Source organism: Carettochelys insculpta, chromosome 1, assembly GCF_033958435.1.
Source record: "Carettochelys insculpta isolate YL-2023 chromosome 1, ASM3395843v1, whole genome shotgun sequence".
Taxonomy (NCBI): Eukaryota; Metazoa; Chordata; order Testudines; family Carettochelyidae; genus Carettochelys; species Carettochelys insculpta.
Genome location: NC_134137.1, coordinates 137,162,009 through 137,450,366, shown reverse-complemented (window position 1 = coordinate 137,450,366; position 288,358 = coordinate 137,162,009). Strand labels below are relative to the sequence as shown.

Here is a 288,358-nt window from a genome sequence, read left to right as displayed (position 1 = left end):
CCCCAGCCTCCAGAGGCTTCCTCAGCCCAGTACTGGCCCTCTCCATCCTGCAACCTGTTTGGTGGGATGCTTCAGGAGCTTGCCAAGCTCTCGGGGCTGCCCGCCCTCACCTCCAGCGGCCCCTGCAACCGAAAGTCTGTCAGATGGGGAGCAGGGTCTGGGGGACACTCCTTCTCCAGCTCACCCCCCGGCAGCCTGCAAGCTGTCTGAAGGGGGAGAGCTAGTCTCCAGCTGCCCCTCCTCCAGTAAACTGCAGGCTGTTGGGTTGCCCCTCCTCCACAAAGCCCCCCCTCCATGGCCTGCAGGCTGTCTGTGTGCAGGGTGGGTCTGGCTCCTCCCCCGCAGTCTGCAGGTTGTCTGGGGTGGCCAGGGTCTGAGGACTGCCTCCTCTCCAGCTTCTCCCTCCCCTCCAATAACTCCTCCATGGCCTGAAGAGTGTCTGGGGGGCAGGCTTTGGTGGGTTGCCCTGCCTACAACCGCCCCTCCCCAGCAGCCTGCAGGTTGTCTCGGGAGCCCAAGCTTCAGTGGGGTGACTTCCCTGCCTGTTGTCTCCCATGTAGACTGTGGGCTGTCTCAGGGGAGCCAGGCTCCAGGGGCTGTCTACCTCCAGCTGTCGCCTGCTCCAGCAGCTCCCCCACCCAGCCTCCAGGATGCCTGGGTGGGGTGAGGTTATGGGGAATGCCCCTGGTCTCCAGCATCCCCTTCTGTGACCTGCAGGCTGTCTGGGGGCTCCCCCTCCAGCAGCCCCCTCTGAGGCCTCTAAGCTTTCCATGAGGATTAGAGGAGAGGCAGGGCCAGATATTGAGTTTGGGGCAGAGGAGCTACTTACCTAGTCTTTGTGGCAGGCAAGATGGTGGAGCCACAACCCTGCTGGCCTCTTTCTTGGTGCTGTAGCTGCCCTCAGTGACCACTCTCAGGGTCACGTCCCTCCTGCCTGTGTCTCTCCCTTTCAACTCCTTCTGCCCCCTCCCTTTCTGTGTTCTGGACAACAACCCCTTCCCAGCAGTTCCCATTGTCCGGGCACATCCAAACCCTGAACCTGGTTTAAGTTAGGGTAAGAGGAAGCTGCATACCAAATTATGTGATTTTAGCTCTTACGGTTTAAGAGGAGTTCTTGAACAAAGGTAGCACTGACAGAAAGACAGACAGATGCACTCTAATGTATACGTAGAAAGATGAACAAAAACAAATAACACAAGTATGTAGAGGCAAAATTAGAAAGGTCAAGTCACAAACTGAGCTCAAACTAGTTAGAGACTTAAAGGGTAGCAAGTATCAGAGAGGTAGCCGTGTTAGTCTGTATCTTCAAAAACAACAAGTCCTGTGGCACCTTATAGACAAAACAGATATTTTCTTTGCCCACGAAAGCTAATGCTCCAAAATATCTGTTAGTGTATAAGGTGCCATGGGACTTCTCATTGTTTTTAAAGAGTAACAAGAAAACATTTTACAAATATGTTATAGCTCAGAGGAAGACTGAGGACAGGGTAAAGCAGTTATTTGATGAAGAGGGAAAAAATCCAACAGAAAAAGTGGAAATGGCAAAAGTGGTAAATGATCGCATCGATTCTGTTTTCACTGAGAAGGTTGGTGGTGAGTGGATGCCTAATATAGTGAATGCCAGTGAAAAGAGGGTAGGTTCAGCAACCAAAATAGAAAACGTTAAAAATTACTTTGACAAATTAGATGTCTTCATGTCACCAGGGCAGGTGAAATACATGCTAGAATATTCAAGGAGCAGACAGAAGAGATATGCAAGTAATTAGCTGTCATCTTTGGAAAGTTCTGGAGGGGTTACAAGTGTTTTGGAGGACAGGATTATAAACCAAAAAGATCTGGACAGATTGGAGAGATGGTCTCAAGTACATAGGATGAAATCCTATGAAATCCAATTAGGACAAATGCAAAGTATTCCGCATAAGCAGGAACAATCAGTTGCACGCATACAAAATGGGAAAAGACTACCTAGGAATGAGTGCTGCAGAAAGAGATCTAGGGATCACAGGGGATTACAGTCTAAACATGAGGCAACAGTGTGATGTTACTGCAAAAAAAGCAAACATCATTCCGGGATGTATTAACAAGAGTGCTGTTAGCAGCACATGAGAAGTAATTCTTCTGCTCCACTCTGTGCTGATTGGGCCTCGACTAGAGTACTGGGTCCAGTTCTGGATACCACATTTCAGAAAAGGTGTGGACGAACTGGAAAAAATCCAGAAAAGAGCAGCAAAAAAAAATTAAAATTCTAGAAAACTTGATCCATGAGGGAAGATTGAAAGAACTGGGTTTGTTTAGTCTAGAAAAGAGGAGACTGAGAGCTGATGTGATAACAGTTTTCATGTACCTAAAAGATTGTTACAAGAAAGAGGGAGAACAACTATTCTGCTTAACTTCTGGTGCCAGGGCAAAAAGCAATGGGCTTAAATTGCAACAAGGGAGGACTCTGTTGGACATTAGGAAAAACTTCCTGTCAGGGTGTTTCAGCACTGGAATAAATTGCCTCGGGAGGTTGTGGAATCTCCATCATAGAGAGTTTTAGGAACTAGTTAGAGGAACACCTGTCATGGATGGTCAGACAGTGCTTGGTCATGCCATGAGTACAGGAGACCGAATTTGATAACCTCTTGAGGTTCATTCCTGCTCTCTGATTGCCCTGTGGATCTGGATATCTAGCTCTTTACCATTGTTTAGTGTTACCAGTGGCTTGCGATGCGCCACTTTTTATAATTATCAAGACAGTATAAATATTTTGTGAAATTTTAACACACTCATATGTTTAACAGATACCCTCTTCCTTGAACTATATGAATATTATTTGGTTTCAGCATGTGAAAGCTGTCTAAAACAGTATGTTGTGGGCTTTCAATCATACCCACGTAGCTGGACTTACGCCCCACTGAGATCATAGATACTGGTATCTGCAGAAACAGCTGTAGTCTTGAACACACATACCAGGGAGAAGATCAATAGATTCTTCAGCACTTCAAACACATGCTAATGTACTTTATCTCAGACCCACAAAGAGGCTGGTATAAGTAGTTTCAAAGGACATGGATTCTGAGTACGTATTTTGCCTCCAGAAATGGTCACACCAAGAATCTGCTGTGACTCTGATATATTCGTATTTTTTTAAGCAGTGAAAATCCTGCTGTTGCTTAGAATGTTCTGCATCTGTCTTCATTCTTTCTTTATTGATTATATGCTTTGCAAAAACGAGCTGGGTTTGGCAGTTTGAATTTTTCTGTGTAACTTTAGTATCAGCCGCTTGCAGAACAGCTGCCAGTCTTACATTTTGCTTTTTTAAAAAAATTTCCATACTTAACTTTTGGGCAAGACACTTTAGAGAAGTGTCTGTGTGTGTGTGTCTGTGCGTGTGTGCATGCATGCACAAACGCAGTAAATTTCCACTCACTCTTTTGTAAAACCTGACTGAGACAGGCTCTTTTATCAGCTGTGTTGGTTCTGCAGTGCACATAGGATGAAAAATACAGTCACTAAAAGCTGCAGATGAGACAGAATATCACGGGACCTCCCAGAAGAGAACTCGTTAATATTTATGTTAAAGAAGAAATACGCTGTGCACAAAGTGTCCACAAACTGACTGAATCACCACATGATTGTATTTATGTAACCCTGTCCAGCCTCTATGGCTGCATCTACATTAGCAAGTTATTTCAAAAGAAGGAGGCACTTTTGAAAGATCCCACAGAGCATCTACACACAAAGGCTACGTCTACACTAGCATTCCTCTTTCAAAAGAGGCATGCAAGTAAGGGAAATCAAAAATGCAAATGAGGCACAGCCTTACATATCTGGCACCTCATTTCATATTCTTTCGAAAGAAGAAAAGCAACGTAGAAGCAGCTGTTTCGAAAGTAAACCCCATCTTCAAAAGAACCCTTCTTCCTAAAAAAAAAAAAAAAAAACCCCACACCCAACCCTTCCCTGCACAGCTTAGCTGCGTCTACACGTGCACGCTACTTCGAAGTAGCGGCACCAACTTCGAAATAGTGCCCGTTGCGTCTACACGCATCGGGCGCTATTTCGAAGTTAACTTCGATGTTAGGCGGCGAGACGTCGAAGTCGCTAACCTCATGAGGAGATAGGAATAGCGCCCTACTTCGACGTTCAACATCGAAGTAGGGACCGTGTAGATGATCCGCGTCCCGCAACGTCGAAATTGCCGGGTCCTCCATGGCGGCCATCAGCTGGGGGGTTGAGAGATGCTCTCTCTCCAGCCCCTGCGGAGCTCTATGGTCACTGTGGGCAGCAGCCCTTAGCCCAGGGCTTCTGGCTGCTTCTGCAGCAGCTGGGGATCTATGCTGCAGGCACAGTTTCTGCAACCAGTTGTCAGCTCTGTGTATCTTGTGTTGTTTAGTGCAAGTGTGTCTGGGAGGGGCCCTTTAAGGGAGCAGCTGGCTGTTGAGTCCGCCCTGTGACCCTGTCTGCAGCTGTGCCTGGCACCCTTATTTCGATGTGTGCTACTTTGGCGTGTAGACATACCCTTGCAGCGCCTATTTCGATGTGGTGCCGTGCAACGTCGAAGTTGAACATCGACGTTGCCAGCCCTGGAGGACGTGTAGACGTTATTCATCAAAATAGCCTATTTCGATGTTGCTACATCGAAATAAGCTATTTCGATGTTGGCTTCACGTGTAGACGTAGCCCTTGTGTCCTACCCCCAGCTAGCCCCTGAGAACTCCCTGACTGATCATGACACAGTGCTATCAAATGAGCTACAGACCAACAATTGCTCGTGGTCATTATTCAGCAAGGACTTGAGTAGAACCGGCACATTAGAGAGAACCAGGAACTTCACAGAGGCAATAATTGCAGGGAAGCAGCACAATCATCCAAATCCATGATTGCCTGGGGCTTGTCTGGTCTGAAAAGAGAACAAAAGGACCCGAGTCTTCCCTGACAATAGCCTCTTGCTCAGCCAATCAGCAGGGAGAATCTGAGGGGGTGGGTGTCTCAGCAAATATCCCAAAGGATGCCCCATGTTACCTTCTCTGCAATTCCAGCCCCACATCTTTGTGAGAGCCTCCCACAATAAAAGCAACCCCCTCACGCACATGCACACCCACACGCACATGCACATGCACATGCACATGCACATGCACACACACGTACGCCACCTTCATCATCATCCTTGGTGGAGGGAGGGAGGGGAAGGGAGGAAACCTGAAAGAATGAACCAACGACCCCAGTGGTTCAACAGGACAAAGTCTTGAACCTAGATTCTACACCTAAAATTCAGCAGGTACTGGGGGATCAGACAGAACAGGCACCAGCCCCCAGCAGGCTGCGTCTACACTACCGCTCCACTTTGAAAGAGCGGCTTTCAAAATAGAACATTGAAAGATGGCCTTTCAAAACAGAGCATCCACACATGTTAACAGGGACCAAAGGTTCGACCCATCCTTTCGAAAGGTCTCCACTGCACTCTCGAAAGAGAGTGGCCACACGTGACTGGTGACCCCCATCTGGTGCAGGACCTCCTCATCTTCCCAGAGAGCAAGGATGTCCTGTGGCACTTCAGTGCATAGCTCCCCTCCTGGGAGGCCTCCCCAGCATCCTTGGCTGGCCCCTGGTGTGGGCGGGGGTGCTGGCTGTAGGCCATGGCGCTGGTGAGGGTGCTGGTGTGCCTGGGGCATTGCAGCTGGCAGTGGGCTTTGTGACAGTGTGGGTTTCCTGCTGCCTGCACACTCTCGGGTTCCTGCCTGGGGCTTTGTGGCAGCCTGCATCTTTAAGCACGGCCGGACGCTGGAGCCATAGAGCTCCGCCTGTGCTGTGAGTGGCGCTGCCACCTGCCAGCTGATCGCCACCATGGAGGACGCTGTCTTTCGAAACAGCGAGCCGCGGAGGGTCTACACTTGCTGTTTTTTTAAATAATCCTTTGGAAGGGGTTGCTCTTCCCACTGCAGGAACGGAGGACCAACTTTGAAGGAATGGCCCCCGTTCTTTCGAAATTTCTTTCAAACGTTTGTACAGTGTGTGTAGACACTCCCCAGGTTATTTTGAAATAAGGCCATTTTCAACCTCACTTTCGAATGTACTTGCTAGTGTAGACACACCTGGAGGCTCTTATCTGCTAAACAGGTTACACAGAATTGGTGGTAGGGAAGGAGAAAACTCTGACGAGGCTCCTCCTCAGGCTCATGTAGATTAATCTGAATTTGCTCTCAGGCCCCAAAGAGAGATCTTGAGAAGGAGCCTTGCCTCTGTGAAGCCACAGGAGCCTCTGAGGTTGCTCCTGTCTTCAGCCTCTGTCCTGCCTGGCTGATGTCAGGCTCACTCTGTGAGGTCATCAACTTCCCACCCCAGTCCTCCAATAGGCCGAGATCTTGCAACAAGCCTTTGTGATGTCATTGCCACATCCACCCCTCCCCTCCAAGGCTGGTGTCCTGACCCTGGCCAGCCTCTTGGGATGTTTGACTGGCTTCACCTGAATCATCCCACTGTCTGAGAGCTGAGTCTGGGGAGTAAGCTGGCCAATCTGGAGTCTGCGGGACACAAGACAGTGGCGGGGTGGGAAGTGGGAGGACAAGAAGTTGTGAGAGGAAAAGAAAAAGGCTGTGTAATAATTGAGCCACTGGATACCAAGCCAGCCTGCCTTTCCCAAGTCATCAAACCCCAGCTCTGAGCCCCATGCTGGAAAGCTGAGCTGGGCCTCCTAGCTGGGAGCCTGGGCATTCCTGATCTCTACACTGGGCACTGGAAGGGAGTGGATAGGATGTCACCTCTGGAAAGCTGAAAAACCGAGCCCCCAAGCCAGCATGGAGCCAGCCACTGACCACCCTGAGGGCTGCTCTGACACACTAGGCAGCGGCAGGGGCTGCTGCAATGGAGACTGCAGGTGATGCTGGAAATGAAGGACACTCCTGGGGGTGCCAGGGAATGGGTGTTTGCTACAACTGGCTCTCGGTGCAGAGAGACATGGGCCAGAGCAGAAGTGCCTGCCCTAGTGCTGCAGGACCTGCTGTGGCAAGGGGAACTGAAGGAAACAAAGGACAGGAGCGAACGGGGGGTACACCCCCATAAATGCTGTTAGTCACTGTACCCACTGCCGTGTGCCCTCCACACCCACTGCGTCAGCAGGCCATGTGCTGGACAGCCATGCCCAGCCTCCAACACTTCCCCAACGCTGCCGCACGGAGTAGAGACCTCATGATCCCTGCCTGGGGTGGCAGCATTAGCTCTATTTTACAGATGGGAAAAATGAGGCACAGAGCTGGTAAGGGACTTTCCCACACCTCACAGAATGCTTGGAACATCTCAGGACCCTGGTCTTCCCTGCCTGTGCTTTGACCATGATGCCTCTTTGCTTGTTCTGTTTGTGTGTTACTCACCTTCCCGCCTCCAGGGGCTGCCCAGTCTGTTGAGACAATATGGTCTCGTTGTACTCACAGTCATAGGTCTCGTCTGCTGCTGCCATTGCCAGCTCGTTGTGTTCTGCGTTTGTCCAGCAACTGGCCCTGTGGGGTCCTGCTCCATGACTGTGGCTCCAAGGGGCTCCTCTTTGGGCTTGTCTACACTACCACCTTCCTTCGAAGGAAGGATGGTAACTAGGGTGTTGGGAGTTTACTAATGAAGTGCTGTTGTGCACAGGCAGCACTTCATTAAGCAAATGCCGCCCCCTCCCTGCGGCAACTCTGAAGATTTAAACTTCAAAGTAACAGCACTCGTCTAGCCGCAGTTCACCCGCCGGTACTTCGAAGTGCTGGGGCAACTTCGAAGTCCCCTTACTCCTCCAAAATTTTGAGCAGTAAAGGGACTTCGAAGCTGCCCCAGCATTTCAAAGTACCAGTGGGTGAGCCGCAGCTAGACGCGAGCCGGTACTTTGAAGTTTAAAACTTTAGAGTTGCCGCGGGGTGGGGGCGGGAATTTGCTCAGTGAAGTGCTGCCTGTGCACAACAGCACTTCATTAGTAATCTCCCAACACCCTAGTCACCATCCTTCCTTCGAAGGAAGGTGGTAGTGTAGACGCAGCCTTTGTCAGATGTTCCCTGCCCAGTGTAGGCTGCTCACACTCCACACTCCCTGGCACTCAGCTGAGTCATTGCTTTTCCATGAGCTTGCAAGTTATGCACCTTGGAGGTTGGTGAGGAGACATTGAGGGGAGGTGGTCATTGTTCTCTGTATGCTGAGCACTTGGGCAGCTGCCCAGGAGAGATTCAGATACAGCCCAGCTAATTAGCACAGCACCCACATCCACCCTCAGGGTGCAGCATGTGTTCCACATGTGCACACATGCTTGAGTGCATTAACAGAATTTATTCTGCCCGTGGATGGAAAAATTAGAGGGAACCCTGGAGCTGGCCTCCAAAACCATGAAGAGCTGCTGAAGGAGAGACAACACAAGGTGAGCAAACGGGTCTTGAGTGGAAGGCCAAGCAGAGGACTCCAGCCACTGCTTACTGCTCCAGAAAGGAATCCAAGCAGTTGGTGGATGCCAGCCTGGGAAACGCTAAAGAGAAATGAGCAAGAAAGTGTCAGGAAATATGAGGGAGGGGTCATGGCCAGCCCTGCTGGAGGGAGGCCCCAGTCTGGAGGGGGTGGATCCCTCTCTGCAGTGGGGTTGGGAGTGGGGGGTGGGTAGTGTGGGGCTTTAGCCCCCAAGGAGGGTGGGGGGGAAGGGCAGCTCACCAAGGCAAAGCAAGGCCAAGGATCACACTACACAGTAAAGTTCTGCATCTTATTTTTTTTTTATCAATGAAGCTGTTGTAAGATGGACTATTAGTGACTTTAAAAAGCATCACTGGCTCTTGGACGATACATAGAGGTCAAAAGGTCACATTTCCGCACTCTGCCTTGCAAAGGTTCATCATCATCAACAACAACCATGGGCTCAACACCCACTGGTGTCCGATGCCTTCTTCACTATTTCCTTCCATCTTTCCCCATCCAGTGCAGAGTGGCTTAGTTTGCTGATCTCTAATCTAAACCATCCAAGGTAAATGGCTGTCCAGCTGCCTATTGAAAACCTCTGGTGAAGAAACTTCTACAGTCTCCCTGAGCAGTCTGTTCCATTGTCCTCCTGTTTCAACAGGACATTTTTCATTAAGTTTAATCTAAATCTGCTGTGTTGTAGTTTGTCAGTAGTTTTTCAAGCAATGGGAGCCACAGACTCCTCAGGCCCCTGTGAAGGTTGAGGGGAGGAGGGTGGCTTTGTGCCTCTGGAAGAGGCAGGGCCTCAGGCAGAGTCTCAGATAGAAGGGGCAAGGTTGGGCTTATCCACCTCCAGGCAGCTGTGAGGACTGCCTAGAGCACATGGCGCAGGGTTCCAGAGGCAATTTAAAGCAGCAGTGGCAGCCGAGAGTCCTGGGCCCTTTTGAATCGCCACGCCCCAGGGGAGTTGCTACCTTCATCTCCGTTGTTGGAGGGCTTGCTTTCAACTATTTGAGGATTGCTGTTGTTTCCCTCTAAATATCCTCCTTTCCAAACTAAACACACCCGGTTCCCTCAGTCCTGGCTCACATGGCTTGTGTTCTGTCACTTTGATGGTCTTTGTCAGGTTCTCTGTGCCCTTTATATACAGCAGGGACTGAAACTGGATACAGTACTGCAGCTGAGGCGTCATCAGTGCCAAAAAAAGCATTATTATCACCTCCCATGATTTGCATGCTATATTTCTATTAATGCAACCTCAAATTGCGTTTGCTTTTTTGCAGCACCATTGCACTGAGTCCTGTTGAGGTTGTGATTCATCACAACTCCCAGATCCTTCTTCACAGTGCTATTGCCAAGCCAGTTGCCCTCCATTCTGGACTTTCTTAAGTGTAGCACATGCCTTTGTTACATCTCCATTTGTTTAAATTATGTAGTATAATGTACTGAAGTACAATTATGAAAAAACTAGATATTAAAGCAAGAGTCTTTAAAAAGAGAAAAACACCCTCAAAATGGTTTGGGCTTTCAGGTTTTTTTTTTACAAACAAACAAGTCCACTGGACTTTAGAGAGGTTTTTGGCTTTGTTTTATGCTGCCCAGTGTCTTGTGTAATCATTATCCCTTTGAAACATTAGTGAAACAAGATAGTATTTTACACCCACTTTCCATCACTTTGCACGTAAGCCATTGAAGAAGTCTGACAGATGAGTGGATCCCTCACCATTCTCTGAGATGTATATGTGTAATCTAATCCTTTCTTTTGAAGTACAGTATGCTTTCAAACATTGAATTGGCCACTAGAGGGACCCTGTTCATCACCATATTAGAATTATCAGCTAAAATAATATGCAGTGTAGTTGGTGCTTAAAATATTTTTCCCCGTACCTTACACGGGTGGGTTTATGCCACATCCCTCATTTTATTGATAGAAAAACTGCAGCTAAAGCAAAATGAAGGCATTAACTTTTTTTTTGAGATTCATAACCCATTGTTTTCTGGTTCCTCTTGAGCAATGTGTAACTGTAGATTTAGGGTGCTGCCATTGAAATTAATGCAAGTTTTATCATTACTGTGTGGGGGAGCTGAATGCTGAGAACGTTTTAAAATTGCATCACTGAGAAAGACAGATGTGCTCTAAAATTTACCTTTTGCTTTAGAAGGAAAAGGCCAAATTGAAAGTAACTTTCTCATTGTTTGGCTGCATATCTTTACAGCTAACACAATCATTAATGAACTTTTTGCACATGATTTTAAAGAAGAGTTGTGTGTAAAGTATATGCTTGCTAATCATTAGAATATATTCATAGTCCAGAAAAAAATTATGACAGACAACATCTCACAGTAGTTGCTTGGATTGTTAGCGCAGTTGTTTGGGAAGTTTTGACTACTTTTACATTGATTGGTGTTCTCTGAGGGTAGCACAGGCTGAATTGCATCTGAAGCTTGGAGTGTATAAGTGAAGGTTTTCACTTGTGTAAGTTTTTATTGTTCTGTGCTACAAATGTTTAAAAGCCTTCTGCTTTATAAACAATTTGACTGTGTATGGCTATGTCTACACGTGCCCCAAACTTCCAAATGGCCATGCAAATGGCCATTTCGAAGTTTACTAAGGAAGCGCTGAAATGCATATTCAGCGCTTCATTAGCATGCGGGCGGCAGCCGCGCTTCGAAATTGACGCTCCTTGCTGCCGCGCGGCGCGTCCAGACGGGGCTCCTTTTCGAAAGGATGCCGCCTACTTCGAAGTCCCCTTATTCCCATGGGCTCATTGGAATAAGGGGACTTCGAAGTAGGCGGCGTCCTTTCGAAAAGGAGCCCCGTTTGGACACGCCGCGTGGCGGCAAGGAGCATCAATTTCGAAGCGCGGCTGCCGCCCGCATCCTAATGAAGCGCTGAATATGCATTTCAGCGCTTCATTAGTAAACTTCGAAATGGCCATTTGCATGGCCATTTCGAAGTTTGGGGCACGTGTAGACACAGCCTATGTGTACAAAATAGTGCTTAATAAATTGTATCTAAATCTACTGGTCGATTCTGTGGTGGAAGTTTATAACCTGTGGAGTTTATTGTCTATTCAGAAGTCAATGATAACACTTTTAAGCTGTGTCTACACGTGCACGCTACTTCGAAGTAGCGGCACTAACTTCGAAATAGCGCCCGTCGCGGCTACACGCGTCGGGCGCTATTTCGAAGTGAACTTCGACGTTAGGCGGCGAGACATCGAAGTCACTAACCTCATGATGGGATCGGAATAGCGCCCTACTTCGACGTTCAACGTCGAAGTAGGGACCGTGTAGACGATCCGCGTCCCGCAACGTCGAAATTGCCGGGTCCTCCATGGCAGCCATCAGCTGGGGGGTTGAGAGACGCTCTCTCCAGCCCCTCAGCTCACTGGTGGCCGCATGGAGCAGCCCCTTAAAGGTCCCCTCCCCCTCCCTGCCTCTGCAGGAAGCTGAGGGAACGTGCAGGCTGCAGCCTGCACACGCGGCTAGCCTGCACCACCCTCAGCGACCCAGCCAGCTGCGATGGCTGCCCGGCAGCCCCCCCAGCGCCCCCAGGGGACCCCCCCCCCAAGGGGAGCCAGGGCAGCCAGCCCAGCCAGAGAGGCAGCCAGGCTGGCAAGCGGCAGCGGGGCCCCTCCTGGACGGAGGCCGAGCTGCGGGACCTGCTGGGGCTCTGGAGCGAAGAGGAGGTGCTCCAGGTAATGGGGAGCAAGAGGCGGAACGCGGATGCGTTCGCTCGGCTGGCCGACGGCCTGGCTGCCCGGGGTCACCCTGCCCGCACTCCTGACCACGTCAGGAGTAAGGTCAAGGAGCTGCGGCAGGGTTACTACCGGGCCCGGGATGCTGCCAGCCGATCTGGGGCCGCCCCCGTCACTTGCCCCTTTTACAGGGAGCTCAGGGACATCCTGGGCTCCCGGCACACCTCCTCCCCTCCGGCCACCCTTGACACCTCGGCTGACGAGCCCCAGCAGGCCCTGCAGATGGAGTCCGCCCCGGAGGCAAGCCCCACACCCTGGGGGCCGCCCCCGGAGGCCACCCCCGGGACATCGCGGCAGGAGGAAGAGGAGGAGGGGGGCTCCTCCTCCGCAGAATCCAGCCTGCAGATCCTCCTCCTGCCATCCCGGAGCAGCAGCAGGGCCTCCGCCCCCCGGGGATCTCCGGACCGTGGGAGCAGACCGACAGGTAGGTACCCCTCTCTGGTGGACACCCCTGGGCTTGAGGGGCGGGGGTAAGAGATATGTGTCCAGGGCCCCCCACATGCTCACATGGCCATGGCCCCAAGGACACCAGGGCCATGGCCCTCACAGCACTGCAGCCATCAGCCCCTGCCCGCCTCCAACCCGCATGACAGTGCCATGCCCCATCCCCGGGCCAGGGGGGAGCGGAACCTCGAGGGGCCCCCGGGAGGAGGGGGTGGGACACCCCGCAGCAGCAGCATGTGATGGAGTGGGGGGAGTGCCAAAGGGAGACTCAGGCTACATATGAGCAACAAGAGCCGAATAGCTCCCAGGGGCAAAGGAGGATCCTGGCGCTACAGTTGGCAGGTGACACCTCTGCCCTGAACAAACAGGAGGGAGGAGCCGAGCTGGCTTGGAATTGGGGGGCGAGGGCGGGGGCCACAGGTAGAGCCTAGGGGAAGGGAGAGCTGGCAGGCAGCCAGCCTGAGGAGGGGGAAAGCTGCATCCCAGAGGGGCCCCCCTTGGGGTCTTCTCCCCACGACGGGTTGGAAGGACTGTCTCTTCCGACAGCTGGTGCTGTCACTCCTGGCAGAAACTGGGCATCTGTGGCCTAAGAAACCTCTCCTGCTCTCAGACCCTGTGGGGTGAAGTGAGAGTCGCTCCCACCAGGGGACGGGGTGCAGGGCAGGGGGACCCCTGAACCCCATCCATCACAGCAGCATCTCCCGGGGACGGGGATGGGGAACCTGCAGCACAGGGCTGGGGGGACAAAGGCCACGGCTCGGGGCCCACACTAACGCCTGTCTCCATTCTTCTTCCCCACTCCTCTCCTGTGTCCTGCACCTGCACCATCAGAAGGACCGGAAGAGAGCACCGGCGAGGCGTCAGTCGTCCCGGAGAGCCCTCCGGGACCATCGCTCCAGGCCAGCCCCTCGGCCGAGGACCGACCGGCCCCACCGCGGGCTAGACGGCGGACCCCACGCCTACAACCGCCGACGGCGACGGACCCCCAGCTGCTGGCCATCCTCAGTTGGCAGCTGGAGGTTGCGAAGCAGCACCTCCAGCTGCAGGAGCGGGCGCTGGCCTGGCGCCAGGAGGCATGGGGGGCCTATATGCAGACATTTAACCGCCTGGTGGACTACCTGGCCCCCCATGCCGTGCCGGCTGAACCATCGCCCGCCCTGCCTGCTCCTGCAGCCCGACCACCAGCTGCTCCGCCCGTCGCCGTCCCGTCCGCCGTCGCCCCGCCACCCACCCGCGAGGGCCGGAGCGCCGAGGGACAGCTGGAGCCACCTGACACTCGCCGGCCCCCATACCTTCCGGTCCAGCCCGCTCCCACCCAGCCACGGACCAGGCTGCAAGCGCGGCGGGGCTCCCGGCCGGCCACGCCCAGTGCCGGGCTATAGAGGAGAGGGGCCCGGGACGTGGCCCCCCCCCTTGTGTATAGTTGGACCCTGTTTTTTTGGTCCCCCCGTTTGCCCCGTCCCCCCCATGTAAATAGTTCTCCCCTTTATCCTCCTTGGTTTTCTTTTTATTATTTATGGCAGACAGTTGTTTCTTTGGATTGTTTTATTTTTGTACATATTGCTTTTCTTGAACGTTTGTACCTCGTTGTTTTCCGTTTGTGGTTCACATATATTTATTTACATCCAAAAAAAAAATTTCGGAAAGGAAAAAAAAGTTTCAGAAAGGAAAAAAAAAAATTACGTTCAGCCACAAGTGCGTGCTGTCATTTGTCCAGGACAAGTGGGGGGGGCGGTGGGGTGCTCCATGGTGTGGGCGTTGGGGCAGGAGTGTGGGGGAGGAAGGGGCGGGCAGTAGGGGGCCTGGGCAGAGTTCACCCCGCGGCCTGTTGGTTGAAGTGGGCCCGCAGGGCCTCCCGGACCCGGGTCCCCTCGGGGTCCACCTGCCGACTGGGGGCAGCAGGTGGCTGGACGTGTGCCCTGGCGGCCTCCGCAGCCCAGCCCTGGAGAAAGGTCTCCCCCTTACTCTCGACCAAATTGTGCAGGGCGCAGCAGGCACCCACAATCTGGGGGATGTTGTTGGGGCCCGCATCCAGGTGGGTCAGGAGACATCTCCAGCGTCCTTTCAGGCGGCCAAATGAGCGCTCCACCACCTGGCGCGCACGGTTCAGGAGCTCGTTGAAGCGCTCCTGGCTAGCGGAGAGATGGCCCGTGTAGGGGTGCATGAGCCACGGCCGGAGGGGGTAGGCCGCATCTGCGATGATGCAGAAGGGCATGGTGGTGTCCCCCAGAGGGATCTCCCACTGGGGGATGTAGGTCCCCGCCTCCAGCTGGCAGCACAGGCCCGAGTTCCGGAAAACCCGGGCGTCGTGGGTGCTGCCAAGCCAGCCCACGTAAATGTCCTGGAAACGTCCCCGGCTGTCCACCAAGGCCTGGAGGATGACAGAATGGTAGCCCTTTCGATTGAGGTATTGTCCGCCACTGTGATGTGGGGCGCGGATGGGGATGTGAGTCCCATCCAGAGCCCCAAAGCAGTTGGGGAAGCCCAGGGTGGCAAAGGCGGCGATGGTGGCATCTGGGTCCCCCAGCCTCACGAGCCTGTGCAGGAGCATGGCGTTGATGGCACGCACAACCTGCAGAGAAAGCACATGGGACAGCACCAATGAGGGGTGAGCAGGGTGTGCGTGGCCCTGCCCTGCCCTGCCCTGCCCTGCCCTGCCCTGCCCTGCTCTGGCCCCCCTGCCCTGGCCCCCCTGCCCTGGCCTCCCCGTGTGGGTTCGCTTACCTCCATGAAGACAGCCCCGACGGTGGCCTTGCCGACACCAAACTGCTGGCCCACGGATCGGTAGCTGTCCGGAGTGGCCAGCTTCCAGACAGCGATGCCGACCCGTTTCTGCACTGTGAGGTCACGCCGCATGGCAGTGTCCTGGTGCCTGAGTGCGGGGGTGAGCCACTGGCACATCTCCAGGAATGTCTGCCGGGTCATCCTGAAGTTCCTGAGCCAGTGGTCGTCTTCCCACTCCCCAAGCACCAGCCGCTCCCAACAGTCGGCGCTGGTGGGGTAGCTCCACAGCTGCCGGCATGTGAGGCGGGGGGTGGAGCGGGGTGCTGCAGGGGTAGGGGTTGAGCCCTGCTGCCCTGGGGGCATCTCCTCCCCTGGGGCAAGGAGGTGCTCAGCTGCCTCCCACATGGCATGGGTCAGGGCAAGCCCTGCTCCTGCTGGGAGGGCTGGGTGGACCTCTAGCTGCTGCTGCTGCTGCTGCTGCTGCTGCTGCTGCTACTGCTGCTGCTGCTGGTGGGGGTCCATGACTGCGGCGCCCGGGGTCTGTGTGCCTATGGCTCCTCAGACCGCATGCTGTGCAGGCTGAGTGTGTCTGGGAGGGGCCCTATAAGGGAGCGGCTAGCTGTTGCCCCGGAAGCGCTAGTCCGCCCTGTGACCCTGTGTGCAGCTGTGCCTGGCATCCCTATTTCGATGTGTGCTACTTGGGCGTGTAGACGTTCCCTCGCTGCGCCTATTTCGATGTTGGGCTGCGCAACGTCGAAGTTGAACATCGATGTTGCCGGCCCTGGAGGACGTGTAGACGCTATTCATCGAAATAGCCTATTTCGATGTCGCCACATCGAAATAGGCTACTTCGATGTAGGCTTCACGTGTAGACGTAGCCTTAAGGTCCTCTCTCTGCCTCAAAGAAGAATACATGTTTTAGAAGCCGAAGAAATGTCTCTACAGTAAAATTACAGACATGCAGTAGGTTTTTCGTTAGATTCTAAATTTAGCAAAACATTTAGGAAATAAGATGGTAGTCATATTCTGTGGTTCTACATAGCCAACACCATTAATTTAAATCAAGCTTCAGGAGCAGCCCTGGGAACTACAAGTTGTGGACTACAAACTGTGGCATGTTGGGAGAATTTCCTGGTTCCTGCCAGGATGTTTCATCTCCCCCCAACAGGGTTTCAGCACTGACTGAGCTGAAAGGACATAGGCTGCAAGCAGAATGGAGGCTGCTGAACTGTAATTCTGTACTATGTTCTTTACAGGTAGGACCAAAAAGGGCTTATGGAGCACCCTGAGAGGAACGTAAGTGACAAAAAGGGAGAATAGGGGCTTGTTTGTTTGTGGGATTAGTTATTGTGAAATTTAGAGCAAGTGTGTAAGGCGGGTTGTGTTGTTCAAGGTAACCTCTGCTCATTCAGTACTGAGTGACCTGGGAGCTGGTAGCAAGTAGAGAAGAGGCTGCTGAACTGTAATTCTGTGCTATGTTCTTTACACAGTAAAACCTCCATAGGGGAAAGGTTTAAATAGGCCAGGAGGGCACCTCCATCTTTGTCTGCTGCCTAATTTGGAACCTGTCTGAAACACCCAAAGGAGAAACAGAGAATCTTGCAATGAATTGGAGACCCAGGTCAAGATAAGATCATTCTGGACTTTAAGCTTTCATCTGATATAAGATAGTTGTTTAGAGCAAGAACTCACATATAACTAGATTCTTAGTGGAATATAACTAGCTATGCATTTGCTTTTAGTTTAATTTTGTAACTCACTTTGATCTGCCTGTTTTTGCTTATGCTCACTTAAATCCCACTGCTTGGCTTAATAAACCTCTTTTGTTGATAATCAATCTTGTGTAAGTAGTTATTACCTGGGGAGGTTTACCTCAGTGCATACCTCCCTTTCATTGTTAAAGAGGGCTTACCTAATGAACCTTCCCTGGGCAAATCTTTTGCAGAGAGAGACAGATTTATATGGGGTTTTGATCTTATTAGAAGGTTTGTTTCCTAGAAGCTGTACCATAGAACTGCATCTTCCCACAGCTGTGGTAAATCAGTGTCTGCATTCCTGTGTGGAGGGAGGGTAATCCCAACTCTGTGCCTTGGCTGGAGGAGACCAAAGGACCTGGTTCAGCAGGGCAGGATGCTGGAGAGCACCAGAGACCAAGTGGCTTGTGATATGATCAGCACACTGGGGAGTATCCCAAGGATCTTCTGTGACTGCACCCTATTGGAGCCTTAAACTAGATTTGACAGGGGCATGTGACCAAAGCCCACAGGTAAGTGAAAAGCATGGAGACCTGGGAGGTGGGTCAGAATTTGGGGGTTGGTGGAAATCATGGGCAGCGGTAGCAGAGATAAAGAAGAAACAAAGCAAAACTGAGGTGAGGGGGGAAGTACAAAATCAAATCAGTATCTTAGTTGTCTCTATACAACTGCAAGAAGTATGGGCAATAAACAAGAAGTTGAAATGCTAATAAAAAATACAGCTGTGACATTGTCGGTATCACAGAGACTTGGTGGGATAATACACGATTGGAATATTGGTAAAGAAAGGACACCAGATACGCAGGATAGGCAAGGAAAAAAGGATAGAGGGGGTGCCTTGCATATGAAAATGTATATACTTGCAGTGAGGTTGAGATTGACATAGGAGATAGACTTACTCAGAGTCTCTGGGTAAGGTTAAAAGGGGTTAAAAAAACAAGCGAGATATCATGGTGGGGGCCTATAACAGACCAGGAAAAAGAGGTGGATGAGGATCTTTTTAAGCAACTAACAAAATATGCAACACAAAGGGTTTGGTGGTGATGGGGGATTTCAATGATCCAGACATCTGTTGGGAAAATAACAGCAGGGAACAGACTATCCAACAAGTTCTTGGAATGTATTGCAGACGTTTTTTATTTCAAAAGGTGGAGAAAGCTAGGCGGGGGTGGGAAAGTTCTAGATTTTATTTTAACAGCTATGGAAGAACTAGTTGACAATTTGAAAGTAGAAGGCAGTGTGGGTGAAATTGGTCATGAAACGATAGACTTCATGATTCTAAGGAATGTAGAAGGGAGAAGAGCAAAATAGAGACAATGGATTTCAAGAAGGCAGATTTTAGCAAACTTAAGGAGTTGATAGATACAGTCTTATGAGAAGTAATTCTTCCACTCTTGCTGTGTTGATTAGATTCAATTGGGGTATTGTGTCCAGTTCTCAGCACCACATCTAAAGAAAGATGTGGTGAAATCGGAGAGGGTGCAGAGAAGAGCAACAAAAATGATTAAAGGTCTAGAAAACATGTCCTATGAGGTATGAATGAAAGAACTGGGTTTGTTTAATTTGGAAAGGAGAAGACTGCAAGGTGACATAAGATCAGCTTTCAAGTATCTGAAAGATTGTTACAAGGAAGTGGGAGAAAAAATGTTCTCTGTAACCTCTCAGGATAGGAAAAGAAACAATGGGCTAAAAGTGCATTAAGGAACATTTAGATTGGACATGAGCAAAACCTTCCCAACTATCAGGGTGTTTAAGCACTGCAATAAATTGCTTAGGGATGTTGTGGAATCTCCATCATAGGAGGTATTTAAGAGGAGGCTTGAAAAACATCTATCAGGGATTAGCTAGATGGTGCTTGATTCTGTCAGGAGTACAAGGGACTCGACTTGATGACCTCTCCAGGTTCCTTCCAATTTTACGATTCTCCTAGGCCATGTCTACACCTGCGGGTTTTATTTGACAAAACCCACTGAGTGTCTACACACAAAATGCTTTTTTCATGTCGACAGAACTCTGCCTTTCTGCTGACAGCATTCTGCCTCTCCAGGATCAGTTTCTGTCAACAAAAAAAGCTGGGTAGATGCTTCAGGGACCCTTTTCAACAGAGTGGTTCTCCATGGCACTGGCCAGCTGGACCCAGGAGGCACCCTCTTCACTGCAATCACACCTCTATGCTCCCTGCCTCCTGCTGCTTTTAAAAGCTCACGCAGTCCCAGAGATTCTGTGGTAGGAAGCTGAACACATGGCAGCAGCAGGAACAGCACATTCCTAACTCCACACCCTTGCAGCTGCTCCCCCGACCCAGAAAATTGGAACAAATGGTTTGAGACCCCCCTGCTTCCTCCCAGGATGATGTAGAGGGATCCCAGGACCCACTCTGGGGGTCCAAGAAGTGGGCCTCCTCGTGGTCCAGCCTGGAGCTCCAGGACCTGCTGGCCCTGTGGGATGAGGAGACCATCCTCCTTGACCCCGTAGACAAGCACCGCAATGTCCTGGGGTACACCCACCTTGCCACAGCCCTGGTGTAGTGTGACCACCCCACCCACACCCTTAAGCAGGTGCGGGCCAAAGTGAAGGAGCTCTGCCAGGGCTGCCTGCAGGCCTGGGACACACAACGGAGGTCGGGGGGCAGGGATGGCCACCTGCCCCATTATAATGAAGTCCACCACCTCCTCGGGTGCGAGGATGTTGCTCCCTCAGCCACAAGGCCATGGATGTGGCAAAGGAGGTCTCCCTGATGCAATCAGAGCTGGAGGAGCCTGGAATCTCACTGGAGCCCCAGCCAGAGCCACCATCAAACCCCAAGTCCAGCCAGGGAACCCTGACCATCACCCGGGACTTGGGACCCTCCAGTGAGGCAACCTCCAGAGCATCTCCGGACTTCTTTAGGTGACCATCTGGTGAGTACCCCATGGGTTGCCCACTCTGGGATGTTGGGGAGGGTCACAGATTGGACATGCCATGAGTCTTACCAGGCTGCCTTGGGTGGGAACCCACAATGCAGACCCAGTACATGCACCCAGGTCCACAGCAGCATGTCGCACCAGGACCCAGGAGGCAGCACCTGGGCATGGGTACCAGCCCACTGCCAGCCCCATGGTAGGCCACATGAGCCCCAGGGCCCCGGTGGGGGGGGGGTGCCTGCCCCTTCCACTTCTGGGAGTGGGCCAGCTGCACATTCAATGACCCGACTCCAGACACGCCACCAAGTAGTGCAGCTCTCGGCTTGCAGGCATGCCTGCAGGTGACAAACAGCATCGCTCCCATGGTCAGTGCTGTGGGCTGCACGCATGTGTGGGGTCCTCCCAAAGGGCCAGGATGTGCCCTGCTCACCTGCCACACACACCAGAACCCCTCTGTGGCCAGCCCCCGCCTGGGATGTTAACCTGTTGGACAGGTCAGGGGGTGCACAGGGCTCAGCCCAGTCCCAGAGACACCACAAGGTCCCAGTGCAGCAGGACCTGCCATGTAGGGGGCAAAGGCATGTGCTCAAGCGCTAACCCTGTCTTACAGCCCAGAGTTGGGGGCTGCTGCTCCAGGGGATCACGGGGGAGGGCCTTGGGGGCCGTGCTGTGGGAAGGATTCACCATCTCTCCCGCTCTCTTCACAGCTTGCACCAGTCAATGGCTGGGCCAGCCTTTGCATGCCACCATGGTCAGCCAGCCCCATCCTGATCATGGAGCCGGCCAGCCCAGGAGGGGTCCCCTAGAAGGATGGCATGACACCTCCACCAAGGTGGGCCTGCAGCCAGAGAGGCCATTGCTTGCATGATGTTAATGCCCTGTGGGCAGACACAGCCCCCCTGCCGTGGCAAAATGACTTGTTGGAGCAGCGGCTGCGGGAGGACTGGGGGTGACAACAGGAGCGGGCATGGGCCTCAGCCTAGTGGCTGGCCAGGACCGACCACCTCCTGACCATCTGGGAGGCCAGGGCAGCCCAGGTTGCTGTGCCCATCACCCTGCCATCCTCCTTACCCCCGCTGCCATTGATTCCTCTCCCGCCTCTGCCCCTCCCAGCCTCGTGCCCCAAGTGGTGCTTCAGGACCTGCAATGGGCCATGGCCGGCGCCCCTAACTTCCAGGTTCCCCAACCCTGCCTGACTCTCAAGCCCTTTCTGCTCCTCCTACTGAGCCAGAGTGTGCCCTGGCCCCACTCTGACTGTACCTCCACGTGCTCCCAGCTCCATCCTAGCCTCAAAAGGGACCCCAAGGCTGTGGTGGGAAGGGATCTGCAGCTGGCACCACTTGGAGTCCTGCTCCCTGGTGGGCCTGTGGCCCTCCACCCCCTTCCTGGACTAACATGCCCCCCTGTCGCAAGCCCCCACATACAAGTTGAGATGCCTCCCACCTCCATCCCAAGCCCCTCCCCACTATGTATATAGGTAAATAGTTTGATTTCACCACCCTGTGTTCTCTTTATAGGGGAGGGGTCAGGAGCATTGAGAGGGAGAAGGGAGGGGTGGTGGTGGGGATGGAGCCGGGCTGCAGACCTGAGGCCTCCACAGGAAGTGCCCCAGGGAGAGTCACTGTGGGCCATGGGTGAAGCTCTCCTGTAAGGTTTCCTGGATGTGCACCCCATCCCTGTGTGCCTGATGGGCTGAAGCTGTGCCCAGCTGCTCATAGGCACCTCCGGCATCTGGCCCCCAGGAGAAAGTCTTTCCCCTTCCCCTCCCGATAGTGGAGGGCACAGCAGGCAGCCAGGGCATGGGGTCCTGGCGAACCACTGCAGCCAGTTCCTGAACATCTGTGTCATGTCAACAGGCTGGACCCATGTTGCCAGGGTGTTCTGCAACTTCAGCCTGTGCCGGAGGATGGATGTGGGCACCTACGTTCCCCACCAGGAGCTGGCCATTGGGGAAGTGGACATGCATTTGTGCATGGTGGGGGATGTGGCCTACTCACTCATGCCCTGGCACCTGGATCTCACCCAGGAACAGTTCAATATCAGTCTCATCCAAGCACGCTACCCGACTGAGTGCACCCTTGGGCAACTGAAGGCTAGATTCTGTTGCCTCCTGACACAGCCTAGGAGTGCCTTACCTGCATGAGTACAGCCCCAATGGTGGATCTCCCAATAACAAATTGGTTGTCCATTAAGTGGTAACTGTTGGGGTGCCCAGCTTGCAGAGGGCAATGGCAACCTGCCTCTTGAGGGGGAGGACAGGCCACATGGTGGTGTCCTGTCATTGAAGGATGGGATGAGCCGGATGCAGAGTCCATGAAGGTCTCCTTGTGCATCTGGAAATTCTGGAGCCCCTGCTGGTCATCTCATTGCCCCATGACCAGCTTGTCTCACCAGCTGGAGATGATAGGGTACCTCCAAACCCACCTGAGCACCCAACGAGTCAAGAGTGGGTGAGGCATGGGGTCACCGTGGGCATGCTCTGCAGGCCAGCTGACAGGCGCTTCCCCCCAGATGTACTGGAAAACAGCCAGAATGATCATTGGCAGGGCCTGCAGCAGCTGTTTGGAGGTCCAGGGTAAGCCAGGGGCTGCTCTGGCATGCTGGTAGTCAGGAAAGAACCGGGTGTCCCACAGACTGCTAGGGAGCCCTGCAGCAGCTTTACTTTCCCTCAAGGAGGTGGGCAAGCCTCAGCACGGGCAGAGAACATGGGTTGGGGGGTGCTCTTTAAGGGTGCACCAGCACAGTGGTCCTGGAAGGGCTCAGCATCCCTGTGACCATGTCTTTCAGGGTTTTGGGTCAGTTCTGTCCACAAGGTGTCCAGAGAGTCTGGCCACTTTCTGTCTGCAGAGTAGATCATTTTTTCAATCCTCTCTTGTGTGTAGACACAATCTGTCAACAGATGTTTGGTAGGGAAATCTCTTCCGACAGACACTTCTGCTGACAGATTTCTGTAGTGTATAAGTAACCCTGTCGTATGATCAAAGTGCATTCTGTGAGCAAAGCGCAAACTGCTAATCTGTGTCAGCTGGGTTAACACGCTTAGTTAGGGGATGTCAACATTGAAATTAAAAACCCATGACTTGCCCATGCCAGCTGACTCAGTTTGGTGGTACTGGGGCTGTGAACCTGTTGAACTGCAGTGTAGCTATCTGGGCATGCCCAATGGGAAGATCCCAGAAGACAGGCTGCAGCCAAAGCCAGAACATCAACATTAAACAGTCCTTCAGCCTGAGCCGCACAAGGCTGAGCCAGCTGGCATGGTCTTCCCAGGGGTATCTAGCTGCAGTGTAGACATGCCTGTAGTACACAACAGACAAGATTCCCATGCCACTTGTAACAAACTTAATGTGCATGTGGACGAGCCCTGAAAGCAGCAACAGTATGGACAGCAGCTGGAGTGTTATTCCACAGTTTTCACATGCTGCTTTCTCTCAAGCTAAACTCAAGAGATATAATTCAAATGTAGATAATTTAACTCTGTAGTAGAAACGTAGCACTTTAAAGACTAACAAAATGATTTATTCAGTGATGAGCTTTCGTGGGACAGACCCACTTCTTCAGAACTGAAGAAGTGGGTCTGTCCCACAAAAGCTCATAACCAAATAAATAATTTGCTAAGTCTTTAAAGTGCTACATTTCTGCTGCTTTGTTTTGTTGGAGTACAGACTAACACAGCTACCTCTCTGTGACTATTTAACCCTGCAGTGAATACATTTCCGTTGTGTGTATTGGTCAGTCCATTGCAGAGTTGGAACTTCCTTTCAACAGTAACATGATTTTAAAATGTAATACACATTAGCTGGGTCTACACTAGCCCTCAACTTCAAAGGATGCACAGTAATCAGGGCCATGGGAGGTTACTGGTGAAGTGCTGTGGTGAATAAGCAGCACTTCATTAGGCTAATGCTCCCACGAGGTAACTTTGACGTGTCAAACTTCGAAGTGCCAGTGTGTGTGTAGACGCAGGAACTTCACAGTGCCCTCGCTACTTCAAAGTCCCTTTACTTCTCAAAATTTTGCTACATGCACGCTGGAACTCCAAAGTTTGACACTTTCAAGTTGCCAAGGGGGAGAATTAGCCTAATGAAGTGTTGTGCATTCACTGCAGCACTTCACTAGTAATGTCCCGTGGCCTAATTACCATGCCCCCTTTTGAATTTGGGGGCGAGTGTAGACAAGCCCATTATGCCTCAGATACACAGGCCATACTTTATTGTGAGTATTGTACCCTGTTTTCTTAAGGCAATGTTGGGAGATTGTAGAGAAATACTGTAAATTCTCTCTGATACTAAAAGCCCATTTTCTTGAAAAAAAAATCTACTGCAATTCCTACTCATTGTTGCAGTTACTTCAAGCATTTTAAAAGATATAAGAGATTAGTTTGCTTCATTTCATGAAAACTTTATGGAATTGCTGCTTCACTAAAAGTGTAAGGCAAAGTGTTCCTTGCGTCCTTATTTTTAGGCCTCAAGATTGCATGGATTCATGATTACATCGGCATTATTTGTTAAAAGGATGTTTAGTTTTTCAGTCGAACTGAGCTGAGCTGGAAGGAGGGCCCCTTATCTTCTTCTGGAATCCAGTGAACAGCAGCTATTGTTTTTGCTAGGTTTCTAATGAAAGGCCTACTGTTCACTGATCAGTCCCATATGTGCGTATAAATGTTAGTACTGTGCTAACCTCAACAGGAGGAGGTACAGTTTAGGGAAGTTTAGTATAATGAGACTTGCTGTCAGCAGCAGAGATACGTCATGAGGGTTTCCGGGCTTGGCTTCTCTAGTTCTGCACTGGTTAGACTAAGCTTTCCTTCACTGGAAATGCAGCCCGCTTTCTATACTGCAGAGCAGTGTGCATAGGCAGATAGTGTAGCTATGGTGACAGCCCTCCAGGCAACAGCTAAAATCCATGATAAATATGCTGTGGCAGACGTGGTTTCACTGACAAACATGGAATGACTTCAAATCAAAATCGAGCTCATGGACAAATGCATCGACTGCCTTCTATTCTAAACTACCACGGTGCAGTGTGATACCAGGTACAGTATGAGTCATTTTCTGTGGTCTGCTGCAGCAAAACCTGTTTGGAAATATACAGGAGAATATTAGTGGTCAGTCCAAAAACTTTCCTGTTTCCCTCAGTAGAAGATATTTTGATAGGGCTTTTGAAAAATGTTTCTTGTTACAGCAATGACTACCATGTACAAATATTTCTTGCCCATGCTTATGCTGTATAAAGTGGGAACAATCAGTTGTATTTTGCATATAGCACATTTTGCACATTACTTGATTTGGAATTATAAAATGCTTTCCTTTCTATGCACTCAGACTAAAACTAGGAATGTTTTAACAAATTCAGAGGCACAGAATCAAACCAAATGATCAACTAAGAGAATTCCATGAGTGATGTTCAGCTGTATACTACAGACTAGCGTTATCCTTAAGAGAAGAATTAGTATGTCAAAAAATACCTTTTGCCTGGTACTGTGCTATTTCACTTGAAGTTAGATGCTTCTTAATATTTTGATACCGTAATATGGAAAAAATGTCAGCAGAAATCTATTTATTTATTTAAATATTATTTATAACAGCTTAAATTATTAAAACTGGGTTGAGATCCAATTTAGTTTTCAACAGGTTTGCTATTTTTGTCTGTTTGCATTTTACACAATGTGGATAATAAAAAGTTTGTTTAAGAGCAGTGGTGGGATAGTGATGGGAGTCAGAGGTCAGAGCTGGTAGAAGTTAGAGCAGTCCTGAGGCCTCCAAATGTGCACTTAGATCCAACTGCCTTAAAGCAATTACTTTAGGAATTACAGGCAGGAACTTCCAGAGCTCAAAGGCACTCTGACCATACTCTAGTAGCCCTTAAATAGAAGGGGGAAAAGGAGGCTTAGTGATGCTGAAGGTAATTTATTTCAGGTTTTTTTCCACAACATTGTCTTTTATTTCACAGGCATCACCACAGAAAACTTCACCAAATGCCCAGTCCTGTATTCTGAGTAAATGTGAGGTGAGTAAATCGAAAGGTCTGACTTTACAGGCCAGCCCAAACCTGAATAAGCACCTAAGTACATTATAACTGCAGGCTCTTCCAAAGCTATCCTGCAACTTCCTTTAACTTTGGTGGGTACTGGGATGCAGTTAGACTGAGGCTCAGGAGCCACAGGAGGCTCTTTAATGTGTCTCCAGTTGCTCTTTGTAGCACGTGATATTAAAACACGAGGTAATGTAATTATTAACCAATCAGGCTACTTTATTACATTAGTAACAACTGTAGAATATTTCTGCGGCAGTGTGCGCTCCCAGAAGACACCTTGGGAATGTTCCCATGTGTGCTGACCATGCCGCTGGCACCTGCCTTCTTGCTCTCATCTGCTCCTCACCCCCACCCCTCTCCGCAATCCTGCTGGGCAAGATCCTCTGGTTTCCCCCAGCCAAGGTACAGAGTTGAGGTTACTGCCCCCCTGCAGAGCAAAGCACATTGTGATTTATTTCAGCTCTGGGAGGATGCAGTTCTAGGGCACAACACCCCAGAAACCAACCTCCAAAAGGGATCAAATCCCCAAATAATTCCATCTCTCTCTGTGCAAAAGATTTGCAACCAGAGGCCTCATTAAGTAAGCTGCCTTTATCAGTAAAAGGGAGATATGTACAGCAGTGCCCCTCCACGCCCCCACCCAGCAACAATTACTTACACTGGGCTTGATCATACACAAAAGATTGTTTATGAAGTGTAAAGAGTAGGATTTAAGTGGTAATATGTAAAAACAGATCAAAGTAAGTTACCAAACTGAAATGAACATAAAAAGCATAGCTAGTTCTGACTTCCCCTAAGAACTTACCACGTGTAGATTTTTATGCTAAATAGCTGTTTTCATGTCAGGTAAAATTTGCAAACCAGAACTCTACTTTTGCTGTGATTTGGGTTCACAGCCTTCCATAGTTCTTTGGTTTAGACAGAGCACAGTTTAGATTTCAAACCTAATCGAGGCTAACAGCTTCCAACTGCCAGCCTGAGCACATGGCCTTTCAAACAAACAGACCGCTCAGCACTCCAAACACCAAACAAACAGACAAACCCAGGCCCAGAACCCCCAAACCCAGACACCCACACACTCCAGAGAACCACTTAGCTGAAGGTGCTGTAGTTTGCCCCCTCCTTCCCCAGGAGAGCCCCTCTCAAAACTCCCTCCTGTTAGCAACCACCCTGTTTGCAAGCGCCCTGGTCACAAGCTCCTTGGTCGCTTGCCATCAGGGTTTAAAACAGCTCTGGCCTTCCTAAGAGGCCCTCCCTCTGCCTACTGCTCAGCCAATCGGCATGCAGAGTTTAGATTTCAAACCTAATCAAGGCCCACAGCTTCCAACTGCCAGTCTGAGCACACAGCCTTTCAAACAAACAGACCGTCATTTTGTCTAAAGCACCCCCAGCTATGTATATTTCTATACACAAGCCAATTTTCATAAAGCATGGGGGGGACGGTCAAAACTTGATCAATCATTTTGCTGTAAGAATTATACATACTACTATCACTCTTTTAGGTAACGCTGATTGCAAATTTGGCTCCTCAGCCACAGATATCTGATTATCATTAGCTTAGTATCTCTGCCAACAAGGCCATAAATCTGTGATAGGAGGGAGGATTTAAAAGTATCAAGAGGTTTTCACTAATCTTCATGTGGTTCATTATACACCAATGCCCAGACTTAACTCTGGGTGTCCCCAAAGTAATTGTGGACAGTACCTGAAGCTAAGTCCTTGTTTACAAAATAATTGTTTTTAGGTTTTCTAGCCAACTTTTGGGAAGTTATTGCTAGGTTTATGTATGTGTAGGGCATGTACTCTTACAACGTCCATTCTTAAACATTAATTGTAAAAACTGCAATTTTTATTGTCAGGTATGTGATATTGATGTTTTAGATATAATTTGTGAAGGCAAGATTTAGAGAAGGTCTACACAGTCGTTATTTTGAAATAATTAACCTAGCACCCACACAAAGCAACTACTATTTCAAATAATTTCAAAATAGTGGTTGTCTTATTTCAAAATTGGTAAAGCTCAGTCTGGCTGTGGCTACACTATCCCTCCCTTTCGGAAGGGGCATGTAAATTACAGCAACTTAAAATGCAAATGAGGCACTGATGTGAATATTCAGTGTCTTATTCGCATGATGGCGGCCACCTGGGCCATCAAAAATGCTGATTTTGAAATAAAAATATCTGTTTAGCCAGGGTTCCTTCAAAAGAGTGCCCCAATTTCAAAAGCACCCTTCTCCCCCACCAAAATATGAATTTGGCAAAAGGGAATTTCAAAGTCTGAGGTTTATTTTGGGGCACTCACGTCTACACGGACACTTTGCATTTCAAAAGCACCACTTTCAAAGCGTGACTGGCTGCCATTATGCCGATGAGGCACTGCCTATTCATCTCAATGCCTCCTTAACCAGTTCTGATCCATGTCATTTAAATGCCTCTGCTGAAAGGGAAGGGTAATGTAGACATGGCCTATGCGTGTAGATGCTGTATTTTGAAATAGCTAAGTGTTATTTCAAAATGCATTTTGGCCATGTCTACATGTACTAAAAACTTCAAAATGACCATGCTAATGGCCATATCGAAGAATACTAATGAGGTGCTGAAATGAATATTCAATGCCTCATTAGCATGCCACAGGCTGCAGCACTTTGAAAATGCCACCGTTTGCTTGCCCACACCTCATCTACATGGGGCCCTGCCAACATCGAAATCCCCTTATTCCTAACAGGGGATTTCAATGTTGGCAGGGTCCTTTCAAAAAGGACCCTGCTGTAGACGAGCTATGGGCGAGTGAACTGCGGCACTTTCGAAGTGCCATGGCCAGTGGCATGCTAATGAGGTGCTGAATATTCATTTCAGCGCCTCATTAGTATTCTTCGATATGGCCATTAGCATGGTCATTTTGAAGTTTTTAGTAAGTGTAGACACAGCCTTTGTATGCAGAAGTGTTATTTTGAAATAAGCAATTCTGGAATAGCTCTTCCAGAATAGTTTATTTCAAAATAAGGCTGCTGTGTAGACCTACTCTAAGGCTGCAACTACAATAGCAAATTCTTTCAAAAGATTTTTTGAAAGAAGGGAGCTCTTTTGAAAGATCCCAGGGACAGTCTACACACAAAAAGCGTTCTTTTGAAAGTAAATTGAAAGAATGCGGTGTTCTGTTCCAAATCACACTTCTTTTCCCCATGTCAGGAAGAGGTCCCCCTTTGGAAAACTTCTTTCAAAAGAAAACGTCCATACATGCTTTGCAGTCCCTTTTTTTCTAAAGAGCAGTCCTCATGGGGCCTGATTTTTTTGATCCCTGGTCCATTCTTTCAAAGGAGCAGGACTGTGTGGACTCTCTGTTTTGAAAGATCAGATCAGTCTTTTGATCCACTTTTTTTTTGTGTTGACGCACTCTTTCAAAAAAAGTTCTTTTGGAAGAGACCTTCCAGAAGGACTTCTTTCGAAAGACTTCTGTAGCATAGCCATAGCTTATGGAACAGGATCTAAGAAACAGAATCAAGTATTACAGACATTATATCTGGTTGTCATGTGTACAGTAAACTCTTTCTTCTCTGGCAGCCCAGGACCAGGAGGCTGCCAGATATTCATATATTCTGGATACTAGACAGGTTTACCTAGCAATGTATAACACTAAAGAAAAACAAGATTAGGTATTAAAAAACAAACAAAAATGCATGCAGAGTACTTTATTTACCAACAACAGTGGCACTGAACACTGTAAACTATACTATATTTGCTATATTTATTTGTATTTACTTTCACTATTCTTTACTTATGGAAAACACAACTAACATTTACTTATGGTTTAAATACTGGTTATGTGAAAGTTATGGATAACAGAATGCCAAACATGAAAGAACTTACTGTATATTGATTATGCTATTCAATTCTGCAATATATGAAAAGGGTTAGAAAAATCAACATAGCAGGTTGCAGGCATTTAAGTTTGAATAGCAATCATAAGTAAGCTCTGAGAGGAAATGTGTGAAAGTGCCATGTAAAATAAGCAGACCAAACCTATGGAAAAACAACCTCCAGAGAATGCAGCCGGGGGAAAAGTGTGAACAGCTGACATGATGAAAAAAAAATACTATATCAGAGAAATGTGAGAAATGTACATCTCAGAATAGACAGTAAAGAGCAGGAGAGAAAGCAAATTCTCAGTATCTCTACCAGACAATGACAGTCACTTATATTGTGTAACAGTGGAGATGACTCGAAACCCCAAAAATTAAGCCTATCATTTTACCATATTTTTTATTTCATCCTTCCTAAAGGCAATTCAAAACACTATGGATACAGCTGAAAGTAGTTAATGATAATGTCAGTATTCTTACCTGTTCTTAAAGGTCTATTATTTTTTGCTGTCACTTTTTTTCCATGTTTTGGGCCTGATCCAAAGCCTATTGAAGTGAATGACCACTCCCACTAATTTCACTGGTGTTTGGATTATGCTTGTTATCATCTACATGACTGCATTTTGTTTGTCTGTGTGTTTGTCTGTTTGTTTGTTTTTACAGATTTGTGAAATACCAAACTGTGTATCATGGTAGAAATCATGTGGCACCTGACAGGTTACTGGTAAGAAAAAAAAATATTCACCAGAACAAATGACTGTATCTTCCTATTCATGGATAAAAGTTAATTAGAGTTAAATAATGACAATCATAATGTCTACATCAGCGTCATAAATATAACAGTATAAATACATAATATAATAAAATACAACAATACTGTGACCTGTTAGTTTGATGGTACTTTTATTCTTTTTTTCTTAGTCTTTTCAGTTTGCCAATGGTAGAAGCAGTTCCATAATGAAGTTTGATGCTAGATTCACATTATAAGCATGTATTTTAACCCCTCCCCCAAACTTACACCCAAAAAGAAATTATTTCCACTTAAATTCGGTGTGTCATTTGTTAACATCTCAAGTTCAATTATTCTGGAAAGTTTAGGATCAGTAAAAAAGAAAGAAAGCGTTTTAAAATTATGGGACTGGGTTTCCCCCTGTTCAACCTGTGTAAGGTTAATACTTTGGTTGCACTTGTGCTCTGCTTAATTTTGACAGTTCTTGGGAAAAATCATCAGTGGTTTGAGCATTGGCCTGCTAAACCCAGGGTTGTGAGCTCAATCCTTGAGGAGGGCATTTAGGGATTGGGGCAAATAGATGTCAGGGGTGGTGCTGGGTTCTGCCACTAGGGCAGGGGTCTGGACTAAATGACCTCCTGAGGTCCCTTCCAGTTCTAGGAAATGTGTGCATCTCCAATATCTTTGTTGTAAAGGTGCTCCAGCCTCTCTATGGTTGGAAAAAGGGATAGATTGGCAAAAAGGGGCCCTTAATACTATTACCTAGCTCTTACATATAGCCTTTTATCAGTAGCTCTCAAAGCACTTTGCAAAGAACATAAGTGCTATTACTTCCATTTTACAGTTAAGGAAATTGATGCCATAAGGGATCAGGGGCAAATAGATGTCAGGGATGGTGCTTGGTCCTGCCAAGAGGGCAGGGGACTGGACGAGATGACCTCCCAAGGTTGCTTCCAGTTCTAGGAGGCGTGTATCTCCATATTCTTTGAGAAGCTCCAACAGATGCACTGTGAAGAACATCTGTGAGTCTGCCCATTGCAGATCCCCTTGCATAGGAAGGAGGGAGTGGGGGGATGTCACATAGCATTGCTGATGTTCAGGGCAGTCTTGGGGCCCAGAGGGCAACCCTGGAGGCTGCTGTAACTTATAGAGGCCTCTAAAGACCCCACCTCTCACCAGACTGCGAGTTTCATGCTCTACCCCTAAATGTATGTCCACACTTCACGCTGGGGTTGAGATTCCCAGCTCAGGGACACAAGTCCAGGCAACGATGAAGGAACATTTTTAAGAGTGAGGGTGCTGACATTCCTCCCCTTACCCTGTCTTGTCCCAGCTGAGTCCAGGAGCAAAGTCCTTCCAAAAGGAGCCAGCAGCCAGGACCTGTGGCTGACAGCAGAGGCCCCCAGCTAATGGGGTCAGAGTAGAGCCCTCTGGCAGGCTGGGCGGGCATTGGGGCCCTGAGCATGCAGGGCAGCAGCCTGGACCCTGGGTGCAGGGATAGTAGCAGAGCCTGCAGTGAGCGAGGAAACTGTCGGGATCCCAGTGCTATGCCCTGGGGGTGCTGCAGTGTCCCCCACACACTTAATTCCTGCTCATATGAACCCCGATTAGCTCTGATGTAGCTGGTGCACTAACACAGAGTGTAGCCATAGCAGTGCAAGTAGGGGTACAAGAGGGGTTCTAGGTGCCCCAGAAACCTGCCTAGGGTCTCTGATGGGCACCTACTTTGGGCAGCTAACCGCTCCCACCACTGCAACAACTTTCTGTTTTTTAAGAGGCCATCTCCATCAGAGCTAGCATAGGTTGGTCTCTGCTAGCTTGGAAACACACCTGAAACTTGAAGTGCAGCTGTACCCTTAAAAGCTTAGCACAGAATCTCATCCCCTACATTATCATGCTGTGTCACAGACCTTCTCCTAAGTAAAAGTATCACCTTGCCAGAGGTGAAAGTAAGTGGGAAGAGTTGGCAGGGCCCCAGGCTGCAATTGAACAGTACAGGTTGAACCTCTTTAATCCACACCTCTCTCATCCAGCAACATCCATAATCCAGCATCACTTTAGTTAGTTTAGACAGATGACCACTTATCATGGGTGTGGCTAAGTTTCCCATGGTCCCATAGAGTTTGTTTATAATGAACAGCCCTGGCTCTCAGGCTGTGTCTACACTTGCATTCCTCTTTTGAAAGAGGCATGCAAATGAGGGAAATCGAAAATGCAAATGAGGTTCAGATTCTCATATCTGGCACTTCATTTGCCTGTTCTTCTTTCAAAGGAGCTTCTTTTGAAAAGAGAAAAGCACTGTAGATGTGGTTCTTTCAAAAGTAAACACCATCTTCGAAAGAACCCTTCTTCCCATAAAATATGCACCTCATTTGCATTTTTGATTTCCCCCATTTTCATGCCTCTTTCGAAAGAGGAATGCAAGTGTAAATGCAGCCTCAGTGTTTGGTGCTTTTATTTAGATGTAATTTAACCCTTCTAAGAGCCCAGTAAGCAGTGGAAGTGTTGGTAACGTTACTAGACGGTATTGACCTCCCATGATCAGGCAAATTCTCTCGTTTGGCCCTTGTCAGGTCCTGAGGGTGCCACATGAGAAAGATTCAACCTGTCCATATCCATAAGAAATCTTAAGTTACTTTCATCTCTAACCTTAGCAAAAGACTTTTTCGGTAGGACTGTTAATGAGGATTTGATTGAGGGGGATTCCTCTGCCCAGTTAGATGATTTACATTACAGTGCTTCACAAAACGTTTTAGATTTGTGTGACAAGCAGAGCTATTGGTTTCAATGGGCCAGGGTGAAATAGTAGTCCTCTCTTTGTTGCTTCTTAAGCACCATGGTAAGGCCTGTACTTTATCTATGCATTGAGTTACAAGCCAAGAAATATTTGCAGCAGACAGAAGGAATAGCTGTCTGATCTTTTCATGTTTCTTCATTATTTAGATCTTCGTCATTTGGACAGCTACATGTGTTGCTTGAATTAAAACTCTTTCAGATTCTGTGAAATATCTTTCCAAATCCCTGTCATCTAGCAGACACAAGCTGTTCCTCATGCTATAAGTAATTTTGACCTTTCGCATAAGCGGTAGGAGCTTTGAACATCAGTCTGTATGTGTAATGAAGGCAGACAGACAGACTCCAGCATCATTTCAAGAACTGATGCAATACCTTCCAGTGTATTTGAGATAGATTAAAGAATTTAGTGAAGTATGTAGAAGGCATAGCCTGTTCTTTCATGTTGCAGATAAGGGGCATTAGGCATACTGATTTAACTGGTGTTTCTTGAATGTAAGACTGCGTGTAAGACAGACACTGTCTTGTAAAGAAACTTCATATCCAAAACCTTATTCTGAAGAATCTGGATTTGGTGGCTTGACTTAAGGGGATTCTAATGAAACATCAAATTCAAACACCCCAAACTACAGAAAAAAAATTCACTCTCTCATCTATATTTGGTTATACACTCTAATATAGATCTTATAATTTCTGTACTAAAGTGGGCTTGCCACAGAAAGTTTTGAAATAATATAACATGGATCCTTAAAACCAAGGAATCTGTAAAATCTATGTGATTTAGTCACATCATTTATCATGATGTGTACAAGAAGGGAACTCTGCATTATTCATCTTGTGTCATGAAGTGATACATTTTTGGTGTGCACAAAAGAGGAAGTAGGTATTGTTCAGTCATTCTTTTCAATGCAGGACTGTGTTATCAGTCGGTAATACCAGACACTTTAATAACTCTGAACTAGGAAGCAGTGAGACAAAATTTCATTATCATGAAAAGTAAAACTGGTAAAGAGTAACAGATAAGCTCTTATAGTACTTCTGAAATTTAAATAGTCACAAAAAGAGAGGAGTAAAAGTTTCAGGAAATTTTAATAGACTAAATAGAAAAATTACCATAATAGCTGTCAGCATTTTGATTAGTTGGTTCTTGAATTAGCCAGATGATGCAAGCATGATCATTGAAAACTGTTCCATGTGTTTTAGGTTGGTCCACTAAAAATGTATCATCCACAACTTTATATGAGTCAACAGTGTGATGCTGTTGCAAAAAAAGTAAACATGATTCTGGGATGCATTAACACATGTTTTGTGAACAAGACATGAGAAGTCATTCTTCCACTCTACTCTGTGCTGGTTAGGCCTCAGCTGGAGTATTGTGTCCAGTTCTGGGCCCCGCCGTTCAAGAAAGATGTGGAGAAATTAGAGAGGGTCCAGAAAAGAGTGACAAGAATGATTAAAGGTCTAGAGAATGTGACCTATGAAGAAAGGCTGAAAGAATTGGGCTTGTTTAGTTTGGAAAAGAGAAGATTGAGGGGTGACATGATAGCGGTTTTCAGATATCTAAAAGGATGTCATAAGGAGGAGGGAGAAAACTTGTTCTTTTTGACCTCTGAGGCTAGAACAAGAGGCAATGGGCTTAAACTGCAGCAAGGGAGGTTTAGGTTGGACATTAGGAAAAAGTTCCTAACTGTCAGGGTGGTCAAACTCTGGAATAAATTGCCTAGGGAGGTTGTGGAATCTCCATCACTGGAGATATTTAAGAAGAGGTTAGATAGATGTCTATCAGGGATGGTTTAGACAGTACTTGGTCCTGCCATTGGGGCAGGGGGCTGGACTCAATGGCCTCTCAAGGTCCCTTCCAGTCCTAGTATTCTATGATTCTATGATTTATGATAGGGGGTCAATTTTTGAGTTTGAATTTCACTGAAAACTCCCATATAGTGATGTACAAAACACGTTTTTTTAAAAAATTTGTGATAGTTCTTCATAAAACTTTTGTTCCTGACAGCCTTAGTATTATCCATCTGGTGCTGCCGTTTCCTCACGGATGTACTTAGCAATAAGACTAGCCAAATTATATTGAAAGGGTCTTTTTTAACCTTTTCAGGATCTCTCCAACCATCCTGCTAGTTTTATATCTGCTCTTAAGGCCACCTGAGTCACATGCTTCAGTTAGCTACAAGCCCAACATTGTACTGATACTGGCTGATGATCTTGGTATTGGAGATGTAGGCTGCTATGGAAATGATACTATAAGGTAAAGTATTTAAGAAGAATAGTCAAACACATTAATTTTCTTTGTTATTGTAAGAATGTCATGTTCTGTCCAAATCCTCCTCTGCTGAGCCATGTGCTGGCTGAAGGGCAAGGTTCTCTGATGGTGTCACCAGCAGTAGGTTAATAAGTGCTAGCTGGATGACCTTGCAATGCCATAAAGGCTTCACAATGACTTATTGTGTTTTCAATGGCTATGTTTTTGGTCATTATTTATCATTAATAATTCTTTTGTGTTCATTTAAGGCCTGATTTTTTGAAATGCTAAGCACCTACTCTACCTGCTGAAGTCAGTGAAAAGCACTGGTGAGCAGCCCCTCTGAAACATAAGAGCTGCATTTGGATAATTAGATTCAGCATTTTTTCTGACAAGAGAAAAAACAATAGTAAAACATAAAAATGAAATAAAGGAGAATTAAGTGTTCCTTGAGCTTGTAAGGCCTGTCTGCTTCATCAGCTGGGAATGTTTAAGGGGTTAATTAATGTTAACAAAATGGAAGGTTATTTTGATACATTGATATTTTTTTCATCCCATTGTGTAGGCTTCATATATATATAGTTGTTTAAGCAGAGAACCAACTCTGAAATCCTCACTTTGGCAAAAACTCTCATTAACTTCAATGAGGATTTTGTATGAGTGGGACAATTTACTTTTTGTGACGAGTTCTGCACACATGATGACATGTTATTGACAAGTGTTTTTCTGACATGAGTGGGACAATATAATCATGTAAAAAAATCCACCTGTCCCTCAGCCTGCCACACGGTACATCTCATGGTCACCTTCTCATATATCCATTTACAAGCAGAGTTGTGCCAATTCCTCAGTCAGGCTGTGTTCGTTCCTGAGAGCAACTATACAGGAATGGGCTCCGGTGGTCGTAGCACTCCAGTAGCCTCATTGCAGCTGTGATGATACACCTGTGGGGAGTTCCGCATAAGAATGGGGTCTAGGCTAGGGAACTATTCACCTTAAAATGTCCAGACAACTGTAATGACCAGACTACAAAAAGAAAGTAAAAATAATTTCCCTAATGATGGCAGAAAAAATGGCTCACAGCTAACTTGACTAGAGAGCTCAGGAAATGCTTATTAGAATGTTTATTTTTTTTTAAAAAAAAGAGATAATACAGTTTGCATTGTTAATCCCTATTAACTGACAGACCATTGTAATGAAATTTGTTGTATTGCTTTTTTTTTTAGGACCCCTAATATTGACCGTCTGGCAAAGGAAGGGGTGAAACTCACTCAGCACATTGCTGCAGCTCCACTTTGCACTCCAAGCAGAGCAGCTTTCCTGACTGGCAGATACCCCATCCGATCAGGTTTGGACCTGATTAACTGAATGGTGCTATCTGACAAGAGATCTTAGCTTTTAAACATTTAGGCTAAATCTATACTACATTCCACTTTCAAAAGGGAAATGCAAACGAGGGAGATCAAAAATGCAAATGAAACGATGATTTACAAATCTCATGCTTCATTTGCATAATCTCGCACGATCAAGTTTTTAGAAGAGACTTTTTCAAAAGCAAAAACAGCCATGTAGATGGGATTCCTTCAAAAACAAACCCCATTTTCGAAAGCACGCTTCTTCCTGAAACAAAATAGGAAGGGTTCTTTCGAAAATGCTTTTTTTTCCAGAGGAACCCTGTCAACATGGCTGTTTTTGCTTTCAAAAAAGTCTCTCCAAAAACACAATTGTGCGAGATTATGCAAATGAAGCATGAGATCTGTAAATCAGTGTTTCATTTGCATTACCCTTTTGAAAGGGGAATGTAGTATAAGTGTAGCCTGAGGCTCATTGACTTTGAAGCCAGAAGGGACCACTGGGATCATGGAGACCTCAGATCCTCACCTGCCCTCTCCTGAAATACACTCCTAACTGCTGGCTGAGCCATTTATGTCCTACAATCATGATTTAAAGAGTTCAAGTTACGAGAATCCACCACTTGCTCTAGTTTAATTCTGCAAACATCTGTGTCCCATGCAGCAGAGGAAGGTGAAACCCCCTCAAGGTCTCTACCAAACTGACCCAAGGTTTATTCCCCAACCCCAAGGATGACAACCAGTTGAACCCTGAGCATTTCAGGAGAATGAGCAGCCAAACACCTGAGAGAGAGCTTTATGAAGTAATTCAGAGTCCTCCGTATTTAGACTATGTCTACACTTGCCCCATACTTCAAAGGGGGAATGGTAATCAGGGTGATGGAGATTACTAATGAAGTGCTGCACTGAATATGCAGCACTTCATAAGGTTAATTCTCCCCCATAGCAATTTCAAAGTGCCAACATGCCCTGTAGCCATGGGCACTTTGAAGTGCTCGCAGCTACACACATGCCAGCACTTTGAAGTTTGACACTTCAAAGTTGCCACAGGGGAGAATTAGCCTAATGAAGTGCTGCATATTCAGTGCAGCACTTCATCAGTAATCTCCCATCACCCTGATTACCATGACCCCTTCGAAGTACGGGGCAAGTGTAGGCATAGCCTTTGTGTCCCATCAGCAGCTGTTGGAGATATGTGCTTATTTTATCATCATTGCAGCATGACTGCATTCATCCTTGACTATGCACGGAAGGAGGTGAGGAGCTGCAAAGATATGTTTAGTTTGGAAAACAGAAGATTGAGGGGCGACATGATAGCGGTTTTCAGGTATCTAAAAGGGTGTCATAAGGAGGAGAGAGAAAACTTGTTCTTTTTGGCCTCTGAGGATGGAACAAGAGGCAATGGGCTTAAACTGCAGCAAGGGAGGTTTAGGGTAGACATTAGAAAAAAGTTCCTAACTGTCAGGGTGGTCAAACAATAAATTGCCTAGGGAGGTTGTGGAATCTCCATCGCTGGAGATATTTAAAAAGAGGTTAGATAGATGTCTATCAGGGATGGTTTAGACAGTACTTGGTCCTGCCATTGGGGCAGGGGGCTGGACTCGATGGCCTCTCGAGGTCCCTTCCAGTCCTAGTGTTCTATGATTCTATGAAAGCAGCAGCCATGATGTCTTCCACTGACTTGCTACTACAAGTCCGCCCATGTGGGCAATCTACTTTTGAGGGCCCACAGATATTTAGCAGACATGGCTGGTCCATATGGAAGACTGTGGGGTAGATAAGAAACAGCCATTCCTGGCACCAGCTTCCCCTCAAACCAGTATGTTTTGTGCTACAGAAGATCGTGGAATAAGGCTGCCCTGTAATAGTGACGCCATTAGTATGCTGCTGCTAAAGCTCAACAACTAATAGCACACTTCTCAAACAGCAAAACGTTTCTTAAACACAGCTTATTTTAGGTCCAAATCCAAAACAAAAATACCTGAGATAGTAACGTAAAAGCAAGTTAAAGCATGTACACAATGTACACAGACTAGTTTTAGTCCCTCTGGGCTAAACAAGCAGGAATGGCAGACATGCAAAACAAATTAGCACCATGGTATAGCTCACCCAAGCCACACAAGAATAATCAATTTGTCAGAAGTGTCCTTTCCTAGCCTGATAATGCAGGGATGAAAATCAAATAGTTATGCAAGCTTCTATATTGCAATTCCTTATCATTGCACCAGTGCAGATTATTTCAGTGTGTATTCCAGGGAGTTTGAAATCAGTATGCGCCCCTACTTTCCTCCCTTTAACTCCCACTGAAATCAGTGGGAGCTGTGCATAGATATTCACAGTCCAGTCTGTGTTCCTATAGCTCTACTGAATCCATGAAGTTTGGATGATCCTGTAATATGCAATGTCCCTTCTATTAGTGTCCCATTTCAGTCTCAGAGAAACTTGCCATTTGATTTACGTTTGACAGCCACCATTCCCTGTTGTCTTTTACAGTTTTCTTCTTTTTCACCCACCATCAAACATACACTGAGATCCACAACTTTGGTTTCTGTAAAAAGGTTTTTCTCTGTGTTTCCCAAGTCCTACTGCAAATATGATTAAAAGATAAAAGGAAAGCAACACGCACATCAGTGTGAGATTCAAATGAGAAATTGGTAATATAGATGCAAGAGACATATATCTCCCCTTTCTCATCCAGACTCCTAATTTATTCTCATTCAGGTTTAAGCAGACAGTAAAGGATAGATTCTTAGATGGTATAAATTAGCACCACACTACTATAGTCAGTGACACTATGCTGACTTACATCTTCTGAGGATATGGCCCCAAGAATGTAAGTATGATTTCTAGTGGCCTCCAAATTATTCAGCTATTGGAGGCAGGTGACAGGGAACCAGACAATGGAAAGATAAAACAGGTTGATCATTGAACCTCAACACATTTTGATTGTGCAGACAAGAGAGCTCTAGCAATCTATAATAAAAACAAAACTTGCTTTTGAATAAAGCATGTTGTTGCTGTATTTTGTACTTCTAAAAATTGTGTATTATAGGTATGGATGCCATTAACAGCTACCGTGTTATTCAGTGGGCTGGGGCCTCGGGAGGACTTCCTCCAAATGAAACTACCTTTGCCAAGATACTACAGCAGCAAGGCTACATTACAGGACTAATAGGTATGTAGACTCAATATTGGCTGGGTGAAAGGTGCTATTTGAACAGTTAAATACTCCATTGAGTGGGGATTGATCAGAATATGAAGGGGTTTTATTTAGGGTTACCATATTTGAACTTTCAAAAAAGAACACCCCTGAGACAGTGTGTGTCTCTATCAATATCTATCAACTCACATTGTATTAATGCGTTACAATATATATAGTACATTTATACAACATGATTTGGCAGATACTGATGCAGCTAAATTCCCTCTCAGGGCTGTCCTCTTTTCTGAAAATTCAAATGTGGTAACCCTAGTTTTAATTCAAGAAACACATGCCACTGCCCAAGTGTCAATGATCTAAGTAAGGAAGGAGCATGAAAACATCAGCCAGATATCACTTCTTTATGCAGCAAATATTTCTTGATTGTAGCTGAACAAATGGATGTATTTTAGGTCTCCACATGATCCTCGAAAAGCAATAAAGAGAGGAAACTACTTTACCCTGGCCTATTGAAACCAATAGCTCTGCTTGTCACCCAACTCCCACACATTTTGTGCAGTATTATACTGTAAATCATTTTACCCATCTAACTGGGCAGATGAATCCCAGTCAAGCAATTCCTCTTTGACAGTCCGACTGATAAGTCTTTTCCTAAGGTAACACTTTTACTCAGGAGAAGCTCTGTGTGTGACACAACAAGATAAAGTAGTAAAGGATGAGATTGCGTGCTAAGCTTTTAAAGGTATGGCTACGCTTTGAGTTGTACATCCTATTCCCAGCTGGTGGAGACAAATATGTGCTGGCCCTGCTGGAGACAGTGTGCTGAAAAATAGGAGAGAGCTGCCATGGTGGGAGCAGTTTGGTTCCCAAAGTGTGTGCCCATCAGAGATCCTAGGTAGGGTTTTGGATCACCTGGCCTCTCCTTGCCCCACTATTTGCACTGCCATGACTACATTCTATCTTAGTGCACCAGCTACATCAGAGCTAACCTGAGTATGTGTCCTTCTCGAGCTGGAAATCTCAATCCCAGCATGCAATGTGGACATACCTTTAGAGGCACGGAACAAAACGCACAGCCCAGTGAGAGGTGGGGGCTCTGGAGGCCTCTCTTCAATTACAGCAGCCTTCAGGGTTGCCCTCTGGACTGCAAGACCGCACCGAATCTCCACAATGCTACGTGCTGTGCCCCCAGTCCTTCCCCTCTACAAGGGGATCTTTTATGGGCAGACTGCAGCTGTATTTTACAGTGCTTCAAGGGTGACCATATTTCCATATGCTGAATACAGGAAACCTGCTAAAATGTATCATATTCAATTGAGTTCAAGGGCAAATAATCAGAACTACACAGTCCACAAGTTCTAATTAACATCAGGTTGACTAAGCCTCCACTAAATAGAAATACTGGCAAGCTGGATTCTTTATATTTACCTTCTTATCTTTAAAGAAGAGTGTCACATACGATCCCCCATAGAAGTCTGACCAACTATCCTGAGCCTCTCTACCTGGTGATCTCTACTATCCATCCCTTGCTGAGTCGCCAGGACCAGACCCACCTCAACTGGTACCTGCTCCCACATCTTCCTGAGGCAACACACGAGTGGGCATATAGGGTCAAATGTCCCTCCAAATCTCTGCCAGCGTTCACGCTAGAATGATGCCAGCTGCAGCCTTTTGGCATTGTGTGGGAGGGAAAGGAGAGGGGCTTGCCGTTGCAGTAGAGAAGGATTGCAAAAAGGGATGACCCGGTCCATGTCTCCCCAGAGTTCACCTTTTCTTCTCCTGCCCTCACAGGAGCCCCTCAGTACTGACAGAAGGGAGATTGAAAATACAGAACAATTGCCCAGTTTTTAAGAAAAAACCGAGACACCTGCCAGGAAGGTTTAAATACAGAACTAAAACTTCCCTGTACATCACTCTAGTGAGCATTAGAGGCACTTGAATTGAAGCTGTCTTATTATAGATAAAAGGCAGCATCTGGCCCATTGGTTTTGGAATTCACAACCCCCATACCTTGGTTCAAACCACCCTGAATTAGTTGCTCTTCTGAGTATGCTGTAAGGAGACACCTGTTTAAGTGGGCCTTTCCTGGAAGCCTGAGATGGATTGTGATGTAGTCTTCTTCTCTCAGTAAAGATAACATAGCAGAAAGGTGGGAGTGGCTATTGTTTTGTTTCATGATGGCTTTGGAGATGGAAGGGGTATCTAGAGCTTTGACAGATACACTTTTAATTTTGTTAGAATAACTAAAAACAATATTTATAATTTCCCAGAAGCTAACATTACTTTATGCTCATGCGCTGTGTGTACCCTCATCGCTGAAGCTTTTTACATCCAATATATAATTTACACTGATACCAGCATCTCATGGCTTGTTTGGCAGATAGCCAAAAGTGTTGTCATTTCACTGGTTAAAGGGGTCTTCAGCTTATTTCATTTTATAATTGGCTCCATCATTAAATCCAGATCACACCCTATCACTTTGCATCCAACACCTCATCTGACTTTCTACATAAATGTACTGCAACACTTTCCAGAACAAAATCTTACTTACTTTCCTCATTCATATGTTGGCTTTCCAGAGAGTAGAGAGACACGAGAATAATGTTGTTTCAGCTTCCATTGTAAAAGGATGTATGTCCCCTTTCTTATCGCTGGCATAAATCCAAGCATGCCAGATATTTCTACCTTGTGCTTGAAATCCTGGCATTTGTCAATTATTAGATCCTATTTTAGGCCCTAATCATGGGCACTAAGTGATTCAGGCAAGAGAGCATGTGTACCTGTGCAGGCCCTCAGTGATTCAGAGGAACTTTTGAGAACAGAAGGACTTGTCCTGTTGAAGCCCATTATATAATTAGGGTCTACTATAGGAGTAAAGTATCAGAGAGGTATCCGTGTTAGTCTATATCTGCAAAAACAACAAGAAGTCCTGTGGCACCTTATAGACTAATCGATATTTTGCAGCATAAGCTTTCATGGTCAAAGACCAGCTTCTGACAAAGTGGGTCTGTCTTTGCCCACAAAAGCTTATGCTGCAAAATATCGATTAGTTTATAAGGTGCCACAGGACTTCTTGTTGTTTTTATAGAAGGAAAATTAATTTTATTAGCCAGGTAGTTTTGGGTTTAGTCCGCCTGACAGCAGAGCATTTTAAATGATTGTACAGTATCATATGTTTATATTTTAAACTATATTTTCAGGGAAATGGCATCAAGGCGTGAACTGTGAATCCCGCAACGACTACTGTCATCATCCCCTAAATCATGGGTTTGGTTATTTTTATGGCATGCCATTTAGTCTAATGAATGACTGTCAAAAAACACAACCTCCTGAGAAAGACAGAGTCTTGAGAAGCAAATTCTGGCTTTACACTCAGATAATTGGCCTTGCAGTACTTACACTTGCAATAGCAAGGTTTACGGGCTTGGTCTCAGTCAGCTGGAAGATAATCACCTGTTTTGCTTGGTTTGGTTTGTTGTTCTTTGCAACCTGGTTCTCAAGTTATGGATTCGTAAGATATTGGGACTGCTTCCTGATGAGAAACCATGAAATAACTGAACAGCCAATGGTGGTAGAAAGAACTACATCCCTTATAGTGAGAGAGGCCATTTCTTTTATTGAAAGGTAACATACAGTTCATTTTGAACATATTTGTTTTGATTCTTGAATGTTTCGCCACATTGTTTAGTTGTCCAATTGATTAGCCTGTTAATTTTTAAATTAAGCGTTCAAATGTGAATAGGGCGACCATACCTCCTGGTCCAAAATACGGGACAGGGAGATATGAAGCGGGGGGGGGAGTTCCTCCTGGCTCCATCAAGCCCCGGAAAGTCGGGAAGGGGGAGGCAGCCACCAGCCCTCCCTGAGCCCTGGGGAAGCTTCAGCCATCGGCGATCCCCCCAGAAGCCCCAGGGAAGCGGCAAGGAGGTGGCAGCTGCAGCTCTCCCCCGACTTGCCCAAGCCTCAGGGAAGCAGCACGGACACAGCAGCCGCCCACGCTCCCGCCGCACTTCCCAGAGGCTAAGGGAAGCAGCAAGGAGGCCCTGACCTGTGGGCTTCCTCTGATGCGGAGAACATGTACTGATATATGGTACGAGCTCTCTGGCCAACAGCTGTACCTGCGCAGCTGCTGTTGGGAAAGGTCGGGTGGGGAGTGGGGGAGGGCCCAAATATGGAACAACTAGTCTCTTTTAAAAAATAAGTAGGGACACCTTTAGGCATGCCAAATACGGGATGGATGGTCACTCTAAAGGTTAAGTCCTCTATATGTAATTGTTACATTGACTCCAAAAATTAAAGTCATGGACAAAGAGTTTAAGATCAGAAAGGACCACAAAATCACCTTCTCTGGCCTCTGAACTAAGGCTGTAGAGGAGGCTCATTCTTTATCTCTGTAAGTTGTCTTGGTACCACTACATGAGGCAGTGAGCTACACCCCTAGGTTTGTGGGTTACACATATCATACACCAAACCAACAATCAGAACTAGATCAAAGTATTATAGTTTTCAGAAGATTAAGCTTTGGTGTGGCAGAGGCAGAGAATAGAGGGAGTGAGGTGTACCAATTCTTGAGGTTGCTGCCATGGCAGAGAATTGATTTAATGAGTTACACCAAGATTATTCTAGCCCATGTCCCGTCCTTCTTACTTCAGAAGAAGGTGAAAACTCCCAAAGTTTGCTAGCTTGACATGAGGGGAAAATTCCTTCCTGATCCAACATCTGATGATCAGTAAGAACCTGACCACATGAGCAAAATTCATCAAACAAACCCCTGAGATATAAATGTAAAAAAAAAATTCTCAGTACCATACAAGACCACCTGCCCAACCTGTTCACTGTCTTCTTTGAGGTTTCAGGGGAAGAAGAGATAAATCAATACATATACACATATACACACGTACTCAAACATATATACACACACACACTGAGCAGAAGGTGGGAGGGGGAATTTACTTCCTGGTCATCCCTGGTAACCAGTTGAAACCCTGAGACACATGATTTTAGGAACATACGACATGAACCAGAAGGGGCATGTGGGCTGTCAAGACTCATCAACCACCACTACAGGCTCCCAAATCAGGTATTTCTACTCATAAATGTGTCCATTTATTTCTTTAAAAGAATTAGGCTATTTGCTTGTTCAACCCCAATTGGAAAGCTATTTCAGCACCTTACTCTTCTGATAGTTAAAACCTTTCTTCTGATTTCCAGCCTGAATTTTTTTACAACCAGTTTCTATCCATTTGCTCTTGTGCCAGCATTATTGTTTTAAGTTATGGTGGTGTGAAGGTTTTCAGTATAATTTACTGCTTTCAGGAACTCTTACATTTTCAACATTTTAAGTTCTTGGACTGAAAACTTCCAGGCTCTGTTTGTAGAATTGTTCTGTTTTGTCTTGTTTTGTTTTGTTTTTCATGAGAGCAGAATATTTAAAAAGATGGCAGCTCTCCTCCGCTACAGATCTACATTGGTTCTTCAGTGCATCCCTCCTTTTGTCTCTCTCCCAGCAATGGAACTGTGTTCCTAAAATTGTCATGCATCAAACCAGGGCCTGATTGTCACCTGCTGTAACTTGGCATAGCTATCTAGACTTCAGACGATTTACACCAGCAAAGAATGTGCTCTCCAGAATGAAACCTGTATACTTATGAATGCAAAGAAAAAAAAAGGGGGGGGATTATTTTAAATATTCAGAATTAAATGTAATTTTGTGGAACTCTGGATTTCAATATTTCACAGGCACTAGATGGTTCTAGGATTAGTTACTGGAACTTTAACAGAAATTAATACCACAGATTCCCTTCGCAAAAAAAGGTTGTGACTCTACTCTTACAAAAGTGAAGTACATGTATAAACTGAGGTATTATTTACAAGGAAATGACACATTAATTCTTTTAAAGGAACAAGCATGGACCTTTCCTCCTCTTTGTTTCCTTTCTACATGTGCACACACCGCTTATCACCATGGAGATGTTTCTTGGGAGGAGCAGACATGGCTTATATGGAGATAATGTAGAGGAGATGGACTGGATGGTGGGTGAGTCAATGTAACAGATAATACGTGCTCTAACACCCTAACACACAATTAAAATGCTTGCAGCATTCATAGACAGAGTCGTTTCTGAGTACTCACTGTGCCACTATCTCACTGACACAAACCTTTATTGTGTGGCTCGCTGGTGTGTTTAAATGCACAGCTCTCCACCATGCAGAAGTCTGTGCAGATCCTGCTGATATGCACTGATCATTCCCTATTACATCTGGCATTCTGACTCATGTCGGCAATTCACCGTCTATTGACATACTCTTGATTCAAATGACAAGATGTCAGTGTGGACTAAGGAACACACAGTGCACAGCAGCCAAGTCTACGCAGACAGCTAATGCATGCCATGATGTAGCACTGTAGATTTACACTTCTGCTGCCTGCACAGTTGGTGTTGGTATAGTTGTGCCCTCAGACTGTAAAGTCTCCAAGAGAAGTATCATCTTTTTGTTCCATGTTTGTAGGGACCTAGCGCAAGAGAGTCCTGCTCTGTGACAAGGGTTCAGAAGCACCACCATAATACTTCTACGACTGACAATGATGTGCTAATGGTGTACCATATCTTTCCTTTGCATTAAAAAAAAAAGTTAACAAAATCACAAGCAAAGGTTCAGCGCTCACAAAGTCTTCAGTATGTGCTTATCTTTATGTGTAGAAGCATGGGCAGTGAGTATAGGAGCCTGTCTCGCCCCACCCGCACTCTACCCCCAGAACGTTCTCTCACCCCACTTCAGAAAAGCTCCTGAGCTATCCCCACCCCCCCGCAGCCGTGCTGAGGCTGGGGACACTGGGGCAGTGCACCCTGCCTTAGCTGCAGTGCAGGACACCGGAGACACCCAGCCTCCCCATGCTCCAAGGCTAGGAAGGCTGGGATCGCACGCCACCTGCCTTCTTGGTGCTCCAGGACCGGGGAGGCCCAGTTGGAGGGCTGGAGGCTTGCCCTTGTTGTGGGGAGTCTTGTTTTCCAAGAGGACAGGGCCTCAGAAGGAAGGAGAAGGGTTCGGGGCTCATATGTTTAAAGTTAAGTGTGTGCATATTTGCAGGACTGGAACCAAAATTTGTTTTGCTAGTCCTAGTTCTATTTTTCTATTTTCTGTTTTTGTTTCTGGGTACATAGGTATCATTTCTATTTATAGGCCTAGTCCTGGAGGCTATTGACAAGGAAGGTTTGAAAAATACCACACTCACATACTTTGCCTCTGACCATGGTGGGTTCTTGGAAGCTCAAGAAGGAAAAGCACAGTTAGGTGGCTGGAACGAAATATACAAAGGTGAGGATTATTAGCCAGATGAAATTCCTTAAAATGCAAACTGTCTTTCTATGTTAATCAACAGAATATTTACTGGTACCACAGGCAGAAAGTAATTACAGGTTCTGCCTCCCTGGCAGCCTTGAGACCTGAGCAGTCCCAGACCAGGGATTTTTCCAGGTCAATCCCCTGCTGGTCTCCAGCCACAATCCCGGGCTGCTCTCCCTGATACTGGCCACTTCCTGGCCCTGGCCCTTACTCCCCGGTTCTACCCTGGGCCACCACTCCCCAGCCCTGGCTGACTGCAGTCTGCGGCTCCCTGGCCATGGGACGCTGTTCCCAGGGGGCAGTGGCATCAGCTGTCCGGCCCTGGCTGTGGCTCCCTGGCTACAGCGATGGGCCACTGTGCCCCAGCCCTGGCTGTGGTCCGCCACTCACCAGCCTGTGACCTGATGCCCAGGTGCCAGCTAAGGGTCTGGTGGGGCAAAGGGGGTGATGCCACACCAGCAGCTACGCTAAGCAGCCAGGGCAGGCTGGGTTCCTAGGTTTCGTTTAGTTCGGGTTCAGCAGCAAGAGGAAAATTACACTTAGAGAGGCTTTAATAGTTACTTTTTATTTATACAAAGATAGAAACAATTTAACTAAGACAAATGATTAAAGTTCAAGTTAGTACTCGTGGTTTTTAAAGGGGAAACAACACGATTTAACTTAAGAAAAGTTTTAGACAAACTAGCTAGCTTAAACGAATACAAGTAATGTGTACACATGAAAGGCACGTTGCAGGTGTGATTTTCACCCCTGCCTCTTAGACCAGGTGGAACCAGAGTCTTTCCCTCAATTCCTATTGGAAAGAAGTGTAATACAGGTGTAATTCTTACCCCTGCCTGCTAGATCCGGTGTGAGCCAGAATCTTTCTCTCAATCCCTCGGGAAGAAGTAGATACGAACCAGGCTTCCCCAGTCTTGGGAGTTAATTCCAGACCTGGCCAGTAGGTGTAGATGATTGAAACTCAAAGGGGGCTGGGCTGCCAAACCCCTCTTATACCCCTTTTGTCACGTAGGCTTCTTCCCGGTCTCAAGTGGACAATTGGGAGGAATGTGTTTGAACCCCAGGTTTCCCAGGGAAGGTGCAAGGCTCAGTTTGCACCTGTGAATTGTGGACAATTGGGCACCTTTGGAGGCGATCGGCGGGGGTTCCCCGCTCTTCCTGGGGTAGTGATCAGGCGTATCAATCACCGAGATCAGCCAGAAGGGAGGCCATTAGCTAGCCCATTCACTGTCTGGTTTTTGTGTATAGTAGAGAGGCTGGGCGAGACAGCACGCCTGCGTTCCCAGGACATCAAAGGCTGCCTGTCTCCCTTGCTTGTTTCTCTCTCTGTCTCTCCCAGTGTGGGAGGGGAGAGGAGGAAAAGGCCAAATGGGGGGTTCACGTCTGGCTACATTCCACCCCCTTGACACGCCTTATTACGTCCCAGGATACAAGGTGGTGGTGATGCCAGCACCTCTTGCCCTCCTTGGAGGAAGCTAAAGCCACCCTATTGGCAGGGTCTGATTAGGTAATTTTGGATCAAGGGATTGATTAGGATCGCTTGCCAATGCCATATACCGGATTTGTGCAGAGGAGACAGCTGTGTACACAAAATGCCTAACAATACATAGAAGTATACAGCAAGCAATTACAATGAGTAAAATGGTTAATACAGTATTTACAATAGAGTGAAAGAATGGAGTTAATGAAAGTCCTAAGTGTTGGGCTAGCCAATCTAGCCATGAGATTTTCCCATCCTCAGTTACAGCATGTGGTACCTTAATAGCACCCTTTATAGCGAGTACATCTTGTTCAATTTGTCCTGATTTATTTACATAAAAACAGCAAGACTGGTTAATTACTGCACATACTCCCCCTTGTTGGGCTAAAACTGCATCTAAGGTTATTCTGTTTTGTAGGGCATAGCGGGCTACTGATTGTATTTGCTCATTAAGCAAGCCTAGGGCATCTGCAGTGCGGTTTAGAGCCTTCTCTATTTGCCCAGATCAATTTACTAGTGCCTTTTCCAGCTCGGCTACTCCAAGCCAGGGCAGGAATGCATGGGTGAACTGGTGGAAACCTGTAGGGCATTGTATAAGGTGGTTTGCAGTAAATCTTCTTGGCATTCAGTGCAAGAAACTTCCAAGGTTAGTGACACCTGGAGCCATAATGGGGGGGTGTACAGTAAGTCCCCCAGGGGCAGCGTGCCCTAGTGAGCAGCACCCTATCCAGTTTAGTGGCAGATACTTGTAGGCTTGCTGCCCACAGATGAAAAACAGTCCTGGCTTTTTCTTTAGGATAGGGGAATAGGGTCCCTTATACCACCCTGTTCCAGCGGGTCCTTTCTTTGGAAGATGGTGGGTAGCACAGTGACTGTCATTAGCAGTTGTGCAATGCAAAGCAAACAGCAGGTCCTGTAGGACTTGGTCTGCAGCAAAAAGGTCTGCTCTGGTGCACAGGTTTGAGAGTGGGGTATTACTGGTTACCAGTGTGGGGTTGTATATTTGTCCAGCGGTGGGAATTATGAATAGGGAATGATTGTACCAGGCTTTTCCCTCAGGGTATTGACTAAAGTTTAGGGGAATAACAGTAACATCCCTCTGCAAAAATGTGCCAGTGTGGGAGATGTTGTATCCCCAGCACCTTAAGGGTTTTTGGGGGGTTGTACTGGGGTAGATATCCCAGATGTTTAATTTCTCATTAAAACGTACGATGTGGGTGCACTGCTGATCCCTTAACCACGCGAGGTGGGATCCTGTGCTGTTTTTATTCTCAAAGCAGATGCGGTACACTTCCCTGGAGGTTCCTGTTATAGATTCCAAAGGTTGACCCCACAGTGTGGGTCTCTATTGTCCATGCCACCCCCAAGTTCCCTTCCCAGAGTCATTTAAAAGGTTGTGATCGCTGGGGTTGCTGTCATCAAACCAGGCTGGTCCCCACTGGAAAAAAGTCGCTTTTGTTCCACCAGTCATTTAAGTTTAAAGGGACAAATTCAACTCCAGGTCCTGTGGAGGAATTTAGCAGGGTGCACATCCAGCAGTTTGTAGCACCGGCAGCAGAGGCAATGGTTTGGATGGCGTTTTTGAGTGGGTGCTCAGGTGCAGCTGAGATCACAGTGATCAGGAGGAACATTGCAGCTAATTTGGGCATCGTGCTATTGTGTGCGTTGGGATCGGCTCAGGCTGATAAGTGAAGAGCCCTTAAGGAGTATTTGCAAGTCCTGCGTGGGTTGTTATCTTGTGAAGTCCTTTCCTGAAGGAAAGCACAAAGTCAGCAGGTCTTGGATACAATCCAAGCCTCAGAAATGGTTAGTGGCAACTTGTGGGAGTTTGCAATAATCCAAACTCCCTTTCCTTTGTAAGACTGGAGTATACAAGTGTGTGTGCCCAGGCTGGGGTGCTTAACTACCACAGTATCCCCAGGGGCATATTTGGAGCTTGCTAGTGGTGCTGCTGGAGTCAGAGAGGCTTTTCTTGTAGGGAAGAATCCCTTGCTAATTGGGCTACCCGTAGGGGTCTGCCGGTTGTTAAGCTGCCGGACCACAGCATCTAATCTGTCTCCCCAGGTACCGTCCGTAGGCTTCAGGTGGTAGTTTAACAGTCCATTCCATCGCTCAACTATGCCATTGGACTGAGGTCGGTATGGGAGGTGAAAGGTCCATTGAATTCCATTGTGGAGAGCCCACTCCTGGACAGGCTTGTTTTTAAAGTGTGAGCCGTTGTCAGACTGAATTTCCTGGGGTGTTGGGACAAGTGGTATTAGGCGGTTTAGTCCCATAATTGTGGACAGGCCTCTTGCTAAATGAGTAGGGTAAGCAAACCCTATTCCTGAGATGACTTCCACCCCTGTGAGAATGTATTTCCACCTTTGTCTGGTGCCAGGCAATGGTCCCACATAATCAACCTGCCAGGTTTCCCGTAGTGTCTTTCCAACCCTTAGTGTGGCAAACCGTTGTCCCTCAGTGATACGCCTCCTGGTCTCAGCACCTGTAGTGCAGGCTTGTACCAAATCCCTAGCCTGTTGGTGGGTGAGGGGCCACCCCCTGATATGTGCCTGCCTTACCAGTTCCCCACTTCCTGTGTGTCCCAAAGTTTCATGCAGCCAGATATACAGGCGTTCCCAAATCCACCTGGGTAACAGAGATCGGAGCTGCTGCATCAGCCAGGTTATTCAGCTGTGCGGCTGGAGTGCTATTCTTTTGGTGGGCTGACACATGTCCTATGCTTAGGGGTTGCTGGGTGGCATGATTATAAAGACATTTCCAGTATTCCAGTCCCCATACAGGCTTTCCTCCCATTTCCCAGTTATTATTTTTCCAGTTAGTTATCCACTGGGTGGCACCTGCCCATACAGCATATGAATCAGTGTATACAGTGTGAGCACCAGCTTCACAAGCAAGTTTAATTGCTACCAGCTCTGCAAGTTGGGCGGAGCCATCAATCTCAGTAGTTTTTTTTTTTTTGTTTTTTTTTTCGGCAACAAGTCGACTTTATTTTAGTTACTTGAACAGCTCCGTAACACCACACCCCTGAGGAATGAGAAGCAGTGTGGTAGTTTATGGGTTCTCACCGACATTTTTGCCCAGTGGCCCAGCTTCAAAAATAGCGACAAAGAGAGAGTTACCAGATTTCTCTCCTCTGTGAATTCTCTGATGATCAATAATGTCCAAGCAGCCACTGAAGGTTACCCACGTGAGTGCAGTCAGTGGGTTATTCTCTTCTAGGAACTCTCTGATGATTAACAAAGTATGAGTGTTTCCAGACAAACAACACAGCTGAAAGTTTCCTCTCTGCTGTGGGTTCTCTGATCTGTTAGATTTTAGTGCTGACAAAAACTTTTCCCACAGTCAGATCAGCTGAAAGGTTTCTCTCCAATCTGGGTTGTCTGATGACCAGTCGAAGGGTTTCTATGCTGTGTGGCTTTTCCTGTGTACAACAAGGGTTGACCTGTGTGTGAACCTTGTCCCACAGTCAGGGCAGCTTTAAGGTGTCTCTCATGTGTGGATTCTGCAGTGAATTTTAAGACTTGGGGAGCATGAGAAGCTTTTCCCACACTCAGAGCAGTGGAAGGGTTTCTCTCCAGTGTGGCTTCTCTATGTCAGTAGTTAAGGGTATGGTGGAATTGTCTGCTGGGAGGGCTGCAGCTTGCCCCTTCCACTTTCCTTTGATTAATTTAGCACTGCCGTCTGTGAACCACACTCCCTCAGGATGAGATGAGACAAATGGAGCCGCATCTCAGATAGGAGACAGTTGCGGGGGTAGGTGGCATTCCTCGGGCATGCCCACCTTCCCTACAGATTCTGTAATCATGGTGGGGTTTTGTGCAGTGTCTGCACCAGCTACCCTGTGGTGTATGTACAGTGCCCACCTTTGAATTGTCATTTTCTGTGCCACACCTGGTGGTAGCTCCTTTCCTTCCAATGTGGGTTTAATAACTGGAAGAGGGGTGTGAATAGTTATGTTTCAAGTTTGAGTCAGTTCCTCAGTGTCCCTTAAAGCCGTGTAGGCTGCCAGGAGCACTTTCTCATATGGAGTGTAATTGGCCTGTGACCCCTGCCATGACTTTGAAGCGAATTGAATGGGGCGTCGGGGTGCAGTGTCACTCTCTTGCCATAGGGCATAAGACATTCCTGTGGCTCCTACATTAATATACAAATGAAATGGGGCATCAGGGTGGATTGGACCCATGGCTTGATAAGTGTGAATTTCACTTATCAATTGCCTTAATGCCTCCTCATGAGCAGAGGTCCATTCCCAAGTGACACTTTTCTTTAACAGATTGTATAGTGGCCGGGCAATTACAGCAAAGCCTGGCACGTGTTTTCTCCAAAACCTCAAAGTTCCTGGAATCTGTCTCAGTTGAACCTTGTCCTCAGGTGACAGTGCCTGGCTGAGTTCTTTTACAGGTTCATCAGGCACTGACCTTCTCCCTCCCATCCAGACAGTGCCTAGGAATTTTACCTCCTGGGAGGGACCTTGGCACTTGCCTGGAGGTAAATCTAATCCAAGGTTTTCTAGTGCTGTCTTTACCCTGTCCATGGCTTCCTGTACTGCCTCACATGAATCCCCACCAATCAAAATGTCATCAATATACTGTAATATTTGGACACTATGTGGCATGGTCAAACCATCTAGGACTTTTGATGATGCACCGTGGCGTATTGTAGGTGAATGTTTGAATCCCTGTGGCATCCTAGTGAAAGTATATTGGACGCCTTTCCAGGTGAAAGCAAATCTGTCCTGATCTGCAGGCTGTAGGGGGACCATGAAAAACATGTCCTTTACATGCAGTACAGCTAGCCACTGTTTGTTCCAGGTTTGTGTGTTATTCACAATGTCTACTATACTGGGGACTGCTGCAGTTAGGGGTCCAGTGTTGCTATTCAGTTTGCGGTAGTCTACAGTGAGCCTCCATTTGCCATTAGGCTTCTTTACTGGCCACACTGGTGAATTGTACAGGGAGTGTGTCCAAATTAATATTCCCCGTTTCTCTAGGTCTTTAATCAATTCTGTTACAGGAGCCACAGCTTCAGCTGGGACATTATCCTGCTTTACATTAGTCACAGCTGACGGGGGGAGGGGAGGAGCTTGGGCTAGGAGGTTTACATGACAGAGGGAAGCTTTCCCCTCCTCCAGGATTGTTGTGCTGGGCTTGCAGCCGGCTCCCAATGCCCACCTTTCCCCAGCAATGATTCCCTCCTTGCCCCTTAGGATGTCCATGCCAAGTATATTGGCATTCCCAAGTATTAATTCATGTTTTCGGGGTTGCCTGTAGGGGTTTAAAGGGATATCTAGCTTTACTTTGACCAGCGGGTAAGACACAGTAGTGCCATTCAGTCCAGTAACCAAAATCTGCTTTCGGTTGGAAGGTGGGGGTCCGGAAAAATCCTCTCTTTTAGTCATGGATAATTGGGCTCCAGTGTCTACCAGGAAGGAGACAGTAGTCTTATCATTTACTGTTACTAGGATCCGGGGGTCATTGCTTTGATGCTCTCTCCCTGCCGGTTTGAGCTCATTTATAGAGAGAGAGATTTGTTCCCCTGCAAGTCAACTTCCCTGGTCAATTTCAACTAGCGGCTGCAGCTCTTGGAATTGCTGCTGCAGCTGCATGTAAGGGGTATCGGAGCTGGGGGGTGCACTAGGAGTAATCGCCTCCCTCCCTTGCTTAGCCCCTTTTAAGGCACCCAGGAGCTTTAGCTTCCCGGTAGGCATTCCGTGCAGCAAATCTCGGGGGTATCCTAGATCTAAACACTGTTTCCAGAGTTTAGTTCTTAATTCCTTTTCCTCTGGGGTTATCTCACGCCCAGGCTTAAAGCCTTTTTGCTGCCTTTTATCATTTCCCTTTAAATTTCTTATCTTAACTTTGGCCTGTGGTGCCTCAGTTTCTCCAAACTCTTGGAGGTCTCTTAGCATAAGTTCAAATAGCTCCTGACAGGAATAGTTATGCTCCTGAGCATGCTTTCTGGTGGCTAACATTATTGCCCTATGAGGTCCAGGAGCCCCTTTAAGCACTGGTCTCAAATCCTCGGTTTTTACCCCCTGTTCCCATGGGCTCTCCTCCTCATCCCCATTTTCTGGACTAACTCGGTTGAGCAGAGCTGTTATGGACACAGTCTGCAGGGCTCCTTTAAGTTCATCCCCCTTTGTCCACAGGGTGACAGTGGGTTCACCTCTATCGGTGTGGTGGATTCCCCTAGCCCATCCACAGGCAAAGGTCCAAATAGACTTCGGACCCTCCTTATTCCTGGGGGTAAGGAATACTCCTGCACCCAGATTTACCCTGCCACATTCCCGGGAGGACAGCTGTATATGGCCTGCTCCTGTATCCCATATTCTGCCTAGCCATTCTATCACTCCTTCCCCAGGCTTTTTGGCAAACTCATCTTGGATCTTTCTCAATTCTGCAGGCTGACAGCTGCGGGTAGTGATTTGGGTGGGTCGTGGCTCTGCCTTTTTGCTAGACTCATCCTCTCCCTGCTCAGTGAGATCTTTCTGGTAGGCGATGATGGGTCTCATGTGGATGGGGGTGTTTCCTAACTCAGGGAAGGAATAGGTGGAATGTACCTCATCATCAGAGGAATCCCAGATGTCCTCATCCCAATCCTCTGGATCTAGCCAGAGAGCAGCCTCTACTTTCACTTGATTAATTGTTCGAGGCTTGCTCTCTAATCTCGCCCTCCGCTCCACTCCTTCCTTCTTTATTAACGGAGTGAGGCGCTGTTCTAATTGGTGCAAATCATTACTTAGCAGGTGCTGTCGGGTGTCTAGGTTCTGGCAGCCCCGCTCTAAGTCATCTCTTTTGCTTTTTACTCTTTCTAACTCTGCTTCCAGATTAGCGTGGCTGTTACATGCTGCTTGTAGGGCACTTTTAAATAGCCAGATACAAGCTCCTTTTCCCTTTTTCTGCTTTATTCTACAAGCAGTTCTCCAACTACAGAACTGCAACCACAGTTCCTCGGGATTTCCCCATTCCCTTTCTAACATTTCTTTATCCCATTTTGGGTCAGCCCCACCTTCCTGGGCAAAGCTCTTTTCTACCTTGCTGAAATCAGTGACTGGCTTCATGCTGCTGTATTGGAACTAAGAGCACAAACCCTGCTCGCTGCGCCACTTCTGTGAGCCGATGCCCAGGTGCCAGCTAAGGGTCTGGTGGGGCAAAGGGGGTGATGCCACACCAGCAGCTACGCTAACCAGACAGGGCAGGCTTGGTTCTTTGGTTTGCGTTTTGTTCGGGTTCAGCAGCAAGAGGAAAATTACACTTCGAGAGGCTTTAATAGTTACTTTTTATTTATACAAAGATAGAAACAATTTAACTAAGACAAATGATTAAAGTTCAAGTTAGTACTCCTGGTTTTTAAAGGGGAAACAACACGATTTAACTTAAGAAAAGTTTTAGACAAGCTAGCTAGCTTAAACTAATACAAGTAATGTGTACACAAGAAAGGCACGTTGCAGGTGTGATTTTCAACCCTGCCTCTTAGACCTGGTGGAACCAGAGTCTTTCCCTCAATTCCTATAGGAAAGAAGTGTAATACAGGTGTAATTCTTACCCCTGCCTGCTAGATCCGGTGTGAGCCAGAATCTTTCTCTCAATCCCTCGGGAAGAAGTAGATACGAACCAGGCTTCCCAGTCTCGGGAGTTAATTCCAGACCTGGCCAGCAGGTGTAGATGATTGAAACTCAAAGGGGGCTGGGCTGCCAAACCCCTCTTATACCCCTTTTGTCACGTAGGCCTCTTCCTGGTCTCAAGTGGCCAATCGGGAGGAATGTGTTTTGAACCCCAAGTTTCCCAGGGAAGGTGCAAGGCTCAATTTGCACTTGTGAATTGTGGACAATTGGGCACCTTGGAGGTGATGGGCAGAGGTTCCCCGTTCTTCCTGGGGTAGTGATCAGGCGTGTCAATTACCGAGATCAGCCAGAAGGGCGGCCATTAGCTAGCCCATTCACTGTCTGGTTTTTGTGTATAGTAGAGAGGCTGGGCGAGACAGCACACCTGCGTTCCCAGGACATCAAAGGCTACCTGTCTCCCTTGCTTGTTTCTCTCTCTGTCTCTCCCAGTGTGGGGTGGGGGGGGGAGAAGAAGAAAAGGCGAAATGGGGGGTTCATGTCTGGCTACGCATCCCCACTGCAGGATGCTTCTTTCTGGTCTCGCTAGAGCTGGAGAGCAGTGGACTGTGGCCTAGGCCAGAGGGCAGTGGACCACAGCAGAACCAGAGAGCCATGGACCACATCTAGGGCTAGGGAAGGGTTAGATGGCAGGGTCTGGGAGCCGTGGTCAGACACTGCTGTGCCCTGTCTCCCAGCCCCCAACTCTCAGAGCTTTGTGCTTCTCTGATCCAGCAACGTCCACAGTTGTGTCAGACCATAGATGTTGCCAAACCAAAGACTCATGGATTTTAGAGGTTAAACCTGTAGTCAGATCATACATGTTAAAATATCATGTTACCATTAGGTCATAAGATGAAGGCATATAATAAAATCAACACATTTCAATAACATAGATCCAAATTTTTTAAAATTCAGAAATTGAAAACACAGAATCAGTTGTGCTTTAAAATTATATACATGCCTCTGAAACCATAAACAAAAATAACATAGGAAGAATTAGCACTCTTTGGCTACGTCTACACTAGCCAAAAACTTTGAAATGGCCATGCAAATGGCCATTTCGAAGTTTACTAATGAAGTGCTGAAATACATATTCAGTGCCTCATTAGCATGCGGGCGGCCACGGCACTTCGAAATTGATGCGGCTTGTCCAGACGGGGCTCCTTTTCAAAAGAACCCCTTCTACTTTGAAGTCCACTTTTTCCCATCTGCTCATAGGAATAAGGGAACTTCGAAGTAGTCGGCGTCCTTTCGAAAAGGAGCCCCATCTGGATGAGCCGTGCATCGGCAAGCCGCGTCAATTTCGAAGTGCCGCGGCCGCCCACATGCTAATGAGGCGCTGAATATGTCTTTCAGCGCTTCATTAGTAAACTTCGAAATGGCCGTTTGCACGGCCATTTCAAAGTTTTTGGCTAGTGTAGACACGGCCTTTAGGTCATAAAGATTTAAGACCTTGGCCTCATCTATTTTCTTCTCCTTCTGACCAGGAGGATATAGGAACAGCCAATATAATCTAGAAAATTTCTTCCAATAACAGGTTATGTGGTTTTGAGCTGATGTGGTTAAAAAAGGGCACCTGAGTCACAAGCGGCCTAACCATTTATTCCCCAGGTGATAGTACAAGTGACAAGATAATAGGCAGCATGAAAATATTTAACCAGACCTGCTTGGCAAAGACAACTGTATGTCTCAATACCCCTGTATCTCCCTTCTAAATAAGCTGAGAGCATGGTTTGAGAACAGAGATCGGTAAAGGCTCCCCTTAACTTCTTAAAATATTTGTTGCAGCTATGACTATTCTACACGTGAGAAATCCCGGGGGGATGTATTTTTGGTGGGTGGACAACTGACAGCCTGTTCTCTGCACATATTTCCTGCTTTAAACTTGATTAATAGATTTCACACCCTTGCCTGCAGTCCTAGTCAAGTCCAGTTCCAAGGAGCCCAAGGAATGGAGATAACAGACATGTAAAAGTGGGGAAATTGTAGGGTATGTGACTTCTTACACTGTTCCTCCAGGCATAGCCTTGGAAGGCACAGTCGAACATACAGCAAAGGCACTAATCCTTAGTTGAAATTGTACAGTCTCCTACACCTGCCCTATGTAATGTAGAGGGTGTGTAATTTGGGAGTTGAGCGTTCTCCTTAAAACTCTTCTTTTCATACAAATACCAATTTCTTAAGGGTTTTCCAGTTCTAAATACATCATTAATGTTTGGGGATGGACATTACCCTTGAAAACTCTAAGACAAACCAAAAGGCATGGAGCACCCACAGAAACACAGATGTGTAAAATATCTTATATATTGTCTTGTTATTTAACAACAGGTGGAAAAGGCATGGGAGGCTGGGAAGGAGGGATCCGTGTGCCGGGGATATTTAGATGGCCAGGAGTGTTGCCTGCAGACACAGTTATCGATGAACCTACAAGTCTTATGGACATTTACCCTACGGTGGCTCATCTGGCTGGAGGGACAGTGCCCCAGGACAGGTATAGAAACTGTAAAACGTACTCACTGCTTTCAATTTCCAATACAGAATCTTGTTTAAAAATGATCCTAACATTAGATCTCATCTCAGGTAGATGTTTATCCTATTTCCCACCTACTTTTTCAGAGTCATAATTTCCACATAGTTCATATAAATCTTTTTTTCCATGTTTGAGCTTCACCCTTTACTCATAAATGTTCCTTTTGTTCCCAAAGTGAGTTGCACAAATGTTTTCAATTGCAATGACAGTTGAGTACCAAACATGTCAGCTTGCAGATCACCGAAGCTTGGTAACTGCTGTTCTCTCCATCAATATCAGGGTGATTGATGGCCGGAACCTGATGCCTTTATTGCAAGGGACCATTCAGCACTCCGAACATGAGTTCCTGTTTCACTACTGTGGCACGTATTTACATGCAGTACGGTGGCATCAAAAGGACAGTGAGTATAAAGGTTCTTCCAAAAATAGTGGTGGCTCCAGTCTCTAGGAAAGCATGTGTCTACTATTTAGTATAATTTGATTTTTAACATAGGATAGACTTTAGCTTTGCAATTAGCCTGGGGTTGGAGAAACTGTGTACTTGTGCCACTTAGAAACAGTGCAGGTACCCAAGTGACAGTAATAATTTGCTGCTGTCCTGCAAGTTTATTATGAAAAGTATCAGACAGGTAGCCATGTTAGTCTGTAGCTTTGAGAACAACAAGAAGTCTTGCAGCACCTTATAGACTAACAGATATTTTGGAGCATAAGCTTTTGTGGGTAAAGACCTGCTTCATCAGACGCATGAGTGGGGGCGGGGGTGGTTTCAGAGGTGTATTTAAAGAATGGGGTCCCAGTAAAAGGGAGGGCCAGAGCTGCCAAGGTCTATTCAGCAAGGTGGAAATGGCCCAGTATCAACAGTACTAATCAAAGGAGGAAAAAGCAAGACAGATCACACAGGGGTATGTGAGCCTTTGTCAGTGTCTAATGGGGAGATATTAACACCCAGAGCAGAGAAGCTGTCTTTGTAAGCTGCGAGCCACTCCCAGTCTCTGTTTAATCCATGGTTAATGAAGTCATATTTGCAAATAAAATTGTGGCTCAGAGATTTCTCTCTCCATTTGATTTTTGAAATTTTTTTGTTTCAGGACTGCCACCCTTAAATCTGCCACTGAGGCCGTGTCCACACTAGCCCAAAACTTTGAAATGGCCATGCAAATGGCCATTTTGAAGGTTACTAATGAAGCGCTGAAATACATATTCAGCACCTCATTAGAATGCCAGCAGCTGTGGCACTTCGAAATTGATGCAGCTCGCCGCCGCATGGCTCGTCCAGACAGGGCTCCTTTTCGAAAGGACCCCAGCAACTTCGAAATCCCTAACAGCAGATAGGGTTAGGGTCCTTGCCTACAGACAGCCCGCCAACCTTAAACAAATCCTCACCAGCCACTACAAATCACAAACCAGTGGCTCTAGGCCTGGAACCAGCCCCTGCAACAGTCCTCGCTGCCAACTCTGCTCACATATCTACACCAGTGACATCATCACAGGACCTAATATCAACCATACCATCATGGGCTCCTTTACCTGCACATCTACTAATATAATATATGCCATCATGTGCCAGCAATGCCCCACTGCAATTTACATTGGCCAAACTGGACCAACTCTCTGTAAAAGAATAAATGGACATAAATCAGACATCAGGAAAGGTAATGTACAGAAGCCTGTGGGAGAACATTTCAATCTCCCTGGACACTCAGTGGCAGATTTAAAGGTGACAGTTCTGAAACAAAAAAATTTCGGAAATCAAATGGAGACAGAAATCTCTGACCTGCAATTTATTTGCAAATTTGACTCCATTAACCATGGATTAAACAGAGACTGGGAGTGGCTCTCAGCTTACAAAGGCAGCTTCTCTGCTCTGGGTGTTAATATCTGCCCATCAGACGCTGACAAAGGCTCACATCCACCTGTCTAATCTGACTTGTTTTTGACTCTTTTGATAAGTACTGTTGATACTGAGCCATTTCCACCTTGCTGACTAGACCTTGTCAGCTCTGGCCCTCCCTTTTACTGGTACCCCATTTTTTAAAATACTAGTCTGAAATCCCCCCCTCCCCCACTCATGCATCTGATGAAGTGGGTCTTTACCCATGAAAGCTTATGCTCCAAAATATCTTAGTCTACTAGGTGCCACAGGACTTCCTGATGTATATCATGATAGTCACCCTACAGGCACAAGTATGCTGTTCAAAATATGGCATGTCAAAGCAAGCTCAGCTGCTTTGGGGAGGGGTTGTTTTGGATGGACCTGAAGTTTAAATACCTTATCCAGCACCAAAAAGACAAAGGTTGGCATCTAGTGTTACAAAATAAAAACTTGCTTGTCAAGCTCTGAAAATATGTTTATTTTATGTCTATCTGCATTTTTCTCTCCTGCCAGGTGGGGCGTTGTGGAAGGCTCATTATGTGACCCCAGTATTCTATCCAGAGGGTGCCGGAGCCTGTTACGGAAGAGGAATTTGCCCATGTTTCGGGGAAGGTGTAACCCATCATGACCCTCCTTTGCTCTTTGATCTCTCCAGAGACCCGTCTGAGGCCAAACCTCTCTCACCTGCCACTGAGCCCCTGTTTGGCACAGTAATAAGCAGAATAGAAAGAGCTGTGGAGGAGCATCGCCAAACCCTGACTCCCGTCCCACAGCAGCTCTCTTTGTACAACATTATGTGGAAGCCCTGGCTGCAGCCCTGCTGTGGGACATTCCCATTTTGCTGGTGTGACAAAGAAGGTGACAGCGCACAGCCTGCTCTGTACAGAAAATCTACCAAAGCTTAATTGCATGACAGGCCCTAAAAGCAAGTGCTTTGGTTTTTTTCAGCAATATTCTTGTTAATTTAGGATTATGCAGTTGTCTCGATGTATGAAACAGGATTTAATGAAGCCTATTTCGTGAAACAAGATATCAGTCCAAGTGGCCCAAATTAATATGTTCCTGTATGGCAAGCCTTATGAATATCTATTCCCAGCTGAAGATATAGCTCTGATACATTGCAGTGTGCCAAAATTAAAGTTGCTGTAATAACCATAACTTGGAATCTCTTAGGAGCAGAGGGGTAGCCGTGTTAGTCTGTACTCCCAACAAAACGAAACAGCAGTCATGCAGCACTTCAAAGACTAACGCAATGATTTATTAGGTGATGTGCTTTCATGGGGCAGACCCACTTCTTCAGATCAGCTCTGAAGATCAGATCTGAGGAGGTGGGTCTGTCCCACGGAAGCTCATCATCTAATAAATCACTTCATTTGTCTTTAAAGTGCTACCAGACTGCTGTTCTGTTGGGTTTGGATCTCCTGACATTTGTGGGTGAAGATTCAGCACCACTTTTATATTGAACTTCTGTGTAGTGATGTACAGGTTGAACCCTTGTAATCCAGGATTCTGTCATCCAGAAACGTCTGCAACTCTGTGGGTGCTCCAGGCCTGGAGCATTCACAGGAAAAACAGAGGCAAAGTTCCCACTTCCCCACAATGCATGGGCAGCCCTCTACTTGGTAATTCCTCCCGCATCCTGCCCGAGCTTCTGGAGGGCCAGAAATCAGCTGATTTGCAGCATTCAAGTTCAGGGAGTGAGGGGGAGGAGAGGGGCTGGAGTGAACTTGGGGGAGGAGGTAGGGAAGAGGTGGAGTCAGAGGGGGCTAGAAGTCAGTACCTCAGATGCAAAGACTTCAAGCAGCAACAGATGGGCTGGGAGCCTGGGCAGGGGGGCTGGTGACAGAGACTATTACTGGCAGTGAGCCCCCTGGGCCCATGCTGGGCACAAAGCCTGGGGATGCTACCGTACCACCCCTCCCTGCTCCAGTGGACACCCCCTCGCACTTTTCTTTGTCGTACCCTGGTTCGGAAGTCTCTCTAGTTTGCCACAGGTCACGTCCCCAGGACGCCAGATTAGAGAGGTTCAGCCTCTGCTACCAGCCTTCCAGCAAAGGTTGCCTGCAATATTTCACCCCCGTTGGTCATATGTAAGACATGTCCAGTGTACGATACTTCTCTTCCCCCCTAAATAATGTTGTTAGATATCCCATGGAAAAAAGAACCCCTTAGTCCTCCTCTAACTTTTCATACAGGCTAGGTGACTCTTTTCTCTCGCAGCTAGCCCTTCTAGCAGCAGCGATGGCCGCAGATGCGTCTTCTGGCTGGGCAGTAGCAGGTTGGCTGAGGAATTGGCTTCCCCATGGTGATCATTTAGGGAATGGCTCATAAAGTGGACAAGCATCTACTGGCTGGTGGTAATTTCCTTTAGTTGGTCTGGGGCTGTCAGTCCAGTCCCTAATGCATTCCTTAGAGCATGGTGGAAGACAAAAGTGGGAAGGAAGCTCCTTCTTCAACAGTTGCAAGAGCAACGGGTGGCATATCTGGCACTGCCTGAGTGAGCAATTGTCAGCTCCAGATCCGGCTCCAGAGGTTTGAAAACTGTAATTTGCACAGCCAGTCTTACTATTGCAGCGGAGGGCTGAGAGAGTTGTTTTAGCCATCACACCACAGTGATAGCTGATTCCTGCTGCCAAGTAATAAAAATAATAAAAGGACCCAGATCACTCTCAGACTGAAAACCCCAGGGGAGGGCTCAGGGGGTGGGAATCCCCACAAGGAGTCCCTAATTGAATCACCCCACATCATTTCAACCAGTTCTGAACCCCATACTTTTCCCCACTCCCACCCCTCATCGGATAGGTCTATTGAATCCACACTAACAAAGCTGTCTCTGGAGCATGACTGTGAACAGGAAGGAGGAGTGGGGCAGAGCTATACAGAAAAGATAATGTCTTAAGGCTGAATTATTTTGCTGATTAATTTATATGGGTCCGAAAGGAGTGACTGTTTGGATTCCACCCAGTTCTCTTTATGGACCATCCAGGCTCCTCCACCTTCCCCCGGATATGCTTAATTTGACTTTGTATAAAATATTAACTCTAAGACTTTGCTAAGCTATCAATTACTAGATGGAATGCCTGCGTGGGGCATCTCTGGACTGCTGTCTCAGCTTTTTCCTGACTTCTTTTTTGATTGGCAGCCACTTATTAGCCAATTTTAAAGGTGTTTAGCAGGTGCTGCCATCAGCACTACAATATTTAACTGACAGAGGAGCCCAACTCTCATTTTCAAAAGGGGTTTAAGCAGATAGGAGTAAAAATTCCATTTATGCTCACATTCCTTTCAAACTTGCAAAATCTAAGCTTTGGCCCTTCCTGCACTGCCTGATTTCTACCCCTAGCTGAAATAACCAATATTAATATCCAGGCTGGCTTGCTAAAGTCTTATTAGCACTCCAAAATACATACCACAGGGTCACAACACTTGTGATGGCTTGGTGTTGAGAACCCTCGTGAAGGCTGAATTTCATGAATATCATTTTACCCATGGCTCAGAGATGGAAGCTGAAGTCAGCCCCACCCCGCCCGTCCCACCTGAGGCAGAGCTCTTAGCGCTTGAAGAGCCGCCCACGTCAGCTCTGTGCACGCCTCCCCCATGCTGTTCATGACAGAGTTGCAGGCCTCGGACTCAAGCGTGCCACACGCTGCCCCTGCCACAAGGACAACATTCCCAACCTCTACTTGGAATGCCCACAGCCCTTAGCAACCCCTTTTCTGCATCATGAGCTACCTCCTACCCCCACGCAGCCCCTAGTTACCCTTTCCCTGCACCCTAGCCGTGTCCACGCAGCCCCTAGTTACCCTTTCCCTGCACCCTAGCCGTGTCCACGCCAGCCCAACTTCGAAATAGCGTGTGTTTCATCTACACAGGCCATGCGCTACTTTGAAGTTGAAATCAACGTTAGGCAGTGAGACGTCAAAATCGCTAGCCCCATCAGAAGCAAATAGCACCCTACTTCGACGTTCAACGTTGAAGTAGGGCGTGTGTACATGATTTGCATCCCACTACTTTGCAATAGCGGGGTCCTCCAGGGTGGCGATCAGCTGAGGGGTTGAGACATTCTGTCCAGCCCCCATGGGGCTCTATAGTCACTGCATGCAGCAGCCCTTAAAGCACCATGGACCCGGATTTCCAGTGGCAGGAAGCTGAGAGCGTGCAGGCAGCAGCACATGCATGTGCTCGCCCTGCACACCCTCCAGAGGCCCCGATCCACCCACCCTCTACCCATGGCAGCCAGCCAGCCCCCTGAGAGCCCCCAGGACTCCCACCCCAAGGGGACACAGGGCTCACAGGCATCCAGCCGGGGCGGGAAGAGGCAGCGGGGCCCCTCCTGGATTGACACTGAGCTCTGAGACCTGCTGGGGCTTTGGGGCAAGGAGGAGGTGCTCCGGGTAGTGGGGAGCAAGTGGCAGAATGCAGAAACTTTCTCCCAGCTGGTCAAGGGTCTGGCCACCCGGGGTCACCCTGCCCACATCAGGAGTAAAGTCAAGGAGTCGTGGCAGGGTTATGCCCAGGCCCGAGACACAGCCAGCTGGTCTAGAGCCACCCCCACTGTTTGCCCCTATTACAGGGAGCGCAGGGAACTCCTGGGCCCCAGTACACCTCCCCTTTCAGCTGTCCTTGACACTGTGGCCAGGAAGCCCCAGTGGGCCTCAGACCAGGGGTCCGGCCTGGAGGCCAGCCTGCACCCCAGAGGCCCCCAGAGGAGCCAGCCCCTGGGACCACTGAGGAGGGCTCCAGTGATGGGGAGCTCCTCATCAACCTCCCCTCCCCAAGCTCCAGCCAGGAGTCTGCCCAATGGGTGTGCCCCCGACTGCAGGAGTGGACCTTCAGGTATGTACCCTACAGAGTGCACACCCCTGGGTTATGGGGTGGGGGTATGGGACACGACAGGGGCCGCCCCACATTCCCAGACAGACCATGGCCCTGGGACAGCAGCACAGCCCCCAGGGCCCATCAGCACCCGCTCCCGCAGACAGCGCCACGCCCCATCCCGGGGGGGTGGGGGGCTGAACCCCTGAAGGGCGCCGCCCACAGGGATGCCATACCCATGGCCAGGGTACAGAGACCCAGTGCCTTTGGGTGGGCGGGAGGTGTGGGCCACAGGCCAGGGCGCAGTACGAATGGTCTTCTTCTCTCTTCTCCCCAGCTCCACAGCCACAGCCACCCAAGGGCCACAGCAGCGCTGCAGTGCCTGTGTTGCCAGACATCCCACATGAGAGACTGCAGTGCAGCAGCCAGCCTGAGCAGGGACGACTGCCAGGAACAGCCTGCCACCGCCGGAGCCAGCCACAGGCAGCCACTGACCCCAGGGCCTCCCTACCCTCCGGCACCAGGTGGAGGTGGCAGAGTGTCGCCTCCAACTGGAGGAGAGGGCGTTCGCCTGGCGCCAGGAGGCCTGGGGGTCCTTCCTGCAGGCATTTGACCGCAGCACTGGGACCCTGGAGAGGATCGCAGCCCGGCTGCCACGCTCTGCTGCTCCACCCGCCGTGCCTCCCGGCAGCCTCTGTGCAATGGAGTCCACGGAGGAGGACCGCGGGGCTCCGGAGCTGGCCCAGCCATATTTGCCGGTCCTCCCAGCCCCCACCCATCCTTGACAAGGACCCCAGACAAGGCAGGGGTGGTGACCCGGGCCCCGTGGGGGTCGCACCCCGCCACACCAGACATGGGGCAGTGACGGACCAAGGACTGGGCCACGCAGGCCCCCCGCTTTTGTACATAGTTCTCCCCCACCTCTGTTGTAAAGGTTTATGTCCCCCACCCTTTAGGCAGCATTCTTCCCCCCGCCCCATGCATTTCTCTCCCCATGGACATTCATTCAGTTAAAGAACTGGTTGACCCATTTGGTTCTTAAATACTATATTCATAGCTTTCAAAACGGGTGTAATGTGCTCTATGCGGGGGGCACTGTGTGGGTGATGGGGTCAGTGTGCAGGTGGTGGGGGCAGTGTGTGGGAGGCCTGCTAGGGATGGCTGGGGCAGTGCTCCCTCCACCCCCTGGTCAAAATATGCCCACAGGGCCTCCTGGACCTGGAGCCCCTCATGGTGTGCCTGGTAGATGAGGGTGGCAGCTGCCTGGGAGTAGGCTGTGCTGGCTTCTACAGCCCACCCCTGCACTATGGCCTCCCCCTTGCTCTCCACTAGGTTGTGGAGTGTCCAGCATTCACCCACAGCCTGGGAGGTGTTCAGGAGGTCAACATCAAGGTGGACTAGGAGGCAGCACCAGCAGCCCTTGAGATGGCTGAAAGCCTGCTCCATCACCTGGTGGGCGTGGTTCAGGTGGCCATTGAACCTCTCCTGGCTGGTGTTGAGGTGGCCCATGTAGGGCTGCATAAGCCAGGGCTGGAGGGGGTAGGCCGCATCTGCCACGAGGCAGAGGGACATGGTGGTGTCCCCCAGAGAGATCTCCCTCTGGGGAGTGCAGGTCCCCTCCTCCATCTGGTGGAACAGGCCCGAGTTCCTGAAAATGCAGGCATCATGGGTGCTGCGAGGCCAGCCAACATATATGTCCTGGAAGTGGCCCTGGCTGTCCACCATGGCCTGGAGGACCACCAAGTGGTAGTCCTTCCTGTTTACAAAGCATCCGCCGCTGTGGTCCAGGGTGCAGATGGGGATGTGGGTCCTGACCAGGGCTCCAAAGCAGTTGGGGAACCCCATGCTGGCAAACCCCACAATGGCTGTATCCAGCTCCCCAATCTGCACGAACCTGTAAAGCAGCAGGGCGTTCAGCATACAGACCACCTGCGGGGAGAGGACATGGGCACTGGGTGCGCCTGGTCCCCCCCTCGGTCCCTCCCTCCCCAGACAACCCCTTTCCTTGGGTAACCCCCTCCCCAGGAATTCCCCCTCAGTCCCTCCCCAGGCACCCCCTCTCCCCCAGCCTTCCACTGGGCCCCCTCCCCAGACCCCTTTGCCGGCCCCCAATGGGTCCACGCCCAGGCCCCCTTACCTCCATGACAATGGCCCCAACAGTGGCCTTGCCCACACTGAACTGGTGTCCTACAGATCGGTAGCTATCTGGAGTGGCCACCTTCCAAACAGCGATGCTGACCCGTTTCTCGATGGTGCGGGCGCCACATGCAGCAGTTGTGGTGCCTCCGGGCGGGGGTGAGCCACTGGATCTGCCGGCACATCCGGAAATTCCAGAGCCAGTGGTTGTCGTCCCACTCCACCAGGACTAGGTACTCGCACCACTCTGTGGTGGTGGGGTATCTCCATAGCCAGCGGAGCACCCAACAGGGGTCCCATGGTCTGGGACAACCCTTTCATCCCCTGAGGAGCGTTCCCCTTCCAGGAGGTGCTGGGCGGCCTCCTGCACAGCACTGAGCAGGGCAGCTCCTGCCTCAGTGACAGCCCTGAAGGCTTCTGGCTGCTGCTGCTGCGGGTCCATGGCTATGTGCATGGATTCTGTGACTCTGATGTCAGCTCCGCAGGCCCCATGCTGTGCAGGCCGAGTGTGTTTGGGAGGGGCCTTTTAAAGCAGCAACTCGCTGTTGCCCTGGAAGGGCTAGGCTGCCCTGTGACCCCTCCCACAGGCTTTCCTGGCCCCTTATTTTGAAAGCAGCCGCTTTTGTGTGTAGACGCTCTCCAGCGAGGCTACTTTCAATGTTGCGCATTGGTACATCAACGATGAACATCGACAGTGCCAGCACCGGAGGAGGTACAGATGCTACACATTGATGTTGCTTATTTTGATGTCTGTACATTGAAATACACTTCATCGACGTAGCATTCTAGTGTACACATAGCTCATAAGCTACCCCTTGGCCACATATAGCCCTAAGCTACCCTCTGCCCATCCTCTGAACTACCTCCTTCCTGCACCCTGAGCTTGCTGCCTGTATGCACCCAGTTCCTAGCTATCCTTCCCTGAACCCTGAGCTGCCCACACACATCCCCTAGCTAGCTCCTGTCAGCACACAGATCCTAGCCACTCCTCTTTCCAGCCCAGAGCTGTTTTCAAACTTTTTGAGCTGAGCTGAGCTGAGCTGAGCTCTCCGCCCCTACCAAGCAAGGTTGGGTGGCTGCTGGAATAAATGGGGTGGAAGTGGTGCTGCTTCCCTGGTCCTGCCATATGAAGCTGGCTTCAGCCTGCTGGGTCCTGCCCCAAAACAGATGTCATACTACACCTCTACCTGAGCGCCTCCCCATTGCCTCTGCCCAGACCCTCATGGCCCCCATCTGACACTGGGCCCTGGAGCTTTTAAAGCATGTTGGGAGCAGAGCCTCTCACATACCCAGAGAGGCCTGGGCCATTCCTGACTTTTGAAGGCCCTCATTATAATACAAATAATAAAAAGATGATACGAGAAAACAAAATAAGGTTCCAAAAAAGAGTAAGACCGAACTGGAATACAGGATTTTTTTTATTATTTAACAAATGCTCTTCTAGCCTATCAGATGCCAAAAATTAAGTGTCTAAATCTGAGGCCCCCTTGGAGCTTGAGGTCAAAGCCAGATGGTGTTCTGCCACCCCATGCCCTTATTGGCCCGTATTGGGAGAGGTACCACATTGTTCTGATTGATTGACATTGAACTTACCTGAAGTTGAGCAAATTTACCATGTGTCCCATATTCATCATAGGGAAATATGGTCACCCTGCCTACTCTGCCCATATTTGCTTTAAACAATACCTATTCAGGGTGTGCTGCAGTAATGATCTTTGCAGCCACGCCTGGTGTCACACAGGATGAAAAACTTTGGGGCAGATTTTCCAAAGGGCTTAATATCCAACAGTGTTTGAGGTGTGCGGGAATTTTGCTTTTGAAAATCTGACCCTTTAAGGACCATGCAGTTGTGAAATGAGAGTGGCAGTCATGGGAGAGAGCACAGAAGTGACTTCACTCATTCTTATGAAGAGTAAAAAAAGCTAAATAGTTTCTGCTTTTAAAAACGTGCTCTACGCTTTTTTCTCCAGAGACGAATTTCTCCTCTCTCCCTTAGAGAAGTACAAGTGTTTTTTTTTTTTAAAGGCAAACTTCACTCCCTGCCATTGTTAATATTGGCCTGAGCTGTTCCCTGCTCAGAGTTCCTGCTTCCGGCTTTGCGGTGCAGGGAGCTAGGTCACAGATGGGGGTCGGCCTGCAGTGTTCTGCCACTTGTCACAAGAAGGAAGGGTCGTATTCGGAGACCTTTGCTTTGTGCAGGTGTGTAGGTCCAGATCCTCCGTATGCCTTGTGTTCCCTGTACAGATGCCCAGGTGCTGGTGAGCCAAGCTCTTTTTCGATGCATAATCTTATTTAGAGGCTGTTTCAAAATAGCAAATGCAAGGCAGCAAATGGTTGTTTTTTGCATTCCTTGCAAGTCAGATCACGTCTTTGCTAGCTCCTACCTCCCTTTTTCTCCAACTTGTTGCTTATTCAAAACTGCTGCCTACAGGAGGGGCTGGCGCACAGTCATAAACAATGGAGAAAACAGGTGAGCAGAGTTGTGAAAAGAAAACAGTAATGTATCCCTAGTTCTTCTCGTTCCTTGGGTCCCTTCAGATGCTGCTCTTTGCAGTCTGGGATTTGCTGGACAGAGGCAAGCGCAGACAACACGGGGCAAAGTTTGCTTTCAATTTCAGCCTCGGTGGAGTTCGTGTGCATTTGTTCGAGTGTACCTCCCATCAGTGGTGGATTTGGAGTCCCTGGGGCCTGGTGTCCCTCTATCTCACCCCTCAACCAAGCCAAGAAAATATTCTCTCTGATCTCTCCCTCTGACACTCTCCCCTGCATTTGTCATTCTTTCTTTTTTTTTATTTTCTCTCATCCTTCTCCTATATTATAGCAGGGAAAAAATGGAAACAAAGTGAGGCCCCTTGATTGGTAGGGGCTTGGGGTGCAGGTGGGGTGTAGGAGGCTTGGGAAGCAGTTTGGGTGCTGGATGCAGGGTCTGGGCTGGGGTAGAGGGTTGGGCTGAGGGATGGGATCGGGGATGGGGGGGTAGTGCTTACTTCATGTGGCATGGCTCCCAAAGTGATTGGCACACCCTTTTGGCAGCAGCTGCTAGTCAGCAGGAGAGGCAGATCAGGGGGTCTCCTCACATCAAGGCCTGCCGGTGTTGCCCCCACGCTTCCATTGGTCACAGTCCCCAGCCAATGGGAGCTGCAGAGTCAGAGCTCGGGATGGGGCAATGTGTGGAGACACACACACACCCCAGGGCCACAGAAACATGGCCTCTGCTTCCAAGAGTAGCGTGGAGGGCGGTAGAACAGGCAGGGAGCCACCTTAGCTCTGCTGTGCATCTGTACACTACGTATATTTCTGCTTCTGTACACAACATATATTTCATGTGATCTTCAGTACTTCTCTGGTTAGTTTGCTCTTACCTGCCTTATTTTCCTTTTACAACGTCTCATTTGTTACGTTTGTCTCTGTCTCTGATTTTCTTCCCTTCTCTCTGTCCCATTGAAAGGAAAATCTACGAGTTTATAAATTGATAAAATTTAAGGTCAGAAGACACTAATCTAGCGCAGTCCAATAATAAATCAAGGATCGCCACACTTGTGGTTGTCGTCCTTGCACCTTTGCAACAGACCCGCCCCCCTCCCCTGACTCTAAATAAATGCCTTCCTCCCGCCCACCCCTCAGAGCCAGGCTCCCCCAGCCCACCCCTCCCCAACCGTCAAATATTCCACCCAACTCACAGGCATCGCCGCTACTGGAGCTGCCATTGAAACTAGGGCCACTGGGATTCCAGGCACCATGCTGAGCCCTGAGGCCACACCAGGGCAGCAGGAGCGGTGCCAGTGCCAAAGGAATCATGTGACTCCCAGCTGGAACCACAGGTGCCACGTGGGAGAAACTAGTGCACTCATGTGAATCACAGGCTGTTACATTTCACCCAGTTATTGGTGTATCGAGGTTTGTGCTCATGTAAAATACAGTTTATGTAATGATAAAGTATATCTGCCAGAGGGACGTTGTCTTAATGACCGCTTGGCTTGGTAGTTTGTTCCAATGGTTAATCAGCCTCATTGTAAAAAATATGCTCCTTATTTCAGATTTGAATTTATCAGGTGTCAGCAACCTGCCATTGGTTCCTGTTCCATTCACCACCAGATTTAGCCATTTAGCACCTACAGATACTAGTCAAATCACTTCTCAGTCTTTTTTTTTTTTTGTGATAAACTAAACAGCTTGAGCTCTAAGACTTTCACTGTCAGGCTTTTTCTACAGCCCTTGAAAATCACTAATATTTTCTGTGCCTGCTCTGGTTTTTCAGTTTCATTTTTACAGAGTGGACACCAGAACTGCATGCAGTATTTTAATACACTGTCTCATTAGTTCTGTATCCATACTCCTGCTCACTGTTCTCCTTTTTGTATATCCACGTGTAGCTCTAGCCCTTTTTGGTCACGCTTCAGTTGCTTGTCCACTGTGACCCCTAAATCCTTTTCAGAGACACTGCTTTCCAGGACACAATCCCCAGGCCTCCCTTCTTTGTCTGCGTCTATACAGCAGTGTTATTGCGAAAAAATCCATTCTGAAATAGCTTGTTTTGAAATAACACAGCTACATGCAAGAATGCATTTTGAAATAGCAGCCAGCCATTTCCAAATAGCATGACCGAACATGGAGCGCCTGTTTTGAAATAGTGCCATTGGAGCTCATTATGGCATATTTCGAAATAATACTATTCCGTGTCTCAACAGCGCCTATTTCAAAATAGACATTATTCCTCCTGCGGTGAAGTTTACAAAATTCAAAATAATGCACCCACTATTTCAAATTTATTTGGAAATAGCATGTGTGTAGTGTAGATCTTCACAAAGTTATTCTGAAATAACGACTATTATTTTGGAATAACTTCACCGTGTGGCCGTAGCCTTTGTTCCCAGATACGTAACTTTGGTATGTATTTCAGGCCTGTATGCAGGAATTTTTTTGGGGGGAGGGAGGCTGTTTTGTAAATATGGACTGTGCCCCCACACACCGGGACCTGCTCTTATCCATCCACCTTCAGCTCTCCAGCTGGCCCTGCCCCACCTCCACCTGGCTCTGTCCCCCACTCTCCCTGCTTTCCTTCCAGCCACCACCGGTTTGCCCCTGCAGCCCACAAACAGCCTCTTCACCCCACTGTGCCTGTAGAATCCCTACTCCACGCTCATCCCAAGGACCCCTCCACCCCATCCTGAAGATCCTCCATGGCTCGGCCTGGGATGGAGAGGATTACCTGGGGCAGGGGTTGGGTGGTGGGCAGCAGCAGCAGCAGCCACAGGGGATCGCCTCCCCTCATCCCCTCCTCCCCCAGCCCTCACCATGCGGTGCTCCACCTTCGCTTCCTGGCCTGCTGAGCCCCACTTCTGGTAATCCCCAGCCAGGCTGGGTGGGGAGAGGGCCAGGGATCAGGATGGGGGTGGATTGGGGAAGGGGTGGGGCAATCCCCTGGGTGGGAGGTTTGCATGTGGGCCTGTATTTGGTTCCATTAAAATGCATCTGCTTTAAACTGACCCAACTTACCAAGCAATGCAGAGCCAGATCAATCTTGCAGCTATGCTTGCCTTGAAATTCTGTATGTGTTATGACTTTTCCCATAAAACTCTATTATATTAAAGTATTGTTTCTCTCCGGCCTCTTTTCCTTACGCTTGTGCAGTCCATTCTTGCAACCTTTTGTACAGATTCCTATACTGATCATTCATTTACTTACTTGTGATGAGACAAACAGTGCAAGATGTCACTCTGTGAACCATGCTTCGTTCTGCTTGGAACTAACTAGAAGGGACAGCTTGGGTTTTTTTCTAAAAGAGGATATGGTAATATTTTGATCTCACATAAGTTCTTTAAGAAACATGAGTGGTTATGCATGCTGTGGGCGAATGAACAATAAAATTATGGTACATTCCACTTCCACATTTCCTTTTTTCCCCAACCTACTCAACAATAAGTAATAAGATCTCAAAATGCCTTTGTTCCTTATTTCTGAAAATACTACAGACAGGCCATCATCTCAAGCTATTAGCCCAGCACCTTAGGGCATCCATTTGAAACTGTAGGTGCAATGGACATTCGACAGCAAAATTCAATCACCTTTGCAGGAATTTACATTAGGTTGATCGTTCTAGTGTCACTGATCAACATTTAATGCTTTGTAATAAGCAGTAGTTAATGGCTTTCCCCAGTGCTTCTTTTGGGTTGGTACAGACCGGTACTCTGTACCAGCACCTTGGCAGCCTCAGCCAGGATCCCTGGCCAGGTGGTTGTGGCTTGCCAGCCCCACAGCTGGGAGCCAGCTGGGGTGTGCAGCCCCACTGGATGACCCTGGTGTGGGAGGAGTCAGGGAACCAGCTGTGTATCAGTTCCTTTTTTTTTTTTTTTAAACAAAAAAAGCACTTGCCTTCCCTTGATTTTAGTAATATGCTAGAAGGTAGCGTTCTTCCTGTGTATTTTTTTTTTTTAAAAAAAAAGCCTCCATAAATTAATCTGTTATCCTAGGAGCTGTTATTTTTTTTCTGGTAAATTGTACTGCCCTCCATTACCTATAACTTGGTATAGTATAACTTTTAAAAGCTGTCCTTAACTACACCATGATCAGCAGCTTTCCTTTCCAAGAAGAAGTAACATGAGTAAATGGAATTCTCAAAGTGGTATCCAGGCAGAAGATCCTCACATGACAATACAAAGCTGAGCTACAAATTATTCATAGATGATTGCATAAGGACAAGAACTTTGTCAGTTAATTTGGTGTCTGCAGTGGCATATTCTTTATTTACAGTACAAAGCAGATGAATCTTTTATACTATTCAGTTGTTTCTAACTAGGTTTTCATTTCCAGCTTGTTTTGTGTGGTAACAGCTATTCTTTCTCTATATCTTGGTTTTGGGGTAAACAATTTGTCAGCAATCCTTTAAAAACTAAAGGCTCAGAAGTGGATTGATACTGTTCTTGGAAAGTATTATGAGACTGCTACTCCTTACTCAATCAAATTTATTGCTTCCTCTGCCAGGCCCAAAGAATGTAATCTTTAACTGAGAACATTGTAGCTCTTCGTAAGCTGACCCTGTGTGAGACAGACATACTTAGGGTAACAAAAAGTCTGGAAAAAATGGGATTTAATTGCTTAAGTCACTTGTGGAAGCGCTACCCTTGGATTACAATCCTATGGCTAACATGAAAGCCAAGTAAACAGATGCATGGGCCCATGCATGCCCCTGTTGGGAGACCTTTTGAGAGCTGTTCCACAAAGGCAGCCCAATGACTAAAATAACCTACCTGGGGCAGGGATTCTGGTAGGTGGAAGAAAGGAGTAGATAGGCGGGTACACAATGGAGTGTGCCAGGCTGCCTCTTGTTCACAGTGAGCCCTGTGGAGCTGAGCTCTACACCCACCACCGTGTTTCGTCCCCCGGCTTTCTCATGCAGTGGATCCACTGGCAGTGGCGCTCTCTTTGGACAAGGAGGTCGGGCCTGCATTATGATCTAAATTTAATTCAACCCTTGAAACACACTAGCATTTCCATTGTGAACGGTGCCATGGTTCATCCAGGTAACAACTTGGTTTACTGTATTTCAGGAGCTACCTAGCCACTCTGCTGGCACTATGCATATTTCCAAATACCGGTGGAATGAGTGCAGTGGTGGACTCAAAACCCAATATATTGCTGATAATGGCAGATGATCTTGGCATTGGAGACATAGGTTGCTATGGTAACAATACCATACGGTAAAAGGTTCTCTCATTACTACATATGCATGTTTAATTTTTTTCCAAGTAGACTACATGATTGACTGACAAAATAAAAAAGGCTCTAGCCCCAATGACTTTACAGTCAGTACCCCAGTCTTTCAAACACTCAGGAATGTATTTAACTTGATGCGTATGGTAACAGAAGTAGTCATGTTAGTCTATATTCTAACAAAACAAACCAGCAGCCATGCAGCACTTTAAAGACTAACAGAATAATTTATTAGGTGATGAGCTTTTACGGGACAGACCCACTTCTTCAGATCAATAGCATTTCCAATACAGTCTGACAGTTATATAGCACAGAGGTCCGAAAAAATGAAATGAAAACTGACACATCAGATACATGGAACTGAAGGTTGGAGGGAGGTGAAGGGGAGAGAAACAAGTGTCTTGCCTGAGCTCATTATGAATACCAAAGGAAGGGAAAAAAGTCCTTGTCATGCGTGAGACAATCGCTATCTGTATTGAGTCTGAGTGTTGATGTATCGAACTTGAACAAGAATTACAGTTCACACATGTTCCTTTAACAGACCTGAGAATATGCGTCCTACAGCGAAGAGACTTTAACAGCAGATTACAAAGTAGATTACATTAAATTACCTTGAAATAACCTATGCAGTTTGCATTGCACACATTGTGTAAATTATTCTCAGTTACGGCTACAGTGTAGCTGTTGCTTAACAAACTAAACCAGTGGTCAGATTTATACCTGTCGTAATGCATTCAATTCAGTGGCATTACCACAAAGGAGAAAAGAACAACACTGCCAGGGAAGCCATTTGGAAGTTGAGTTAGTTTGGATTTATGTTGTGTCTCTTCATGTACGTATCCTTCTGTTTTTGCTCTCTACTTGTATTAACATACTCCTCTTATGTTTGCTCTTTGTAGGACGCCAAATATTGACCATCTGGCAAAGGAAGGGGTGAAACTCACTCAGCACATTGCTGCAGCTCCACTTTGTACCCCAAGCAGAGCAGCTTTCCTGACTGGCAGATACCCCATCCGATCAGGTTGGGCACATTTGTAGAGTTGCAGTACTGTACAGAATCATAGAATCCAAAGGCCGGAAGGGACTCAGGATGTCATCGAGTCAGCTGTACATGAAAAGCTGAGCTCTGGTCGTTCTTAGTAACAAGTCAATAGCTACCACAGTCACCACAGAATGGAATGAAAGATTCTGCCATTGTTTTTTATCCTAAGAACAAGAAAATATTACTGCTGGTATCTCAGATTCCAGTAGTAACTTTTGATAAGCAATGAACTTTTAATTGCAAACACTTACGAAGGGAACATCATTTTACAAAGCTTCAGCCCAGCTACGTGAGAAAAGTGAAAATAATTAAAGTGTCATAGCTAGGGGTGAAAAGATGCCAGTGTAAACTGAGATTTTTCACATCTCTAGCTATTACAGAGAACTTTGTGTCCACTTTCTAGGGTTCTGCTAAGGTTGAAAACTATGGCCCGAAGGAATACAGTGGATTCCAATGACCAATGAACAAGATGTGACAGTTTTTAAAACCCTTTCCATTATTTCAGCTCTATTTCAGAGAAAAACAAACCAGCAGTCATGTAGCACTTTACAGGCTAACAAGATGTATTAGGTGAATATTTTTAATCTTTAGAGCGCTACATGACTGCTCTTTTGTTTTGTTAGAATACAGACTTAACATGGTTACCTCTCTGTTTCTATTACAAAGAGTTAGTGATGTACTATAATATTTGTATAGAGGGGAAGATCACAAAATTATACAAAAATAGAGAAATTATTTTAAGTTAACATTGCAAGAGAGCAAAGGACTGTTATCAGATGGGAATATCAGCTATTGTATAGAATTTAATTGTGCTTTCATACTATAAAAAGAACAAAATGTTAACTTAGATTTTCAAGTTATTGTTGATGTGGTGGGGTGTGGTCACAGACAATCCTCTTAGCATGTTCTCTGTCCCAGTTGACAATTAATTGTTCTTTATAATCCTGGCACTCCCTTGAAGAAGAACATGACTTCTCTTTTGAGTGACTGGGTCTTAATCACATATGAGTTGAATACCGTCTAATGACAGAATTATAGAAGTATGTCTTAAGCTGATATAAATGTGAACATTTTCACAAAATATTTCTGAGTGTATTTTGTGTCTGTTATAAACTATGTGGTGTGCGTATCTGACCTTAGACTTAGTTCGCCTAAGATAGGTAAGCCAAAGAGATGGAGGAGATAAAAGTCCACTGTCATGCTTACAGCCTAGAGTCTGGGTTTCATTTCTTCCTGCAGAATGAGGTTAATATTTATCTGCCTCAGGAGGATGTCATGAGACTTAATTGGTGTTGGTGACTCATTTTGAGACTCTTGGGCAGAAGATCTCTCTGGCATGATTACATCAAGGCATTAACTGAGTGCCTTGCACCCTTCAATATATTTATCCTCAAAATACTCCTGTTAGATAGGAAAATATAGTCACCTGCACTTTACAAAGAGAGAACTGAGGGAAAACAAGAAGGCATGACCTAGTCTGAGTTTTTGTGTATCACAGGCCTGAACAGTAAGCCCAACAGCTGAAATTAGACCAAAGTGTAAGAGCCCAGAGGAGACTGTTGCATGTCACAGGTGGAGAATAAGAGGGACTGACATGCCTCGAAGCCTGAGGTCCCTACAGGAGTATGGAAAAGATTAAATAATATATACCTTGATAATCTTGGCAAGTAGCCTTCACCCACATGCTGCCAGGGAAAGTGAAAATACCCCAAGGTTGCTGCCAATCTGACTCAGGAAGGCTATCTTCCCAGCCTCTGATATGGGGATCAGTTAGACCCTGAGGCTATGTCTATACCACAGCATTTATTGATAGAGAGATGGTTTTGTCGACAAAAACAATGGAGCACGCAGATTGCCAAGCATTTTCTGTTGACAGTGAGTTGACAGAAGGCTGCACTTTTATTGACAGCCGTACCCTGCTCGCCATGAGGAAGAATGCTGCTGTTGACAGATCTCTGTCAACAAAACACCATTCTGGATGTTCCAGGGGGCCTTCTGTCGATAGAAAAGGCTTCCGGGATGCCTGTCTGCTGTAGTTCCAGGGGCTGTTTTGCTGACAGAGCGGCTGGGCTGTCTGTCTGCTCTCTGCGAACAGAGTGGATCACTCTTTCAATCCACCCTGTAGTCTGGATGCAACCTGTCAACAAAAATTTTGTTGCAAGGTATCTTCCGATACAAACTTCTGCGGACAAATCCCTGTAGTCAGACATAGCCTGAGCTTATGAGAAAGAGCAAGCCAGCCATACAACTGAGAGAGAGAATGCTTGGTGGTATCTCAGAACCCTGGCCCACCCTGCCCAATATCCCGTGTTCAGCCATGGCCATTTGTGATGCTTCAAAGGAAGAATATTCAAAAACAAAAAAAGAAAAAGCAATGAAAAAACCCCATGCAGAATACGTTGATGGTCCATGGATACCTTCCTGATCCTTGCAGGTGGCCTGTTGAAATCCTAAAGAGTGAGCTTTAGGAACATAAGACAGAAAGCAGAAGTTACTACCAGGGCTGCTGAGCCCTGTCACCCACCATCACAAATAATTCTGTCATACAAATGTACTCGAGAGAGTTAAGCATATTTGAAACTATTTATTTGCCCCCAAAACTACAGTTGAGGTATTATTCAAGGACCTCACCACTCTGATGGCTAGAAACCTTCTGATTTGCAGCCTGTTTTGTTCATGGTGAGTTTATACCTAAACTGTTCTTGGGCCAACATTGTCCTTTAGCTTAAATAGTGCTTCATCTTCATTGGTATTTACGCAGCTTATGTATGTATTGAAAGCAATCATGTTACTTCTCTGACTTTTTTTGTGAAACTTAACAAGCCAAGATTTTCCTCTTGTTGAACAAGCTGTTCATTCTTCTAATTGTTCAAGTAGCCCTTCTCTATACCTGATCCAGTGTAAATTCATCTGTCATGAATCTGAGTGACCAGAATAGCACATGGTATTCCAGATGCAATTTTGCACAATTACATTAACACTTTTCAATTTTTTACTGGAAATGCCTCATCTGGCACATCCTAGGGTTATGTTTGCCTTTTTTCATAGTCATCCTCTGGTCAACTCCATATCCAAATCTCCCTTCTCCTCTAATGCTTCTAACTGAAGAGACCTCCACTTGTGGCAAAAATTATTATTGTTAAACCCTTAGTATATGACAATAATTTCATCCTGTTTTTGTCACTCCAGTCTTCTATGTCTTATGTTGCTAAAACTCATGTCATCCAGATCTCACCGTATGATATTTCAATCCTCGTCCATATTAACAATGCCTTTTAACTATGTATCATCAGCAAATGGTCAACATTAGCACACTCTTATTTTTCTGTACCATGGTCATTAGTAAAAAAATATTGAATAAGATAGGTTACAAAATCCATCCTTTAGGAAGTGGTCCAAAAATTCACCTTTCAGTATAACCAGACGCCCTTTTAGACAGTTCCTCTTCCACCTCATAAAGCTGGTATGTTTCCCTCCTTCCCTAATTTGCCTACTGATTTCGCACATGGTGCCATGTCGAATGGTCTACTGTAGTCCAAGTATAATAGATCTACAGGACTTCCTTCATCTAAAAGTTAGATATTTTCTCACAGAACGACATCAAGTTAGCGTGATATCCTGTGGTAAAACCTTGTATCACATTCCACATACTGTTTACCTCCATGAATTTAATTATTCTTTCCTTCACAATTTGTTGTAAGGCTTTGTTTAATACTGAAGTGAGACTAACAGCTCTGCAATTGCACGGTTACTGGGGTTCCCCCCCACATCTTATATATATGATGCTAGTCATTCTTCAGTCACATGGTACTACCCAAGACGAGGCAGATCTGTCTGTGACATAGCAGGGAATGGAATCCAGGCCTGCCTTTCCCAAATGAATGCCCTAACCCTCTGTGATGCAAAAGGCAGTGTCAGATGTTCTATGTTTATTGTAAAGCATTGTCCTGTTGTAACCTCAGGTTAGTGAAATGCTTTGATTCTGCAATAATGGCAGTGGTACAAACACCTGCTTGAGTATATAAACCATCTGACCTGTTACCTTTCATTCTTATGGCCGCGATCCTGCAAGACTTATGTGGGTATGCATCATGCAGCATAGTTCCACTGGGTTCCAAGTTCAGTGCCTGAACAAATCTTGTGTGCAGTGTTGTTGTAGCTGCGGTGCTCTCGGTACGTTAGAGAGACGACATGGTGAGGTAATGTATTTCACTGATAATGTATATATATTGGTAAGAGAAACAAGCTTTCGAACTAACCAGAGGTGAAAGGAAGTGGGTGTGCCCTGGTGTGCAGCTCTGGCAAGAGCAGGCTGAGCTGTGGCTAAAGCCAGCGAGGAGCTTTTTAAAGAGCTGTCAGGGACTCAGGTTTGGTAGGACAGTACCTGTAGGAAATGTAAGTGCTTTCACTCCTGGCTAACACAGAGTTCTTTTCTCTCACTCACCAACAGAAGTTGGTCGAATAAAAGATAGACATAGCTGTGTTTTAATTTTGGCAGGAGTAGGGCCTGAGCAATGAAAGCAATGAAAAAGCAGGCAGAAGATGATTAGGTATGCTCTGTTACGTCCTGCAGGCATGGCTTCCAGTAATGGATATCGAGCTCTGCAATGGAATGCTGGGTCAGGAGGACTCCCTATAAATGAAACCACTTTTGCCAAAGTGTTACAGCAGCTGGGTTACACCACAGGACTTATAGGTAGGTAAGAGCGTGTTTTATGAAGAGTTGGTTACAGGAGTGATTACCTGGATGTTTAGGATGTTATGTAATATTTTATTCTCTCTCAACTGTCTGTCAGTCACAGATGTGTAGCCCATAGGTGGTGAAATAAAAATAACTAATAGGCATTGGTATCTATATTAATAATAGTAGTAATAATACCTCAGAGACTTTAAGGCCAGAAAGGATCATCATAATCATCTAGCTCTTATATAGGGTTTTTCATCAGTAAATATCAAAGTGATTTATACAGAAAGTGAGTACTGTTAAAGGTTGAATCTTTGTAGTCTGGCACTCTCTCATCAGGCAACATCCATAATCCAGCATGATTTTAGTTAACCAGATGTCCACTTATCATGAGTATGGCCAAGTTTCCTGTGGTCTCATAAAGTTTGTTTACAACCACCAGTCCTGGCCCGCAGTGTTCTGTGCTGTTCTTCAGGTGTAATTTCTCCCTAAATGCCTTCAAAGAGCCCATCTAGGGAGAAATTACACCTGAAGAATGCTAACTTGGCAGACTATAGGGATTCAACATGCATTTCCATTAGACATATGGAAAAATTGAGTTATGGGACTTTCCCAAGGTCATACAGCAGGCCAGTGTCAGAGGCAGGAATAGAACCTAGATTTTCTGAGTCACCATACAATGCTTTATCCACTAGGAACCATTGCCTCTCTGATACTTATGGTAACTTCGTGCTCATCTGATATTGTAACAAAGTAGTACTAGTTAATAGAAGAAGTGGAAAATGTCCCATGAAGTGGCATGTTTACAATAATTAGAACAGCCGAGCATTGCAGTATATTCAAGAGCTTTAACTGCAGGTGTTTCCCACAATAATGGAGTGGGGAGACTCTGTCCAATGTGGGCTGAGTTAATCCCAACCTTTTAGCTGCCCTCAGTCTCAAAACTGGGAGACCTAAGTGCAAGAGTCCATAGAGATGCCCTGATATGCAGGGCTTTAAGGTTCAAAGCCCTTACTCCACAGGGAAATAGGGTTATGTGACTCACATCCAGGGATGGCCCTTCTGTGCTGGGCAGTAAGGCCTAGGGGCTATGGTCCAGAGTTGTAACCCGGGTTTTGCAAAGTAGTGAGATCTGATGGCCAGCGTCAAGGCCATCCGTAGGGAGGTATGGGACTTGGGATGAGTTTGCCATTTCTCACTGACCTTCCTTTGCCTGAGGCTCTGCCCCTGCTCCATCCCTGGTTTCACTCCACCCCTTCTCCTAACTTCCTGCCCCTGCTGCACCCTTGACCCACCCCTATTCTACACCTTCCCAAAAGCCCCTGGTCCCTCTTCTTCCAACTGATGCTGGGAACTGGTGAGGTGGAACAGGGCCAGTCGTTCTGCCATCAGCACCTGCTTCACCCAGACCCTTAGTTCCCATGAAGCATGGGGCCTGGGATGACTGCCGCAAACCATTCAATGGATAGGATGGCTCTGGCCAGAGTCAATAAAGATACCCTAACTCTACAGGGCAGAAGAGTCTAGCAGCCAGAGTCTACAAAGTCATTCTCCAGGCAGGTCTGCGTGGCCTGTCAGCTGGAGTCAATGGAGAGGGCTTTTTGGTCCAGTGATTGAAGTCAAAGTCACACCACCCACTTGGAGGTGGTGCCACAGGGAGGGAGTATAGCAACCAGGGAGGGCAGCAGTAGCAAGTGTAGCCTGTGTGAACCCATCTGCAGCACCCTTATTCCTCCTGAGCTACTTCCTACCATTTCACTCCAGTCAGCAATCTGTGAATCTTCAAGGTCTCTGGGTTCTTCAACTCATTCAACCCCCAACTGCTTCAACCAACTTGAGGGGACTCAGTGTCTCTAGCTTCCACAGTCCAGGACATCATTTGTTCCTGAGCAGGAGCTAGCAAGGAGCATCCTTCCTGGCCACAGTGAGAAGTTAACCTTTCCCTAGCCAATGCAGGGTAAGTGTAGGTGAGCCCAGTCGTGTTCAGAAACAGCTTGTTCTGTCTCTGGATTATTTAGTAACATTTGAAAATATGAAGTACTGTCTTAAGTTTTATTTGGTATTATTTGCCTTTGTAACCCATAATAGAGGTAAGTGGAGCAAGCACATATTTCAGAGTAGTGGGTCTGAAGACTAATCCAGGATTTTATTAATTTACTTATTTATTTATAGATCACAGAATAAAACCACACAATAAACTATGCGTATATAACACACAATTAGAAATGTTAAAATATCCTAGGACATGAAGTCAATTGAATTTGGTTATTGATGAATCATCATGAAAAAAGAATATTTTGATTTTTTTCATTAGAATAATTTTGTTCTGATTTTGTTGGATGAATTTCACCCTTTCACTGGACAACTCCAAACTTGCTAACTGTTATAATCAATTTTTTCCTCAGGAAGATTATTTTTAACTCAGTTAGTCCATCAGAAAAAAAAAAGAGGTGTCTTACCAGCTCTTGAGGGCAAATTTAATGACCACTTTCATTTTGGCCATTGGCTATTTCAGTGAATTAAAATGATCCTTCTTCAGATTGTTGTCTGCTTCTTGATGCTGACAGAAAATTCCTCTTATTTTATTTGATTTCAAAGTGGATTTTGATGTGATCTAAAATACTATTCCACTTTTGCCATCCTGGATCCAAAGTTTTCGAGACTCATGAGTCTTTCAGAATGTTCTGGGGTTAATACATAATGCAAGTTTGTGGAAATCCAGAACTTCTTAAATTAAAAAGAGAGGTAGTGGAGAGACCAAATGTAGTAGTAACATAGTTGCAGACCTCAATTCTAAGAACTTTGAGAGTTCTGTTTGCACCTTAGCTGTGCACTAGATACATGATTTAGCCCTGAGTAAATGTGTTGCATCATGGTCCACTGGGATGGGGAATAATACAGTTCTTGCTGAATTTAGAGCCTTCTATTACAGCTGAGGTGGGGAACACGTTTATATGCCTCTTTACTGGGGAATCAGGCTAGAATAATCTGACCTCCAGTGAGAAAAAACTAACGGCTGTGAGTGTGAGTGACACAACTGCCAAGCTAGGCCAAATGACTTTGCCCCATTACACATAATGTTCCTTAGGATGGACAACCACAATGATGACGGTGATTATTATTAATAATATTTTGTACCTTTAATGCTTGGATACCATAGTTTCCTCCATGCACACAGTCATGATTGAAAGGCTAGCTGCCCCTCTGTCCCCTTTGTGGTCTCTTGAGTGTACCACCTTGTACCTTTACATCACCTGGAGTGGAATTCCACTGTTTTCCCCATGTTAGACACAGTGGAATTCCACAGTTTCCCCCATGTTAGCTTTCCCCCCTGTGCTACATTGCCCTGTGACTCCACAGGGCTACCCAGCAGCGTTCAGACTACTGCGACTGTGTTCGGCTTCTGTGGTTCTTCCCTTCAGATGTCCTCTGACCCATGGAATGCAGTGACCCAACAGCCTTCTTACAATCTTAGTGCTCTTTATTTTTTAGTAGGAACAAAACATGTACAGAAAAAGAAATTTGAAACAAAAGTCTACACGGAAGTCTCTCTCACTTAAAGGTTAACCAGCCTCTGCTGATACCCTACACAGGCCTAGCTTCTTCAGTTACTACACTGCCATACTGCCCAACCAGTTCTGAAGCAGTAGCCACTATGGTGGCTACTGCTGTCGTGAGCTAGACACATTATTCTGAAAATAGATTTATTGTTCAAGCCAGCAAGCCACACTCCACTGGCTAAATAGCCACATGTGGCTAGTGGCTAGCATATTGGACACTATGGCGTAGTGGGTCCTGTATGTCAGTCTGATCCCTGCCCCAAACCACCACCTCAATGACTCCACTCCACCCTGTCTGGTGTCCCATGTACACAGGGCTCTCCTGTAATAGGCTTTGTCTCTTAGCAGCTCACAGGTGTTTACAGAGTAGTGGCTCATCTTGAGATGTTCTGTTTCATAGAATCATAGAATCATAGGGCTGGAAGGGACCTCAGGAGGTCATCTAGTCCAGCCCTCTGCTTCAAGCTGGATCAACCTCAACTAAGCCATCCCAGCCAGGACCTTGTCAAGCTGTGACTTAAAAACCTCTAGGGATGAAGAATCCACCATCTCTCTAGGCAACACATTTCAGTGCTTCACTGCCCTCCTAGTCAAGTAATTTTTCCTAATATCCTACCTACACCTCTCCCTCTGTAACTTCAGACCATTACTTCTTGTTCTGCTAACTCACACCACTGAAAACACTTTTTCACCCTTATCTTTAGAGCACCTCTTCAGGAAGTAGAAGGCTGCTATTAAATCACCCCACAGTCTTCTCTTCTGTAAACTAAACAAGCCCAAATGCCTCAGCATCTCATCATAGGTCTTGTGCTCCAGACCCTTAATCATTTTTGTTGCATCCGCTGAACCTGCTCCAGCACATCCACATCCTTTTTATACTGGGGGATCCAAAACTGGACACAGTATTCCACATGTGACCTCACCAGTGCTGAACAGAGGGAAACAACCACTTCTCTAGATCTGCTCGAAATGCTCCTCCTAATGCACCCTAGCATGCCATTAGCCTTCTTGGCTACAAGGGCACACTTTACTCATATCCAGCCTTTCATCCACCATAATCCCTAGGGCCCTTTCCTCTGTACTGCTGCTTAACCAGTCAGTCCCCAGCCTGTAACAATGCTTGGGATTCTTCTGCCCCAAGTGCAGGACTCTACACTTCTCCTTGTTGAACTGTATCAGATTGGTTTTGGCCCAATCCTCTAATTTATCCAAGTCACTCTGGATCCTATCTCTACCCTCCAACATATCTACCTCTCCCCCTAGCTTTTTGGCATATGGAAACTTGCTGAGGGTGCAATCCAGTCCCTCATCCAGGCCATTAATACAGGGCTGTGGCCACACTTGCAAGTCATTTCGAAATAATTTTTGAAATGAGGGGCAATTTCGAAATGAGCAGTAGGGCAGCTACACAGCAATTGCTCATTTCAAAATTAATTTTGAAATTAAAAGGCGTTCATTTCAAAATGGTTATTCCACTCCCGTGTTGGGAATAACACCTCCTTTCAAAGTTAACTTTGAAATTAAATGTGTGTAGCTGCTCCCTGGCTGCCATTTCGAAATGAAAAGTCCTCCACAGAGCCAGCCCCTCCCACCAGCAGCCACAGCTCTATGGCTGTCAGCTGGAGGTGCCTTAAAGCTGCAGGGACACAGAAACCCTGTGCAGGAAGCTGAGAGTGTGCTGGCAGCCATAGGAGCACGAGGTGGCCAAACGACACTCCTTAGCACCCCCAGAAAGCAACACCCCACTGTGGCCAGACCAATGGCCAACAGCCAGAACCCCCAGGAGCCTCGTGGAGCCAAGGGGTCCGGGCGGCAGGGCTTCCAGGGCTCTGGGCAGACCCCAAAGAGGAGGGGGGCCCTCTGGCTGGAAGCTGAAGTCCGGGACCTGCTGGATGTCTGGTGGGGAGGAGGACGTCCTGCTCAAGATGGAGGGGCGGAAGAGAAACACGGATGCCTTCACCCACCTCGCCAGCAACCTTGCCGCAAGGGGCCACCCCCTCCGGACCCCGACCAGATCTGCTCCAAAGTAAAGGAGCTGCGGCAGGGCTATGCCCGAGTAAGGGACTCGGCCAGACAGTCAGGGGCAGCGCCAGCCACCTGACCCTACTTCAGGGAGCTCCACCAGCTGCTGGGACCCAGGGAGGCTGCACCACTCCAGGAGACCCTGGGCACGGGGGAGCCAGAGGGGCAGGGAGAGGAGCCCCAGCCAGGACCCTCGATGCCCCACCACCACCACTGCAGACCCTGAAGTACCTGCTAGTGCCGGGTACAGCGACAGCAGGAGCAAGGGACCACTGTCCATGGCCGAGCCCTCCAAGGGCCCTAGCCAGGCTACCTCCACCCAGGTCTCCCCTGAACCACCCGAGGAACCCTCAGGTAGGACCAGGCATGGGGTACGCTGGTCGTGCAGGGGAGGGGGCGGTCCCTGATGCAGCCAATTCAGGCCTGGGCACATGGCCACGGGCCAGGGACCCAGGGATGGCTGTCATTGCTGCCGGGTGGGGCCCCCATGGGGCCATGGGCTGCCATGAGGGTCAGAAGCCTGGGAGGGCTGGGGCAACCGCTCTAAAGGCCCCACATTGATGGACCCCACAGAAAACAGGCCACCCCAGAGCCCCTCACCACAAGCAGGGTGGGATGGCGGTGGGGACAAGGTTGCTGGCCCACAGGCTCATGACTGATGGGGCACCACTCTCTAACCTTATGTCTTCACAGCCTCGGCATCTGCCAGCCACCCCAGCCCCCTGGATGTGCCTGGGAGCCCCACAGCAGCAGAGGAGGGTGAAGGGGCAACACCTCCCTGGACCAGGCACCGTGGTGGAAGGAGCCACTGCCACAGCTGGGCAGATGATCTGGCAGCAGCTCACATGGCTGTATGGTGGGAGCAGAACCACTTGCTGCAGGAAAGGCTCTCCATGGAGTGGGCGGCCTGGGACCGGGTGGCCAGGTATCTCAACACCCTGACCCAGGCCATCGCCAACCGCCTGGCCCAGCCGCCCACCCCATGGATGGCCTTTCCCACAGCACCCCCCTTTGCCCCAGCCCCCTCTTCCTCCCCGGTACCCTCCTCCTCCCCACCACCTCCCTCTGCCCCAGCCCCCTCCTCTTCCCTGCCCCCCTGCCCCACCTCTCCCTCTTCCCCACCCCTCCCCATTCCTCAGCTCCTCCCTGTTCCCCAGCCCGACCCTGCACCCCTTCTGCCCCCCTGGCCCCTGGCCCTTGCAGCTCTGCCCCCAGCTAACATGACCCCAGCCAAGCGGCAGGAGCTGGCGCACTGGCTGTGGCCAGGTGAGTCCTGCCCGTCTGTGGCTCCCCACCATCCTCCCCATGAGTCCAAGCCCCTAGATACGCCAGTCCAGCCCTACCTCCCTGTTCCACCTGCCCCATCCTGGCCCCACCGTGGTCCCCAGACCCGGGGCGGTCGCGGCTCCAGGGGCCATCCTGGCTCCCAACCAGCCACTCTGATGGAGGATTGAGGCCCCCCACTTCCCCATGTGTATAGTCCACCCCCATCCCCCATGCATATAGTTCCCCTGCCCCATAAATAGTCACATGTTCTTTCTGTTCAAAACATAGCATTTGAATTTATTTAATGGTGTATGTGTCCTGTCTCGGGTGGCGATGGCCAGGGCGGTGCTGGTGGGGCAGGTGTGAGAACCGGGGGGCGGGAGAGGGGGTTGCATAGAGTGAGTGGGGCCAGGTCATGGGGACCCCTGGGCAAAGGTCTCCCAGAGGGCCTCCTGCACACGCACCCCGTCCCGGTTCACCTGGTGACACGGGACTGCACCTGGCTGCTCATAGTGCGGCACAGCCTCCACTGCCCAGTGTGCCAAAAAGAGCTCCTGCTTGCTCTCCATGAAGTTGTGCAGTGCACATCAAGCGCCCACGACCGCAGGCACGCTGGGCAGGCCTACCTCCAGGCGCATCAGGAGGCACCTGAGACTCGCCTTCACACGGCCAAATGCCCGCTCCACGGTGTTTCTGGCGTGGTTGAGGCGGGCATTGAAGAGGTCCTGGCTCTCATTAGTGTGTCCCGTGTAGGCGCACATTAGCCAGGCCTGGAGTGGGAAGGCAGCATCGGCGACGATGCACGGGGGCATGGTCATGTCTCCCACCGGCAGCTCCCGTGGGGGGATGTAGGAGCCCTCTGCCATTCTGTGGCCGAGCCATGAGTTCCGCAGGATGCGGGCATCATGGGCCCTGCCCGGCCAGCCCACACAGACATCAGTGAAACGTCCTCGGGCATCCACGAGGGCCTGGAGGACGACAGAGCGGTAGCCCTTGCAGTTAATGTACCGTGCCCGGCTGTGTGGTGGGGCCTGGATGGCGATGTGGGTGCTGTCTCATGCACCGATGCAGTTGGGGAATCCCAGCTGTTGGAAGCCAGCCATGGCAGCGTCCACGTCCCCAAGGCGGATCAGGCGGCGCAGGAGGATCCTGTTGGTGGCAGCAACAACCTGTAGGGTAGAGGGCACAGGCGCCCATGAGTGTATGGTAGCATATGGGGGCCCCACTCCCCAGGACCCCACTCCCTGGGAACCCCCTCCGGGGGACCCCCCCTCCCAGGGACCCCACTCCCCAGGGCCCCACACCTTGGGACCCCCCTCCCCAAGAACCCACCGTGGGTGTGTGGCCCTGGATGCCTTACCTCAAGGAGGACAACCCTCACGGTGGCCTTCCCCACCCCGAACTGGTGGCCAACCGAGTGGTTGCTGTCCAGGGTGGCCAGCTTCCACAGAGCTATGGCCACTAGTTTCTCCAGGGGGAGCGTGGGCCGCATGTGGGTGTCCTGGTGATGAAGTGCTGGTGCCAACCAATGGCACAGCTCCATGAAGGTGGCCCGAGTGATCCGGAAGTTGCGGACCCACTGGTCATCGTCCCACTCTCCTAGGATGATGTCATCCCACCATTCCTCACTGGTGGGGTACCGCCAGAGGCAATGGCGGAGCTGGAACAGGGGGTGCTCTGGATGCACCGTGGGGGGAGCCTGCAGGAAGTTGGTCATGTGTCGGGCAGCACGTAGCCTCATATGACATGCTGTCAGGATGGCCATCAAACTGGCCACGATGTCCAAGGTGTCCCCGTCAGTGAAGTGCTGCGGGTCCATGGCAGGCAGCGGTGTGGTGGCTAACCAAGGCTCTGCTGAGTGCTGTGCTGGAGGTCGTGTGCTGCAAGCAGCCAGGGTCCTCAGCATGTGCACAGTGGATGTGTTTGGGAGGAGCCCTTTAAGGGGTTGGCTCGCCCGTGCTCCAGGAAGGGCTTGTCAGCCATTTGACCCTGCCCTCACCATTTCCTGCCCTGTTATTTCGAAATGAAGCTGTGGCTGTGTAGCCGCTCCATTTCGAACAGCAGCGAAGGGTCCTGTGGCACCTTATAGACTAACAGAAAAGTTTTGAGCATGAGCTTTTGTGAGCACAGACTCACTTCATCAGATGCTGGACATCTGATGCTGGACAGCATCTGATGAAGTGAGTCCGTGCTCATGAAAGCTCATGCTCAAAACTTTTCTGTTAGTCTATAAGGTGCCACAGGACCCTTCGTTGCTGTTACAGATCCAGACTAACACAGCTACGCCTCCGATACTTGACTCCATTTCGAAGTGACTGGGAGTCATTTCAATGTTGCAGATCGCACTGTCGATCCGCATTTCGTGTGTAGTCATTTCCGTGCCACTTATTTCAAAATGGCTTATTTCGAAATAACGGATAGGGACAAGCCATTTCAAAATCACTGTCTAGTGTGGCCACAGCCAACATGTTGAACAACACTGGCTCCAGAATCAAGCCTTGCGACACTCCACTTGAAACCAACCACCATCCAGATATTGAGCCGTTGACCACTACCTGTTGGGCCCGACCGTCAAGCCAGCTTTCTATCCATTTTATAGTCCGTGGATCCAATCCATACTTCGTTAACTTACATGCAAAAATGTTGTGGGAGACTGTATCAAAAGCTTTGCTGAAGTCCAGGTATATCACATTCCCTGACTTCCCCATGTCCACAGAGCCTGTTATCACATCATAGAAGTTGATCAGATTGGTCAGGCATGGCTTGTCCTTGGTGAATCCATGTTGGCTACTTTTGATCACTTTCCCCTCTTACAAGTGCTCCAAAATAGATTCCTTGAGGATCCCCTCCATTATTTTCCCATGGATTAAGGTAAGGCTGACCAGTCTGTAGGTTCCTGGATTGTCCTTCTTTCCTTTTTTGGAAGATGGGCACTACGTTTGCCTTTTTCCAGTCATCTGGGATCTCTCCGGATCTCCAAGAGTCTTCAAAGATAATGGCCAAAGGCTTCCCTCAGTACCCTTGGGTGCATTAAATTCAGATCCATAGATTTGTGTACATCTAGTTTTTCTAGATAGCTCATAACTCATTCCTTCCCCACAGATGGCTGCCCTCCACCTTCCCATACTGCATCATCTAGCACCATAGTGTGGGAGCTGTCTTTGCCCGTGAAGACTGAGGCAAAAAAAGCATTAGCTGTGTTTACACATAAGCGCCCTTTCGAAAGGGCAAAAATCGTACTTCGGCTTTCGAAAAAGCGGCCATCGAAAGAGAGCCCCCACCCGCCGTTTTTCAGAACTGGCGTTCTGATCTGCTCTTTCGAAGTGCCACCCTGGTCTTTCAAAAGAGAGCGTCCACACGGCTCCAAGCCCTCTTTCGAAAGAAGGGAGGCAGGAAACGCCACGGACGGGGTCCCATGGCCGACAAGCCCTTCCGGGGCCACAGCCAGCTGCTTCCTTTAAAGGGCCCCTCCCTCCTCCCTCCCCTCCGCATGAGCCGAGTGCTGCCCAGCCTGTTTCTGCCCGGCAGAGCCTGCTCGTGCCCATGGAAGCCCAGCGATGGCTCCTGCAGGTGGACGCCCTCATTATGGATGCCCTGCTGGCAGTGCTGTGCTCCCTCGCCACAGCTGCACCCCAGCTCATCAGGTGGCTGCAAGGTCCCCCCGGGGCTGTGGGGCTTCCCCCACCCAGGCCACGACTGGGCACCCTCCCGGGTGCCCGATGTCTCTGGACCCACCCCAGCAGCACCGACTGGTGGGAGCGCGTGGTGCTAGGGGAGTGGGGTGAGGAAAGGTGGCTGTGGAACTTCTGCATGTCGAGGCAGAACTTCAACGAGATCTGCCACTGGCTCGCCCCCACACTCCGGCACCAGGACACCTGCATGCGGCCAGCCCTCACCCTGGAGAAACGGGTCACTATCGCCATCTGGAAGCTGGCCACCCCGGACTCCCACCACTCTGTGGGACAGCAGTTCGGGGTGGGCAAGGCCACCGTCGGGGCTGTCCTTAAGAAGGTAAGGTGGGGCCAGGTGGGGCGGGGGCTGGGGCAAGGAGAACCCTCCCCTGCAAGGGGCTGGATGGGAGGGGGGCGGGAGCTGCACGGGAGGGGGGCAGAATGGGCTTGAGGTGAGGGGCAATGGCTGCCACACCTGTACTAGAGCATGTGTCCCCCTTCCCCCTGTGCAGGTCATCAGGGCCATGAACACGATGCTGCTCCACAGGGTTGTCCACCTGGGGGATGTGGACAACACGGTTGCCAGCTTCCTGGACCTGGGCTTCCCAAACTGCATTGGCACTTTGGATGGCACGCACATCCCCATCCGCGCCCCACCACACAGCACCAGCCAGTACATCAACCGGAAGGGCTACCATTTGGTGGTGCTCCAGGCGCTGGTGGACGCGAGGGGACAGTTCACCAACCTCTACATGGGCTGGGCCGGCCGCACCCACGATGCCCAGGTCTTCCAGAACTCCGGCCTCTGCCGCCGCATGGGGGCTGGCACATTTGTCCCCCAGAGGGAGATCCCAGTGGCTGAGGACGTCACCATGCCGCTCTGCATGGTGGCAGATGCGGCATATCCCCTGCAGCCATGGCTCATGAGGCCCTACATGGGACACCTTGACCCCACCCAGGAGGCATTCAATGTGTGCCTCAACCATGCCCGCAATGTGGTGGAGCGGGCCTTTGGGCGCCTAAAGGGGCGGTGGAGGTGCCTCCTCACATGCCTGGAGGTTGGGGTCCCCAACGTGCCCCAGGTGGTGGGTGCCTGTTGCATCCTCCACAACATTGTGGAGGGAAAGGGGAGATGCCTATGTCCCTGGGGGGGCCCTCCGGATGGCTCTGTCTATGAGCAGCCGAGCACCGCCCCCATCCGCCAGGCCCACCAGGATGGCCACTGCATCCAGGAGGCCCTCAGGCAGGCTTTTGCCGATGGCCACCTCTGACCCACACGCATGCCCACATCCCACACACATCTGTCACCCATCCTCCCTGCCACCCCCATCCCCACTCCCACCAGCACCGCACCTGCACATCCACCACCCACCATCCACCAAGGAGCACAGCATGTGGTGGTGAACAATAAACAAACTTTATGTCAAACTGGGTGTTGGTAAATACGTACATGGGGCATCTAACTTGGAGGGGAATGTAACCTGGAGGGGGGCGGGGGGCACTCATTCTGGGGCAGGTGTGGTGGTCCACGAGCCCTGTCGGCCCCTGGAGCCCCTGCTCCCCTGGGTGAGGGGTCCCTGGTTGAGGGGGGGAAGGTGCTGGTAGCACTGGCAAGTAGCAGTGGTGGGTGAGCCTGGTGGTGGCAGCGGGGGCAGCCTCAGTGGGGGCAGCGGGGGCAGGGCCAGCAGGGGGAGTCACCTGGGGGGCCAGGAGGTGGGCCATAGTGGCTGTGTGCTCCCAGACGACCTGGCCAGTGCCCTGGAGAGTGTCCAGCATCCTGCCCCAGGCCGCCCTCCGCCACTCCATGTCAGCCCCAGGCTAGCTGGAGGTGCTCCTCAGCCACCTGGGCCTGACACTGGGTGGCTGCGTCTTCCCCGGCCCTCCGGAGGGCCCTCCGGCCACGGCCCCGACAGCACCCTGCCTGGGGTGGTGTCCGGACGGCTGCAACTGGTGGGCTTTCTGGGACGAGGGATGGTGCAGGGCTTTCCCAGCCCCCGGATGGTGTGGCTGTGTGGAGAGGAGAGCATGTCAGTAGTGTGCCTCGAACGGAGGGGACCCAGCTGTGGTGTACCTGCCCGAGCCCACCCCATGGAGCCCCTGTCCCCACAAGGAACACTGAACCTCCAGGGAGCACCGGGCCTCCCAGCCTGGGTGTGATTCCAGGGGTCTCTCCCGCAGGTGGCCCTTCCCAGCCTGCGGTGCATGGGCCCCTGGCGCCATCCGGCACTGACCAGCTGCCACCCCTCCGCGGCTTATGGTGCTGTCCACTGAGGGTGGGCGCTGGGCGTGGCTGATGTGCCACCACAGGGTGCCACATCCCATGTGGGGGCTGGCCTGTGTATGGCCCGGGACCACCGGTCCCATGTGCGGGTGCCTAGCTGTTGCATCACCCCGACTCTTGGAGTAGGTGTGCGCCCCTCCCTGTATGTAGCAGAGGGTCTCCCCAGTGACATCTGGAGATGTCCGTCCCTCAGTCGCCCGGCTGGAGGAGCGGGAAGGGATGAGGATGGTCAGTGGTCCCCTCGCCCTCCGGGGTCTCCAATCCGGGCTGCTCCTCCGCCTCTGCCAGCTGCAGCTCCTCCCCGGAGGTGTCCAGGAAGGCCGCCGGAGGGGAACTCTCCTGGGGCCCCAGGATGCTCCGAAGCTCCCGGTAGAAGGGGCACATCGCTGGACCTGCCCCGGAGTGTCCAGCCTGGTCCCTGGACCGGGCATATCCCTGCCGGAGCTCTTTTGCTTTGGAGCATACCCGGTCTGGGGTACACTCCGGATGGCCCCTGGCGTGGAGGCCTGTTGCCAGGTGGCCAAAGGCTGCGGCATTGCGCCCATGTCAGAGGCTGAGAAGGTCCCGAAGCTCCCACTCTGTCCAGGAGGGGACTCGTTTTTTTTAATCCCCCTGGGAGCCCTGGGAGGCTGGAGAGGGCTCGGAGGGGGGGCCGTGGGGCTCGCAGGGGGTCTGGCTGCTGGCCATGGCTGGACCGTGCAGCTGGAGGTCGTGCGCACGCTGCTCCTAGCATGCTTTCAGCTTCCTGCCACAGGTTTTCTGTGTGCATGTGGCTTTAAAGCAGCCGAACGCAGGGACCATAGACTCCTGCTGCTGCTGCTGGCTGGAGTGGCCCTGCACTCCAGCTGATCAGCGCCATGGCGGACCTGTATTTCAAAAGAGTGGGCTGTGGAGAGTCTACATGTGTACTCTCTTCATTTATTATTTTGAAAGGCAGAGTTCTTCTTTGAGTGGTCCCCATGGGTGCTCCACCGTAGGTGTGGGGCTCACCCCAGCGCCGCAGATCGGAAATTTCCAGCAGTCTCCGTCGGATCGCGCATGTGCTGATGCGTGTCGGTCCTTCGCGCGCTTATGGTCACGTGCGCGATCCAGTCCCCACCAGTTCCTTCTCAACCGCCAACGCCTGCAGACGGAATCCACTCCGGCTCCAACGCCTGAGATAGATAAACTCTGTTTTACTTATTGTTAATAGTTATAACTTGTTGCTTAGTTATTATAGTAGTTTATGTTAGAGTGTACATAGTTTTAAAAGGAAAAGAGAGCAAGAGAAAATACGGAGGCGGCTGCCTCCGGCGGGTCCGCTATCTGAAGGCCTCGAAAGTTACCTGTTAACTGTTATCTGTTGCCGGACTGATTATCTGCTAAGTGCCCTGTTAGCACTTAAAGACTTTAGAGCTTAAACATGTCCTCGCCGGGTTTTAAGAAGTGTGAATCATGCCGAGAGGTCATGCCCGCCTCAGATGGACATAGTAAATGTATTCGGTGCCTCGGGGAAGCCCATGTCCCCCAGAAATGCCCTCATTGCTCTAAGCTTACAGCTAGAGCACGAAAGGACAGGGAAATGAGGCTAAAAATGTTCCTGTTCGACAAGGCCCTCCAGCCTGGGACATCGGAGAAGCCCCATAAGGAGGGCTCTTTGGGCTCGCACAAGAGAAGGGCGGCCTCTCTGACCTCCTCTGTGCAGAAGAAGAAAAAGCTTTCACCAACGGGATCCCTGCCAGTTACCTCTACAAGTGGGACGAGCGGAGCATGGGGCCCGGGCCCGCTGGCCTCTCATAGTGGGAAGGCCGCAGCACATGTGCCCGTGCAGGGGCCTCCAGTTGTTAAGGAAGTGGCACCGAGGGTTCTGCAGGCACCGGAAATGTCGGCACCGGCTTCCACAGCACCGAGCCTTGTGGCACTGACAGCACCAGAGCGAGGGCACCTGGCACGGGGCCCAACGGTGCCCGAGGAGACTACCCGAGCAGTACTGAGGGCAGAGGCACCGAGCGCGGCACTGAGAGCTACAGAACCGAGCACGGCACCGACTACGGTGCCGAGCTCCCTGGCGCCGATAGGAACACCTGAGGCGCCCGAACAGAGGAAAGCAAAGACTAAGACCCAGCACCGCAGCCCTTCCCTGGAGATCATTGCGCTGCCATTATCACCTCGCTCTCCCGCAGAGATTCAGCGGGCAGCAACTCCAACAGCCTGCCGCAGGCTTCCATCTCCATTCCTTCAGCCTCCATCCCCCGGGCTTGGACATTTTTCACCAACTTCCAGCAGGGATACCTATGAATACTATCACAGGGGATCCCCACCTATGTCAGTGTCATCTCGACGGTCACGTCCTTCTATACATCATGTCTACGCTTTCAGGTCGTGGTCCAGGTCCCCATCACTGGGCCCTTGCCTTTGTTGTTATGGCCGTCCTTACCATACGGGACATCGGCACAGGGGATCTGGGTCTCGGAGTAGATCCCCGTCAACGCCTCATCGACATCACAGCACACAGTCTCACGCTGGGGGAACACCACAAATTTCCCAGTCAGAGAGTGGTTCAAAGGATCTGGAACCCCATCTGGAAACCTTAAAAGAACAAACATGTGAACAGAGTCAGGAACCTGAGGACTTAGAGGAGATGTATCATAGCGATGCCTCCTCGTCCTCCCCAGATGAAGCAGTTGTTCCTGGAGATATCTCTCCCCCAGATGACCTAAAGCAGTTTCAAGAGTTGTTCAAAAGGGTGGCTCAATCACAAGACATTCAAGTGGTGGAGGTGCAGGAGAAACACCATAAGCTCCTCAAAAATCTCAGACCTCCAGCTTCATCTAAGATCGTCATCCCATTGGATGAAGCGATTATGGAGTCAGCCACCAACATATGGCAGACTCCAGCCTCCATCCCTCCTACAAACAAGAGGGCGGATAAGAAGTATTTTGTCCCTGCCAAGGGCATGGAATTTCTGTTCAGTCACCCACAGTCGAATTCACTAGTGGTTGAATCCTCGCAACACAGAGCCAAAACGTCCCAATATAGGTCCGGGGGATCAGACAAGGACACAAAGAAATTAGACCTACTCGGCGGAAAGGTTTACTCATCATCTACCTTACTGCTACGAATGGCGAATTACGCCGCTCACTTGTCGAACCACGATTTCGACAATTATTCTAGACTCACCTCCCTCATGGATTTCCTTCCAGAGGACAAAAAGCCAGTCCTCAAAGCAATCGTCCAGGAAGGCTACGCAGCTTCACGAGCAGGAGTTCAGATTGCTTTAGACGTAGCAGACACAGCGGCTCCTTCCACAGCCACTGCGGCAGTAATGTGCAGGGAATCGTGGCTCCAGACGTCCGGAATTCCCAGGGATCTGCAAGTAAAAATCGCAGATCTTCCTTTTGATAGGCAGAAGTTATTTGCAGACTCAACTGACTCGGTCCTACACTCCAGCAAGGACTCGAGAGCTACACTTAGGACCCTGGGTATATACACCCCGCCGTACAAGAGGAAGAAGTCTTACCCTCAGCAACGGCATTATGCTTATCAACCACAGCGTACTCAGTATCAACGGGGGTATGACCAGGGGCGCCAACAACAGCCACAGCAGTACAGGGCCCCTAGATGTCGGCCCCAGCAGGGCCGCGCCCCCTCCGGACAAACCATAAGACAGCAGGTTTGACGGGTACGTCGGGGACTGCAAAACCAAGACCGTCTCTCAGTGCCAATCTCAACACATGTTTCACCAGCGACTCAAGCCGTTCTACTCTCAATGGCAAAGCATCACCACAGACAGATGGGTACTAGAGATTATAGCCACGGGGTACACGATCCCTTTTCAATCATTGCCACCACCAAACCCTCCCACCAGGCCCTTTTTCAAGGATCCCTCTCATCACACAAAGTTAAAACAGGAAGTGGACCACCTCTTGTTCATAGGAGCGGTGGAGAGAGCACCGGAACAATTCCAGGGGAAAGGCTTCTACTCCCAGAACTTCCTGACAGAGAAGAAGACAGGAGTTTGGAGACCAATCCTGGATTTATGGGCCCTCAATCGGTATTTGCGCAAACAGCATTTCAAAATGTCTACAATTTCTTCCATAATCACGGCACTGGACGATGGAGACTGGTTTGCAGCCCTTGACTTACAGGATGCGTATTTTCTTATAGCAATTCATCCGGCACACAGACGTTTCCTCCGATTCACAGTAGGCAGAGAACATTTCCAATACAGAGTCCTCCCATTCAGTCTCTCTTCGGCACCCAGAGTTTTCACCAAAACCCTGGCGGTCGTATCAGCATATCTACACAGACAAGGCATCTTCATTTTTCCATACCTGGACGACTGCCTGCTGAAAGGAACTTCCAAAGCGGAGGTCTTACGAATGATACACATCACCACAAACACATTTGCCTCGCTGGGCCTCATCATCAACCTCTCGAAGTCAAAAACCGAGCCCACACAAAATATAGAATTTATAGGGGTGCGAATAGACTCTGCTACACCAAGGGTATACCTGCCCGATGCCCGTTTTCGCACCATCAAATCCCTGGTACAAGTAATAACGTATAGCCCCGCTATCCCAATCCTAACATGTCTACAGCTGTTGGGGCACATGGCGACCACCACATTTGTGGTACAAAACGCCAGACTGCACATGCGAAGCCTGCAGCATTGGTTGGCGAGCATGTACAAACAATAGCCCATACCATTCACAGGATGGTATCACCCACAATGGAGGTGCTAAGGTCACTGGCATGGTGGGCAGACCCCAAGAACCTGCTAGTAGGGGTGCCTTTCCGCCAACCGCAAATTACCATTTTTCTCACAACAGATGCATCCCATATGGGATGGGGAGCGCACATTGGAAATGAAGTCACTCAAGGTTTATGGTCCCCCGTGGAGAAGACACTGCATATAAACATACTAGAGCTCAGAGCAGTGTTCAATGCGTGCAGGCGTTTTCAAAATTACCTGCACGGGAAAGTAGTCGGGATAAATACTGACAACACCTCTACCATGTTTTATATAGACCGACAAGGAGGGGCCAGATCTCGTGCACTCTGTGTGGAGGCTGTCTGGTTGTGGAACTGGTGCATTGCCAACAATATAACCCTAAAAGCTTCATACTTACCGGGTGTCCACAACGTAAAGGTGGACCAACTCAGCAGACACTTTGCGCTCACGCACAAGTGGCAGATCCGTTCCGACCTGCTCCGACGAGTGTTTCACAGATGGGGGTTTCCCCAAATCGATGTTTGCCACTCACAACGACAAGAAATGTCCCCAGTACTGCTCCAGAGCAGGCACCTTCATGGGGGACACCTTCATGATCCCATGGAAGGGCCCTCTACTCTGTGCGTTCCCTCCCACAACACTCATACACAAGGTTTTGGAGAAAGCCAAAAGGGAGAGAGCACACATGATACTCATTGTCCCAACCTGGGACAGACAACAATGGTTCCCGCTGCTTCTGCGCATGGCATGTCGCCGACTGTTCCCCCCTACTGGCAGTACCAGACCTTCTCACACAGGCTCGGGGGTCCATAATGCAACCACATCCACAGGGACTCCGCCTACAGGCATGGTTCATCCATGGCTCAGCGCCTTAGAGAGCACATGTTCGGAGGGAGTGAAGCAAGTCCTGGAGTGCAGTCAGAGGACTTCCAGCAGAAGAACTTATGAGCACAAGTGGACACGATTTACCTCCTGGTGCTCTTCCAAGCAGTTAACACCTCTGGGCACCCCTATAACTGCAATTCTGGACTACCTGCTGGAGCTCAAACGAGAGGGGCTCTCTCTATCCTCACTAAAGGTTCATCTTGCGGCTATATCAGCTTTTCGACACAAAGAGAAAGGGCCAACCATATTCGCCCATCCTGTTGTCATGCGGTTCCTAAAGGGATTAGCAAACCTGTATCCCCCTCGGAAACTGCTACCACCGTCATGGAGTTTGGACTTGGTCCTCCACATGCTGTCGGGACCGCCCTTTGAACCATTGGCCACGGTCCCCCTCCGGTTACTTACCATGAAGACAACCTTCCTTCTTGCGATTACGTCGGCCCGTCGGGTGAGTGAGCTTGCAGCAATAATGGCCACACCGCCCTGCACAGTGTTCTCAAAGGAAGCGGTCGTCTTACGATTACACCCAGCCTTCATTCCAAAGGTCTCTTCAGAGTTCCACATTAACGAACCAATAGTATTACCCTCGTTTTATTGTAAGCCTCACAACTCCAGCAAGGAGGCATGGCTGCACTTATTAGATGTGAGGAGGGTGTTGGCCTTTTACATAGACAGGACTGAGCTTTTCCAGAAAACGGACAGACTCCTGGTGTCCCTCGCACCCAAGTCGAAAGAGGAAGGCTTATCTTCACAAAGGATTTCAAACCACATCATATCCTGCATAAGACTGTGCTATGAGCTTCACAAGACTCCTCTACCAGTTCCGCCCAAGGCTCACTCCACTAGAGCGATGGCGGCGTTGACGGCCTTCTTCAAAGGGATCGCGCTGAGAGACATCTGCAGAGCGGCGACCTGGTCATCCTACGACACCTTTGCCAAGCACTATGCCATGCACTGGGTGTTTGATGAGGATACACGCCTGTCGATAGCAGTCCTTTCAAGGGCGAGCTGCACATAAATCGGATACCCACCTCCTTTTTTGAGGTCACTGCTGGGTAGTCACCTACGTTGGAGCACCCACGGGGACCACTCAAAGAAGAAAGAGAAGTTACTCACCTGTGTAGTAACAATGGTTCTTCGAGATGTGTCCCCGTGGGTGCTCCACTATCCCCCCGTTCCTCCCCAGTTCGGAGCTCTGTTTCCTGTTTTTCAGAGGCATCCGGAGCGGTTGATCAGGAACTGGCGGGGACTGGATTGCGCATGTGACCGTAAGCGCACGAAGGACCAATGCGCATTGGCGCATGCGCGACCTGACGGAGACTGCTGGAAATTTCCGATCTGCGGCACCGGGGCGAGCCCGACACCTACGGTGGAGCACCCACGGGGACACATCTGGAAGAACCATCGTTACTACACAGGTGAGTAACTTCTCTATCTTCCTGATATGGAATCGGGGTTCAGATTTCGATTTCCGAGCCCCGTACTTTTGATTTTCTTTTGAAAGACGGACAGGTTTATGTGTGTAGACGCTCCTCCTGCTCTTTTGAAAAAGGGCCTCTTTTTTCGAAGTTTTTTGCATGTGTAAACGCACCTATTGAGTACTTCACCTTTTCTTATATCATCAGTCACTAGGTTACCTCTCTTATCCAGTAATGGCCCCACACCTCTTCTGATAACCTGCTTAGTGTTACAATGTCTGTAGAAACCCTTCTTGTTACCCTTCACATCCCTTGCCAGCTGCAGTTCCAATTGTGCTCATGGGAATAAGGGGACTTCGTAGTAGGTGGGGTCCTTTCGAAAAGGAGCCCTGTTGGGACGAGATGCGCGGTGGCGAGGCGCATCAATTTTGAAGTGTCGCTGCCGCCCGCATGCTAATGAAGCGCTGAATATGCATTTCAGTGCTTCATTAGTAAACTTCAAAATGGCCATTGGCCTGGCCATTTTGAAGTTTGGGGCTAGTGTAGACGTAGCCAAGAAAGAATAGCCATTGTTCCTACAAAGGATTGGACGTGTGGGTCGAACAACACTAGAAGACTCGTGGGGGTGGGGTAATTTATCATCCACAGAAATTCTGGAATGAAGTTTAAGTTGGATTGTTACATATGGATTTATGACATGCTTAAATTCACTTGGACATAGGCCTAACCAAAGAAACATTTGCTAACTTCTGAGTGCTTTGCAACCTTCAAAGTGTTTTTAACATAGTTGGTTTTTTTTTCTGGGTTATGTATAAAATATATGTAAATGGAGTCACGCACTGCCGCATGCCAACATTGAAAGAATAACAGCTATACATTTTGGGGGGAAGAGTTACATTTGCAGCAAACTAATGACATTCTTTTTGCTTTACACTTATTATATCTAATATTGCCTGCAAACTGTTATTTCACAAATGTTAATGATACATGTGTTTCCTGTCGTATGTATCAGTATTCATTTCTTATATGGTCACATAGATGCAGAATAATAACGTTTACAAAAGAAAGCCCTGCCATGGGGAACTTAGTCTATGGTCCCAGGATCTCCTGCCCACAGAAAATCTTATGTCAGTATGGAGTTCCGCTGGCTTCACTGAAGTTCCACAGAGGTGCAAGGACCCACTGGTGAAGTTTCCTGTTTAGATTCAGGGCCTGTGTTAAGGCAGGCACAAGGAAAGATTGGAAACTCAGGGAGGAATTGAGGTCTGAGGATCCTCTTCTCTGTTGTGCATAGCTGACACAGCTGCATTGCAGGCAGTGCTAGCTCCACCTTTTGCAAGTGGTTTTTGGTGATCTAGGCTGGGACTTCTAATGGAACTTAGGGGATTTGTGTGTCCAACTGCCATTTAAGTGGGCACTTCGCTCTCCGAAGGCTCCTTTGAAAATCCCAGCCTTAACAAGTGCCTTTCTTTCTTTGTTTAACTTTCAGGGAAGTGGCATCAGGGTGTGAACTGTGAAGCCCTCGACGATCACTGCCACCACCCTTTAAAACACGGTTTTGATTATTTTTATGGCATGCCTTTTACGCTCCTAAACAACTGCCAGAAAAACAAACCTCCTGAGCTGGATGCAGCCCTTCAAGCCAAACTCTGGCTTTCCACTCAAATAATTGTCCTTGCTGTGCTGACAGTTATCATTGGAAAACTTACTAGCTTGATCTCGGCCAGCTGGAAAATAGTCACCTGCTTCGCTTTAGCTGGCTCTCTTTTCTTCACTTCCTGGTACTCCAGTTATGGATTTGTGCAATATTGGAACTGTATCCTGATGCGGAACTATGACATTACTGAGCAACCTATGAGGCTGGAAAGGACAACTGCTCTCATTCTGAAGGAAGCAGTTTCATTCATTGCAAGGTAACTAAGGGCCTTCTTTTTTTCTTAAAGGAAATGAGATCTCAGGAGTGTTTTTAAGATCTTCAGTGGAAAAAGATGTGGTTTTGGGTGTTCTGTGGTGTGGTGTGTCTGTGTGTTGTTGCTGTTTTTGCATAAGCTGTTAATGTCATCTTTTTCATTTTTTTTAAGCACATCAGAGATTCATGCCCACAAATATGTTGGTCACTGGCATGGTTTCTGGAGCCAAGAAAAGAGTATGTGTAAGAAATATGACGCTAATGGGTGGAGCATTTTGAGTATTGACAAATGACTAGCCAACCTGTCTGCTTTATTAGAACAAGCAGCAATGGGCTTAAACTGCAGCAAGGGGGGTTTAGGTTGGACATTAGGAAAAAGTTCCTAACTGTCAGGGTGGTCAAACTCTGGAATAAATTGCCTAGGGAGGTTGTGGAATGTCCATCTCTGGAGATATTTAAGAACAGGTTAGATAAATGTCTATCAGAGAAGGTCTAGACAGTACTTGGTCCTGCCACAAGGCCAGGAGGCTGGACTCAATGACCTCTCAAGGTCCCTTCCAGCCCTAGTATTCTATGATTCTATGATTTCAGCAATCCTGTATCTGGAACTACCTGGAGCTTTTCAAATAAGAGAGTGTTTAACCACCTGACATACGTGACCAAGGACTTGTTTTTTAATTTTTTCAAAACAATATGGTGTAGCTTCCTGGGATACCAGCCAAACACTGAAGCTGTATCTACATTACAGCGCTTTTTCGAAAGACGAGCTTCAGGAAGATATCCCCCGGAAGATAGTCTTCCTAAGAGCGCATCTACACACAAAAAGCAGATCGAGCCTTCGATCTGCTCTTTCAAAAGAGAGGGTTCACACGGCTACAGGCACTCTTTCGAAAGACTGGGCCAGGAAATGCCGTGGATGGGGTCACATGGCTGACAAGCCTTTTGGGGGCTGCAGCCGGCTGCTCCCTTAAAAAGCCCCTCCCAAACACCCCTGTACACACTGAGGCAGGCTGAGCTCACCCAACCAACGCAGGGGCCAATTACATAGCTGCCCTCCACCTCCTACTTGGGGCAAGCGCCCCCACTGGGTCCAGGGAGCCACTCTACACAGGATCCCACCAGCACCGCCCCCTACTCCCACCACCAAATGCCCCGGCACCGGCTGGTGGGAGCGGTTGGTGATGGGGGACTGGGATGTTGCCAAATCACTCCAGAATTTCAGGATGAACAAGCAGACCTTCCAGGAGCTCTGCCACTGGCTTGCTCCCACCCTCAGATACCATGACACCAGCGTGAAGCCCTCCCTCCCCCTCAAGAAGCAGGTCACCATCACTGACTGAAAGCTGGTCAACCCAGACAGCTACTGGTCTGTGGGGTGTCAGTTTGGGGTGGACAAGGCCACCGTTGGAACTGTCTTCGTGGAGGTAAGTCATGCTCAGGCCACACATCCACCACAGGGAGGGGGCTCCTGGGCAAGGGCACCCTTGGCATCGGGGGACATGAGGGACGGCGCATGGGGGACAGGGAGACCCCATCATGCCCTCATGAGAGTGCACATTCTCCCTCCCATGCAAGACACCCGCACCATCAACCTGATGTTGTTCCACAGGGTCGTTTGTGTGGGGGAGTTGGACATGGCTCTCACAGGATTCACCACAGCCAGATTCTGGGTCTGTGAAGCTTGAAACACAGCCGGACACAGGGAGCAGAGAGCTCTGCTGCAAGTGGCCAGGGCATCTCTGCGCCCCAGCTGGCCAGCGCCACAGAGGATTCCTCTTTCAGAAGAGCGGCCCATGGGGCATCGACACGCTTTCTTTCTACAGATTCTTTCGAAAGAGGGTGCTCGTCCTAATATGGGACTGGAAGAGCGCTTCAATTTCCTTTCCAAAAAGCATATTTGGCGTGTAGATGCTCCATGGACTCTTTCAAAAGAGGACTGGATTTTCTGAACATACTTGCTAGTGTAGACCTGGCTTAAAAGGTTTATTTGTTTCTTTTCCTATTTAAATCTATCTTTTCATATTAAGCACACAGAAATATGGGCCCAGAGTCCACCATATCATCTGAAGTATGTCATTATGAAATTGGGGCCACCTGGCTGATCAATATGACCCATGTGAGTGGGATTTTCAAAAGTGCCAAGTGATTTAGGAACCTGGGTCCCAGTGCAAATCAGTTGCTTCAAAGTTGATTAAATGCTTTTGAAAAGTTGTAGCGAACAAGTAATTTTTATGAAGCTTTTGTGATGAGCTACTCCTGATGGGCCATGCTGTCCACCATAACAGTGAAGAGTGGCATTGTAGTACAAGACTGCTGCAAATAAAACGTGTTCTATATCAGTGACTTACTTTCTATGTTTTCACAATTGTTTCCTCCCCCTTACCCAATCCATCTTTTAGCTTGAAGGCTGCTCCTTCTCTCTTGCCACTCCTCATCTCTGTTAATGAGGGCTCTTTCTGATCCAGGACTACATAATCCAGCAATTCTCCTAAAACTGTTGCCAGGATATTATCACTGTGTCTTATAGGCTACGTCTACACTAGCCCCAAACTTCGAAATGGCCATGCAAATGGCCATTTTGAAGTTTACTAATGAAGCGCTGAAATGCATATTCAGCGCTTCATTATCATGTGGGCAGCCGCGGCACTTCGAAATTGATGCACCTTGCCACCGTGCGTCTCGTCCCAACAGGGCTCCTTTTCGAAAGGAACCCACCTACTTCGAAGTCCACTTATTCCCATGAGCTGATGGGAATAAGGGGACTTCGAAGTAGGCGGGGTCCTTTCGAAAAGGAGCCCCGTCGGGACAAGATGCGCAGCGGCAAGGCTCGTCAATTTCAAAGTGCTGCGGCTGCCCGCATGCTAATGAAGCGCTGAATATGCATTTCAGTGCTTCATTAGTAAACTTCGAAATGGCCATTTGCGTGGCCATTTCGAAGTTTGGGGCTAGTGTAGACACGGCCATATTGATGTTACTCTCTTTCAAATATCCTATCTTCAGCAATGGCTCATTCTGCAGGGTTCTCATTTGGAAAGGAACAAGCAAAACACACAACGCAAGCCCCATAAGACATCTAAAGAACTGTCCTTTGCTATACATAGCAGGCAAAACTTCCTCAGATACAGATTTCAAAGGTGCGTTCGTCCCATTTTCACAAGTGACTTAAGTATTCCTATTGACTTCCAGTAAAAGAATTTCAGTAGGAGTTAGGCTCTGAAACTCACTTTGACATCTTTGAAAATTCCTCAAGACATCTACCTGCATCTTTAGATATCTAAATATTTTTCTAAATAAAGGTGTCGAAGTTCCTTTGGAAAGTTGGATTTCAGAACGTAAGTTACTTGGGTGTTCTCCAAAATGTTGCCCTTCCTCACATGTGATGACTGTTTTACACCTTCACGTGTGAAATTTATTTCTACCTAGCTGTTCCATTATTATGTGTCCCTCATTTTTTCCAACTCAGTTTACAGCCTTCCATGCCAGAACACACGTTCTCTTCACTATGGAGCAGAAAACAGCCAAATTTTGTGTTGAGGTAAACCTCTCTGGTGAGGATGTTCTGGGATTGTTCGCATGAAGGAAATTGTTTTGAAACTATTTGGTGCATTGTCATGGAAACCCTTCTGGAGAGGGATAATACCTCAAAATGCCCATTCTTGGGCAAGGCCCTTGAACAAGCAGTGCCATTGCAACTTCTTGGAGGAAAACAGACTATTTAGATCCAATTCAGTCTGGCTTTAGGCCAGGTTTTGGAACTGAAACTGCCTTGGTTGGCCTGGTGGGTGACCTACCCCAGGAGCTAGACAGAGGAAGTGCATCCCTGTTAATTCTCCTGAACCTCTCAGAGGCTTTTGATACCATTGACCATGGTATCCTTCTGGAATGCCTGGGGGAGTTAGGTATCGGAGGCATTGTTATGCTGTGGTTCTGGTCTTACCTGCTGGGACGTTTTGAGAAGATGGAACGGGGGCTGTTATTTGGCCCCATGGCAGTTTTGCTATGGGGTCCTGCAAGATTTCATCTTGTCCCCTATTCTGTTTAACATCTACATGAAGCCACTGGGAGAGAGTGTAAGGAGTTTTGGAGGACTGTGCCACCAATATGCAAATGATACCCAAATTATTTCCCTGTGACACCAGAACAGGTGTGGCAACAACTGATTTAAACCTGTGTCTGGAGACGGTGATGGATTGGATGAAGTCTAATAAGAGGAAGTTGAATCCAGACAAGACTGAGATCCTGTGGATCAGGAGACTGTGTGTTCAAGAAAGTGGCATATTACCTGTTTTAGATGGGGTTTTTCTTCCCCTGAAAGAACAGGTATGGAGCTTGTGAGTCCTCCTGGACTCTTTTTTTAACATTTGAAAATCAAATTTCTTCAGTGGCTAGGAGTGCTTTTGGGCAGCTCTGACTGATCCATCAGCTGTGACCCTTCCTGAACAGCCATGACATGGCCATGGTAATCCATGCTCTTGTCACATCTTGACTGGATTATTGTAATTCACTCTATATGGGACTGCCTTTAAAGAGTCGTCAGAAACTTCAGCTGGTCCAGAATGTGGCTACCTGTGTTTAAACTAACACTTGTTATGCAGAGCGCATTATGCCAGTGCTCTGGCAGCTGCACTGGCTTCCAGTATGTTTCCAGGCACAATTTAAGGTCTTGGTTATGACTTTTACAGCCCTAAATGGGTTGGGTCCATGTTATTCAAAAGGACCATCTTTTCCCATATGAACCTGCCTGTGGACTGAGGTCAGGTGGGGAGGCTCTGCTCACTGTCCCCTCACTTAGGCTACATCTACACCTACTGGAGAAGATTGACCACTCTAGGTTGATTTTCTGGGGTGCTGTTTCATTGCATACAAGAAACGGCACATTCCAGGGCCAGCGTCAACCCCAGAAGTCCTCCCAAGCTACCTGGTAGTAAGGAAAGTCAAAAGGAGGAGTGCTCCCATTGACCTTCTGTCATGAAGACAAGCAAAGAAGTCAACGGCTGCAAAGTCGATATTTGGTCTTCAATTGGCGTACCAAATAACAGCCGTCAACCTTCAAGGTAAGCCTAGACGCAGCTTCAGGAAGATAAGATTAATATCAACACAGAGCAGGACCTTCTCAGCCTTTGCTCCCAGGCTGTGGAATTCTCTTCACCAGGATATTCACATGGCGCCGACATTAACATTGTTTCAGCACCAAGTTAAAGCCAATCTTTTTATTCGGTCTTTTATTGGTTTTTGAGCTTGTGTGTGTGCTCCTTCTTTTGAGATGTTTTAGTAGGGTGTATATTCTTTTGGAGTTTTGTATTTTTAAATCTTTCTATATATGTTTACATTTTTTGAAAAAAATTTGTAAGCCGCCTTGACTATTTTAAATAGAAAGGTGGGGTAAAAATATTTTAAATAAATAAAATAGCTATTTTCCATTGTGCACAAGGTGAGAGAGAATACGCCAGGTGAATCAAATTGAGGTCAGTAGAATTATGTCAAGATGAATGTGGTTCTAGTTATTATGCATAGGTGATAGCTTCTAGAATTTTTCAGATGCACAACAAAAATGTCCATTTAATTCTTTTAAGAAACAAGCCTGGGCCATTCCTCCTCTTGGTTTCCTTCTTACATGTTCACACACCCCTTTTCACCACGGAGAAATTTCTTGGGAAGAGCAAACATGGATTGTATGGAGACAATGTAGAAGAAATGGATTGGTTGGTGGGTAAGTGTCCTCTGTGAAAGACTTCTTTTAAATGTGTAAATGGTTTTTAAAAGATGCAATTCTGTTATTGACCAAGCTTTAGCATCTTAAAAGCAAGGATTTCTGAGAGAGCTTAGTTTCCTAATCATTTTAATTAGGTCTTGATCTTTTTGTTTGATTCATAGCAAGCTTTTGACTGTTTTTCTGTCTTTTAATTTACAGGCAAAATTCTTGATGCTGTTGACAAGGAAGGTTTGAAAAACAACACATTCACATATTTTGCCTCTGACCATGGAGGACAATTGGAGGCTCAGGAAGGAGAAGATCAGTTAGGTGGCTGGAATGGCATATATAAAGGTAAAAGAATTCATATGGTATTTCCTAAGGCTAGAAATGAAACTGAAAATACATTTTCTTGACTAACGCTGATGGGCTTAGTGTGAGTCGGGTTCTAATACAGGTTCTAGCACAGGTGTCATGTGTAACCATGGACAGCATAGTTAATCTTTCTGCGCTCCATCTGTCTTTCTCTGAAATGGAAGTATTAAACTTGCCTGTCTGACAATAGTGTTGTGAAGCTTTGCATAATGTCTGTAAATCGTTGCAAGTCTCCAGGATGGAAACCAATGTTTGTCGTAAGCTAGTTATTAACTGATGTTCTCTAGGGATCTAGAGAAAATCATATTGAGAAGTGGTACCAAAAATACTTTGTTCTTTGAGTATACAAGCTCTTGACGCTCACAAAGGCTTTTTATGGAATCATTCCTGCTAGACAGTATATGCACAAGATTTCTGTGCATTCACACAAATTCAGTTATGGTTATGTGCCCCGGAAGGCATGGATGCACAGCAAATCAGTTCAGAGCAGTGTGCAAAATTACCTGGTGACCCTTAAGTGACCAGCCATGCTTGGGCATGTTAGGGTAAATTGCATGGGCCCTTGAACAACGTGGTGACGTACGCAGGGTGGAGGCAGGGTCCAGAGACCCTTCTAAATTGTTATAGGGAAATATGCCTCAGTACAAACAGGCTAAACCACTAACCCCACACCAAGAACTGAGGAACCAAGTGAATTGGGCAAGTCTAAATCAGTCAGCAACAGAATTTACTGAATTGTTTGCAGACTGTACTATCTGCAGCCTTCACCTCATCTAAAAGTGACAAACAAGAAAAACCTATATGGGAAAGATCCATGACCTCTGACCTAGCAGCCTCGCAGCGCCAGCTGCATACCTTAAAAGGAAAAAATAAGCATGAGATGTATGGTTGTGTAAAATGGGGAGGTGGGCTGAGAGGGGCTGCAGGCGAAGAGAAGCAGAAGCAACCAGGATGTGATGTGTCAGGCCTCGGGTGGAGCCAGCAAACAGCAGGACCATAAAGGGGGGCAATAACATAAGGAGGGAGTGGAATTCCCGAATCCTGGAGAGACCGGACACTGTCTGCAACCAAGACTGATCACCCTTCGCCGCTCCTCCTGCCTGCTCACAAGTTACCATGAAGAAATTTGTAACAGTATAGCTTACACAACCAAATGCAGTGTTTTGTTGTTTTGTTCCTATACCTGCTCAGCTGCATAAGTAAAAGTTAGCATTTGCATTTTTATCTCTGGTTTTCCTTTCAGTACCCTGCCATAGGTATGTGTATTACTGTGTGTATGTCTTTAGTTTCATGAGCCTGTAAGGGTCACGTGTAAGGCTGAGGCAAAGATGCCCCAGAACCCCTGAAAGGGCTTTGACGCAATGACTGGGAAGTTCTGAAAGCAAGCTGCCTCAGCTGGGAAGCATGGTCTGCTGAACCTCTGTGTTCTACGGGACAGTTCATTTGTTTGTATCTGTACGTCACACTCTTCTGTTAACCCTTAAGTCCTATCCCCTGAAACTGGAAACTCTCACTTCCTGGGGATAGATAACAGCTCTTAGAAATCTGGATAAATAACAGCCAATGAATTCCCCAACCCGTGGGCTGTTTTAGATAACTACTGGGAGCTAGAAAAACCTCAGGGGGTGTTTCTCTTTCTTTTGGGTGTAATCCTATTCCTCCTGTTAATAATGTGGTGTAAGCCACGGCTATAATTAAACCAGTTTCATAATAGCAAAATCAATCCCAGTGGTGCGGGTCATCACTGAGACGCAGCCCTCCTTTTTTTTCCCAGTTCAACACTTCACCCACCTCTCACCTCCACCCTTATTTAGGACTTGGAGCACAGCATATTTGCTCCTAAAGGAAAGGAGGCATATGCACTCCCTTACAGAGGAGAAGGCAATCACTGCAGGGTGTTGTTGCTTGTTTTAAATACACTGTATACAAGACACGTGCCAATGTTTTCATTTTTCAAGCTAGAATTTGTATTAATTTTGCAACCTGGGGTAGCAGTTGCCAAGTACACAGCCATGGGCAAAGACCTGAAACTGTGATTCCCTGAGTTGTGGAAACTGTGTGCCGATGAAAGGGAGAGTTCACCTGCTTTTGGGGGAGAAGGAGGAGGAGGTTTTTCTGCTTCCTGGCTTTTCCTTGTGCATGTGGACTATAAAATGTCTCTGCTGTCATTCAGCGGAAGTGGCTTCATTCCATATGCTATAGGATTGGTGAAAGAGTTTGATGGAATTTGGGGTGGGGTACAAGATTGCAATGGTGAGCGGTTAGAAAGACATGAAAACGCAATGGCTATATTGGGTGTACCAAACTGAATCACACTACAGGCCTTTTCTTCAGCACTTAAGCAGCCAAAGTATCTCAATGTTCGCACTATGCAGAACTCTTTGTCTGTCTATAGCTGTCTGGTTCCTGTGTGGGTGATGTTTGGGGAAAATCCTGTGACTGAAAGTTCAAATAAGGGTGTCCGACAGCTTTCATATCATTCAGATTCTTCTTTCTGGCCTTGAAGTTTCTAGGTAACTTTTTCAAAACCACCTAAGGCATTTTGGAACCTCAGAGTCATTTTAAAAAGTGAAATAAGCACTTAGGTTTTAGGCTCCTAGGTGACTGAACTCTGTGTGCCTGAGTCACTTTAGAAAACATTAGCCCATGTCTAAACAAAACCAATCTGTACTGAGTCTCTGAATTGTTGGCATAGCTTCAAGTTCAAATTCAAAAGTTCGATTAAAGGCCAGCGTGGAAGTGCCATGTCTTAAAATCAAATTTATTAGCCTCCAGAGGTGTCCTGTATGTAGCCCACAATGCCCCTCTGCGCTCTGCTCTGGCTCCTGCTCTCCAGGGCTGTGTCTACACGTGCCCCAAACTTCGAAATGGCCATGCAAATGGCCATTTCGAAGTTTACTAATGAAGCGCTGAAATGCATATTCAGTGCTTCATTAGCATGCGGGCGGCAGCGGCGCTTCGAAATTGACGAGCCTTGCCGCCGCGCGGCGCGTCCAGACGGGGCTCCTTTTCGAAAGCACGCCACCTGCTTCGAGGTCCCCTTATTCCCGTGAGCTCATGGGAATAAGGGGACTTCGAAGAAGGTGGCGTCCTTTCGAAAAGGAGCCCCGTCTGGACGCGCCACGCGGCGGCAAGGCTCGTCAATTTCAAAGCGCCGCTGCCGCCCGCATGCTAATGAAGCGCTGAATATGCATTTCAGCGCTTCATTAGTAAACTTCGAAATGGCCATTTCATGGCCATTTCGAAGTTTGGGGCACGTGTAGACGTAGCCCAGGTGCACAGGACTTAGGTAACAGGAAGACCATGAATTGCAAATCGTGACCAGGAAGCCTGTGGCTGTGGGCTCATGTTTGTATAAAAGCCTGAAGAATGTCTTTCTTACTTTGCTATCAGCACTGTGAGCGCATCTGCCCATTACAAATAGCCCCATGCAGGGAGTTTGTGGTTCTGTCTCTACACTTGGTATTTCTTCTGGCCTGCCTGGCACCAGCCACTACCTGGCTGCACTACGTGGCAACAAGACTGTAGCAGGGGTTGTACTTGCATAAGAGGCCGAGGAGCTTCTTCTCAACAGGTTACAGAGAGGGAGCTGTGCTCTTTTTGTTTCAACAGTTTACATTTGTGTTCACCCTTCCACTCCCTCCCCGATAGGTGCCATGCAGTCTGGGTCTTTCCCATGTTCAGCCACATCATGTGCACAGCTCCCAACCCAATAAAAGGATAGGCCTGCTGTTCGGTGCTGACTATGCTGGCAGGCACCATCATGTCCTGGCTTGTACGTGGTTAGGATTCCAAGGGCAGGAAAGATTTTCAGGGGCTTGCTGCCACTCGGGGAAGTCTCCCCTGGTGGATAAGATTTTCGGGGGTGGGGGAACATTTCAACCGGCTCTGCCACTGCAGACCATGGGCTGCCACCCTCCTGCCAAAAATATTTTTGGGGTCTTGCTGCCCATTGCAGACACCTGCTACTTTTTGTAAAATCTTTGATACTTCATTTATAAATTCTTTTTCCTAACCTTTCCTGTCCTCTTTCTTCATGCTTGGCCCCCCAAAACCACAAGGAACAGAGCCAACTGAGATTCCTGTGTCCGTTATAAGTTCAATGTATGAGATTTCACTGCTATCAAGTTTTGGAAAGATAATGTAGCAATTTTATTTGGAGATATACTTGTGTCATAGAACTGGAAGGGACCTTGATAGGTCATTGAGTCCAATACCTGCACTCAACATCCTACTTGCAAGATTTTTGGGGTGTTGCTGCCCATCTCCCATGTTGGCAATGTCTGTGTAGTGAAGAGGGAAGACAAAAATCTTTTTTCCTAGACTTCTCTAACCTCTTCCTTCTAACTTTGCACCCTTCACTCACGGAAGAGCTTATAGAGGGCCTGCACAGAAGCTGTATAATGAACTGGGAACCCAGAGACCCTACCCTCAGCAACTCTCTTTTTCTCAAATCTTTACTAGCTACTTTTTCTGTGTTATTTTCAGGGATCAGATGCCCCCGGGGCGGGGGGGGAGACAGTAGGAGGAAGGCCAGTTGAAAAGACACACACTTGTTGATTTTTATGAAACCCTCGATAATTCAATTGCAGAGGAAAGATTTTTGTTAACTTTGCCATCTTTGTTGATGCCCTACTTTTCCTTCCTTCTGACTGGAAAAATAGACATTTGCTTAACATGAGAGGGGAATGAGGAAAATGCAATGTGGGAAGATGATGTTAAAGACCAGTGAGCATACCCAGAATGCTACGGGGGTGAGGGAACTGGGGGATAGGTTCTCACAATGCACTGCTGCAACAGTCCATGTTTGCTGATTGAGTGTCACAGCAGTAACTGGACTTTGTGAGGAGCATGTAGGGAGGCAAGGGTGGTCAAATTCAAATGTATAAAATCCAGCATTATAAAATTGATATTAATAAATCTGATTTTATCTCACAGTGCAGACATAGTCAGAGCGTTGCCCCCTTTTTGCTGGGCCCTGGGGCTATTTCGTGTAGACTTTCAAATGCCTCCTACCACACAACTTCACTCTGACCCTACAAAAGGATGTAGGCCAGCAGCTGAGTGCAAAAAAAGCTTTTTACAGGATAGAGAGTGAGAGAGAATTATTGCTCACAAACATATCTTTAAAAGTTTGCCTGTTTTTCCCATCTGTTGCACAGTGCAAGTCATTGCTACAGACATTAGTTAGTTACTGATATCCTCCCACTTTTGAAGGGTGTGGTTGATTTTATTTTGAGTGAATCCCTCCTCAAACGTTATGAGGTCCAAACTGTGGAATCAAACCTTAGGGGGTAGCAAGGTGCTGCTGCCTCTGCCATCTGCCTCTAGTTTCATGTACAAGTCTAGTGACAGAGATAGCTGTGTTAATCTGTATTCTATCAAAACAAGAAAGCAGTCATGTAGCATTTTACAGTCAAGGCCTGAGATACAATCTTACCTGCTCTGACCCTACTGCCAGACTGAAAAGTACAAGATCTCTACCTAACATTCATAACCCTGAATTACCCACCAGGAGAAATAAACAAGTTGACAGGGCCAGACAGATATCCAGAAACCAACTACTCTAAGATAGTCCCAAAAAAGACAACGGAACACTACTTGTCATTACCTACAGCCCCTAACTCAAACCACTGCAACATATCATTAAAGACCTACAATCTATCCTAAATCAGGATGCCACCCTCCAGAAGGTCCTAGTTGAAAGGCCTGTTCTTTCCTATAGAAAACCTCCCAACCTTATGAGGATTCTCACTAGCAACCACAAGCTATGCAACAATAATACTAATCCTGGAACTTTTACTTGCAACAAGTCCCACTGCCAACTTTGTCCTCATATCTATTCTGGAAATACCATCACTGGACCTAGCCTAATTACAGAATCACAGGCACATTCGCCTATTCCTCAACTAACATCATATATGCCATCATGTGCCAACAATGCCCACACACCATGTATATAGGACAAACTGCAAACACTCTTCAACAAAGAATGAATGGACATAGAAGAGACATCAAAAATCTCCACATACACAAACCTGTCAGCCGGCACTTTAATGGAGCGGGCCATTCCGTTAAAGACCTGAAAGTTTGTGTTCTACTGAAAAGGGATTTTAACAACTGTCTACAAAGGGAATGCTCAGAACTAACATTCATATTCAAATATGACACATTAACATGTGGTTTGAACAGGTACAGCAATTACCTGACCCATTATAAGGACTCTTCTACATACTTCGATGTTTTATTTAACTGTTAATTTCTCCACCCCACACCCCCCAACCCCATCCCTCTGCTCTTCTGATTTGTCAACCTTGATAACAATGTTTGGACCACTGTGCTTTATATATTGAGTCTGTTCTGGTATAGCTATGACCTGAAGAAGTGGGTCTGTCCTACAAAAGCTCATCATCTAATAAATTATTTTCTTGGTCTTTAAAGTGCTACAGTCTGCTTTTTGTTTTTTTATGTACAAGTCTAATGAATCATAACTGTTATATGTCACTTTGCTGCAGGTGGAAAAGGCATGGGAGGCTGGGAAGGAGGGATCCGTGTGCCAGGGATATTTAGATGGCCAGGAGTGTTGCCTGCTGACACGGTTATTGATGAACCTACAAGCCTCATGGACGTTTATCCCACAGTGGCTCACATCGGTGGAGGGATAGTGCCCCAGGACAGGTATAGAGACAATAATGTTCACTGTTTAGTTCTGTAAAGACAATATTGTTGCTTATATTCTTGCCATGCCATACATACATGGTGTGGTATGCATTTAGCAATGAACTTTGATGGGTTAAACTGCTGCTATACAAGCATAATATAGGATATAACTTGGGCTTAGAGCATGTTGGGCATGGGGCGAGGATAGTGATGAGAACGACGAAGCCCCAGATAGTGTAAAATGAACTAATTAAGGGTATGTCTTCAACTGCACCCACTTCTGGTCCACATCAGCTGACTCAGGCTTGTGGAGATCAGATTTTGAGGCTATAGTAACTTAAACCCTTGTATTCTGAGTGGAGCATAGGTCATCTACAAGTCTCCTCCACTTCACTCGGTCTTGGGACAAAATTTCTAGCTGACTCCAGGAGTACCAGAGTTGTTGTCTTTCAGTCTCAGTAGGTCTTCTCCACATTGTCCGAGGTCTTTCTCCTTTGCATTTTCCTTGTGGGTTCCATTGGAGAGTTTGACAGACTATGCTGAATGATGGTTCTCAGAGTGTGCCCTAGCTATCATCACTTTCTTCTGAAATTTGAATGTCAAGTGGTTCCTGTCCTGCTCTGTTCCAAAGCTCCTCGTTTGTGACAAAGTCTTGCCATTTGATATGAAGGGTATACCTGAGGCACCTCTTTATGAATGTCTGTAGCTTGTGGTTTGAAGATATCTTAGTACGCCAGGTCTCTCATCCACACAAGAGCACACTCTACACATTCATGTTGAAGATCTGCAGTTCGGTCTTCAGATATTATTTGTGAACTCCATACGGGATGAAGAGTTTTGAATGCAGCTGTGGCTTTCCCTATTCTGGCACTTATATCCTTGTCCATTTCTCCATCTCTGCCACTAATACTTCCCAAGTAAGTGCAAATGTCAGGGCTTGGGCTTCACCCTGGGTTCTGACCCCCCACCCCAAAGGGATCTCTGAATCCAGTCTATAACCCGAAGCCCAAACGCCTCCGGTGGCTATCACCAGGGCTCAGCGGGTCATAGCTAAGAATACCAAAGTCAGGAAAAACTGCTAAGAAATAGGGTGGATTCACTCCAAAATTGGCAGCTATTTTCTCATTAGATACATCAAGCCAATAACAAAAGTAAACTTGTCTCTCACAGGACTGTTTAACCAGAAGCCAAAAATGCACCCTTCTTAGGCATTTGAGCCCTTATTTCACCATCCAGAAAGTATGCTTAATGACGAGTGGCTACAGAAAAAAATCAAGAATCCTCAGATTCCAAGAGGTCAGCCACATGCCTAGGTCAATCTATAATTCAGATCTTACCCAGTAATCACCTTGTTGCCAGTCCTTTCGTGTCTGATACATGCAGATTTATTTGTAAGAGGAAAAAAGGAAAGAAGTAAAATGTTCAAAGAAATCATACATGTACAAACATCGCAAAGTTCTTGGATCAGGTCTGAAGCAGTCATGTTACTAACTATTGGCTTGTAAAATCTCCAGTAACTTCCAGAAGATTGCAAGATCCTCGGTCCATTGGTTGGAATGCTCCTTTCAAAGTATGAGAGGGGTAGCTCTGTTAGTCTGTAGCTTCACAAATAGCAAGCAGTCCTGTGGCAAATTTAACAAATTTATAAGGTCATGAGCTTTCATAGGTAGACCCACTTCTTCAGATGACTAGAGTCTTTTAAAGTATGTCCGTAGTCCAGAGGTCAGAGCAGAAGGGCAAAATAGAGATGCTTCCAGAGTCCTTTGTACCTTCTCCCACGTGGAAGAAATGCACTTGGTCTTAATCTAAGGAAATTTACAGGAACAAGATGGAAGTCCAGGGCCATGCAAGCAAGTCACATGCCCTTGCATGCTTTGATGAGTCATGGGAGCAGCCATTACCTATATTTTGGCTAAAACATCCACAGGAGAGTTCATGGGGTGGGAACAGGCTTCTTATATCACCCATTGTGAGATTTAAGTGTTCTTGAATGGCTCATTGACTTAAATAGTTCATTCACAGTGTGCTGAGGAGACTGGATGTAAGTTACCTTGTGTATCTTACCTATGAGAAAACCCATTTGCAATATAGATCTGTATTGCCAATGTTAGTAACTACAGCTGCAACAATGATCTGTGCAAACAAATGGGATAATCCTACTCAGTAAATGATAACTTTTCCATAGACTTGTTACATGACATACGTTGTACAAGGTATGTTGCAATTGTCTAAGAAGTGGTGTTGACCCAGGCGAAAGGTAGCAAGATGTATAGGTATATAAATTTGGGAAAGCTTGCCAGTTTGACTTAAAGTTGAAGATTGTAGGTTTGCACCTTCCCTGAGTTAATGGTGAAGACTGAGGCAGAGCCCCAGGCCGAGGCCAGAGGTGAGTTTTTGGGATTTTTAGTTAGAACACAGACAATGATTTTAACAATACCTATGCTTTATTTAATAGTACAATAATATGTATGCAGCACCTAACTAAGACACAATAGAGATAGACCACGGTTAGCACCTAGATTACAATAAGAGATTTTACTTAATGTTACTAAGCAATACCTATTGTTTTACTAACTGCTTTTATGGTTTTATTTTATGTTTAGCAAACAGGATGCAATACTTACTGCCTTTTTTTGGACTTTTTAGAAGCAGAGACCAGCTTGCTTTTACCTGTTAAAAGAGAGTTACTGCAGTGGTTTAGAAAAGGAAGAAGTTAGCTGAGAGTTTGAAGAAGTAACAAGAGTAGAATATAACAAAGCAGAGAGAGAGAGAGAGTTGGGGTGATAGGCACCCTGTTGGTGTGGATTTCTTTGGCACAGCTTTACACGCATTGCATGGGGAGTTTTTTTACGCGCCTTTTTGGTTTTTTAAAGGATTTTTATACCCCTTTTTTTTGTGTGACCTAATTGAATTCTGAATACCATACCTGCAGAGACCTCTGTGTGTGTGATGACCTAATTCTATTTATTTTGTTTTGGTTTTTTTGAAAGAGAGCTTTAGAGTAAATTTTTGTTGGAGCCCCTTTCCCTGAATATATTGGATGATTTTTTATTTTTGTAAGTGAGGAAAAGTTTGGACATATTTTGCTATTTGAGAGGCATTTTTAGATGTTTAGTTTATTTTTAAGGAGCGTTTTTTGGAGCAGTTGATACAAAGGGCTTGCAATAGAAGCAAATTCCAGTATGAAGTTTTGGTGGAATTCTGCCAGACCTAGGAATGACCGTAAGGCTATTAGATTGGTAGGAAGTGGTACCTGTTGTATTGCTTTTACCTTTTGCAGAGCAGGAGAGCGACCATCCCCAGCTAGCTGGAGACTTAAAAAAAAGACTGAAGGCTGCATTAGTTTTACTTTAGCTGGGTTACACTTAAGTCCTGTTTATTTTTTTAGAATTTGCAGCAACTTGTTTAAGCCCTTTAGATGTTTTTTTGCAGTTTGGGTTGCTAGGCATAGGTTATTTACATACTGAAACAAATAGAAGGTTTAGAAAATGGCTTTAGTATTTTTTGCATTTGAGCATGGAAGCGTGGAGGCCTGTTTTTATAACCCTGAGGAAGTTTAGTCCACAAGTACTGCACTCCCTGGAAACTGAAAGCAAACTTACATTGTGATTTTGGTGTTATAGGTAATGTCCAAAAGCTATTACTAATGTTCAGTACCATGAAGTACCTTGCTTTTGGATTAAAAGCCTTAACTAAGTTCGGCATTTTTGTCACAGTCAGCGCACAGGAGGGTGTAACCTGATTTAAGTGCCGATAGTCCACAGTAAGACACCACGAGCCACTGGGCTTCCTTACAGGCCAAATGGGTGAGTTTGAAGTGGAAGTACACCTGTGAATTACCCCTTGTGCCACCAAAGATTTCATAGTTTTTGCAATGTAGGGCACAGCTTGATCTGGGTATGGATATTGCTTTAGAGCAGGTATTTTTCCCCCATTTATTACTATAGTAACAGCCATGCAACCACAGTTATGCTTATGACTAGCAAACACAGCTGCATGTTTACGAATTAGAGCTTTTAGCTGTGGATTTTTTTGATGCTTTGCTATTAGGGTTGACAGACTATATTTATTTTGGTTAGTGGTTTTTTTTTATGTGACCATACCAACCATACTATATTTAGGTTTGTTTGTTGAGGAACACTGATTTTTGGGCCTTACAGTGAGGTATAACTTTTGTTTTTGCAAATTTATGGCACAGTTTTGTTTAAGAAATTGGTTTTTAACAAATTGCTGTTTGAGTTTGTTAAGGGGAGCAATGCAAATTTTTGGACTTTAGGTACCTTACCAATTTGTATGACTATTGGTTTGGACATGACTGCGATGATATAGCGATTTTTTACAGTGCCAAATATTTGCTTTTTTCCCTGGGGACAGGGGAGAGGATTTAGGGTGTCTTTTATGTAGGATACGTATAGCTGCCCCAGTATTTATAATAAACTCATGGCAGCAGCCCCCTACCACAGCAGATACCGTAGGTTTTTTGTGCTTATTCTGTTCTAATGGCACGACGCTGGTCAGGGCCTTCTGGTGTTAGGCCAGGTACTGATTGGCGTTTACAGGCACAATGCCTTCCTGATTCTTCTTGTTTTGGATGCAGTCTTGTAGGTAGGTGGGTAGGCGCAGGCCCAGTCTAAGGGTGGTGTTTGAGTTGAAGTGATCGTAGCTACGGGAGGCTGAGAAGATTGGCGGCGATTTTTTATAGCCCAGTTGTTGAGGCAGCTTTAGACCTTTTGCATGTGTTTTTTGATGAGCTTTTAGTGTTTGCTGTATTGCTTTTAGGATGGTTATTATGGAGAAAGCTTTATTTTGAGGTGTTGGAGTAGGTTTTTGGTTTTGCATTTTACCTGTAGCAACACCCTGACTATGGTTTTACTGACGCTATTTAGAGTTGTACTGACCCCCGGCCTTGAATTGTTGCTGGTTTTTTTGTAAGGCCTAGGGTTTTTACCCTGTTTTTGATAATTTTCTTTTGGGCCCTTTATTTTTACCGTGGGATTTTGCAATGCTGCCACAGGTGCCTTTTTACTTTTTTTTGGCTGTACCTGTAGATAAGCCTTGGCCAATAGGCTTAAAGTGTTACTGGTGGTGTTTTTTTTGTTAATGTGCATGTTAACTTTTTTTTATATGTGGGGAAGAGAATTATTAACCAGCAGACTTAGTACTGAGGCCCCTTAGGGTTACTTTTTATGTGTTTTTTTTAAGTAGCACTTAACCTTAGATGGAACTGATGAGGGGTTTTATGTGGTTTTTTAACGGTTTTTGACAGAATGGCCACTTTGGCTGTTTGTGGATATTGATTTTTTTTTTTTTTTTAGCCTGGCCACCGTCTCTTTGAAAGTTTTTGGGCCTGTTTAAATTGGCTGGTAAGGTGCTTCACAAAGCTTTACTTACGGTGAGCCGTAAAACTCTTACCCAGTTCCCCTCATTTTTTAATTTGAAGATTTGGGCGATTTTTTGCACCCTTTGGGCGTGCATGGCAACTGATACATTCTTCATTTTTTCCACCTGTTTGGCAACTAAGTTAAGAGTTTTAATATCCACCACTGCTACTGGGATGGTTGGGCTGGCCTCTTGCTTCCCGGAGGCCAATTCAGACCCATTTGTGTCTGAATTTGGTATTGGTTGGAGGTCTTTACTGTCCCCTTTACTGTTTTCATTGAGGCTTAGAGATAGGCTGAGAGAACATCTGGCTCTCGAGAGTCTGCCCCTAGGACGGTTGTCCGAGTATGCTACCCCCTGAAGGGCCAATTAGAGGGACCCCATAGAGAGGGGCAAGGAAACCTCGAAGCTTCAGTGAGCTGAAGTCCCCCCTCTCACTCTCATAGCTCCTCTCACTGGAGGCGGCAGGTGAGAGGAGAGAGGTCGGGGGTGCAACCGAAGATGCCCCTTCTGTGGGTTCTACCTGCAATTGCGGACTTTGTAGGTGACTTAAAATAGAAGAGCAGGCTTCTGAAGTCCTTAGGGTCTCAATTACCGCTCTCTCCATTTCCTTGGGTAACTGCTGCTGAAAAGATCTTTTAAATTTAGCCACAACATGTCCTGGTTCCTCCGCTTCTTCCTTATCTAGACCCTTCACTTCAAGAGTCCTAGGCTTGTTGCCAGAATCCCCTTCTGACTCACTCTCTGACTCCCTCTCCAGGGCTACCTTTAGCTTCCTTGCATGTGATCTAGTAACTGGCCCTTGAACCTCTTGCGGTTCCACCATCCCACTTGGGAGAGGGGAGTTGAGAGTCCAGGCCAGGACTTGGCTGGTTTCCCCTGCAGAGATACCAGTCTGAGCTTCGGAACCTTTTATGGTAATAGCCTGCCCCTTGAGCTCTTTCTTCGCACATTTTTCTAGCTTCCCTGCTTTTATAGCCAATGCCTTTTTCTCTTCTACTGAGATATTAATGTATTTTTTTAAATGCTTAATCTCTTCCTCTTTCTCCAGCAACCTTACACTTTTCCAATCTATCTCCTTCTTTTGCTCCTTAATTTTAGTCTTAGCAAGGGTGACAGTAGTTCTGAGGCACTGCATAGCAATTCCCTTAAGCTCCCTAGCTTTTCCTGTGGAACTGCCACTTTTAGTTCTCTTCCTTACCTCCATTTTAAAGACTTGGCTGACTAGACCCCAAGGGTTTTTGTTATCTGTTAATATTCTTACTACCTTTAAAGAGGTGGGGTTAGAGACATGCTGCTGGATATACTGGTTTACATATGCCTCTAACTGTTCTTCTTCTATCCCTCTTCTCCTCAGTTTTTTTGAACAGTTCTGCCATGGTTTGTCTGCCTAGGAAGGCGTCCCCCCCTTGTGTCAAGATATATGGCAGAAACAATCTAGCAGGCTAGCAAGCCACTCCGTGCCACTTATGACACTGTACTAGTCTTAAAGACACACACACACGCACACACACTCTACCCCAGACCGGCCACAAGCAACTGTAGAGTAAAGAAAAGTCGCACTAGAAGGATGAGGGGTAACAATCCTTCTCTTCCCTTGTCTCTGTCTTGAGAGACTGACCGAGGGGTGTCAAAACCCTATCCAATGTGGTTCAAAAGTGGTGGGGAGCCACTTTGTTTGGCTTCGGGCCGCTGACCCAGTAGAGACTGTGAGGACAAAAGAGCTCCCTAGCAGTTGGTGGGGCGAAACAGTCTCCCTGCCGCTGTATGCGGGCACGGCATCCACATGCTAGACAACTGGACAAGTGCACTAAGATACAACGATACCCCAAAACGTACATATACCCCCCAAAAGAGGGTTAAGACATTAAGTGTACCTAAACAAAATTGTTTTTCTCTCCCTAAGGAAGGAGAACCACCTGATTCCAACCCTAGCTCACAGTGCGCTCAACCCTGGGCGATGTAAGCCACAAAGTCTGGGTGCAGTGCCAACAAGCACTTATGTGTCTGCTAGTACTGTGGGTACAGGAACTGACAAAACCACAAGCACAAGACACTTACAAGTGTCCTAGTTCTTTGAGTTCCTGCAAGTTTTAAACCTTTACAGTGCCGCAATTGAGGCCTAGCGATGTAATTAAAACCAATTAGAATTCCAAAAATTCCTAGGGACCTGGGAATTCCACGAGAACTCCTGCCTGGCTCGCCAAACCTGTTGACCCGGGCGAAAGGTAGCAAGATGTATAGGTATATAAATTTGGGAAAGCTTGCCAGTTTGACTTAAAGTTGAAGATTGTAGGTTTGCACCTTCCCTGAGTTAATGGTGAAGACTGAGGCAGAGCCCCAGGCCGAGGCCAGAGGTGAGTTTTTGGGATTTTTAGTTAGAACACAGACAATGATTTTAACAATACCTATGCTTTATTTAATAGTACAATAATACATATGCAGCACTTAACCAAGACACTACAATAGAGATATACTGCGGTTAGCACCTAGATTACAATAAGAGATTTTACTTAATGTTGCTAAGCAATACCTATTGTTTTACTAACTGCTTTTATGGTTTTATTTTATGTTTAGCAAACAGGATGCAATACTTACCGACTTTTTTTGAACTTTTTAGAAGCGGAGACCAGCTTGCTTTTACCTGTTAAAAGAGAGTTACTGCAGTGGTTTAGAAAAGGAAGAAGTTAGCTGAGAGTCTGAAGAAGTAACAAGAGTAGAATATAACAAAGGAGAGAGAGAGGGAGAGAGAGTCAGGGTGATAGGCACCCCATTGGTGCAGATCTGCCTGGCACAGCTTTACACGTGTTGTGTTGGGTGTTTTATACATGCCTTTTTGTTTTTCCAAAGGATTTTTTTATACCCTTTTTCCTCGTGTTGACTAAATTAGGGTTTGACCTAATTGAATTTTGAATACCAGCAGAGACCCGCATGTGTATGATGACCTAATTTTATTTATTTTGGTTTTCTTTTGAAAAAGAGCTTAAGAGGAAATTTTTGTTTGAGCCCCTTTACCTGAATATATTGGATGATGTTTTGGTTTTTTTTGGGTAAGTGAGGAAAGGTTTGGGCATATTTTGCTATTTAAGAGGTATTTTTAGATGGCACAGACAGAAATGACACACCATTAGTAACCTGACCTTAAACCTACGTATGAAGAGATAATTTGCCCAAGCTTTTCCCCTTATGCCCTACTTACTGGGCAGGCCCCTTGCGTGACTGCTAACAGGAAAAAAGGTACGCATAAATCCTTCTAGGCCTTAGTTAACTAGACTATTATGGCTTCCTAATATTTACCCTGGATTATATACTATAAGCTAAGCACTGGTAATGGTGGCAATATTATTAGTGATATAAATGTTCATGTTCCAGTCATTCGGCCTCCCGTTGCAGCTTTACAGCCCCACAGACCACCTCCCATTTGCTGAGTCAGCTGATACAGGGCAGCTACGAGTGTTTTATTGCAGTGTAGACACTTACCCAATTAAAAACACTTAGGGCCAACCAGCCATATCTCTGGACCACACAAGGACACTTACAAGTAGGGAGGCTTGTGGCAGAAACTGAGGAGAGGGAGGGGACTGAGTTGCATATAGTGGGCCCAACAGTTCCTGCTGGGGTCTGTGGAAACTGTAGAAGGCTTTCCTCCCTCCCACACCACAAAGACCCATAAATCTGTCCTCATGACCCTCTCTTCTGCCCCTCCTTCTCCTTACAGCTTATCTCCCAAAGCATAACTTTTTTCTGTCTCTCTCTCTCTCCACTGCTTGCTGTCCCCCAACATGCACTAGAAGGGAAGGAGAAACTTTCTCTAGCTCTATCCCTTGAGAAAAGAGGAACTCTTTCGATTGGTCCATGCAGCTCTGACCCCACTTGTTAGAAGCCATGTTCTGTGGAATGTGCTCCTCTCCCTGAGCAAGGTAAACTTCAGATTAGTGTGAGAAGAGCGCCTAGCATGTTTCCTGGAGGCCTAGGAGTGTTCTCACATCACTGGGAAGAAAAGAGACAGTCAAGACTCCTAAGCTGTTTCTACACATGCCACTTTCTTCAAAAGTGACAAGCTAGTAAACAGCCTGAAATATGCTAATGAGGCACAGATGCAAATTCCCTGTGCCTCATTAGCATAAGGTCATATGATTTGGCATCCAGAAGATGCTCTTCCAGACTCCAAATTGTCATGTAGAAGCACAGCCCCCAAAGGGTCTTCTGGAAGGAAGACCTCCTTCTGGAGGCCCCTTCTTCCCAAAAATTCTTCCAGACTCCAAGTCGTGTGACCTTATGCTAATGAGGCACGAGGAATTTGCATCTGCACCTCATTAGTATATTTCAGGCTGTTTATTAGCATGCCAAAAGTGGCATGTGTAGAAACAGCCCTACTTCCTACATGCTTAAATCCACCAAGTGCAGTGCAGTCTGCCCTACAAATATTGGCCACTCTCCTGTCTCGAGAGGAGGCCAAAAGCACTTTCTTTTTCTCACTCTTCTTTAGCCCCAGGAATATAACAGAAAGGAGTTTGCAGAATTAATGGAAATAAAATACATAATCTCTTTCTCCTGATCATTGATGCTGGACTAGTCTGTTGCTAGGAAGCTCATGCCCTATGCTTTCTGAGCGATTGAGAGGCATCCACCTGCCAGCAGAGCACTGCTATTGAGAGGCACTGCACCCTAGGGTGAAATTCTGGTCTCAAAGTCAAGGAGAAGAGATGTCACTGATTTCAGTGAGACAAGGACTTCACCTCTAACACCCCCACACTCCTCACCACAGGACTGTAGTGAGAGCTGTGAATGGGGAGGCCATTTCCCTAATGCCATACCGTCTCCAATTGCATAAGTGTCAGAAATATACATGCCAGGGATAATGATTCACAGAAGCACCTAAATGTCTGAAAAATAGGACTCTTAAATCACTTAGATGCTTTCTAAAATGTTGCTGTAAAAAGGACAAAAATTAAAGTATCAGAAAAATGCACTTAGATACCTTTTCTGACTTACATTTCAGAAATGCTTATAAATATGAGAAAAAATTGCTTGCCACTGTTAATGCAAGAAAATTATTGAATACTAATTTAGGCCCCAGTTCAAGGATGCATTTATGTGTTTAAAACCACCCCTACTCAGGAAAGCATGCTTAAGTTCTGTTCTCATTAGGGATGCTTTCCTAAATAGGCACCTTAATTTTTTATAACAACTAATTCTTAGTAACAGCTATTTGCATACAGCTAAATAGAGTAAGCCTGACTTTTTTGTTTCAAAGACCATATTATTTAGAGAGAGTTATAATATTTGCTCAGCTTACCTAATAGCTGGTGTAAATGCATGTCATTCGCAGCAGGGAAATTCTATAGTGGAACATGTTATGGTCTCTAGATGCCAGTGGTACTAAGAATTTCCTACTGGAGAATGAGTAATAGGTATATTTATTGCCCCAGTTTGATGACTTCTCTTATCTCCATCACACTAGGATAATTGATGGCCAGAACCTGATGCCTTTACTACAAGGAAAAGTTCAACAGTCAGAGCATGAATTCATGTTTCACTACTGCGGGTCATATTTACATGCAGTGCGATGGCACCAGAAGGAGAGTGAGTACAGACAGACATTCTCTTCACAATGGACACAAACTCGACCAAACATCTCCCCCTCATAGGAGTGGTCATCACAGCAGCCACTAACCGACTGATTGTTTTGTGGCAACAATACCTGGTGAAGTTGTCTGGGCTTCATCCACATTCTGCGGAGCCTATAGGTTGACTCCTGAGGCTCTTAGTAAGTCACATCTGGCATGGAGATTATAATGATGTCTCTGGCCAGGAGGAGGTGCACCACAGCAATGAACTAGTTGTAGTCAACACAGAGAAAAAAGGTATAATTAGAAGTTTAATGGGAACACATGCAGTAGTGTCCTATAAAAGTTTTTCATGGCCACAATATCTGGTGTCTTCAGAATCATTGGTCTGTTGTCAGGAATGCATCTAGCTGTTTTGTGGGGGCATGTAAGATATGACTGTGCCCTCCCTACCCTGCACCCAGCTCTCCTCTTGAGCATTACTACTTAGCTAATGCTAATTATTTTAGCTCATCTTCCCAGTATATTAAAGAATGATTAAATATGTTTGGTTTTAATTGTGCCTAGTATTTAATTTAAAAAATAGAAACAGTGACATTATGCAAGTCAAAAATCAGCACTTCCAAAATTAGTAAAATCAAATGTCCTGTCATTTAAATTGGAGAACAATCACCTGCATCTATTAATATCACATAAAATAAGCCCCTAATTATTCAACATGAACCTTTCCTTCTGCCCAGCCCCTCACCCTGCTCCTGTACCCTCCTTCCCCCACAGACCCCTCATCTGCATCTTGCTCCCACCCTTCCAGACCCCACACCCCAACCCTCCTGTGCCCTTCTTCTTGCTTAGGCACCTTATCTCCAGCACATTCCCCACACCCTCCCTCCCACTCAGACCTCTCAACTCCAGCCTGCTCCTGCACCCTCCTCCTGGCCAGACTCCATGCCTCCAGCCCACTCTCAAACACCTTCCTCTGTCCCCAGTGTGCTCCTGCACCCTACCTCCCACCCAGACCCCCCCCAACTCCTGCACCCTATGTCCTAACACACACCCAGATAGCAGGGCTGCTCCACACATTCTTCCTTCAACCACCCACCCACCCACCACAAATCTCTTCCAGCACAGCCAGCCCTCCACCCTGTCCCCACATGTCTTCTGAAGTGGGGCCTCTGTCCCAGGACACTGGGGAGCACCTCTGGGCACCCACCCTGCTGCTGCTCCCCGCCCCCAGACTAGAGGATTTACCAGAGACAAGTGAGTGCCCCTCTTCCCCCTGACCTTAGCTGAGCTGGCTGTAGTGCTTCCCTTCCCACACAGCTGGCTGGCTGCAGGTAAGGGCCCATAGGACAAGATGTCTCCAGTGTGCCCCCATCAGCATGTCACCCTGACCAGCAGCACTGGTCATTCCAGCCAAAGGCTGGCAGTGCACTGAAGGTTTCACTTACATTTATGTGGGCCCCTGGTGGCTGTGGGCCACAAGCACAGCATCTCCCGAGTGACATCTACATGCACCTCTGTCTACTGTGGAGAACTTTAAAAAGGTCTGTAACCTTGTGTATTTTTGGTGGTAAATATCTTTGTATTCATTGTAGCAGCACTCTCAAATACTTTAGTGCCCTGCAACATCCATCTTATATATCATATACCCACCTACATCTGTTTTTTCTCCTGCCAGGTGGGGCGTTGTGGAAGGCTCATTATGTGACCCCAGTATTCTATCCAGAGGGTGCCGGAGCCTGTTACGGAAGAGGAATTTGCCCATGTTTCGGGGAAGGTGTAACCCATCATGACCCTCCTTTGCTCTTTGATCTCTCCAGAGACCCGTCTGAGGCCAAACCTCTCTCACCTGCCACTGAGCCCCTGTTTGGCACAGTAATAAGCAGAATAGAAAGAGCTGTGGAGGAGCATCGCCAAACCCTGACTCCCGTCCCACAGCAGCTCTCTTTGTACAACATTATGTGGAAGCCCTGGCTGCAGCCCTGCTGTGGGACATTCCCATTTTGCTGGTGTGACAAAGAAGGTGACAGCGCACAGCCTGCTCTGTAAAATCGGTGCAGGTGCTGCTTCAGTCATAACCTCATTTCTGAAAGCCATCGGCCACACCACGGCTTATTTCAAAATAGGCGCTATACCCTGCCTAAACAGCACCTATTTCAAAATAAGTGCTGTTCCTCGTGCAATCAGATATACCTATTCAGAACTAAGCCAAACGCTACTTTGGAATTATTTCAGAACAGCTGGTGTGTTGTGTAGACCAGTGGTGTTCAAGAGCAATTTAATGGATCACCACAGGCCTTCTCCCTGAACTAGGTCCTGCCCCCACAAGCCAGGTCCTGCCCCGCAGACAGATTACTAAAGCTGCGCTACACAAGCCGCCCCAGGGCTGAAGTCTGCCGGGGCCAGAGGAGCCGCCTCCCCGCCGCTACCGTGCGCTTGTTCCAACAGGTGATGGGGCATGTGCACAGAGCAGCCGGAGGGGTTCCCCATGTGTGAAGCATTCCTGAGCCACATTTGCCAATCGGCTGCCCCATTCACCACATGTGGCAAACAGGGAGCGCATTGGACACCGTGGGTGTGGATGCGAGGATAATTATTTTGAAATAACTTTGCTGTGCAGAACTACCCTCTGTAAGCTACAGATGTAATGGAGAAAAGTGCTGATCTAACTGAATATCGTGTAAATAGTATCAGGGGCAGGTCTAATAATATTCATCACCTGCCTATTAATATTCATTGTATAGAAGTTACCATTAGTACACAAGGGTTTCAAGGACATAATCAGATGTGTGAATTTAGATACTGAATTGGATAAAAGAGCGTAACTGGTGTCAAATCGTTGCTCACTGGGAACACTGTTTCGGGGATCTGAGGTGGCATGAATATCTGCAATAAAGAGATCTGTTTACTCCATCCATTTCGGAGTCACCTGTTTCTTTTCTAACACTCTGCATGCTGGATGTCCCTAATCCAGGAACATCTGTGGTACAGAGGAGGAAATGGCTCCGCATGCTGCTGCTTTTCCTCTCCCCACGGCTAGCTGGAGAAAGAGCAATGCAGCAATACACTTCTCCTGAGGCTTTTCCCCACTTCTCCCACAGCAACTGGGGGCAGGGGTCATGCCTAGGAGCGGTGAGAGACACAGCCATGCATGCCACCAACAGCAGGGCACCAGGTAAGTTCCTGATCTCCATACCTCTCATGTCCAGAGACCACAATGCCCTCCATGGTCCAGAAGAATCTTAAATAGTGGCGTACCTGTTTTCCAGGCTTCCTGGATTAAAGAGGTTCAAGTGCATTTTAGCTACAATACATCCAGGCACGCATACTTCCAAGTTACAATTAAATTTTTTTCCCCATCCAATCACTGCCTTGCAGAGGTATAACTCCATTTTCTATATGAGCATTTAGCTATATATAACTACCTGAAACAGCCAGAGATACATGCACAAGACATAAAATAAGCATTTGTATATTTAGAGAGTCAGCATGAGTAAAGAAATGCAGTAAACTTTCATATCTGGCAGCCTCAGGATGCACATAGATGTGTTTGTCAAACAGGTGCAACAAAGCCTTACACCTCAGTCCCTGGGAAAATAATGGAGGGGGTCCTCAAGGAATCCATTTTGGAGCATTTGAAAGAGGGGAAAGTGATCAAAAGTGGCCAACATGGATTCACCAGGGGCAAGCTATGCCTGACCAATCTGATTAACTTCAATGATGAGGTAACAAGCTCGGTGGACATGGTGAAGTCAGTGAATGTGATATACCTGGACTTCAGTATAGCTTTTGATATGGTCTCCCACAACATTCTTGCCCGTAAGTTAAGGAAGTATGGATAGGATACATAGACAGTAAGTTGGCTTGACAGTCCGGCCCAACAGGTAGCAGTCAATGACTCAATATCTGGATGGCTGTCAGTTTCTAGTGGAGTGCCCCAAGGCTTGGTTCTGAGGCCGGTGAGGTTCAAGATCTTTATTAATGACCTGAAGGAGGGACTGGATTGCACCCTCAGCAAGTTTGCAGACAACACTAAGCTAGGATGAGAGGTACATACATTGCAAGGTAGAGATGGAATCCAGAGTGACCTGGATAAATTGGAGGATTGAGCCAAAAGAAATCTGATGCAGTTCAACACGGACAAATGTAGAGTCCTGCACTTGGGATGGAAGAATCCCAAGCATCTTTATAGGCTGGGGACTGACTGGCTAGGCAGCAGTGCAGCAGAAAGGGACCAAGGGATTATGGTGAATGAAACAGTGTGCCCTTGTAGCCAAGAAGGCTAGTGGCATATTGTGGTATATTAGGAGGAGCATTTCAAGGAGGTCTAGAGAAGTTGTTGTTCCCCTCTACTTGGCATACCTGGAATATTTTGTTCAGGTTTGGGCCTCCTTTATAGAAAGGATGTGGATGCATTGGAGCGTGTTCAGTGGAGGGTAACGAAAATGAGGAGATGCTAAGCGATTTGGGCTTATTTAGTTTGCAGAAGAGAAGGCTGGAGGGTGACTTAATAGCAGCCTTCAACTTTTTGAAGGGGAGCTCTAAAGGGGATGGAGAGAGACTGTTCTCAGTGGTGACAGACAGTAGAACAAGGAGCAATGGGCTGAAGTTACAGAAGGAGAGGAGTGGGTTGGATATTAGGAAAAGCTACTTCACCAGGAGGGTGGTGAAGCACTGGAATACATTGCTGAGATAGGTGGTAGAATCTCCATCCCTAAAGGTTTGAGTCCCAGCTGGACAAAGTCCTGTCTGGAATGATTTAGTTGGGGTTGATCCTGCTGGAAGCAGGATGTCATTGAGTCCAGGCCCCTGAGGTCCCTTCCAGCCCTATGATTCTAAAGGCTGGTACCCAAGCATGTTGAAGGGGCAATGTCACATGTTTGTATCAGTGTGTGAAAGAGGGATCACATGAGGTGTGTTTTTGTCCAGATGAGGGAGCACTGGATAGTCCCACTATTCATGGAGCTGAGTCCTCTACAGTGAGTATGCATGTGCAAGTGTAACTGCAGGCATTGGGCCAGAAGGCTAGGACCATTCTTTATTAATAGTCAGTCTGGCCTAGCGCCTTTGCCACTGAACTGAGTCTATGCTCTCTTTGAGCAGTTCAATCAAGGTTTGCCAGCCAAGCTATGTGCACACAGAACAGAGAGACACACACAGAATCAACAACTGGCAACAGTCAATATACTTTGACAATGTTGCACTGGCTTTTTGAATATGGTAGCGGAAATCATGGCACCACTGAAGTCAGTATCAGTTCAGAACCTTTGTCTTTACACACGTTCAGTAACTCACTGGTGACCAGTCAGAGACATATGATGCAGTTTGTATTTTTTAGAAAATGCACCTGCTCTCACAAATTAAATATTCAGCATTGTTGAGGAAGATTTTTAGAGATTTCCTAAGCATGTCAAATGCAGTTGCTCTAGCTTGTCTTAATCAGTAGTTTTTTTATGCCAGGAGTGAGACCCTCATACTAGAAATAGAGAGAAATCTGAGCTACCATGTGTGACAGGGACTCCTGGACACTGTGGTGATTTAAAGATGCAAACTAGCACCTAGATCCCTTGCTGCAAGTGACTACGTCAACACCTTTAAACAGAAATATACCATCGCCCCAAGCATGAACTATTTCTCCAGAAACCATTTCTGGATCCAGAGACATTGCAAGCTATTATATCATGGCAAATGTTCCATTTAGGAGAAAGATCATCCCTAGGCAAAGAATGGCTGCAAGACAGACCTATCCCTGACAATAGTCTGCATCATGGTTGAGGGCTCAAGCCACTTCATCTTTAAGCTTATTGGGGATGTCCATGGCTGACAGCCAGTATTACATCTCTACCTCAGAAGAATGAATATTGCTGGCAATTAGATGGTGCATCAGTTCTCTGCCATACCAGTCTGTTGTCTTCACCAGCAAAATCCTCCAGATTCTCCCATGCCAAATCTCACATAACAGGTAGCATCCAATGAACGCCAGCCCCCAAGCTCCTCAGAGATGTTTCTCTGCAGTGCACAGCCTCTGCTATGGTATGCTCACAGAAGATGGTAAGTTTGCTGATCTGTTAAAAGGCAAGCATTTCCTAACTTCTTAGTTTAGCTAGATAAATGCACTCTCCCCTTCAAATGCAGCACTGAATTAGTTCGTAGTAAAGAACAAGTTTATTAGTAAAACAGCTTGGACTAAGTGCGACCAACTAAAAGGGGTTTATATGCAGATTGACAAGCAAATAAAAGTGGAAATGCACCTAAAAGTCTAAAATTTAGTAAGAGACAGGTCTTGTTCAAGATGAGTTCTTATTTAAGTAATGTTGTTTTAGGTTTTTCACTGTAGGTTTGTCTACCTCACCACACTGCTCAGCATAAAATTTTGGTAGAGGTGTCAGTTGGGCCTGTACATACACCGTCTTTTTGCACTGCACTACAAAGCTAGCCAACATGCATGAATTAACCATCCTCAGTTTCTTTTCATCCTGCCCTGGCTAGAGGCAAAACATTATGTTGTCCATTTCTGTATCATTAACGTTCCTTTTCATTTGTTAATCTTTAGCTTTTAGATTCTGTTTTAGCTTTCTTCTAAGTCTTTATTTGGCAATGCCAAAAAGAAAAGAAAAATGAAAAGGCTATGTCTCCACTCCCACTTTCAAAAGAGGAACACAAATGAGGGAAATTGAAAATGCAAATGAAACAAAATAGGAAGAAGGGTTCTTTCAAACATGGAATTTATTTTCAAAAGAGCCCCGTCTACTTGGCTCTTTTTCCCCCAAAGAATCCCTTCCAAAAAGATTATGCAAATGAAGCATGAGATATGTAGATCAGTGCCTCATTTGCATTTTCGATTTCCTTCATTTGCATTCCTCTTTCAAAAGGTCATGGAGTCAGCTGGCCCCAGTTAGCCTGAGCCATCTCCAGCCCAGCTGCTGGTGATTGCCCTGCTGGCACTCCTCAGGCTGCTGGTGCTCCAGGCAGGACCCCGTAGGCCTCCTAGGAGGCTGCTGCAGGGCTGCTGCTGCCGTGGGACCCCCCACACACACAGTTGGGAGGCGAGGTGCCGAGAGACAGACAGCCTCTGGCTGCCTGAAGCCCCTGCAGAGCTGTCCTCCCACCCACACCTTTCTGGGTTCAGCTTCCCTCCTGCCTCGGGCAGACAGGCTGGTTCTTTCTCCCCCGACTCCTCCACCCTTCCAGCTAGTTGTCTCAGGAGCTGCTGGACGGGTGGAGGGTGGGGGGACTCTTGCCCCCTGCCCTTTAGCAGGGGGCCCCCCCTTTCCATCCTTTGGGGGGGAGACTGCTGGCCCCCCATTTGGGCCCACCCCTTCATCTAGCAGCTGCTGCATCCTCACTGCTTGGAGAAGGTAAGGGGCTTTCTCAAAGCGGCGGTTGGGCTCCCTCCACAGCCTCCTGTGGAGTGGCTTGGGGAGGGGTGAGTTTGGGCAGGGCCCCTCTCCACCGGGGCTCCAGAGGGGCGGCTGCATAGCCAGGGGTGGGGTGTTAGGGTGCGGCCCCTGCCCCACCCCTGCAGCCACCCCCTCCCTTACTGCCCGCCCACACCCAGCTACCGCCGGGGCCTTCTCCATCTGCGCCCCCCTCCAACCAGCTGCCCCTTCCTTCTCCCCCTGCCCTCTCGAGGCTCTGCAGCAGCTGCTGCGGGCCCACCCCTCAGGTGCACATGGGCACACCCCTCCCCCCATTAGCCCCCCTGCTCCCCCTAGGCTGGCTGTGACACCCCTCCTTCCAATCCCCCCTCCTCCACGTGCCCACACCCCCCCATTTCTGTTTCAGTCAAGTGCCTGAGCCCCTCCCCACACACACTCACACCCCCCCCACACGCACAGAGTTTGATTCCCCTCACACCCCAGTGCAGAAACAGGAGCCATCTTACCATCTTGTGCTGGGAGTTGTGGCCATTTCTGTGTTCCCCTTGCCTGATCTCACTCCCCTTGCCCTGCCCTTCCCCCACCTGACTGGGCCCGAAGCCCGGTCAGCGGGGGAGGGGGGACAGCCACTTCTCACTCCTGCCTTCCCCTCCCCTCTCTTACCCCTCCCCGCTCTTTCTTAAAGGCCCCCACCCTCAACAAACCCCCCAAACCCACCAACATGACATCTGTGCCCACTTGGGGGGTCATACAGTGATCCCTCCCTCCTCTTCCCCTCCACTGTCACCCCTCCCACCCCTGAAACGGCGGCCCACTCGTCCAGGGCTGCCCGGAACTCTGCCACCATGTTGGCTCAGGGCGCGGGCGCAGGCTCCAGGACTCCTACCGCCTCCGCCGCAGCATCATCCGGCGACCCAGCCCCAAACCTGCCCCCCCAAAAGGGCAGGAAGGGCCAGGGGAAAAGAAAGGGCAAGAAGCCGACCTGGAAGGCCAGACCTCCCATGGCGGGGACTCTCACCCCGACTGCTAAAACACCCACTGCAGCCTCCCCTTCTTCCCTCCCCCTGCTCCCTCCACCACTCCTGGGGGCTCCAACCTCTTGGTGCCCAGGTGGCGGCCGCCGCCTCGCACCCTTCTTCTTCCGCCTCTGCCAGGACTACCATCCCCGACGGTCTCAGCCCCTTCCCCGCACTCACCAGGAGGCACGGAGTCCGCTGCCTCCTGGTGGCTGCCTTGCCCCACGTGGAGACCTATGTGCGGGCGTTGGCATGGGTGGTGGGGACCGCGGCCGCGGTGGTGGCCTCCCGGATGTTCGGGAAGATCGTTTTCTTCCTGGCGTCAGAGATCGCTGCCCAGGAGGCGGTGGACAGGAGCCTTGTTGTATTTCTTTTTAGTGACAGGTCCCAGAGGTGCGATACCGCGAGGGATGAAAGACAAAGACGAACATAGACAGCAGGGGGCCAACAGTTCTATAGTCTGAAGGCCCTGAGTTTATTATTCTCACAGCTTTTATAACCAAGTGAGAGCACATTATTATGAGAAAAGCAGTCAGCTGCAATTAGCTACAATAACTGGCTCAGCACTTCTATCTCTAAAAAAGCCACATCAATCCTCCCAGTCCTTGAACATGGACTCTCAAAAACACCCAATCAAAACAACACAGCTCCGGCGGCTTGCCTACACGAAAGCAGGTGTTCCGTCTAGATGCCAAGAGCCCAGCCAGGCCTGGGAAACATGTAGGAGGGAGAAGGCAAAACTCCTTCATCTCCCCCTTTTTGTTTTTCTAGCTACTCTATGCAACATCAGAGAAAAAACAGCAGCTTGCTGCCTACAATTGGAGGATAGGTTTCTGTTTCTCCTCCAAATAACACAAAGCAAGAGCAAAAGAATCAAAATCAGGCCTAACAATACTAGCGCTGAGCCCCCTAACAGCTTAATATATTTGAGTGGATTCAGAGAACTCAGGCCATCCACTAGGCCATCCAACAATTTCGATCCAGAGAGTAGTTCTAATTTTTTATCGAAAGTGGTAAAGATTAGGTTCTGCAGATGTTGTATTTCAATTGACAAATTTCCTTGACCCAACAGGTGTTTTTTCACATTTGCCCACGGAAAGTGGGTATCATTATAAGGTAAAGGGGTAACACAATAAGAAGATACATTCCAATCACATTGCATTCTTAGTTGTTTCTGCATGCTAACTATTTGATCGCCAAGCATTATGACAGCCTGTTGGAGGTCAGCCATCTGAGAGGCTAGCTGGCTATCAACTTGGCGTTGAGAAGTCCAAAGTCTATCTGCATTAGCATGCCATTCTTGTACGAACTCGGTGGTTTGAATCGTTTGATGTAGGGCTGCTCCAGCTACTGCTGCTGTGGCGGTGACGGCAATAAGTCCCATAATCACGGCAATCAGCAGACCAACAAATCGTTTGGCTCTTTTAAGAATTCTGCTCAGGGCTTGGTCGATAAGATACATCTCAGGAGATCGCTGCCAAGACCGAGGCATTCGAACGGGGATCCATATTCCGGTCCGTGCTTTTAACAAATACATCCTATCTTTTAAATGATTAAAGGGAACAGAACGGTTAATACATGTATAAAAAGAACAGTTATGACAACTAACAGAAAAATCGCTCTCATTCCATATGGCAGGGCCAATCATTATCAAATATGGCATGCGAACGCAAGCCTGAATATAATGGGTAGAATTGAGATGAAATGTGACGTTTGAAAAGGTATTGTTTTTTCCTTGGGTATACATCCCTCTCCATGCTCGCATAGGTTGTAGGGCTGTGGCTAATTTCCATAATGAGTCATGGATGGGGCCAAAAGGTAAGTGAGGGGCTGGAGGAGACATACCACCTCCATGCCAAACAATACTTCCTGGGGCACTTGTATACACGCTATTATTTGCTTTACGCCATTTGAGATCCACCACGGTGTTCTTTCGCCGAGCCGAGCCAACAGGGCTCCAATCAATGACTCTTCCATAGGAAGTATTAACTAGAACTCGGCCTGTATTCCCACGACAGGGCTCCCAGTGAACCCAATCTGATACATACGCTGTTATCCATTGGACGCAGGGAGGCAGATCAGGAGGTGCTTGATTAGTCAGCTCCAAGCTATTAAATGTATGAGCTACAAGAAGATATAAATGGTAATTATCACTTGTGTTTCGGATCATAGCCAACCAGGCTTGGGCGTGGGTTTTTAAACAATGTCCCTCATTTCCAATGCAAATTGGATGCCCTTCAACTCCTACTATATAAGTAGGAATTTGCATACCTTCCTCCGAAGGGGCTAACGGACCTCGGTTATCATAAGGCCCTGGCATCCATCGGGAATCATTGACATAAATAGGCATAGGAGGATCCAACCAATGAATAGCACGGTTAAGGGGAGGGTTAGGCACATATGCCCAATATGTGAAATTTTGTGTTGATGCACTTACGGTTGTGGTCAATACTACCAGCACGGCCAAAAACAGTGAGGGGGAGACGATATCAACCGGGGGCACCATCCTCATTCGCCGGGGGGTTGTCATATCTTGGCTTGATGTATCGAGCCGGAACCCAGCGCGTTTCTCCAAGATCTGTAAAGATACAAGCAAACCCTCTGCCCCAAATCTTAACCGTTCCTGGAACCCACTGTCCTTCATCATTTTTCCAATATATGGGTTGATTCAGGTTTCTTCTTTTGCTAATAGACCAATGTTTTTCTGCAGCGGACACATCATTTATTGTGGAACTGTTTAAGAAATTAAGAGTAAAGAGAGCCATATGTAATTGCTGTCTGGGTGTTATTTTTCCTAAATGTGATGTCCATACTCCCCCTTTTTGTTTTTCTAGCATGTTTTTAAGTGTTCTATGGGCCCTTTCAATAATTGCTTGACCCTGAGGGTTATAAGGAATACCTGTGGTATGCTGAATGGCCCATTGTGTTAAAAATGCAGCAAACCGTTGTGAGGTGTAAGCCGGTCCATTATCTGTTTTAATGTGTTTGGGGACGCCCAAAATATTGAACGTCTCTAATAAATGCTGAATTACATGATTTGTGGTCTCCCCTGTTAGCGGGGTGGCCCATAAAAATCCAGAATACGTGTCAATGGATGCATGTACAAAGCTTAATTTCCCAAAAGAGGGGATGTGTGTAACATCCATCTGCCACAAGTCATTTGCATTGAGTCCTCGGGGATTTACTCCCGGGGGAAAGGTAGGGGCAGTAATGGGCCCACATGTGGGGCACTGGGCCACTATTTGCTGTGCTTGACTTTTGGTAATTTGAAACTTGCGAGTCAAGCCAGATGTGTTAATGTGAGTTAAGGAATGGTAATCCTTTGCTTGCTGGGCGGTGCCTACCAACAGCCGATCAATACTCTGGTTTCCTGCAGCTATTGGTCCCGGTAGGCCAGAATGAGCACGAACATGTGTAATAAAAATAGGGTGTATACGAGATCTAACAAAAGATTGCAATTGCAAAAACATTTCATGCAATTCAGAACAAGGTAAAATAGTAGCTGTTTCTATCTGTTGGACAGTAAATTCAACATATTGGGAATCAGTGACTATATTAACAGGGTGTAAATAATCAATAAGCAGCTGCATAACAGCAGCAAGTTCAGCCTTTTGTACGGAATTATAAGGGGTCTGCCACACCTTGGTAATTGGGCCGGTATAACCGGCCTTGCCAGGCCCACTAGCATCAGTAAAAAATGTTGCAGCATTAACAAGGGGTTGGTGCCTGACTATGGTAGATAAAATAAACGGGGTCCTTTTAAGAAAGGCAAACAGCTTGGCGTAAGGATAATGATTACCAATTTCTCCCACATAATTAGATAGGCTAATTTGCCATTGCATATTGTTCTCAAAGCTTTGGTTAACCTGATTTGAGGTGAGAGGGACTGTAATTGAATGGGGGTCCCATCCTGTGAGCTGTTTACAACGGGAGCGGCCTCGATAAATTACATCAGCAATCTTATCCAAATAGGTGGATAAGGTTTTTGCCACCTTGTTTGGCAAAAAGATCCATTCTAATATAGCATGTTGCTGGGCCAAAACTCCTGACGGACTGTGAGGAGTGGGAAAAACTAACAGTGTAACCGGCTGCGTTGGCTGCACGCGTTGTAACTGCGCTGAGTGGATTTGTTGTTCCACCCATTTAAGTTCAGCCTCTGCTTCAATAGATAACTTACGTGGACTGTTAAGATCAGGATCTCCCTGGAGTGTGATAAACAGATTTTCCAGGGCATAAGTGGGAATCCCGAGAGAAGGGCGAAGCCAATTAATATCTCCCAGTAATGTCTGAAAATCATTCAGAGAGTTTAAAGAATCCCTACGAATTTGCACCTTCTGTGGAGTCACAATATTTCTCTGTATTATGGTACCAAGATAAGCAAATGGAAAATCCCTTTGTACCTTTTCCTCAGCTATTTGTAATCCAAAATTATCCAAATCCTGCCTTGCTTGTTCAAATACCCTGTCCAGCTCCATTTTACATGGAGAGGAGAGCAGAATGTCATCCATGTAATGAATGATCAGTGCTCGGGGAAACTGTTGTCTGAGTAGCTGTAATGGCTGATTAACATAATATTGACAAAGGGTAGGGCTGTTAAGCATGCCCTGGGGCAAAACCTTCCATTGATATCGGGGAGTAGGCTTATGATGATTGATGACAGGAATGGTAAATGCAAATTTTTCCCTGTCCTGTGGTTGTAGCTGAATGGTAAAAAAGCAGTCTTTCAAATCAATAACAATAATGTGCCAATTGGCAGGTATCATTGCCGGTGAAGGCATCCCGGGCTGTAAAGATCCCATGGGGGCAATAACAGTATTAACTCTACGCAAGTCAGTAAGCATTCTCCACTTCCCTGACTTCTTTTTAATAAGGAAGACAGGAGAATTCCAGGGACTGGTTGATTCTTCAATATGCCCCATTTTCAGTTGTTCCTCGACTAAGATTTGTAAAGCTTCTAGCTTCTCTTGGGACAGAGGCCACTGCTCCACCCAGATTGGGCTGTCAGTCAGCCACTTCAGTGGCAGGGCGAAGCTAGCTCGAGCAGCGGCCGTTACTCTAAATTTGGGAACCCCAACCCATCATGATCAAATTGCTTTAAGGTGTTTGCAGAATTGCATACCATGGCATCTGCCAGTGGCTGAGTTTTTACAGGAGTAGAGGGAATGGTAACATAGGCTCCCCACTGATTTAACAAATCTCTCCCCCAGAGGTTAATAGCTATCTCAGCCACAAAGGGCTGCAAGGTTGCTGCCTGCCCATCGGGCCCTAGGCACTGCAAAATATTGGTGCTCTGGCAGACATCTGTCATGACCCCAACCCCGGTAAAGACAGTTGGGACTTTCTGCAAGGGCCACGCCGAGGGCCAGAACTCTTTTGATATGATGGAGACATCAGCCCCTGTATCCACTAAACCTCTGAATTCTTTACCGCCTAAACTAATGGTAATTTCAGGCCGACGGTCCCCAATGTAGGTTTGCCAATACACACTCCTCCCTGTGCTTCCGAAGCCCCCCTGTCTTTTTATGGGGTGCTTCGACCCTGAAAGGTAGGGCAGCAATAGTAACTGGGCAATTTTATCTCCAGCCTCCAGCTGATATGGAACATCTGCACTCATCATAACTAGAATCTCTCCCTCATAATCACTATCAATAACACCAGTATGTACTATTACTCCTTTAGATGTTAAGCTACTCCTTCCCAAAAGAAGGCCGACCGACCCAGCCGGGACCGGTCCAAAAACATTAGTTTTTATCTTTTGCACACCCCTAGCCGGCTGCAGCAGGATATTGTCTGGAATGGCTATGTCTAAAGCTGCGCTGCCGTGGGTGGCATGCCTGAGGTCGGAAACTGAAAGCCGGTTTGCATCGGGCCGCTGCTGACCGGAAAAAAGCTGCGGCTGCTGCCCGTATTGTTTACTTGCGGGCCCCGGGTCGGGCCCGCTTGAAAGTTTCCCGACTGAAAAAGAGGGGTGCCATTTCTGTGATATCTAGAGTGGCACTGAGTAGCCCAATGCCGTCCCTTTTGACATCTGGGACAGATCCCCGGGGGATTGTTAGCAGGATCGTTCCCAGTAACTCTCTGATTTCTTCTTAATCGGTCCTGCCCCTGTCGGCAGTTCCTTTTCAGGTGCCCAGGTTTTCCACATTCAAAACACTTCATGTTCTGATTAGACTGATAGGGGCCATCCCCTTTTAACGCAGCAGCTAAAAGACCCATTTTATAGGCATCTGACCCTATATCATTACAAGCCTTAATATACTCATCCAGGGAGGCCCCCTGACATTTCAGCGGTCTTAAAGTCCGCTGACATTCTCCGTTTGCATTATCAAAAGAAAGCATCTGTAACAAGAGCTCTTTAAGCTCGGGCTGGGATACTGTTTTATCTAAAACCCCTTTCAAACGGGCTATGAAATCCACATAAGGCTCTTGTGCACTCTGTTTTACCTTTACAAAAGAGGGGGTACTCTCCCCTGGCTTAGCAATTTTTTCCCAGGCCTTAAGACAACAAAGGTGGACCTGGACAATTGCAACATCATTATACTGTAACTGTGCCTGGATGCCAAACCAGGCACCGGTACCAGTGAGCTGTTCCAAAGTAATAGCTACAGGGGGATTCTGACTAGCATTTCGCCTGGCCGTGAGAGCAGCCTCATCATGCCACCAGGTCTTAAATTGTAAAAATTCCGCCCCATTCAGCACGGTGCGTCCCAGTACTTCCCAATCCCACGGGATCAATCTCTCGGCCTGGCTTAATCCCTGCACCAAGCCAAAGGTGTAGGGAGAGTTAACACCATACTGGACACACGCTTGTTTTAAATCTTTGAGCAATTTAAAGGTTAATGGCTCATGGTGATAATTAATTGCTCCCTGGGGGAATTGCTGATTAGGAGGGACCTGTTGTATTGTAACTGGAAAAGCCGAAAGGGTTAGAGGGGATAAATCAAAGCCTTCATGGGCTCCGACCGCCAGAACCGTCCTCATCAAATTAGTCACAGGCTCTGTAACGGTCTGTCGCGGGGGTTCTGCAAAAAGCTCATCCTTTCCATAACAAGAAAAGGGGGGTGCAGAGGGGCCTTCCTCCTTAGTAGGTGGTGGGAGCGGGGAAGGCGTGGAGGGAGGGAAATCGGGCTCTGGCTGAGCCACACAAACATTAGCAGGGAAAAAGCCCGATGATGTTTCACGGGCAGTATAATTTTTCTGTTGTTCAGAGTTCCCTGTCTTTTCATCTCCTGTAATAGGCTGACCCTCTTGGCCCTCCTCACTGGAATCTCCTGATTCCTCCGATAAGGCCTCATCTCCCTTGGGAACCCTGCGTCTGGCTCCTCTTTCTGCTAAAGAGTCCGGGGGGAGGGAGCAACCCTCTTCAGAGCCAGACTGTAACGGCTCTAAGGCATGGACTACAAGATTACAAAGAGACCAAACGGGGAGTGGGATAATTTCCCCCTTTTGGTGCGCTCGACGCAGGGCTCTCATAATCAATCTCCACTGTTTTAAATCTAGAGCATTTTTCCCACTTGGGGTAAACCAATAACAATGCTTACAAATAAGATCAAATAGTTTCTGAAATGTACTTTGTTTTACTTTTACTCCTGAGCTTTTCAGTAACGTCTGAAGCAATTCAATATAAGAGGAGTAAGAAGATGGGGAATTCCCCATCTTAACCCTGCCCGAATCCCGAAGGTCTGACTTACCCAGTCTAGAAATTCTCTTCGGTCCCTCCGGTATTGATACACCTTCCTCGCCGCATGGACGCTTCTCACCTCCGTGTCCCTGTTCGGGCGCCAGATGTTGTATTTCTTTTTAGTGACAGGTCCCAGAGGTGCGATACCGCGAGGGATGAAAGACAAAGACGAACATAGACAGCAGGGGGCCAACAGTTCTATAGTCTGAAGGCCCTGAGTTTATTATTCTCACAGCTTTTATAACCAAGTGAGAGCACATTATTATGAGAAAAGCAGTCAGCTGCAATTAGCTACAATAACTGGCTCAGCACTTCTATCTCTAAAAAAGCCACATCAATCCTCCCAGTCCTTGAACATGGACTCTCAAAAACACCCAATCAAAACAACACAGCTCCGGCGGCTTGCCTACACGAAAGCAGGTGTTCCGTCTAGATGCCAAGAGCCCAGCCAGGCCTGGGAAACATGTAGGAGGGAGAAGGCAAAACTCCTTCAGAGCCTGGCAGTTGGGGACGTGCATGTGCCCCTGGAGCCGCTGGAAGACCTGGGCGTGCGGGTGGTCTTTTCTTTCATCCCACCCTTCCTCCCGAACTCTGCCCTTCTGCCTTTCCTCACTGCCCTGGGCCAGCCTTTGTTGGTCCTGAGTCCCCTCCCCCGAGGCTGTAAAGATCCCACCCTACAGCATGTGCTCTTCTTCCGCTGGCAGGCCCGTGTCCAACTGCCACCGGTGGCAGCACAGGGCGGGGTGGCCCAGGAGGGGACTATACTGGTGCCCTATCAAGGGGCCCAGTACCGGGTCTTCTACACCCTGGGGGAGGCCCGGTGCTTTGTGTGCCAGGTGACAGGGCACTTCCGGAGGGATTGCCCCCTGGCCTGGCACAAAGAGGAGCCCAGGACCTCCTCTGACCCGGGGGGCGTCAGCCACGAGATCGGTGGCGCCCCAACTGCGACAGGCCCTGGGACCACCCCTCCTCCTCTCGTCCTGGATGGATCCATCACCGCTCAGGCGTCAGAGGGCACCTGGCTGCATGGTGCTGGGCAGGAAGAAGCGGGCGCCAGCACCCGAGCGGGCACAAGAGCCGGGCCCACGGAGGAGAGAGAGGCAGGGCCGGCGGCAGGACCAGAACAGGGCCCACCCCAGGGCAGGTTGCCCCTCTCCCTTGCCGCCCTGCCCCCTCCTCCCTCCTCATCGGCTCTGTCCCCTGGCCCCTCCTCCTCTACCACCCAGCGTGCCTCCTCGGAGGGCTGGGTGCTGGTGGGGGGGAAGTGGAAGAAAAGGAGTCCACACGTCCAGCACTCCACCCCATCGGAGGACGAGGTGGACGTGCCGCGCAAGGCACTCAAGAGAGCTGCTAGCCCCAATCCACCTGCCGAACCCCTGGCTACTGACCATCTACTGGGGGCGACAGAGGCCGCCGTGGCGGCGGCAACAAATGACACCATCCCCTCTGCCTTGGAGCCAGAGCCCAAGGAGGCTGAGACAGCTTTTTCTGCGCCCTCGCCCTCCTCCGACACCCCTCCAGCTGCTATCCAGACCGTTGCTGTGGAGCACCCAGAGGAGGTGGGCCTTGGCCTGGGCCTCGCCCTCCTCTTGCAGGAGGTCGAGGCCCTGGGCCTCACGCCAGGGGCCCTGGATGCAGACAGCCTACTATTGGACGGCTGCGGGCCGTCCATTCTCCCACCACCACTCCTCTCACTCTCCCTCTCCCCACCCACCAGCGATCCCCCAACTGCCACCCCCCTCTGCTGTGGGACGTCTCAGGGTGCAACCCGCCCCCCCAACTAGGGATGACCTCCCAGAGGGGGTCGGCCAGCCCCTGGACACCCCGGAGGAATCAAGCTTTCCCCTGTAACCCCCCTTCGCCCCTAGAACTGAAAACCCCGACACCCACCCCCTCACCCTGTTGGTGCCTGCCACCGAGTGTGCTGGCACCTTGCCCTTACCCCCCCCACCACCTGAGGAAGCCCCCCCCCCCGAGACCCCTTCTGTTCATATCCCCGCCCCTGCTCCCACTTTAGCCCCACCTCTTGCCACCACCCCCATACCTTTTTCCAGCCAATGCTCTGCCCCAGAACCCGCAATCCTACCCCTTCCAGACCCTCTCCTTCCTCCTCTTCCTCCACTCCCTCCTTTTTCTCCCCTCCCTTTCCCCCTGCCCCCTCCCCCTCATGACCCTTCCCTTCCCCCAATGATTTCCATCCCCCCGCCCCCACCCTTCCCCTTCCCACCCCTCCTTTCGACCCCTGCCCACTCATAAACGCCCCCAAGGCCGTAACCCCTCGGGAGGCCCCCTTGTATCGCCCTTTCCCAGCACTTCCGGGGCTGTTCTCCCTCTGCCGCCCTCATCCCTCCCAAAATCAGACCCCAGTCCCCACCTCAACCTTTACTCTGGCCGTGGGGCCCAAAAGAACATGAGGCCGACGCGTACTCAAGACCCTGAGCCCTCGGCACCCCATGCGCTGGCGGGCCAGATGCGCCAGTTCTTGGAGGACGTTCGTGGCTCCAAGAACAAGGTTGCTCTCATCCTCCAGTGCTGGGGGGCCTTCCACTCCATCTTAGAGTCCGTGACGGCCCTTGTGAAGGAGGGCAAGGGGACCGGGAAGAGGGATGCCACAGCTTACCAAGGGGCCCACGACTTCCGTGACGCCCCCATCACCTTTGGGGTTGTTCACAGTTTGCTGCGTGGCCCCACAGGAACTGTTGGTGCTCCCTCTGGCGAGGATCCTCCTCAGCCCTCCAAATGGCGCTGATCATCTTTGCCACTCTAAATGCCAGGGTCTGCGGGTCGGGTCTCCGCAGGTGCTGAGTGCTCTCCTTCCTCCGGGAGGCGGGGTACTTGGTCACCTTCATACAGGAGACCCATACTACTCCAGCTGCCGAAGCCAAGTGGCGGCTGGAGTGGGGAGATGGGGTCCACTTTAGTCACCTCTCGGCCCACTGGGTTGGGGTAGCGACCCTGTTCTCCCCAGACCTGCAGCCCAAGGTGCTGGGGAGCGTCGAGGTTGTGCCGGGTCACCTGCTGTATCTCCGGGTGCGGGTGGAGAGGCTGCCTCTCCACTTCTTCAACATCTATGCCCCGACACTCGGCCCGGAGAGAACCCCCTTCTTCCGGCAGGCGGCAGCCTTCCTCGACACCATCGATCCTCGTGAGTGCCTGGTCCTCAGCGGGGATTTCAACTGCACCCTCGAGGAGCGGGACCGCACGGGGACCGAGCAGTGCCAGGCCGCTGCGGACATCCTCAGGCACCTTCTCAACCATCACTCCCTGGTGGACGTCAGGCGCAGCCACCACCCGGACGAGGATGCTGGTTTCACCTACGTCCGCGTGGTGGGCCATAAATCCGTACACGCCCAGTTGGACTGCATTTATATCTCGCGACACCATCTCTCTCAGGCCCACGCCTCCAGCTTGCGGCCGGCCCCCTTCTTGGACCACCACCTGGTGGCCATGGAGGCTTCCCTCTCTCCGGGGAAGTGGGGGTCGGCCTACTGTCATTTTAATAACAGTCTGCTGGAGGACGTGGGCTTTGTGGCGTCCTTCTGGGAGTTCTGGCTGGCCTGGCGTGGGCAACGGCACGCCTTTCCCTCAGCACGGTGGTGATGGGATCTGGGAAAGGTGCACGCACGGCTCTTCTGCCGCGACTATACTCGGGGGGCCAGCCGGCAGCGGGATGCATTAATAGGGCAGCTGGAATGGGAGATCCTTGAGCTGGAGAGGCGTCTAGCCACCAGCCCCGGAGATCCATCCCTCTGCGGCACGTACCAGGAGAAGAGGGACGAGCTCAGGGACCTCGACGCCCTCCGGGCACAGGGGGCCTTGGTGAGGTTGTGAATCCAACTCCTTCGGGAGATGGACTGCAGCTCCCGCTTCTTCTATGCCCTGGAGAAAAAGAGGGGTGCCAAAAAACATATCCTCTGCCTTCTTGTGGAGGATGGCACCCCCTTTACGAATCCGGAGGAGATGCGCGAGAGAGCTCGCGTATTCTACGCCACCCTTTTCTCCCCGGATCTGACCGACACCGACGCCCGCAGGGTGCTTTGGGACCAACTCCCTTCAGTCAGCACGGGCGACCAGGACCGGCTAGAGCTCCCTCTCACTCTAGCTGAGCTCTCAGAAGCCCTCCGTCTCATGCCCACCAATAAATCCCCAGGCATGGACAGGCTGACCATGGAGTTTTACCGCGTTTTGGGACGTCCTCGGCCCAGACCTGGTCAGTGTCTGGGCCGAGGCCTTGCAAAGTGGGGTCCTCCCCCTGTCATGCGGGCAGGCTGTCCTCACCCTGCTGCCTAAGAAGGGGGACCCCCGCGACCTCAAGAACTGGCGTCCCATTTCGCTCCTCAGCACGGACTACAAGATTATTGCTAAAGCCATCTCCCGTCGCTTGGGGTCCGTACTGCAGGACGTGGTCCGCCCCGACCAGGGCTACACCATCCCGGGCCATACCATCCTCCACAATCTGTACTTGGTCCGGGATCTCTTGGAGCTTGGGTGTAGGGACGGCCTGTCGTTCGCCCTCCTGTCCTTGGACCAGGAGAAGGCGTTCGACAGGGTGGACCATGGGTATCTCCTGGGCACCCTGCAGGCCTTCGGCTTCAGGCCCCGCTTTGTCGGGTTTCTCCGGGTCCTGTACACTGCCTCGGAGTGCATGGTCAAGCTCAACTGGACCCTGACCGCTCTAGTCAGCTTCGGACGGGGAGTATGACAAGGCTGCCGGCTCTCAGGACAGCTCTATGCCCTGGCCATCGAGCCCTTCCTCTGTCTCCTTCATCGAAGGTTGACAGGATTGGTGCTTCAAGAGCTGAGGCTGTGGCCGGTCCTGTTGGCGTACGCCGACGACGTGCTTCTCATGGTTCAGGACCCGGGAGACTTGGCGTGGCTGGAGGCTTGCCAAGCTGTCTACTCGGCAGCCTCCTCCACCCAGATCAACTGGCTCAAGAGCGCTGGCCTGGTGGTCGGAACTGGACGGCAGAAGAGCTGCCTCCCACCCACACTTCAGGCCATCTGGTGGACAGCGGGCCCGCTGTCTATCTGGGTGTCTTTCTATCTGCCACGCATCCCTCTCCGCCAGAAAACTGGCAGGGTTTAGAGGGCAGGGTCGCTGAGCGGTTGTGGAGGTGGACGGGGCTGCTCCAGTGCATCTCCCTACGAGGGAGAGCACTGGTGCTGAACCAACTAGTCCTGTCCATGCTTTGGCACCACCTCAGCACCCTGGTCCCACCCCCGAAGTTCCTGGACCAGCTCCAGAGGTTAATCCTGGAGTTCTTCTGTCCAGGACTGCACTGGGTCCTGCAGGGGTACTCCATCTTCGCCCAGAGAAGGGGGGACAGGGCCTGACTTGCATGCGCACTCAGGTCCATCTCTTCCGCCTCCGGGCCCTGCAGGAACTCCTCAACACCAACAGTGCAGATAGTCCAGCATGGAGTACGCTGGCACATGCTTTCCTCCTCCGTTACCAAGGGCTCTGATACAACTGGCAGCTCCTTTACTTATTCTGCAGAGACCGTCTGCAAGGCCTCTCAGAGCTGCCGGCCTTCTACCAGGACCTCCTCTGCACTTGGCGGCTGCTTGCAGCCTCCAGGTCCTTAGGGGCCGCTGTGGGGGAAGACCTCCTCGCGGAGCCCCTGCTACACAACCCCCACCTTCGTGTGCAGGTGGCGGAGTCTCCCATGGTGCGCCAGAGGTTGGTCCTAGGTGGAATCACCAGGGTCGGAAACCTCCTGGACTACGACTGGGGGGGACTGTATGGAGGCCCCGGCGCTCGCCCAGCGCATGGGGCTCTCCACCCTACGCTCCCCCCGACGCATACTTGAGGAGGTGAAGGCCGCCCTGCCGCCCACTGCTTATATCTACCTCAGTCAGGTCCTGCGAGAGGGTGCGCTCCGCCCGCCCTCACTCCTAGCCCTCTGGACCTCTCCGTGGGCCCCTGGCTTCGTGACCCTGCCCGCCCCCCTCCCCCTCACCATCCCAGCCAGCTGCACACCTTGGAGCCGGTCCCCTTCCAAACCGCGCCCAGACATCTTCTGTACACGCTCATGCTTCACACGCTCCACTTCCCCACCCTCATGTCCTGCCCCGACCACAAATGGTGGGACCTCTTACCACCATTGGAGGGTGGGGAGCCCCGATGGGCCAGCTTTATTCCACCTTGGTTCCGCAGCCCACCGGGGACATCAACTGGAGAATCCTCCATGGAGTGGTGAGCACGGCATGTACCTGGCGCGGTTCACCCCATGCCAGACACTTGCACCTTCTGCGGCATGAGGGAGAACCTGGCACACGTCTACACTGAGTGTGCCAGGCTGCAGCCCCTCTTCTGGCTCCTCCAGAACCTCCTCTTGAGGTTCTGCCTGAACTTTTCCCCACTCCTCATTTTCTCACACCCTATCTGCAGCCCCACAAAGTCACGGGCCCTCCTCATCAGCCTCCTCCTGGCCATGGCCAAAATGGCCATCTACAAAACCAGGGAGAGGAGGCTGGCAGAGGGGGTGACCTGCAACTGTGGGACCTACTTCCGTTCCTCCCTTTGGTCATGAATCCAAGCAGAGTTCCTCTGGGCGGTGTCCACCGACTCCCTGGACACCTTCAAGGAGCAGTGGGTGCTGTCTGGGGTCCTCTGCTCGGTATCCCCTTCCAGCTCCCTTATTTTAAACCTCTGACCCTCACTCCCACCCCTGTTTTTTCCTTCGTTGTTCCCCGAATTCATTTGGGACCGGTTACTTTTAGTAGGTCCCCCTTCGCTGTGAGAGGGGCCTTTTAGTTGTGGGCAGGGCTACGCCTGCCCACTCCCCAGCCTCCAATAGGTGGTGCTCCGCAGGTCTTTCTGCTTGTTTGGGCTCCCTGAGGGGGCCCTCCACCCTGGCCCTGCCACAATATCAAAAGCTCTCTGCTGACCTGGGAGTTGGATTGGTTTTAATATTTCCTGCACAGTGATTGTGGTTGTTGTATGTATGCTTTTCTTTAATTTTGCAATTGCTCTGGTTGCTGAGTGTCCAAGTTTGAACATTTCTGGTGGACAAAGTATTGTGTTTTCTTCATCAAGCCTATGCAATAGTTAAGGTGTAACTCCACTTGCTATGATGATGATTGTATTGGACTAGAATGTGCCCATTAGGTACAGCATATCATTATTGACAATATGTAAGTAACACTGGAGAAGGATTATCTCAGAGGCAGTGGCCAAGGTTTTCAATGTCTCTTGAAAGGGCTTGTTTGCATAGCACAGCAATACATGCCAAAGTGGTATGAATTGTAAACCTCTCTAAAGTATTATGCTCCAACTAGTCTATGTCAACCCTCCAGCTGATGCAATCTAGAAGAACCTCAGTGCACATTAAGGTAGTACTTTGGCAAACCTAACAACAGCAATATGCACTAGGGACCTTTTACTGGGCCTCTGCTGAAATCAGGTGCCTAGTTACTTTCTCACAAAAAGTGGGTATAGTGCTAGTACCTCATTGGTATACATTACGCCAGTGGTTAGAGCAGTCATGTAGGATGTCTGGACCATGGCTTCAAGTACCTGCTCCAAATCAGACAGGGCAGTGTTCAGAAAAGAGGTCTTGTCCATCCCTGTAAGTGCCCTGAGCACAAAGTTATGGTTGTTGCAGGGTGGGCTTGATAAACCAAGGATTTTCTCTGTGCTAACGTGGTTTCAGGAATCCCTAGAGGACACAGCACAGCCAGGCAATTAGTTACTGGCATGAGCAATATTCCTAAAATAAATAAGGCTTTAGTAACACAACAATCCCTGTCAATAGGCCAAAAGCACCCCAAACATATGTGTAGTGACAGCACCCCACTTCTCCTGGCCAGTCTTCTCCAGATCATTGATAGTGGCCTATTTGGAGTGTTTAAGTATCTCTCAGATCAGGTCCCTCAGGTTTTATTTTCCTGTTTTTCCCCCCACCCCCCCACCCCCAGGCTACCTTGGGTCTTCAGATTTCATACTCTAATCTTTATCTTTTTTCTTACCTTCCCTTACCTTCTCCAGCCCTCTGGCCTTCCTACAAACCCAGGCTCTTTCCCCTTTTACTTATATGTAGGCCCCTTTACTATAGAGCTGTGTCTACACTAGAGTGATCTGTTGACAGAAGTTACTGTTGACAAAACTTCTGTTGGCAAATCGTGGCCACGCACAAATGTAGATCACTCTGTTGATCCTCTCTGTTGACAGAGAGCCAGCGGACAGCCTGGCTGCTTTCACAACAGAACAGTCAACCAGAAGCACAGCAAACAGAGCTGCCCCCGCCCCGCACCCCCAAGCATTCACACGGCTTTTCTTGTCAACAGATTCTGTCAGGAAAGGTGTTCTGCTTTGTGGGGGAGATGCAGAAGTCTGTTGACAAAGGTGCTGCATTCTGCCAATTAACTGTCAACAGAATGTATTTTTAGTGTGGACACTCTAGTGTAGACAGAGCTTAGGAGCCTCTGAGATTCATGGTGCTGCCATCTAGCCTGAGAAACTACAAGTTCCAGGATGCTTTGGGTGGCAAAGGGGAAATCTGTTCTCATCCAAGAATGCTGGGTGCAGATCAAACCAGGTGGTGGAATTCATTTTCCAGAGGAGCCAGACTGCTACTGCTGATGTTTCAGATCAGGAGCTGCCGCTGAAAGCTACAGCCAGTGGGGACTTTGATCAGGGAGCTTCACTGTTGGTAGTAGTCCACGAAGGGGAGACACTCTTGCTGTGTCTGGAGCTGATAAGAAGGGCCACAGGTGTTGACCCAGGCAAAGGGTAGCAAGATATGTAAGTATATAAATTTGGGAAAGCTTGCCAATTTGACTTTTTTTGTTAATTTTTTTAAAGACAAAATGTTACTGGTATTAAAAAAAATGTTTGCCTTTTAAATAACCTATAATAATTATAACAATTTTAAGGACTATTTTTGACTTATGGCGCCAATTTGAAAATTAAAGGTGTTTTTAAAAAATTTTAACTTGGGACTTTTTTTTAAATTGTATGACTGCCCGTTGGGCCTTATTTATATTATTAATAATGTGGATTAACTGAGTATTTTTACAGCTTAATATTTGTTTTATTTTTAAATTTAGTGGGGGAATATGAACTAAGAAGGTTGGTGTGTTTTGCACCACCACATTCTGATATAAAGAATTAGATGTAATAGTTGTGGTGTTTTTAAAAAGAGGGATGGGGAAAATTTCCTGGGCACCAATTGAGGCAACGTGTTTTGGATTGAAACAAAAATTTGGATTTGTGACTGGACACTTTAGAGAGCCGTATTGGAAAACCTTTTTGTTTGTGACTACACAAAAGGTCTAATTTCCAGCATAGGTTACCCTTTTTTTTTGGTGTTTTTTACTGGGTAAGTTGAAACGTGCATTTGACCACCTGGTTATGTGATTTTTTTTTTTTTTTTTTTTTTTTTTTTTTGTAGACCACAGAGGAGGGTATTTGCTTTGAATACATTACACCTGCAGATGAACTGAGGTTCCTTTTTGGAACAACAAGCCGTTTGAGGCACCTTTTATGTTTGAGCGTTTGGGTGATATACAACCAGCAGGGGCACGTTTACATGCTTTTTGTAGATGTTATTTTGAAGTGACCTAATGACTGCCCTGCTGCCAATTGATTATAAACATTTTTATAGGGTTAAACACAGGCAGTGAGACTGTGAATGATACATATAAGGATTGGGTTGCAACATAGGATTTTTGGATGGAACAAATGTTTCGATTGGGGTGCGGGGTTACAGAACCAATTTGTTTTATAATACCAAATGAGGTTTGAGGACAAATGTCCAGGCAAACAGTTTGCTTTTTTTCTTGTTTTTGAAAACACTGTGGACAATACTAATTTAATAATTGTTTATTTTTAATTAAATTTGTAACTTTTTTTGCATTAGGGCATTTAATGTTTTAGTAATAGTGTTAATTACATATTTCCCATAAGCGGAACATATAATTTTTTTAAAGACAAAATTTGTTTTTTATTATTATTTTGGAAGATTAGCCGATGTTGGGTTTTATTAAAAAGTTGGGCTATATTTTTGAGATTAAAAATTGTGAATTGATTTTTTGAGACAATTCCTTGATACCCTGGATTATAGGGCTTTAGACCTTGTTGACTTTCTTTTGAAGGACATGATTTAGGTGTTTATGAATTTTTTAAAGGTTTACATGGTTTTAAATTGACATGCCAGAGCTGAATAATCCAGAGATAGTGCCTAATGCCCCAAGGGGGTTTATACTGCGTTTACGTTGGGATATAGGGGACTTTATTGGTGGATTAATAGGACTGGTTATTGTTAAATTTTTAACCTGCTGCTGCTAAGTAGTGATTTTATTTATTGGGAGTACCGAATAGAAAGAAGACACTTTGGAATACTGACAATAACTGAACTTTTCCAATTGCTAATTAGACAAACTTAATACCACAGGGATGTGCATGAACCAAACTTGATTAAACAGAACATTAGAGATGGGCGTGGTTGTGAGACCACTGGCTGGGCTAGGTTTACTTATGGGGCATTTTGAGTTTTTATTTTTAAAGTTGCTATAATTATCATTTACGAGGGGATTGCTCACCTTTAATTTATAATAAATGTTGATTGCATATTTTTAACCATTTTTGGTATTAAAGGTGGCTATAATACACACCTTGTATACCCCTTTATTTTTAAATTTTAAGTGATGTAAAGTTACACTTTTTTATTTACAGCATGGGTGTCCAACCTTTTGGCTTGCCTTGGGCCGCGTACAAAATATATAATATAGTTAATGTATATAAATCACATAATAATGTTAAAAGTTTACAATCTTGTGGGGCCGCATTACTAGCTGTCCAGGGCCATATGCAGCCTGTGGGCTGCAGGTTGGACACGCCTGATTTACAGTATTTTTATAGTGTGTTGTGTTTTTTTTGGCAACTTTTATAGGAAATTTTATGGATTAAAGGAGTTGAGTTGGCTGACACAAAGCAATTGCACCCTGCTTTTTGGGCATTTTTTTAGGGGTTTAACTTCTACCCAACCACTGGTTGGCAATGAGGTTATTTTTTTTTAGTTGGTATTTGAAGGTAACTTTCTTTTTTTTAATACCAGTAACATTTTTGATTGGCTGATTTATAAATTTTGGGTGAGGACCAACTTTGGCAATTTTGGGGTTTTCCTTGCTTAGAGTTTGAAGGGTCTTTTTCCTGGGTTGGACACTTACTACAATATGGGTTAGCCAATTACAATTTAGAGGGGCAATACATATTTTAGCACAATATGGCTACGTCTACACGTGAAGCCTACATCGAAATAACTTCATTTGATTTTATTTTTGGATGCGGTTTTGTAGGTTGGTGGATAGGCGCAGGCCCAGTTTAAAGGTGGTGTTTGAGTTGAAGTGATGGTAGCTATGGGAGGCTAAGGAGGTTGACAGCGATTTTTCGTAGCCCACTTGTTGAGGCGGCACCGAACCTCTCGCATGTTCTCCCAATGAGCTTTTAGTGTTTGCTGTATTGCTTTTAAGATGGTTATTATGGACAAAGCTTTATTTCGAGGTGTTGGAGTAGGGTTTTGCTTCTGCATTTTACCTGTAATGACACCCTGACTATGGTTTTACTGACCCTGTTTAGGGTTGTACTGGCCCCCGGCCTTGAATTGTTGTTGGTTTTTTTAAGGTTTACTATTTTTACCCTGTTTTTGGTAATTTCCCTTTGGGCCCTTTATTTTTATGGTAGGGTCCTGCAATGCTGCCACAGGTGCCTTCTTACCTTTTTTTGGTTGTACCTGTAGATAAGCCTTGGCCAGCAGGTTAAGAGTGTTACTGACAGTGGTGTCCTTGTTAATATGCATGTTAACTCTTTCCTGTATGTGGGGAAGAGCATTATTAACAAGCAGATTTATGTACTGAGGCCCCTTGAGGTTACTTTTTATGTGTTTTTTTAAGTAGCACTTAACTGCATATGGAACTGATGAGGGGTTTTATGTGGTTTTTGAATCATCTTTGACAGAATGGCCACTTTGGCTCTTTCCAGATATTGATTTTTTTTTTTAATTGGGCCACCATTTTTTTGAAAGTTTTTTGACCTGTTTGGAAATTAGTTGGTAAAGTGCTTTATACAACTTTATTTACGGTGAGCCGTAGAACTCTTACCCAGTCTCCTTTGTTGTTTAATTTAAAGATCTGTGTGATTTTTTTTTTGCACCCTTTGGGCACGCACAGCAACCGACACATTCTTCATCTTTTCCACCTGTTTAGCAACTAAGTTAAGAGTTTTAATATCCACCACTGCTACCGGAATGGATGGGCTAGGTCCTGCTTTTTGGTGGCCAATTTAGACACGTTTGTGTTTGACTTTGGTATTGGTTGGGGGTCTTTACTTTTTCCTTTACTGTTTTTACTAAGCCTTACGTTGTTTTTGTTTTTTTTTTACTGTTCTTATTAAGCCTCAGAGGTAGGGTGAGAGAACGTCTGACGTTTGAGAGTTTCTTCCTAGGACGGTTGTCCCAATACGCTACCCCTTGAAGGGCCAATTAGAGGGACCCCATAGAGAGTGGCGAAGAAACCTTAAAGCTCCAGCGAGCTGAAGTTTCCCCCCAGTGGCCAGCAGGGTGACTCCTCTCGCTAGAGGGGGCAGGTGAGAGGAGAATGGTAGGGGGTGCAATCGAAGATACCCCGTTTGGGGGTCCTATCTGCAATCCCAGACATTGTAGGTAACTTAAAATAGAAGAGCAGGCTTCTGAAGTCCTGAGGGTCTTAGTTACTGCTCTCTACACTTCCTCGGATAACTGCTGCAGAAAAGATTTTTTTAATTCAGCCACCACATATGTTGGTTCCTCCTCTTCTTCCTTATTTAAACCCCTTACTTTGAGCATCTTAGGCTTGTTGTCAGAGTCCCTGTTTGACGTACTTCCTGACTTCCTTTTTAGGGCTGCCTTTAGCTTTCTTGTCTGTGATTTAGTAACTGACTCTTGAACCTCTTGTGGTTTTACCATCCCGATTGGGAGAGGGGAGTTGCAGGTCCAGGTTAGAGCTTGGCTCATTTTTCCCGCAGAGATGCCAGTCCTAGTTTCAGACCCTACGGGCATTGCCTGTTCCTTGAGCTCTTTTTTTGCACATTCTTTTGGCCTTTCTGCTTTTACAGCCAATGCCTTGGTTTTTTTCATTAGGATATTAATATATTTCTTTAAACGCTGAATTTTTTCCTTTTTCTCCTGCAACCTTACACTTTTCCAATCTATCTCCTCCTTCTGCTCCTTAATCCTAGTCTTGGCAAGGGTGACAGCAGTTTTGAGACACTGCATAGCAATTCCTTTAAGCTCCCTAGCTTTTCCTGTGGAACTGCCACTCTTAGCTCTCTTCTTTACCTCCATTTTAAAGACTTGGCTGACCAGACCCCAGGGATTCTTGTTATTTGTTAATATTCTTACTACCTTTAAAGAGGTGGGTCAGGGGCGTGCTGCTGGATATACTGGTTTACATACGCCTCTAACTGGTTTTTTTCTACCTCTCTTTTCCTTAGTTTCTTGACCCATTCTGCCATGGTTCGTCTGCCTAGGAAGGCATCCCCCCCTTGTGACAAAATATGTGGCAGAAACAATCTAGCAGACTAACAGGCCGCTTCGTGCCACTTATGACACTGTGCTAGTCTTAAAGACACACACACACTCTACCCTGGACCGGCTACAAATAACTGTAGAGTAAAGAAAAGTCCCACTAGAAGGATGAGGGGTAACAATCCTCTTCCCTCGTCTCTGTCTTGAGAGACTGACCGAGGGGTGTCAATCCCTATCCAAGTGGTCCAGAAGTGGTGGGGAGCCACTTCGGTTGGCTTAGGGCCGCTGACCCAGTAGAGACTGCGAGGACAAAAGGCTCCCTACCAGGTGGTGGGGCAAAACAGTCCCACTGCCACCGTATGCGAGCATGGGATCCACATACAATTAGCTAGACAACTGGACAAGTGCACTAAGATACAACAGTACCCCAAAATGTACGTATACTCCCCCCAAAAGAGGGTTAAGACATTAAGTGTGCCTAAACAAAATTGTTCTTCTCTCTCTAAGGAAAGGGAACCACCTGTTTCTGCACCCTAGCTCATAGAACGCTCAACCCTGGGCGAGGTAAGCCACAAGGTCTGGGTGTAGTGCCAACAAGCACCTATGCCTGCTAGTACTGTGGGGGTCAGAACTGACAAAACCACAAGCACAAGTCACTTACAAGTGTCGTAGTTCTTTGAATTTTAACCCTTACAGTGCAGCAATTAAGGCCTAACAATGTTATTAAAACCAATTAGACTTCCAAAAATTCCTAGGGACCTGGGAATACCACGAAAACTCCTGCCTGGCTCGCCAAACCTGTTGACCTGGGCGAAAGGTAGCAAGATATGTAGGTATATAAATCTGGGGAAGCTTGCCAATTTGACTTAAAGTTGAAGATTATAGGTTTGGACCTTCCCCAAGTTAACAGTGAGATCTGAGGCAAAGCCTCAGGCCAAAGCCGGAGGTGAGTTTTTGGGATTTCCAGTTAGAACACAGACAATGATTTTAACAATGCCTATGCTTTATTTAATAGTACAATAATACATGTGCAGCACTTAGCCAAGACACTACAATAAAAATATATCGTGGTTAGCACTTATTATAATTAGAGATTTTACTTAACAATATAATTAAGCAATACCTATTGGTTTACTGATTAATTTTATGGTTTTACCCTATGTCTAGCAAACAGGATGCAATACTTACTGACTTTTTTTGAACATTTTAGAAGCAAAGACCAGCTCGCTTTCACCTGTCAAAAGGGAGTTATTGCAGTGGTTCAGAAGAAGGAAGAAGTTAGCTAAGAGTTTTAAGAAATAACAAGAGTAGAATATAACAAGGAGAGAGAGAGAGAGGGAGAGAGAGTTGGGGTGATAGGAACCCCGTTGGTTTGGATCCGTCTGGCACAGCTTTACATGCATTGTGTTGGGCGTTTGTTACGCACCTTTTTGTTCTTCCAAAGGATTATTTTATACCCTTTTTCCTCATGTTGACTAAATTAGGGTCTGACCTAACTGATTCTTGAATACCTATGGAGACCCCCGTATGTATGATGACCTAATTTTATTCATCCTGTTTTTCTTGAAACAGAGTTTAAAGGGAAATTCCCATCTTAGCCCCTTTACCTGAATATATTGGATGACCTTTTGGTTTTTTTCGTAAGTGAGAGAAGGTTTGGTCGTATTTTGCTATTTGAGAGGTGTTTTTAGATGTCACAGGCTGAAATGACACACCATAACTAACCTAACCTGAAACCTACTTAAAAATAATTTGCCCAAGCTTTTTCTCTCATGCCCTACTTATTGGGCAGACCCCTTGTGTTTCTGCTAACAGAAAAAATAATAAGCATAAATTCTTCTAGGCCTTAATTAGCTAAACTTATCATGGCTTCCTAATATCTACCTAAATCATATACTATAAGCTAAGCACAGGCAACACAGGGAAGGAACAGTGAGTAACTCTGACTCGTGTTTGGCAAAGTGATTGCAAAGCAGGGGCACTGCAGACAGACTGACACTGAGTCTTGGACTGCCCAGTGAATTAGGACCCAGAGCTGCTGGCATTTGGATGGGCCAGCTCCAGATTCAGAGTCATTGTGCAGCTTTCTGCTTTAGCTCAGCTGATACACAGAACCTGCACAGAGCTATCCTCCCACCAGCTGCTGATCTTCAAGTGCACCCATGCAAGCCCCAGGGACTTTAAACTTCAGACTTGTGTGCTCTCTGGGGTGTGGTAAATGGTAGCAGGGAAAATGCCAGATAGTTAAGTTTCATTTAGTGCTGTGTACTTTATTTGTTAATTGATTTTACTGAACTTCCCACTGTGGGTTTAATTTAGGAGTGATTTAACCTGAGTCTGTTAAAGCCTGTATCTTTACATTTGGTAAAGGTGTGTTAATTCTGATTTAAGTATATTAGAATTACATTATTTATAATGGCTGGGGTGTATAGGGTGTACAGGGAGGGGTAGTACCTCTGTGGAGGGACTTGTCGTACCCCTTCGGGGGTAGTCCGTCCACTTTGGTCCCTGTCTGTCACTCAGCTCTCACTTGTGGCTCCAAGTAGCTGCAGCATGCGCAGCGGCCACACCCCGGGCAACGGCTTCGACGGGCCGGCCAAACCAGGTAAGTGTAACCAATGGAGCTCAAACCGTCGGTGAATTTTCAGATGTGCCTACCCAGCATGTGTAGTCAGTTCTGGCGGACTGGGCAGAAGAGATCATTTAGATCCAACGACCAAGAGGGAAGTTCTGCAATGCTTTGTGGACAGTGAAGGGCTTGACAAGGCATGAAAGATGCCAAGGCCATCCACTGCAACCAAAGAAGTTACCAGTCGTGACAATTCTACATACCACTGGTGCCTGGCTTCCAAGGTCGAGAGAGTGGGATTGCTCCCATGCAATGGCTCTACCACTTAAAAAGCTTTCACGCACAGGTCCTGTGCAAATCATCATATCATCACATCACCCAAGTCCTGAGACGATGGGGGAGGGACGAAGCGACAGGTGGAGGTTACCACTGGGAGTCGTAGTCCCAATCCCGCACGTAGGCAGCCTGTGGACAAGTGGTTGTCCAGCTCTGTACCTGGGGCAGTAGAGTTGCCCGGCAGCATCCCAGGCATCTGAGCAGTCCTCTTTAGGACAGCACTGCTCACCCTAGTAAGGGAGAGGCCCAGAAAAGGTGACCTAAAAATTGCCTGCCCTACAACAATAACTGGCCAGCAAGCCGCGGCTGGCAGTTCAACCCTACTTGCAGTCGAAACCAAAACTAAAATTTGAGAAACCTTACCATTTGTGTGTGGAATGTTCATACTCTCATGGATCGAGAAGCTGTTGCAAGACCTGAGAGAAGGACAGCTCTCATTGCTCGTGAACTAGCCCACTATAACATCAATATAGCAGCATTAAGTGAAACAAGATTGGCTGGAGAAGGTTTCTTGAGTCAACCAGGAAGTGGTTATACCTTCTTCTGGAAGGGTAAGACTGAGACAGAGGATAGAATACATGGAGTTGGTCTGTCAATAAAAACCTCATTGATGCATCAACTCCCAGACTGTCCACTGGGTATCAGTGAAAGATTGCTGAAACTACACTTCCCACTAAACGCCAAATGTCATGCCACCATCATAAGTGCATATGCACCCACTCTAACATGCCCTGACAGCTCAAAGGAACAATTCTATGAAGATCTCGACAGACTGATCAAGGCCACACCTGCAACAGACAAACTACTCTTACTTGAAGATTTCAATGCCCGAGTTGGGGCTGACAATGAGAACTGGAAAGGAGTAGCCAGGCCACATGGTGAAGGCAAAATGAACAACAATGGACTACTCCTTTTAAGCCTTTGTTCTGAAAACGACCTGACTATTACCAACACTCTGTTCCGACAAGCGGATAAATACAAAACGACGTGGATGCACCCTAGGTCTAAACAGTGGCATCTGATAGATTATGCTATTGTCAGAAGGCAAGACATCTGAGACGTACCGATCACCAGAGTGACATGAGGCGTAGCGTGCTGGACAGATCACAGATTAGTCAGGATGTCTCTTCAACTTTACATCTCTCCTTCTCGGCACAAATGCCTTAAGCATGTGCGACCTGCTTTTAACATAGCCAAACTGAAGAATGCCCAATGTTTAAACAATTTTCAGAAGCGTCTCGATGACAAATTAACATCCCACGGTCAACTGGTCAGTACTGTAACCGAAAAGTGGGATCAGTTCAATCAGATAGTGACTGACACAGCAATAACATCGCTTGGACCAAAGAAAAGAATACCTCAGGATTGGTTTGATGAGAACCAAGAAGAAATGTGTTCAGCACTGGAAGTAAAGAGAAAAGCCTTTATTGAATGGCAGAATGACCCCTCCTCAGCCTCCAAACAGGACCATTTCAAGCACCTTCAGAGCAAAACACAGAAAGACCTCTGTCAGATACAATACAGCTGGTGGGAGAGCAAAGCCAAAGAAAATGAGCACTATGCTGAGACCCACAACTCAAAGATGTTCTTTAGTGCTATTAAGACTGTCTGTCTGTGGACCTTCTAAACCAAGGACTACCCCCTCGCTCTCATCAGACAACACAACATCGGTCAAAGTCAAAGAGGGCATCAACAAAAGATGGCGAGAACACTTTAGCAACCTCCTTAACAGACCATCGACCGTGAATAACAACGTCCTCAATGAAATTCCACAACAACTCGTCCTGACAGATCTTGACTTTCCACCCACTATAGATGAGATTAAGAAAGCTGTTAGGCAGATGAGTTCAGGAAAAGCTCCTGGAAAAGATGGGATACCAGCAGAGAGATATAAAGCGGCAAGTCCAGCAGCACTAGCAGCGTCCCATAGCGTGATCATCAGCATCTGGGAGGATGAAAACATACCACAGGACCTCCGCGATGCTATTATTGTCTCCCTTTTTAAGAATAATGACAGCAAAGCAGAATGTGGAAACTACAGAGGCACATCCCTCCTCTCCGTTGGAGGGAAGATCATCGCCTGCATCATCTTGAACCGCCTAATAGCCAGTATTTCCAAGGTAAATCTACCTGAAAGTCAATGCGGTTTTTGACCTGGCCAGAACACAGCCAATATGGTGTTTGCTGTCAGACAAATACAAGAAAAGGGCATTGAACAGAACATGCACCTGTATGCTGTCTTCATAGATCTGACAAAGGCGTTTGATCCCGTCAACAGGGAAGCCCTTTGGACCATTCTAATACGACTTGGCTGCCCAAGAAAATTTGTCCAGATTATACGCCTTTTCCATGATGACATGACAGGCAAAGTACTGTCTGATGGAGCCACATCAGCCCCCTTCAACATCACCAACGGCATGAAACAAGGATGTGTTCTCACTCCTGTCTTATTTAACCTGTTCTTTGCATGCGTCCTTAACCATGCAATGAAAGATCTGGACTGATGTATATACTTGAAATACCAGCATGATGGTTCACTTTTTGACCTCTGTCACCTGAACGCAAAGACTAAGACAGTGCAGAAACTCCTTTTTGAGGCACTCCTTGCTGACGATTGTGCCCTTATGGCTCACACTGAAAACGATCTTCAGCACATTGTCAACAAGTTTGCTGAGGCCTCGCAACTTTTCGGACTATCTATCAGCATCGGAAAGACAGAAGTTCTCTGTCAACCTGCACCTGGATCAAATGCTCCTGTCCCGAGTATCTCCATTGACGGCACTCAGCTTAAAGTAGTGGAGAACTTTAAATACCTGGGTAGTGTCATATCCAGTGATGGATCACTGGATAATGAGATCAACACGCGAACATCCAAAGCGAGCCAGGCACTTGGCTGTCTGCGTGTCAAAGTTCCAAACCACCCTAACATCTGGATGTCAACAAAACTGCTTGTGTACAGAGCTGTTGTTCTCTCATCTCTTTTGTACGGGTGCGAAACATGGACACTATATAGGCATCACATCAAGCAGCTCGAAGCATTCCACATGCGCTGCATCCGTAACATCATGAAGATCCGCTGGCAAGACAAAGTGCCCGGTCTTGAGGTCCTTGAGAGAGCCCAGATGACAAGCATCGAAATGATGATTATGAAGTCACAACTATGTTGGACCGGTCACGTCAGCTGCAAGGATGCCAACAGAATTCCTCGCCAGCTTCTGAATGGTGAACTCTCTCAGGGCATCCGGCGTATAGGTCATCCATGGAAACGCTACAAGGATACCATCAAAGCCAATCTGCAATACAGCAGTATCAAACCTAGGGATCTTGAGGACACTGCCAGTGACAGAACACAGTAGTGTGCAACAGTCAGGAATACCTGCATTGCCTTTGAGGAAGACGACTGCCAGCATCTACAAGAGGCAAGCGAACGACATCACAGAGCATCAGCAATGCACAGCCCACAGATTGCAAACTTCCCATGCACCATCTGCGGCAAAATGTGCACCTCTAAAATTGGCTTATACAGTCACCAGAGGGCACACCATAAGACCAATAACAGATGATCTGCACAGATTTGTCATCATCGGATCAATGGACTACCATTATTTATAACGGCTAGTTTGGAGTTAGAGTCATGCCACAGATTATTATTGAAATGGGTTTATTCTTGGAGGTTTCCAAGGCACAAGTGTATAGAGGCACCAGCAAGGTGGAGGAAATGCCAAACTTGAATTCCAATAGAATTAGGGACTGCAGCAGAGCGGTGGATAGAGAGTTCACACTTATTCAACATTATCACTGGGATGCCCAAGATCTCCTGTAATATCAAGAACATGAGGTGCTGTTCCCAGATCTGCACATTACTTTGGGGTATGCTCATTTATTAGGGTTACTCTTATGAGGAGGGGCACCTGATAATTCTGTCAATTTGCTGTTTGTGTTCTCATGTGGAGCTTTATTTCTCCCTTCTGCCAATTCCCTCCCATTAGACAGCTACCCTGCAGGCTCCAGGCTCCCCAGGGTTGGATTCTACCCACCCTGAATTAGATGAACACAAACACTAACCCCTCCCCCACAACACACACACCAAAGCACATCTGAGAGGTTAGTCAATACTTGCAAGCTGACAACTTGCATGTTTCTGGTTTCAACATGCTGAGTGGCAGACTGCCAAGCTGTGTACCCTTGGAGTCAATGGACTGGGTTTAAACAACGTGTTAACCTGCCACTCTCCTGTGCTACCAGATTCAGCGCCTCCCTACCCCAACTTTTACACCACACCCATTCTGCCAGTAACTCATTTTATGAGAAAACTCCTCAGGCTTTTTGGTGCCTTCCAGGATCTTTAGCTTAGGTATAAGAAGCATTCTTGCAAAATGAATGCTGTTGAATGGAGAAGCCAAAACAACACCTCTAAGGAGGAGCAGGGAGAGAAAAGCAACCAGCTTAACAAGGACATTTATTTATTTCCCGGTAGTAGCCACACAAGGGGAGTCAAAAAAACCAAACAGTTATAGTATTAAATCTAACTTAAATCTGATTACAAATGTTAGGGCTAGCAAATCATAAAGATCTCCTAAGGCAGGGAGGGACAGGAGGCTATACCTAGAGAAGGATAGAGAGAAAGAAGGAGAGCGAGAGATCTCAACCCTCCAAGAAGCTTGCACAAACCAGGGTTCCCACACAGTGATGATGGCAGGGGTCCAGAGTGCTGGAGACAGGCAGAGCAAAGCCCCCCAGCATGATTAGTTATGGAGAAGATGAAATCCCAATGGAACTGATGCTGAGTTTAGATGAAGGCATCAGAACAAATTACTGAAGCATGGCTGGGGGCTTTCTAGGGCAGGTGTGTGCAAGGGGAGAACATGAAATTTCGTAACAGGGGCCCAGCGCAATTGGCTGCTGGGTCTCAAGCTCATCCAGCTCCTTAAAAATGTTGAAATATGTTACCATTTTTATGTGTAGTCACGTTTATGAGCTGCTTGATAGTTTTTACATTCCACAGACTTATTTTCTTATACATGCTGAAAAGTTGTTTTGTTTTTTCATGTGAACATAACCCAAATTTCCATTGGTTGGATTACATTAGACAGGTAGAGGGTGGGGCTGGTAGTTGTAGGGATGAGAAATAGGGCCAGATGTAAAAAGTTTGCTCACCCCTGTGCTGGGGAGCCAACAATGGTTTGAGGAGGCACAGTAGTTCAGTTTATGGGAAGATGGAAAGTTAAAGGGGGTATTCTAAAGTGGTTTTGCTCCTGGCTGTGGGTGGTGGTCTTGAGGGAACTCACTATGCCATTAGACACGTTCAGTATTTTAGGATTTTGGGAAGTAAATAGAATAATGCAGGTTGGGGCTCAGATGGTGTGTCTGAACGCTATGCTGTCCAGAGTCTCAAAAATATCCCAGACATTATAATCAAACCAGCTGACGAAGGGGGTGCTGTTAACAAGGACATTTATTTATTTCCAGGTAGTAGCCACACAAGGGGAGTCAAACAAACCAAACAGTTATAATATTAAATTTAACTTAAATCTGATCACAAATGTTAGGGCTAGCAAATCATAAAGATCTCCTAAGGCAGGGAGGGACAGGAGGCTATACCTAGAGAAGGGTGGAGAGAAAGAAGGAGAGCGAGAGATCTCAACCCTCCATGAAGCTTGCACAAACTGGGGACTCAGTCAGACTATGAACAGGAGGCAGCCAGGCAACTCTCCAACACCATATTTCACAGACCTCTCTCCTCTGATCCCACTTTGGAATTTCAGTATTTGAGTATCAATAGGAGATTTGTTACTAAAACTGGTCTAGGTGCAGGCAGGTGTGGGCTCAGTAGCCTTTGGAGCAGAAATTTTCCCCCAGGCAGTGCTCCCTTGCTTTCTGTATCCCAGAATTCAGTGCAGTTTGTGCTTTTCTCCATTTTTCATCCTAATGGAGCTGTCTTCTCTCCCATCTCCGACTGTAGTTGAGGCCATGGCGTGGTTCCTTAATCCAGTCACCTTTGTTGGTGGGATTTAGGTGTGTCCATCTCTGACTGTTTCAGTGTTCTGTCATTTGTCCAACCTGAGGCCCCACATGGGAGTTGTCTTACATTACCATTATGCCCTCGTTCCCAAAAACAGAGCTGGTAGGTAACAGCACCCAGGCACCCAGGCCAGTGTTGCCACTTCCTGAGTAACACAAGGAGGAAAGCTGTGGGTTACATATACAGTAAATTCTTTCATATCTGGCAGCCCCAGGACCGGGAGGTTGCTAGGTATTCAAATATTCTGGGTAATAGAGAGGTATACCTAGCAATGCATAACTCTAAAGAAAAACAAGATTAGATATTAAGAAACAAACAAAAGTGTATGCAGAGTACTTTATTTACCAGCAACAGTAGTACTGTGCATTGTAACCTTATACTGTATTTGCTGTATTTATTTATATTTACTCTCACTGTACTGTACTTATGGAAAATGTAACTAACATTTACTTATGTTTTAAACGTTGGTTATTTGAGAGTTCTGGATGATACAATGCCGGATATGAAAGAGTTTACTGGGCAATTCTCTTCTCCTGTTGCTCACTACAACTGCTCTCCTCACGTACATAGACACTGACTTACTAACTCCTTGACAGCTCTGGGTCTTCTCTGATTCTCTCGTTAACACTCTTACACTACTCCGGTTTATCTCACTTTTGCTGAACACCTCAGAACCCTTGGTGCATGAGTATACTAAACCCAGAGTGTGTGTTGGTTGTGGCAGTGTTACGTGTGTGCCAATATTGCAATATAGTATCGCAATGCACCCAACCCAACCTTATAATTAAGTGCCTTTCCAAAGCTTGTTATTTTCCCCTACAATTCATACTGCTACATGCTCCTGTACCTTCAGTCAACAGTGGGATGGTAGTGACGTGCTAGCCTGACACAAAATGGGGGTAAGATAACAAAGTGGAGTGACTTGAGTTTTCTAGAATGAGGCTGTCATTCTTTCCAAACACTGAATTGGTACTTAACTTGCAGGGAGGATTCACAGCTGAGAAGCTGAAGTAAATGGAGACCACTTCCTCTTTCTCTGGTGCCTGGCTACTTTTGTGGGGAGAGGCATTGATTCCACCTTGTCCTCAGTATCTCCTATTGGCTAGAGTAGGTGACTCCCTGTCTGGTGTGCTGGCTATTGTGCATCCTGTTCTTGGCACACTTAACTCGGCATGCATTGTACAGACTCTAACTGAGGATTCTAATTACGGGAGGGCTCCACGTTGAAGGTGTGAATGTCTCACTTAGTAGTTTGTAAATGGCCTCATAAGGGGAGCTGTGTTAGTCTGTAGCTTCACAAATAACAAGAAGTCCTATGGCACCTTAGAGACTAACAAATTTATTAGGCCATGAGCTTTTGTGGGGGAAACGCACTTCCTCAGACCAATGGAGAGGAAAATCAGAATCCAGGATTTATACAGCAGGGCTAGAGGGCAGGAGAAAGGAAGGGGAAAAGGATTACCTGTCACTAGTAAGACCAGTTAATGAAGCAAATTAAGTAGGATGTGTCCCATTCCTGCAAATATCAGAGGTGGGGAAATTGCCCTTGTAATGCATAAGAGAGTTAAAATCTCTGCTCCGATCCAGGTTAAACCTGACAAATTTATAAATAAATTCCAGTTCATATGTCTCCCTCTGAAATCGTGTGGTAAAATTCTTTTATAGAAGAACAGCTACTTTTAAATACATTATTGAATGTCCAGGGAGGTCAAAGTGTTCCCCTCTAGGTTAATGCATATTCCAATTCCTGATGTTGGCTTTATGTCCATTCATCCTTTGGCCCAGAGACTGTCCAATTTGTCCAATGTCTATGACAGAGGGGCATTGTTGGCACATGAATGGCATATATCACATTAGTGGATGAGCAAGTGTATGAGCCGCTGATGGTGTGGCTGAGGGACGGTGTCACTTGTATAGATATGTGGACAGAGCTGGCAACAAGGTTGATTTCAGGGATAGGTTCCTGGGTTAGTGTTTCTGTGGTATGGTTTGGGCTGCTGGTGAGTATTTTGCTGAGGCTGGGTGGCTGTCTACAGGAGAGGACTGGTCTGTCGCCCAAGGCCTGTGAGAATGAGGGATCATGCTCTAGTTTAGGATGTAGGTTGTCAGTGATGTGCTGGAGGGGTTTTTGCTGAGGACTATAGGTGATAAGTGTTGTTCTGTTATTTTTCTTGTTGGGCCTATCATGAAGTAGGTGACTTTTGGCTACTCGTCTGGCTCCGTCAATCTGTATCACTTCCCCAGGTGGGTAATTAAGTTTTATGAATGCTTGATAAAAATCTTGTAGTTTTTGTCTCTGCTGGTGGAACTGCAGCAGACATGACTATCTTAGGACTTGGCCGTGGACAATGGATCATGTGATGTGTCTTGGATGGAAGCTGGAGACATGTAGGTAATCTCAAGCAAAATAAAATTTAACTTTACCTATAGTGATATATTGTTTATTATTTAACTCAAAAAAATCCATTCAGTGCAATCCAACAAGTAATGTTTCCTTAAATTCTGCATGTGGCACCTGGTAATGTTTGTTATGGTGCTTACAGGCTCATCATTGCTAAGCACCTACAAATCCAATGGAAGTCAGTAGGCATTGAGTACAGCAACATCTTGCAGGATTAAGCTCTGCACTGCATAATTATTTCTCATATGCATGAGCCTTCATTCATACAAGCACTTTCTCAGTTTAATGGGGCTACGTCTGTAAGTATTCATGAATTTCAGGGTTGTACAGGCTACAGCTAATTGTTCAGCACATGCACGTTGTAAATCAGAACAGTGGTAGTGTGGTAGCTGTGACGTATGCTGGTTCATTAGCAAATATGAAAGCATTTTTAGTTCTATTTTTACAGACTTTCATTGTAGTCAGCTATATTGCCTGGTACATGTAAGAAGAGGCCATGAGACCCCTCAAACTCCAAAGGTAAGAGAAGAAATTAATTAATGGACCTTTCAGGCTTTTGAAGTTTTCTGCATAAACAAAATGTAGCACGTTTATTTTTTTAACAGTTGAAGTTTTTAAAAATATTTAATATGGGCTCAAAATTGATGCCTGTTTAAAACTCTTTTCTCCTGACTGTGAGATCTGAAGGGGAAGACCCCTCCTCCCTCACAATGATCGGCAGTGAAGCCACTCAGCAATAACTGCAACCTTAGTTTTACCATTGCCCCGGAACTGGTGCAGTTTCTTTGGAGCAGGAGGGGCCAGAGGATTTGTGTATTAATAGATCCAGCAGAGAAGTCCTTCTCCTACACCCCACAGACAACCTGCCTCCATATCAGTGTTCTCTGCAGGCTAAGCACTTGGGTGGCTACCCAGGAGAGATTCAGAAGCCATCCAGCTGATTGGCAGAGCACCCGCAGCTAGCAGCACGTGTTTCTGCTGGTGGTGCACATTTGCACAGTGCACATAACAATATTTATTCTGTACATGGATGGAAAAAAATAGAGGGAACATTACTCCATAGCGCCTCCAAAATCTAATTTTATATCTCAAGGGAATCTTGCACAAATATGTTCATGACATGCTGGGGTCCGTTCTACAGCATTCATTGTATTTTGCTGTGATCTTATAGTGAATTAAACTTCCATGGTTCTCCTGTGTAAAGAAGTGCACACAAGGAGCTATTTGCAGTGCACGACTAGAAGCTTTACTAATTCTACAAAACCCACAAAATATTCTATTTACTCATGAGCACCACCCGCTGGTATTTTAGATAACTTTATATGTACATACACATATATAAAGTCATCTCTTTTAACACAGCATTTACAGGGTACGGGGAGCATGTAAAATTAACTGAAACCATTGAGGAATCACCTCAGTCTGGATTTAATTTAAAATGAGCCAAAGTTACAAATGTCAACATTAAGTAAATCTCTATTTTTATAATTTTTTTTTCTTTTATATTTTTGAATTTCAGGCGCTTCCTAGCCACTTTGCTAGTTTCATGCCTAATGATATATATGGCAAATGCCTCTAAACCCAATATTTTATTGATGATGGTTGATGATCTTGGTTTGGGGGACGTAGGCTGCTATGGCAATCACACACTAAGGTAAGGTCATAGCCTACAAGATAAAGTAACCATGACAATGTGACCCTGACATAGATTAAGGAGCAGAAATGATCAAAATGGCCCCAGAATGTTCAGTGTGTAGTATCTTCTGGTTTAATGGAAATTACAGAGTCAAGAAAAGAGAATAGACCTACTTGAGTCAGCCAGCATCCCCCCATCCCATTATACATGGAAGGTGCTCTCCATTTGCATTTGGCATCTTCTAAAAATAGCACAGTAGGCTGTAGCTTACCATAGATAGCAAAACAGGTTCAAAATGATTTAATGCTAGGAAAAGAAAGTATTAGTTAAAGTAATTCTGTGATTACTTATTTAGATTACAGCCTATTGTCTTAGGTAACTAATTATCCAAATATTTTCTTTTCAGTAGCACACTGGAATGGCTGGGATCACAGCTGAAATTGGGATTAGACACCAATGCCATCTCCAACCAGCAACCAAATGCCATCTCCAGGTTTAAATATAATATGAGCATGGCATGATGGCTCCATGTATGTAGTTATCCCAGGATGGACTTAGCCATCTCCATTTAGACATATTAATACTCTCTGCCTATGGTTACCCTTGCAAGTTTTGCCCACAAAACTTGTGGAACATCCACACACAAAATGCATTTTGTTGCCAGTTTGTTGACACAACTCAGCACTTTCACTGGCAGTTGTTCTACCTCTCAGCCATGAGGTGTAACGCTGCTGTTGACAGATTCTGTCAACAAAAAAGCTGCATGGATGCTCGCGGGAGCCTTCTCTCGACAGACAGGACATCCAGAACAATGGGCATCCATGTCTGCTGTGCTTCCGAGTGCCTGTTTTGTTGAGAGAATGGTTGGGCAGTCTGGCCACTCTGTGGACAGAGTGGAGCACTCTTCTGATTGGCTTTTGTGAGTGGCCACACCCTGTTGCCAAAAGTTTTGTCAGGCAATATCTTCCAGCAGTGACTTCTGTCGACAGATCGCTGTAGTGTAACTGTAGCCTCTGTGAGACAGCATGAGTAAAGCTCTTGAATGAGAGAGAAATTATGTCAAATCTTACATTTCTCTTTCTTGAATGGGATCTCAATGCTGGTGCCGTGTGTTAATTTTAATAAGACCAGCTAGTTTTCTGTCAGGCACAGTAGATGCAGCTGTTGTTCTCTTCCTCTCTGTGGAGTTTTCCAGTAGATCATCTTCATTTTAATTGCACAATTGAGAAGTTTGTTAAAAGGAAAATATAACTTACACATGTAAAATTGTTTTGAGGAATTGTGTGGCAGAGACAATTGGATTGTTTGTTTTTTAAAATGGAAAATGATTAAAGTGTAATTCTTGGTTGCAACCTTGATCATATATAATAGATAACAGTCAGCTTTAAATCACCAAAATGTTACTCAGGTTATAGACTAACAAGTGATGAAGCAGAAAAAAAACCATTCTCTCCCCTTCACTTTTATTTCTGCAGAGAGATAGCAAAGACAAAAAAAACAGATTCCTTTTCTGGAGCCAAGAGGAATAAATCCCTGTATGGATGGAAATCTATTACAATTTTTAAACTTGTAATGGACTGTCTCTATTGTCCACTATCCATATACCAATACAGTAGATGCTTTATTCAACTGGGATGTAAACCTTGGTTCTTGTTTTTCCTTACAGCACATTATTTATCCAGTGTAACTGGATTTTTATTTGCCTCAAGACCTCTCCAGAATGCACAGTATGATTTAATGGCACTAGGATGAAAAGAAACATTTTCTCACTCTTCAGTTGTATATAAGAAGGACTATTTGTAGATTCCTCCATTTTGACGTTAAACATGCTGCTTTATTTTGTGCACGTGTGTATGAAATTTGATTGAAATTTTTCATTTTAGGACGCCTAATATTGACCATCTGGCAAAGGAGGGAGTGAAACTCACTCAGCACATTGCTGCAGCTCCACTTTGTACCCCAAGCAGAGCAGCTTTCCTGACTGGCAGATATCCCATCCGATCAGGTTGGACCTCCTTTTTAATGGCTCACCATGTCATAGAAACCATTTCATATATTGGATGATCGCTGTCAAGATAATGCTGGAATTATAAATGTAACCCTTCTATTAATGCCAGGTGCCTGCCAGAAGGGCCGGGTTCAGCTTTTAGGGGTTTCCTGTCAAGGATACAACCAACTGGTCTGAGCCCCCACCCAGTGGCCTGGGACAATCTTACCCCACTTGCTGGATGCCTGTAAGGCAGTTCTCTCTCCGCTCCCCCCGCCCCCCGCAAACACAGAGTCTAAGATAGAAACAGCTTATTTAATGACAATAACCTACCCCGAGTTTACTGTGACAGATGCAATATATCTAAGCAAAGGAGAGACAAACCCCTTTAACAAGATACCATCCCCATACGCTATAGAACCAAGTCTCTTGCTGGGGCTCTTGGCCTTTACCCCACACACAGTTACAGGGTGTACTTCTTGCGGTGCAGTCCTGGACCCAGAGCCCACAGGTACATCACCAGGGCAGTACTAGCTGTCCACTTGTCTGCAGCATCTCACTGAATGCCACCTGCTGCCCGCTGGCTACTCCTCCTACTGGCCACCTGCCGATCACACCGTCCATCCACCCACTGCTCCCCTACCGTCCGCCCGCTGGTCACGCAATCCTCCCCTCCTCCTACCAGCCGCCCACTGGTTGCCATTGTCCGCTGCTCCTCCTACCGGCTGCCCGCCGGTCACCACTCCTCCCTTACCGGCTGCACCGCTGGGGGATCGCCCTGAGGCAGAACCCTGTGATTTTAGCTCTGTGTGGCCTCAGCTGCCACGCTGTGATTTCAGCTCTTAATATCTCCAGTGTGGAGTTTCATGAAAACCCTAGTATCCAGCTCTATCATTTAACAGGTGGGGAGGGCTAATCAAACCAGGCTTATAGCTATAGATCCAAGGCACTTAGCAAGCTAGCTTAACTAGTACCCCTCCCCTCCTGCCTTATAATGCTTTAAACCAGGGAGCCCTGTGTAATTAATGTCTTCTGCAGCTATGGCAACTGCCCTGTCCCCCACAACAACCCAGAGCATTGGTGAGATCCCACAACTCCCACACTGAGTGTCAGCATAAATTATGATTTTACAACAATGTGTTTACAATAGACAAAATTTCATGGCTTACTTGCTACCCATTAGGCTTTGTCTGAAAGGTATCACACATGCACACCTTTGCATTCTAATGCAAATGATCTCTGGCAGACACATTCCTCCCAGCCTTCAGCAGCATTGCATTCGTGCTGCCACATTCCTTACATCAAGATGCAATATCACTGAAGTTTCCTATTTATTATGCAACTATTTCCAGTATTGATTCACAAGATATATGAAACAACACTGAAGTGTTGAGAACTGAACTGGTGCCCTGACTGGCCAACGTAGGATCAGGAAAACACAAAGATTTCTTGCAGCCAGCTTCCCATCTCATTCATCTTACCTGGGCCAAAAGCTACTTGTTGGTAGCTGGCCAATAACTGTACTATAAAGCACTGAGAACTGACAACTTCATAAACACAAGCAAGAATAAATATGGCTATCTTGCCTGGTTGATTTATATGGAAGCATTCCAACATAAAGGCCATGTCTACACTAGCGAAAAACTTTGAAATGGCCATGCAAATGGCCATTTTGAAGTTTACTAATGAAGCGCTGAAATACATATTCAGCGCCTCATTTGCATGTGGGCAGCCGCAGCACTTCGAAATTGACGCAGCTCGCCGCCACATGGCTCGTCCAGGCGGGGCTCCTCTTTGAAAGGACCCCGCCTACTTCGAAGTCCCCTTATTCCCATCTGCTCATAGGAATAAGGGGACTTCGAAGTAGGCGAGGTCCTTTCGAAAAGGAGCCCCGTCTGGATGAGCCACGCAGAGGCGAGCTGCGTCAATTTCCAAGTGCCGCGGCAACCCGCATGCTAATGAAGCGCTGAATATGTGTTTCAGCGCTTCATTAGTAAACTTCGAAATGGCCATTTGCATGGCCATTTCTAAGTTTTTGGCTAGTGTAGACATAGCCAAAGTGTGTTCAGCTTGGCTGATTGACAGCTTGTGGTATGAGATAAGACCACCTTCAGATATTTTCAGTGTAATGAACAGGAGGAATTGCTTAGCAAGATATAATAAGGCATCAAGAGATTTATATGAATCACAGAAAATGCAAGCTGAATGTCGGACAAATTTCTTCACATTGTAATCTGTTAGTCTCTTGACTATCCTCTCTTTGGAAGCACTGAAAAGCTTATTTCCTTAAGTCACTTGAAACTAGACAATGGCTGTGGGCCAGATCCTTAGCCAGTGGTAATCAGTATAGCACCACTGAAGCAAACAGAAATATATAGGCTGTGTCTACACTAGCCTAAATCTTTGAAATGGCCATGCAAATGGTCATTTCGAAGATTACTAATGAGGTGCTGAAATGCATATTCAGTGCCTCATTAGCATGCTGCTGGCCACAGATCTTCAAAATTGCCACTTTTCACTACCAATTCTTATCAGCAGGTAGGAATAAGGGGATTTCAAAGTTCCCGGAGTCCTTTCAAAAGGGACTCCCATCTGGATGAGCCACGCAGCAGCGAAAAGTGGCAATTTCAAAGAACCACAGCTGGCAGCATGCTAATGACGTGCTGAATATGCATTTCAGTGCCTCATTAGTAATCTTTAAAATGGCCATTTGCTTGGCCATTTCAAAGATTTGGGCTAGTGTAGACGTAGCCATAAACTTCCACCAGCTGAGGCCTTATGCCTGTGGAGAGAGCAATAGTACAGCACCAATGGGTGGGCTGTTGCTAGTTTTGTGGCTCAGTTATGTATCCAGTTCTGTAGTTTCTGCTGTAATTTGTTTGTGTGTTGGTTTTTCATTCATCAGAAATAGCAATGGGAAAAGACACTCTCACTCACTGTTTTGTCCTGTACTTTAGGCATGGGATCCTCCAGTGAAAAACCTGTTCTTTTATGGACTGCTTGCTCAGGAGGACTCCCTCCAAATGAAACAACTTTTGCCAGAATACTGCAACAGCAAGGTTATACCACAGCACTTATAGGTACAGTATGTAGAAATCAGCTAGACTACAATTTCCAATCTCAATCACTGTAACATTTTGAAATTGAGTCATTTAGATACAACCCTCCCCATAATTTACATATTTTATAAGCCCAAAATAGTAAATGTGAATGCGCATAGTAAACTGAGAGCAGTTCAGAAAAAAGGATCTAGTGAATGCAGTGCACCATGTTTTAAGAAACACCTACAGAGAGAGGCACTGATTTATAATAGCAGTTGCTTGCCAGGCACTATAGTGGTCTTAAATAATTATAACTCAATCACTCGTCTGCTGGGTGGGCTTGCTGTGTTTTCGCATCCTGTGTGTTATCATAGTTGAGTCTCTAAGCAGGACCTTCCTGAGCTGTAGCTCTGCTAGGTGAGGCACAATGTGGAAAAGACTCTCATTAACTTCAGCGGGCTTTAAGATTAAGTCCCACACCGTGAGTGAAGTCCCACTGATGTCACAAGGAATAAGGATAACAGGACTTGTGTTTAAACATCTCTTTTTCCTAAAAAAATTATTCTTTTAAAAAGTGAAAGAAACTTGGTCTTTATGGTGTGTAAGCACACTAAGGGGGAACATTAACCTTTTTGCAAATCCCCAGTACAGGACCCTACACTATTTCAGTTTCTACTGAGCTCTTAGTTTGTGGGCGTAAGAGAGATTTAGTGAAAAGTCAATTTTGTGCTAGCCCTCTGTGAAGGGATGAATGTGACCTTGGACAGTATAGGCTTCATAAGTGATATTGTAAAACATAATCAGCAGTGACTAGTAGTGCTGCAAACTTGGCAAAGGGCCTCTTGAATAACTGTGCCCATAGTAATAAGCTTTTCTATAACTATGCCTTCTGCAGTGGCTAAATATAGTCCTATTGTGCTAGAATACAACTTAATTACCGTCTATGTCAGGGGTCAGCAACCACTGGAACAGGTGCCAAGAGTGGCATGCAAGCAAATTTTCATCGGCACATGAGGCAGGAGCTCAGCTCCACCCCCTTCTCCCATTCAGCTGAGAGTTTGCTCAATTCCCTGCCGCGTGTGGATTAACTTAACAAAATTAACAAAAGACCAGCTAATGCTACCAGCCACCACTTAAACAGTAAAGCTCTGCATTTTACTTTATTAATGAAGCAGTTGTAAGTAGGACTGTTAGGCTACGTCTACACGTGAACGCTACATCGAAATAGCTTATTGTAGCGACATCGAAATAAGCTATTTCGATGAATAACGTCTACACGTCCTCCAGGGCTGGTGCCGTCGACGTTCAACGTCGAAGTTGGGCAGCACCACATCGAAGTAGGCGCTGCAGGGGAACGTCTACACGCCAAAGTAGCACACATCGAAATAAGGGTGCCAGGAACAGCTGCAGACAGGGTCACAGGGCGGACTAGCACTTCTGGAGCAACAGCTAGCCGCTCCCTTAAAGGGCCCCTCCCAGACACACTCAGCCTGCACAGCACGCGGTCTGCACAGCCATAGGCACACACACCTCAGGCGACACAGTCATGGACCCCCAGCAGCAGCAGCAGCAGCAGCAGCAGCAGCAGCCAGAGGTCCACCCAGCCGCCCCTGGAGGAGCAGTGCTCACCCTGCTCGATGCCATGCAGGAGGCAGCTGATCACATCCTAGCCACAGAGGAGGAACTGCCCTCAGGGGAGGAGGAAGCAACCCCAAACTCTGCAGCCCCCCGCCCCCTCCCGCCACACACGCCGCCGGCTGTGGAGCTACCCCACGAGCACCGACTGGTGGGAGCGGCTGGTGCTCAGAGAGTGGGAGGACGACCGCTGGCTCCAGAACTTTCGCATGAGCTGGCAGACATTTCTGGAGCTATGCCAGTGGCTCATCCCCGCACTGAGGCACCAGGACCCCTTCATGCGGCGTGCCCTCAGCGTCGAGAAACGGGTCAGCATCGCTGTCTGGAAGCTGGCCACTCCAGACAGCTACCGATCCGTGGGGCAGCAGTTTGTCATTGGCAAGGCCACCTTTGGGGCTGTCCTCATGGAGGTAAGAGGACCCACAGGGGGAGGGGGAGGCAGCCCTGGCAGGGGAGGGGAGGGGAGCCCTGGCAGGGAAAGGGCACACACACCCTGCACATCCCTCATTGGTGGTCTCCCATGTGCTTCCCCTGCAGGTCGGCCGTGCCATCAACGCCATGCTCCTCCACAGGCTCGTGCCGCTTGGGGACCCGGATGCCGCCATCACGGGGTTTGCCAGCCTGGGCTTCCCCAGTTGCTTCGGGGCTCTGGATGGGACCCACATCCCCATCAGTGCCCCGGAGCACAGTGGAGGACGCTACTTAAACAGGAAGGGCTACCACTCAGTGGTCCTCCAGGCCTTGGTGGACAGCCGGGGCCGCTTCCTGGACATATATGTGGGCTGGCCTAGCAGCACCCACAACGCCCGGGTAGTCCGGAATTCTGGCCTGTGCCGCCGGCTGGAAGCGGGGACATTCATCCCCCAGTGGGAGATCCCTGTGGGGGACACCACCATGCCCCTCTGCGTCATCGCAGACGTGGCATACCCCCTCTGGTCCTGGCTCATGCACCCTTACACGGGCCACCTGTCAGCCAGCCAGGAGCGCTTCAACATGCGCCTGAACCATGCGCACCAGGTGGTGGAGCGCACATTTGGCCGCCTCAAAGGGCGCTGGAGGTGTCTCCTCACCTGCCTCGATGTGGGCCCCACCAACATCCCCCAGATTGTGGGCGCATGCAGCGCCCTCCACAACCTCGGCGAGAGCAAGGGGAAGGCTATCTTTCAGGGCTGGGCTGTGGAGGCTGGCAGGGTCAATGTGCAGCCACCCACTGCCCCCAGTCGCCAGGTGGACCCCGAAGGGACCCGGGTCTGGGAGGCCCTGCAAGCCCAGTTCGACGAGGCCACAGGATGAACGCTGGCAGGCCCCCAACTGCACCAACCCCATCCTCCACAACACTCCCTGGCCCTACGCCCACACCACAGAGCACCCAAGAGCACACACCCCCCACACTTTTCTTGCAAATAAAAACAGACATTTGTTCATCAAACCAGAATATATGTTGAACTCTTATTATTATTATCATAACTAACTATTTACAGGCAAAATAAATATTATATATATATGTATTATAAATAAGATAAGATGAAAGAAAAAAAGGGGAAGACAAGGAAGGGGAGAACTATTTACATGGGGGGGTAGGTATCAGCATAACAACATAACAACAGGGGTCTAATACAAAGTATTTACAAAAGATGATAACTGAAGGGGATATATACAAAGGGGGAGGGGGTGGCCACGTCCTGGGCCCCATACCCCCTAATGTCCGGCGCTGGGGATGGGCGGCTGCAACCCGCGTCTTGGCCTCAGCCCAGGCCGGGGCTGGCTGGGGGCCGGGCGGACTGGTAGATATGGCCAGCGGGTGTCAGCTGGCCCCAGGTCCCCCTCGGCGGAACGGCCCTCGATGGCGGTGCAACGGCGGATGGAGCAGCGGGTGGAGCGGCGGGTGGAGCAGGCAGGGTGGGCAGAGCGGCGGCCGGCGCGGCATGGGGGGGCCAGGTAGTCCACGATGCGCTCGAAGGTGTGCATAAAGGCCCCCCATGCCTCCTGGCACCAGGCCAGCGCCCACTCCTGTAGTTGGAGACACCGCTCCTCCACCCCCAGGCGCTGCTCGGAGACCTCCAGCTGCCGATGGAGGATCGCCAGCAGCTGGGGGTCCATTGCCATCCGTGGGTGGTGCTGGCTCCGCCGTCGTCCCTGCCCTGGGGCCGGTCAGTGCTCCGCCGAGGGGCTGGACTGGAGTGATGGCTCCGGTGGACTCTCCGGGACCACTGACACCTCGCCGGCGCTCTCCGGTCCTTCCAATGGTGCAGCTGCGGAACACGGGGGGGGAAGAAGAGTGGAGACAGCCATTAGTGTGGGCCCCGAGCCGCGGCCCTTGTCCCCCAACCCCTCTGCTGCTGGTTCCCCAGCCCTGTTCCCGGGAGATGCTGCTGATGATGATGGGTGTCCCACCCCCTCCCCCTGGGGGACCCTAGGTTCCGCTCCCCCAGTCCCCAGGGATGGGGCATGGCACTGTCGTGCTGCGGGGGCAGGGGCTGATGCACTCCTGTGAGGGACATGCCACTGCTGTCCTTGGGGCCATGGTCATCTGGGCATGTGGAGGGCCCTGGTCATGTCTGTTACCCCTGCCCCTCAACCCTGGGGGTGCGCACCAGGGGGGTACATACCTGATGGTCCGCTCCCGCAGTCGGGGGACACCCGGCAGGCGGACGCCCTGCTGGAGCTCCGTGATGGCAGGATTATTTGGAGCCCCCCGTCGCTGGAGGAGGACTCCCCCTCCTCCTCCTCCGGCATCCCGGGGTGGGCTCCTGGGGGGGCCCCTGGGGTGCGGGGCTTACCTCCGGGGCGGACTCTGCCTCCGGGGCGTGCTGGGGCTCATCGGCCGAGGTATCAAGAGTGGCCAGAGGGGAGGAGGTGTGCCGGGGGCCCAGGATGGCCCTGAGCTCCCTGTAAAAGGGGCAAGTGATGGGGGCAGCCCCAGATCGGCTGGCCGCATCCCAGGCCCAGGCGTAACCCTGCCGCAGCTCCTTGACCTTACTCCTGACGTGGTCAGGAGTGCGGGCAGGGTGACCCCGGGCAGCCAGGCCCTCAGCCAGCCGAGCGAACGCATCCGCGTTCTGCCTGTTACTCCCCATTACCTGGAGCACCTCCTCCTCACTCCAGAGCCCCAGCAGGTCCCGAAGCTCAGCCTCCGTCCAGGAGGGGCCCCGCTGCCGCTTCCCAGCCTGGCTGCTGGGCTGGGAGCCCTGGCTCCCCTTGTGGGGGGTGCCCTGGGGGTGCTTGGGGGGCTGGCTGGCGGCCATTGCAGCGGTGGTGGGTTTCTGTGGCTGCAGAGGGGCGTGCAGGCTGGCCACGTGGCTGGGCTGCCGCCTGCACACTCTCTCAGCTTCCTGCACAGGAAGGCAGGGGGCGGGGAGCTTTAAGGGGCCACTGCACACGGCGACCATTGAGCTCAGGAGCTGGAGAGAGCGTCTCTCAACCCCTCAGCTGATGGCCGCCATGGCAGACCCCGCTATTTCGATGTTGTGGGATGCACAATGGCTACACGTTCCCTACTTCGACATTCAACGTCGAAGTAGGGCGCTATTCTCATCTCCTGATGGGGATAGCAACTTCGACGTCTCGCTGCCTTACGTCGATGTCAACTTCGAAATAGCGCCCACCGCATGTAGCTGTGACGGGCGCTATTTTGAAGTTGGCGCGGCTACTTCGAAGTAGCCGGCACGTGTAGACGCGGCTTTAGTGACTTAAAAGGTATCACCAGCACTCGGACCATACATAGAAGTCAAAAGGTCAAATTTCAGCATTCTGCCTTGGAAAAGTTGCTTACCCCTGGTCTCTGTCACTATCAATTATTAGTATGCTGGAAGTTACATATTGTGGAGGATTAGAACAGCATATTTTGCAGGCCCTTTTCAACTTTATTTGTTTCAGTCTGGAAGGTTGGGCATATGTAAATCCTATTTCAGAAGAATTCCCTCCCAGGAACTGACGTCACACTAAACTACTAGGCTATCTGATGTACTTACTCTCAACTCGTTCTTAAATCCATTAAAGGAAGTGCTAACTTACAACTTAAGATAGCCACCCTCAAATTTATTTTCCATATTTGAACACATTCAGCATGTTTCTCCCCTCCTCTGGGCTTCCCAATCTAACTGGAATTCCATTCTTTGAGTTGGATTTTCTATTTATTATATGCTTCAACATATGAATTTTAGCATAGTATCAAAGCTGGTCCCATGCCTGACCTTCATTTATCTGATATGATTTATATGATATTTGGGAGGAGTGACAAGGGCACACACTGTCAAGATACACAATTTTAATGTTTTCAATCTTCATTCATATTTTCAGGGAAGTGGCATCAGGGTGTGAACTGTGAATCCTACACTGATCACTGCCACCATCCTTTAAACCATGGCTTTGGCTATTTTTATGGTATGCCTTTCTCTCTTGTGAATGAATGTCAAGGTGCAGAAGTCCCTGAGATCCAGGCCCCTTTGCGAGCTAAGTATTGGCTTTACAGTCAGATAATCGGCCTTGCATTGCTCACACTTTTGATTGGAAAACTTACCAGCTTATTTGCAGTAAAATGGAAAGTGATCCTCTGCTTTGCCCTGTTCGGTCTCCTGTATTTCATCTCCTGGTACGCATCTCATGGATTTATAAAATATTGGAACTGTATCCTGATGAGAGACCATGACATTATCGAACAGCCAATGAAATTAGAGAAAACTGCTTCCGGTGTACTTAAGGAGGCTGTTTCATTTATTGAAAGGTAATCAATAAATATCATACTAACCTTTAATGTTTCTTAATGGTATTGTTATTATAAGTTTCACTCAGAGTACCAGTTGGTATTAGGTTAGGCTGCTGGAATGCTAAGACAACTGCCAATACTGTTTCACTGCGTCCCTCCTCTGTCTGTCTCTGCCTCTTATGTTAGCCTGTGAGCGTGGGGCAGGGGCCATCTTTGTTCTGTTTGTTTGCCAATTTGCACTATGGGATCTTAGCCCACTACCACATTAGAAATGATAGCTTTAGCCTGATGTCTATAGATTAACACACCTCAGTCCATAGGCTGAGGAGTTTATCAAAACTTCAGCTTATTAGCTATTATAAAATTATTATTATTATTATAATAAACTTATTAGTTTGGAAAAGAGAAGATTGAGGGGCGACATGATAGCGGTTTTCAGGTATCTAAGAGGGTGTCATAAGGAGGAGGGAGAAAACTTGTTCTTTTTGGCCTCTGAGGATAGAACAAGAAGCAACGGGCTTAAACTGCAGCAAGGGAGGTTTAGGTTGGACATTAGGAAAAAGTTCCTAACTGTCAGGGTAGTCAAACTGGAATAAATTGCCAAAGGAGGTTGTGGAATCTCCATCACTGGAGAGATTTAAGAACAGGTTAGATAGATGTCTATCAGGGATGGTTTAGATAGTACTTAGTCCTGCCATGAGGGCAGGGGGCTACACTCAATGGCCTCTCAAGGTCCCTTCCAGTCCTAATATTCTATAATTCTATGAAAAGCAATACTGGATTTTCCCACAGTATTAGTTGTTTGTACAGTTGACTCTTCCCTATCTGGCAGCCTCAAGACTGGGAGGTTGCTGGATATTAAAATATTATGGATATAGAGAGGATCCCTTCGCTGCCCAGGGTCCACACCACAGCAGCTCTGCCTTCTCTGAATCCCTCAGCAGCCTGGCCTCCGGAGCACCACCTCCACCCACGCAGCCCGCTCCGTGCTCCCAGCAGCTCAGGTCCTGGCCCATGCTGCAACGCAGGGGTGGGCAGGCAGGAGAAGGGCTGGCTGCCCGCCCATGCTCTGGCGACCTCGCTTACGCCCTCTCACTTGGGTTCAGCAGCTCCCAGTGGCCCAGGCCCCAAGCTGTGCTGCTGCGCAAGGGGGCTGGCACAGGGTGGGGGGGGGTGCTCTCCCCTTCCTCTCGGCCCACTGACGGTGATTGCTGAGCAGTCCTGGAGCCTCTGCATCTCAGAGCCAGGGAGGGAGAGAGCAGCCTCATCACAGCTTCCCGCCTGCATCCCAGAGCCTGTCCCTGCTTAAGAAGGGGAAGCAGCATTGATGGCTCTGGCAAGACAGGATCCCTTCACTGCCAGCAAGCAGCACAGCAACCTGGAAGAAGAAATCTAGGCGCTGGTATAGCACCTGGTGGCAGTGCCGGTTATTTGAGAGTGTTAAGTGGGTTTACTGTAGCAGACAAAGCTCTTAATTTTCATGTTATAAGTATTCATGCATGAAATCTGAGTTAACAATGAATGAGGATCCTTTCCACTAGCACACAGGGCTTTTGCAGTAAAAATGGCAAAATTCTCCCCTCTGGGCAACATCTGCACAGTGCTCAGTCCAAAAACAAATCCCTTTCCCTCTTACAGAGGAAACATCCACTTTTGGCTGTGAGTTTGCATGTTCATGCTGATACAAAGATTTTTGTTTGTCAGTCAAAAATATCTAGGGTGAAATATCCATGGACCTCCTGAGATTTGTTGTAAGATTCTACCTGCATCTAACCTACAACCAGGAAAAAAAGTTCCATTCTCTGTTTTGAACCCAACACAGGATCTGTCCTTGAGGCAGATGTTTTCCCACACAAAGTCCAAAACCCAAGAATGTTGCAACTAAAAATTTTGGCTTGTCTCCTCTCTCAGGCGGTGTCTACACTAGCCCCAAACTTCGAAATGGCCACGCAAATGGCCATTTCGAAGTTTACTAATGAAGCACTGAAATACATATTCAGCGCCTCATTAGCATGCGGGCAACTGCGGCACTTCGAAATTGAAGCGGCTCATCTCGATGGGGCTCCTTTTCGAAAGGACCCCAGCTGCTTCGAAGTCCCCTTATTCCTATGAGCAGATGGGAATAAGGGGACTTGAAGTATCCGGGGTCCTTTCGAAAAGGAGCCCTGTCAGGACAAGCCGCGCGGTGGCGAGCCACATCAATTTTGAAGTGCCATGGCCACCCACATGCTAATGAGGCGCTGAATATGTATTTCGGTGCTTCATTAGTAAACTTCGAAATGGCCATTTGCATGACCGTTTCGAAGTTTTGGGCTAGTATAGACGTAGTCTGAGAGGAATGGTTAACTGGAGCTGACCTCTAAGGCTACATCTACACTCCAAGCGAGAGACATGATTATTCTGGTCATATGCATATTAGTGCCACTAGCTCTCATCAAGGTAGTGCATGTATCAACAGAGCATGGCCATGGTACTGCAAGGAGTGGCAACAGAGGCACAGTTTCAAGGAGGTTTGTGCTTGGCACAACTCAGCTCTGCTTCCACTGCTACTGCCTATGCTATTTTATTTATACTCGTACTTGCTTGATGAATATGAACAAGAAAATCACAACACCTAGCTCGCAGTGCAGACATAGCCGGATATGTGACACTGAATGAACGAAGAGCAACATGCTTCAAGGACTTTTGTTTTGCAATTAAAGCTCTGCAATTAAAGCTCTCTTTTTTTTTTCTTTCTCTCTGAGCCTCTGACTATTTTGTTTTTAGAAACAAGAATGGGCCATTCCTCCTCTTCGTTTCCTTTTTACATGTCCACACACCCCTTGCCACCACAGAGAAGTTTCTTGGGAAGAGTAGACATGGCTTATATGGAGATAATGTAGAGGAGGTGGACTGGATGGTGGGTAAGTGGTCGTTTTGAATGAGACTGACTTTATGTATTCAAAGTCTTCTCAAATAACTTAGAAGACAGACAAGGTACCCTGGTTATATTTCACAATAACAAATAGATTTAAACCATGTGAAAGAGGTGTGACAGCATCCCAGGGGAAAGAATCTGGAACTGGGGAACCACCGAGTCCTCTGTCTCAACAGTCTGGGCTCCCACTCACACTATGCTTTGGTGACAAAGGCCACAGACCTCTCCCAATCCTGTGCTGTTTCCAGCATTCACACAGGCAGGGACACAACTAGCTGCAGTTATATGAAGGCTTCTTCAACATCATGCCTAGGATCCCAGAGCTGTGCTGTCCTGTCCTGTCCTGTCCTGAAGCCTGACCAATATGAGTTTTTACCTAGTCCACCACTTGTTCAAAGGAAAGTGGACAAGCACTAACGCTCAGCTTCCTAATTTCACAGAAGTCATACATTGACCAAATAATCACAGCTTCTAAGTCTAAGAAAGAGTTTGCAGCTCAGAACTCCAAGCTGAGGGAGGTGCTCTCTCTGCAGTGCAAACTTAGGTGCCCAGTTCCCTGAGAAGGGTGAAGTTTAGAATACCTCTCTTGCCTCAGCATCTCCCATTGGCTAGTTTAGGAGGGGAGCCATCCAGCAAATTGGCTTTTGTGGTTCCTTTGCTGCTCGCTCCCTGTTCATTGTGTAGGAAGTCAGGTGCCCAACTATGAATGACTATGCCCAAGTTCCTTTTGTGGATCGAATCCAGACTGATTTCTCTGGACTTTGGATCAAGTCCTTAACCCTGTTTCTCCACGCTGAATAGCATGATTTTTCTTTATTTACAGGCAGAATTCTGAATGCTATTGACAAAGAAGGCTTAAAGAATAACACGTTCACTTATTTCACATCTGACCATGGAGGATTATTGGACACTCAAAACCAAAATATCAAACGAGGTGGTTGGAATGGAATCTATAAAGGTGAGAATTCTGTAGACTATCTATCTGCAGGGCCTTATTTTTCGGAAGAAGATGCTATAATTAGGTCAAGATCAAACGTATTTACAAAAATTTAGATTCTTCCCCTGTCATGGAGCTCGGAAGGTCTCCAGACTAACCATTGCCTATGCCTATGTGACATTACTGTGATATCTGAGCACAGTCCTTAATGTACAGTAAGGTCTCAGAGTACGCAAGGGTTCGGTTCCACGCACCCTCATGTAACCTGGATTTTGCGCAAGTTGGGGTCTGGCTTTTTCCCCAGCAGAACACATGTTCTGCAGCCAGGGAAGCAGCAGAAAGTAAGTCCTGGGGTGTGGGGCAGTTGGGGAGGGTTAAGCCTGGCAGTGGGTTGGGGCCATGGGAGGTGGTGGGGGAGATAAGGCTGGGGTGGGTTAGGGCTGCAAGGTGGGAGAGCGGTGGAGTTAAGCTGGAGCTGTGTGTGGGGTGGTGAGTCACAGCCCTTCTCAGGCGGTGAGCCAGGACGTGGCTGGAGGTCGAACCAGAGCCAGAGCCAGGCGCAGGGGGGGAGATGGTGGCAGTGGGTGAACTGGGGTGTGTCAGTGGGGGTTGAAATGGAGCTGCATGGGGGTTTAACCCAGGGTGGGGAGCAAAGGGTGAACTGGAGCCACACGCAAGGGGTTAGGCAGAGGTGGGGGTGGCAGGTGAGCTACAGCTGTGTGCAGGTGGTGAGCTGACAGGGGGTGTTGAGCGGGCACCAGGGAGGTTGAGTTGGAGTCGCGCCAGAGGGGTGATGAGCTAGTGCCAGAGGCAGGGGTGGAGGATGAGCAGAGATGGGGGGGCTCAGCCTGGGCCATGCAGTGCCAGTGGGCTTGAGCCAGGGCAGGGGGAGTGAGTTAAAAGCAACTGAAAATCACGCTACGGGGTTTACAATAAGAATCAGGGTCAGACACATAAAAGCAGGGTCACGTACTCTGAGTTTGCGTACTGTAAGAGCTTACTGTACTGATTCTCAACACCTCTCTTAGGTATGGAAGTACTATTGTTCCCATTTACAGATGGGGAACTAAACACTGAAAGGCTGATTTACCTAATGTCACAACAGGAGACTCTAGAGTCAGCTGAGAGAGATGCCATACAGACTATATTCAAGGACATTGCCACAGGACTTTAGATAGCCTCACAGAATTTTGGTCACTGTTGAATATTTGAAGAGTCTCCTTAGGGACTCCGCAGAACTTCAAAATCCAACTTAGTTCACTTCCGTCTAAAATTGCTTCAAAGTATCCTTGCATTTCTAAGCTAACTCTTGGAGTCCTTGATGACTGTCAACCATCTCTCAGAGTCATCTTCTATGCCTATGAATTATTTTCCTATGCTCCTTCTCCCTGTAGTTGAAAATGCCTCATAAGCCCTTTGTATCCCAAACTACTTTTTCCTCAGAGTCACGAAGGATTTCAATCTCTTTTCTATTGACACTGTTTGTTCGATCAGATCTTTGGCAATCCAGGAGCCCTCTGCTGCAGTTAATTTATATTTAGATCACAAAATTCTACCTTAAACTTAATGTTACAAATCTGAATTTTGTTTCTTTTGGGGATCTGAAGAGTAGAACTGCTACTCATAAGAACAGCTATACTGGGTCAGACCATAGGCCCATCAAGCCCACTATTCTGTCTTCCGACAGTGGCCAATGCCCCAGAGGGAACGAACAGAACAAAAAATCATCAAGTGATTGACTCCCTGTCACTCATTTCCAGCCTCTTGCAAATAGACACCGTCCATGCCCATCCTGGCTAATAGCCATTGATGGACCTATCCCCCATGAATTTATCTATTTCTTTTTTTAAACTCTGCTATAGTCTTGGTCTTCATGACATTCTCCAGCAAGGAGTTCCACAGGTTAACTGTGTGTTGTGTGAAAAAATATTTCCTAGCATTTGTTTTAAGCCTGCTGTCTATTACTTTCATTTGGCAACCCCTAGTTCTTCTGTTGTGAGGAGTAAATAACAATTACTTATTTATTTTCTCCACATCAGTCATGATTTTATATATCTCTATCATATCTCCCCTTAATCGTCTTTTTTCCACGCTAAAAAGTCCCAGTCTTATTAATCTCTCCACAAATGGCAGATGTTCCATACCCTTAATCAGTTTTGTTGCCCTTTTCTGAACCTTTTCCAATTCCAATATATCTTTTTTGAGATGGGGCGATCACATCTGTACACAGTATTCCAGATGTGGCCATACCATGGTTTTATATAAAGGTAATATGACATTTTCTGTCTTATTATCTATTCCTTCTTAATGATTCCCAACATTTTGTTAGCTTATTTGACTGCCACTGTACACTGAGTAGATGTCTTCAGAGAAATGACTCCAAGATCTCTTTCTTGAGTGGTAACTGCTAAGTCAGACCCCATCATTTTATATGTATAGTTGGGATTATATTTTCCAAAGTGCATTACTTGGCATTTATCAGCATTGAATTTCATCTGCCATTTGCTTGCCCAATCTCCCAGTTGGGACTTAACTATTTGGAGTAGTTTTTTGTCATCTGCAAATGTTGCAACCTCACTGTTTAGCCCTTTTTCCATATCATTTATAAATATGTTGAATAGGACTGGTCCCAGTGCAGACCCCTGGGGGACACCACTCTTTACCTGTCTCCATTCTAAAAACTGACCATGTATGCCTACCCTTTGTTTCCGATCTTTTAACCAGTTACCAATCCAAGAGAGGACCTTGTCTCTTATCCCATGACAGTTAACTTTGTTTAAGAGCCTTTGGTGAGGGACCTTGTCTAAGGCTTTCTGAAAATCTAAGTACACTATATCCACAGCATCCCCCTTGTCCACATGTTTGTTGACCCTTTCAAAAAATTCTAATAGATTGGTGAGGCACGATTTCCCTTTACAAAAGCCCTGTTGACTCTTCCCCAGCAAATTATGTTACTTCTTATTCAGTAATTATTCAAATTATGTTACTCCTCCATCCAAAGTGCCACACAACTATGAATTCTCTTTGATGCCATAGGAGAGAATGTTCCAATATAGTGATGGTAGTAATATGCAGATGGGAAGAGCAAAGTTAGCAATGACTTTAACCCTGGCTTTCTTTGCTCTGCTAGATTTAGTGTGATTTGCTTTCATTTGAAGAGTGCTGCAATACAAGTTGAACCTCTCTAGTCCAGCACTCTCTGGTCTGGCAACATCTGTGGTCTGGCATGATTTTAGTTAGCCTGATGTCCAGTTATCATGAGTGTGGCCAAATGTCCTGCAGTCCAGTAAAATTTGTTTACAGTCACCAGTCCTGGCTCTCAGTGTTCTGTGCTGTTATTTACCCCAAATGTTGTCTAAGAGCCCAGTAAGCAGTGGAAGTGTTGGTACTGCAGCTAACCAATATCAACCTCCTATGGTTCAGCAAATCCTTTTGTTTGGCACTGGTCAGGTCTTGACAGTGCCAGATCAGAAAGGTTCAGCCTGTATTATGTTCCAACCTGTAAATTCATAATAAGTTGAGTCCCAGTTCTAATGACTCCACACTTTTGGCACCATTTCTTTTACAACAGGTGGAAAAGGCATGGGAGGCTGGGAAGGAGGGATCCGTGTGCCAGGGATATTTAGATGGCCAGGAGTGTTGCCTGCTGACACGATTATCAATGAACCTACAAGTCTTATGGACATTTACCCCACAGTGGTTCACCTGGCTGGAGGGACAGTGCCTCAGGACAGGTACCGAAACAGCTTCATAAACCATATTGGCTCCATTTCCACTGTAATGGAAAGATTAATGTGTTGCACATCCTGATACGCACACATTGTTTTGTGTGCTTTTAAAGGGGCATTATATTTGTTTTTTAAAGCAGTATAACTTTTTTATCTTTCCTCCTGCTTAGCTCTACTTATTCTGTACGAGTTTCAAGGAAAACACAAAGGATACCAATTTACTTGTTAATATAGAGGTAGATTAATAATAATTAAATTTAGATTTCTTTCTTAAACTATAGAAAAAATTATGTGTGTAATAGCCTTGGCTGCATCTGGTTTTCTTTTTTAAAAAAAAATAAAACTAGTATGGTGGGCGTATGGGAGGCAGAAATGATTTGTTAGAGCATAAAGCAAAGATTGGGAGCCTGGACACCTCTGAATCGTATTTCTGGCTTTGTCACTATATCTCTAGTAACAGAGAAGGAGTCGTGTTAGTCTATATACTATCAAAACAAAAAAGCAGTCAAGTAGCACTTTAAAGACTAACAAAATAATTTATTAGGTGACCTTTCGTGGGACAGACCCACTTCTTCAGACCATAGCCATAGGAGTCTGTTCTGATATCATCACTTGATACTTCAGAAGTTCTGAGCACCAGTAGCTCCCATCATCTTCTGCTTTCATCATTCAGTGGATCTCCCTGTGGCTACCCTTTACTCTCCTATAAAATGATCATGCTAACTACATCATCCTGGTAATGGTTTTGTTGTGCAGTTTTGTTTTGAGACCCTTAGACCAAAGGAGGTTTGAACCATTACAGAGGTGAGCATACTTTTTACATGAAGCCCCACTTTTCAGTCCTGCAATTATCAGAGTTCCCCCAGCCTATCTAATGTAATCCAACCAGACACAAATTTTGGTTATGTTCACATTGGGAAAAAAAAACCTTTCAGAGTGTGGAAGAAAATAAGTCGGTAGAGTGTAAAAAAAAAGTATTAATTGGCATATAAATGTGAATACACATCCATAAAAACAGCAACATATCTCAGCATTTTTAATGAGGTGGGTGAGCATAAGACCCAGCAGCCAATTGTGCTGCACTTGCCCTCCTTAGGAAATTTCATGCCATTGTGCACAGCCCTGACCTATTGAAACAAAAAGCAGTCAAGTAGCACTTTAAAGACTAGCAAAATAGTTTATTAGGTGAGCTTTCGTGGGACAGACCCACTTCTTCAGACCATAGCCAGACCAGAACGGACTCAATATTTAAGGCATAGAGAACCAAAAACAGTAAGCAAGGAGGACAAATCAGAAAAAGATAATCAAGGTGAGCAAATCAGAGAGTGGAGGGGTCGGGGGGAAGGTCAAGAATTAGATTGAGCCAAGTATGCAGACAAGCCCCTATAGTGACTCAGAAAGTTCCCATCACGATTTAAACCATGTGTTAATGTGCTGGATTTGAATATAAAAGCCAGCTCGGCTGCTTCCCTTTCCAGAAAGGTGTGATAATTCTTCTTCAGTAACACACATACCTTGAGGTCATTGACAGAATGCCCCATTCCATTAAAATGTTGACTAACTGGTTTGTGGATCTGGAGTGTTTTAATGTCTGTTTTGTGCCTGTTGACCCTTTGTCTAAGGGAGTTAGAAGTCTGTCCAATATACAAAGCATCTGCATTTTAATGGAATGGGCGATTCTGTCAATGACCTCAAGGTATGTGTGTTACTGAAAAGAAATTATCACTCCTTTGTAGAAAGAGAAGTGGACGAATTGACATTTATATTCAAATTCGGCACATTAACACATGGTTTAAATCGGGATGGGAACTTTCTGAGTCACTATAGGGGCTTGTCTGCATACCTGGCTCAATCTAATTCTTGACCTTCCCCCCCACCCCTCCACTCTCTGATTTGCTCACCTTGATCATCTTTTTTCTGATTTGTCCTCCTTGCTTACTGTTTTTGGTTCTCTACGCTCACCCATCTCATTAAAAATGCTGAGATATGTTGCTGTTTTTATGGATGTGTATTCACATTTATATGCCAATTAATACTTTTTTTTACACTCTACCGACTTATTTTCTTCCACACACTGAAAGGTTTTTTTTTTCCAATGTGAACATAACCAAAATTTGTGTCTGGTTGGATTACATTAGATAGGCTGGGGGAACTCTGATAATTGCAGGACTGAAAAGTGGGGCTCCATGTAAAAAGTATGCTCACCTCTGTAATGGTTCAAACCTCCTTTGGTCTAAGGGTCTCAAAACAAAACTGCACAACAAAACCATTACCAGGATGATGTAGTTAGCACGATCATTTTATAGGAGAGTAAAGGGTAGCCACAGGGAGATCCACTGAATGATGAAAGCAGAAGATGATGGGAGCTGCTGGTGCTCAGAACTTCTGAAGCATCAGGTAATGATACCAGAACAGACTCCTATGGCTATGGTCTGAAGAAGTGGGTCTATCCCACGAAAGCTCACCTAATAAACTATTTTGCTAGTCTTTAAAGTGCTACTTGACTGCTTTTTGTTTTGATAGTGTATAGACTAGCACGGCTTCCTCTCTGTTACAGATCTACTGGGTGTTTGTAACACTGACACAACTAGAATTGGATGAAATTTTTCAGACAAATTGTTTGCTTGAGGAAAAATGCCACTTTCGATTAACCTGAAATGATTTGTGAACTTGCTGTGAATCATTCTGGCTATTAATAAAATGGCCAGAGAAGCAGGAGGCACTGCTGCCGTCAGGTTGCTAGCCCGTCACTTTTGGCCCCAGTGGTAAGGGTGATCTCAGAGGGAGGAGAGCCAGATTCAAATCCTCGCTCTGGAATAGACCAAAAGTCACTGAAAAGTCCTTTTTTTTTTTCTTCAGAACTGCCACAGAACTAGACGATCAGTTGCTATAGTCTCTCTAGCTGTGAAATCATAAATAAATTAAAATGTTAAACGTTTCCTGATTCAAATGGTGGCGTGTTTAAAAATTGGCATTTGCAATGATAGTACTAGAGCACTCACCCCAGTTTGGTGACTTCCATTCTCTCCATCCCCTCAGGGCGATCGACGGCCAAAACCTGATGCCTTTACTGCAGGGAACAGTTCAGCACTCAGAGCATGAGTTCCTGTTTCACTACTGTGGGTCGTATTTACATGCTGTACGGTGGCACCAAAAGGAAAGTAAGTATAAATATTCTCCCCACAGCAAATCAGGTTAGGTGATTAAATAGTTCCTCGTGGCTTTCAGATTTGTGAAATCACAGGTGAGTAAACACATAGCAGCGTTGAAACGTAACAGAGAGATAGCTATGTTACTCTATATACTATCAAGACAAAAAAGCAGTCCAGCAGCACTTTAAAGAGTAACAAAAGAATAAAAGTAAAAATTCTTTTGTTAGTCTTCAAAGTGCTGCTGGACTGCTTTTTTGTTCACATAGCACTGTGTGTGCGCGTTATTTAACAATTCCAAAATAATACTGTACTGCATGTGTTTGTGTCCCTGGGAACAGGACAGGGGGACAAACACATGAGAGACATGGGTGGTGTGAATACCATAAGCTGAGGGAGGCTGTGCCTCCCCACACAGCCAAGGGTGATTCTGCCCATGCTCAGCCTCAGCGCTCCTCCTGCTTCCTGCCCTCTCCGCAAGTGGCAGTACAGCTCCTCCGGTTCTTCTGTGCAGTGGTTCTGGCTTGGTCTGTGGCTGCACCACCTTCCCTCCCAGCACTCCATACCTTTGGTGGGGTGGGAGGGGGTAATGTCCACAATGTGGAGGGCTCTGAGCTCTAGCAGGGGTGCATGTGCAGAAGGAACTGGGCTGATGCCTAGCTTCCCCTAGCCTGCAGTTCACATGCCACCCATGCAGACAGATTCTAACCCTATTCCTTATTGCCCTACTGGAAAGTGCTGAGGTGCTACCGTGATGAACAGAGTGCAAAAACTTGTATAGCTTAGAACAGATTAAAATGTTTGGGGGTGACCTGTTACCCTAGCCTCTGAAGGGCCCACTGTGGCTGAGTTGGTAGCTCTCGCACTTTCTCCTGATACAAAAGTGTGGTTCATGACTGTTACTAAGGGTCAGGTTTATAAAGGCAAATTCTGGCACCTAAAGACTCAGACACTCAAGGGAATTTTTGAAATCTTGCATAGGATCCTATCTGCGCCTTTAGATACCTAAATACCTTTGAAAATCTGGCCTACACCATGCAGTAACAGAAGGTGTTGCCTCATTACACTCAGCACTTTCATTGCTCCTGTTGCAAAAGCATCAGTAGAGTGATCATGGACACAGCCTGTTATTTTTAAGCTTCAGAAGTTGTTTGCTTATTTTGAAGTGTTCTGTTTTATCTGTTAAACTGGGTGTTCCCTTTTTAAGGCTCAGCTGTGAAACATCTTTCTTCAATTAAGCTAATTGACAGCAGCTGTAATACATTTCTTAATTATGACTTAACTCCGAAATCTTAAAACAAACAAACAAACAAAACCAAAAACTTCCTTGTAAACTATATTCTTAAAGATATTGGGTTCCCCTAAGAAAAGAAGAGCTCTGAATTAGTGTCTGGGAGCTAGGAATTCCTGAGAGCTAATTCCCACACTAACACAGATTCACCTACTATGCACAGTATAGTTTTGGAATCCACAAATGAGTGGATATGGGACATACATCTTTCTCACTCCTGATTACTGAGCTAAACGCTAATTTAAGCACTATTTTAAGCATTATTTTAAGAGCTTAAGCAAGTCACTTAACACTTCTGCCTTGGTTTCACCATCTGTGAAATGGTGGCAATAACTTTTAAGCTTTTCACAGCAGTGTTGCGTGGCTTAATTAGGTATAGTTTGTAAATCTGAAAAATTGATCTCTGCCTCTAACCTTTGCTCATAAATGTTTAATATATTTTGAGTAGACTACATCAGCTGCGGTATCTATTATATTCTGTACATGTATGGCCCTATCACTGTAGTATCTAGCACCTCACGGTCTTCAAGTTATTTATCCTCACTACGCCCTTGTGAGACAGAGAACTGCTATTATTTCCATTGTGTAGATGGAAAACTGAGACAAGGAACACAACTAGAGATAGGTTTGTTTATATATATATGTGTATATATGTGTATATATATAAAATAGGTATTGAGGTGTTGCTTGTTCAGTATTGTGAAACCTATGGGCTAGATCCTCAAAGGTATGTAGGTGCCTGTCTGTCTCTTTAGAATTATAGGGTTGGAAGAGACCTCAGGAGGTCACCTGGTCCAACTCTTGCTTAATGCAGAAACAAACCCAACTAAATCACTACAGCCAAGGCTTTGTCAAGCTTGGCCTTAAAAGCCTCTAGGGATGGAGATTCCATCACCTCTCTAGGCAATACATACCAGTGCTTCACCACCCTCCTGGTGAAATAGTTTTTCCTAATATCCAACCTAGACCTTCCCCGCTTTACTTGAGAGCATTGCTCCTTATTCTGTCTGCCACCACTGAGAATAACCTAGCTCCAGCCCCTTTGGAGCACCCCCTTTCAGGTAGTTGAAGGCTGCTATCAAATCCCCCCTTACTCTTCTTAAAATTAAATAAGCCCATTTCCTCCAGACTCTCCTTAAAAGTCATGTGTCTCAGCCCCCTAATCATTTTCATTACCTTCCACGGGAGTCAAATTTTGTCCACATCCTTTATATAGTGAGGGCCCCAAAACTAGCCACAGTACCCCAGATGTGGCCTCACCAGGGCTTGGGGGAGACGGGGGATATAATCCCTTCCTTCAGTCTGCTGGAAGTGTTCCTGCTAATGAAGCCCAATATTCTGTTAGCCTTCTTGGCCTCAAGGGCATGCTATTGACTCATAGCCAGCTTCTCATTTACAGTAATCCCCAGGTCCTTCTCTGCAGAACTGTTGCTTAGTCAGTAGCTTTGCATGGGAGTTTTCTGTCCTAAGTGTAGGACTCTGTACTTGTCCTTGCTGAACCTTGTCAGATTTCTTCAGGCACAAACCTCCCATTTTTTCTAGGTCACTCTGGAGCCGATCCTTATCCTCCAGAATACCTCTCTCTCCCCCCACCTTAGCGTCATCTGTGAACTTGCTGAAGATGAAATCAGATCATGAATAAAGATGTTGTACAAAACCATCCCTAGACCAATCCCTAGGGCACCCCGCTTGACACTGACTGCTAACCAGACATAGAGCCATTGATCACTATTGTTGAACCTGATGATCTAGTCTGCTTTCAATCCACCTTATAGTCCATTCATCCAAGCAATACTTTAATTTGCAAGCAAGAATGCTGTGAGAGACTGTATCAGAACCTTTGCTAAAGTCAAGGTATATCACATCCACCCCTTTTCCTATATTCAGAGAACCAGTTATCTCATCATAGATGGTAATCAGGTTGGTCAGGCATGCTTTGCCCTTGGTGAATCCATGTTGACTGTTCCTGATCATAGTCCTCTCTTCCATGTGTTTCAAAATAGATTCCTTGAGAACCTGCTCCATAATGTTTCCAGGGACTGAGGTGAGGCTGACCGATCTGTAGTTCCCCAGATTATTCTTCTTCCCCTTTGTACAGATGGGCACTACATTTGCCTTCTTCCAGTCATCTGGCTCCTCATCTGAACACCACAAGTTTTCAAAGATAACAGCCAATGGCACTGTGTTCACATCAGCCAACTCTGCACCCTCAGGCTACGTCTACACGTGCACCCAACTTCGAAATAGTTTATTTCGATGTTGCGACATCGAAATAGTCTATTTCGATGAATAACGTCTACACGTCCTCCAGGGCTGGCAACGTCGATGTTCAACTTCGACGTTGCTCAGCCCAACATCGAAATAGGCACAGCGAAGGAACGTCTACACGCCAAAGTAGCACACATCGAAATAAGGGAGCCAGGCACAGCTGCAGACAGGGTCACGGGGCGGACTCAACAGCAAGTCGCTCCCTTAAAGGGCCCCTCCCAGACACACTTTCATTAAACAGTGCAAGATACACAGAGCCAACAACTAGTTGCAGACCCTGTATATGCAGCACGGACCCCCAGCTGCAGCAGCAGCAGCCAGAAGCCCTGGGCTAAGGGCTGCTGCCCACGGTGACCACAGAGCCCCGCAAGGGCTGGAGAGAGAGTATCTCTCAACCCCCCAGCTGATGGCCGCCATGGAGGACCCCGCTATTTCGATGTTGCGGGACGCGGATCGTCTACACGTCCCTACTTCGATGTTGAACGTCGAAGTAGGGCGCTATTCCCATCCGCTCATGGGGTTAGCGACTTCGACGTCTCGCCGCCTAACGTCGATTTCAACTTCGAAATAGCGCCCAACACGTGTAGACGTGACGGGCGCTATTTCGAAGTTACTGCCGCTACTTCGAAGTAGCGTGCACGTGTAGACGCAGCCTCAGATGCATTAAATCTGGCCTCATGAACCTGTGCAGGTGCAGCTTTTAGCACAGAGGGCTGCTCACCTCCTCCCCATACTGTGCTGTAGATACTGAGACCAAAAATATCAAGTACTTCAGCTTTTTCCACATAATCTGTTACTAGGTTTTCTTCCTGTTCAGTAAGGGTTCCATGCTTTCCCTGACCACCTTCTTGTTGCTACCATACCTGTAGAAACCCTTCTTGTTGTCCTTCCTGTCCTCTTGAAAGTTTATTGCATGTGTGAGAAAGAGAGATGATTTAGTTGCCAGGGTGTGGGCTACCTACAATGGCCGACCTGGCTTTAGTACTCTTTCTTCATGAGAGAGTTCATGACAGCAAATCCTGACTGTAGAGAGGCACCTATCAGCCTGGTGCACTAGTTAGCTGTTTAGGTGTCTATGCTCTTTTCCTTTGCATTTTGCTCCTGTCTAGCTTAAACCACCTCCCTGCTCTAAAGGTGATCCTCGCAATTATAGACCGGTAAGCGTAACATCAGTACCGGGCAAATTAGTAGAAACAACAGTAAAGAATAAAATTGTCAGACATGTAGAGGAACATGATTTGTTGAGCAAAAGTCAACATGGTTTCTGTAAAGGGAAGTCGTGTCTTACTAATCTATTACAGTTGTTTGAAGGGGTTAACAAGCATGCGGACAGGGGGGATCCAGTAGACATGGTATACTTAGATTTCCAGAAAGCCTCTGACACGGTCCCTCACCAAAGGCTCTTATGTAAATTAGGTGGTCATGGGATAGGAGGAAAGATTCTTTCATGGATTGGGAACTGGTTAAAAGACAGGAAACAGTATAGTAGCATCCTTCAGTCTATGTAGACTATGGATCGCGCCCTTCGTAGTTCCGTTTGGCATCCTCATTTGCAGTGTCGGCTGTGACTGTGAAGACCCACACGAGAGTGACAGTCCTTGCTGCATCTGTTGCATATGAATGGGTGTCTGGCAGGTCCTTGCTGTGCTTTCTGTGGGCTCGCTTCTCCTTTGCTAGCTGTCTGATCCTCAACTCACCCTTCTGAAGGCCCTTGTATAGTTCCTGCCTCCATCTGCTACGATCATCTGCCAGCTCCTCCCAGCTGTCTGGCTTGATGTCTGCTTCCCTGAGGTCTCTCTTGCAAACACCTTTGTAGTGCAGCTGGGGGCGTCCGGGAGGTCTTTTGCCAGAGGCTAGCTTGCCATACAGGATGTCTTTTGGGATCCTTCCATCATTCATTCTGTGGAAGTGGCCAAGCCAGAGGAGCCGACGCTGCCTGAGGAGGGTGTGCATGGTTGGGATTCCAGCTTGCTCGAGGACGGCGGTGTTGGACACTCTGTCCTTCCACGATATTCCAAGGATGCGCCTGAGGCAGCGCAAGTGGAAGACGTTCAGCCTCTTTCCTGGCGGGCATACAAGGTCCAAGTCTCACTGCCATAAAGGAGGGTGCTGAGAATGCAGGCTCTGTAGACTTACATTTTGGTGTGAGTGCACAGCTTGTTGTTATTCCACACTCTCTTGCTGAGTCTGGACAGAGTTGTGGCTGCTTTACCGATCCTTCTATTTAGCTCAGTCTCCAAGGGCAGGGTGCCAGTGATGGTGGACCCGAGGTAAACAAACTCGTGGACGACCTCTAATGTATAGTTGTCAGTGCTGATTGATGGAGGTTCAGCAACGTCCTGAGCAAGTACATTTGTCTTTAGGCTGCTGGAGAGCCCAAAGTCCTTGCATGCTTTGGAGAACCGATCCAGCAGCTTCTGAAGCTGGTCTTCTGTGTGTGACACGACAGCAGCATCATCTGTGAACAGCATATCTCTGATGAGGACTTCCCGCACCTTAGATTTAGCTTTCAGCCTTGCAAGATTAAACAGTTTCCCGTCAGATCTTGTGTGCAAAAAGATGCCTTCTGTTGAAGATCCAAAGGCGTGTTTAAGGAGGAGTGCGAAGAAGATCCCGAACAGTGTCGGAGCAAGGACGCATCCTTGTTTGACGCCGCTCCTGATGGTGAAAGCATCTGATAATGTGCCATCATATTGGACGGTTCCTCTCATGTCTTCATGGAAAGACTGGATCATCTTGAGTAACCGTGGTGGACATCCTATCTTGTGGAGCAGTCTGAACAGTCCATCCCTGCTGACCAAGTCAAAGGCCTTGGTTAGGTCAATGAAGGCAATATAAGCCACGTCTACACTAGCTGGCTATTTCGAAGTAGCTGTGCCAACTTCAAAATAGCGCCCACCGCATCTACACGCGCCGAGCGCTATTTCAAAGTTGAAATCAACGTAAGGTGGCGAGACGTCAAAGTCACTATCCTCATGAGGAGATGGGAATAGTGCCTTACTTCAACGTTGAACGTCGAAGTAGGGCACGTGTAGATGATCCACGTCCCGCAACATCGAAATAGCGGGGTCCTCCATGTCGGCCATCAGCTGAGGGGTTGAGAGACGCTCCCTCCAGCCCCTGAGCTCTATGGTCGCCGCGTGCAGCAGCCCCTTAAAGGTCCACGCCCCCTGCCTTCCTGTGCAGGAAGCTGAGAGCTTGTGCAGGCAGCAGCACACACACGTGCCCAGCCTGCATGTCCCTCCGAAGCCCCAAGCCAGCACCCTGCACCCCATGGCAGTCAGCCAGCCTCACAAACGGCCACAGGGCACCCCCCCAAGGGGATCCAGGGCTCCCAGCCTGCCACCCAGCGGGGGAAGAGGCAGCGGGGCCCCTTCTGGACGGAGGCCAAGATCCAGGACCTGCTGGGGCTCTGGGGCGAGGAGGAGGTGCTCCAGGTAATGAGGAGCAAAAGGTGGAACGCGGATGCATTTGCTTGGCTGGCCGAGGGCCTGGCTGCCCAGGGTCACCCTGCCCACGCTCCTGACCACGTCAGGAGTAAGGTAAAGGAGCTGCGGCAGGGTTACGTCTGGGCCCGGGACACGGCCAGCCGATCTGGGGCCGCCCCCGCCACTTGCCCCTTTTACAGGGAGCTCAGGGAAATCCTGGGCCTCTGGTACACCTCCTCCCCCCCAGCCACCCTTGACACATCGGCCGACAAGCCCTAGCAGGCCCCGGAGACGGAGTCCGCCCCAGAGGCCAGCCCTGCACCCCAGGGGCCCCCCCAGGAGCCCACCCCTGGGACACCGGAGGAGGAAGAGGGGGCCTCCAGCGACGAGGGTTCCAGAGCGCCCTCCCCTCCTGCAGCTCCAGCAGGACGTCCGCCCGATGGGTGTCCCCCGACCGTGGGAGTGGACCGTCAGGTATGTACCCCCCTGGTGCACACCCCCGGGGTTAAGGGGCAGGGACAAGAGACATGACCAGGGCCCTCCGCACACCCAGATGACCATGGCTTCGAGGACAGCAGTGGCATGTCCCTCAGAAGAGTGCATCAGCCCCTGCCCCCCAGCAGGACAGCGCCATGCCCCATCCCTGGGGATGGGGGGAGTGGAACCTAGGGTCCCCCGGGGGGAGGGGGTTGGACACCCATCAGCAGCAGCAGCAGCATCTCCGGGGGACAGTGATGGGGAACCAGCAGCAGAGGGGTAGGGGGACAAGGGCCACAGGTCAGGGCCCAGACTAACGGCTGTCTCCACTCTTCTCCCCCGCTCTGTTCCGCAGCTGCACCATCGGAGGGCCTGGAGAGCGCCGGTGCACCGTCTGTGGTCCCGGAGAGCCCACCGGGACTATCCCACCAGGCCAGCCCCTCGGCAGAGCACGGACCAGCCGCAGGATGAGCCTGACAGCGGTGGAGCCATCTGCGGGCATCCACGGACCCCCAGCTGCTCGCCACCCTCCGGCATCAGGTGGAGGTGTCCGAGCGGCGCCTGCAGGTGGAGGAGCAGCGGCTCCACCTCCAGGACCGAGCGCTGGCCGGGTGCCAGGAGGCTTGGGGGGCCTTCATGCGCACATTCCAGGACATCGCGCGGCACTTGGGCCCCGCCCCTGCCGCTCTGCCTGCCGCTCCACCCACTGCTCCGCCTGCCATCCCTCCACCATCAGCCATCCTGTGGCCTGCCACCGAGGGGGACCATGGGCCTCCAGACACAGCCCGGCCCTATCTGCTGGTTCTCCCGGCCCCCACGCAGCCTCGACCGGGCTTCCGGCCGAGACGTGGGTTGTGCCCCCTAACACCAGGCACAGGACAATAGGGGTGTGTGGCCGAGGACGTTGCCCCCCAAGGCCCCCTCCTTTGGACTCATTCCCCCCATCTTTGTAAATAGTTTTTGTTCTACCCCTGTTTTGTACCTGCCCCCTCATGTACATAGTTCTCCCCTTCTTCTTCTTCTTTGGTTTTCATATTAGTAATACAAGGTTGCAGGGTTTTGTTTAAAAGAAATTCCATTTTATTGCACAGAAGTGGGGGGGGGGGTGCTCTCGGGTTCTCTGTGGTGTGGGCGTGGGGGCAGGGAGTGTTGTGGAGGATGGGGAGTTGCAGTGGGTGGCTCACCCGCAGCTGGCCCTGCCAGCGTTCACCCCGGAGCCTGGTCAAAATGGGCCCGCAGGGCCTCCTGGACCCAGATCCCCTCAGGGTCGACCTGGCGACTGGGGGCAGTGGGTGGCTGGACGTCGGCCCTGCCAGCCTCCACAGCCCAGCCCTGGAAGAAGGCCTCTCCCTTGCTCTCCACCAGGTTGTGGAGTGCGCTGCACGCGCCCACAACCTGGGGGATGTTGGTGAGCCCTGCATCCAGGCGGGTAAGGAGACACCTCCAGTGCCCTTTGAGGCGGCCAAAAGTTCGCTCGACCACCTGGCGCGCATGGTTCAAGCGCGTGTTGAACCGCTCCTGGCTGGCTGTAACATGGCCCGTGTAAGGGTGCATGAGCTAGGGCCGGAGGGGGTACGCCGCGTTTGCGACGACGCAGAGGGGCATGGTGGTGTCCCCCACAGGGATCTCCTGCTGGGGGATGTAGGTCCCCGCCTCTAGCCAGCGGCACAGGCCCGAATTTCTGAACACCCGGGCGTCGTGGGTGCTGCCAGGCCAGCCAACATAAATGTCCAAGAGGTGGCCCCAGCTGTCCACCAAGGCCTGGAGGACCACGGAATGGTATCCCTTCCTATTGAGGAAGCGTCCTCCGCTGTGCTCCGGGGCACGGATGGGGATATGGGTCCCATCCAGAGCCCAAAAGCAATTTGGGAAGCCCAGGCTGGCAAACCCCACGATGGCAGCATCCAGGTCCCCAAGCCGCATGAGCCTGTGGAGGAGCAGGGCATTGATTGCGCGGACGACCTGCAGGGGAAGGACATGAGAGAGCACCAGTGCGGGGTGTGCAGGGTGCGTCTGGCCCTCCTCCCAGGGCTCCCCCCGCAGGATCCCCCCAGGGCTTCCCCCCCAGGCTCCCCTGCCCCCGGGTCCTCTTACCTCCACAAGAACAGCCCCAACAGTGGCCTTGCCCACGCTGAACTGCAGCCATACAGATCAGTAGCTGTCTGGAATGGCCAGCTTCCAGACAGCAATCCCGACCCATTTCTCTACGGTGAGGGCACGTCGCATGGGGCTGTCCTGGTGCCATAAGGCAGGAGTGAGCCACTGGCAGAGCTCCAGGAATGTCTGCTGGCTCATTCGGCAGTTCCGGAGCCAGCGGTCATTGTCCCACTCACCGAGCACCAGCTGCTCCCACCAGTCTGGGCTCGTGGGGTATCTCCACAGCCTGCAGCGTGTGCGGCGGGGTCGGGGGGGGGCTGGGAGGGCAGCAAGGTCTGGGGCTGCTTCCTCTTCCCCCGAGGACAGCTCATCTTCCTCAAATAAAAGATGGTCAGCTGCCTCCTGCATGGCACTGAGCAGGGCAACCACTGCTCCTCCAGGGGCAGGTGTGTGGGCCTGTGGCAGCTGCTGCTGCTGCTGCTACTGCTGCTGCTGCTGCTGGGGTCCATGCTGCTTACACAGGCTGTGCGTGCTTGTGGCTCGGCAGACCGCGTGCTGTGCAGGCTGAGTGTGCCTGGGAGGGGCCCTTTAAGGGAGCAGCTAGCTGTTGCCCTGGAAGTGCTAGTCCGCCCTCTGACCCTGTTTGCAGCTGTTCCTGGCACCCTTATTTCGATTTGGGCCACTTTGGTGCGTAGATGCTCCCCTGCAGTGCCTACTTCAAAGTAGTGCTGTCCAGCGTTGACGTTGAACGTCGACGGCACCAGCCCTGGAGGACATGTAGACGCTATTCGTCAAAATAGCTTATTTCGATTTTGCTACATCGAAATAAGCTATTTCTATGTAGCATCCCAGTGTAGACGTAGCTATAGAGTGGCTTCCTCTGCTCCCTGCACTTCTCCTGCAGCTGCCTCAGAGAGAAGGTCGTGTTGATGGTAGATCTCTCTGCGTGGAATCTGCACTGTGATTCAGGATACACCCTCTCAGCAATCTTCTGGAGTCTGCGGAGGATGACTCGAGTGAACAGTTTACCAGTGATGCTTAGGAGGGAGATTCCACGGTAATTGTTGCAGTTGCTTCCATCTCCTTTGTTCTTATACAAGGTTATGATGTTAGTGTCGCGCATATCCTGTGGAACCTCTCCCTCTGTCCAGCACAGGCACAGTAGCTCATGTAGGGGTTCCAGGAGGGTGTCCATGGCACACTTGATTACCTCTGGTGGTATACCATCCTGACCCGGGGCCTTTCCTACTGCAATGTTGTCAATGGCTTTCTTCAGTTCATCCACAGTTGGTTCCTGGTCCAGTTCGTCCATTACTGGTAGGTGTTCGATGGCATCGAGGACTGAGTCGACCACAATGTTTTCGCGTGAGTACAGCTCGGAGTAGTACTTGACCCAGCACTCCATCTGTTTGGCTTTGTCAGCGATGACTTCACCACCTCTGGATTTCAGAGGTGCCATCTTGTTCTTGGTGGGTCCTAATGCCTTCTTGATGCTCTCGTACATTCCCCTGCGGTTACCAAAGTCAGTACTGGTCTGGATGCTGCTGCATAGCTCGAGCCAGTAGTTGCTGGCACAGCGCCTGGCCGTCTGCTGTACTGTTTTTCTGGCTGCTCTGAGCGCTTGCAGGGTATTCTGGCTTGGCAAACATTTGTACTCCGGGAGCGCAGCGCGCTTTTTTTCAATGGCTGGAATCATCTCATTGGAGTTAGCTGCGAACCAGTCATTTGTGTTTCTAGCTCTTCTTCCAAACACCAACAAGGCCGTGTTGTACATTGTATCCCTCAGATGCTGCCATCTGGATGTCATGTCAGCATTCTCCTCGAGGGTTGCTCTGAACTTTTCAGCTCTCTCTGAGTTAGCTTTCTTTCTGGCATCGATGCAGGGCCTTCCAGTTGGTTTAGAATGGTGCAGCTTCTTGGGAATCACCTTGAGTTTGGAGCAAACTAATGAGTGATCTGTATCGCAGTCAGCACTATGATAGCTGCGTGTCAGAAGGACATTTTTGAGGTTATCACGTCTGGCGATGACCACGTCTAGTTGATGCCAGTGTTTTGAGCGTGGGTGTCTCCATGACACTCTGTGCTGTGGCTTGGTTTGGAAAAATGTGTTTGTGATGCCCAGATTGTGGTACGTGCAAAGTTTGAGAAGACACTGACCATATTCATTCATTTTTCTCACACTAAAGTGGCTGAAGCAGGAAGGCCACGAGTCACGATCGGCTCCAACTCTCGCATTGAAGTCACCCAGAATGTACAGTTGTTCACAAGCAGGTATTTGCGCTATGGCAGCACTAAGCACATCATAAAATTTGTCTTTTACTGCCAGTGTGACGTACAGGGTTGGGGCGTAAGCACTGATCAGGTGGACAGGACTGGCGCGAGTTTGAAGTATGACCTGAAGGAGTCTTTCTGATCCACCCATGACTAATTCCACCATTTGTAGAAGGGTGTTTCTGATGGCAAAGCCAACACCATGCTCCCTGGGTTCTTCTTGGGCTTTACCCTGCCAGAAAAAGGTGTAGTCCTTTTCCTTTAGAGATCCCAAATCTGCGAGTCGCATCTCTTGAAGAGCAGCAATGTCAACTTGGACCCTCTTCAGTTCCTCATTGATGACAGCGGTCTTTCGGGTGTCGCTGATGTCCTGAAGATCTTCAGTCAGACCTGTCAGCATGGTCCGCACATTCCAGCAAGCAAGCTTAAAACTTTGACTGTTTCATTTTCTTGTTGATTTTCTTATTGGTTTGCCTGGTGCTCAGCTTTCAGGTCACTTGTCAGGTTTGGGAACCTTAAGCCTCACGCACCCAGTGAGGCAGGCGAACTATGGTGGGACAGTACCCTATTGGCTGGGGGCTGCCCAGCTTGAGGCGGGCGGTGACTGTCCAATGAGGTGTGACGATCTCTCCCACTGTCGGAGGCAAGCCCTGGCGCTCGTTCTCTACGCCAATCGAGCAAGAGCTTATAACCGGTATCTGTTACCTGCTGTGTTGGTTCAATGCTGTTAAGCGATGCTGGAGTACCTCTCCAGGCGCGAGCTTGGGCGATTATTGGGACCCTGGGCTGCCCAGATGCCAGTGTTCCCCTCTCAGCTTTACTGATATAGTCCAAAGGAGAGGATAACCTCTACGTCTGGTACTAGCTCAGCTGCAGGAGTTGCTGGGTCAATGCCAGAAGTTGGCACAGAACCGCCTTAGGACTCCCCTCCGGATTTTCTGTCAGGGTTTACTCCCTTAGCCTTGCTGCTTTCCAGGATAACCCACAAGGCAGTGGGGCATGGAGAACATGGGTACAGTCCCACTACCTCTTGCACCTCCCTGGCGCCACATGTCCCCAAAGCTCCCCGTGATGACCTCCTCGCCTCCCCAGGACCCTCCTCCCCACCCCTCTGCCTCTCATCGGCTACCAACCCCCCCACCGCCAGATCCTCCCTCCTTGTCCCCTTTTCCCCCATCCACTCCCATGTCTCCCGACTGCACCACACTGCTCCCTATCAGTTCTTGTTGCCCCCTGGTCCCCCTTCCCCTGGCCTCTCCGCACCTGGCCACAAGCTGCTGCAGCCCCACGTCCTCCAGGAAGGCGCCAATCTCGCAGCTCAGCCGCACCCTGGGTCCCAGCCTAAGCTACCAACTCTTCATCTGGCTACAGCTGTCCTTGGAGCCCCACAGATCTGGTGCGGCGCGTGCATGCAGGGAGCGCAGGACTGGGCCTGGAAGCCATGCAATCTGGGCCAGCACAGCGCAAGCAGCCTCCCTGGGTGCTGCCATCCTCACAGCCGTACCAGACGCCCCCAAACCACTTGCCCACCACTGACATCCCTCGATCTCGCCCCCCCCCCCGGCCCCGCTCCTCATGCTGCAGCAGGTCCCTGAGCTCCAGCCAACAGTTGGGGATGATGTTGCCTCTTACACCTGAAGAAGTAACTACCTCCCTCTAAGCTCCCCCTCTAAACTCCCCTCTCAAAACTCCCTCCTGTTAGCAACCACCCTGTTCGCATGCTCCCTGGTCACTTGCCAGCAGGGCTTTAGAGCTCTGGCCTACCTGAGAGAGCCCCCCACTGACTACCGCTCAGCCAATCAGCACGCAGCCCGAGCACATGGCCCGCCTGAGCACATGGCTTTTCAAACAAACAAACAGACAGCTCAGCACTCCAAACACCAAACAAACAGACAAACCCAGCTAATGTAATGTCAATATTTAAAAATATTTAAATATTGACATTACAGGAAACAAAGGGAGGAATAAATGGTAAATTTTCACAATGGAAGTGGGTAACTAGTGGCGTTCCCCAAGGGTCAGTCCTGGGACCAAACTTGTTCAACTTATTTGTCAATGATCTAGAGAAAGGGGTAAGCAGTGAGGTGGCAAAGTTTGCAGATGACGCCAAACTGTTCAGGATAGTCAAAACCAAAGCAGACTGTGAAGAACTTCAAAAAGATCTCAGCAAATTGAATGATTGGGCAACAAAATGGCAAATGAAATTTAATGTGGATAAGTGTCAGGTAATGCACATTGGGAAAATAACCCCAATTATACATACAATAGGATGGGGGCTAATTTAGCTTCAACAGATCAGGAAAGGGATCTTGAAAACATCCACACAATGTGCAGAGGCAGTCAGTAAAGCAAATAGGATGTTAGGAATAATTAAAAAAGGGATAGAAAATAAGACGAAGAATATCTTACTTTCCCTATATAAAACTGTGGTACGCCCACGTCTTGAGTACTGCGTGCAGATGTGGTCTCCTCACCTCAAAAAAGATATATTGGCATTAGAAAAGGTTCAGAAAAGGGCGACTAGAATGATTAAGGGTTTGGAATGGGTCCCATATGAGGAGAGGCTAGAGAGACTGGGACTTTTCAGTCTAGAAAAGAGGAGACTGAGGGGCGATATGATAGAGGTATATAAAATCATGAATGGTGTGGAGAAAGTGAATACAGAAAAGTTATTTACTTGTTCCCATAATATAAGGACTAGAAGACACCATATGAAATTAATGGGTAGCAGGTCCAAAACTAATAAAAAAAGAGTTTTTCTTCACACAGCGCACAGTCAACCTGTGGAACTCCTTACCAGAGGACTCTGTGAAGGCCAGGACTCTAACAGAGTTTATAAAAGAGCGTGATAAATAGTTGGAGGTTAGGTCCACAGATTGCAATTAGCAAGGGGTAAGGTATGGTGCCTACCCTTTTGTCAAAGGTGGGAGATGGATGGCAGGAGACAAATCTCTTGCTCATTGTTTTCGGTTCACCTCCTCTGGGGCACCTGGCATTGGCTACTGTCAGCAGACAGGATACTGGGCTAGACAGACCTTTGGTCTGACCCAGTATGGCCGTTCTTATGTTCTTATGCTCAGCTTGCCAGCTTTTAAGGGTCCTTTTCATGGGAATTTAGAGCTAGATTCTCTGAGATTCCTAAGTCCCACATCCAAGTATCAGTAACCTTCTCAAAATCATTGCTCAGCAGACACCTAATGATGTAGACCCTTCAAGTCCCCTAGGTACCTCTGTGTCGACCAGTTGTTGCAAGCAAAGCTGTCTGAGTCTTGATGCTACCCCTCAGCTAATCAAGTGCTCTGAACCCTTGCTCCCTCCATAGCCCAAAGGGATTCTCAGACTAGGAGTTTTCCTGACTCTCTCCCCAGTGAGACCTAATCTAGTAGACTTCCTCAGAGCACAATTACTAGATTGGTTTTTCACACAAGTGACTATCACAGGTCAGAGACTGAGAATTTTTGTTGCTCGGATGGGTGAGCATAGACCCCCTTCAGTACTCCACAACCCAGTAGCAAGAGTACTACTCATCTGAAAGAAGAGACACCTGGCTTCAAGTCCCTGCTCTGAGCCAGCATGGGGGCAGTTCCAAGGCTGACCATGGGGCTGTTGGCTCCCAAGAGAGGGGTTCACTTCCATCCCTTTTTCCTCATGAGAAAGAGCTGCACTGGTCTAGACTCAAGGCTGCAGAAGAGTCACAGCCGAGCATCCCAAGCAGAGATGTCTCATCAGTTTGGGGCCTACAGGCCCAGAACAACAGAATTCACTTCCAATAACCTTTGTAAATCTGGGCCTGCAGCCCTGAGTTATGTTCCAAAGCGTCTGATACAATGCATAGGAAAGAGGTCAGTGCTTAGAATTGGTATTCATAGAACCCATCAACTGACAGTCACACTAGCTGCTGCTTCTGGAGTGGCCTCATGCCAGCCACATAAGCTGCTGCTCCTGCAGCCCTAGCAGTGGTACCTAGATAACCAGCTGGATTACCTCATCTGTGGCCTGAGGAAGTGGTTCCCTAATGGGACCAGCCATAGTTTGTGGCTCCCAGAAGTCAGGGCTACTGTTCCTGGGTGCCGCCAGAGCAGTGCCCCAACTCAGGTCCCTCCCTGCCTAGGCAAAATGCAGCAGAAGTTTAAGGCCTAGGTTAACAAAGGGAATTAGGCACAAATCTCCCATTGAGCTGGGCCTCTAGTACTTGATGGAGGAGCTGGCAGGAGGGCCTTTCGCTGCCTGAACTTCAGAGCTTTAAACTCGCTCTTGGAGTTAGGACTCACCTGACTTTCTTGAAAAATGGGGTGGTGATGCTGCCTCCCATAGCCCAGCAATGAGCTCATTACTTCCAGCTGTGGGAGAACCAGGTTTAAAACCCCACTCTGCCTGATTTAGAACTGGGTCTTGAAGTCTTGTCTCCCACCTCTCAGTTCACTTTGCGTTGCATAGAAAAAGGATTGATTCATGCATCGCTGTAGGATTAAATGGGGATGAGAGGCAAGACATGGCATGGCATATAGCTGCCCCTAGTTTAAAAGAAAAAAGCGGTCAAGTAGCTCTTTAAAGACTAGCAAAATAGTTTATTAGGTGATAAGCTTTCATGGGACAGACCCACCTCTCCAGACCATAGCCAGACCAGAACAGACTCAATATTTAAGGCACAGAAAACCAAAAATAGTAATCAGGGTGGACAAATCAGAAAAAAAATTATCAAGAGCAAACTCTGATTTGCTCACCTTGATATTTTTTTTTCTAATTTGTCCACCTTGATTACTATTTTTGGTTCTCTGTGCCTTAAATATTGAGTCTGTTCTGGTCTGGCTATGGTCTGGAGAAGTGGGTCTGTCCCATGAAAGCTCACCTAATAAATTATTTTGCTAGTCTTTAAAGAGCTACTTGACTGCTTTTTGTTTTGATAGTATGTAGACTACCATGGCTTTCTCTCTGTTACTAGTTTAAAAGATGAGTTGACTTCTATTATATTAGCAAACGTGGCAAGCAGGCTTTCTGGCTTCAGTTTGAAAGTTTCTTGGTGTGTAAAAGTTTATTTTAAAGAGAGGGAGGCTGGATGGGTTTAGATTTCTGAATGAATCTTTCTCCGAACATACATCATCAGCCAGAGCTGATGTCCAGCTCTTTATCTTCACTGTCTCATGGCTTAAATGAGCAACTTCTGTAGCACAAAAGAAAATTGATAGTCAAGCAGGTGTGTTCTGAGACATTCCACTAGACGGCAGTGCTGCATTGCTAATCTAATGCATGCCAAAGGGGCTCAGTCAGTATTGCTTTGGCTCTCAGGTATGCTACAATTAATGCTATGATTTTCTCATGAGCATTTTTAGTGAAGGTCATGGACAGGTTGCTGGCAGTAAACAGAAGTGTACAGCCCATGACTGTATTACCCAAAATACTTGCAATTAAATCTCAGGGAGGGACCTGAGTTGGGGCACTGCTCTGGAGGCACCCAGGAACAGCAGCCCTGACTTCTGGGAGCCACAAACTATGGCTGGTCCCATTAGTGAACCACTTCCTCAGGCCACAGATGAGGTAATCCAGCTGGTTATCTAGGTACCACTGCTAGGGCTGCAGGAGCAGCAGCTTATGTGCCTGGCATGAGGCCACTCCAGAAGCAGCAGCTAGTGTGACTGTCCTGGGTGCTACCTGAGCAGCTGGCCATGTCTCAAAATGCTTTCAGAGAGATTGCCAGCTCCCTCAGACTTCCCCCACTCCAAAAGATAATCGATGTTTCATCAGTTTCCAACAAGTACATGGTTTACATCCTAGTTTCATTTTCAGGTCAGCTCTAGCTGGCCACCCAAGTTTGAAATTGACCTGATAGCACTGTTAACAAGAAGAGCTAAAGGAGATGTTATCAGGCCCACACAGCTCTGAATGATCTATAGAAACTGAAAAGTGGCTACATATAAAAAAGAAATAGGTATTTGAATACCTAAGTCCCTTGGAAGATGTCACTTGGGCGCCACCTCTTCACACCCTGGGAGAGAATGTCAACAGGCTAAAAGCAATGGCCATTTCTTCTATACACCAGTTTTTCTAACATGAATCCAGCAGTCTTCCCATGCCTGCTATCGCTGAGAGAGCTGATGTAGTAAAATACAGTAAAACCCTGAGATACACACACTCAAGTTGTGCAAATCTCAAGTTAATGTGACTGAGTAGCAGGGAGCTGGCACCTGGCTCTGGGCTGCCTGCCAATGAGGGGAGCCGGGAAACTGATCACTGCAGCAGTGCTGGTCAGTTTCCCGGCTCCTGTGAGTGGGTGATAGCTGAGAATCAGTCTCTCAGCTGCTGCTGCAGACAGGATCTGGGAAACTGACCAGTGCAGCAGAGGTGATCAGTTTCCTGTCTCCTGTGAGCAGCAGGGAGTAGGACAGGCTTCCAGCTGCCTGCTGCTCACAGGAGACAGGAAACTTTCCAGCGCTGCTGCACTAGTCAGTTTCCTGGCTCCCATGAGTAACACAAAATTTAATTTACGTGGGGTTGCTCAGGAGTGCAACCTCCAAGTAAGTCGGGCATCTACTTTCAGTCCTTTCAGACACATTTGCTGGGATTCCTATTGGAGGAGAAATTTCTTCTCTTGCACACACAACAGCCTGTTTGCAAGACCCAGACTGATAAAATGCACTTTTTTTTTAAATATTCTCGCATCCCCATGCAGCACTTGCAAAGCAATACAGTCGCTTCCTCACAATCTTGATAGTGGTTAGAAAATACATTGATGTCAGCCAGCTCACAAAAGACAGTCCTGCATTTAAGATGGTGGTGCGCAACTTGTGCCCCTCCGACCACGTGGGGCCCACTAGGACTCCACCTGCAGCCCACAGACCCCTGTCTGCCCTCCTCATGCACACCAGGGCACTGTAGTCCTGCTTTTCCTACTTCTCCCCCTCCCTCCCCGCACTTTAGGAGCACTGCAAATCCACTGATTCATGCTCATCCCCACCCTCCCTGAGCTGGAACAGCCTCATACAGCTGAATCATGGCAGCCCAGCTCAGAGAGGGAGCAGTTGGAGCAGGGACAGAGCCAACCAGCAGATACACAGAGCTTCTGTTGTGCTGGGAGTAGAGGAGTGTGAAGTAGGAAGTCTTGGGCTCCGGAACCCCAGTACACAAGAGGTATGTGGGGAAGGAGGGCACATGGGGGGCTGCATAGCTGGAGGTGGAGTCCGTAGTGGGCTGCAGGCTGCTGTGACCCACTGAGGTGAAGGAGGGCCACTCATGTGGCCCACTCCCTCTTTTTGGTTGCCCATCACTCATTTAAGCTGACACAACACAATGTGTTGAATAGGGAATGCATTGCAGCCCAACTCTGACTGTTCTGGGCCAGGTACAAGAAAAGGTGAGCCTTAGGAGAGAATGCAGAAGCCTTCAGCCCACACCAGAATAGCGAAAGCATGAACATTAAGGCTATGTCTACACTAGCCAAAAACTTCAAAATTGCCATGCAAATGGCCATTTCGAAGTTTACTAATGAAGCGCTGAAATGCATATTCAGCACCTCATTAGCATGCGGGCGGCCACGGCACTTCAAAATTGACGCGCCTCGCCGCCGCGCGGCTCATCCCGACGGGGCTCCTTTTCGAAAGGACCCCGCCTACTTCAAAGTCCCCTTATTCCCATCTGCTCATAGGAATAAGGGGACTTCGAAATTGACGCGGCTCGCCGCCGCATGGCTCGTCCAGATGGGGCTCCTTTTCAAAAGGACCCCACCTACTTCGAAGTGCTGCGGCCGCCCGCATGCTAATGAAGCGCTGAATATGTATTTCAGAGCTTCATTAATAAACTTCGAAATGGCCATTTGCATGGCCATTTCAAAGTTTTTGGCTAGTGTAGACACGGCCTGAATGAATCTGCCTTTGCATGCACACCATGCATTTAATCTTCAACTCCTATTGAGAGGGAGAGTGCTCTAGCCAAGATAGGGAAGCAGGGAGACCTGTGTTTCTATTCCCAGCTCTGCCACTAACCTTCTATGACCCAGAGGAAATCACTTCACTTATCTCACCTCAGTTTCCCACTCTCATCCTTTGCATTGTCGATTTAGACTAAGATCCCTTCGGGGTAAGGGTTGTCTGTTCCTATGCATTTGTACATCTTATATTCTCTCGCTGCTATAGAAATATATAAATAATGATAGTCATGTATCTTGATAGCCTACTAAGTTTTGTATTTAGACTGACTTACATGTGTAGTTGTCTGATACTTAGTTTCAGATTGATCTAATGCACCAAATAACTTTACTTCCTAACACACCAATAATGTAACAATGGATTGCTAATATTCTCTTGGTCTTGTCTTTTACCTGTATAACCTTAGGTATATTCTGCTAACTGCATATAGAGTTATGTATTTTCTTCGTCATCCCAATGAAACACGAGGAGATGGATCTCCCACCTTAGTCACACAAGAGAGAATGTGAGATAAAATTTTGGGGAGGAATCCCATAGTTATTCAAGCAGCGTTTTCCTCAGTAAATTTGAAAAAAAATTTTTTGCTTATTTGGCTGCATAATTTATACATATCCATTAGAACTATGCAGGTCTGATACCCACATTTTGGAGTGTAAGTCCGAAATTCTGGCAGGTGAAACTTGGTTAAGTGAAACAGAAACAAGCCATCCTATAGCACCTTAAAGACTAACAAATTTATTTATTAGATAATGAGCTATCATGGGTAGGACCCACTTTTTCAGATTTTCAGATTAAGCGGGTCTTACCTATGAATACTCATTACCTAATAAAATTTGTTAGTCTTTAAGATGCAGCAGGATGGCTTGTTTTGTGTGAAGCTACAGCCTAACATCACTACCCCACTGAGACTTAAGTGAAATAGTTCAAACAACAATTGCCTTATTCCATATCATTTTCTTTGAAACAAAAATCTATGCCCATGCTCAGATCCCTTGCTGTCTTACAATGCAGGAGTCGTCTTTGGAGTCCAGTTGATTTTACTCCATTGTTCTGCTCATTTTAAAATATATCACGTTCCTGTCCTACTCATCCTTTCTTGTACATGTATTGGACTGTCTGGGTGTGAAGCCATTGTATCTTTCTGTCCTCTAGTGAGCACTCATCAATTAGGCCTGTCATCTAGGCTGGGAGAATCTTTTGTCTATATGTTAAAGAGTCCTTTCCTCTCTTCTTACACAATAGAGCTTATTAGTGACACTTTCTTTCTGCTTGTTAAATTGATTAATTATCACCAGCTGGATTTGAAAGTTATTTGGATTCAAGGAACAGTTGTTCCTTGGAGCCATTGTATTAACATGTTACCCCAAAATTAACACACATCCCTCAAATTCAGTCAGGGTTACTTTAACTCCAGTTATGTGTTTCTCTTTGTTTGAGCTGATTGGAACTCCAGGTGATTTCACCGGTGCTGGGTTCGTTCAGTATTGTTTTTATTCATTATTTGCAGGTGGGGTGAGTTGTTTTTTTTCTGGAAACTCCAGTTGTTGTGGTGGTCACATTTTCAATGCACCCTCCAACACTGACAGGAAAACAGAATCTGCACTTGTCTGCAACTTATGTCGTTTGTTAGCATTTTATACCCATTTGGCACAAATGTTGATAACTATACTAGTTGCAGGGCAGTGGAGAATCAATCAGACTAGCCTGTATTTGTAAGCTGGATCAACAACCAGGTAATTGAACTAATATGGCACAAAATGTTTAATGAATTGCAAAGCCAGGTTGGTTTTTCTAAATACAAAACAATTGTGCAATCTCTGTGTATAGTGAGAGAAACATAAGTATATCTGTATAACATAGATTTATGTTAAGAGCATATCTGGGTATTCTACAGTTTGAGTTCACATACAACCAAGGAAGAACACAATACTAGGAAATTTGTAGTCTTAGGCTACAGCCACACTACCACCAAAGATCAACCCATTCAGAATGGTAACTAACAAAGAGAAAGCCGTGCTAGTCTAAATACTATCAGAACAATCTTTGGGGGTTTGATTTTTGCATATGCATGAAATGACACTCCCAGGAAACGCTCCTGTCAACCTTCTCCCACATAGACAGATGTGGAAGTTGACCACAGATAAATCAATTTTAGCAATGCAATTGGCATAGCTAAAAATCATGTATTGGTGGTTGGCTTCGATGTGTAGTGGAGACATAGCCTTAAACTACAAATACACTTAATGGCTGTGTCCTTTATCAATCCATTTTTATAATTTCTGCTGATGTCTGAAATGTCTTTATCAACTGTGCTTACAGCTATGTTATTTTAATCCAAAAATACAGAAGAATTCATCTGGAAATGACCGCACCAATGAAACTCTAAGATGCCATCTGAAAATTATAGTTGTAATTAACAGCTAAAGTACAGTAGACCCCTGACTTACATTGGGGGGTGTTCTCGCAATCCCCGTGTAAGTCAAATTTCCCACGCAACTTGAGGGAGCCAGGAAACTGATAAGGGCACCGGCCCTGGTCAGTTTCTTGGCTCCAGCAAGTGGAGGGGAGCCGGGAACCTGATGTCTGCCACCACTGAGAGGAGCAGCTGCTGCCCCTGACAGGAGCAGCGAAACCTCTTCTGTCAGTGACAGCAGCCCAGTTGCTGCTGCCCCTGAGAGGAGTGGTTTCTCTACTCCTGTCAAGGGTGGCATCTGGCTGCCACCACTGACAGGAACAAGGAAATTTCTTGTCAGGAGCAGCAGTGGTTTCCCTGTTCCTGTCAGGAGAAGGAGGTACATTAACCTGAGACAGGCGCAACTTGGTTGCGTGTATCTTGGGGGTTTATTGTAATGAGAACAGCAAGATGGTGTTCAAGGGGAGGATCTGTTAGACTTTTAGAGGTACAAGTTGAACCTCTCTCGTCTGGTGCCCAAGTGAGAGAATTTGTCAGATGACAGGAGGTCAATATTGTCTCGCACATTACCAACACTCCCGCTGCTGACTGGGCTCTTAGATGACATTTAAGGGGAAATTACAGCTAAATAACAGTGCAGAACACTGAGAGCCACAACTGGTGGCTGCAAAAAAAGTTTATGGGACCACAAGAAACTTGGCCACACCTTTGATAAGTGATCATCCAGAAAACTAAAATCATGCCAGATTACAGCGTTTGCTGGATGAGAGAGTTTCAGATTAGAGAGGTTCAGCCTGTATTATTGTTTCTAGCACATTGCTCTTAAAATTTTTTGATTAGCAAAAGACATCCTGACTGCCACAACATAGGACTCAGGGCACAACAGAAAGCGGGCTAGTTAATCATATTCCACTGAACCAAAAAGAAAATGTCAGGTGCGCAGAATTCAAATGTGGGCATTTATACTGCAGGCATTACAGAAATGGTTCAGAACTTTGAACCTGCCCTTCCTCTTTGCATCATGTATAATCTCTCTTGTGCTGGGAACAACCTCCTCCTCCTTCTCCTCTGACTGATTTGAGTTACAAGGCCCAAATGTATAATCATCATAGGGCTGGTGCTCACTTGTAACATTAATATTTTTATGTGCACCTTGGACTTCTATTTAAAAAAAACATGGCCCTGATTGTTCATCAAAATACAGTAGTACTAATACTAAATTAATAACAACAATGTATGCAGTGTAGTTGTAGTCATGTCAGTGCCAGGGCACAAGAAACAACTTCATCCACCTTATCCCAGGCCTGAGGAAGAAATCTGTGTAGCTGGAAAGTCCATCTCTGACACAAACAGAAATTAGTCCAATGGACAATATTACCCACCCACTTTTTCACGCACAACTAACCAGCGCTTGGCTCAGATCAAATGCGTCATCTCCCACAGCACGCAAAGGGAGGCAAATTGCCTGTGGAGTAGCATTCCATTTCACTCTGAATTACTTGTCACTGTTTGTTATTGGCCAGCCTCCTCCTGTTAGGCTGCTACTTCCCCCTTGGGTTTACATAGTTCTGTTCAGACTATCGATCTGCAGCCAGAGATCCGTGGGCCTGTGCAACAGCTCGATACAACGTGCTGCTGTGGAGCTGCAAGCTCGTATTCCTCGTACTGAGTTGAAAACAAGTTTTTGTTTCTATTGTATGGCTATTATTTGCCTGTGGCTGACACCTAGTAAACTGCTCTGCTTTCAAGCCTCAGTTACATGACAACAGTGGACTTAAGCTGGACAATTTTCTGCCGGGTCCATCCATGAGTGCCAAATGAAGAGGGAGAGAGACCATAAAGAACTTTCCATGGGGCAGCCCATGTAAGGGTCAGGTACCAATCCAGTCCCTGCACTCTGAAGACAGACACTGTACCCTTTCTGCTCCCCAAGGGTCCACAGAGGCAGGGGCGAAGAGATGGTGACCTCCTCCCCACACACAAGGCACAAACCACCAGAGCTAGCTATCTCCTGGGAAATATACTATACCCTTCAATGCTGGAAATGCAGCACCCTCTCTCTCAAAGTGGTTTCCATTATATTCAGGGTTTACAGTTTGGTTCAGTGGCTTTCAGCACCCTTGGCTACACCCCGCAAAGAGGTACAGCAGGAAGAGGGAAACGTGTGGGCCTGCAAGCTCTGGGATGCACCTGAGTCCCCGAGAGAATGCATCACACCCTTCCCTGGAGCAGCATCACTCCCCCACTTACCATCAGCTGTGAAACCCCAACCTGCTGCCAAGGGTCTTTGGAAGGAGTTATTGTAGATAGTTTATTTTGAAAGTTATTTCAAAGAAGTAGCTGATCTACACAAGACCCTCGCTGACTCCAAGAGCCCTTGAGACTACATTGTGAATAACATGTGCCCTCTGGCTATCTGGGGCTCACTTTTGAGCTGACTGGACTTCTGTAAAGCAGAGAAGTTCATAAAGCAGCACTGGGTTTTGCATAACAATTTATGCTGGGTGGCACCTACTGTCGTTTTATAAATTGTTATGCAAGACCTATGCTTCTCTAGGACCTGGACTGCCTTCTCTCTCTCTGCTTTGCAGAAGTCTCAACAGCTCAAAAGGCCATCCCTAAAAATTGCCCAGTGAACCTCAGATAGGCAGAGGGAGAATGTTATTCAGGATGTAGTCTCAAGGGCATTGGGTGTCAGTGAGGGTCTTGTGTGGCTGGATTCACCTATTTAACATAACTACTTGTGCATAGCTTTCAAAGAACACGCAGTCCACACGGACAGGAAAATCTGGTCCTTTCCTTTCAGAACTGAGGCTGTCTACACTAAGAGATAAATTCAAATTCATTAATTGATTTTGTAACTGTGGAATTTATAAATTAGATTTTGACAATCCTCACCTCCCTACATGCTCCTCGCAAAGTCAACTTATTGCTGCCATGCTTAATCAGCAAACCGACTGTTGCAGCAGTGCATTGTGGGAACCTATCCCATGGTTCCCTCATCCCCGTAGCATTTTGATATCATCTTCCCACATTGCATTTTCCTCATTCCCCTCCTGTGTTAAGTAAATGTCCGTTTTTCCAGTCGGACGGAAGGAAAATTAGGGCATCAACAAAGATGGCAAAGATAACAGAAGTCTCTTTCTTCTGCAACTGAATTATCAAGAATGTTATAAAAATCAGCAAGTGTGTCTCTTCACAACTGTCCCACCCCCCCAGGCTGTCCCCCATCCCTTGATTGCAGCTGACCCCTGAAAATAACACAGGGAGAATTAAAAGCTTGAAGAAAGAGTTGATAGTAAAGTTTTTGAAAAAAAAAGTTGTTGAAGGGAGAGCATTTGGCTTCCCAGTTTGTTATACAGCTTCTGTGCACAGTCTGTGTTCTCAGCTGGCCACCCACACTGACTGTCCCTCCTCCCAAGATTGCATCCAATCCCTAAAACTGACACAGGAACAAAGTGTATTCTCAACTGGCCCTCCGCCCATTCTTCCCTGCGTGAAGAGGTGGAAACGATAGGAAAAGGACAGAAAAGGCTAGGTAAAAAGATCTGTCATCTTCCTTCTTCACTACACAAACATTAAGAACATGGGGGATGGCAGCAGTGCCCCAAAACTCTTAGCCACTGGGGAGACTTCTCTCCAGTGGCAGCTAGCCCCCTGGGTCCTTGCTGCGGCAGAGGGTGTGGCGGGGCTTCAATGGGTGGGGGGCAATTGAAGTAGTCCCCCCATGTGTCAGAAAGGCCCAGAAAAATCTAAGCCAACAGGGGCGACGTCCTGCCCTTGGAGCCCTAACTGCCTGCTGGCCAAGACATGGTGCTACCTGGCAGCATGGTCAGCACCAAATAGCAGGCACATCCTTTTATTGGGTCAGTGGCTACTTACGTGATGTGGCTGAGCACAGGAAAGACCCAGACTGCGCGGCACCTATGGGCAAGGGAAGGAGGTTCACGCATCAATGTAAACCACTGAGAAGTTTCTCATCCTCTTATACAAGCTTGACCCCCCCACAACAGCCTTGTTGGCCCGGGGTGTGGTGGGGCAGTGGCTGGTCCCAGGCAGTGCAGAAAAAAGTACCAAGTGTAGCGACAGAACCATGAACTCCCCACAGCGCTAACAGCAAAGAAAGAAAGCTATTTCTCAGGCTCTCATACAAACATAACCCCACAGCCATAGGCTTGCTGCTTCTGAGTTGAAATTCACGGCCTTCCTGTTACCTTATTAACTGGAGAGCAGCGGCCAGAGCAGAATACTGAGGATCATTGTGGGTTACGTACGGGACACCTCTGGAGGCTAATAAAGTCAATTTTAAGATGTGGTGCTTCCACACTGGCTTTTAATCCAACTTTTGAATTTCAGCTTGACGCTACACACATCAGGTATTGACAATATTATGGTATCGATGCTAATGCTCCCTAAACTGAACTAATGGTTTTTATAGTGAAGACAGTCACGTGGTAATATCGAGCTAACTGCCTTAAATTTAAATTTATCTCAGTATAGACATAGCCTAATAAGAGTGTTATCTCTAGCAAAGGTATTAATTGCTATGAAAAGTGGTTTTAAGAATGGTTCTGCAAATTACTGCCCTAAAAGAGCAGAGAACACCAGTTCAGCTGCTGTTGCAAAGAGCTGTTCTGGGGTTCAGTTAGTTCGCAGTAAATAGCTACTTGGATGGTCATCTTTTTTTTTTCCTCTGAGCAGGACAGAAGAGCCTTTGTGAGGGAAACCCTGTCCTTAGTAGAGCTCTGTCTAACTCTTGTCCATCTTTGTTACTTACATACCCTTCTCTCCTTGCAGGTAGGGCATTGTGGAAGGCTCATTATGTGACCCCAATATTCTATCCAGAGGGTGCCGGAGCCTGTTACGGAAGAGGAATTTGCCCATGTTTCGGGGAAGGTGTAACCCATCATGACCCTCCTTTGCTCTTTGATCTCTCCAGAGACCCGTCTGAGGCCACACCTCTTTCTCCTGCCCTCGAGCCCCTGTTTGGCACAGTAATAAGCAGCATAGAAAGAGCTGTGGAGGAGCATCGCAAAACACTGACTCCTGTCCCACAGCAGCTCTCTGGGTATAACAATGTGTGGAAGCCCTGGCTGCAGCCCTGCTGTGGGACGTTCCCATTTTGCTGGTGTGACAAAGAAGGGGACAGTGACCAGGGCATTCTGTAAAAAAGGGACAGAGAGGCAGCCAAAACAGCTAGTAAACCTGGGAAAAAAAAACAAATGACTTCAGGCTAAATACTGACACCCACAGACAGAGCAAGATTACATAGGACTACTTGAAACAGACACTCCTCTCATAGAATCATAGAACACTAGGACTGGAAGGGACCTCGAGAGGCCATTAAGTCCAGCCCCTCTGCCCCAATGGCAGGACCAAGTACTGTCTAAACCATCCCTGATACACATCTATCTAACCTGTTCTTAAATATCTCCAGCGATGGAGATTCCACAACCTCCCTTGGCAATTTATTCCACTCTTTGACCACCCTGACAGTTAGGAACTTTTTCCTAATGTCCAACCTAAACCTCCCTTGCTGCAGTTTAAGCCCATTGCTTCTTGTTCTGTCTTCAGAGGCCAAGAAGAACAAGTTTTCTCCTTCCTCCTTATGACTCCCTTTTAGATACCTGAAAACCGCTATCATGTCTCCCCTCAATCTTCTCTTTTCCAACCAAGCTAAACAAGCCCAATTCTTTCAACCTTTTTTCATAGGTCGCATTCTCTAGACCTTTAATCATTCTTGTCGCTCTTTTCTGGACCCTCTCTAGTTTCTCCACATCTTTTTTGAACTGCGGTGCCCAGAACTGGACACAATATTCCAGCTGAGGCCTAACCAGCACAGAGTAGAGCAGAAGAATGACTTCTAGTGTCTTGTTCACAACACACCTGTTAATGCATCCCAGAATCACGTTTGCTTTTTTTGCAACAGCATCACACTGTTGACTGATATTTAGCTTGTGGTCCACTATAACCCCTAGATCCCTTTCTGCTGTAGTTGTTCCTAGGCTGTCTCTCCCCATTCTGTATGTGTGAAACTGATTGTTCCTTCCCAAGTGGAGCACTTTGCATTTGTCCTTATTAAACTTCGTCCTGTTTACCTCAGACCATTTCTCCAATTTATCCAGATCATTTTGAATTTTGACCCTATCCTCCAAAGCAGTTGCAACCCCTCCCAACTTGGTATCATCTGCAAACTTAATAAGCGTACTTTCTATGCCAATATCTAAATCATTGATGAAGACATTGAACAGAACCGGACATAACACAGACCCCTGTGGAACCCCACTTGTTATACTTTTCCAGCAGGATTGGGAACCATTAAGAACTACTTTCTGGGTATGGTTATCTAACTAGTTATGCACCCACTTTATAGTAGCCTCATCTAAATTGTATTTGCCTAGTTTTTTTATAAGAATATCATGAGAGACCGTATCAAATGCTTTACTGAAGTCTAGGTATACCACATCTACCGCTTCTCCCCTATCCACAAGGCTCGTTATCCTATCAAAGAAAGCTATCAGATTAGTTATGACAAGATTTTGCATTTATGTATAATGTAGACCAACCTGCTGTGTAGAAGTTCGAAATAAATACAGCATCCGAAGGAATTTTCCTCTCTTGAAATTATGGAAAAAAGATTCAGATTATTTTATAAAGGCTACAATACAAACTGAGTTAATATAATACTCTCATGTCTCCATCAAAATTTGAACAAAAAAACGATACTAATTGTTGACTGACTACACCAAAATCACTTGCTACCTAATACACTTTCATTCAAAATACCATTACAATTCAGGTTTAAACTCTGCTCCATGAACTCCTGTTCTTACCAGAAATTACACAACTTCAGTTAAGCAGACTGCATGTCCAGGAGCAAGACATCATAGAATGCCATTAAAACACAGTTTACTGTGATCTGTTAAAAATACCACACATAAATTTATGATTTTCATGCATCAAACAATGAAATGATTTTTAAAGGGGACAGTGTTTTGAATTTCAGACTGGCTGCAGTTCAACTATCACGTGTCCCTTCTGTAAAAGGTTATGATAGAAGTAGGTAAAGTTGGAATTTCTCCTCTTTTATATGAATTTAAGTTAATTTCTCTTTTAAATTCACTGAGGAAAAATTCAGTTCAACCTAAAAGTGAACTTACATCAACATATAACAATACTGAGTAGCAGAAACATAGGTCTTTGTGTGTTTAATATATAGTTACAATTGCTAATATTTTGTATAGCATAAGCCAATAATTTATTGCAAGATCCAAGTGAATTTTACAAATCATAGTTAATACCATCTCAGCAACCTTTTAAGCGTGGTAACAGAAATCTTAGAGTGCCAGTACATGCAATGAATTGGTAGCAGCAGAAACAGAAGTAGAATCCAGGAATCCTGACTTTTTCCCCACCTCCTCCTCTACAAGTTACACAATACTGCCTAAAAGATATTTAAGAAAAAACAGTTTCAAAACCTAAGACAAATTGTCAAGTAAGCTACGATTAAAATAAACGATTGTATACAATTTTCAACTTTATATTTGGGTTATGTTTGGGGATATTTTAACTGTTTGCTATTGCTAATTAGCACAGTATTTTCTGAATACACAAGATATTACACAAACACCCTATTTTCATCTACAATGGGATTTTCCGAATTTCATAGTCAACATTATTTCTTAACCCTGATTCCATGCTTGGTACTGTATATGAATCCTTGTCCTTAGCAGAATGCAGTCTAACCAAGGGAGACAAAGCAGACAAGATGCTCTGGGAAGCTCAAATACAGAGCTGGATGAAATTTTTCACTTTTTAAAATATTTTTGATGAGGAGGTGACAAATTTGTTCACAAGAAATGTTTTTATGCCTCTCAGACCCTATGAACAGAAGGGGCTACAAGGATGCACACTGGAATGCAGGCACACGCTCATACTTCTTTGTTGATTTTGTTGACCCCCTTTTTATGGGCATGTTGCTATTTTGATTCACCTGTCCAAAACTAAGCCTCTGCTCTTCCAATGAGACTCTACAGAAACTGACCTGGGACATGGGTCTAATGGAGTATTAGCCTTGTTTGATAAGAAATCAGTTTTTACCACTATCCTGGCAGGTGACATGTGCACCGAAAAAGGGATGTCCAAAAGCAATAAATGCATATCACCTCTTCACAACTAAGTCACAGTGTGTCCAAAAGGAATATGGATTAGACAAGACACCCAGTATCTCATTCATAACACAGAACGACTTTTAAATAGGCCACAGTCATGCATGCTTTCAGCCTCTTAATATGGAAACTCTAATGTTCAGCCACCTTCTAACTTGGAGGAGGAGGTGGGAATTTTTGTGGTGTCATGAGGATCCTTCCAACAACCCCCTCCCCCCTCTCCTGCTATGCTAGAAGATACACACATATATTACAGTGCCACTTCCTTTCAAACAAGGAAGCTGGATGCGAAGCTGCTCTTTAAAGATCAGAGAGTTCAATTAGAACCTGTTCCTGAAGCTCTACCCATTCAGGTTCCTGCTGATTCAGGAAGAAGAGTTCAAATCCCACCTCCAAAACCAAACACACATTTATCCCTTAATAAACTGGTCAGTGCACAAAGTTCCCTGTAAGCTGAGTCTAGGGTGGCTGCCCATGAGAGATTTAAATGCCACCCAGCTAATTGGCAGAGCGCTCACAGAGGGCAGCATGTGTTTCTACTGGTGGTGTACAACTGCACATGGCTTAGTGCACATGACAAAATTTATTCTGCAGATAGATCAAAATAGAGGGGAAGATTGGCTGCGTAGCAAGGGGAAAAGCTATTTTGCATTTGCAACTAATTTACAGATTGTGTACTTACAAGCCAGATCTTTAAGTGGACATTAAAATGTGTGGCAGACTTTAACCCTGTTAAAGTATTTTGATTAAAGTGGCCTTAAAGCAGTCTAGCCCCACTGTCCTTAATCACGTGAAAGTAAAATGCTATTTTCAATGGATTTCCCTTTGATGGCCATTGCACAAGCCAATCACTCAATATTGGATGCCCAGAGCATGATTATATCCCTTTACATAGACACTTATTAGTAGGCACCTTACCAAAAAAAAAAAAAAAGGTCAATTGAGTTTTTGACAGGCACACAGCAAAAATACATGCCAATATCTGGTATTGCTGATCTTTATCTAATTAAAATAGCTAAACATGTACAAATTACAGATGTTTTGATTTAAAATACTGGTTTGATTGTACTAATTCACTTGGCATAAAATACAGCAGTGCACAAAGTCAGCTAGTTTTTCCCCACAATTTTTTGTCTCCAGAGGATTTAGCATTCACAAGAAGTGCCAAATTGACTGTTCTATGAAGCAGCTCCACAATCTTAGTTCCATCTTTCAGAAAGGGTACAGGTGCCCCGAGACTGGAAGCATTAGTGGAGACACAGCTCAGGTGATTTTAGCCCTTGCCTTGGAAATTGGCTCAAGTTTTCACTCCAAAATGACCACAGTAAAAAAGCAGCTTGAGAACAGTGTACGGCAGAACTTAGATCACTGATTAAAAAGAAAGCGATAATTTTCCTAGTGTGAGCAAGGCCACATAAGAGGGTAGGTTCCACTCACATCCTGTGAGCCCCCGCAAACTTGTATGTTAACAACCCTATGTTTATTCATATTATCTCTACTGTCCCCACACCCAAGAAGGAGCTCTTTCTGCAGCGTTCTCCAGATGTCAGCCTAATCTCCATGGAGAGTGCTTAACTTTCCTCCTGCAGTTCTGTTAACATTTCTCACTCTGGCCTTCCTTCCTTCCAGTACTTTCTAACTACCCCTCTCAAATAATGGGACAGCTAGCTCCTCAGTGCCCCTGCCCACAATCTGATAAAGTTAATTAAGTACTTCATTCCTCAATCAAGTCGTCTCTGAGAAGAAAACAATCAGAGCTCAAGAGACCAGAGTGCTTGGATATAGAGAAGTTACTCACCTGTGTAGTAACGATGGTTCTTCGAGATGTGTCCCCTGCCCCGCTACATATGTCCATCCCTGTCAATGAGTTCCTTTCAGTAGACCTGGCATGTGCCTGAGGAAGGCCTGAACACAATCTCCAGGCCATATTCTATCGCAGTGGCATCAGTGTAATTTGGTCTTCAACAGCAGGCTCAGGCTTTAGCCCCAAATAAATGAACTGGGACTTCTTTTCCCACTTTAAATTCAGACAAATCATTGGTTACATACAACTGATGCATGAGGGTAGCTTCTACTCCTGTTAGTCAGGTAAAGAGTCACAAGAGACTTGTGTCAGAAGGTGGAGCTCAGGACTTAAACCTTTGTTTAGAGAGACTATCCTGGGGTCAGCAACAGCTAGCACAGGTGCCAAGAGCAGCACACAAGCCGATTTTCATAAGCACATGAGATGGGCATTCAGCCCCACCCCTCCTTCCCCATGCATCCAGGAGCTTTATCCCCTCAGTCATACCTTTTGGTGTGATAGTGATAGCAATAAACCTTCCTTAATATTTTTATATAGATATAGATATAGATATAGATATAGATACAGATACACACACACACACACACACGCACACACACACACACACACACACACCATTTGTAAACAGGGCTTACAATAGTACCATACATACAGTTCATTGAGAAAGTCAACTACTGTTACAAAACCATACACGTGCATACAGAGGACAGGAAATATTCAGTAGTTGTCCCCTGCAGCCCATATTCTCCTGTCCCTTCTCTACTTGCTGTCCCTCACTTGGTGACAGGGGAGGGGATTGAAGGTTTCCACCAGGGGATTGAAGGAGAAGGGCATCCCAGGGTTGAGTTGTTCTGCCCAGTCACTCAAGAGTCCTGAGTACGTGGGCTGAGGATACAGCACAGGGGGCTCATGCCTGGACGTTGGGAAACGCAACAGGAGGTGGTACTCTTGCAGTCATTATGGAGAGGAGTTGGTGAAACAGTTCTTTGGGAGCTCCTGTCCTAATGCCCAGAGCTCTGGCACAGGCTGGGAAAAAAACTGACATCGGACTTGTACGTTGAGGAAAATGATTTTGTGACCAGCTGACTCCATAGACTATATGTAACTGAAATGGAATTGGAAATAGAAGACCCAGAGAGGGAGAGAGAAAACACACACACACACACACAGAATCTAGACTGTGGTTGCTATTTTGGGATACAAACGTATCCCAAAATAGCAACCCCCATGACTAAAAATAGCCCTCGAACTAACAGTGTTATTTCAAGTGTGGTATTTCGCTCCCGCTCCCCCTCATCATGCCAGCAGTAGCAGGAAGTTTGAAATAGGTATTTATTTTGAACAAGTAGCACTGAGTTTGAAATAAGTTACCTAGAAATAAATTACACAATTTGCATTGTGCAAGTTATTCTGAGTTACGGCGTAGCTGTAGCCTCTCAGTTTAGACCCAGGAGGAGTGAGTACAGAGTGGCAAATTTCTCATTAGTGAAAGAAAAGGCTGAATGACCCGAAAAAACATCTGAGACTTTATAGTTAAAATGACCTTTACAGCTATGTATGAATATTTGAAATTCCAAGTCTTGCCCTTTCGAACCCAATGTGAAGAGACCCATTACAAGGATGGGTTGTGATGGCACTGTGATACAATTCTACTGTTAGCAGCCATAAACTGGTAGCCTAGATTATCATTTTTTCATTGTTTCCTACAGCAGCAATTCCTCCCACTAGTGCAATAATAAACTGTACATTTAAGTCATACTTGAGTTACGCTTAGCAGGTACGAAGATGGCATCAGGCTCCACTGGGGCTCAAAGCAGGTTGTTCCATTGGGGATGAGAGAGAGAAATCAACCATCTCTTCTGAGTGGCATTTTGCTGTTGCTTTGGAGCTCCAGCCAGCTCAGGAACTGTTTTCATTTAAAAAAAATCATGATGCACATTAAAGGAAGCCCATGTATGTCTTCCAGCTGGCCCCATGCTGGGCTGAGATACCAACAGGGTTCCATCCTAGGTGACCAGGTGGTCATGATGAGCTATTTTTTCCATGTGGGCAATGTGCCCAGAACCTCATCACAGCCACCGTAAAATGGGCCTGTCATGGGCAAGTTGCCTGGAGGTGTGGTCTTGTCCCTAGTTTTCCAGTAGTTGTCGTTCAATCTCAGCGTGTTCCCTGCCCTGATCACCTGGACAATCTCTCCTGCTGAAGCAGTTCCCTTTTGTGTAAATATAAAATAAACATTTATTGGAGCAGGGATTTGATGCTGACTGCCACCTGCCACGGGTATCCCTAACCACTGTCCTGTAGCATATGGGGAACGGCAACAGCACCCTCATCACCAAACTTCAGCCAGCTCACTTAGGAACCCCACTTAGGAGCAGGCTGCTACAGCACTAGGTGCTGTACAAACATAGAACCAAAAACCATCCCTGCCCTGGGTTGCTTACAAGCTGAGTATACGACACTAGAAAGTAGAAGACACACAGACTGAGGTTGAACAAGGAAACAATCTTTTTAAGGCATGGCAACGAAGGCGGTTTTGAAGAACTATGAAGTGGCATTGCTGATACAGGGAGTTCTCCCACCCACGTGAGGTAATATGGGAGAACAAAGGTACTCGTTTGAAAATGTAATGTGGTGGAAGCTGGTGTCATTATCCAATGGTAGGCAGGAGTTGATCTCTCAATGAGATGACAAGTAGGATGGGAATAGGCTTCAAAGAGCCTGCTTAAATGTGAAGAAAGAAGCTTACATTCCATGGAAGAGAGAAAAGGGAGCCAGGGGAGAGGGCTCCAGGAGAGGAATGCTCTGGTCAAAGCAGCGACTTAGGGAAAACGATGTTGGTAGTTGCATTCTGAATGGCTATCAGATGGCAAGACTACTTGTGTAAAGATCAATGAATTGTATGCTGCAGTCACTGAGATGCAAAATGATGAGCATCTGAATGAAAACACTGGACATGTAAATGGATCAGGAAGGCCATGTCTTGGAGAGGCTATGTAGCAAGATTCTACAAGACTTAAAGATAGGCTAGCGGTGAGGCCCTACAGAGGTCTTAGTTGAGGATGACTCCTAGGTTATGGGCATGGTTGACAGAATGGCAGTGCTATTTGTTATAATTCAGAAAAGAGGTACTTGGAAGTATTTGGGGGTGGTGGCTGTGGATTAGAACTCTATTTTAGCCATGGAGAAAGGTTGCAAGAGATTTTATTTTGGACAGGATGAAGGCCTGGGATAGAAAGGCAGATCTGTGAGTGAACCACAGAGATAGTAGTTGAATTTACATTTTCAGTGAAATTTTCAAGGTGTCCTGTGTAGAGGGAAAAAGGATCAAGGACAGAGCCCTAGGGAACCCAACAGAAAGTTGGAGGAGAGATAAGGAGGATCCTCCAAACAACAGACTGAAAGAGTGGTCAGAGAGAGAGAATAATCAGGGGAGAGCAAAGTCAGTGAAGTCAAGGAAGGATAGCATTACACAAAAAGCCTGGTCAGCCGTGTTAAAGGCAGCTGACAGGGCAAGGATGACAAGGAGATGATTCTGAGATTTGGCTGAGAAGTTCAGGTGCATTAATCTTACCTGCTGTGTTTGTGTGTTTAATGGTTTGTTGTGGAGCGACTGGACTTTTATAACTATTGGAACTCCACCTTGAGAGAAAGACTCCATTTTGGAAAAAGGACTCCATTTTGAAATCTAGGGTCAACACTGAAGTGGGCTGGGGAGTGGTCATTGGATAAAACCGTCTCTAACCGGAATTTCCCACTGCCAGCTGAATGAATATTCCTTCACCTCAGGAAAGGTACACAACTATCAAGCATCCACCTTTTCCGCCACAGAGATTATTTAACACCCTGCGCACCTATCAGTCAAGGCAGTCCAACTACCACCTTCAGTGAGTGAACATCTATTCCAGAGACTGTGGATGCAGGGCAGCTTAGGCCTACATACAAGGGACCCATACTTGTGCTGCAGCAAGAGGGAGAGAACCACTACTACCACTTGCATCCATGTTCCATGGGGACCTCCCTGATGTTCTTCACTGAGAAGGCTCAAAGGTTGAAGGTCCCAGGTGGCACACCAGGTCTGGGTTCCATCCTTCCCTACAATCAAAGAGAGAAATTCCTTCATTATTCTGCGCTCTGTACTGTCAAGTCCCTGTAAAAGGCTATCCTGTACTGGATGGATACTTTTTTTAAAACTGTTTTTAATTATGCTTACCTGATTTACTATTGCATTTTAATATTGTTTCCTTTCTCAGTTATTGTCTTTTTACCCCTTTAATAGATTGCTTTACTGTACCTAATGTTTTTTTTTTTATTTTCTCTGCATTACACTAGATGGGAAGGGGCGATATAGACAGGAGAACTGGGGACTCACATCCACTGCAATAGGGACATCCCAGTTAGGTCTTTTCTCTGCTTTTGTCATTTTTTGCTTTATTCCTGAGGTAGCAGAGAGGTCATTAACAAGAACAGTTTCAGGTGTGGGAAAGAGGTGGGATCCAGGCTGGAGAAGTTAAGATGGAGCTGAAGAAGAGAAGGAACTCTTTGCTCCTCAAAACACTCTATGCCTCTGCTATCTTCTTGCAGTCTTTTCACACTGTGGGGCCCTGATCTGCACGAGACAGGTCTGGGGCACCTCCAATGCCCTGTGTATTTAATTCAAAATAGTAAATATTGAAATCATGAAGCAGATCTCACCAAACTGAGTGATTGGGCAACAAAATGGCAAATGAAGTTTAATGTGGATAAGTGTAAAGTAATTCACATTGGAAAAAATATCCCCAAGTATACATTCAATATGACGGGGCCTAATTTAGCTACAACTAATCAGGAAAGAGATCTTGGGGTTATCATGGATAGTTCTCTGAAAACATCCACACAGTGTGCAGCAGCAGTCAAAAAAGCAAATAGGATGTTAGGAATTATTTAAAAAGGGATAGAAAATAAGACACAGAATATCTTACTGCCCCTTTATAAAACTATGGTACGCCCACATCTTGAATACTGTATACAGATGTGGTCTCCTCACCTCAAAAAAGATATATTGGCACTAGAAAAGGTTCAGAAAAGGGCGACTAAGATGATTAGGGGTTTGGAACAGGTCCCATGTGAGGAGAGGTTAAAGAGACTGGGACTTTTCAGTTTAGAAAAGAGGAGACTGAGGGGGAATCTGATAGAGGTATATAAAATCATGAGCGGTGTGGAGCGTGTGAATAAAGAAAAGTTATTTACTTGTTCCCATAATATAAGAACTAGAGGACACCAAATTAACGGGTAGCAGGTTTAAAACTAATAAAAGAAAGTTCTTTTTCACACAACAGTCAACCTGTGGAACTCCTTGCTAGGACTATGAAAGAGTTCAGAGAAGAGCTAGATAAATTCATGGAGGGTAGGTCCGTGAAAGGCTACTAGCTGGGGGTAGGAATGGTGTCTCTGGGCTCTGTTTGTCAGAGGCTGGAGATGGATGGCAGGAGACATGTCACTTGATCATTGTCTTTGGTCCACCCACTCTGGGGCACCTGACACCAGCCACTGTTGGCAGAGAGGATGCTGGGCTAGATGGACCTATGGCCTGACGCAGTACAGCTATTAGTATGTTACATTCTTAGAGCTCAATACAAGTCTCCAGAAAGAATTGCAAGGGAGTTTCTTGAGGTTCTTAATAAAAGCCACAGTGCAAATTGCGGCATTGTTCTACGTGAAGTAATTTGACAAATGACTGATGGGAGAGGTTGCTAGGAGTCCTGTCACAGCGTAAATACAAATGGTTCTTACAGTTTGACAATATTTAAAATCTACAAGAAACATCACTATGAATTTGTAAGAGCTCGAACATTTTTCTGTACTTGCCACAGATTAAATCTGGAACACCTGCATCGGGGCAGGGGAGATTTAAAGGGAAAAAGCCCATTTGTTCAGCTCAGAAATAAGGTGAAAAGTTTTGTCTGTCTGGTTTACCATTACTGGGAATCAGGCTGTTTGTTTCATTCTGTTTTGAGTCAAGTCCTTCTGCACCTTGCAGGAGGCAGTAGACCCAATTCTGGATCCAGAATTCTCTGTGACACTAAGCTAACAGTGGCTGCAAAACTCACCTCACTTCTATAGCTTTAGCTGTGAAATGGCTCCCGAAAGGTTGAAGAGCCTCTGCAAAAAAAGTTTGAGCAAACACTGTTTCTGCAACTCTTCCTAAAGTTGAACCTCTGGCCGGCTGAGGTGTGGTGTTATGGTTTTTCGTTTTGTGGGGTTTTTTTGGGGGGGCTGCTGCTTAATATAGCCAATTGATTACATTTGTGGTTTGTTGTGAAGAAGTGTTTGAGATCAACTAATCAGTCTATTTTATTCGTAAAAAGCCAATATACAGCACAGCACGTTACATTCAGTTCCACATCAGTTTATTTTACGCAGGGGTGTTTCCAAAATATGTCACCCAAACTTATAAGAAAGCATGGTCTATAGTACCTGTAAGTTAAAAGTGCTTTCTACACCACTCAGGACTGAAATTTGCCAATTTGTTTTTAGCTTGTTTTTCCAAACACCCATTATCTCTTGGTTTTGAGCACCATATACAAGCTAGTTGGGCTCATAGTAAGGTAACACATTTGTGTCTGGATTTTGACAGGGTTTATATTTCTGAATGCTAGCTGGTCTCTGAGTGGTGTGCCCAGGGGTGCTCCACTGTAGGTGCTGGGCTTGTCCCAGCACTGCAGATAGGAGACTCTTCTAACCGTATCCAGCTGATCTGGGCCTGCGCTTACGCTGCATCTCTCCTTTTGTGCTCTTTTAGTCACATGCACAGACTGGCTCAAGCCAGTTCCTCTCAACCACCCCAGGCTGCAGACAGAGCTAACTGCCTTTCCGCATTTTGAAGTAGTGAGACTCAGAACCTTCTCCTTGGTCTATATATACACATAGTTGTTCTTGTTACCTTCTATGTTCAGTTTTTGTTGATTTCCTAAAAAACTATCAACGTTTGCAGTGGTGTTCTCCAGTTATCTACAGTTAACATGTAGATAAGTTTCTCTGCTCAGTTTTACTTAGAAGTTGCAGGGCAACATTCTTGACTTACATAACCAACGATGTCTAGCTCACAAGGCTCTAAGAAACGTGAATGGTGCCATGAAGCCATGCCTGCCTCGGATGGTCATTCCAAGCGTATATGCTACCTGGGGGAGGGTAACATCCCTGAAAAGTGCCAACACTGCTCTAAACTAACGGCCAGGGCACAGTGCGATCGTGAGGTGAACCTCAAGAAGATCTTGTTTAAGGCTCTTCAACCTTCTCCTGATGAGACCACAAAGGAGCCAGATCAGCCCAAACATAAATGCAGGATTTCCTCTTCAAACAGCCATTCCCTTTAAGAAAACCAAAGCTTTGTCAACTGGGTCATTGCCTGCCCTATTGCAGAACACACCTGATGTCCCTGTAAAACCCAGCATGTCCAGCACTACCTCTCTGAGTTCTAAGGTGACCGGGAGTGGCAAACCAGCAAAGCCCATGCTGGCAGCACCAAAACTTTCAGGCCCAAAGGCCCCAGAACCAAGAGCATAGACAACTCTTCCCAAGTGCCTGGCATGTCCATGCCACCAGCGTCCTCAGCACCAACTGCTGTTCTGGTACGGACTCTGGCACCAGCTAAGGCACTGTCACTGGGCCCTCCAACAACCACAGCACCGGCAGTACTGGCTTCACCACATTGATCCCTGGGCCTGTCAGCACACAGGCACTGAAAGTCCCACACAACACGGCCCCAGAGAAGGCACTGACCTAATCACAGCACCAAAGTGTTAGCCCTCAGTCACCATCACCAACTTTCAGAGTCATAGGGCTGGAAAGGACCTCAGAAGGTCATCTAGTCCAACCCCAACTAAGTCATCCCAGCCAGGACCTTGTCAAGCTGGGACTTAAAAATGTTGAGGGATGGAGAATCCACCACCTCTCTAGGCAACACATTCCAGTGCTTCACCACACACCTGGTGAAGTAGTTTTTCCTAATATCCAAACTGCTCCTCTCCTTCTGTAACTTCAGACCATTACTCCTTGTTCTGCCATCTGTCGCTACTGAGAGCAGCCTCTCTCCATCCTCTTTAGAGCTCCCCTTCAGGAAGTTGAAAGCTGCTATTAAAAGACCCCTCAGTCTTCTCTTCTGTAAACTAAATAAGCCCAAATCCCTCAGCCTCTGCTCATAGGTCATGTGCTCCAGCCTCTTAATCATTTTCGTTGCCCTCCACTGAACCTACTTTCTCTCTGGCTCCCTCATCTCCAGAAGTGTCAGCACCAAGGTCACTTCCTCCTCATCCTCACAGACAGGAAAGCTGTAGCCCTCAATATTATGAGCTACACAAGCTACTGTCCCCCTTTCTCGCCCCAACGCATGAAATGGAGCACACTGCAGATACAGGTCACCCGTCCTGTTGCCATCATCCAGGATGTGCACGTTCTCTTCCTATTGTAGAGATGTCCTGGGATTGGCATACGCGATTGTGTGATTTGCCACGTTCTCACAGCTCTAGCAGCTCTTGCTATCGAGACCCTCCCTATTATTACTCCTCTTGCAGCTACCGCCTTAGGAAGGAGTCACCCAGCAGGTCTCAATCATGGGCCCCTTCCACTGCCAGTTGCACCTCTCCCTGAATGTTGCCAGCTCCAATCATGTCTCCACCAGTGCAATTTCCATTGCTTCACCATCTGGAATAGGGGATTGCGCTGGCATCAGACACAGAGGAACAAGGGCCTGGTGCATCTCATATGGGCTGTTCCTCCTCTGATGGGGCCATAATCCCCGGGGACATTTCCCCTGTGGATGATTTAAAGAATTTCAGCGACCTTGTCAGAAAGCGACTATCAGCCAGGACGTTCCTCTGCCTGGAGTGCAGGAAAAGAGACGTAGGCTCCTAAAGAATTTATAACCTGCTCATTTCATTCAGGGTAGCCATCTTCATGGCAGAAGCCTTCATGGAGGAGGCAGATGACATATGGCAGACCCCTGCCTCAGTTCCCCCTACCAACAAGAGGGTTAATAAGAAATACTTTGTCCCTCCTAAGGGGATGGAATACTTGCTCACACATTTGCAATCCAATTTGCTAGCAGCGGATGCTGCCGGGCACAGATCATGCACACCCCAGCTCATAGGGGCAACATTGGATAAAGAAGCTAAACTCTTAGATATTTTTGGCAGAAAGCTGTATTCCTCAGCAACCTTGCTTCTCCATAAAGTGAAGTACGTAGCTCTCTTCTCCAATCATGATTTCGACAACTACACTAAGTTGATGCCCCTTTTAGACTATCTACCTGACTCTAAGAGGCCGATTCTGAAGTTGGTAGTTAAGGAGGGCTACACTGCAGCCAGGATAGTGGTCCAGCTAAGCTTAGATGTGGCGGATACAGCAGCAAGGGCCCCAGCCGTCGCAGTGGTTACACAGCAGGCTTTATACTTACTTACCTGAAGAGCTGCTGGCTAAAGTCGAAGATCTATCCTTTGATAAAAAAGAAACTGTTTGCCAAGAATACTCATGCAGTCCTTCACTCAAGCAAGGACTAGCAAAACACATTACGTACTCTGGGTGTGCATACTCCTCCCTATAAGAGGTGGCGCTACTGTCCAAACCAGAGGCATTATGATGAGGGATTCTACAGGCCACAATTTCAACAATCCACCAGGCTTTGTAATCAGCCTCACCCTTAACAGTGACAAATGCCACAGAAACCAAGGTGCGTGTAGCTGGTCATCACAGTCCAACAAACAGCAAGTTTGACTTGTTGGTTGAGAGCAGCAACATTGTTGATGCCACTTGCCATCTTCCCACTCTGTTCCACCACTGGCTATGGTCCTTCCTCCATCAGCAGGCCTCCATCACCATTGATGGGTGAGTTCTGGAGACAGTTGAATCCAGATATGCAATTCTGTTCGCCAGAGCTAAAATTGCATATCTGAAATCAACATTTCCCTAGCAAGGACCTGCCCTGAATTACCCTTGCTGCTGGTTGCCACCATTTGCTAACCTTCATAGGCTGTCAACAGGCATGACTAGCTTCTGTCTCACTGTAATTATCCTGGCTGTTATGGCCATGTACTGTTGTCACAATGTCAAAAACATATCTACACACACACTGATTTTCCTTAACAGAATGGACAGTAGCCAAGTTCCTGAAATTGGTATGGACCCTGAAACAGACACACACATTGAAAGTGACATGGAGAATGGGTGTTTTGAACAACAAATGCCTTAATGACAGCATGGTGTCTCTAATGCTAAGTGATTAACTGTGCTAAATGAAAATTGCTTACATGCATTTAGTTAACTGCTCATCAGTGCTAAGGTCTGGCAACTTTTCAGTATCTCCTGATGAACTGGATACTATACAAGTCCCCTAAGCAGAGCAATTAATATGTTGAAGTGTAAAGACAGTAAGACAATCAGGTGCTAAAGACATAACTTAGGGAAGGATGCAGCATATACAGAATCTTCCTGATGACATCCTAGGAACTGAGAGGATGATTTCTCCAGCACTGACACCTCTTTTGCAGTGAAGAGAGAAACAGGCCAAACAGCCCAGGCTACAGTGATTGCTCCATGGCTGACAACAACTCTGAAATAGAGATCAGCGGTGGAAGAAAACACTCTGCCCATGTGTAATGATAGCCAAATGCACTCACAGGAATCTGAGTGAAAAGACCATAAGCTGGTGACCAGAGAACGAGCGAAGAGAATGGACTTGTGAATAGGTTGCTCGTTTTAACTTCCTCCATGAAATTGCATCTTACTCTGAAGCTGCATAAATTCACCCAGACCCCAAAGGTGAGAAGATAAGGACCAGAGGAGAGCAAGGGTCAAAAGCAGTATATAGAGCCCACTTGAGATAGTCAAGCTTATTACATGCTTTCCATGCAAGTCCAATTTATATTTTCAAGCCAAGAGTGCTGGCTCATAGCACAGCATGTTCATGTTTTTCTGGAGATTACATAACCCTACTGGTGCTGGTAAGGCCTCCACTGCCATCTTACCAGGGGGACGCTAATTTCCATGAGGAACAGGTATGCTTTTGCTCCAGAAATAAAACAGCTACACTCCATACATTGCAGCATGAATACCAAAAAGGCTGTTGAGACAGCTTTGAGCTTGTGTTTGATTTTTAAGTATTATACACCCCAGGAGAACTCACTGGCATGGTTGTTTGAAAATACAGAATATCTTTTGAATATATTGATCAGTGTTTCACATTACACCAGCTCCATCCACTGGCTTTTTTTGTACACTTGATCTGAGCATTCCTTGTAAGCCGAGCACCTGGGCAGCTGCTCAGGCAAGATTCAAATGCCACACAGCTGGTTAGCAGAGAAACAAAAACCCTGTCTGTGGAGACTGAGTGGTGCACTTCCACACATGCCTGTGCACATAAAATTATTCTGCACACAGAAAAGATTAAAGGGAACATTGGGTGGGAATCACACCCCTGTAGAATGAGAGCAATGACAAGTCAACTTCAACATTGGAATTAGCCAACTTTCTGACTATAGGGGAATATGCATACCTTAAAGAATGGATGTATTTTGATGATTGGCATTTGTTTTCATTGAATAAAGCTGCAGCTGATTCACAGAAATATTTTTCATTCATGTTTCCTGAAGCTGACTTCCACCTGAATGCTTTAACCAGTATATTAGAACATTTAGAAGTGCTGCATTTGGACTGACTCTAAAGTTCCTGTGTATGGCAAGACAATAAGCTTCTACCAGAATATTTCAACATGTTCAAATAGTACTGACATTGATTTGCTCCTTTTGGATGTAACAGAAAGTCAGAATTTGGTCTTGTGTTCAATGCAGTTAAGTAATAAACACCTGTTAAAAAAATGAGATGTAATTCTGATCCATTTTAGATTTATCCAGCCTGTTTCCTCTAAATTCACATTACATTAAGTAATTTAGGTGAATTGTTCTCAAAATGAGGGGGTTCTTTTCTGCTAGTATGGATTCAAACATTAGAAAAACCACACACATTTGCTAAAAGACACCTTTCAAAGACTTAAAAAAAGTAGCACCTGCCTAATGTGTTGAAGAACTAAAGAAAATATATTTGCTGCAGCCATTGATAGTTGCATAGTAATTTTGCATCTAAACAATTCTGTAAACACCAAAAACCACAGAAAACAAGGTTCTCTCGCAAAAAAAAGGTAAACCTACTGAGTTGTATGTGGGAAAAAGCTATACACTCTTACACTTTTAATCTGTGGGTACTGAAGTTTTTTCAGTTCTCAATCGTGACATAAAAATGGGAGACACTTAATCAAAAGGTTGATAAAATTACCCGTAATTATAAACACAAGACACTTCTCTTTTAATGCAGTCTCAAATTGCAAGAACTATAAAAACCAACGCTGCTCCTTGGTAACATTCATTGTATGTCTTTGCTTTGGCACATTAGTAATGAGTACTTGGTTAATGTTTAGATTCACTACAGGGAAGTGAATTAGTGTGATGTAGTTGTAATGTCGTTAAGTTGCCAGAACATTTTAATGTTGGGATTTCCTCACAATGGAATGTTTGGTTGTTTTATTTGGTTCCTTCATTTTTAAACAAGACCAAATTACAAGTGCATGTTTCCTGGATTTTGAAGAAAAAATATTTTAAAAAGGCAGAGCAGCAGCAAAGGCCTGGAACTGATGAATGTGTAACTTCCATCAAACAACTAAATTGTTGTCACTTACATACAGTGAATCTAGGTTATCTGAAATATTAAGAAAAGTTATTACTGTGTTTCTCTGTATGCAAATGTAATTTTTTCCTCCTTCAAAACAACCTGGTGCATTTGTTCTCAATGAGACCTGCATTTATGCCTAATTTCAAAGTGTGCAAAAAAAACTGATGTTTCTTCCACTCAAAGAATTAGAATATTGTAAGCAAAGCAAGCAAACCTTTAACTCTTATTGAACATAATGACTGAAAGGATTTTGCTCAGACCTTTCAAGTAAGGTCACTTGCAGGAAGAGAAACCTTTTAGCCTAATTTTGACCGATTCTTTAGACAAAGGAAATGCAGTAGGTCTAATCTATCTGAATTCAGTAAGGCATGCTACAGTTCCACATGGGAAATTAATACAATTAGAGAAGCGGGGATTAAGATGGGAATTGATAAGTGCATAAGGAACTAGTTAAACAGGAGATCACAGGGGGCCAGACTAAAAGATGAACTGTGAAGGAAACTACTAATGGAGATCCTCAGGGACCTAGCTTGGGGCTTGTTTTATTGAACTTAAAAAAACAACCATGGCACAAAAAGTGGCTAAATTTATGGCTACATTATTATTATTCAACCCAATTAAAAAGTTGATGTTGGATAGGATCAGAGATGATGAAATGTTTGATGTCACCATTTTCAATTAACACCTACGAAAATTCTTCACATATTGGTCAGCGAAATCATTCAGACAAGAAAATGACTAATTTTTGAAGGACATTTTAAAAATTGACCACCGTTTATAATACCCCAGATACAACATCCAAGAAAATATAGGCCCAAGGCAAAATGTTTTACGCATTTATTTGATAAACAGAGGTAAAAACTTTGACAAATGCACACAAAATCAGAAGTTAAAAAAAACAGGACACAAAAGTACCTTCTCAGTGATATTACTTGCAAAGTCAAACTAAGGAATTCCCCGTCCCCATCTTTCTCATCTGCTCACACATTTCTGAAGCCAAAGTCTGAGCCCCCTGGGGATGAACCCGCAGTCCTGCTGCACCAGCCTGCCTCTGGCATGGGATCTTGGCCAGACATCCTTCCTGCCACCCACTACTACTAGCCTTGCCCAGGATTTGTAAACAATACACATCCCTATTAACAGAATACTAATGGAAAAAAAGGATTAGGTATTTTATGCTCTAGTTTTACAAAATCAAACAGATGTAAAATTCACAGCAAAATACAGGAGGGACTGCCATGGTATGAGGTAAAACAATCTTCCTATTTTCCAAGAACATCCAAATTGAAGGCCGTGGGCATGATTTTAGGAAATGCATGCAAGAGATGGTTCAGTGATAGCTGTACAACACACCTGTATGACTATGATATTGAGAAATGCCTTGAAATGTTTCTCTGCTTGTGGCCCACCCACACCAGATCCCAACTACTAAGCTAACTAATGCAGTATATCCACCCAAGTGAAAAAATGCTCTGCTTCTAGCAGAGATTAATTCTTTTGATCATAAACATGTGAGGTGAGAGACAGATGGGCACATTTAATCAAAGTAGGTCCACTTTAACTGAAAGAGGGACTTTCACACCACAGCCCCATAAGAGTTTTAACAGATTCAAAATCCGGTTAACTGCTCATCCATGCTTGATGTAGGAGCTCTTTATGAAAGTAATTTACCTCTGTATCCTTATTATAAGAGGTCCATCACAGATGAATGGTAGGTACATATAGCCCTTCCTAAGAGACACGGAACAAAAGATCTTTTATGGAGAGAAAAATCCACTTCTGAAAGTTTACTCTAACTACACTAAAGCCTCTTGCAGAAAAATCCTACTTGAATCTCCTACATCAAAGTGAGAGCAACAAAGGGTCCTGTGGCACCTTACAGACTAACAGAAAAGTTTTGAGCATGAGCTTTCGTGAGCACCGACTCACTTCATCAGATGCTGGTCTTGGAAATCTGCAGGGCCTGTTGACAGAGTAGCAATTTAGAAACAACATATATTGAAATGTAATCACTATGGAAATTAGAACTGTAGTTCTGCACCAGTCATGGTGGATATGATTATTTCGAGCCTTTTTCCTTTCTGATTTCTCTGAACGACAATTTACCATAGTGTAAAGCCCAATTCACCATTTAAACACATTAAGAATTTACAGGGAACATAGAGGGCCTGCTGCTTTGTGGTAATGTTCACCGTTTGAACCCTGATCTTTATCACTTAGATGGTGGTGCAGAACTTCAGGAACATTGATAAAGAGTGACTACACGAAATATCACCAAGTTGTTAATATAACAAGCAGACCCTGACAAACATCAGTTCCATGCAAAGTCCTATGAGCTGGAGAAGATTCAGGACACAGCTACAAAACAAAGACACACTACATTCCCACAGTCAGACTTGCTCTAAAAAAGACAGTGTTCAACTCGTACACCATGGTGTGTGTCCAGTCTGGCTACATCTATGCTATCAGATAAAAATCGAATTTACAGGAGTTGGCTCAATATTAAAACACTGTCTTCACTGTAAACATCATTAGCTCGATTTAGTCTGCCCTAACATCAGCAACAAAACATTGATAGTAACGGATGGGCACAGCGTCAATTTTGAATTTAAAATCTCGAATAAAGGCTAGCGTAGAAGTGCCATGTTGTTAATTCCAATTGATTAGCCTCCACAAGCTTCCCATATGTACTCCACAAAGCTATGCACTGCACCTGGCTCCCAGCTCCCCACTACTACCCGGAGATGTGAAACTGAACAGGGCTGCCACACTGTCAGTATCCCGGGTCGCCACAGCTTGGGCGACCCGAGAAACTGACAGCACTGTTGCACTAGGTTTCCAGCTCAGAACGTGGGGCTGAGGGAACTGTGAGATAGGTTCCCAAAATGCACTGCTGCTACAGTCGATGTTTGGTGATTTCTGTGTGGAAGCAATATGTTCAATTAGTTGGGAGACCGTGCGAAGTGAGGATACTCAAAATTGAATTAAAAATGGCATTATAAAAATGATTTCAATAAATTCAAATGTATCTTGTAGCTTAGACGTAGCCTCTCTCAAATTCACAGTAGATGCAGTCTCCCATTAAATATGTGGTTCCGAGATCAATGTCACCACATCCTTCCTATGTAGTTGGTACGTAACCACAAAACTACCACAAACCATTATCTTAATCCTGAAGCATTTTCCACTGCAAGGTGAATTAGGACAAATATGGGTGTGATTTTTCAGAACTATTCAGCTACTTCTGTCCTATTTAAACATATTGGAGCATTTTTAAAAATCAGGTCATACAGGTTTTGAAAAAAAACACAACTACTCTAAAGGAGGCTAAGCACCAGTGATTCAAATTTCTTCACTGTGCACTATTCTTCCAGAGCTAAACCTCCTTACACCCTCGTGTTCCAACAGGATGTGGGGACGAGGGGGAAGACAGAGGGGACAACTGGACCCAATCCTTACTAAACTCCAGACAAATTAAGACTAAGAGTTCTTTCTATGTATTAAAGGAAGTTCATGCTACCGTGGTGCAGACATTCTTATTAATATTTTCTTGTATGAAAACAGTGCATAACCACCAAAGGATACAAATTCATATGCCCAGCTCTTTTCAGTTGTGCTCGTTGATCCCTCATTTCAACTTTAACACATACTGTAATAACCTACTCTGAAAATTCCAGAATTACTGATTTTCCCTTTAATTTTCCCCAAAATCTAATTTACAAGCCCAGTAAAAGACACTTAAGTGCACAAAATGTAGCTGCACAAAACATGAGTTTTTTTAAAAAAATGTGTAAATTGAAACAATCTTTGAACTGTTTAGATCAACGTTCCTCATAAAACTGAGATTTCTCTGAAACACCCAAGTCACTTCATGAAAAATATTGAGAGTAAATAAGAGACAATCAGAGTAAAAGTGGAGGTAGTTAGATCCAAAAACGTGAAAGTAATGCCTTCCACTGTCATTTAAAAATAGAGGTTTCAAATGTTCTCTTTCACTCCTTCAGATTCTCTTGCTGCTTTTCAAGTAAATGATTTTGTGCAGGAATTTGTAAAAAGGCTACATTTCATCTTCCTTAGTAGAATTCTGTCTACAGTCCTCTTACCAAGGAACTACATATTGTGCAACTGATTTTGAAGCACAGTTCCCAAATTTCAAACTTGCAGCACAATATAACCTAAAATGCTTCAAGTACTGCATCAACTCTGCTGTGTAACTCCAATTTCTCTCTTTCTGGTATTACCAGAGCTGAAGTTTCAAACCGAAATGCAAGAGTTATCAACTTAGAAGATGTCAGGTTTCTCTGGCTTCTGCATTTATTTTTATTTAACAATGTGATTTAACTTAAATATAAAGAAGCACACTCAAAACTGTAATCAATGCAACAGTCCCACTGACAGTAACTATACACAGTTGTATTGGTTTCTGAAAACAGGCCCTTGGTTTATAGCTAATAAACAGCTGCTGTAGTAAATAGCTATCAGTTGTTTGTCTCAGATGCACTCAAACCACCAAGCACCATCTAATGGATTTGGTACCTTTGTGAAATGCAGTTTGAAGCACTGATCAACAAACTCATCTAGAGCACCAGAATGAGGCAAAACAGCTGTTAGTTATCCAGGCCTATAGAGTTAGGGTTTTTTTTTTCCTCTCATCAATTTAGCTAATAAAACACACAATTGTACCACTGCAGTCTATTTCAGAGTTGTACTATTGCTCACTCAGCTTGGTACCTGAACATCTTCCAAAAAAAGGAGAGCAAAAAAAACAGTCCCCTGTGGATATCCAGGTGAAGTCCTAACCACACTGAAGTTAATGGGAGTTATGTAATTGATTTCAGTGGTGCCAAACCATTGGCTTTTCCCCATTGTCAGCTTATATGTAATTATTAGTGTCAATGTTATTTTTGTCTCCAGCAGCAAAGCCATCACGAAGAAAAGGTTTGGAAGCATTTTTTAAGGATGTCAAAGTTAATCTAATCTCCTTGGTAAGTTTAATGTTTTCAAATCTAATATTTTGGACACACACATTCAGACTATTATAGGCCTTTTATACTTAATTCAGGGGTGTCAAGTGGAAATGTCAATTTCTGCACTACTATTTCACGAGGCACTATAGGTTAACAATAAACATGAGGCACACACAAGAGTTAAACTAGTGGTGTTACATTTGCAATTGTTTTTGCCTTAAAAAAAACAGGCTGTCCATTTGAACTTAAATATCAAAGGCCTATAACCAAGCATCCCAAGGGTCGCACTGTACATCACAAATACAAAATGGTGGCTGGTCAACATATTGCATTATAATAAAGTCTACTTTAAAAACATATCCAATTTTCTCTTAATATGTTCAAAAGCATCCTTCCCCATGTAGTCTATGTGGCCTTCCTCCCACTTCTTCCGTTCAGCTTCTGCATTTGGCTCCTCTGCTTTAAGCGGAATGGACAGCTCAGACATATGATGGATGGCCTCACCCTAGCAAAGGAGACAGGCAGTGCACAGCAGTCACTTCTTTTACCTTCATTCTAGCGACAAGTTTAAAATGAGTTTTTAAGTTTTAATCAGCCCATGCTAAGGTGACCGCATTGCCCTACGGCAAATACGGGACACTGGCCTCCAAGGATGCGGGGGCTGCTGTTCCATGTCAGGGCTTTTCGGCTGCCCCAGAGCGAGGGACCAGGGATGGGGGCTCTGCAGCCTCCTGATGAGGGGAATGGGGGATGGGAGCTCTGCAATCTTACAGCAGGAAGGTGCCAGGGAACGGGGCAGCCATCCTCAATGGCGGAGTTCACTGGCAGTGCGAACTGCCTCCGTGGGTTGTTGAGGAATGGGGCGGCTTCCCAATGGCCACAGGGGCTGCCACCTTGAGACACTGGATGCTGGGGAACAGGAGTCCACAAAATATGGGACAATTTGCCCATTAAAGTCAGGACACCTGTGAGACAGCTTAAATAAGGGACTGTCCTGGGAAAATTGAACAGATGGTCACCCTAGCCCAAGCAAAATCATCATCTTAAATACATGGTTCATTATGATTTCTATAATATGGTCTCATTTTCCTAGCTGTATCACTTAGCGAAGTATCACTTAAAGTGTCCATGTCGTAAATCACAATCTGGCAAATTCAGAAATGACATTCCCCCCCGCCCCCCCCCCAAAAAAAAAAAAAGTTTTTAACATGGATACACAAGTATTGTTCTTTGCCCAAGGAAGTTGTAACCTCTGCACTTGTGCAGAGTGAGAATAACTTGAGCAGGACTCCACCTAGACAGAGGCATTTCACTAGCAGATCCCAGGGCCATACTGGGATCATAGTTTTGTCCAGTCTTGAAAGATTTAATGGGCAAGGCGGTAAGAATTCAGACTAGAAACAACCAGATTCATCAAATAACCATCTCACTAACTATCCTGAAGCGCTTGTAAATTTTAATTAAAAACGACTATTCAGTGCACAGATAACATCCCTTAAAGGAACAATCTTATCAAATTTTCCAGTTTTGGTCTGGAGACCCAATTAGCAAAGGTTATTATGTGAACAAAAATAATTAACAAGTACTGATAATTTGCTCAATTAAAAGGAGAAGTTAATATACTCTGAATAGAATTTCATTTCTGTTATACCTATGAGAGACCCATCCCTGTGGCACAGAGTCTCCAACACACAATTGGAAGAAGAAAGACAGTTTCTCTTCAACTAAGTGACTGCACCTGTACACATGTCCCAACTAACTGGCAGTCCCAGGCAAATGGGGGCCCCTGGGCAGGGGAAGAGGGACCAGTGGGTGCACCCTCCCAGCTGCTGTGTCCTCCCACGGGGTTGGGGTGCTGCACACCCCAGCTGCCAGGCCACTTAGCTGCAGCCCTGCCCCTCCCCATCCCCCACAGCAAGTGCACACTGGCTCCAGCCCCACACAGGCTGGTCCACTTCGGCAGCTCCTTGATATTGGCAGCCCTAGGCAACTGCTCAGCTCGCTGGCCCCTAGGGCCAGCTCTATATGCACGATTTAAACAAAAGCAATATCCTAGATTGACTAAGGGCCTCACCCTGTACTCCATTATTCAAACAACTAACCCTTACTCATGCTACTGTGATGATCCAGAATGCAACTACTAGTTTTCCTACATTTTACCTATAAAAACTGTTCTCTAAATCTAGATAAAAACCGAAGAGATTTTCTTTTCTGGACATGCTGATTAAGGTTCATTTCACTTCTATACCAGCAAGTATAACGTAGGGAAGAAAAATCATTAATTGAACAGTCAAAGTAGTCCATAATAAAACCAAGGATCAGATAAATATATAGCAAAGGGAGGATGCAAAAATCCCCACCACCTTTTGCTCAGGTAAAGTCTACATGTAGACATGATGCACATGTTAACTGAGCCAGGGATTTGAGACTTCACTCTACAGTTTACCATAAAAATCAAATGTATTCAAAGGATAAAAATGGAGACAGTCTAACACGTAAAAAAAGGATGGAACAATTCATTCAGTTTCAAAGTGCCTCCTGCTAAATGACTTCAATCTTACTTTAGCATTATGTCATAACAAAAGGAAAACTAATAATAAGAACAACATGCGTGAACCTATTTAATATGCTGCCGCCTCAAACCACATAGGGCAGACAGCAATATTACTATTGCACTAATGGTGTACGCCTGCATTTGACTATTGCTGTAAACTGGAAAATAAATACAGGGAAATTTCAGCAGAGATCGATATTAACAGTTCTGAAATTGGGTTATAAAAAAATCAAAGGAAACTTATCTGGCTTTTGTTTTGTCTATAATATTAGTAGCCACACGTGTGGCTACTTTACACATGTAAATATGTTACAGATATATTTTTAATCCTTTTCATTTAGCACCTACCTAATCTAAAATTTAAAATACTGTGGATTTAGCACAAACCATCTTAATACTATGGCAACTCAAAGTAGTAACTGAAGTCTACTCCATCTGAACATAGTGATCAGAGAAGCAGTTTCTATGTCAAATCATTCAGAACAAGCTACAAAACCCTTTGAACACTTGCTAGAGATTCATTAAGAAAGCAGTTTCAGCTCTTTCTGCTCAGCTCCCAATCCATGCTCTTGAAGCCCAACAACCAAGGAGTTTTACACAGCATGAGTACTCCCTGGACAAAACCTGGCACTCATTTCTTAAATAAATACATAGGCTATGTCTACACTAGTGCCCCCTACCCCTTTCGAAAGCGGATGCTAATAAGACACTTTGGGATATGCTAATGAAGCACTGCAATGAATATGTAGTGCTTCATTACCATAATGGTGGCCACAGCACTTCGAGAGTGTTGCTTTCAATCCTGCGCGGTTCGTCTACATGGGGTCTCTTTCAAAAGGACCCCGCACACTTGAAAATCCCCTTATTCCTATAGCAAAATAGGAATAAGGGGATTTGAAAGTGTGCAAAGTCCTTTCAAAAATGACCCCGCGTAGATGAGACATACATGATCGAAAGTGCCATGGCTGCCATTATGCTGAGGTGCTGCATACTCATTGCAGCGCCTCATTAGCATATCCCTAAATGTCTCATTAGCGTCCCCCTTTTAAAAAAAGGGGGGAGGGATTAGTATAGACATAGCCATAATTCTTAATAGTACATGCTAGCCCATTTACTTATCTTAATTACATGGACTAAAGCTAACCTTGAGCTATTATTAACAATAGAAAGTGAAACACTATGGGTAAAATCGTGGTTCTGTCTAAGTCAGTAACAAAACTCCCACTTACATCAATGGAAACAAGATTTAACTTGTTTTTTACTCGAATAAAGATTAAAAAAACATTATTTTAAGAAAGTATATTTGAGTTTTAAACACCAAATGAAACAACTGTTTATTACAAGATACCAAAGGCTATTTTTATGATCTTGACACTTTTTTGTGGAGGGAGAAGGGAGGAACACACATTCAGATTGTACATTTTCAAATATAAAAGAGAGCTTCATAAATAAGGTCTGAAAATGGCTAAGATATTATATATCTTTATTATACATAAATTATTTCTATATCTGCCTGATAAGCTAACTCATGTATTTGTTAAAAAAAATCATAACTAGCTGATTGTTCAACACAACTGCATTGTCAAAGAATGAAGTAAATGCACAAAGACTTGCAACAAGGGAGGATCACAAAGAGTTGTGTATACCAGTTCCAAGGTTTCCTGAGAGGCAGACTGAAAGGCAAGTTGCTCTATTGGCTTGTTTGGCTCAGGGAGACTGACTTCAGAACTGCTTTGATCAACTTGATGGACAGGTGTCTGAAACGTAAATGTAAACTTTCAGTAATTTATTATTTTTCATTTACTTTTTATTTTCAATATTTAATATTAAAGTATACATTTTTGTGATCAAACTTGAATTTACTTCTGGGTCCAGTGTGAGAATTCAAGCATTAGACCTAAACTGAAGAGGATGTTACCATCACAATTGAATGCTTAATGAAATTATTTTCAGAGCATGGCATTGTAAATAGGTCTGTCACTGCCACTTCCCTAATAGGTAAAAAAATACACACACACGAAATATACAACTTGTGCTCACAGTTACTTTATCAAATTCTTCAGCTGGGCAAGCACTGATGTTCATTTCAGATGTCTGTTCTGGAAACTCAGGGATGCGTGGAGAATTGGTAACAAGAGGGGTCTCATCTTTCGGTTTAATTTCACAGAAAACATGCTAGCAAAAACAAAAACAAAAACATAACTGTAAGGGGAATTTTGCATTCAAGTTGTTTTTTTTAGCATTTAACAAATTATAAAAAAACATCACACACATTTACACTTTCTTCATGACACAGGGTTCTACAGTAGTATTTTCTTGTGGGTTGTCATCTGGCCTTCAGAGGTTAAGGAATAAAGAGCAACAGAATCTGAAGGAGTTTCTTTCATCCCCAGTGTGGCACACAGGTTTTAATGCAAGTTTCCTACGCATGCTTTGAAAAAGATTTCTATAGACTTTTGTAGCAGATGGATCAAGTCCTTAATGCAAACTTTAAAACCAGCCCATACATACTAATTTAGTTCCATAGTTTCTTTGTCCTACCATGTATGCGGGAGACAAGTAAAGACAACTCTTAGACAAACAGAAATTGGAAATATCCATAACCTAACCTTCTGCTTCTCCTTCTTTGCAGTTTGCGAGGCATAAGAAAGGTTTTTATAAACCAGATACTCTTCACATCAGAGCAAAGCTTCAACTGATTTTACGGACCCATTTAAGTTTTTACGATTATCTTCATCCAAATATAAATGTGATTGTGAAAATCCTCTTACATGCACCAAGGAGATGCAATATCTGAATATAAAAATCAAAGTACTTTCTGCCCCTTCTCGTAGTTGCTTTCTCTATTGAAACTGCAATCTATTTACCTGCAACTACCCACTTTAAATATGAAAACTAACAGTTGTTTCTTGACTTCTGATTTTTTTAAAAGAAGCAAAAAATACTATAATTTTCATTTAAAGGTAACAGTTACAATTACCCCTCACCACCAACATGCTACACCTACACTTACACCTCAAAAATGAATGAATGGTGCTAGTCTATCCAGCCTAACAACCAGCTCTTGCTTCTTCAAAGCTATGGTCTTCCAATTTCTCTTTCTCAGCAGACAAACTTAATGTGCACAGAGACAGACACCAGGCTGGATTGTTTTGTGCTTAGATGGTGCTGGACCTAGGCCAAGCATGGCAGAGGAGTTAGTGTCTTAAAGATAGACAATGTACAGGAAAGGACAAAGGCAGCACAGAAAGAACAGTGGAGTGGCCCGAAAAGGGAATGGGAAACCATTATTCAGCACACATACATCTTCCTATATTGCCCACACTTCTGCTAGAGGAACACCCAGAAGCTGTGACAGGTTTAAGAGAAACCCCTCCTGGGAATATTTTGAATAAATTCATTCCCTCAGCTTAAAAATGCAAAGGGTGCCAAGTGTAAGCAGTGCAAGAAGATGATTCAGGACTTGCTGCAAGAATGAAACAGCATGAGGAAAACTGCTTATGGGGAGAAAATGATGTGGATATGTCTGAGGAACAATGTGGATCTACTGGTTAGTAACTCAATTCACAATGCAAAATAGGTTTAGAATCTATCACCCAAATATACAGTACAGAAAGCAGCCATAAGACAGATCGAGAGCTGCTGCTCGGTCATGTTCTTATTTGGAACTTCATGGCTACAGGCCATAAGTTTATTCCTTACTTTAATCCAACATAACTCAGCTTTTCCATGGAACCTCATCCTATACTTGTTTTATCAAAACACAGAACTGCCAGTGAGTTCAGTGGGATTATTCCAAAATTAAGTGCACTCTAAGCACAGTCTTGGTTTTTTGGTAAAGAAATGTAAGTGATTAGAGTGAGAAGAACAACTATTCAAAACCTTTTGATTTTGTTTCAGGATCACGTTTAAGCGTCAGAGACTGTATCTGGAACAACTTTAGAGTCATCCGTTGTCACTTACAGACAACAATATTGCAATTAAGCATATTTCAGACAACAAGGTATCCATCAGTAGCCAGCAAACAATTCCAGCCATCCACTAAAACCACCACCATGGATGGGTTTGGAGTAAGGACAGCAATATCAACTATCGCAGCTGCAGCTTTGGGAAACCTTGTTTCAGATTTAGCTGGACTAGGGTAAATTTGAATTTTGCTTGACATATGTTGTTTCCTGATCTCTAATCCCTCCACCCCTAACAAAAGCTGGATATCCTGTAGAAATCTCTTTAGTTGTTTCTGGCTCTTGAAATGTATTTTAATAAACCAGGTACCCATGAAGATATCCTAATAATCACCCTTCTCTTTTTGCTTTGCTCAAAAAGTAAAGCTGCATTCTTCTTTTATTTGCTGCACTTGTGGCTCTCAGTGGTACATGTGCTCCACCAAAGGAGTTTGGAACTTTTTTTTTTAGTAGCAGTGTCCAGTAAATGCCCTCATGCCACCCAGACCCCCCGGCACATAAAGTAGACAGTGATCCCCGCTGCCACTCAGTTCCTTCTGACGGCCTTAGCTTGTGAATCAGAACAAATGTGGGTGTGTATATGCCACAGAGAAAAATAAAAAACAAAATCCTGGACAGCAAGTCTCACAGCTCAGGTCAGCTGATTCAGGCTCTTAGGGCTCTTGGTGCAGGGTTTAGGACAATCTTGTTCAGTACTCCCTTTCTTGGTATGGTAGCTTTCATATGAGCCTGTGATTTCAGCTGCTGAGGGAGCTTCAAAGCAGGGGGAGGCATCATCTAGCATCCTTGGTGCAGGGTCCTTTTATATAGCTAAATTTGCAGCTCTAAAAGCTGTTTGTGTCTTTACTAGGGTAACCATCTGTTGTCCCATGTTAGGTGGGACGGTCCTATATTTGGGACTCCAAAAAGGCATCCCTACTTATTTTTAAAAGGGACTGTCCCATATTTGAGCCCTCCCTCACTGACCTCTTCCACCAGCGGCTGCACAGGTGCAGCTGCTGGCAGGAGTCACTTCCCTGAGCTTTGGGGAGGCGGGGGAAGCATGCGCTGTTGCTGCTTTCCTGGGGTGAGCCAGTGACTGCTGCTTCCCTTGGGCTCCGGGGGCAGGCTGGCGGCTGCATTAACAGGTGTGTTGTGAACAGACACGAGAAGTCATTCATCCGTTCTACTCTGCACTGGTTAGGCCTCAGCTGGAGTATTGTGTCCAGTTCTGGGCACCGCAGTTCAAAAAAGATGTGGAGAAACTACAGAGGGTCCAGAGAAGAGCGACAAGAATGATTAAAGGTCTAGAGAATGTGACCATGAAAAAAGGTTGAAAGAATTGGGCTTGTTTAGTTTGGAAAAGAAAAGATTGAGGGGAGACATGATAGTGGTTTTCAGGTATCTAAAAGGGAGTCATAAGGAGGAAGGAGAAAACTTGTTCTTCTTGGCCTCTGAGGATAGAACAAGAGGCAACGGGCTTAAACTGCAGCAAGGGAGGTTTAGGTTGGACATTAGGAAAAAGTTCCTAACTGTCAGGGCGGTCAAAGAGTGGAATAAATTGCCAAGGGAGGTTGTGGAATCTCCATCGCTGGGGATATTTAAGAACAGGTTAGATAGATGTCTATCAGGGATGGTTTAGATAGTACTTGGTCCTGCCATTAGGGCAGGGGGCTGGACTCGATGGCCTCTCGAGGTCCCTTCCAGTCCTAGTGTTCTATAATTCTATAAATACCAAAAAGACACCACATATGAAAAGGCTGCTCAGTTCATTTATATCGCGCATTCTCCTTTTTGCGCCATTAACAATAAACACCTTCACTGACACGGTGCATGGGGCTGGCAGCCGCCGTGGGGCCAGAGGCGGGAGGAGCCTGGCTCCTTGCTCCTGGAAAGGGCTGGGCCAAGGATAGAAGGGGTGGGGCCTAAGGCAGTCAGCCCTTCATGCCACTGAGTGCAGCGCTGTTCCCAACAGCTATGCAGAATGGCAGTTCAAAGGGGCCTGGCGCTCCAGACGCTGCTAGTGATGAAGTAGCAGAAGTGGTAGGCAGAGCTCCAGGCCCTTTTACAACTACAACTACCCCCTTTGCCTCACCCGCCCCCTCACCTGGCAGGCCTGGACATGGCTAAGTCCTTATGACTAGGTTACACTCTACCTGGTAGAGCAGACATTGGTGGGAGGTTGCTAGATACAATGTATAAGAAGGAACCTGAAGAGTGTCAAATTTCCCATCAGAACAACAAGAAGTCCTGTAGCACCTTATAGGCTAACAGACATTTTGGAGCATAAGCTTTTGTGGGCAAAGACCCGCTTCATCAGATGGCCTTCATCTGTTAGCCTATAAGGTGCTACAGGACTTCCTGTTGTTCTTGAAGACACAGACTGACACAGCTACCTCTCTGATAAATTTCCCATCAGTATTTCTTCCACAGTTTAAGCCTTGATGGGCAGAGCAATTTATACAACAATGCAGTAATATGTGCCTGTGTGACAACAAAAGAAGGGGCTGAACATCCTTCAGAAACAACAGATACCTCAGGAAATGCCCACACAAAAGAATATTTAAAAGAAGTGGCAGCAAAAGCTGTAATGAACTGTGAACAAAAAGTCAATGGTCACGTACAATTTTGTCACAGACAACGCTGCACACATGACAAAAAATGAGAAAAGATATTTAGAACAGAAGTATGCTCCTTAACAACGTAGGGCTGCAGTGCCCATTTAATGCATCTCTAGACCAAAGTCTCAAGTATGTCTTCTCTTATTCCTGGAAAAAATGTTGAGGTCACAAAGTACTTAAAATAACCACTACTGTTTTCTTCATATTCACTGGAGGGAGTAGGAGGAATTCTGTAATTGATTGTTTGGAACAGCTTATTAAGAATTAGCCTATTTTCCTAAAACTTGGTGAAGAAAACCCTGATTAAATAAAGAGAAGTTACTCACTTTTGTAGTAACAATGGTTCTTCGAGATGTGTTCCTGTGGGTGCTCCACATTAGGCGTCGGGCTTGCCCCAGATCAGAGATTTCCAGCTGTCTCTCATCGGGTCGCGCATGCGCCCATGCACGTCGGTCCTTCGCGCGCTTTCGGTCACATGCGCGATCCGGTCCACGCCAGTTCCTTGATCAACGGCCCCAGATGCTCCTGAAAGGCACAAAGCAGAACTCCGAAGCGGGAAGGAACGGGTGGGTAGTGGAGCGCCCATGGGGACACATCTCGAAGAACCATTGTTACTACACAAGTGAGTAACTTCTTTCTTCTTCGAGTGGTCCCCATGGGTGCTCCACATTAAGTGGCTACCCAGCAGTGACCCCAAAAATGGAGGTGGGTACCAGATTTACATGCAGCTTGCCCTTGAAAGGACTGCTGTCAATAGACAGGTATCCTCATCCAACACCCGGTGCATTGCATAGTGCTTGGCAAAGGTGTCATAGGATGACCATGTTGCCGCTCTACAGATGTCCTTTAATGCGACTCCTTTGAAGAAGGCTGTTGATGTCGCCATTGCTCTAGTGGAGTGAGCTCTGGGCGGAACTAGCAGAGGGGTCTTATGGAGCTCATGGCACATTTTTATGCAGGATGCAATGTTATTTGAAATTCTTTGTGATGAGGCACCTTCCCCTTTTGATCTGGGTGCAATAGACACCAGGAGTCAGTCTGTTTTCTGGAAGGGCTTAGTTCTGTCTATGTAAAAGGCCAACACCCTCCTCACATTGAGTGAATGCAGCCACGCTTCCTTACTCGAGGTATGTGGTTTTGGGTAAAATTAAGGTTCATCTATTGGCTCATTAATGCAGAACTCTGAGGCAATCTTCGAAAGGAAGGCTGGGTGTAATCGTAAAACCACCGCCTCCTTTGAAAAAAATTGTATAGGGTGGCATTGCCATTATCGCTGCCAGCTCGCTCACCCTGCAGGCTGATGTAATTGTGAGAAGGAAAGTTGCCTTTATGGTAAGTAGCTGGAGGAGTACAGTGGCCAATGGTTCGAAGGGTGGTCTAGACAGTGTGTCGAGGAACAGGTCCAAGCTCCATGAAGGCGATAATGGTTTCTGCGGGGGGTGTAGATTTGCGAGCCCCTTTAGAAACCGTGTGGTAATGGGATGGGCAAATACAGTTGATATAGCCGCAAGATGGACCTTTAATGACGATAAAGTAAGCCGACCTTGTTTTAGTTCCAGTAAGTACTCTAGCATTGTGGGAATGGAGACGTCCAGAGGAATCAATTGCTTGGACAACCACCAGCATGTAAAACGTTTCCATTTGTGTGCGTAAGCCTTCCTGGTGGAGGCCTGTCAACTGCATTCCAAGACCTCTTTTACTCCTTCTGAGCATGTTCTCTCTAAGGTACTGAGCCATGGATTACCATGCTTTCAGGCGGAACATTCGAGGATGGGGGTGTGCTATGGACCCCGACTCTGTGCGAGAAGGTCCAGTACTATCAGGAGGGGGAGTGGTGGGTGGCATGACATGCTTAGCAGCAAAGGAAACCAGTGCTGTCGATCCCATATTGGGGCTATGAATATTATGCGCACCTTCTCCCTCCTCACTTTTTCCAGGACCTTGTGAAGGAGCCTTGTGGGAGGGAATGCACACAGCAATGGGTCCTTCCATGAGAGCATGAAGGCATCCCCCAGTGAAACTTGCCCAATGCCTGCTCTGGAGCAGTATTGTGGGCATTTCTTGTTGGTGTAAGTGGCAAACAAGTCAATCTGGGGAAACCCCCATCTGTGGAATACATTGCGTAGTAGATCGGAGCGGATTTGCCACTTGTGCATGAGAGCAAAATGCCTGCTTAGTTGGTCTGCTCTCATGTTGTGGATGCCCGGCAGGTATGAGGCTTTTAGCGTTCTGTTGTTTGCAATGCAGCAATTCCATAGTCGGACCACCTCTGCGCATAACGCACAAGATCTGGCTCCGCCTTGGTGATTGATATAGAACATTGTGGAGGTGGTGTTGGTATTGACTCCGACTACCTTGTCCTGCAGGTATTTGTGGAAGCGCCTGCATGCACTGAACACTGCTCTGAGTTCCAGTATGTTTATGTGCATCGCTGTCTCTGCGGGGCACCATTGCCCCTGTGTGCTCCCCATCCTACGTGGGACGCATCCGTTGTGAGAAAAACCGCGATTTGCGGTTGGTGGAATGGCAACCCTAATAGCAAGTTCTTGGGGTCTGCCCACCATGCCAGAGACTTTTGCATCTCCATTGTGGGCGATACCTTTTTGTGAATAGTATGAATCATTGGCCTGTACACAGTCGCCAACCAGTGCTGTAGGCGTCGCATATGTAGTTTGGCATTCTGCACCATGAACGTGGTGGCAGCCATGTGCCCCAGGAGCCGTAAGCAAGTTAGGATCAGCACTGTGGGGCTGTACATCATCACCTGCCCTAAGGATCTGATAGCACGAAAACGGGCATCGGGCAGATATTCTCTCAAGGTAATAGAGTCTAGGTGTGCCCCTATGAACTCTATGTTTTGTGTGAGCTCCGTCGTCAATTTCTGGAAATTGATGACTAGGCCCAGCGAGAGAAAGGCCCTTGTAGTGATGTCTAACATACGCAGGACATCTGCCCTTAAGACACCTTTCAGAAGGCAGTCATCCAGGTATGGAAAAATGAACATGACCTGGCGGTGTCAGTAAGCTGACACTACCGCAAGCGCTTTGATAAAGACTCTGGGCACTGACGATACACCGAATGGAAGGACCCTGTATTGGAAGTGCTCCATGCCCACTTTGAAGCAAAGAAAGTGCCTGTGTGCCGGATGGATTGTTATATGGAAATACGCATCTTTAAGTCGAAGACTGAGAACCAATCCCCATCGTCCAGTGCCGTGACTATGGAGGCAGTTGCAGTCGTCTTGAAGTGCTGTTTGTGCAAATACTGGTTGAGAGCCCGTAGGTCCAGGATTGGCCTCCAGCCTCCAGTTTTTTTCTCTGTTAGAAAGTATCAGTAGTGGAAACCTTTCCTTTGGAATTTGTCCAGGACTCTCTCCACTGCCCCTATAAACATGAGGTGGTCTACCTCTTGCTTTAACCTCATCTCCTGAGAGGGATCCTTGGGGAGGGACTGGGTAGGGGGTCTTGGTGGTGGTAGGGATCGGAAAGGGATGGTATATCCCTTGGCTATAATTTCCAACATCCACTTATCTGCTGTAATGCTTTCCCATTGTGGATAAAACAGTCTGAGTTGGTGGTGGAATATATGCTGTGATTGGCAGTGAGGGATATTCTTGGTATCGCAGTCCTCGACATATCCGTCAAACTTTCTGTCTTGGGGTTTGCCCCGACAACGTACGTCCTTGCTGGGGACATCGCCTGGATGTCCTCTGCTGCTGCTGTTGGTGGCAGCCCTGATCATAACCCTGCTGATATTGCGAGCGCTGGGGTTGGTAGGTGTAACGTCTTTGTTGAGGGTAAAATCTCTTCCTCCTATAGGGAGGCGTGTACATCCACAGTGTCCTGAGTGTGGTCCTCGAGTCCTTCCTAGAATGTAGGACCGAACTTGTGGAGTCAGCGAATAGTTTTTCCTTGTCAAAATGGAAGATCTAAGATTTTCGTTTGCAGATCCTTGGGGATGCCAGATGTTTGGGCCATGACTCTCTACGCATCACCACTGCTGTGGAGCGCGCTGCTGTCTCTGCTACATCCAGGGCAATCTGGACACCTGTGTGTGAAGCTGCATAGCCCTCCTGGACTATTGCCTTCAAGATCAGTTTATCATCATCTGGGAGGAAGTCCATGAAAAAGGTAAGTCTAGTGTAATTGTCAGAGTTATGATTTGGCAGGTGGGCGGCGTAGTTGGCCATGCGCAGTAATAATGTGGAGGAGTATACCTTCCTCCCAAGTAAGTCCAGTTTTCTTGCATCCTTGTTGGACCCTGCAGACTTATATTGTGGTGCCTTCGATCTGTGCTGCGAAGATTCAACTACTAGGGAAGTTGGTTGGGAGTGGTTGAACAGAAATTCCATACCCCTGGATGGTACAAAATACCTCGTCTGCCCTTTTGTTTGTAGGTGGAATAGAGGCTGGGGTCTGCCATATATTTGTGGCAGCTTCCATAATGGCTTCATCTAGTGGGATGGCTATTTTAGATGATGCGGGGAGGGTCTTAGGTTCTTGAGGAGTTGATGGTGTTTCTCCTGCACTTCCACAATCTGTATGTCCTGAGTGTGCACCACCCTCTTAAAATTGCTTGAGGTCGTCTGGGGGACATATATCCCCAGGAACAACTGCCTCATCTGGGGAGGACAAGGAAGCATCACTGCGATAAACCTCCTCCGGTTCCTCGGACACCTCCTGTGTCCGCTCCCTGGAGGATTCTAGGGGGAGGTCTAACGAATCTGGACCCATCCCACTGGAGAGGCATGTGCTCTTTTTGAAGGGAGAGAGGAGATGTAGCCACGCATTGAAGGTTGAGGTGGGGGATTTGTCCCTCGATCTTCAGCCCCGGTGCTCATACTGTTCACCATGATGGGAGTGGCTGTAGCAGCAGGGGCAGGGTCCCGGTGATGGAGATCTAGACCATGATTGGTGTCTGTATGCATAGCACTGAGAGAAGCATGATCGCCTTGATGATGTTGAGATCAGTGGGGATGCTCTATAGAAGCACTCATGCGGTTCTGTTAAGGAGACCGGTGAAGGATGTCTGAGCCAGGGAGACGGTGGTTGAAGAAATGGAGACGGAGGTCTCAGGAAGGCTGGTGGTGTTGCCGCCCGTTCTGGCATACCCATCTCAGGAGGAGAGCTGGGAGAAAGTGGCATCCCAAGAATGTCAGGGGATGGGCTATGGTGCCGGGTCTTGGATCTTGCCTTGCCCAGTCGACGTGGCTGTATGGTCGGTGCCGCCATCTCTGATGCCTGGGACCTCAGTGCCGCTACATGCGGTTCCGCGAGCGTAGCGGTCTCCGGCACCATCGGGCCCCATGCCAGGGTCTCTGGCTCCAGTGTTCTTGGTGCCGTAGCTTCCGGCGCCTGCAGGGTTCTCTGTGCCAATTGTTTACTGGTTGGAGCCCCAGGCACTGCTTTATGTTGTGCAGCCTTCTCACTGCTTTGAACCACCAGTGGTTCACGGCCCTGCGCCTTGCTCATCCTGCTCACACAGATACCACTGGCAAGGATTGAGTTGGGGATACCTTCTTTTTCTTATGCATAGAGGAGGTTAAAGAGGTTGCCTTCCTCTTATGCGGCCCCGAGGGCCCTTCCTTCTGGGGCGTCTCTGATGGTTCAGGCTGGAGGGCCTTGTCGAACGAGATCATTTTTAACCTCATCTCCCTGTCCTTCCCTGCTCTAGCTGTTAGTTTACAGCAGTGAGGACATTTCTGGGGGACATGGACCTTTCCCAAGCAACGAATGCATTTACTATGGCCATCAGAGGCAGGCATGGCCTCGTGGCACAATTCGCATTTCTTAAATCCCAGCAAAGACATCTCCTTCAAGGTACTTAACTCCTTTCAATGTTAAGTAAGGCACTTAATGGCCACTAATAGCTAACAAAGCAGATAATGTTTACAGTCTCTAAGATAGTGGACCACCCCAAGCGACTGCTGCTTCCTTTTCCCCCCTCTTCTTTTCTTTTTCTTGTTTTCCTTTCTTTTTTTGTTTTAAACTATATACAAGAAACAAACTAACAGTCTTCGAAAACGAGAAAGAAACTAGTAACTATATTACAACAAGTTTATCCGTCTGAGGTGTTGGGAGTCGGAACAGACTCCATCTGCAGCCATTGGCAGTTGAGAGGAACTGGCGTGGATCGGATCGTGCACATGACCAAAAGCGCGCATAGGACTGACATGCATTGGCGCATGCACGACCCAACAAGATACAGCTGGAAATCTCCAATCTGCAGCGCCGGGGCGAGCCTGACACCTAATGTGGAGCACCCACGGGGACCACTCAAAGAAGAAATGCAAGTATCTCGCCCAAAGCATCTGACAATGAATTAAAGAAGAACATAGAGGATATGCTCAGTATACTGACACTTCTTTTCCATAGCCTTAAACAACCTTCAGAGAAATCGCTGCTGCTGCCAAAATTTGGGAAAGCACTTCAAGAGACACTGACGAAAAAAATCACCCCCTAGAAAGTTGAACTACAGGCATTAAAGAAGTGAATGGATCAAACACTTAACTCCATCTCATTTTCTCATGAACATTCTTCACCCCAGATATAAAGGTGGATATAAAGGTTTAACTTCTGAAGATGAGGTTGCCCTGGCACAGGCACTCTCAAAAATCACTCCTCAGTTACGCCAGTCATAATAAATTTCTGGGCTGGAGCAAAACTATATCATCAATAGGTGTTTGCTGATGATGTTCTGAACAAAGTCACCCTCCTTAATTGGTGGAAATCATTAGCCAGGCACCTTGAAACAGAGCTCCTTCAGTTCCTAAGCCAACTTCTCACAGCAGGAACTTCCTCTGCAGGCAAAGAGATAATATTTTCACCATTTGGCATTATTCACTCAAAGCTAAGACATTGGCTGGGACTTGAAAAAGCAGAAAAACCTCAGATTTTTGTTTCTGTTTCAGTCTAAATATCAAAGTGACAGTGGAAATGGCAAGATGAAAGCTAGCTGTAGAAGTTTTAAGGACATGGTGCCGTTAGAGTTAATAAAATTTGAAAATTAAAAAAAGTTTAAAGACAGGAGTCAGCTGCCAACTCAGGAGACTGCTGCAAATGGGATTAATTTATTAAGCTAAATCTTAAAGGTTACAGAAAATATAAATATTGTATTTGTGTATATGATTTAATTCTTCCCATTCCTAATGTACTGCTGCTGCACCTGCAGCTTGGATATAGGTAATGAGCATTACGTATTATCCCTTAAATTAATAAAAATCAAGTGATCAAAAAAAAAAAGAAATTACACAAAACATAGCCTCTTAGATGTTGTCAAATGCCACACTGAGTTGTAAATTAACACACATTCTAGTGATCATACTTCCACCATTGTTTAAGAAATGTGAAGCAGTATTAGTGGAAAACTTTAAAACTTTTTTTCTTGGTGATTTAATCATCAATTACTTAAATCACCTTGATTAAAATTAATCCATTCTGCTACAACTACTAACAAAAAAGCTAGTACTTTGCATAGATATATAGTGATCATATTCATTTCTCAATATCAGCTGCATTTAAAAAAAATGGTCACGAAAGACTTACTGGCAAGCAAAACCATCATGCTTTCCAGTATCACTTGTCTCCCCATGCCAAAAAAATGAAGGTAATTATTTATGGAATTTCTGTTGGTGTTTCAATTTTGGCATATTCCCATTAGTCTCTTCTCCAGAACAACACCACTTTACCTTTTGTCTCTGGGATTCTGTGTTTTTCATCTCTCGAATATTTTCTAACAAAGGCAGTACGTTAGTATAGTATATCTTCCACCAGAGTACAAGGAATGAGAACTGGTTTGGAGATCCTGAGATGGAGCTATCCTGTGTAATTGTTCTTGTTTGAGGGTTGTACTTGTAGTGCCAGGGTTTTGCTGATCCCAAAAAATGAACTACCTTTGCATCTTTGCCAAAACTGTAGAGGAGAGAAATGCACAGTTGTGATTTAGCAATTAAATACTAAATACTGGTATGTCATAAGAAATGTGTATTCTTGATGCTATAACATCTTGTAGCAACTACTCATGACAACACATTAATAAGAGGTCTGTATAATATCAGAACTGATCTCAGTTATGAAAATTATTGAAACTACTGAATTAAACTTTATTTTATTAACCTGAATTGCTTTGCTTGGGAAAAAGAAAATAAAAAAGACCACATATTGCCAGCTGCTTCCTACTGCTGATTCCAATGGAAAAAAGGTGTTTAGGAAATGAACTGAAAGACAAACTTTTAATAGTCTCTTCTTCTATATTCCCCTCCAAACTAACAAAAATCAATTTAATATCAAGGCAGTAAAATGATTGATTATTATGGTTCCAGTATTTTAAGTTAGCCACTGCACAAGAGGTTCATAACCCACTTTTGGAAAATGTTCTTATAGACATGCTTATAACGACAGACCACAAAAAGTTTATTAAAGAACAAAATAAAAACATTTAAAATTGTATAATATCTGTTAGTACCAACTCTGCTTCAGGAAAGAATCTGAAATGGACAGATTTCAATACCAATGTACTATGCAGAACTTTAATGAAAATCAATGTGGCTTCTTTTGCAGTAAGACTATCAAAACTGTGCCATTAGATGATCTCTGGTCTATAAAATACAAGGTGTGTGTCACTGAAGCAACATATCAACCAAGGTATAGCAATTCAGGTACCACCATTTCAACTCTTGCTTTTGTTCTCCATTACATTAGCTGTGTAACAATACCAAGGGTTAAGAAATCTTATCATTCTGCATCAGGCCAGATGCTAAAAACTGCATTCTTGTACTCCAACTTCTTGTCAATCTACTTCATCTTCTGGATTGTGTTAGATTAACTTCTAATCAACAAGTTTCAGAATGGATTACTATCCTTTTCTCTTATAACTGGGCAAAATACACTGAAGGGCTATACAGGATTGCCATCACCCATCAGTAATAATACTTACTGTTCGAAAGCAGGGGCATATGTGTAGATAGCACTACTGCTTAAATTGTAGATAAATGGTAAATGTTTTCCAATATCTGTTGTTGCCCAGTTACTGAAGAAACTATTTAATAAGCCTTGATCACCTCCTAGAACATAAATAAAATTATAAAACAGCAACAAAATGTTCACTTAAGCTACAGTTTGAAGATTTAATAACAGAAAATTCAGTGCAAAAAGATTATAAAATAGGAGTGAAACTGCGACTTTCAGCTGATTTGAGTGATTTGCGCTACACAGGTTTACAGTCCAGTGCAGTGTCCAGGGATCATGAACCCAGGCTTGCAGAGCAAGTGGTAGCAGAACCCTCTCTTCTTGCAGACCCCTAAATAGGAGAGTAGAGCCCAGACACTACCTCCCCCAACCCCAAGCCAGCCAGTAGAGCTAATCTAAGCAAAAGACAGTGTCCTCCTCCTTCTTGTCCCTGCACCATCCCTGGAATGTTCCTGCAGTACCACATGGAAAAAACACAATCTATCCCATAGTCATGAGGTAAATCGCAGGTCCCCACAAGGATTAAGCTCAATTAGACTCTAAAGAGAAACTTATATGACTATTCAGTGCTGTCTCACTTCCAAAAGCCAGTTTGTGTCTGAGAAAAGAGCAAAACCTTCAAGTTGGATTAAAATTGCCCATAAGCAGCAGCAGCAAGTAGACAAGAGAGACAATGGAGGTAGTGGTGGGTTGGCAAATGAGGTAATGGAGACAACAGCGTGATGCGAGTGCATAACTGCAGAATCGGGGCCCTAATGGCTAGCTATACTGAAAGTTAAATATAAATGACATGAATTTGACAGAATGAGAAATGAATACACTTATTAAAATCAAATAATTAAGATTGGAAGGAAACAAATTAAGAGATCAGAGAATCGCAGAAAAGCGCAGCTGGAAGGGACCTTGAGAGCTCAACTAATTCACCCTGCTGCACTTGGGCAAGATGAAGTAAATCTAAACATTCCTGACAGGTGTCTGTCAGGCATATGCTTAAAAACTGCCAATGATGGGGATTCCACAACCTCCCCTGAAAGTCTATTCCAGAGCTTATCTATCCTTGAAAGGTTTTCTTACTAGCTAACATAAATCTCTCCTGCTGTAGCTTAAGCCAACTGGACAAAGTACTTCAGCTGAGGCTTTGCCAGTGAAAAACAGAAGTGTACAATTACCTTCCACGGCTTCTATAAAACACTCCTGTTAATATATCCCATAAAGACTTTAGCCTTTTCACTATTGCATGATACTGCTCATTCATATTCAACATGATGCACTACAATCCCCAAATCCTTTTCTATGATACTACCACCCAGGAAGCAATTACCCACACCTGTGCATTTAATAATGCCTCTCTAAGCACAGTACTTTGCACTTGTCTTTATTAAAATTTCATCTTGTTTACTTCACACCTGTTTTCCAATTTGTCAAGATCAATTTGAATTCCAGTCTTGGCCTGCGGCCTTTCCCAGTATGGGCTCCCCTGCAAATTTTGTATGTATGCTCTCCACACCATAATGCAAGTCATTACTGAAGGTGTCAACTAGTACACTTTTGGGATCATACTAGATATCCACACCCATTTTTCACAGTGAGCCACTGATAGGTACCAAGCACAATTGTTGAACCAGTTTTTCCACCCTCCCTACAGACAACATTTTCATAGAATACTAGAACTGCAAGGGACTTCAAGAGGCCATTGAGTCCAGCCCATTGCCCTCATGACAGGGCCAAGTACTGTTTAAACCATCCCTGACAGACATCTATCTAACCTCTTCTTAAATATCTCCAGCGATGAAGATTCCACAACCTCCCTTGGCAATTTATTCCACTGTTTGACCATCCTGACAGTTAGGAACTTTTTCCCTAATGTCCAACCTAAACCTCCCTTGCCGCAGTTTAAGTCCATTGCCTCTTGTTCTATCCTCTGAGGCGAAGAAGAACAAGTTTTCTCCCTCCTCCTTAAGACACCCTTCTTGAAAACTGCTATCATGTCCCCACCCCTCAATCTTCTCTTTTCCAAACTAAACAAACCCAATTCTCTCAGCCTTTCTTCATAGGTCACGTTCTCCAGACCTTTAATCATTCTTGTTGCTCTTTTCAGGATCCTAATTTCTCCACATCTTCTTGAACTGTGGTGCCCACAACTGGACACAATACTCCAGCTGAGGCCTAGCCAGCACAGAGTAGGGTGGAAAAATGACTTCTCGTGTCTTGTTCACAACACACCTGTTAATGCATCCCAAAATCATGTTTGCTTTTTTTGCAGCATCATCACACTGTTGACTCATATTTAGCTTGTGGTTCACTATAACCCCGAGATCCCTTTCTGCTGTAGTCATTCCTAGACACTCTCTTCCCATTCTGTATGCGTGACATTGATTGTTCCTTCCCAAGTGGAGCACTTTGCATTTGTCCTTATTAAACTTCATCCTGTTTACCTCAGTCCATTTCTCCAGACCATTCTGAATTATGACCCTGTCTTCCAAAGCAGTTGCAACCCCTCCCAGCTTAGTATCATCTGCAAACTTAATAAGCATACTTTCTATGCCAATATCTAAATCACTGATGAAGATATTGAACAAAACCCATCCTAAAACAGACCCCTGTGGAACCCCACTTTTTATACCTTTCCAGCAGGGCTGAGAACCATTAATACATTCTGAGTATGGTTATCCAGCCAGTTATTCGCCCACCTTACAATAGCCTCATCTAAGTTGTATTTGCCTAGTTTATTGATAAGAATATCATGAGAGACCATATCAAATGCTTTACTGAAGTCTAGGTATACCACATCCACTGCTTCTCCCCTGTCCACAAGGCTCGTTATCCATCAACGAAAGTTGTCAGATTGGTTTGATATGATTTGTTCTTTACCAATCCATGCCGTCTGTTCCCTCTCACCTTACCACCTTCCAAGTGCTTGCAGATGATTTCTTTAATTACCTGCTCCATTATCTTTCCTGGCACTGAAGTTAAGCTGACTGGCCTATAGTTTCCTGGGTTATTCTTATTCCCCTTTTTATAGAGGGACACTATTTGCCCGTTTCCAGTCTTCTGGAATCTCTCCCGTCTCCCATGATTTTCCAAAAATGATAGCTAAACGCTCAGATACCTCCTCTATCAGCTCCTTGAGTATTTTAGGATGCATTTAATCAGGCCCTGATGACTTGTAGACATCTCATTTTTCTAAGTGATTTTTAACTTGTTCTTTTTTTCTTTCAACTTCTAACCCTACCCCCTTCCCACTAGTATTCACTGTGTTAGGCATTCCATCATCAGACTTCTCAGTAAAGTCTTCCTATTTTATTTTTGTGAATGACATGAGACAGCATACCAACTCTTACCATGATCCTGCCCCCCACCTTAAAAAAGCACTCTAACATCTACAGCTGTCACCCTGTCCCATGAGGGCAGTAACCATGTCATGCTGTGTATTTCAAATAGCTTTATGAGTCTATCTGCTTACAAACTAATTGCAGAATAATTAGTTCCAGTACCTCTTCAGGTAACCGAGTTGAGCTGACTATAATTCCTGGATTCTTTTTTGTCCTCCTTTTTAAAAGATAAGGCACTATATTTGCCTTTTTCCAGTCCACTGAGAGTTAATCCGTCCTCTGAGTTCTCAAAGATAATCACCAAAGGTTCTGAGATTGCTTTAGCCTCTTCCTTAAGTACTCCAGGGTGAATTTCATCAGGCCATCCTGACTTGAATATATCAATTCTTCCGGCACACTCCCCACTTCACCTCTGTTATGGCTTGTGTCCCCCACTCTCCCCTTTGTTGTAAAGTATCTGGTAACAATTTACCTTTTCAGAGAAGACAATAGACAAACCCCTCAGTCATCTTGATGTTATCTGTCAGCTCTCCTTCCCCATCAAAGAGACATCGTTCTATCACTCCTTTATTTATACACCATCTTTTTATTGCCATTGATGTCCCCTGCTAAGTGTAACTCATTGTGTACCTCAGCTTTTCTGATTTGCCATCTACAGTGTTTTGAGAGATTAAACCTTGAGTACTGTCATTTCCCCCCTTCTGCTCTTCATCAGTGTGAACAATTGGCTTGTTGAAGGTACAGGGGAATTTCTTGCACTATGTTCTCTCAAAGTCTTACCATCAAAGCTGCCATGTTCAGTAGCAAACTGAAGCAGAAGGTTATAAGTTTGTAAGGAAGGTCGAAAGACAAATACACCACTATTAAAACAGTCTGGCCAGCCAGAATCAGGAGCTGCTGAAAGCTCTTCTCGTTCAAATAGTTCATCGATGTTACATAACACCTGGGGGGGGAAGGAAGGAAGACTCAACATTCATTCACGGACACATCTCAGACATTAGGAATCTGAATACACATAAACCTGTCAGTGAGCATTTCAAGGGAGCAGACCATAGTATTCAAGACTTTTGAAAAAGTCTCTTTGCTTTAGGATGCAGGTTGACACCAGATTACAATTAGAATTAATTCTCAAGTGCCATACTTTACACCTTAGTCTCAACAAAGACAGCAATTATGTTATGCATTACAAGGTCAGTTTCCCCATCTTTGATATTCGTAGTAACCTCAAGCAACTCACTTAATAGACAAGTGCAGTAAGTAATTTTCTTCCCCCTCTTAGTCCTCATCCTTCTGGCCTATGTAGCCAATTCTACAGTTTTCATTTAATTTTTTACTGTTGTCAGAATTTCCAAATCTGAAGAAGTGGGTCTGTCCCACAAAAGGTCATCACCTAATAAATTATTCTGTTAGTCTTTAAAGTGCTACAGGACTGCTTTTGTTTTGTGAAGATACTGATGAACACGGCTACCTCTCTGTAACTATGTAAGAAAATATGTAGAATGTAAAAACTTAACTGGTACATAAAATGTGACTGCACATATAACAGTAACATTTTAACGAGCCTTAGACATAACCAATCATGCTGCACCATCCTTTTTAAATTTCACCCTCCCTCCACAAGGGGGCCCACCTCACACTTTCCTCACCCCTAATTTAGAGCACATTAAAACAGCGACAATATAAAGGAGGCTACAGATCAAAACTTTCTTTATAAGCTTTTCTTAATTTCTAGGACAAAACAGTGATTGTAATGAAATTACCCTATGATCACCAGATTTAAATGGTAAGACACTTAAAATATTGTAGTGCAACACAGAAACCACCACAGAGCATAACAGGCCTTGTTGGTGAGAGGAGGGGAATGAGAAGAGGCTCTTCTGGCCATGCTGCAGAGCCAATCTGCCAAAACAAGCATAATAAGGGTTGGTGAAAGCCATGTGCCTGAAAGATCCAGTCTGGCACAGGCTCAAAGGATGGCTCAGTAGAACACTAGTTTGTCTTTTAAATATTGTTTGGGTTTATTTTTGCCACTGCTTGCCTAACATGTTTGGTGGTTTCCTTCTTTTAAGCTTTGAAGGGCACAGGAAAGACTGCTTAGTCTACACTACAACACTGAGGACTGGATCCTTTGTTACTGAAAGTCTGGATTGGTACTCCAAAGTCAATGAAGAGATGCCAGGGAACATTTACTGAGCATCTGGAACGAATTTTAATGGTTAGCCTATTTTTAAGATAAACCTACTGCATGGCATACTTGCTCTTGTATAAATTATATACCCTATAAAATTATAAAATCAGTTAAATAAAATAGTGAATAAATATGCTTATTTACCTCAAAAACAAAAAGGTTCAATAAAAACCCACTTCCCCGAGTACCTCCTTTTCTGGAGAACACAACATACGATATGGATAATCTGGGAGCACAGTTTATAATTTTTTTTTCAGATGCAGAGGCAAAAATAAACTAACTTCATTGTTATCAAACTTAATATAAACAATAAAACTGGCCCAAATAATCCTGCAAAATGAAATGCTTAGGTATAGAAGACGGCCCATAAGGTTCCCTTTGTGAGATTATGGTCATAGTTTGTACATGACAGCTAATTAAATGGGTGACTCTTTCAGCACAAAGTCCTTGGATCTTTGGGCCACATTACTCTGATGGGTACCAGTTTGGAGCTGTCTAAAAGAACCTACTCAACAATCTTTGACATCACTCAGAAGCCTATTAACACGATGACCATTCTTTACTCACCAGAGTGTCTGCATCCATAAAGACACATTTGCTATACTGAGTGAGAGTCCAACAGTGAAGTTTGGTGAAGGTTACACTCAGCTCTGGCCTCTGTAGCAGAGCCAAGTGTGCTGAGTCAGCGCTGTCAATTGTATCCACTTCAACCACCTCATCAAACACACTGCAGAGGACAGTCCTGAGCCGTCAAGCAACATATAGGAACAAGAGAATTTAGAAACAGGTCTTTAGTTAAACAGTGCGAAAAGTCTGGCATGAAAATAACTGGACCCACAATGACACTCAGAACCATAGAATTGGAAGATATCTCAGGAGGTCATCAAGTCCAAGCCCCTGTTCAAAGCAAGACCATTCCCAGCTAAATCTTCCCAGACAGGACTTTGAATATGGAGACCTCTAGGGATGCAGATTCTGCCACCTCCCCAGGTAACCCATTCCAGTGCGTCACCATTCTCCTACTGAAATAGTTCTTCCCCAATGTCCAACTTAGACCTCCCCCACTGCAATTTGAGACCATTACTCCTCATTCTCATCTGTCAGTACTGAGAACAGCCTCTCTCCATCCTCTTTGTAACCCTGCTTCTGGTAGTTGACGGCTGCTATCAAATCCCCCCTCACTCTTCTCTTCTGTAGACTATATAAGCCCAAATCCCTCAGCCTCTTCTCATAACTCACGTGCTCCAGTTGCCTATTCATTTTTGTTTCCCTCTGCTGGACTCTCTGCAAAGTGTTTGCATCCTTTACTTAATGTGGGGGCTCAGAACGGGACACAACACGCCAGATGTGGCCGCACTAGTACCAAATAAAGGGAAATAATCACTTCCCGAACTCTGCTGGCAATGCTCCTACTAATGCAGCCCAATATGCCACTAGCCTTCTTGGTTTCAAAGTACATTGACTCCTCATTTCCAGCTTCTCACCCACTGTAGTGTCCAGGTCCTCTCCCACAAAAGTGCTGCTTAGCCAGTTGATCCACAACCTGTAGCAGTGATGGGACTTCTTATGCCTCAGCTGCAGGACTCTACACTTGTCTTTGTTAAACCTCATTAGATTTCTTTTGGCCCAGTCTTCCAATTTGCCTAGGTCACTCTGGACCTTATCCCTACCCTCCAGTATATTTACCTCTCCTCCTCGCTTAGTGTCACCTGCGAACTCGCAGAGGGTGCAATCCATTCTCTTGCCCAGGTAATTAATGAGGATGTTGAACCCTTGGGTACTCTGATACCAATCACCAGCCAGACAGAGCTGTTGATCACAAGCCGTTGCCCCTGAAGCTCTAATCAGCTTTCTATCCACCTTACAGTCCATTTATCCAATCCTTACCTCTTTTACTTGCTGGGAAGAATATTGTGAGAGACTATCAAAAGCTTTGTTAAAGTCCAACAGAGAGAGAGACTAGAATGTAAACCAAGATGTAAACAAGGAGTCTGTCCTGAAGGTAATTACAGGGGCACAGATTACAACCTCCCTTCTACCAAGAGCTTGTGCATCTCAAGAAGTGGTTGTTCTGACTGGGGAGATGGCCTGACTAGGACTCTCACCTTTTTCAGGGCACCCTACTATAGCATTTGCTAAGCTGACAGCAAAGCTGCCCTCTCGCTGCACAGCCATGGTGAAGAACCAACATCTGCCACTTCTCCAGTGCACGGCCCCCCTCCAGGGTGTTGCAGGCCTTGCTGCTACAGCTATCTGCACCTCCCGGGACCTGCAGGTTATATCTATTGAAAATAGATCACACATATTTTACTATTGCATATCTCATAGAACTGGAAGGGACCTTGGAAGGTCATCAGGTCCAGTCCCCTGCCCTCTTAGCAGGACCAAGCACCATCCCTTTTTATTTTTCTTTCCTTCTATTTGCCCCAGATCCCTAAATGACCCCTCAAGGATTGAGCTCACAACCCTGGGTTTAGCAGGCCAATGCTCAAACCACTGAGCTATCCGCTGTTGCTTCAAGCGCTCTCAAAATTCAGTGAGATGTATCTTCATACCTTTCACAAAACCTTTCTAGATAAATGTTGATTATCATCAACTTCAGTATTACAAGCACAGAATAGGACAAAAATCTTGCTAAGGTAATTTATTTGCCTCATGGATCACCTACAATACGCTAGGTGTTATCCAAAGAGAAGACGACATGAACCCTGAACTCAGAAGCTTATAGTTTAAGGACTAACTGGCTCTCAGAATGAGTCATTAGTCACAAAAATATGACGGGGGGTGGGACAGGCATGTACATGTTACTTGTGGGGTAAAATTTTCTAAGCGCACCGAAGTCCTGTCACTTTTACTGACATTTATACTCCCAAGTCATATAGGTGCTTTGGAAGATATTATTCTTGTCAAAAAGTTGAAAACAACTCAATATTTTTTAAAACCTTGGGTTTCATTTCCCTGAACAGCATGAAGCTAAGGTAAGAGTTAACATTAAAAAACAAGGAATTTGTTAGGATGTTATGGCAAGAAATTCAATGCAAGTACTGTTTGGAACTGATAATTTTTCATATTAACTACTGCTGAGAATTTGTGAATTCTTACCTCATCACACTGGAGACATGTGGTGTAATTAGAATGGCCAGCTTTCTAGATGTCCTGTGATTCCTCAAGGACTGCCCAAGAACCAGAGCTCCTTGGCAGTAAACATCATCCGTACCAAGGGTCACAAATGCCTGATCTGCTACTGTGAACAAATATTTAGAATGATTATTTGCCTATAGAACACAAGTATTCTTGGCTTAATCCCACCGTCCAGCTTCTCTTCCAGCTAACAAACAAGCTATAATTTATAAGAGCCTGTGCTCTTTATGATAAGCTCCTACCCTTCCAAAATCTTGCCCAAAGACAGAAAACTGAGCAGAAAATTCCAGGCACGCATGTGCAGAATGTGTCCATTTACTGTTTTGTTCAACTTTAATTTAGGATAATATCTGCTATGACATCGCAAACTAATGTTATATCAATTTATAAACAAATCTTTTCCCAAGTGTTGTTGCATAAGCCCACGGCCACATCGTGCCAGTTTACCTGTAATAAATCTTAAGGTCATTCAGTCAAATATTATATACTGCAGGGGTCAGCAATCTTTCCAAGGCAAAGCGCCAAAATCTGACCTTTTAACTTCTCTGTACGGTCTGAGTGCCAGGGATACTTTTTAAAGTTTCTAATAGTCCTAACAACAACAGCCTCATTCATAAATAGGTTAAGATGCAGAGCTTTACAATTTCCATCTTTAAATCTCTGTCCAGCCAGATTTTTGAAATATCTAAAAATGTCCGGGATTTAATACAGGTTGAACATCTCTTATCCTGGATTCTCGGGTCTAGCAACATCCATGGTCCTGCAAGACCACGGATGCTGCTGAACCAGTGATCCCCAGCCACAGATGTTGCTGGGGCTCAGCCAGTCTGGGAGGCAGCCCCACAGGCCAGAAGGTGTGGAGCTCTGAGCCTCCTGGACTGGATTCAGACAAACTGGGGCCAGATCTGGCTCATGATCTTTGCCTGGAAGGGGTCAGGAAGTGGCTCTGCCTCCACCTGTGCCTCCACTCCTCCACCGGCTGGAGGAACAGCTGTGGAGCGCTGCCTGGAGAGAGGCTTTCCCCGTCGCTCTGGTTGTCTTGAACTCGTGCCAGTCAGAGCAGTGCTGGGAGCATGGGAGAAAAGTCTCTTCAGGGCACTTTTCTCCCTGCTGGAGGAGGGGGCAGTGACAACATCGCAGGGAGATAAGCACCCTCCCCTTCACCCAGCCTGCTCTTGCTCCCATCCTCCTGCCCACCCCACCTCACCCCACTCTGCTCCCACATCCCCTCCTGCCCAGATACCCACTCCCTCATCTTGCTCCTGCCCAGACCCTCCAGCTGGTTCCTGAACCCTCCCTCCCACATGGACCCTTTGCCTCCAGCCTGCTCCTGAACCCCTCACCCACTGCGACACCTTACCTGCCACCCAAATCCCAGCTCACTCCTGCACCCTCCTTCCAGGTCAGAACCTCTAGGTGACAAGGTAGGGACTTCAAAGAAGTGCAACTGACCCCCTAGTATCCCCTTACAGAGTGAGGTCTAGGGGAAAAACTGCTCTAAGGGTTCAAAGTTCCCCCCACCCCAAACCCACACACCCACTCCAAGCCCACAGGGGAGGGAAGAGAAACCAGCCAAGATGTTCCATTCCTGGCAGGTTCAGTCCTACCCCCAGCCCTGCAGCAGGGCTTTCCCGCTCCTGCGCTGCATGCGGGGGAGGAGAGGCAGGGCTGAGAGCCTGCCACGTGCCATTTCAAATCGGCTTGCATGCCAACCAGGCACATATGCTGCGGGTTGCTGACCCCTGATTTACACTACAAGTTCGTTGACTAATTTTGTTCAAACTAGTTCCCTCCACCTGAAGAGAATCACCAGACCAGACGCCACCCACTAGTGTTAACAAATCAAAGATCTTTGCTGTATATTTTAATTTGAAACTACCCATCCTCCAGTGTCATAACATTAGTAGACAGCACAAAAGGAAAGCATAAGTGAATCACTACGGCAGCTGACTCAGATCAATTGATCAAGGACATCTTTGGTAACACTTTCCCATCCAACTCCTCGAGGAAGCAAGAGAACAAGCAACTATTAAACCATAGATTCCTGTGGACCTACTGATCTTAAGGTACAATCCTCCATACTAATCTGAGTTCTCCAAATTAAAGTTCATGCCCCTAAAGGCCCTGACCTTTAATTACTTTAAGTGTATCCATAGGGTTTTGGTTTTTTGGTAAAAAAACCAAACCAAAACAAAAAACACCCTTTCAAACAAAAGCACATTTTCATTTCACCAACAATCAAGATGTTCTTGAACTTCAATGACACTGTACCCAATTTAATTAGAACTGTTCAAATAGATTGCTGTGTAGGTGAAATACTCTAGAAAACATTTTTGGAAAAATTGTTGTAGGCAAAGATGACCCACACATAGGTTAGGCAATTACAGAAAACAAAAGCATCTATTACTAAGGAGGTTTCTTTAGCAATGAATAACAGATGAAGCTAAGATGACTTAGAGAGAGACATTTCTTAGCTAATAAATATATGCCAAGAGCACTACTCACCAAAAATGTAACAAAACGAACACAGTGAGGAAGTAAAACCAAACTGAAATGTACTGTACTTAGCAGAGAAAATAACCATGAAATGAGTGGGAGTTTAAAATCTTAAAATAATATTTTAAATAAAAACCATGAAGCTAAAACATATAATTGTCTCATGGCTTTTTTAAATCCTACTAGTTACCAAACCTGGATGTTTACACAATACCTCTAAAAAGAGATGAGTTACTCAAATAACTTGACAAGCTGGGACATCAGGTGATCATGTCCCAAATATTTTCATGCTCACCATATTCCAAACCAGAATTGTAGTAAGAGTTACAATGGAATCAACTCCATTGTAACTGTAAACAGTAACATCTCTTACAGTTTGACACTTCTCAAAGAAGAGGCCTATGTTCTTTTTTTATAACTGCATTCTATAATACTTTTATTATGTTCATTTAAATAAAGCATATAACTACAGATGCAAATAATGATTAATATCATACCACTTTAGATTACTATTGATGCAAACCTTTGTTTCCTACTATAAAAATTATACATGTGCATCAATACTCTATGCCTGAACTACGCGGGGTAACGCATTTAAAAATAAAAACCAATTCTTCAAGGTAGCAATGAAACGATGTATGCTTGTCACAGAGGAAGCACAGCTCAATCATTTCCTAATTTAGAATTTGTATTCACTTATAATTAACATGATTTAATTTTAGGATAGCCCAGATCTTTCAAACTGTGTTCAATTATCATCATTGAAATTTAAGAGATAGATTCTTCACATTTACCCACGCACACAGTCCTTTTGGGTAAAATTCTGGGCCAAATGAATTCTGCTGAACCAGGTGTCATTCACTGACTCCTACGGACTTGACGGTAGCAAAGCAGGGGGAGTTTGGCCTGCAGTTTTGGAATCCAGGGTTGCTGGCAGGTAAGAATAACTAAATTGTTTATTTTGAAGAGTCCTACCATTATGCACTATCATGATAAAACACTTAAAAGAACAGTGTGTTCATCAAAACATTGTGCTTTAAGGCCCCACCTGACAAAGCCTGGGGTGGGATGCTTTATTTGGCAATGGTCCTGCTTTGAGCAGGGGGTCTGAACTAGATGACCACCTGAGGTCTAGTCCAACCCTAATCTTCTATGAAAAAAAACTATCATAAAGCAAGCTTATAGTAAATAATAGTTTCCAAGCGGCAGAGTCCTAAAGATAATATACGTGGAGTTAGGTTTCTTATAGCTTCTGCTAGATCCTCTTCCGAGTCAGCCCCCGACATCACCCCTTCTCACACAAGACCAACATGAAGACGTAGCACAGCTTCCTCAGGGCATAGGTCACGTTGAGCTTCATGATGACAACTGAAACAATAATGACTAGGCCCGTCACTAAACAACAACTAAATTCTGCTGTAATGCCTGCAAAAACTGGACAGTATTTAAACATCTGGTACTGTATTATTGTTTAGCGTTCACCATCATTGCCACCTTGCTCCTTCGTGCTGCAGCTACCTATTGCCTCGTCTTATACATGGGCAGAATGGAAGGGGGCACCTCTTTGTGTCTGCACAGTGCCTAGCTAGTCTTGACCTATGACTGGAGTTTGTTAAGTGCTACTACAATACGAATGGTTAATAACAATTGGCATGAATAGCCGAGAAAGATCGACTCTTTAGAACAGCGGTGTCCAATATGAGCCCTGTTCATCACATATGGTGAGCAGCGCAGCACAGCGTTGCGAAGTGGGCTCAGGAGAGCCGCACACATGGGGCACTCCTCCAGCCACGTCATGCATGCCCCCCACCACATGGTGGGACGAGCTCATGGCAGCAGCGGCAGAGGCACCTCCCCCGGCCTCAGAGGGCTCCAGCCGCATTCTGGCTGCAGCTGTGTTCTGAGGTGGCTTCCGTGAGTAACTGGGGGAAGAGGAGGATGCAGCCATGATTCTTTACTTTGTTTGGACATAACTGCTATAGAATACCTCAAGATCCAGAATTTTTCACAACATAAGGACTAGCCACTCAGAAATGATCTAAAACCTCGTGCACCCAATTGCAGAATTAGGTATTATGGCTGAGACACAAGGCCAAGAAAGGGTTAAGCATCCTATAGGATAAATGATCCAAATTCAACCTTTAGAGACATACTGCTAACCTCTGTGGTTGTGTGTCAGATACTGTTAGACGTTAACAATATGACCAAATGGTTCCTGTCTATAACGTATTCATCTCGTCATGCTCTCCTAGGAAGTGTGCTGTTGTGAGGATGCTGTAGGACAAATACAAGGACAAATACCATTACAAACCATTTCATGCAATCAGTATCACTGCTGTGTTACAATGGTCTACATGACTACAACTGTAGGCATCCTTCAGTCTGCATAGACTATGGATCGCGCCCTTTATAGTTTCAATTGAGGACTTCATTTACAGCACCTGTTGTGACTTTAAAGACCCACATGAGAGTGACAGTCCTTGCTGCATCTCGTGCAGATGTAGTGGGTGTCTGGCAAGTCCTTATTGTGCTTTCTGTGTGCTCGCTTCTCCTCTGCTAGTTGTCTGATCTTCATCTCGCCCTTCTGAAGGCCCTTGTGTAACCCCTGCCTCCATCTGCTGCGGTTGTCTGCTAGTTCTTCCCAGTTGTCTGCAAGAGAGACCTCAGAGAGGTAGACATCGAGCTGGACATCTTTGTAGCACAACTGGGGCGTCCGGGAGGTCTTTTGCCAGAGGCTAGCTCACCATACAGGATGTCTTTTGGAATCCTTCCATCATTCATCCTGTGGACGTGGCCAAGCCAGCGGAGCCGACGCTGCCTGAGGAGGGTGTGCATGGTTGGGATTCCAGCTTGCTTGAGGACAGCGGTGTTGGTCCCTCTGTCCTTCCATGATATTCCAAGGATGCGCCTGAGGCAGCGCAAGTGGAAGTCGTTCAGCTTCTTTTCCTGGCGGGCATACAGGGTCCAAGTCTCGCTGCCATAAAGGAGGGTGCTGAGGATGCAGGCTCTGTAGACTTGCATTTTGGTGTGAGTGTACAGCTTCTTGTTAGTCCACACTCTCTTGCTGAGTCTGGACAGAGTTGTGGCTGCTTTTCCGATCCTCCTATTTAGCTCAGTGTCCAATGACAGGGTGTCAGTGATGGTGGACCCGAGGTAAACGAATTCGTGTACGACCTCTAACGTATAGTTGTCAATGCTGATTGATGGGGATTCAGCAACATCCTGACCGAGTACATTTGTCTTCTTTAGGCTGATGGTAAGCCCAAAGTCCTTGCACGCTTTGGAGAACTGATCCAGCAGTTTCTGAAGCTGGTCTTCTGTGAGAGACACTACAGCATCATCATCAGCGAACAGCATGTCTCTGATGAGGACTTCTCGCACCTTAGACTTAGCTTTCAGCCTTGCAAGGTTAAACAGTTTCCCATCAGATCTTGTGTGCAGCAAGATGCCCTCTGTTGAAGATCCAAAGGCATGCTTCAGGAGGAGTGCGAAGAAGATCCCAAACAATGTCAGAGCAAGCACGCATCCTTGTTTGACGCCGCTCCTGATTCTGAAAGCATCCGATAATGCGCCGTCGTATTGGATGGTTCCTCTCATGTCTTCGTGGAACAACTGGATTACCTTGCGTAACCGTGGTGGACAGCCTATCTTGTGGAGCAGTTTGAACAGACCATCCCTGCTGACCAAGTCAAAGGCCTTGGTCAGGTCGATGAAGGCTATGTAGAGTGGCTTCCTCTGCTCCCTGCATTTCTCCTGCAGCTGCCTTAGAGAGAAGACCATGTCAACAGTAGACCTCTCTGCGTGGAATCCGCACTGAGATTCAGTGTACACCCTCTCAGCAATCTTCTGAAGTCTGCCAAGGATGACGCGAGCGAACAGTTTACCAGTGACGCTTAGGAGGGAGATTCCACGGTAGTTGTTGTAGTCGCCTCTGTCTCCTTTGTTCTTATACAACGTTACAATGTTAGCGTCACGCATATCCTGTGGAACCTCACCCTCTTTCCAGCACAGGCACAGTAGCTCATGCAGGGGTTCAAGGAGTGTGTCCGCGGCACATTTGATTACCTCTGGTGGTATATACCATCCTGACCAGGGGCCTTTCCTGCTGCAATGCTGTCGATGGCTCTCTTCAGTTCATCCACAGTCAGTTCTTGATCCAGTTCGTCCATTACTGGTAGGAGCTCGACTGCATCGAGGGCTCTGTCAACCACAACGTTCTCTCGTGAATACAGCTCGGAGTAGTGCTCAACCTAGCGCTCCATCTGTTTGGCTTTGTCACCGGTTACTTCACCAAATTTGGATTTCAGAGGTGCCATCTTGTTCTGGGTGGGTCCTAATGCCTTCCTCATACCCTCGCACATTCCTCTGAGATTACCAAAGTCGGCACAGGTCTGGATGTTGCTGCATAGCTGGAGCCCGTGGTTGTTGGCTAATGAATTGCATTTATTTTCAACTGAGAAGCAAGCTTTAAAAAAAATCACTACCAATGCAACACATCATCAGATTTCCAGAAATCACAGTTCACTATGCTACCAAAACCATCTCTGTAAGACAGCTGCATAATAATACTTCTTGCCAAATAAAGGTGCCCAAAAATGGTTATTTTTCTAAAGTATGGATTCCACACAACTCCTTCCATGTATTATTCCCACTGTCATTGTCTTTGTGGTCCACAACTGAGTGGACTTCGCTGTCCAAAACTTTTTAGAGGGACTTCTTAATTGGTCAGAGGAATCAGTTTTATGCAATGTGAGGGATGTTCTTCCCCAAAACTTCTCTACCGTAGCAATCACAGGCAGTGCTTAGTTTGTAACGAAAGGGGCACTGAGTCTCAGTCTCCTGACATTCATAATTTATGCAGCAAGGCCAGATGTGGCTGGTGTGAAATGTGAAACCTAGAGGTTAAGGGGCTCTGCTCTGGCCTACCAAGGGCACAAAGTAGACAATGATCCTGGAAATACGCATGCAGGAAAATTTAACCCACATGCCTTTAATCAGAGCAAACTACTACAGATAGTCCCCAACTTATGAACGGGTCATGTTCCAAACACCTGGTCGTAACTCGATGTGGTCAGAAATTGGAAATACCCTAATACTGTAATCCCTTGAGGTATGCAAGGGTTGAGTTCCATGGAACCCTCGCATACCTTGAATTTCTCATAAGTCGGGGAGGGCTTGGGTTGGGGCAGCGGGAGGGGGCAGGGGGTGTTAAGCCTGGGGTCAGTTAAGGCAGCAGGGATGGTGGGAGGGTGCAGCTGAACTGGGGCTTGCAGGGGGTTGCACCAAGGCAGCAGGATGGTAGATAGTGGGGTTGAAGCTGGAGCCCTGCATGCTGGGGGTTGGGAGCCCTGGGCACAGGTTGAAGCCTGAGCCCCACATGCTGGGGAGTGTGAGCTGGGGCCATTGGTGATGGCAGAGTGGGTTGAATGGGGTGAACCGGGGCAGGGGGAAATAGAGCCTCATGCACCTGCAGCAGCTGACAGCTAGAGCCCCACACACACTGGTGGCTGACATCCCAGCACATGCTGGGGGGGGGGGGGGTCAGCTGGGGCTGGGGGCGGGAAGGAGACTGAGCCAGGCAGAGGCAGGATTGAATGGGGGTGAACTGTGGCGGGGGTGGGTTGAGCTGGTGGGAGGGATAGAGCCCTTGTGCATGCCAGCAGTGGCTGACAGCTGGAGCCCCAAGCATGGGGGCGGGGTGAGCTGGGGCCACCCGGGAAGGAGGGGTTGAGCCACGTGGGATGGTTGAACAGAAGGTGCACCAGGGCAGGGTGGTTGAGCAGAGGCAGGGTTGGAGCCCCAGGCACAGGTTTAACTCGCACCCCATGCATGGAGTAAGCTAGGGCTGCAAGGGTGATTGAGCCAGGCAAGGAAGGAGTTGAATGGGGGTGCACTGGGCCTGGGTGCTTGAGCAGAGGGGCAGGATGGAGCCCCATGCATCTCATGATGGGGGGTGACCTGGGGCCACACAGGGGCTGGGGAGGTTGGGTTCACGTTCATGGGCGTTGGGGCTAGGTGGGAGGTCAAGGCCTGGGTGTGTAAGTGGGTTGGGGGATGGGGCTTGGAGGGGAGCCCCAGGTGTGCAGCTAGACCCCCCTGCTGTAGGGAGGTCAGCTAGAGGTTGGTCTTAAGTACAAATGATCATAAATTGATGTGTTTGTAAATCAGGGACCACCTGTACTAGGCTCCCCTTAAACTTAGGGCTATTCAGAAGCAATACTAATGTAACTGGTAGCAACATAAAACAGAGTTTTTCTCCAGCCACCTCTAAGAAGCCCAGATGTATACGTTTACACCCAACCCGGCCTTTTAATCATCTGAAACCGCCACCGATAAGTGCAATAAGGGACTTTATATTTGCATGGGTAAAAGATAAATGAGGTTAGTTCCTATCAGCCAGAGGGCTTAAATCCTAATCCAGGCCTACTAATGGCAGCAGAGCATTGTTCTATGGGGAACAAATACCGCCCACACTAGCGGCTTTATCAGAAAAGCCCTGGGAAATTCGGCACGTACCCTTACCCTGCGGCAGGGGGGCTGCCCTATCCCTGGCCAGGCCTGGCACGCACTACTCCAGACAAGGGGCTTAACACTCCTCCCCCATCTACTGATGCCCGGTTAATCAGCCAGCTCGACCCTACTCACCAGCCATCCTTCCAAGCCGCAAGGCTGCACTGCGGGCCCCCAGCCGCCTCTCCCCCAGCAGCCCGGAGCTCCCTGGCCCGCTCACCCGCCGGAGGCCCAGGCAGGGAATCGCGCAGCCCCGCGGGCAGCGGCCGCAAGACCAGGCGAGGCACGCGCCCGGGCGGCTGTCGCTCGCAATGGGCCACGCCCCCTGCGCGCCGGGGGGCACGTGCGCCGCCGCCGCGCGTCCTCCAGCTGCCCTTGCTCGGCTATTGGCTGGGCAGCGGGGCTGCAGCCGCCACCCTTTCCGGCGCCCCCTCTCGTAGGTCACCTGTGGCGGACTGCGCCTGCCCCTGGCCGTGCGTGAGGGAGCCCCCTGCTTGGCAGCGAGCCACGTGGGCAGTCTGCGCTGGGGAGGGAGGCGCTCTTTTGACCAGGCTGCCAGGCAGTGGGCTTGCGTGTCTCCCCCCGACCTTTAATAGTCTCCCCCCAGACCAATGTGCCCACCAAGCTTCTCCATGTGCGGAATAAGTGTTGTTATGTGCGACGAGGCAGGTCCCCACGTGCGCCACCAGGGGAAGCACAAAGCCTAGCTCTGGGCACTTGGACAGTTAGTGGTGCAGCATTTGAATTTCTCCCTAAGTGGCCACACAAGTGTACAGTTTACAGGGGTCAGTGTCCCAGGCTAATGCCACTCTGTCTCCCAGTGCCTTGGGCAGAAGAGGAGTGGGGAAAGCCATAACAACCTCCCTCCCAGCTCCACATGGAAGTTGGTAGGGTATTGTTTGTAGAGCAGAGCAGGCACAAAAGAAAGCAAACTGACGTTTTCCAGCCCTGTTCAGGGACTTCAATGAAAGGGACCGTACCTCTGTTCTGTGTTTGTACAGCACCTAGCACAGAAGGTCACAGCACACAACTGGGGCTGCTCAGTGCTGCCCTTGCACAATAATGACCAGACGTCATACTTACACAGCTTCCTTTGGTGGGTGAGCCCCTTGCTCAGCACCTTATCAGAGCAAACCTGGTGAGGTGGAACAAGTATAGCCGGAGACTTTTGTTATGGCTGTTCTGGACTTTAGGATGACTTGGGAAGGGTTGTAGGCAGCACAGTCATAATTCCTGAGGCTGCTCTGGCTTATTTGGGCTCACGCTGGCTGAGAATTCAGGAGATAAAAAGTTTGAACAAAGCCACCTTTGCTCCCTACATTCCTCAGCTTGCGCTTTATGTACACAAATCTGCATACACAGGCTGGCACACAAAGATGCATGCTCAAAACAGAAAAAGCCAGCAAAGGCTACACAATATGCACCCCTTACAGTCTTTTTGTTTGTTTGTTTGTTTGGGTGTGTGAGTGTGTAGGTAGGGTTTTTTAGTATCTGAAGATAAGATGATAGAGTTTTAATTTAAAAAAAAGCACCTTTAAAGAACAATCAGATGCCACACATGAAATCTAACCCAGTGTGTGGTAACCAAGAAGACAAAGATTCCCCCAGTATAGAAAGGACGTGGATGTCCTGGTGCAGGTTCAGTGGAGGGCAATGAAAATGATTAAGGGGCTGGAGCACATGGCCTATGAAGAGAAGCTGAGGGATTTGGGCTTATTTAGTTTGCAGAAGAGAAGACTGTGGGGTGATTTAATAGCAGCCTTCAACTTTCTAAAGGGGAGCTCTAAAGAGGATGGAGAGAAACTGTTCTCAGTGGTGTCAGATATCAGAACAAGGAGCAATGGTCTGAAGTTACAGAAGGAGAGCTGCAGGTTGGATATTAGGAAAAACTACTTCACCAGGAGGGTGGTGAAGCATTGGAATGTGTTGCCTAGAGAGGTGGTGGATTCTCCATCCCTTGAGGTTATTAAGTCCCAGCTTGACAAGGTCCTGGCTGGGATGACTTAGTGGGGGTTGATCCTGCTTGAAGCAGGAGGCTGGATTTGATGACCTCCTGAAGTCCCTTCCAGCCCTATGATTCTATGATACTGCATTATTCCTGTTTTACTCCCATGTAATTGCATTCTTGGAGGTCTCTGAAGCTATTATATCACTTATAGGCTATGTCTACATGGCGCTCTGCCCAGTGCTGCTGCTGGCAGAGCTATGCAAAATGAGCTTCTCAGGATTGCAAATGGTGTGCCATTTGCATACTCCTGAAGCTCATTACCATAGCCCCACAGGAGTTCAGCATCTGCAGAAGGGGGTGCCAGCGATGCAGAGGCTGTGTGGATGTGCCTCTGCCGGCTAAACCTCCCTCTGTCGTCAGTTCCTTATGCCTCAGACACAAGGCCACTTTCATGGAAATTTGTGATTTGGTGTCGCCTGCCCTGAAGCTCAGTGATACCAGAATGAGAGCTGATTTAACAGTTCATAAGTGAATGGCAATCGCTCTGTGGAAGTTTGCAACACTCAACAGCTACCGGACAGTGGCAAATCAATTCATGGTGGGCAAATCTACAGTGAGGGCCGCAGAGATGCAGGTAGCCAGTGCAATCTGTCACTGTCTGATGTAGAAGAATGTGGCTCTAGGAAATGTCCAGCACATATTGGATGGCTTTGCTGCCATGGGGTTTCCTAACTGCGGTGGGGTGATAGATGGAACCATCCCCATCATGGCCCCAGACCACCTGGCCTCAGAGTACATAAACGGCAAGGGGTACTTCTCCATGGTGTTGCAGATGCTGATGGATCACAAAGGTTTCGCCAACATCAATGTGGGATGGTTGGGAAGAGTGCATGACAAATACACCTTTAGAAATTCAGGTCTGTACAGAAAACTCCTAGATGGGATTTTTTTCCCCGACCAGAAAATTAAGATTGGAGATGTGGAGATACCCATAGTGATACTGGGCAACCTTGCTTACCCTCTGCTCCCTTGGCTTGTGAAACCATACACAGGCACCCTCGACTGCAGTCAGGAATGCTTCAACTACAGACTGAACAAGTGAGAATGGTAATAGAATGTGCCTTTGGCCATTTAAAATCCAGACTTAGGTGCCTTTTGACCCGTTTGGACCTTTCCAAAACCAACGTCCCCACTGTGGTTGCAGCGTGTTGTATTCTCCATGACATTTGCAAATCAAAGGAGTAGAATTTCATGCCAGCCTGGGTTGCAGAGGCAGATGCCAGGAGCTGGGTTTATGCACATCTGGGCACAAGAGCATTCACCAATGCACATGCAGATGCAATGCCAATCAGGGAGGCTTTGTAATATAGCTTTATGAATGAGCCACGTGATTTTACTGCATTTAACTAATGGGATACCCGCTTTGCTCCACACAATGTTGTATGCACCCTACCCCATGTGAACCAATAAATGATACTGTGGTTTTCACAAAAATAATGTTTTTATTTAGGGTGGGAGGATTACGATGCAGGAAAAAGAAGGGATTTTACAAGCGATGGAATAGCATTTTGCAGTGAGGACAGGTCATGGCAGGGGCAGGGAGGGGAGTGGGAGACTGTCCTTTCCCTTTCCCTGCATTCAGGGACCACGACGAGGGGCGTCAAGCTATATTTAGGGGAGCCTGGGCAGCAGGGTGTGGAGTCTGCATAACGAGTCCTTCATTGGTTGTCCCTCTGCAGCTCCAGTATGGACCCCGGATCTCAGTTTGCTCCCTGACAACTGTCAGGAGCTCTGCCTTAGTCCTCTTTGGTTCTCTGTTTGACAATCACTGCAACTTTTGTTTCCCAAGGCACTTTTGGCTTCTTAAGGATGACAATGAATCAACCTCGGCAGAAGAGAAGCCATTACTTATCCAGACCATTTCATTACAGACATGGTAAGATGAGGTTTCAAACAAAGCCATGTAAACTTTAAAGCATGTGGCAGGGGGAGGATTCAATTCTGCTGGACATATAGTGGGCTGAGGTGGGGTGATCCCTGTAAACTAAAGCACGGAAAAAACTTTCTCGGTGGCTCCTCCTCAGTCCTGTGCAGGAAAAAAGCCATTTAAAGGAGGGAAAGCCCACACTGGACTTACCAGTGTCTGGGAGCAGGGCCTGCAAAGCCCAGCAGCTGCCTGGCGTGGGGAAGCGGGGAGGAGTTGATTCTGATGGATGCATTGTGGGCTGAGGGGGGTGGTGATTCCTGTAAACTGTAAAGAGTGGAAGAAACTTTTTCAGCAGCTCCTCATCAAGCCTGTGGAAGGGAAAAAGCCAGCAGCTTGGTGGGAAGAGAGAAGGCCCAGAGAGCCTGCCAGTCACATAGCAGGGAGTGACAGAGAGCCTGCCAGCCATGTGGTGTGACAGGGTGGTCCTGGGAAATTTAAATGGCCAGGGAGCAGTGCAAAAAGCTCTGATTGAAATTCCCGTGCTTCTTTTAGGCTGCCAAAAGAGATGTCAGCCTCCTAAGAATAAAGGAGTGAAAAAGAAAATATGCTCATACTGTGTGAGCACAGGGCTGGAACATTTGCCAGAATGCCATGTTATGCCATGATACCAGGTTACTTACTGGTTGCCTGGTGTGGCAAGGTGTGCTATCATGGAAACCACAATGTCAGGCCTCCCCAAAAAACTTGTGTGAAAAATAAAAGAGTACCTGGCTGAGACCTTCATGAAGATCTCCAAGAAGGATAAGTGCTCCATCCCCAGAAATATTAACAAGCTGTTTGAAGGGGCATAGATTTACTGTGCCTGTTGCAACCTGCTTGTAGCAGTTTAAAAAATGTGTGCCACAGAAGTAAACCTATATCCCAACCCAGCCGCAACACCCTTGTAGCATTCTTAAAAAAATACTCACCAGAAGAACCATTGCTGGACCTTGTAGGTTCAGGGGTCAATGCTGAGGGGCGTGGTTCGAGGTCAAGGGTAATAAAGAGTTTTGGGCTGCCAGGATCAGCTTCATCAAGTGTCTGCTGATGACTGTCGCTGTCCTCCTCTTCATCGGCCTCTGCCTCCTGCATGCCCTCTCAGCCCAGCTCCTCTCGGCTCCCACCAGAATGGTCTCCTGAAGAATCCCAGATAAGATTGGGAACCATGGTTGGGTCCCTCCCAAGAATGGCATCCAGCTGCTTGTAGTACCAACACATCTTGGGAGATGACCCAGATTGCCCCCTGGCTGCTCAAACTTTATGATAGTTCTCCTGGAGCTCCTTTATTTTCATCTGGCGTTGCTGAGCATTCCGGGAGTAACCTTTTGCGATTATGCCTCATGAAATCTTTTCATAAATGTCCACATCTCACTTGCTGACTCACAGTCTGCTCAGCACTGATTCTTCTCCCCAGACAGAAATGAGATCCAGGATCTCATTATGGCTCCATGCTCAGTACTCATGATGGCAAGATGGTTAGATTAGATGGCTGGAGATGCAATGGTTAGATGCAATGGCAAAACACAATGTGATGGATGACTCCTGAGGTGTGCTATCCATGCTGGTCAGAAAGAAAATGAATTCAAATTCCCAGGCTTCCTGTTACCTACTTCCTGAGCACCTGGAGAGCAGCAGAGATGAAAGTGGCCAGAACAGACAACTGTGGGGCATTGTGTGATACCTGTGGGACACCTCTGGAGGCCAGTAAAATTGATTTAAAGAAATGCTGTTTCCACACTACCATTATTTCCACCTTTTAAATTCAAACTCGGTGTTATGTCACCTCTGATGGTTGACGTAAAAATGTTAACGTTAGTGCTCCCTAAAATTAACTTGATGGTATTTGCAGTGAAGACAGTGACATAAAATTGAGCTAGCTGCCTTAAAATTGACTTTATTATGTAGCGCAGAAATAACCTGAGTCCTATGATCAGACCAAGTGACTGTCTTTCATTCATACTCTGTCAAATTAAAAGCTGCCAAAAATAATTAAAATATCACCAACCAAAAGCAAACAATAGCAACTGCAGCTATAACAAAAACAAAACAAAAATGCCAAACCATCTAATATGTGTAATCAATTAGACCATCAGGAATTTTTTAAACCAGTGTTTTTCAACCTTTTGTAGTGGTGACACCAAATAGCCTCCACCCCCATTCCCCTCACCCCCGTCCAAAAACTGTTTGTATAGCAGTATAAATGCTAGAGGCAAAGTAGTGTTTCAGGTGCAGTTCACAACCTACACCACCATGAAGTAATCTGATGACTCTGTAAGAGGTCCTGGCCTCCACTTTGAGAACCTTGTTTTAAACATTTTTTTTTCTTGCTTACTCAAGTGGCTTAGTCAATTTTGCTGAAGATTACAAAAATAAAATCCTTTTGGTTGAGAAAAAAAAATGGGAAGTTTCCACTTAACAGAACACTGTTTATCTGCTTGTTGTTTTTTTAAAACTATAAACAGATGAAGAGTAAGGTGTAACAGTGGTTCATCCCTTTTAACCCTTTAGTTCTTGTATGCCCTTAATGATAGACAGAGTGCCCTTCTCTGGCACTGCTCCTGAAGAAAGACCACAGTTCTCTCTTTCTCCCCAATACTCTTAAAAACAAAGCATCATGAAAAATTTCCTGCCTCCTTTAAGCATGACATAGATCTGTTTTGTTGAGAAGCACCAGCCATCGTTGTTTCCTACAATATTACAACCAACACCAACTCATCTTAGATAAAACCGAAGAAATATTTATTGAATGTTTGCATTGGATAAAACAAAAATATACCTTTTAATATTAAACTGAGAAAGATGCATCCATTCTCTTACAGATGCTCCAAATCACATATTATTTGGATGCTCAGCTGTTGCAACACCTGTTTCAGAAATCTCTTAAAACTTCAATAGGTCAAAGCTGTGTCTATGCCCTAGCATAGCATGTGTGTATCAAGCAGCTTTAATTATCAACATGGTGGTCTGTCTCCTTTCAAGGAATATCTTTTCCCTGTAAAAGAGAATTGTCTTCACCTATGATCTAAAGGTGAAAAGTTATAAAGAGGTTATTCGCTTTGTGTGTTGTCAAAAGATCTTCATATTTCAGGTAAATTAAGAGAATACACAAAATGAAAGGCTCAGCACACTACTGACATTACTAAAATGGACTTCACTTAATAATTCATTTAATCACTTACTGATAGTTCATATACATTGCACTTCTACCTTTTAAGAGATTTTGGAGGGTGGGGTTAGGGGAATGTGTGTGCACAAGTGAGAGTGACCAAACAGCAAGTGTAAAAAACCAGGACACTTTTTTTTTTTTTGCCGGGGGGGGAGGAAGTATAGTTGTGTATATATGACAAAGACCCTAATATCAGGACATCGGGGGCAGGTGGGGAGGAGTGTGTGGAAAGAGCTCATTTTTCAAATGACCTTTTTTTTACATCACTTGCATACATAAAATTTCATGCTGATTTCTTCATTAATTGTTCCCCTTCTCTAAGTAAAAAGCATAGCTTGAACTTCTTCAGGATTACCTCCATTAATGTGTAATTGAAAACAAAACACAGTTCATTTGTAAAGTAAAGGTCAAATGCTCATTTTAAAGATGTGCAGAGACTAGATGACTAAAATTATAACGCACGTATAAAAATAAAATATGACAGATTGGTTATATGTGACTCCACGTATGGCGGCAGGGTGTGGGGCTCAGAATTCAAAACCTCATGTTTCCAAAGACACTGTAATTCATTCTCCTTACCATCTATAACTGTAATCAAGGTGATTCATTTTTCCATAAGACAATTCTGACTATTTTTGTAAAAAAAGAATCCAGTAATATGGTCATTATGATGATTGATTTAAAGAACTATCCAATTTAGTTTCTTTTAGAGGGTCTTTAAGTCACCTGAAAGCCCATACTTATGGGACTGATTTAGCTCATTAAAGACAATGTAAAGGTACCTACTGACTAATGGATTCTAGAACTGGCCCTTTCTATGTTTAAAAAAAGATGTAGAAAAGAAGCAGGGTTCAGGAAGATTTGCAGAATTTAAGCAGTTGTACACATTTCAGATGTAAGGAACAAAATAAAGTAAAATCTTTAAGCTTTTTTTTCCAAACTTCAGGTACTTGCCTCAAATTTACAAAAAATACATATGCACATGAGAACACCAATACAACATATGGCTGAAAGTTCCTTATTTCTCCCCACCTAATATATTAACCTTTAAAAAAAAACAAGTCATGGACAAAACCCTGAATATTCCATCATCCCAATGCTCAGATTCAAACCTTAGAAAAACATTGCAGCTGCATGAATGAGGAATTATCACAGACTTATTGTTTGAACCAAAATATACATTCAAATGTATCATATACATCAGACTGTACTATATTATCCATCCATTACTTAACTACATCTTATCAATAAGTAGTCCTGTGCTGTGCAGAAAATATTCTTTATCACTGAGCAGTTTCTTGGTAGCTTAAACAGTTGCCCCACCTAAAATGGAAGATTATAAAAAAAAAATTTAAATTCTGGTATAGATGCCTATTCAGATCTATAGCACTCTATCCTTTATCAGAGCTCCTCCCTACCCCTAGGGAAGGACAGATAACGCTCCTCCTCTCTCCCACATCCTGCTGTGAGCTCTATAGGATCTCTAATAGCAGAGGCTGCTCAAGAGATGCACTGATGCTCTAATCATACCCCTCTTTTGAATTTGCTACGCCTCCTTATACAGACTACCCACCCTCCACTTGCAGGAAAAATTGCAGCTGTCTTGTACCACTGCAACTTCCACTCACAGCCACCAACACACTTTTTGACAGCAGAATTTGACCATTTCAGTGGTTTACTTCATATCCCTGGAAAGAGTATGCCAGCTTACTGTTAATATATATCCTTGCAATTCTCATTAGGCAGCAAAACACTGACAGCATCCATGAATTTTCAAATTTACTTTAAATTTATTTAAGTTTATGTCTAGGACTAAAAATATTTTAAAATATAAGTCCATATTCTAGACCCTACACTCTTCCGGGCACAATGTCTTCCATTCTGGGAAGCACATAGCATATTGTTTGCACAACTGCAATATAAAAAATAAAGATGAACACTGAAGTTATAATTACTACTTGAAACTTTGGTCATGCAAATATTTCAGTGTAGGAAAGTGAATTCTTTAAACCTCGTGCACTACATTTTATTATCCAAACTCAAAGGTTATGTCTACACTAGAAGCATCTGTCTAGAGAAGTTACTGGTGGAAGAGATGTTTCGACAAAACTTCTGTCAACAGATTGTGTCTACACATAAAGCGTATCAATCTTTCGATCCACTCTGTCGACAAAAGGGCCCCCCAGAGCACCTACTCAGCTTTTTTGTCGACAGTTTCTGTTGACAAAACGCATTTTCCGTGTAGAGGTTCTGCAAGTTTTGTTGACAAAAGCCCGGTTTAGTCTACAAAAGTCTCTAGTGTAGACATAGCCCAAGAGTGCATGTTAGTCACTTATTCCCTCTGTGCCCATCCATCTATATATACAGTACACACGTTTTCAGCCAATGTTTTCTGTAGTACAAGACACAGAGTAAATAACAGGCAAAAAGAGTGTACAAGCTTGTTTTAATTATATTACAAGAAATGAGAAAATGTTTCAATCAAGGTCTGCCAGAGTTCCAAGAAGAAACAGAAAAGCTAGTATCAATCTTACCATTAGTATTAAAACAGAATTTCTTCTTCTTGTAAGCTGTGTAGCCAGCTACTGTTCCAACAACTAACAGCACAAGCACAGAAATCACAGGTGAGGTAACTCCAGCCACTACTCCAGAATCTAGTGAAAGAAACAACATATCTTCAGAAGCAACAAAAAAAAAAAAACACCCTTGTTTTAGAGTACAAAAAATGGACACTGACTCATAATAACAAATCATTGCAAACTCCATGTAACATGAGAAATGGTTAGTGCAACTTCTGAATTCCATTTGCGGCATGAAATAAAACAAAAAAGGCCGTAAGGATCAGAAACCATAATACTCCAGACAAGAAAAGAGTGAAGTATATACACATATATGCATATACATGATGCAGCTGACGAAGTGGGTCTTTGCCCACGAAACCTTACGCTTCAAAATATCTGTTAGTCTATAAGGTGCCACAGGACTTCTTGTTGTTCTCTATATACACATATGTTTTATATATGGATGAAAACTTTTTTATGCAGCTAAGACTATCCTAAATATGCTTTAAGATAATGTGTACATATGCATTTACTGACCAGTGTTTCCACCATGATTGACATTACTCTCCTTGTCTCCTGGAAAAGAGGAAATTACTTCATGGCTGGAAGAAACTTTTTGGATTAAAGTCACAGTTAACACAGAGCAAAACCACAACAAATCCCATGAAAAGGTATCCTGCCACATGGTAATTGGTTAGAACTGGGAATTGGGAATAAGGAGATGTGGCTGATTTGGGCCTTAATTTTTTGGGGGCACATTATTGTACTCCTCTGTGTAAAATCTCCTTTGAATGATCATATTCATCACCTTATACTCGACTGATCATATTAATCCCCCCAACCAAATGCAGCTGAAACTGCTTAATGACTGTCTTAAAAAAGTGAATTTCAAATACAGTAAACCCTCAATTTAATGGCTAATGGGAGGGAGGCGTGTTCATTAAAACTGAACGTCCATTAAATACGTGGATTTACTGCCTTCCCTCCAGGCTCCCCCTACCCCAGTCCTCCCGCACCCAATGTCCTCAACTCATTGGAACCGCCACCCCTGGATGAGCCATTGGAGCCCACTGCCACAGCTGGAGCTCCTGGACCCACGATGCGGCTGGAGTGACCCCACCGCATGGCTTGAGGGTCCCTTCCATGTGGCAGAAGCAACTCCGCCAGGGGGCTGGAATGACCCTACTGTGTGGCTGAAGCGACCCCACCACATGGCTGGAACTGCTTGGATTGGAGCCACCACCACCACCGCTAGAGCTGCCGCTTGCTCCTCCCACCAGGGGTGGGCTGTGTGTGTGAGTGCCATCTGCCTGCATGCGGGTCCTACTTCTGGTGGGAGGAGCACATGGTAGCTCAAGGAGGTGGTGTTCAGGAAGTAGTGGAGGGTTCGGCAGCTGGAGGCAGCGGCTCCATGAAGTGACCTGACTCTTTTTTGTCACCTAATTTTCTTTTTTTTGTGGGGGCGCTGGGGGGGGGGGTGCAAGATTTACAGGAGCCGAATAAATGGGCTTAGTGAACAAGAGGAGTGGGGGCTGACAGATGTCCATTGTTCCCAGAATCCACTAAATCAGGGTCTGTAAAATTGAGGGTTAATGTAAAAAACTGCCTCCTGCTGCATAAGGTGTGAGAAAGGGCATGTAACGCTCTGACTAGTCTCTGGGGAGCCGCTGGCTAATTCATTATCGGCCAGTGCTTCAACCTGTACTCCCTCTGAACAGCCTCTTAATCTGTAAGAAGTTTC

At 46.7% G+C, this 288,358-nt stretch overlaps 4 protein-coding genes and 1 long non-coding RNA gene across 13 annotated transcripts; 3 read left to right on the top strand and 2 right to left on the bottom strand.

The window, feature by feature from the left end:
* Positions 1-24,795: 24,795 nt before the first annotated feature.
* On the top strand, positions 24,796-62,081 carry LOC142006835 (arylsulfatase D-like). Its single transcript, XM_074983328.1, has 12 exons — positions 24,796-25,012; positions 25,930-25,986; positions 30,537-30,597; positions 35,504-35,653; positions 36,874-36,995; positions 40,052-40,174; positions 43,360-43,783; positions 46,060-46,196; positions 47,342-47,476; positions 58,918-59,080; positions 59,399-59,520; positions 61,506-62,081. Exons 3-12 carry the CDS (start codon positions 30,563-30,565, stop codon positions 61,895-61,897), a joined length of 1,803 nt encoding a protein of 600 aa, XP_074839429.1. The 5' UTR covers positions 24,796-25,012; positions 25,930-25,986; positions 30,537-30,562; the 3' UTR covers positions 61,898-62,081.
* Positions 62,082-70,043: 7,962 nt separating this feature from the next.
* LOC142006833 (arylsulfatase D-like) lies at positions 70,044-129,682 on the top strand. Of its 4 annotated transcripts, none has more exons than XM_074983322.1 (10): positions 70,046-70,142; positions 75,491-75,640; positions 76,553-76,674; positions 81,269-81,391; positions 102,686-103,109; positions 108,679-108,815; positions 109,017-109,151; positions 115,688-115,850; positions 126,676-126,797; positions 128,460-129,682. In XM_074983322.1, the coding sequence occupies exons 1-10, from the start codon at positions 70,066-70,068 to the stop codon at positions 128,828-128,830; spliced, it is 1,824 nt and encodes a 607-aa protein (XP_074839423.1). In that variant the 5' UTR covers positions 70,046-70,065; the 3' UTR covers positions 128,831-129,682. The 4 variants fall into 4 exon arrangements, with proteins under 4 accessions (XP_074839426.1, XP_074839423.1, XP_074839424.1 ...); XM_074983323.1 differs by having other exon boundaries at positions 70,079-70,201; XM_074983324.1 differs by lacking the exon at positions 75,491-75,640 and having other exon boundaries at positions 70,084-70,201.
* A 5,887-nt stretch (positions 129,683-135,569) lies between these two features.
* Positions 135,570-143,302, bottom strand: LOC142012407 (uncharacterized). Of its 3 annotated transcripts, XR_012645339.1 has the most exons (4): positions 142,868-143,302; positions 137,614-137,909; positions 137,225-137,300; positions 135,570-136,714 (listed from the first exon to the last, which is right to left on the bottom strand). It is a non-coding gene; the product is annotated as an uncharacterized LOC142012407 (long non-coding RNA). The 3 variants fall into 3 exon arrangements; XR_012645342.1 differs by lacking the exon at positions 142,868-143,302 and having other exon boundaries at positions 135,575-136,718; positions 137,614-138,953; XR_012645338.1 differs by lacking the exon at positions 142,868-143,302 and having other exon boundaries at positions 135,576-136,714; positions 137,614-138,953.
* Positions 143,303-151,538: 8,236 nt separating this feature from the next.
* LOC142012388 (arylsulfatase D-like) lies at positions 151,539-222,012 on the top strand. Of its 2 annotated transcripts, none has more exons than XM_074992476.1 (11): positions 151,539-151,603; positions 168,139-168,209; positions 169,210-169,344; positions 171,210-171,331; positions 174,271-174,393; positions 180,289-180,712; positions 183,461-183,597; positions 184,435-184,569; positions 188,120-188,282; positions 191,316-191,437; positions 218,387-222,012. In XM_074992476.1, exons 2-11 carry the CDS (start codon positions 168,187-168,189, stop codon positions 218,755-218,757), a joined length of 1,755 nt encoding a protein of 584 aa, XP_074848577.1. In that variant the 5' UTR covers positions 151,539-151,603; positions 168,139-168,186; the 3' UTR covers positions 218,758-222,012. The 2 variants fall into 2 exon arrangements, with proteins under 2 accessions (XP_074848577.1, XP_074848567.1); XM_074992466.1 differs by lacking the exon at positions 151,539-151,603 and adding an exon at positions 167,576-167,681.
* A 15,064-nt stretch (positions 222,013-237,076) lies between these two features.
* On the bottom strand, positions 237,077-277,268 carry GYG2 (glycogenin 2). Of its 3 annotated transcripts, none has more exons than XM_074992488.1 (9): positions 277,112-277,268; positions 267,932-268,073; positions 265,397-265,571; positions 263,422-263,584; positions 259,278-259,404; positions 258,031-258,253; positions 245,819-245,953; positions 245,425-245,535; positions 237,077-241,729 (listed from the first exon to the last, which is right to left on the bottom strand). In XM_074992488.1, the coding sequence occupies exons 1-9, from the start codon at positions 277,116-277,118 to the stop codon at positions 241,568-241,570; spliced, it is 1,245 nt and encodes a 414-aa protein (XP_074848589.1). In that variant the 5' UTR covers positions 277,119-277,268; the 3' UTR covers positions 237,077-241,567. The 3 variants fall into 3 exon arrangements, with proteins under 3 accessions (XP_074848589.1, XP_074848606.1, XP_074848598.1); XM_074992505.1 differs by having other exon boundaries at positions 245,825-245,953; XM_074992497.1 differs by having other exon boundaries at positions 267,932-268,070.
* Positions 277,269-288,358: the final 11,090 nt, after the last annotated feature.

Coding starts and splice junctions, on each gene's coding strand:
- LOC142006835 (XM_074983328.1), top strand. CDS start 30,563: ATGGTAGAAATCATGTGGCACCTGACAGGTTACTG. Junction 30,598..35,503: donor TGGCACCTGACAGGTTACTG/GTAAGAAAAAAA, acceptor TAACCTTTTCAG/GATCTCTCCAACCATCCTGC. Junction 47,477..58,917: donor CTGGAACGAAATATACAAAG/GTGAGGATTATT, acceptor ATTTAACAACAG/GTGGAAAAGGCATGGGAGGC.
- GYG2 (XM_074992488.1), bottom strand. Junction 263,585..265,396: donor TTATGGATGCAGACACTCTG/GTGAGTAAAGAA, acceptor TTCCCCCCCCAG/GTGTTATGTAACATCGATGA. Junction 258,254..259,277: donor TATGCCCCTGCTTTCGAACA/GTAAGTATTATT, acceptor TCTCCTCTACAG/TTTTGGCAAAGATGCAAAGG.
- LOC142006833 (XM_074983322.1), top strand. CDS start 70,066: ATGGGGGTCGGCCTGCAGTGTTCTGCCACTTGTCACAAGAAGGAAGGG. Junction 103,110..108,678: donor GCAGTTTCATTCATTGCAAG/GTAACTAAGGGC, acceptor AATTCTTTTAAG/AAACAAGCCTGGGCCATTCC. Junction 126,798..128,459: donor GCGATGGCACCAGAAGGAGA/GTGAGTACAGAC, acceptor TTCTCCTGCCAG/GTGGGGCGTTGTGGAAGGCT.
- LOC142012388 (XM_074992476.1), top strand. CDS start 168,187: ATGAGACCCCTCAAACTCCAAAG. Junction 174,394..180,288: donor TTATACCACAGCACTTATAG/GTACAGTATGTA, acceptor TCATATTTTCAG/GGAAGTGGCATCAGGGTGTG. Junction 183,598..184,434: donor GGAGGTGGACTGGATGGTGG/GTAAGTGGTCGT, acceptor CTTTATTTACAG/GCAGAATTCTGAATGCTATT.